The sequence below is a fragment of the Ovis canadensis genome, chromosome 3 (genome assembly GCF_042477335.2).
Source record: "Ovis canadensis isolate MfBH-ARS-UI-01 breed Bighorn chromosome 3, ARS-UI_OviCan_v2, whole genome shotgun sequence".
Classification (NCBI taxonomy): domain Eukaryota; kingdom Metazoa; phylum Chordata; class Mammalia; order Artiodactyla; family Bovidae; genus Ovis; species Ovis canadensis.
The window spans coordinates 55,631,849-55,920,206 of record NC_091247.1 but is presented as its reverse complement, the minus strand read 5'-3'; the positions used below and the strand labels follow the sequence as shown (position 1 = coordinate 55,920,206).

Here is a 288,358-nt window from a genome sequence, read left to right as displayed (position 1 = left end):
GACATAATGAATCAGAGTCTGCATTTTAACAAGACTCCCAGTGGATTCTGTGAACATTTAATTTGAGAATCACTGCACTAGGCAGTTTGTTAATTAGCATGAGAGCTGTAAGAAATAATTTCTGCTTTGGTGAAATGAGTAATGAGCAAATACATGGTTTATGAGAAACATTATACAGGCACCTTTGCCCTTTCAGGGATTAGATATCAGAATCTCAGTATCCCAGTAGCTTTTGAAGTGATACCTAAAATAAATGTAGAATTCATTGGGTCGTATGTCCCTCTGTTTAACAGAAGATTCTGGTATCTGATCGAAGTATAAGAATAACTGAACCTGCTCTCAAAATATTGTTATATTTACTTTGGCATGAAATTTTCATGAAAGATGCTTGCTATTGTTTGCTCAGACAGAAAATGAGGAGGTCTCAGGCTTGCTTTTGTGTTTGCTGTTGTTCAGTTGCTGAGTCGTGTCTGACTCTTTGTGACTCCATGCACTGCAGCACATCAGGCCTCCCTGTCCTTCACTAACTCCACGAGTTTGCTCAAACTCATATCCATGGAGGCAGTGATGCCATCCAACGATCTCATCCTCTGTTGTCCCCTTCTTCTACTGCCCTGAGTCTTTCCCAGCATGATAGTAAATGTTTGCATGCAGTTGTAAGTTTGCGTGTCTGGAATGTCTTGCATGATTACATTATAATATGTCACTTGGTAACATGCTTGGTAATCACTGGTAGCTTGAATATTTACCAGAAAGGATTTTACAGTGAAGAAAGACTAAACTGGCTTGGAGCAGTTCATGATGGAGATTTAGAAGATATGCAATCCTACATTTTCTTTTCATTTTTTTCTAGTGGTAATCTTGGCTTACAGATGAGGGCAGGAGAAGAAGGGCGTGACCGAGGATGAGATGGATGGATGGCATCACTGACTCAATGGACACGAATTTGAGCAAACTCTGGGAGATAGTGAAGAACAGGACAGTCTGGCATGTTGCAGTCCATGGGATTGCAAAGAGTCGGACATGACTTAGTGGCTAAATAACAACACACAGTTTGAGCTTAGTTTTCCAACCATGGATTGAACTCAAGCCATGGCAGTGAAAGCACTGAGTCCTAACCACTGGACCACCAGGGAATTCTAACACATTTTTTGAAGGATGCTTCAGAATCTTTGTCAGATAACGTCATCTTGGTATTAGTACTGATTGATTACCTCTTCTTATTTTGTTTGAAGTCATCCTCATTCTCAGTAGGGTAAGCCTTTTTTATTGAAAGCTGGAACTTTTTGTATTATGACTGAATTTTATTTAAACCTTCTATTTTAGCTGAGTTCCTCTCACACTACTTCAACAGCAGAGAGAGAAGGGCACCACCTCCTTGTGTCAGGTGGCTAGAGAAACCCAGATTCTTTAAATTTTGTTGACAGGTGGATAGGACTCATCTTCTTATTGCTTGATAGGGATAGGAGTTCATGTGGTCTCTATTGGCAATAGAGTGGAGGTTGCCTTATTACTGTTGTTTAGTTGCTAAGTTTTTTCAGACTCTTTATGACCCTTCTGGACTATAGCCCTCGAGGCTCCTCTGTCCATGAGATTTCCCAGGCAAGAATATTGGAGTGGGTTGCCATTTCCTCCTCCAGCCTCACTACTATTCAGGGATTTAAAATCTTGTCTCTCCACTGGACTCTTCTGACTCCATCCCAGCAGGGAGGGGGAGGGAGCACATTACTAGTGTGTCTGTCAGGGAGGCAGAAGTGTAGATTTCCCATTTAGTCTTCACAGAGTACATCATGAGAAATGCTGGGCTGGAGGAAGCACAAGCTGGAATCAAGATTGCTGGGAGAAATATCAATAACCTCAGATATTGAGAAGACACCACTCTTATGGTAGAAAGTGAAGAAGAACTAAACAGACTCTTGATGAAAATGAAAGAGGAAAGTGAAAAAAGTTGGCTTAAAGCTCAAAATTCAGAAAACGAAGATCATGGCATCCAGTCCCATCACTTCATGGCAAATAGATGGGGAAACACTGGAAACAGTGGCTGACTTTATCTTTCTGGGCTCCAAAATCACCACAGATCATGGCTGAAGCCATGAAAATAAAAGACACTCCTTGGAAGGAAAGTTATGACCAACCTACAGAGCATATTGAAAAGCAGAGACATTACTTTGTCAACAAAGGTCCATCTAGTCAAGGCTATGGTTTTTCCAGTGGTCATGTATGGATGTGAGAGTTGGACTATAAAGAAAGCTCAGCACTGAAGAATTGATGCTTTTGAACTGTGGTGTTGGAGAAGACTCCTGAGAGTCCCTTGGACTGCAAGGATATCCAACCAGTTCATCCTAAAGAAGTTCAGTCCTGGGTGTTCATGGAATGGCTGATGTTGAAGCTGAAACTCCAATACTTTGGCCACCTGATGTGAAGACCTGACTCATTTGAAAAAGCCCTGATACTGGGAAAGATTGAAGGCATGAGGAGAAGGGGATGACAGAGAATGAGATGGCTGGATGGCATCACCAACTCAATGGATATGCATTTGGGTGAACTCCGGGAGTTGGTGATGGACAGGGAGGCGTGGCATACTGGGGTTCATGGGGTCACAGGGAGTCAGACACGACTGAGCGACTGAACTGAACTGAACTGAACTGACGGACAAACACCCACGATTGTTGAGTCCAGGCTCCTAAAAGTTCACTGCAGTAAAACTGCCTCTAAATAAAAAAGTTGAATTTTCCAAATGAGAGGGGAAATATGAAATATTTGAGAAATCATATTTAGAGGAAAATGAAAGAGGAAATAAATCATATGATTTGTTCCAGAAAGCTTACCTTTCCTGCAAATCTGACTTAACATGTTTGTTTATTTTGCATTCCCCAATTTCCTGTGTTATATGCTTTATGTGCACCTGTGTGCTTCTGCATTTAAGACTAAGCAATTGCATTCTTAGGAAGATGTAGCAACTTCGCAGAAACGTTTTGATCCCCCTGAAAGAAATTGCTTTGTAACATTTTTATCTGCATGCTGGTCTCTCCCTGCATTCCACTTCTTTAGGAGACAACTTTATATGGATGAGTACATCTCTGGGAAAATTCTCTTCTACCAATTTCCCCAGGCTAGAAATCTCTGCTACAGAAAAGTCATGATTTATTGTTCTCAAGGAAAAGCAAATGTTATAAGGAAGTTCTTGACTACATATTGCCAACCTGTTTAACTAAATTAAAAAATATATCAATTTATTTTCCCTCTACTTGATGCTTTAATTAAGTGTATGGAACTGATATCATTTATAAAAATTATTTGGGTCACATGTCTAGACAGTTTCTGGTCCAAACTTTCCCTCATCTCACATACAGTTCCCGCAGGGGGCAGAATCAAGTTCAAGAGGCGGCAAAGGAGATTAGACTCTAAGATGCATCAGTGTTTCAGAGGATATGTCAGAATCTATTGATGTTCAGATTCAGGGAGAAAGAAATCTCAATGTAGAAAATAGATCCATGTATGAAGGATTCGAAAAAAGTACAAAAACAAGTATATGAAGAAAATAGTTTATTTTTGATGAGAAAATATGACAAAGTGTATGACTATCCACTTGAGAGCTTCATTGTGGTCATTTTTTGTAATTCACTTTTTTAAAGGTAGTAATTGTCTGGATATTACAGATAATATCCAGTTCTACCATATCTTCTAGAGGGATTTATCTAGGATTTAGCTTGCCGAAAGCAATGACAGGGAAATGAACAGCTATAGTGTTACAGCTTATAAAGACCTCTCAAGAAAAAGTAAAGAAAAATATAGAAAAAGAGCTTTATGTTCTCCTGTTAGAATCCAACTTTGTCTGTTTGCAAGTATTTTCTGATTATTATTCTCCTTTATTTCTCCAGACATTTCCCCCCGTTTTGTTTCAGAGAGATAGTTTGCTTGTGTACAAGAGAGGGGGAAAAAGGCCCACTTACTGAGGTTTTGTCAGCCTCCCCTTCTTTTGATTTATACCATGCTTTTCTGGAAGCAGTGTTCCTTATCAACCCATATCGTTTGCTCTAATATTAATATATTGCATTAATGATCTTCACTACCAAAGAATTGTGCATATACACTCCCATCTGAATCACTTCCAGATCAAATGATTCCTCCTAGGATTGTATATAAACAGCCTATACTTAAGACCAGAATGTCAATGAAAAACTTTAATATTCAGGGTCTATATGTGTAAGGAGGAGAAAATATTCCCTTTTTTCTTTATGCTTGAAATCGAACTATTTTAGCAAAAGTAGATCTAGGAATTAATATCTTTTCATGAATTTTACCTGATACCTAAGAAATTCTTGACTGTAGTTTTAGCTCAGTCTTCAGCTCTAGAGTTTCTATTTCCATTTTAACTTTGATTACCTCTATCCCATTTATCCAGCTTTTCCTTATTGTACGGCCAGTTATACACAGGCTTAATATCCATTTTCTCTTTGTCATGTTTATTATCTCACTGTTTTTACTATATTTTACTGTATTCTTGGAGAGCTCCATACTTTTTTTATTCACTTATGGTGAGTGGTCTTGGGTATGAAGAGCACAATCTGATGCATGGCCATGGCCAAGTTCCTTGTATCGTGGAAATATGTGGTCAAATTCAGCTGAAGTAAAGTGAGAGTCTCTGACAAGAATATGATGAATTTCTATGCATTAGAAAGGAGGACGTTTCAGAGGGAAGGGATGTATGTAAACATATAGCTGATTGACTTTGTTGTACAGCAGAAACTAACATAATGTTGTAAAACAATTATATTCCAATAAAAATAATAAAGAAAGCAAAAGGAAGCAGGTGTTAATAGTAATTCTTATTTATTCAAAGGAATTGCATGAAAAACTGGAAGTACCAAACCACTCTGTTCTATCTTTTCCTGTCTCTTTCTCTTCCTTCTTGACACTCAAGGGTGCAAGGATCACTCTCCTTTTGGGATGTACAGTGGAAGCGGTTGGAAGAGGGTAGTATTAAGTCATAGCTGCTTCAAAACACAATATTGTAAGGTAATTAGCCTCCAATTAAAAGAAATAAATTTAAACTAAAAAAAAAACATCATTATCTCATTTATGTTTGAGACAAGAACCGCTTTTTGAGGAATGAATATGTTGAAATGGTCTATCTTGTTTTCTGTGTGATTCAGCTGTTGTTTCAGAGGCCAAAGCTGATATTTTCCAATATGACCCTGTCTGATAATACAGTTAATAGAAGTACCTAGATGTCTAGTTTTCTTTGTAACATTTATTTCCATCTGTAATATTATGTTACCTTATTGTCACCCTGCTTATTTAACTTTTATGCAGAGTACATCATAAGAAACGCTGGACTGGAAGAAACACAAGCTGGAATCAAGATTGCCAGGAGAAATATCAGTAACAGATATCCAGATGACAGCATTCTTATGGCAGAAAGTGAAGAGGAACTAAAAAGCCTCTTGATGAAAGTGGAAGTGGAGAGTGAAAAAGTTGGCTTAAAGCTCAATATTCAGAAAACAAAGATCATGGCATAGGGTGCCATCACTTCATGGGAAATAGATGGGGAAACAGTCGAAACAGTGTCAGACTTTATTTTTTGGGGCTCCAAAATCACTGCAGATGGTGACTGCAGCCATGAAATTAAAAGACGCTTACTCCTTGGAAGGAAGGTTTTGACCAACCTAGATAGCATATTCAAAAGCAGAGACATTACTTTGCCGACTAAGGTCCGTCTAGTCAAGGCTATGATTTTTCCAGTGGTCATGTATGGATGTGAGAGTTGGACTGTGAAGAAGGCTGAGCACTGAAGAATTGATGCTTTTGAACTGTGGTGTTGGAGAAGACTCTTGAGAATCCCTGAACTGCAAGGAGATCCAGCCAGTCCATTTTGAAGGAGATCAGCCCTGGGATTTCTTTGGAGCGAATGATGCTGAAGCTGAAACTCCAGTACTTTGGCCACCTCTTGTGAAGAGTTGACTCACTGGAAAAGACTTTGATGCTGGGAGGGATTGAGGGCAGGAGAAGAAGGGGACAACAGAGGATGAGATGGCTGGATGGCACCATTGACTCAATGGATGTGAGTCTGAGTGAACTCCGGGAGTTGGTGATAGACAGGGAGGCCTGGCATGCTGTGATTCATGGGGTTGCAAAGAGTCGGACACGACTGAGCAACTGAACTGAACTGAACTGAATGTTACTGTTTGCCTACTGTCTCTCTTTTCCTACTGCAATATTCTCCTTGTGAGCAAGGAAATTGATTGTTCTGTTCACTGTTGGATTCTTAGAGTCTGACAAACAGTAGATGCTCAGTAGACGCTTAGGCGGATACAACTGGAAGTTGTTGAGTACTGGAAATAGTAGGAAGGGCATAACCATAAACTGGAGAAGCAAAAGGGGTTACCAGGCTCTTCACTTCTTGACTCTATGCTCCCAGTATCCAAGTAAATAAAACTGAGGTTTACTGGATTACTAAAGGGAGGTGTTGCTCTTTAGTTGCTAAGTGGTGTCTGACTCTTTGCCACCTCATAGACCATACCTTGCCAGACTTCTCTGTCTATGGGATTTCCCAGGAAAGAATATTGGAATGGGTTGCCATTTCCTTCTCCAGGGGATCTTCCCAACCCAGAGATCAAGCCTACGTCTCTTGCATTGGCAGGAGAAGGATTCTTTACTGCTGAGCCACAAAGGAAGCCCAGGAAAGGAAGGTGGATGGTTTATTTAGGAAACTATTGGGCTTTTGGTGCCCCCAAAACATCCTCATAGAAATGCTGACTGGAAATATAAGTTGAAAGTCAAAAGCCACAAGGACAGTTTTATGTTAAAGGAGAAATTAAAGATTTCAACAGCATCTACATAATATCTGGCACATGAGAAGCACTAGGGAGATATTGTAGGGTGAAATGACCAGTGGACTGAAGACTGAACCATTGGGCACACTAATGAGGAACTGAGAGAAAATATTATTACATAAGTACGGCCTTCCGAGCAAAGAAAAATGAGTAAAAGAGTAAACATTAGATGTTAAAGAATGATTGAATAGAGACCTCAAAAGATAGAAATTTATCTCTAAGAACTATGCTTTTACATTTCAGGGTAGGGGGGTGATATCCCCAAATATTTGTTTATAATTCCAAAGACTGTAAAACAATAGGGAGCAAAGTTTTATCTCACTCTTTCTGGAGCAGAAAGAGGTAGCTCTATGGCAATTCTTGTATAAACTCTCAGATTTGTGATGTCAGCATTCTTCTCTTGTGTTAGTTGCTCAGTTGTGTCTGACTCTTTGTGACCCCATGGACTGTAGTTTGCCAGGCCCCTCTGCCCATGGGATTCTCTAGTCAAGAATACTGGAGTGGGTAGCCATGCCCTCCTCCAGGGGATCTTCTCAACCTAGGAATCCAACTCAGATCTCCCATATTGCAGGTAGATACTTTACTGTCTGAGCGACCGGGGTGAAATTGAAATACCAGGACTTATCTTCACAGTGTGCTTGTGAGGATTAACTGTGCATGTGTGCTGATGCACTAAGTAGTGTCCATTTTTTTCTGACCCCTTGGACTGCAGCCCACCAGACTCTTCTGTCCATGAGATTTTCCCAGCAAGAATACTGGAGTGGGGTGGCCATTTCCTCCTCTAGGGAATCTTTCTGGACAGGGATTAAACCTATATCTCCAGCATCTTTTGCATTGGCAGGTGAATTCTTTATCCTTGAGCCACCTGGTTAAGTGCATAAGTGACGTACACTACCTTAGACAGAGTAGATGATAAAAGTCTAGCTTCCTTTCTTTCTTTGTACAACCACATTTCATGGAGCAGAGGGGAAAGTTAATTGGCTGTGTCATTCTGTCAAGAAGATACATGTTGAGGTTCTTGTAGGGTTGAAGGGTGAGGCCCTCTGGCCTTTCCAAGTCAAGTGCAGTTATTTGTCTGTCATACTCGAAGGGCAATTAGCACATTCTCTGGACAAAATTCATTTTCTTCCAAAAGACTTATCTGTCTTAGTCTACCATTCTGATTACTATTCTAAACCCTATGATTGTTGTGCAGAATTTTTTGTTTTTGCTGCATCTGGTGATGGCACCTTCTCTGGTCAAAGACTGGAACATCATCCAGGCAATTCCTTTGGTGTCCCAGATACTTCTTACTAGAGGAAACTAATACTCAGGAGTCCAGTAGTTTAATAAATTTATAGATGAAGCAGAAATGACTTCCCCTTAGGTACCACTGGACAGTTCACATGAAATTCATAATTGGGTCTTTATTCAGTGTGTAGTGTGAGGTGGTAAACAGAGCATGGGCTTTGCAGTTTTACTTGCATGTACCTACTAGCTCTAAGTTTTAGTTTCAGAGTTCTATTTGATTAAAAAAAATGAAAAAAGAAAGAAAGGAGAGGAAGAATGAAGAGAGAATAAAAAGGAGACAAGGAGGAGGAGGGGGAAGGAGAGAAAAGGAGGGAAGAAATAAATGAAGATTAGAATCTTTTTCACCAAAATGTCCTGATAATAAGCCAAAATGAGGTAATTCGGAAAATAGAGCAGGCCTTCAGTAAATATTTCACTTTGTCTTTTTTCTCTTCTCCCTTTTGGACTTAATCTTGTAGTTTATACACACTTTCTTGCTGTTGTTTATTGCTAAGTCATGTCTGACATTTTTGCAACCACTTGGACTGTAGCCTGCCAGGTTCCTCTGTCCATGGGATTTCCCAGGCAAGAATACTGGAGTGGGTTGCCATTTCCTTATACACACTGCTGCTGCTGCTGCTAAGTCACTTCAGTCGTGTCTGACTCTGTGAGAACCCATAGACGGAAGCCCACCAGGCTCTCCCATCCCTGGGATCCTCCAGGCAAGGACACTGGAGTGGGTTGCCATTTTCGTCTCCAATGTATGAAAGTGAAAAGCAAAAGGGAAGTCGCTCAGTCGTGTCCAACTCCCAGCGACCTCATGGACTGCAACCTACTCGGCTCCTTCGTCCATGGGATTTTCCAGGCAAGAGTACTGGAGTGGGGTGCCATTGCCTTCTCCCTTATACACACTACTATATTTAAAATAGGAACTAATAAGAAACTACTGTATAGCACAGGAAACTCTACTCAATATTCTGTAATGACCTATATGTGAGAAGAATATAAAAAAGTAGAGACATATGTACATGTACAATTGACTCACTTTGCTATTTACCTGAAATTATTGCAACATTGTAAATCAACTATATACCAATAAAATTAATTTTAAATAACTTTGAAAAGAAAAATGCATTTGATAAATAAGTAATATATATAGATATGTTGGGCAAAGATTATAAAAGCCATCAGGGTATAGTTCTTATTATTAAGGATACCTACAACTTAGATAAGACAAAATGCATTGAACATAAATCGGATTGTGAAGCAATGGTCAGGAACTGTACATAAAAGTTAATACAAATCTTTATAAATATAACGTGGAGCTTCCACTGAAGGAGTCTCTGTTTTCTATAGCATCTTGTTACAGTGACATTTCAGTCAGTACATTTTTGACCTGATGAATGAATAGTTTCGTCCTCAGGTAGTGAACACTGTTTCAGCAGTGAACTTGTCATGCTTAGAGAAACACCAAGATGGGGGCTATACTAATGATGAAGGAACTGAAGTAAAATAACATGCCAAAGTCCCAGAGCTAGGAAGAGAGTCCTCAGAGTCTGTTCTACTCAGCCCCGGAGACTATTCTTTGTCACTGTGCCCTATGGCTTCTTGAGGTCTTGATGAAAGAGACAGGCAGGTGGTTTGGAGAAAGCCTGTGTGCAGGGCATTCTGTTGGCTCCCAGAACCAACAAAATAAAAGCCTTAGGCAGTTCTGAAGGGACAGATGTTAGACAACTTGTCACATTTAGAGCAGAGGCATGGACTTTTACAGTGGCTACTGGAGCGCTTTGGGAATGCCACTGACTCTGAGTTTAAAAGAGCAAAGTGTGCATTAGCCTGCATACTTGATCCTAAAATAATGGAGTTTCCTTTCTTCATAGGTTAGGCAGAATAAAAAATGACTTTGCCAGTTTTCTTTCTCCTTTTCTCATTTAAAGCTTTGAAATTGGGGAGTCTGGGTAGACATTTCTGCCCATGTGCACATGGTGGCCAACTTTTACCATTTGTTTATGGAAAAAGCCAACATGACACCAACTAAAGGTTGGCACTTGCCATTTGCTTCTACAAGGATTAAATCACAAGCTGCTGTGACTGCTAACTTTCAACCCAACTTGCAAAGGGTTTAGGGTAGAGATCAGGAATGAGGCACCCTGCCTTCTGGCAAAAACTGACAGAACAGGCCTTCAGAGAGGTACTTTCAGGAGATTTTATAAGCTCAATTCTTGCCTCTCTTCATTTCTAGAAAAGCACCAAAACCTTTCATGGTGATGTCTGCTCCTCATGACTAGCAGTAAACTTCACAAGACTATAGCAGAAACTTCTCCAAAAATGTGTTTCATGTACCGTCCCCTGCCCTCCTTATGAAAATCACATGTTTACTGACCTCCTCCCTCCCCCTGCCCTTTTGGAGCAGTTTCTCAGAGGTATCTGAAATGCTGCCTCTCTGACTAGAGTCCTCATTTTCCCCCAAATACAATTTAACTCACAAATCTCACATTGTACTTTTTCTTTCTTTTTTATTTTTCAGTTGATAATTATGTGAAGTAAAGAAAATCCTAGTAGGCTTTATCTTTTAAATGTCAAAGGAAATGATATCAGCTTCTGTGAAACCACCCATTCCTTCCCTAGTGGGATTTTCAGCCTAATGCAGAGAGTTTTGTTTTGTTTTGTTTTTTACTGCTTTTTAAATGCTTGAAAAGTGGATATTGTTTACAAAATACTGTGGTAAACTGTGCCTAGGGAAGGGTGGTATGTGGGGAAAGAGAGGAGAGTGTTGGGAGTGTGAAGGGGCCTTTCTTTAATTGGAATTTGGCCTAGGCAAAGTGATACATTCAGCATAGTTTGTCTTTGGGGCACCTCTTTTCCTCTCCTTTGTGTGAGCCTCTCTTCCCTACCTCTTGGAAACCTATTCATTCATGAAACTACTCCAGTAGCTTACTTCCTGGGGATTAATGCATACGTCAAATACTGTTCTCCGACTCCAGTTCCCAGAGCCAGAGGTTCAGTTTTGTAGGCACAAGCAAAGATAAACAAACAGATTTAAAAAATCTATTTCTCTAACCTCAAGTAGAACAAGTCAATCTCAGACTTTGCTGCTTAAAGCAGGCACCCATGGCATAAGTACAACCTGAGAATTTGTTAAAAATGCAGAAGTTTTGACTCCAGCTTAGACCGACTGAATCAGAATCTATATTTTAAGAAGATTCTCAGGTGATCAAAGATGGGAAAGTTCTGTTCTGTAGACCTGTTCCTTCCATGGAAGTGAAGGTGTAGGTCAAATGTCCTGTCTATGATGTCTCAGCACAGTAGCCTAATTCCATATGATCCCAACATGTGCTATTGTCTGAGGGCTATTTGCTAAGGTTCTTTTGAAAATCTGTGGATTAAACAGCTGAGAATGGTGAAAATACTAACACTGCTACTACTGTAACTGGCACTAAGGCCAAGCTATACTTGAGAAATTTTCTCATTTTCACCATGATTCTTTGAGGGAAGTAGAGCAAGTGTCTAAATTTCATGGATGTAGCACCTAAGCTTCAACAAATTAAAGCCACACAGCTAGTGAAGTAGAAAATGATGTTGAAACCTAGACGATCTGGCTCTGGAATCTTAAACCAATTTTTGTTTAAATTTATTTTTTGGCTGTGCCACACAACATGTGGGATCTTAGTTCCTCAACCAGGGATGAACCTGTACCCCCTGTTTTGGAAGCATGAAGTTTTAGCTACTAGACTGCCAGGGAAGTCCCCTTAAACCACTTTGCAGAAGGTCTAGGAATCTTTAGAATTCTGATCTAGTTTATGATTCTACAAGCCAGAAAGATAATACTTAAGGTTTCTCAAATGAATTTGACCCAGAGCCCCTTTTGGAAGAATGGGACAGTTTTCTAAAATAGACACGGCAGCACAGCTGAGAGCTGTCTCCTTTCATCACAGCTTCACAGGTGGTGATGGACATTGGTAACATTGGAGGCGGGGAGCAGATCATTGCACATATTATGTACAACTTTGGGGCACCAAAGGTCTAAAATTCTCTGGCAGCCCTGTGAGGAGCATGAGGCTCTCACTATTAAAAGCTTTCATTTTGTTTAAACACTGAAAAACATTTTCTCTTAAGTCTTGATTTTCAGTCCCTTTGTTGGGTCTGCCAAAACACAGAAGACCCTAGATTCTCTTTCTGAGCATAGTAATAAGTCAGAGTTCATTTTTCCAAGCTCAAATTTTGTTTCAAGTCTCATTCTTGAAGCTTTAAATTGTTATCACTTTTGCTTTCTTTCCTGGGCTGGATATTCTGTTTGCTCCCCTAGATTAAGATACCCCACCCTCAATCCTCCTTGCTCTGGACCAGTGTAGTCAACCTCTATAGATGGCATTAATAGATAGTCCTTGCCCTCTGGCTTATGGGTGGGTTTGGCCAATGGGCATTGACACATCAGAGTGCAGATAGATGGGGAGGCTAGGTTACTTATTCACTTGACTCTTTGCTTGCAAGGCTACAGCTTCAGTGCACCCTTCTACCAAATGTCACAACTCCAACTGGGTGGTTCTTGCTTACAGTGACAGGCTATTCCAGGCTCCCTCAGGTCTAGGGGTAGGAATAGACTCCTGCTTTTAGGGTGATTCATGTCCCTTGTTGGCTTCCCTTCTTTCTTCCCACATATCTGAAAATAGTCCTTTATTGAACTTTGCTCAGCTCTACCATTTGATCATGCTGTTTGTTTGCTGCCTGTGTTGATCAACATATAAATCAGAATACAGTCAAGTAAATTTAAGTTGAAATGCTATTTAAATTATTGTTATATTGCTTCACTTCTTTCTCATATTTTCTCTTATTTACTGAATCTTAAGACAAAATCAGTGTTTCTAGAAATGGACCTTGTTCCTCCACTGACTTCTTTTAGTAATTCCAAGTGGAACCATACAATTCAGACTGGGACTTGAACTCACAGGCTGGTACTCGAACCTGGCCAGAAACCAGATTGGGACTTCAACACACTATCTTTCAGTTGAGATCACACATCTGGTTTCAGGGCTTCATGCAGTTCAGGTTCTTTTTGTCTCATCATAGAAAGAGTTCAGTGAGAGACAAAAAAGTGATAGAAAGTGGATTTATTTAGAATGATATACATTCCATAGACAGAATGCAATCTATTTTAAAACGCAAGAAAAGGCTGAGGGAGAAACTCACTCCACACAATATGGACCATCTCAGAAGGTGACAGGCCTCAAAATACGGGGTGCTTAGTTTTTATGGGCTTGGTAATTTCATAAGCTACAAGTGAGAGGATTATTCCAATTATTTTGGAGAAATGTGCGGATTTCCAGGATTTGGGTCACTGCCCTCTTTTTGGCCTTTTATGGTTAGCCTCATAACTGTCATGGTGAGGGTGTCATTTGGCATGCTAAGTGTGGGATGAGGCTCAGGGTCTATTAGAAGTTGAATCTTCAATAATGGACCTGGTTGGTTCTAACCAGTTTTTGTTGTGCCCTTAACAGCTATGTCCTTCTTTTAAAGGTTGCACCCTGCCCCAACTTCTGTTCACAAGGGCATTATGAGTACTTCAGATGGAAGATGCTGTGAAATTAATATGAATGTTCACACCTGAGCGAAGTGAACAGAGCCAAAACCAAAGCCCCGAGGTGCTAATTTCTTTTAATCAAAGAAACAAAAGATTATGATGTGTACCACAGTGGCTCAGCTGGTAAAGAATCCACCTGCAATGCTGGAGACCTGGGTTGGAAAGATCCCCTGTAGAAGGGGAAGGCTGCCCACTCCAGTATTCTGGCCTGGATAATTGCATGACCTGTAGAGTCAATGGGGTCACAAAGATTCAGACATGACTGAGAGACTTTCACTTCACTTCACAGTCTCAGAGGAAACCCCTTGTGAGCAGTTGCAGTAGGGATCCTAAGGAGTTAGAGACAGTGTGGAGTTAATGGGTACTGGGGAAAGAGGGCTGCTATCAAGAAGACTTCTGTAGAGAAACAAAATAAAACAAAATTCCTCCCTTGGAAAGTTCCTGTGGCCTCAAGAAGGAGTGAGAAGGTGGGAATGAAAAGTGTAAGATGCATTTATATTTGTGGGAAATAATGTTAGGACATCTCTGAATCCATATAACAGCTCTCATAACATAAATATCCCTTCTGAAGACAAGAGGCATTTGGGCCAGATCAGATGTGGTGGTTGAGCCAGGATATGAGAAGAGTAGGAGAACTGACAACAGAAGAGGCCCTTAGAATAAATGGAGGGTGAGCCTCAGGGGCTTCCCTGAAGAAAGGCCAGAAGAACGGCCTTCTCCCAAGTACACAAGCATAACAAGAGGGGAGCTGAGGGCATGCGGATGAGATGGCTCCCGAGTGCAATGCACTCAATAGGTCCCCTGGAAAAAAAGTGGACTTGTTATAAAAGTTTGTGTGCCCAGTGCACAGTGAGGCCAATTAAACTGAAACATAGGAGTGTGGGGCAGAGAAAGGCTTATTGCAGGGCCAGGCAAGGAAAATGAGTGACTCATGCTCAAAAATCCAGAACTCCCCAATGGTTTGGGGTGAAAACCTTTTGGCCTGAAGGCTGCAGGGTGTGTGACTTCTTCTGATTGGTTGGTGGTGAGGTCACAGGGCAGGACTGTAAGTTACACTCAACTTGAAGTTGCCATCCTCTTCGTTGGTTTTGCGCATATGTGCTAAGTTACTTCAGTCATGTCTGACTTTTTGCAACCCTATGAACTACAGCCCACCAGGCTTCTCTGTCCGTGGGCTTCTCTCAGCAAGAATAGTGGACTGGGTTGCCCTCCTCCAGGGTATCTTCCCAACCCAGGGATAGAACCCACATCTCTTATCTCTCCTGCATTTGCAGACAGGTTCTTTACCACTAGCACCACCTCGGTTCTGTAGAAGAACTCAAAAATACTATGTATATTCCTTGAAGAGAAACCAGGACTCTGCCCCCGGACTACACTGTTGTTTTTTGTCTGTTCCTCCCTTGTTTCTGCATCCCTTCCCTTCCCTGATTAGCAACTGTTTAAACCTACCTTTTGGAACTCTGGGAAGGTCAAGGAGTCTGAATGATGCCTATTTCATACAGACAAGGGATGACAGAGAAAGGATTTGTACCCAGAAATCCCAAGAGTCCTCCTTGCAGACTCTTTTCCTTTTTATTATGGATGATTGCCATGACAGTAATTTTGATCTGGACCCAGAAAATATGAGAAAAGTGGGAGGCAGAGTTTCATAAGCAGATACTGTGGCAGGCATATAAACATAGTAGTGAAACAGAAGGGAAGAGGGCAGGCCACAACCTTTAAAAGAATGACATAGCTCAAGGATACAGTATAAACTCGTTCGGATCAGCTATGTCCAAAATAGTAGAATATTTGACTTCCAGTGAATCTTGAGCCTCATCAGATGCCCACTGTAATACTTTAGCGTGCTAAGTGGCATACCCACCATTGACATGACAGTTCTGAGGCTAATCATAAAAGGCTAAAAAAAGTGGGTGGTGGCACAATTCCTAGAAATCTACACCCTCCCCCCTCCCCAACCAAATGATTGTGATAATCCTCCCACTCATTAGCCTGTGAAATTACACAGATCAAAAAACTAACCACCCTATATTTTGGGATCTCTCAGCTCAGATGGTAAAAGCGCCTGTCTACAATGTGGGAGACCCGAGCTCAATCCCTGGGTTGGGAAGATCCCCTGGAGAAGGAAATGGCAACCCACTCTAGTACTCTTGTCTGGAAAATCCCATGGTTGGAGAAGCCTGGTAGGCTACAATCCATGGGGTCACAAAGAGTTGGACACAACTGAGCGACTTCACTTCATTCACTTTACAGCTTCTGAAAGAACATGAGTGTGAGCCCACACTCTGTGGAATTCACTTCTCTCTAAGTGAATCTATTTCTTACTTATAATTTTCTCTCTTGCTGAATTATTTTCTGTGATGAGACATCAAGAACTTGAGTTTCGAGGGGAGGGAAAGATGGCGGAGGAATAGGACGGGAAGACCACTTTCTCCCTCACAAATTCCTCAAAAGAACATTTCAACGCTGAGCAAACTTCACAAAACAAATTCTGTAGGCTGGCAGAGGACATCAGGCAACCAGAAAAGCAGACCTTTGTCTTCAAAAACAGATTTTTAATCTTTGCTCTTAGGTGTTTATTGCCAATTTTGTACATTTAAAAACCCAAACTTCACTACCCCAATTTACCTGAGAGCGAGATTACTGGCTTGACCACTCTCTCCTCCTCTGGACTCTCCTTTTTCTCCACCAGGTGGCCTCTGTCTCTTTTCCCCCCCATCTCTCCTCTATCCAACTCTGTGAATCTCTGTGTGTTCCAGACGGTGGGGAACACCTAAGGAACAGGTTACTGTCAGGATTTGTCTCTCTCCTACTCATTCCTCTCTCTGATCCTCCTGGTCACCTCTGTCCACTTCCTCCCTCTCCTCTTTCCCGTATAACTCTGTAAATACCCCTGAGGGGTCCAGACTATAGAGCGCACATAAGGAAGTGACTACTGGCTAGTTTGCTCTCTTCTCTTTTGATCTCACCGCATCTCATTCCAGTTACCTCTAACTACCTCCTCCATCTTCTCTTCTCCTTATAACCCAGTGAACCTCTCTGAGTGTCCCTCAATGTGGAGAAACTTTTCATCTTTAACCTAGATGTTTTATCATCGGTGCTGTATAGATGGAGAAGTCTAGAGGCTACTGTAAAAATAAAACTGAAAACCAGAAGCAGGAGGCTTAAATCCAAAGCCTGAAAACATTAGAGAACTCTTGAATTCAGGGAACATTAAGCAATAGGAGCCCATCTAATGCCTTCATACCTACACCAAAACCAAGCTCCACCCAAGGGCCAACAAGTTCCAAAACAAGACATACCACGCAAATTCTCCAGCAACACAGAAACAATCCCCTGAGCTTCAATATACAGGCAGCTCAAAATTATCCCAAAACCTTTGATGTCTTGTAACCCATTACGGGTTACTCCACTGCACTCCAGAGAGAAGAAACCCAGCTCCACCCAGCAAAACTCCAACACAAGCCTCCCTAACCAGGAAACCTTGACAAGCCACTGATAGAACCCCACCCAAAGTGAGGAAGCTCCATAATAAAGAGAACTCCACAAATTACCAGAATATAAAAAGGCCACCCCAAACGCAGCAATATAACCAAGATGAAGAGACAGAGGAATACACAGCAGGTAAAGGAACAGGAGAGTTGCCCACCAAACCAAACAAAAGAGGAAGAAGTAGGGAATCTACTGGAGAAGGAATTCCGAATATTGATAGTGAAAATGATCCAAAATCTTGAAATCAAAATGGAATCACAGATAAATAGGCTAGAGACAAAGATTGAGAAGATGCAAGAAAGGTTTAACAAGGACCTAGAAGAAATAAAAAAGAGTCAAAATATAATGAATAATGCAATAAATGAGATCAGAAACACTCTGGAGGCAACAAATAGTAGAATAACAGAGGCAGAAGATAGGATTAGTGAAATAGAAGATAGAATGGTAGAAATAAATGAATCAGAGAGGAAACAAGAAAAACGAATTAAAAGAAATGAGGACAATCTCAGAGACCTCCAGGACAATATGAAACGCTCCAACATTCGAATTATAGGAGTCCCAGAAGAAGAAGACAGAAAGAAAGATCATGAGAAAATCCTTGAGGAGATAATAGTTGAAAACTTCCCTAAAATGGGGAAGGAAATAATCACCCAAGTCCAAGAAACACAGAGAGTTCCAAATAGGATTAACCCAAGGCGAAACACCCCAAGACACATATTAATCAAATTAACAAAGATCAAACACAAAGAACAAATATTAAAAGCAGCAAGGGAAAAACAACAAATAACACACAAGGGATTCCCATAAGGATAACAGCTGATCTTTCAATAGAAACTCTTCAGGCCAGGAGAGAATGGCAAGACATACTTAAAGTGATGAAAGACAATAACCTACAGCCCAGATTACTGTACCCAGCAAGGATCTCATTCAAATACGAAGGAGAAATCAAAAGCTTTACAGACAAGCAAAATCTGAGAGAATTCAGCACCACCAAACCAGCTCTCCAACAAATTCTAAAGGATATTCTCTAGAAAGGAAACACGAAAAGGGTGTATAAACCCGAACCCAAAACAACAAAGTAAATGGTAACGGGATCATACTTATCAATAATCACCTTAAACGTAAATGGGTTGAACGTCCCAACCAAAAGACAAAGACTGACCGAATGGATACAAAAACAAGACCCCTCTATATGCTGCTTACAAGAGACCCACCTCAAAACAAGGGACACATACAGACTGAAAGTGAAGGGCTGGAAAAAGATATACCACGCGAATAGAGACCAAAAGAAAGCAGGAGTGGCAATACTCATATCCGATAAAATAGACTTTAAAACAAAGGCTGTGAAAAGAGACAAAGAAGGCCACTACATAATGATCAAAGGAACAATCCAAGAAGAAGATATAACAATTATAAATATATATGCACCCAATATAGGAGCACCGCAATATGTAAGACAAATGCTAAAAAGTATGAAAGGGGAAATCAACAATAACACAATAATAGTGGGAGACTTTAATACCCCACTCACACCTATGGACAGATCAACTAAACAGAAAATTAACAAAGAAACGCAAACTTTAAACGATACATTAGATCAGTTAGACCTAATTGATATCTACAGGACATTTCACCCCAAAACAATGAATTTCACCTTTTTTTCAAGTGCTCATGGAACCTTCTCCAGGATAGATCACATCCTGGGCCATAAATCTAAACTTGATAAATTCAAAAAAATCGAAATCATTCCAAGCATCTTTTCTGACCATAATGCATTAAGATTAGATCTCAATTACAGGAGAAAAACTATTAAAAATTCCAACATATGGAGGTTGAACAATACACTTCTGAATAACCAACAAATCACAGAAGAAATCAAAAAAGAAATCAAAATATGCATAGAAACTAATGAAAATGAAAACACAACAACCCAAAACCTGTGGGACACTATAAAAGCAGTCCTAAGAGGAAAGTTCATAGCAATACAGGCATACCTCAAGAAACAAGAAAAAAGTCAAATAAACAACCTAACTCTACAACTAAAGCAACTAGAAAAGGAAGAGTTGGAGAACCCCAGAGTGAGTAGAAGGAAAGAAATCTTAAAAATTAGGGCAGAAATAAATGCAAAAGAAACAAAAGAGACCATAGCAAAAATCAACAAAGCCAAAAGCTGGTTCTTTGAAAGGATAAATAAAATTGACAAACCATTAGCCAGACTCATCAAGAAGCAAAGAGAGAAAAATCAAATCAATAAAATTAGAAATGAAAATGGAGAGATCACAACAGACAACACAGAAATACAAAGGATCATAAGAGACTACTATCAGCAGTTGTATGCCAATAAAATGGACAACGTGGAAGAAATGGACAAATTCTTAGAAAAGTACAATTTTCCAAAACTGAACCAGGAAGAAATAGAAAATCTTAACAGACCCATCACAAGCACGGAAATTGAAACGGTAATCAGAAATCTTCCAGCAAACAAAAGCCCAGGTCCAGACGGCTTCACAGCTGAATTCTACCAAAAATTTCGAGAAGAGCTAACACCTATCCTCCTCAAACTCTTCCAGAAAATTGCAGAGGAAGGTAAACTTCCAAACTCATTCTATGAGGCCACCATCACCCTAATACCAAAACCTGACAAAGATGTCACAAAAAAAGAAAACTACAGGCCAATATCACTGATGAACATAGATGCAAAAATCCTCAACAAAATTCTAGCAATCAGAATCCAACAACACATTAAAAAGATCATACATCATGACCAAGTGGGCTTTATCCCAGGGATGCAAGGATTCTTCAATATCCGCAAATCAATCAATGTAATTCACCACATTAACAAATTGAAAAATAAAAACCATATGATTATCTCCATAGATGCAGAGAAGGCCTTTGACAAAATTCAACATCCATTTATGAAAAAAAACTCTCCAGAAAGCAGGAATAGAAGGAACATACCTCAACATAATAAAAGCTATATATGACAAACCCACAGCAAACATCATCCTCAATGGTGAAAAATTGAAAGCATTTCCCCTAAAGTCAGGAACAAGACAAGGGTGTCCACTTTCACCGCTACTATTCAACATAGTTCTGGAAGTTTTGGCCACAGCAATCAGAGCAGAAAAAGAAACAAAAGGAATCCAAATTGGAAAAGAAGAAGTAAAACTATCACTGTTTGCAGATGACATGATCCTCTACATGTAAAACCCTAAAGACTCCACCAGAAAATTACTAGAGCTAATCAATGAATATAGTAAAGTTGCAGGATATAAAATCAACACACAGAAATCCCTTGCATTCCTATACACGAATAATGAGAAAGTAGAAAAAGAAATTAAGGAAACAATTCCATTTACCATTGCAACGAAAAGAATAAAATACTTAGGAATATATCTACCTAAAGAAACTAAAGACCTATATATAGAAAACTATAAAACACTGATGAAAGAAATCAAAGAGGACACTAATAGATGGAGAAATATACCATGTTCATGGATCGGAAGAATCAATATAGTGAAAATGAGTATACTACCCAAAGCAATTTACAAATTCAATGCAATCCCTGTCAAGCTACCAGCCACATTTTTCACAGAACTAGAACAAATAATTTCAAGATTTGTATGGAAATACAAAAAACCTCGAATAGCCAAAGCAATCTTGAGAAAGAAGAATGGAACGGGAGGAATCAACTTGCCTGACTTCAGGCTCTACTACAAAGCCACAGTCATCAAGACAGTATGGTACTGGCACAAAGACAGACATATAGATCAATGGAACAAAATAGAAAGCCCAGAAATAAATCCACACACATATGGACACCTTATCTTTGACAAAGGAGGCAAGAATATACAATGGAGTAAAGACAATCTCTTTAACAAGTGGTGCTGGGAAAACTGGTCAACCACTTGTAAAAGAATGAAACTAGATCACTTTCTAACACCGCACACAAAAATAAACTCAAAATGGATTAAAGATCTAAATGTAAGATCAGAAACTATAAAACTCCTAGAGGAGAACATAGGCAAAACACTCTCAGACATAAATCACAGCAGGATCCTCTATGATCCACCTCCCAGAATTCTGGAAATAAAAGCAAAAATAAACAAATGGGATCTAATTAAAATTAAAAGCTTCTGCACAACAAAGGAAACTATAAGCAAGGTGAAAAGACAGCCTTCTGAATGGGAGAAAATAATAGCAAATGAAGCAACTGACAAACAACTAATCTCAAAAATATACAAGCAACTTATGCAGCTCAATTCCAGAAAAATAAACGACCCAATCAAAAAATGGGCCAAAGAACTAAATAGACATTTCTCCAAAGAAGACATACGGATGGCTAACAAACACATGAAAAGATGCTCAACATCACTCATTATTAGGGAAATGCAAATCAAAACCACAATGAGGTACCACTTCACACAAGTCAGAATGGCTGCAATCCAAAAATCTGCAAGCAATAAATGCTGGAGAGGGTGTGGAGAAAAGAGAACCCTCCTACACTGTTGGTGGGAATGCAAACTAGTACAGCCACTATGGAGAACAGTGTGGAGATTCCTTAAAAAATTGCAAATAGAACTACCTTATGACCCAGCAATCCCACTGCTGGGCATACACACCGAGGAAACCAGAATTGAAAGAGACACATGTACCCCAATGTTCATCGCAGCACTGTTTATAATAGCCAGGACATGGAAACAACCTAGATGTCCATCAGCAGCTGAATGGATAAGAAAGCTGTGGTACATATACACAATGGAGTATTACTCAGCCGTTAAAAAGAATTCATTTGAATCAGTTCTGATGAGATGGATGAAACTGGAGCCGATTATACAGAGTGAAGTAAGCCAGAAAGAAAAACACCAATACAGTATACTAACACATATATATGGAATTTAGGAAGATGGCAATGATGACCTTGTATGCAAGACAGGAAAAAAGACACAGATGTGTATAACGGACTTTTGGACTCAGAGGGAGAGGGAGAGGGTGGGATGATTTGGGAGAATGGGAATTCTAACATGTATACTATCATGTAAGAATTGAATCGCCAGTCCATGTCTGACGTAGGGTGCAGCATGCTTGGGGCTGGTGCATGGGGATGACCCAGAGAGATGTTGTGGGGAGGGAGGTGGGAGGGGGGGTCATGTTTGGGAACGCATGTAAGAATTAAAGATTTTAAAATTAAAAAAATAAAAAAAATAAAAAAAAAAGAACTTGAGTTTCATTAAGTACTGAGACCAGGTGTGTGATCCCACTCAATAATAAATATATAAATAAAATAAAGAAAGAAATATAATTAACAGTGGGTTTAAGTCCCAATTTGCATTGCACTATTTCAGTTGTTGTTGTTTAGTTTATAAGTCATGCCTAATTCCTTTTCAACCCCATGGACTATAGCTCACGAGGTTCCTCTATCCATAGAATTCTCTAGGCAAAAATATTGGAGTTGGTTGCCATTCCCATTTTCCAGGGGGTCTTCCTGACCCAGGGCTTGAACACATCTCTTGTATTGGCAGGCCGATATTTTTAACCTCTGAGGCATGAGGGAAGATGCCCTGCATGGTTTCAGTAGTCTCATTTTTATTCTCCAAATAAATTATTATTTTTTTCCTTCTATTTCAAACATGAGAAAACAGGTTCAGAACTTACTAGCATAGGGTCACTAGTAAGTATCAAGTCCTCTGACTCAAACTCAGTCTGCTCTGAATCTGGAGACAAGTATGCCAAGTATCCTCCTCCTAAGACCCATGTCAACTGGAACACACACACACACACACACACACACACACACACACACACACACACAAAGTTGAGAATTATGTTTTGCTTGGAGAAATTTCTGAGGACTTCAAGCCCTAGAGGCCACGTCTCAGATAGCTCTAAGGGACTTCTCTTATGAGGGTAGTAGACAAGATATTAGGAATTTTGCAACAAAAACCAGGTAGTCAAAAGATTAGTTAATAAAAATCAGACATCAAAGTAATGAATTTAGCACTTTACTGTGTATGGGAAGATGCAAAAATCTGGGCTCATTGAAATAATTTCTTTGACAGGCACCTTAACTATCTAGGGCCAGTATCTTGCTCTTTTCCGTCCTGAGTCCCCTCAGGTTATGCTATTAGGGCAATTGCAGTGGCTGATGACTTGATGGCTGCAACATTTTTCATTTAGTGGTACAGCAGAGGGCATTCTTAGTCCATAGCCAGGAAGAGTCACTTTTCTGTTTCATCATGAATGAAGGGATAAGCAGAAAGCGGTCCAAAGAGGCTTAGAGTAGCAATACTTCAAACAATTAAGAAAAAACTGATTCATACCTCCAAAGCCTGAAGGAAGAGTCCATGAACTGGAAAGAGGAAAAATCGTGGAACTCCCTGGAAGAGACAGTTTTAAGCTTGCCATCTGCGGCCAATGAAGTTAATAAGGTGAAACCTCATATTTTAAACCTACATTAACCATATGTGAAGTTACATACTTATATGCATAGCTCCTTCATGCTCCAGCAAATCCCAGTTGAGCATCCAAATACATTTAAAGAACAGGAGCACACAATAACTAAATTGAGAAAGCTGATCTAAGATTCATGGTGCAAAAAAATCATCCAGGAGTGACCATTAAAACACAGATTCCTAAGTGCCATTTCTGAAGATTCTGATTAAATAGGCCTGGAGTGGAACCCAGTCTCCTGAACTATAATAACCATCCAGATGACTCTGATGGAGATGGATCATCAGCTTTAAGCAACTTTGACCTGAAATCTGACTTAGGAAAAGTGATCTCAGTGTCCTGTTAGCAGCTGCTGAAGTCTGCAAATGTGCGTGCTCAGTCACTTCAGTCGTGTCTGACTCTTGGCTACCCCATGGACGTAGCCCATCAGGCTCCTCTGTCCACAGTATTCTCTGGGCAAGAATACTGGAGTGGGTTGCCAGGCTCCCCCAGGGGATCTTCCCTGTGACTTTTGCAGTCTGCACTCATTCAAGACCTGTGCCCCTTTCCCACTAGCTGGCTTGCCTCCCCTCCACTCTTGCTGGAGCTATAGTCTCTGGGTCTCTCTCATGTAATTCACTCTGGTCCTGGCTCACGATGGGTCCCCTGCAATGGCTCTCTCATAGAGAGAGCTTGATAACTTGCCATTCCCAACTCAGCCATCTTCTAAGTACCGACCTGGTGCAAACAGGAACTTCCTGATCCCTAATCCAGATGTTGGAGAACCTCTGACTGAAACTGCCCACCCTGACTGACACCATAGTAAACATTTGCATGAGTTATTTTATGACAGGAGATCCTGGTGACAAGCCACCACCACCAACTGGAAGAATTCAGGAAAAGTCAAAAGGAGACAGGAGACACCAGTCCATATGTCCTACCAACCTCTCAGAACCCTTCTCACTAGAATCCATCTCGGCTGAGTGATGCTCCTGCCACTCAAGTAGGACCCTGCATCAGCATGACTGGTCAGAGACAATCCAGGACTGATCCTATCACCAAAAACTGGAGACCGTGAGCCACATGCAGAGCAGGAACTCTCATCCCCTAGAGGAGAGCAGTCTTTCTGCTCTCCACCCAGGCACCCCTTCCCAATAAAATCTCGTTGCCAGCACATTTGTCTCCTCGCACAATTCATTTCTGAGTGTTAGACAAGAGCCCACTTTTAGGCCCTGGAAGGGGTCTCCCTTCCTGCAACACAGGGAGCTGAGGGCAACTCTAGAGACAATATCTGTGACCATCTCTCTTCATGGTCTCTTCCTATGATTATTTTCTTTCCACCAAGTGGATGGAGTCATGCTAGTCACAGTGAGTGTCTAAGAGAACCAGAAAGCACCCTAGTCTTCACCAGACAAATTGAGAAAGAGTGCCAGTGCTCTGGGGACTGCTCACCTACTGCCTTCTTTCTAGAACCACTGTCAGCTTTCCTCTCCCTGGAGTTTCAACTTAGAGTAGTTGGTGGGATCCAACTATTCCCTTCTCTGTCCTTCCCTTTTCTTTCTCCCATGACTTTTATTTTCCTTGCCAAGGGGCTGTTATTTCCATTTGCTTTTGGGAGGTCACTTTGCTTACATTCTGAGTTTTCCCTACAAAGGACTACAGAAACAATGTATGAAAAGTAAAGCAACTACATAATTTATTCTCTCCACAGAGACAATCAAAAGAATACGAGCAGCAAATAAAACTTGTAATGACATTGAGCTCTGACCAGAACTCACCAGTAAAATGATGGCGCCTCCAGCCCCTCCTAGTTTATTCCATGAATTATTCTCAGGCTGGCATACACTCTCATTTTAGGTGGATCAAGCTACCTCCCTAAAGGGTGCTTGTCCCACTGTGGTGTTTATTCTGCCACGCAGATTCTACCCTTTTCTCTTTCATAATTTCAGTTATCAGATTTTTAGGTTTTTAAGATTTAGATTTTAAAGATTTCCCTTTTCTAAGATTATGGTTGCAAGGATGTCAGCTTTAAGAGTCAAATCTGTCTACTGACCTCTTGTAAGTAACTTTTCCTTCTTGGGTAAAAGGAACTTCATGATTCAATGTTGAAAGAGTAAATGGAGGAGCCAGGGTGAACATAGTCTCCAGCACTTTAATATTTCTGAGTACTATGTGAGTTCACAGTGTTTATTGAACAAGACTGGGAGTTGACTGTGGCTCAGACCATGAACTTTTTATTTCCAAATTAGGATGTAAATTGAAGAAAGTAGGGAAAACCATTAGACCATTCAGATATGACCTAAATCAAATCCCTTATGATTATGCAGTGAAAATGAGAAATAGATTCAAGGGACTAGATCTGATAAACAGAGTGCCTGATGAACTATGGACACAGGTTCATGATATTGTACAGGAGACAGGGATCAAGACCATCCCTAAGGAAGAAAAAATGCAAAAAAGCAAAATGGCTGTCTGAGGAGGCCTTACAAACAGCTGTGAAAAGAAGAAAACTGAAAAGCAAAGGAGAAAAGGAAAGATATACCCATTTGAACGCAGAGGTCCAAAAAATATTAAGGAGAAATAAGAAAGCCTTCCTCAGTGATCAGTGTAAATAAATAGAGGAAAACAACAGAATGGGAAAGACTAGAGATCTCTTCAAGAAAATTAGAGATACCAAGGGAATATTTTATGCAAAGATGGGCTCGATAAAGGACAGAAATGGTATGGAGCTAACAGAAGCAGAAGATATTAAGAGGTGGCAAGAATACACAGAAGAACTGTACAAAAAAGGTCTTCACGACCCAGATAATCATGATGGTGTGATCACTCACCTAGAGCCAGACATCCTGGAATGTGAAGTCAAGTGGGCCTTAGAAAGCTTCACTACAAACAAAACTAGTGGAGGTGATGGAATTCCAGTGGAGCTATTTCAAATCCTGAAAGATGATGCTGTGAAAGTGCTGCACTCAATATGCCAGCAAATTTGGAAAACTCAGCAGTGGCCACAGGACTGGAAAAGGTCAGTTTTCATTCCAATACCAAAGAAAGGCAATGCCAAAGAATGCTCAAACTACTGCACAATTGCACTCATCTCACATGCTAGTAAAGTAATGCTCAAAATTCTCCAAGCCAGGCTTCAGCAACATGTGAACCATGAACTTCCTGATGTTCAAGCTGGTTTTAGAAAAGGCAGAGGAACCAGAGATCAAATTGCCAACATTCACTGGATCATGGAAAAAGCAAGAGAGTTCCAGAAAAACATCTATTTCTGCTTTATTGACTATGCCAAAGCCTTTGACTTTGTGGATCACAATAAACTGTGGAAAATTCTGAAAGAGATGGGAATACCAGACAACTTTACTTGCCTCTTGAGAAATCTGCATGCAGGTCAGGAAGCAACAGTTAGAACTGGGCATGGAACAACGGACTTGTTCCAAATAGGAAAAGGAGTACGTCAAAGCTGTATATTGTCACCCTGCTTATTTAACTTATATGCAGAGTACACCATGAGAAACGCTGGGCTGGAAGAAGCACAGCTGGAATCAAGATTGCCGGGAGAAATATCAATAACCTCAGATATGCAGATGACACTACTCTTATGGCAGAAAGTGAAGAAGAACTAAAGAGCCTCTTGATGACAGTGAAAGAGGAGAGTGAAAACATTAGCTTAAAGCTCAACATTCAGAAAACTAAGATCACGGCATCTGTTCCCATTAGTTTATGGCAAATCGGTGGGGAAACAGTGAAAACAGTGGCTTACTTTATTTTTGGGAGGCTCCAAAATCACCACAGATGGTGACTACAACCATGAAATTAAAAGACACTTACTCTTTGGAAGGAAAGTTATGACCAACCTAGACAGCATATTAAAATGCAGAGACATTACTTTGTCCACAAAGGTTCCTCTAGTCAAGGTTATGGTTTTTCCAGTAGTCATGTATGGATGTGAGAGTTGGACTATAAAGAAAGCTGAGAGCCAAAGAATTGATGATTTTGAACTGTGGTGTTGCAGAAGATGCTTGAGAGTCCCTTGGACTACAAGGAGATCTAACCAGTCCATCCTAAAGGAGATCAGTCCTGAGTGTTCTTTGGAGGGACTAATGTTGGAGCTAAAACTTCAATAATTTGGCCACCTGATGTGAAGTTCTGACTCCTTAGACAAGACCCTGATGCTGGAAAAGATTGAAGGCAAAAGGAGAAGGGAATGACAGAGGATGAGATGGTTGGATGGCATCACTGACTCGATGGATATGAATTTGGGTAAACTCCAGGAGGTGGTGATGGACAGGGAGGCCTGGCGTGCTGTGGTTCATGGGGTTGCAAAGAGTTGGACACTTGGACATGACTGAGTGACAACTGAACTGATTTGTCTTAGCTACACATCACATTAATTAGCCTGTATATAAAGTTATTTATCAATCTGGCTCACTGACGTAATGGCATCCTCTTGCAAGTAGTGACAATGTCTTGCAATTCTTTGTATCTCACTATGCTTGGCATGGGCTCCCCAGGTGACACTAGCAGTAAAGAATACACCTGCCAGTGCAGGAGACATAAAAGACATGGATTTGGTCTCTTGTGTGGGAAGATCCCCTGGTGGAGGGCATGGCAACCCACTCTAGTATTCTTGCTTTGAGAATTCCATGGCCAGACGATCCTGGCAGGCTACAGTCCATAGGGTCACAAAGAATCAGACATGACTAAAGTGACTTGGCATGCATGCACATCTATGTGGCATAATACAACTTTTCCTAAATGTATTTAAATCAACCAATTCATAATTGTGCTGCATTTAATAACCAGATCCCAATAAGAGGGTCTCCTAGATGTTTGTTATTGTTGTTGTTTAATTGCTAAGTCATGTCCTACTCTTTGCCCACCCCATGGACTGTAACCTGTCAGTCTCTTCTGTCCATGGAAATTTCCTAGGCAGGATTCTAGAGGTGAGTTGCCATTTCCTTCTCCAAGGGATCTTCCTGACCCAGGGGTCAAACCACTTCCCCCATATTGGCAGGTGGATTCTTTGCCACTGAGCTACCTGGGAAGCCCTGTCTACTAGATATCCACAGTCTTTACATACATGATATACTATGTGTCACAGGAATCACAGTTATCTCTAGACAAGAGATCCATCTCTGTAGAGGCAAGAAACCTGGCTATCTTGCCCTCCAATCCAGTGTCTGTACCCAGACTCTTAAGTTCTGAGACTCACAGGGCTTCAAACAGAACCTCTGATGAGTGCACCATCACCCTGGTTGCAATTCTCTCAGAGAGAATACATTAAGCAACTGAGAATGACTCATCCCTTTAGGGTCTTAAATATTTAGGGGGATAATCTTCTCACTGGGTATCTCTAAATTATTTAAACTAAATTGGCCTGCCCTGTGGTCTGTTCTCTCCCTAGAATTTGAAAGCCTATTTCTTTCTCACAAGTGAGTAGGTTTATAGCTTAATCAAAATGATGATTACATAAGGCATTATGCCTATTATAAACCACATCCATTATAGGGTCACCAAGGCAGAGAAGAGGGAGGGTATGATTTCAGGCTGCTGGTGTAAGTGGAGAGCAGTGAATGCTTTTTCTCTGTCTTCTACACTACCCCACCCCCCCAAAAGATTAGGAGTGAGTCCATCTTTGAGGAAATCCACTCTTCCCAGGGGCAAACTCAGGTCCATTTTTGTTGACTCTCTTGTCAACCAGGTTTCTCAGATGGCACTAGCGGTAAAGAACCGACCTGTAAGTGCGGGAGATATAAGAGGTATGGGTTTAATTATGTGGTTGGGAATATCCCCTGGAGGAGGGCATAGTGACTCAGTCCAGTATTCTTGCCTGGAGAATCCCATGGACAGAGGAGTGTGGTGGGCTACAGTCCATAGTGTCGCAAAGAGTCAGGCACAATGGAAGCAACTTAGCACACATCCATGCACATTGATTGGCACACATCCACAGACTGGCACTTGCCATGACTGCTTGCCATCTGCCTCTACAGGGATTAAATCATGTGCTGCTGCAGCTTCTCACTTTCAACACTCCCTGAAGGAGTTCAGGGTGGGGAACAGAAATGAGGTACTCTGTGTTCAGGGAAAAACTGGCAGGGTGGATTTTCAGATAGTTAGGTATTATCAGGAGCTGAATTTATGAGCCAAATTCTTATATCTACTCATGCCTAGAAAAGTTCTAAAATCCTTCATTGTAATGACTGTTTCTCATGACTAGCAGAAGCTTCATGAGACTAGCAAAAACTTTCTACAAAATGTTTGTGCTTGATTGCATGTACTCCCTCTTTACCAAAATCACATATATTCTCTCCCTTCCCCTTAAGTCTTTGTGACAGTTTCTCAGAGTTACCTGAGGTGCTGTCGCTCAGGTTGCAGTCATCATATTGCCCCAAATATAATTTAACTCAACAACTCTCATACTGTGCTTTTTTTTTTTTTCAGTTGCCAATATAAATATGCTGGTCACTGTATAAGCACAAATATATAAACTGATACTTCACATCTCTGATTGATATACCTGATAGCCAGGAATTCAGACTGCCTTTGTTATCTGTGACTCCAGATCATTTTATATTGATGAGGGATTAAATAGAGGGAACTGAGACATATGGACCTGACTTTAAAACATTTTAGGGGTTGATGCTTGATCTAAGGATTATATTTTTCCATATGCAAGCTCCACAAGTGGAATTGAAACCAATGGAATTGAAACCAAAGAAATTGTAACAAGGTTGTTTCTATTTCTGTCTAACCGATCTTCTAGGTCACCTGCATGGATATATATAATCAAAAGGAGATGAGCAGTGTCAACTGAAAAATAATGCACAGCCTAAAAGTTGAGAATTATATTTTATTTGATGGACCAAACTATGAACTTAAACCTGGCACACAGACTCTCAGATAGCTTTATTTATTTATTTGCGTGTGCTGAGCAGCATGTGGGATCCTAGTTCCATGACCAGGCATCAAACCCACACCACCTGCAGTGGAAGCAGAATCCTAACCACTAAACCACTAGGGCTTCCTATAGAGGAGCTTTTGCAACAAAGACTAGGTAGTCAGAACATTGAAAGATTACTGTTAACTAAAGAAAACCAGGTATCTTATGTTAAAAAAATTTAGTGCTTTACTACCCATGGGAAGATGCAAGAGACAGGGTTCCCTGAAATCATTCCTTTGATATGTACTGCACCCATCTGGGGTCAGTATCTTGTGTTTACTCACCCTGAGTCTCCTCAGGGAGCATTATTAGGGGTGGCTGCAGAGGCTGCCTACTTGATGGCAGGCATCCTATTTCCATCCTGAGTTCCCTCAGGCCTCATTTTTGGTTGGCAGCTGTAATGTGAGAGCTTAATGGATGCAACATTCTTTGTTTACTGATATCATGGAGCGCAACATTTTTCCACTGACAGCAGTAAATCAACTTAATTACAATAAGCTCTGACATAGAAGCTCCAGTACCTCAAAATTTGTTAAGATTCTCAAACTGGCTTATATACTCACCTTGGGAGGACCAAACTACTCTAGTAAGTATACCTATCCCAGTGCTCAGCACAGGGCTCAGTTGCTCAGTTGTGACTCTTTGAGATCCCATGGACTGTAGCCTGCCAGGCTCTTCTGTCCATGGGATTTTTCAAGCAAGAATACTGGAACAGGTTGTCATTTCCTCTTCCAGGAGATCTTCCTGACCCAAGAATCAAACTTGTGTCTCCTGCATCTCCTGCATTAGAAGGCATATTCTTTATCACTGAGCTACCTGAGAAGCCCATACTTATCCCATTCTGTGTTATTTCTCTTTGTGCATGATTCAGCAAAAATAAACTCCTGCTACATTTTTTTCTATTTCATGATGTTACTAGTCTCCTGATCTTGAGTCACAGTAGTTACTGAAACCAATTTTTTCACTTTGGTGATTAGTGGTTTAGTTTTCAGTTGTGTCCAACTCTTTGCAAACCTGTATGCAGGTCAGGAAGCAACAGTTAAAACTGGACATGGAACAAGAGACTGGTTCCAAATAGGAAAAGGAGTACGTTCAGTTCAGTTCAGTCAGTCAGTACTGTCCAACTCTCTGCGACCCCATGAAACACAGCACGCCAAGCCTCCCTGTCCACCAACTCCCAGAGTTTACTCAAACCCATGTCCATCGAGTCGGTGATGCCATCCAGCCATCTCACCCTCTGTCATTCCCTTCTCCTTCTGCCCCCAATCTCTCCCAGCATCAGTCTTTTCCAATGAGCCAACTCTTCACATGAGGTGCCCAAAGTATTGAAGTTTCAGCTTCAGCATCATTCCTTCCAAGGAATGAGACTGATCTCCTTCAGAATGGACTGGTTGGACCTCTTTGCAGTCCAAGGGACTCTCAAGAGTCTTCTCCAACATCACACTTCAAAAGCATCAATTCTTTTGCACTCAGCTTTCTTCACAGTCCAACTCTTACATCCATACATGACCACTGGAAAAACCATAGCCTTGATGGCTGTATATTGTCACCCTGCTTATTTAACTTATATGCAGGGTATATTATGAGAAATGCTGGGCTGGAAGAAGCACAAGCTAGAATCAAGATTGCCAGGAGACATACCAATAACCTCAGATATGCAGGCGACAGCACCCTTACGGCAGAAAGTGAAGGGGAACTAAAAAGCCTCTTGATGAAATTGAAGGAGGAGAGTGAAAAATTTGGCTTAAAGCTCAACATTCAGAAATCTAAGATCATGGTATCTAGTCCCATCACTTCATGGGAAATAGATGGGGAAACAGTGGAAACAGTGGCAGACTTTTTTTTTGGGGGGCTCCAAAATCACTGCAGATGGTGATTGCAGCCATGAGATTAAAAGATGCTTACTCCTTGGAAGGAAAGTTATAACTAACCTAGACAGCATATTGAAAAGCAGAGACATTACTTTGCCAACAAAGGTCTATCTAGTGAAGGCTTTGGTTTTCCAGCAGTCAGGTATGGATGTGAGAGTTGGATGGTGAAGAAAGCTGAGCACTGAAGAATTGATGCTTTTGAACTGTGGTGTGGGAGGAGACTCTTGAGAGTCCCTTGGACTGCAAGGAGATGCAACCAATCCATCCTAAAGAAGATCAGAACTGGGTGTTCATTGGAAAGACTGATATTGAAGCTGAAACTCCAATACTTTGGCCATCTTATGCGAAGAGTTGACTCATTGGAAAGTGCCGGGAGCCAGCATGAGGAATCCTGCCTGTGACAAGGTCATGAGGAAGGAAGCCTAACAAAATGCAAGGACGTGATCAAGCTTCAGGGGTTTTCCCTGGAATTTCCTGAGCATCCACCCCCCCGCCCCAAAATAAGAATCTGCCTGCTTTTTCACTCTTTTGATATTTTCTGGAAAAAGTCAAATCAGGGCTTTAGTTTTCTGCATTTGAAAGGGATGTTTCAGTTAAACCCCTCTGATAGCTCTCTAGCTTGCCTAACAGGTTCCCCGGACCTCTTACAGCTTGTGAATTGCTTGCAGCCCCCAAAGCCAGAGGCACAAAGCTTAAAAGCATCTTAAAGATACAGAGCTATAAGCAGATGAATGGATAAGAAAGCTGTGGTACATATACACAATGGAGTATTACTCAGCCATTAAAAAGAATTCATTTGAATCAGTTCTGATGAGATGGATGAAACTGGAGCCGATTATACAGAGTGAAGTAAGCCAGAAAGAAAAACACCAATACAGTATACTAACACATATATACGGAATATAGAAAGATGGCAATGACGACCCTGTATACAAGACCGGAAAAAAGACAGATGTGTATAACGGACTTTTGGACTCAGAGGGAGAGGGAGAGGGTGGGATGATTTGGGAGAATGGCATTCTAACATGTATACTATCATGTAAGAATTGAATCGCCAGTCTATGTCTGACGCAGGATACAGCATGCTTGGGGCTGGTGCATGGGGATGACCCAGAGAGATGTTATGGGGAGGGAGGTGGGAGGGGGGGTCATGTTTGGGAATGCATGTAAGAATTAAGGATTTAAAATTTTAAAAAATAAATAAATAAAAAAGATACAGAGCCTTTTCTAAAGAGCTAAAAATCATATTGGTGACAGGATTTCACTGTTGACTCAATGATTACTGCCAGGCCTCCATATTCTTTATCTTTTAGGCACCAGGGAGGATGTTAATCAATTTAGATGCGATATGAAAAAAGATATATAATAGTTTTGATGTTAGCAACACTAGACTTTTGAGTTAATTACTTTTCTTTTTTTATAAATCACTGTACTCCTTTTACTTGTTATAAATTGCTGTATCTTTGCTATGTAAAAATGTAACTTTATTCAGTGCTTTCTGAGAATGGCACCGGACTTTGGGAAGATCAACACAAATAAGTCTTTTAGTTAACAAACCCTTCTCAGAAAAAAGGCTCTAAAATGTTAATTGGCCCTTTTTGGCCAGAAGATGATGTAAATCACCTAAGACTTGTGTATACAATTAGGTATGCAGAGAGAAAAGCCTGGTTTTGATGAGTCCGGACTGCTAACGCTGCATAACTTTGTGTTATCCATTGATCTCCATGTATTATCAAAAGTATAAAAAGCCTTCTGAACAATAAAGGATGGACCAGTTTCTTGGACTAGTCTCTTGGCCTAATTTCTTGGGAATCTGGCTCCCCCCGTGTCTCTCTCTCTCTCTTTTTCTCTCTCTCTCTCTTTTTTACTCTAATTTTAGGCTGAATTCCCATCTGGAGCGGGGCGGCTCACCATGTCTACTTACTTGTCCTGGCTTTTAAGACCCGTGCAAAAGGGAGCCTAAGGCGGGGCACCCTTTGATATTCAAGTGGGCACCGGTGGCCCAAAGTAGATGGTGCAAGCTCCTTGTCTGGAACTTTATTGGCCTTCCCCGAAAGCCAAGTTTTTCAGCCTTCTTTCTCCACTTAATTTTCCTACTACACTATATCTACCTAATCTAATCTTATATTAATAAATAAATAAGTTTTTTCCTCGCCAACTCCGTCCACCCTTCGAATTCCCTGGATCTACCGGGACTGGACCCCTGCAGGAAAGACCCTAATGCTGGGAGGGATTGGGGGCAGGAGAAGGGGACAACAGAGGATGGATGAAGCGGCTGGATGGCATCACCAACTTGATGGACACGGATTTGGGTAGACTCCAGGATTTGGTGATGGACAGGGAGGCCTGGTGTGCTGTGATTCATGGGGTCACAAAGAGTCAGACACGACTGAGTGACTGACCTGAGCTGAACTCTTTGCAACTTCATGGACTGTAGCCTGCCAGGCTTCTCTGTCCAAAATTCCCCTTGAATGGGATTTCTGAGGCAAGGATACTGGAGTGGGCTGCCATTTCCTTCTCCAGAGCATCTTCCCTACCCAAGGATCAAACCCATGTCTCCTGCATTGTAGGCAGATTCTTCACCACTGAGCCACCAGGGAAGCTCACATGGATACATGAATACTTCAACAACTAGGTTAATTCTCTCATACTCCAAGAATGCATACTGCTCTGCCCCTGTGGTGATTTGGACATAGCATTTGTACAGAAACTTTTGCTGAACAAATTAGGTGAAGTGAAGTGAGGCAAAAACTGGCAGAAAGGAAGATTTTCTTCAACCTTAAAGCAGGGAGCAATTTATCCCCTCAATGAGATCTTCATTCTCTGGGAGGCCCCTATGACTAAGCTCATTAAAAAAATAAAGCCATAAGCACATCATAAACTGGATAAACGTTTTCACTGTGATCCTTGGAGGGGTGCCAAAGTAGAGAATCATAAAGGGAGATTGGGGACCTAGATGAGAAATATAGATCCATCTTACTCTGTGGATATATTTCTCCAAATTACAGTGAAGAGCTGCAGAGATAGAAACTTTGTTTTCTTCCAGGAGATAACCCTATTTATTAGTCTTGAAAATAAGAATTTCTATAAATACCTGTAGAAATGGAGTGGGATAAGATGAAATTAAGGTTGTGATTGTACTTCGTTAAGAATAAGATGCGGTGAATTCTTATGCTGTCTTGTGAGAAATGGAACAAGAATGTGTGTGTGTATGTGTGTGTGTCTGTGTGTGTGTGTCTGTGCATGCCCTCAGTCATGTATGACTCTCTGCGACCCCATGGACTATAGCCCACCAGGCTCCTCTGTCCATGGGATTCTCTAGGCAAGATTACTGAAGCGGGTTGCCATTCCTTACTCCAGGAGATCCTCATGATCCACAGATTGAAACTGCATCTCTTGCATCTAAAGAACATGAGCACAGAAAAAGTACAGTTGCAGAATGTAACTTAGAGGATATCATTGGAGACATATGGATACATAAAGTGGAGTGAGCTTTTAGAATATACAAAAAAAGCAAAAGTCAAATACAGTCACATTTTACCTATATGATGAAGGGGTACTGCTATCATACTAAGGAAGAGAGTTCAGGTACTGGTATGGACTGTGTGCTGTGCTAAGTCGCTTCAGTTGTGTCCGACTCTTTGTGATCCTACAGACTATAGCCTGCCAGGCTCCTCTGTCTATAGGATTCTCCAAGCAAGAAAACTGGAGTGGATTGCCATGCCCTCTTCCAGGTGTTCTTCCTGACTCAGGACTAAGATTCTTAAATAAGACCTTTCCATGGCTTCTTTAATATAACTTCAGTCAGTCAGTCAGTTCAGTTGCTCAGTCATGTCCAACTGTTTGCTACCCCATGTATCACAGCAAGCTAGGCCTCCCTGTCCATCACCAACTCCCGGAGTTCACTCAGACTCACGTCCATCGAGTCGGAGATGCCATCCAGCCATCTCATTCTCTGTCGTCCCCTTCTCCTCCTGCCCCCAATCCCTCCCAGCATCAAAGTCTTTTTCAATGAATCAACTCTTCACATGAGGTGGCCAAAGTACTGGAGTTTCAGCTTTAGCATCATCCCTTCAAAGAAATCCCAGGGTTGATCTCCTTCAGAATGGGCTGGATCTCCTTGCAGTCCAAGGGACTCTCAAGAGTCTTCTCCAACACCACAGTTCAAATGTATCAATTTTTCAGCGCTCAGCCTTCTTCACAGTCCAACTCTCACATCCATACATGACTACTGGAAAAACCATAGCCTCGACTAGATGGACCTTTGTTGGCAAAGTAATGTCTCTGCTTTTGAATACGCTATCTAGGTTGCTCATAACTTTTCTTTCAAGGAGTAAGCGTCTTTTAATTTCATGGCTGCAATCACCATCGACAGTGATTTTGGAGCCCCCCAAAATAAAGTCTGCCACTGTTTCCACTGTTTCTCCATCTATTTGCCATGAAGTGATGGGACCAGATGCCATGATCTTCGTTTTATGAATGTTGAGCTTGAAGCCAATTTTTTCACTCTCCTCTTTTACTTTCATCAAGAGGCTCTTTAGTTCCTCTTCACATTCTGCCATAAGGGTGGTGTCATCTGCATATCTGAGGTTATTGATATTTCTCCTGGCAATCTTGATTCCAGCTTGTGTTTCTTCCAGTCCAGCGTTTCTCATGATGTACTCTGCATAAAAGTTAAATAAGCAGGGTTACAATATACAGCCTGGACGTACTCCTTTTCCTATTTGGAACCAGTCTGTTGTTCCATGTCCAGTTCTAACTGTTGCTTCCTGACCTGCATACAGATTTAGAGTGATGTAAATTACTGTGTTTGCTTGTTCTAAACTGTCTAGAGGCTATGTGAATGATTTTGCACAAAGGATTCATTTCTATTCTGCCTAACTTGGAACTCAGGGCAAAAAAATACTGGATGTTTCCCTAAAGCATTAAAGGCAAAATGGAACACCTTCAGCCACCTGGGACAATAGATTATAGTTGAGATGTATGAGACATATAATAGATAGTCTAAAGCCTGGGAGTCATATATGGGAAGAAAGTTTCTTTTGGAAAGTATGTCATTTAAATGCTCCCATGAATATTTGAAATCTTATAAAGCTACTCACATGCCCAGGACTGGATATTTGCTCAGAAAAGTTCTGAGAAAACCCTAAGCTATCATCTTTGGCTGCTCTCTAGACTCAATGCAAGCAGGAAACTAAGGCTAAGGCAGAGTTGTGAATGGACTGCCTGAACAACATTGAAGCAGTGCCTCAGGACAGAAAATCTGCAAAGACAGGGAGAGGTTTCTTTAAAAAACAAAAACAAAAAAACTGCTAGTTTTAAAGGAAATCTCTTCTAAGAGATTCTAGCTGAATACAGTTTAAAGGAATGGAACTGTTAGTAATTACACATGAGAAGGAATGCAGTCTTTATAAAAGGCTGAAGGAAAAAAAGTAGATAGGAAAAATCACTAATTAAAAGGATGACTGGACATCTGTGAAAAATCCATAGCTAACGTAATTAATGGTGAAACACTGAAAGTTTTCCACCTAAGATCAGGAACTAGACAAGGGTTTCCACTTTAACCACTGCTATTTAACACTGCATGGTAAATTCTAACCAAAGAAATTTACTTTTGAAGTATAGGGGTAGGTTTGCTATTGAGAAGAGTTTCTTACATGCTACATATATTACATTTCTTGACCTGGGTGGTGGATATGCAGATGGGTTTATTGTGAGTTATTCATCAAGCTGTGTCCTTGTGATTTGTGCATTTTTATATCTAAATTATATTTTAATTACTGGGCTTCCCTGGTGGCTCAGAGGTTAAAGCGTCTGCCTCCAATGTGGGAGACCTGGGTTCCATCCTTGGGTCGGGAAGACCCCCTGGAGAAGGAAATGGCAACCCACTCCAGTATTCTTGCTTGGAGAATCCCATGGACGGAGGAGCCTGGTAGGCTACAGTCCACGTGGTCGCAAAGAGTCAGACACGACTGAGCTACTTCACTCACTCAAATTATATTTTAATTAAAATTTAAAACACATACCATTGAATAAAAAATTAAATTGAGCATTTTACGTATATTTTGGTTAATACAACTGCTTTTCTCTCTTTGAATTAAATATTATACCTACTTTAATGGAATATTATAAACATACATAAAAGCATATATTAAGCTTCAAGTAAATGAACAACCAGCAAATGCTTTTTACAGCAACTACTTTCCAAGAAGAACACTGCAATAAAGCATTTTTGATTTCAGCAATAAAAATCTCACTGGCAGTGCTGGTATACACTAAAGGAAAGCCTTGATCTGGTGCTTTAACGTTATTAGCCTGGCTGTTTCTTCAGTGTTTCATTCCTTTACACTTTTGTGAACATTAGTCCTGGTTGATTCTAGTGGAAAAGAACCTGCCTGCCAGTGCAAGAAACATAAGAGACATGGGTTCAATCCCTGGGTTGGGATGATCCCCTGGAGAAAGACATGGCAACCCACTCCAGTATTCTTGCCTGCAAAATCTCATGGACAGAGGGAGCCTGGTGGGCCACTGTCCATAGGGTAGCAAAGTTTCAGATACAACTGAAGCGACTTAGCATGCACACATAGTGGCGAAGTGACTCTTTCCCCAAAGATTGGCTTTTACATTATTTGTTTATTGATGTATGTTGATTTTTCCTCATTCATGTCTGATAGACTGAATGGGTGTAGAAGAAATCTTTCTATTTGTACTATGATTAATGCTAAATTCATTGAACTGTGTCTTTTGGCATTGCTTCTGCCATTTTGAAAAGCATTTCTGTTTTCTGGAAATGATGTGATAAATACAGAACTGTTCTGATATTTTCTTAGCCCAGTCATGGAATCAGGTGCTTTCCAAGGTTCCATTGATTTTCTCAGTTCCAGACATTTTATTGCTCAACTCTATATTTTTAAAATGAAGCTAAAGCCACTAAGACTTTATTCTACCTTGATAATTCATATAAAGGAGATCAAAACAAGCCAGCATGGAGGGATATAGAGTACCCCTTCAGTTTTCCTATGGAGGACAGGTACTCTATTGTAGGCCACATCTCAAGACCAGAGTATGAATAGTGCTTCCCAGACTCACTGCAGTGCTCATTCTACATAGACAGCCACTTCAATGGAGGAACAGTGAGAATACAGTGATGGTGAGAATAGTAGTTGGTATATTCAATATATAAGAGCTTGAACATAATTTGGTCAAGGTCTGTTCACCCAAACCAAACATTTCACAGCAATATCACACAAATCACTTATACTGTTATCCAACTGTAATTATGGGCCATGGGTGGTAATATAAACATATGGTAATGTGAATACATTGCATAGGAACCTGGGAAGTTAGGTCCGTGAATCATGGGAAAATGGAAGTGGTCAAACAGGAGATGGCAAGAGTCAATGTCGACATTTTAGAAATCAGTGAACTAAAATGGACTGAAATGAGTGAATTTAACTCAGATGACCATTATATCTACTACTGTGGACAAGAGTCTCTTAGAAGAAATGGAGTAGCCATCATAGTCAATAGAAGAGTCCAAAATGTAGTACTTGGATGCAATCTCAAAAATGATAGAATGATCTCTGTTCCTTTCCAAGGCAAACCATTCAATATCATGGTAATCCAAGTGCATGCCCCAACCAGTAATGCTGAGGAAGCTGAATTTGAACGGTTCTGTGAAGACCTACAAGACCTTCTAGAACTAACACTCCAAACAGCTGTCCTTTTCATTATAGGGGAATGGAATGCAAAGAAGGAAGTCAAGAAACACCTGGAGTAACAGTCAAATTTGGCCTTGGAGTACAGAATGAAACAGGGCAAAGGCTCATAGAGTTTTGGCAAGAGAATGCACTGGTCATAGCAAAACCTCTCTTCCAACAACACAAGAGAAGACTCTACACATAGACATCACCAGATGCCCACACCCAAAGTCAGATTAATTATATTCTTTGCAGACAAAGAGGGAGAAGCTCTATATAGTCAGCAAAAATAAGACTGGGAGCTGACTGTGGCTCAGATCATGAACTCCTTATTGCCAAATTTGTAAGTAAATTTAAGAAAGTAAGGAAAACTACTAGATCATTCAGGTATGACATAAATCAAATTCCTAACGATTATGCAGTGGAAGTGAGAAATAGATTTAAGAGACTAGATCTGATAGACAGAGTGCCTGATGAACTATGGACAGAGGTTCATGACACTGCACATGAGACAGGGATCAAAACCATCCCCAAGAAAAAGAAGTACAAAAAAGCAAAAAATGGCTGTTTGAGGAGGCCTTACAAATACCTGTGGAAAGAAGAGAAGTGAAAAGCAAAGGAGAAAAGGAAAGATCCACTGATTTGAATGCAGAGTTCCAAAGAATAACAAGGAGAGCTAAGAAAGCCTTCCTCAGTGATCAGTGCAAAGAAATAGAGAAAAACAATAGAATGGAAAAGACTAGAGATCTCTTTAAGACAATTAGAGATACCAAGGGAACATTTCATGCAAAGATGGGCTCAATAAAGGAAAGAAATGGTATGGAGCTAACAGAAGCAGAAGATATTAAGAAGAGGTGACAAGAATACACAGATGTTGAGGCTGAAACTCCAATATTTTGGCCACCTGATGGGAAGAGCTGACTCATTTGAAAAGACCCTGATGCTGGGAAAGATTGAGGGCAGGAGGAAAGGGGGATGAGAGAGGATGAGATCGTTAGATGGCATCACTGGCTCAATGGGCATGAGTCTGAGTAGTCTCTGGGAGTTGGTTGTGGACAGGGATGCCTTGTCTCCTACAGTCCATAGGGTCACAAAGAGTTGGACATGACTGAGCGACTGAACTGAATTGAACTGAGTGTGAATACAATATAAATATACATTGTATTAGTTTTCTAGGGTTACTATGACAAAATACTACAGACTGGGTTGATTAAACACCGTAAGTTAATTTTCTTATAGTTCTGGAGAGTAGAAGTCTGAGATCAAGTTGTCAGCAGTGTTGGATTTTTGTGGTTCCTTACTCTTTGGCTTGCAGATGATGATCTTTTCTGTGTTTTCACATGGTCTTCTCTCTGGATATATTTGCATCCCAATTTCTTCTTATTATATGGACACCAGTTATATTGGATTAAGGGATACCCTAATGTCTTCATTTTAACATTTTAAAGACCCTATCTCCAAATATTGATTGATCATATTCTTTTAAGAGGCTTAACATATGAAGTTTTGGAGGCATGCAATTCAGCCCAACACACCATAATAACTTCCTAAACTTGGTCAGGTACATTGACTTGGTACGTGCAAACAACATATTCTCAATTCCATGCTTCAGATGGAAGCAGTTTAGCAGGTCTTTCTGAGGTGATATGAGTGTGAAATGTGACAAAGAGATGGAAGCATGTGATAATACTTTTAACTTCTTTGTAGCAAGCATCCTAGCAGGATTTTAATAAGTTTAGATATTTGTAAAAAAACACTGTGAAAACTGGTTTTAAAATACCAACACTTGCTAAAGCACTGCTTTGCCCCTTTCTCTTTTGTTCAATAACAGTGACACACATAGTAATTTGAACGATATTAGACATTTATGATCCACATGGTCAAAATGAATAGATCTGAACTTATTCTACTTGCCATCAAATGTATTCTTTCCTCAATATAACCTACATCTTTTAATGACAATTTCAGTTAACTGTAACCCAGTATCACACACTGTGGCATCTTTGATTTTCTTCTTTCTTCCTCCTTATTATAGTGTACCAGATGGAGTCAAACATATCTGGGTTCTCTCTGTGTAATCAGCTCCAGTTTCACCCACCTAATTAGAACTGATTCAAATGAATTCTTTTTAATGGCTGAGTAATAATCCATTGTGTCTATGTACCACAGCTTTCTTATAAAAATCTGTTTGCCACTTTCTATCTGTGACCCTGAAATGTTATTTATCCTGTTGCTTTATAATGTTCTTGTTATCATTCAGTTGCTAAGTCATGTCCAACTCTTTGAAACCCCATGAACTGAAGTATGCCAGGCTTCTCTGTCCATCACTATCTCCCTGAATTTACTCAACTCATGTCCACTGAGTCAGTGATACCATCCAATCATCTCATCCTCTGTCACCTCTCCTCCTCTTGCCCTTAGTTTTTCCTATCAGGGTCTTTTCCAATGAGTCAGCTCTTCACATCAGATGGCCAAAGTATCAGAGCTTCAGTTTCAGCATCAGTCCTTCAGTGAATATTCAGGACTGATTTCCTTTAGGGTTGAATCAGTTCTTTGGTGCTCAGTCTTCTTTACGGTCCAACTCTCACATTCATACATGACTACTGGAAAAACCATAGCTTTAACTATACAGACCTTTCTTTGTTGGCAAAGGGATGTCTCTGTTTTTTTTTTTTTTTAAATGCTGACTAGGTTTGACATAGCTATTCTTTCAAGAAGTAAGCTTCTTTTAATTTTGTGGCTGTATTCACCATCCACATTGATTTTGGAGCCCAAGAAAATAAAGTCTGACACTGTTTCCACATTTTCCCCATCTATTTGCCATGAAGTGATAGGACTGGATGCCATGATCTTAGTTTTTTGAATGTTGAGTGTTAAGCCAGGTTTTTCACTCTCCTCTTTTGCTTTCATCAAGAGGCTCTTTAGTTCCTTTTCACTTTCTGCCATTAAAGTGGTATAATCTGCATATCTGAGGTTGTTGACAATCAGTCCTGGCAATCTTGATTCCAGCTTGTGGTTCATCTAGGCTGCCATTTCACATGACGTGCTTTGTATAGAAGTTTAATAAGCAGGGTGACAATATACAGCCTGGACATACTGCTTACCCAGTTTGGAACCAGTTCATTGCTCTATATCTGGTTCTAAATGTTCTGTTTCTAACTTCTTGTCCTGCATATGGGTTCCTCAGTCAATGAAGAAGCAGTTTTTTTTTTTTTTTTAAATTCCCTTGCTTTTTCTATGATCCAGCGTATGTCAAGAGTTTATCTCTGGTTCCTCTGCCTTTTCTAATCCAGCTTAAACATCTGAAAGTTCTCAGTTCACGTACTGCTGAAGCTTAGCTTGAAGGATTTTGAGCAAAATCTTGATGGCATGTGAAATGAGTGCAATTGTACAGTAATTTGAACATTCTTTGGCATTGCTTTTCTTTGGGATTGGAATGAAAACTGACCTTTTCCAGTCCTGTGGCCTCTACTGAGTTTTTCAAGTTTGTTGGCATAAAGAGTGCAGCAGTTTAACAGCATCATCTTTTAAGATTTGAAATAGTTCAGCTGGAATTCCATCACCTCCACTAGTTTTGTTTGTAGTAATGATTCTTAACGTTCACTTGACCTCACACTCCAGGATGTCTGACCCTAAGTGAGTGACTACATCATTGTGGTTAACTGGATCATTAACAGTATTTTTTTGTATAGTTCTTCTGTGTATTCTTGCCACTGTTTCTTAATCTCCTCTGCTCCTGTTAGGTCCTTTCTGTTTTTGTCCTTTATTGTGCCTATCTTTGTATGAAATGTTCCCTTGGTAACTCCAGTTTTCTTAAAGAGATCTCTAGTCTTTCCCATTCTATTGCTTTCCTCTATTTCTTTGCATTGGTCACTTAAGAAGATTTTTTTAAAAAAATTTTATTTATTTATTTATTTATTTTTACTTTATTTTACTTTACAATACTGTATTGGTTTTGCTTACATCAACATGAACCTGCCACGGATGTACACATGTCCCCAATCCTGAACCTCCCTCCCACCTCCCTCCCCATACCATCTCTCTGGGTCATCCCAGTGCACCAGCCCCAAGCATCCTGTATCCCGCATTGAACCTAGACTGGCGATTCTTTTCTTATATGATATTATACATGTTTCAATGCCATTCTCCCAAATCACCCCACCCTCTGCCTCTCCCACAGAGTCCAAAATACTGTTCTATACATCTGTGTCTCTTTTGCTGTCTCGCATACAGGGTTATTGTTACCATCTTTCTAAATTCCATATATATGTGTTAGTATACTGTATTGGTGTTTTTCTTTCTGGATTACTTCACTCTGTAAAATCAGCTCCGGTTTCATCCACCTCATTAGAACTGATTCAAATGCATTCTTTGTAATGGCTGAGTAATATTCCATTGTGTATATATCCCACAGCTTTCTTATCCATTCATCTGCTGATGGACATCTAGGTTGCTTCCATGTCCTGGCTATTATAAACAGTGCAGTGATGAACATTGGGGTACACGTGTCTCTTTCAATTCTGGTTTCCTTGGTGTGTGTGCCCAGCAGTGGGATTGCTGGGTCATAAGGCAGTTTTATTTCCAATTTTTTAAAGAATCTCCACACTGTTCTCCATAGTGGCTGTACTAGTTTGCATTCCCACCAGCAGTGTAAGAGGGTTCCCTTTTCTCCACACCCTCTCCAGCATTTGTTGCTTGTAGACTTTTGGATAGCAGCCATTTTGACTGGTTTGAAATGGTACCTCATTGTGGCTTTGATTTGCATTTCTCTAATAATGAGTGATGTTGAGCATCTTTTCATGTGTTTGTTAGCCATCCGTATGTCTTCTTTGGAGAAATGTCTATTTAGTTCTTTGGCCCATTTTTTGATTGGGTCGTTTATTGTTCTGGAATTGAGCTGCAGGAGTTGCTTGTATATTTTTGAGATTAGTTGTTTGTCAGTTGCTTCATTTGCTATTATTTTCTCCCGTTCCGAAGGCTGTCTTTTCACCTTGCTTATAGTTTCCTTTGTTGTGCAGAAGTTTTAAATTTTAATTAGATCCCATTTGTTTACTTTTGCTTTTATTTCCAGTATTCTGGGAGGTGGGTCATAGAGGACCCTGCTGTGATGTATGTCGGAGAGTGTTTTGCCTATGTTTTCCTCTAGGAGTTTTGAAGACTTTCTTATCTCTCCTTGCTATTCTCTGGAACTCTGCAATCAGTTGGGTATATTTTTTCCCTTTTGCTTCTCTTCTTTTCTCAACTATTTGTAAGGCCTCCTCAGACAACCACTTTGCCTTTTTGCATTTTTTTTCTTGGGTATTGTTTTTGTTATCACATCCTGTACAGTGTTACTAACCTCATCCGTAGTTCTTCAGTCATGCTGTCTACCAGATCTGGTGCATTGAATCTATTTGTCACCTCTACTGTATAATCATAAGGAACTTGATTTAGGTCATAATTGAGTGGCCTGAGTACTACATTACATTAATTAACTTATATGCACACTATGGAATAATGTATGCATGTTAAGTCATTTCAGTCTTGTCTGACTCTGCAAGTTTATGGGCTGTAGTCTTCCAGGCTCCCCTGGTCATGGGATTCTCCAGGCAAGAATACTGTAAAGGGTTGCCATTCCCTCCTCCAGGCCATCTTCCTGACCCAGGGATGGAGCCTGTATCTCTTATGCCTCTTGCATTAGCAGGTATGTTCTTCACCACTAATGCCACCTGGGAAGCACATGGGATAATAACCATCTCCATTTCATTGAATTGTTGATAGAATCAAATGAGAAAATTAATACATCTTACATTCAGTAAACACATGTGTTACTGATTATTGTTGTGCTGTGCTTAGTCGCTCAGTCATGTCTGACTCTTTGTGACCCCATGGACTATAGCCCACCAGGCTCCTCTGTCCGTGGGATTCTCCAAGCAAGAATACTGGAGTAAGTTGCCATGCCTCCTTCAGGGGATCTTCCCAACACAGGGATTGAACTCAGGTCTTCTGCACTGCAGGCAGATTCTTTACAACCTGAGCCACCAGGGAAACCCAGATGGTACTGTAGGTAAATATTACTGATTCTACCACAAAACTTTGCCTCACAGCTACACATTTTTCTCGGTTCATACTGCTGTTGCTGATGTTGCTGCTGAGTTGCTTCAGTTGTGTCTGACTCTGTGCGACCCCATAGATGGCAGCCCACCAGGCTCTTCTATCCCTGGGATTCTCCAGGCAAGAATACTGGAGTGAGTTGCCATTTCCTTCTCCAATGCATGCATGTATGCTAAGTCACTTCAGTCTTGTCTGACTCTTTGCGACCCCATGGACAGCAGCTCACCAGGCTCCTCTGTCCATGGGATTCTCCAGACAAGAATACTGGAGTGCGTTGCCATTTCCTTTTCCAATTTAATCGCTAAGTCACGTCTAACTCTTTGGAACCCTTTGGACCATAGCCCACCAGGCCCTTCTGTGCATGGGATTTCCCAGGCAAGAATACTGGATTGGGTTGCCATTCCCTTTTCCCTGTTCATACTGCTTCTGTCTTATTAATAATTTAGAAGTGTTCTTCATGTCCTCTTGGATTTGGAGAGCTAACTCAATCTACTGTTTTCATCTACTTTCCCCCTTTCTCTTTAAAAACACTCAGTGACTTCAAATTATCTAGAAAATAAAGCTGAATTCCTTTAAGCTGGTTTTTTTTTTTTTTTTTTTTAGTTTCTTAAGAGCTTTAGAATCCCTTTCCATTCCTCCTTGGTCTCTGTCTTCTCTTAACCTCTTGTGTGGTCTTGGATTAATCCCTAGACTTGGCTGTGAGAATGCTGACTCTCAAAGGTTTTTATTTGTTTGTTTGTTTGTATGAGGATCATTTAATTTAACTTCTAGAAGGCCTGGCTTCTAAAGTTCCATTAACTAACAAAGTGGCCTTAGGAAAATCAATGAGCTTCCCTGTACTTTATTATTTATTTATTTATTTATTTATTTATTTTTCCCTGTACTTTATTTTACTGCTTGCAAATTGGCATGGTTCTCAAACTTTAGTAGGCATAAGAACCACTTGGAGAAACATGTAGACTTATCCCCAGTTTAGATATTATTTAAAGTGTGTTTCCTGCCCCTCACCCTTGTAAAAACACTAGTGGAACTTCCTCTCCTTTGTTGTTCCACCTCACAAAACTTTTATGCTTTTTCTTTAATTTTTTTGTAATTTCTAGAAAATATTTATTTGATTATTGGAGATTGAAAAATTTCCATGCACTTATTTATTTTAATTGAAGGATAATTGCTTTACAAATTGGTGTTGGTTCCTGCCATATGACAACATGAATTAGCCATAATCATATATACACGTGTGTGTGTGTGTGTGTATGTGTGTGTGTGTGTGTATATATATATATATATATATATATATTATTTTTTTTTCCTCCTTCTTGAGCTCTCCTCCTACCCAACCCCCACTTCACCCCTCTAGGTCATCACAGGGTGCCAGGTTGGGTTCCCTGTGTTACATAGCAGCTTCCCATTAGCTATGTTTTACACATGATAGTGTAAATATGTCAGTGCTACTCTCTCAGTTCGTGCCATTCTCTCCTTCCCCTGCTGTGTCCACAAGCTCTTTCTCTACATCTTCGTTTCTATTCCTGCCCTGAAAATAGGTCTTTCAGTACCATTTCTATAAATTCCATATATATATGTTAATAATGATACTTGTTTTTCTCTTTCTGAGTTACTTCACTCTGTATAACAGGCTCTAGATTCATCCATCTCACTTCAGCTGGCTCACATTGGTTCCTCTACATGGCTGAGTACTATTCCATTGTACATATGCACCACAACTTTTTTTGTCCATACATCTGTCAGTGGACATCCAGGTTGCCTCCATGCCCTGGCTATTATAAATAATGCACATTGGGGTACATGTGTCTTTTTAAACTATAGTTTCTCAGGATGTATGCCCAATAGTGGGACTGCTGAGTCATAAGGTAGTTTTATCCCTAGTTTTTAAGAAATCTCTATACTGTTCTTCATAGTAGCTATATTAATTTATATTCCCATAAACAGTGCAAGAGAGTTCCCTTTTCTCCACACTCCAGCATTTATTGTTTGTAGAGTTTTTGATGATGGCCATTCTGATGGGTATGACGTGATGCTTCATTGAATTTTTGATTTGCATTTCTCTAATAACGAGCAATGTTGAGCATATTTTCATATTTTTCTTGACTATCTGAATGTCTTCTTTGGGGAAATGTCTGTTTAGGTCTTTATTCATTTTTTGATTGGGTTGTTTTTCAGATACCAAGTTGCATGAGCTGCTTGTATATTTTGGAGATTAATCCTTTGTCATTTGCTTCAGTTCCAAGTGTTTTATCCCATTGTGAGGATTGTCTTTCATCATGTGTATAGTTTCCTTTTCTGTGCAAAAGCTTTTAAGTTTAATTAGGTCTCATTTGTTTCAGTTCAGTTTAGCTTAGTCCCTCAGTCGTGTCTGACTCTTTGCGACCCCATGAATGGCAGCACGCCAGGCCTCCCTTTCCATCACCAATTCCTGGAGTTCACTCGAACTTATGTACATCGAGTCAGTGATGCCATTCAGCCATCCCATCCTCTGTTGTCCCCTTCTCCTCCTGCCCCCATTCCCTCCCAGCATCAGGGTCTGTTCCAATGAATCAACTTTTTGCATCAATGGCCAAAGAATTGAAGTTTCAGCTTTAGTATCAGTCCTTCCAATGAACACCCAGGACTGGTCTCCTTTAGGATGGACTGGTTGGATCTCCTTGCAGTTCAAGGGACTCTCAAGAGTCTTCTCCAACACCACAGTTCAAAAGCATCAATTCTTCAGCACTCAGCTTTCTTCACAGTCCAACTCTTACATCCATACATGACGACTGGAAATCCATAACCTTGATTGGACAGACCTTTATTGGCAAAGTAATGTCTCTGCTTTTCAATATACTATCTAAGTTGGTCATAACTTTCCTTCCAAGGAGTAAGCGTCTTTTAATTTCATGGCTGAAATCACCATCTGCAGTGATTTTGGAGCCCCCGAAGTAAAGTCTGACACTGTTTCCACTGTTTCCCCATCTATTTCCTATGAAGTGATGGGACCAGATGCCAAGATCTTCGTTTTCTGAATGTTGAGCTTTAAGTCAACTTTTTCACTCTCCTCTCTCACTTTCATCAAGAGGCATTTTAGCTCCTGTTCACTTTCTGCCATAAGGATGGTGTCATCCACATATCTGAGGTGATTGATATTTTTCCCAGCAATCTTGATTCCAGCTTGTGCTTCATCCAGCCCAACATTTCTTACGATGTACTCTGAATATAAGTTAAATAAGCAGGGTTACAATATACAGCTTTGACGTACTCCTTTTCCTATTTGGAACCAGTCTGTTGTTCCATGTCCAGTTCTAACTGTTGCTTCTTGACCTGTGTATAGGCTTCTCAAGAGGCAGGTCAGGTAGTCTGGTATTCCCATTTCTTTCAGAATTTTCTAGTTTATTGTGATCCACAAAGTCAAAGGCTTTGGCATAGTCAATAAAGCAGAAATGGATGTTTTTCTGGAACTCTCTTGCTTTTTCCATGATCCAGTGGATGTTGGCAATTTGATCTCTGATTCTTCTGCCTTTTCTAAAATCAGATTGAACATCTGGAAGTTCACAGTTCACATATTGCTGAAGCCTGGCTTGGAGAATTTTGAGCATTACTTTACTAGCATGTGAGATGAGTGCAATTGTGGGGTAGTTTCAGCATTCTTTGGCATTGCCTTTATTTGGGATTGGAATGAAAACTGACCTTTTCAGGTCCTGTGGCCACTGCCGAGTTTTCCAAATTTGCTGACATATTGAGTGCAGCACTTTCACAGCATCATCTTTCAGGATTTGAAATAGCTCCACTGGAATTCCATCACCTCCACTAGCTTTGTTCTTAGTGATGCTTCCTAAGGCCCACTTGACTTCACATTCCAGGATGTCTGGCTCTAGGTCAGTGATCATACCATCATGATTATCTGGGTCGTGGAGATCTTTTTTGTACAGTTCTTCTGTGTATCCTTGCCACCTCTTCTTAATATCTTCTGCTTCTGTTAGGTCCATACCATTTCTGTCCTTTATCGAGCCCATCTTTGCATGAAATGTTCCCTTGGTATCTCTAATTTTCTTGAAGAGATCTCTAGTCTTTCCCATTTTGCTGTTTTCCTCTATTTCTTTGCACTGATCACTGAGGAAGGCTTTCTTATCTCTCCATGCTATTCTTTGGAACTCTGCATTCAGATGCTTATATCTTTCCTTTTCTCCTTTGCTTTTCACTTCTCTTCCCTTCACAGCGATTTGTGAGGCCTCCTCATATAGCCATTTTGCCTTTTTGCATTTCTTTTCCATGGGGATGGTCTTGATCCCTGTCTCCTGTACAATGTCACGAACCTCCGTTCATAGTTCATCAGGCACTCTATCTATCAGATCTAGGCCCTTAAAGCTATTTCTCACTTCCACTGTATAATCATAAGGGGTTTGATTTAGGTCATACCTGAATGGTCTAGTGGTTTTCCCCATTTTCTTCAGTTTAAGTCTGAATTTGGCAATAAGGAGTTCATGATCTGAGCCACAGTCATTTGTTTACTTTTGTTTTTATTTTCATTACTCTAGGAGCTAGATCAAAGAAGATCTTGTTGTGATATATGTCCAAGTGTTCTGCTTACATTTTCTTCTAAGGGTTTAATAGTTTCTAGCCTTACATTCGGAGAAGGCAATGGCACCCCACTCCAGAACTCTTGCCTGGAAAATCCCATGGACAGAGGAGCCTGGTAGGCTGCAGTCCATGGGGTTGCTAAGAGTCGGACATGACTGAGTGACTTCACTTTCACTTTTCATTTTCATGCATTGGAGAAGGAAATGGCAACCGACTCCAGTGTTCTTGCCTGGAGAATCCCAGGGCAGTGGGAGCCTGGTAGGCTGCCGTCTATGGGGTTGAACAGAATCGGAGGTGACTGAAGCGACTTAGCAGCATAAGTAGCAGTAGCAGCCTTACATTTAGGTCTGTAATCCATTTTGTTTCTATTTCTCTACATGGTCTTAGGAAGTGTTATAATTTCATTCTTTTACATGTTCCTTTTCTTTCTTACTCTTTGGCTGTATAATGGTTCCCTTCCCAAGTTTGACCAGAAGCACAAAATACCAAAGTTATAGGTCATTACCTATAGAATAGGTTTATTCTACACCATTCCAGGCAAATGGGCTTTGCCTCTGCATAAAACCTTGCAGTGCTTAAGACCTGGTTGTATCACTTTATTGGACACTACTCTTTGCTAGGAAGTGTATTCCTATGTTCAACTTTATAAAACAGTCTTTGATACATTTGGTCATAAGTTATACTCTTTAGAATATCTGATCTCTTTTCCTTATAACAATCTTTCAAATGTCTAAAGCAATTGGCACAAGCACTCAAAGATTTTCCTGAGTGTTGTAATGAAGACTCCCAGCCCTTCATTGGATACTGCCATGCCTTTTGAAAACCCGACCCTGAAGGTTACTATGTAATTAAGAGTCATACAATAGCCTACCAGGGGAGGAATTGTGCCTTATGTTATAACACAACTGTTAGAGCAGTAATGTATAGGTTCTATCCCATTGGAATATGCAGAACAGCATATATCTCTTCCCTCTCCTCAGCACTAGTTTTGTGGACTTGCAACCCCCGCATTTCCACTTGGATCATGACTCAGTGGTCCCCATGCTTGATTTGATGCTCTGCTGTTGCTATCTTGAAATTCTTAACATGCTTTGAACGAAGGGCCCCCTACATTTCCTTTTGCATTGAGTCCCACAAAATAAACAGCCTATTCCGACTTCCTGGTTGTGCTACATTTGCTAATATTCTATGTATCTTTATTTTTCTTCATTAATACTACTTCCTATAATGGTCATTAGGAATGTATTATCACATCCTTTTTTACTTATTTCAGAGTGCTTTTTCTTGGAGCAATGAAGATAAGATCAGTATTATAATCATACTCACGCTATTGATGCACAAACTATGAAGGCTCAAAGAAATTAAGTGAATTGCCAAGTTTTTGAAGCTTGTTGGTAACAAAGTTGGGCTTTCCAGGTGGCGCTAATGGTAAGGAATTCACCTGCCAATGCAGGAGATGCAAAGACACAGATTTGATCACTGGGTCAGGAAGATCCCCTGGAGCAGGAAATGGCAATCTACTCCAGTGTTCATGCCTAGAAAATTTCATGAACAAAGGAGCCTGGTAGGTTACAGTTCATGGGGTCACAGAGAGCCAGACATGACTAAGCACACAAACACACAGTAATAAATTTAGGCTGGAACCAGGTCTCCTGACTTCAACATCCTTTGGATAAGGCCCTCCTGCCCTTCTCCTGGAAGAGTACTATATACCAGTTTCCCAGGGGTTCTGGTTGGGCACTCTAATTTTTTTTTTTAACTTTTCAGTTTATACTGGAGTATATATCTGATTAACAATGTTATGACAGTTTCAGGGGGATAGCAAAAGGATTCAGCCATACAACACATGTGGATACTGTAATCTTATTAGCTTTCCATTTTCCTATAGTTTTCCTTTTAGTTCACTCTCAAAACATCCTGCTTCAACTTGACACCATATTTTGCTGACTCATCTTGTCTAGAGTTCCTCCTATTTCCTCAGGTCATTTACCCATAATTGCCTAGTTTTTTCTTATCTAATATTTGAAGCTTATTCCCAACCCCAAGTGATTTGCCCTGAGCTTGCATTTTTAAAAAAAGTCATCTCAGGTTAATTTTGACAGCATTCCAATGCAGTCTCACTTTTTCCTCCCTCGATTATGATTCTGATCTATACCTAATCTCCAGATCATTAAGGATGTTCCAGTAATTGGAAAGACATCTTCATGTTTTTTTCCATTAAGTGCTCATCTAACTTGTGAACGATAGTTTAACTTAAGCTGCTGAGACTTGCCTTATGTGACCAAAAAGAAATTCAAAGCAATTCTATGAAAATGTAGCTTCATTTGCAATTATATTAGTCAGGGGAAAGGAAATGGAGAGTATAATGTAACAAGGTTATAATGATCATCTTAATATGGCAAGGTTGAGAGGGGCATAAAACCTCAACATTAGTGTTACCTCTGCATAGTCCCTAGACTGATCTCTTAGCCTTGTGGGCTGTCTGGGCCAAGGAAAACTGTGAACTTGGTGTCCTTGTCTTCCAGTGACAACTCTGACTCAGGCTCTGCTTCCTAGAGAGACCAAATTAAGATACATATTTTCAAATGTTGTGCTCACTTCCTGAGGTAGTCTACCAATACTTTCCCTAATTCCTGGAGTATAGAATAAAAGGACTTGCTAAGTGCATGTGTCCTTACTCATTCATGTCCAACTCTTTGTGACCCCATGGACTGTAGCCCACCAGGCTCCTCTGTCCATGGGGATTCTCCAGGAAAGCCCACCAGGCTCCTCTGTTCATGTGGATTCTCCAGGAAAGAATACTGAGGTGGGTTGCCATTTCCTTCTCCAGAGGATCTTCCTAACCCAGAGACTGAACCTGCATCTTCCTTATTGGCAGGCAAATTCTTTACCCCTGAGCCACCTGGGAAGCCCAAAAAGAGTTGATTGAGATGATTTAATTGTCCTTAAATCTGTAACCTTGTTGGTTGAGGAATACTATCACTTTGAGAAGGTATCACTGACCTAAAAATAAATTGAACTGGTAATTTCTATCCTAGTTAGTCATATCACCATTTTCCCTGCTGATAATTTTAAAAACCCGAGCACTCTCCTTGTTCCCTCCCTTACCTTTATCTCCACATATAATCAAACAACTAAATCCTGCGGTTTCTATCTCCAAAGGTATCCCAAATGACTCTTGCCTTCCATTTTCACAGCTATGCCTGCACAATACACACTATACCAACATGTGGCACACTATATCTACTCCTAAAACTCAGGTTAACACTTATTTTCACATGGTCTTTCCAATAAATTCTTAATTGATCTCCTTTGGCACCTTTATAAGCCACTGTCTTCATAGTAATGAGAATGGACTTTCAATAATGCAAATCAGATTATGTCATTCCTCTCATTATAGCTGAACCCTAATTCTGCATGCGTTTATTCTGTTACTTTGTAAAATAAGACTTACACCACCTAGGTATTCCTGCCCCTTGTTTATATTGTTCCTTCTTTCTCCCCCAACCCCAGACTAGAATAAAAGAATGGGCTTCTTATATTGGTCATCATTGATTTCCCCATGCTTCCATGCTTCCAAGAGTGTGCATGCTTAGTAGGTACTCAAAAATTATTCCCTGAATGTAATAAATGACCCTGAAGAACCAGGGATGAAACATAGCCCGTCACTCTTTTGGACCATCATTTCCAATCCCCTAGTACTAACTACAAGCATTGGCCAACCACTGGCTCTCCTGGGCCTGGCTGTCAGAACTGCAAACAAGTAGATATGCTCTGCTTATCTTTTTGGCTTGGACAGAGCCAGAGATCTCAAACTGATTAGGGTCTGACTTCCTCTCTTTTTTTCCTCTAAGCTTCTTCTTTAATATACCTTCAGTTCTATAACTCTAGGAACAATTGTTTTTCCTATCTGATTTTAGCCCATGATTAGCCATGCCTCCCCGTATTTTCTTTCCCTATATCCTAGGTTGACTAGGCTGCCACTCCTAGCTTCCACTGCTCTAACTCCTTCAAAAACCAACCAATACTTTCAAATCAGCATATACTCTTTAGACCCTTCAGGGTTAAATGGATCCCAGGTAGAAAGTGCTTGGAGTGACTAAGCCAGATGAGTACCTCCTTCTGATCACATAACATACTCAGGATAAATATTTCCTCCAAGCTGAGGTTTGCAAGGCTTCATTGCTTAAAGATAAGCACTTGTTTCATAAAAAGTAGTTTGTATATTTGTGCTCTCTGAGTCCACCTATGAATTTGTGATAAGAATAACATTGCTCAGACCCTGGAGAAAAATTGAGCTGCATTTGAATTATTCCCAACTGTTTTCTGATATTAAAACTTAGCTCTTTGCTTAGAAGTCAAGAAAGATGGCAATAAGCAGCTGGTAAAACAATCTTAATGGCAGAGATGGGATGTTGAGCACAACTTTGGCTGGCATTTTTGGATTTTTAAATGCTTGGTTGCAACTGTCAGTTCCATAAGGATTTCATGAAGATTAATAATGTAAGGAAAGGCCATCTGAACACAGTAACTCTTTGGACTTTTTCTGGCAAAATAGAAAAAAGGAGAGAAATTTGTATCTTTGTATGTCCATCCCTATTTTTATATTGTTTCTCTTCTTTAAAACTCTGCATAATATTAACTGTCAATTATATCCCAAGAAGCTGAAAAGTCTGCATTTATATTAACATTGCATTGACAATAATACATAATATAGTCTTATTGATATATGCATGCTTGTGTGTTCACTCACTTCAGTTGTGTCTGACTCTTTGCAAGCCCATGGACTGTAGCTTGCCAGGCTCCTCTGTTCATGGAATCCTCCAGGCAAGAACACTGAAGTGGGTAGCCATGCCCTTCTCCAGAGGATCTTCCTAACCTAGGGATCAAGTTTTGTCTTCTGCATTGCAGGCAGATATATAAAATATGCTTATATATTTTATATATACATATGAGCCCTCATTTATATATATGTAAGGCCTTTATATGAAGCCCATGTATAAACCACTTTAGTATTTTTGCCTTGGGAATTCCATGGACAGAAGAGCCTGGTGGGCTACAGTCCACGGGTAGCAAAGAGTCATACACAACTGAGCATACACACACACACACACACACACACACACACATTTATATGCAAATATACATGTACAAATATGTTTATTTGTGCATGTGTGTAATATTAGGTAGAGTTATCTTGATGATAACAAACAATGTGAATAATTGAACTAAACTAGTAAGTGTACCATAGTAGACACTCAATAAATATTAAAAATTATTACTGTTTTATTATTCATATAAATAGTTATTATATTAAAATCGAAAAATATGACAAAGTGGGGACCTCCACTGTCCTGTTTTCTAGTGAAACCAATAAAAACTATAAAATTGCAACTATTTAAAAGCATCTGTAAAATGGCCTTAAGTGCAAAAAGAAAATAAAGAATACATCTACTCAAAAGCATTCATGAGAAAGCCATAAGAAAGGTATGAGTTGGTTGTATTTGAATCAAAACCACTGCCTTCAGGCTCAACAGGGCAAATATCCCACTCCAGACCACTACAACCAAGAACACATGGCTCCCACTGACCACAGCACACAGACAAAGCAGGGACGACCAAGACGTCAGCCTTGCTAAGGCTAAGTCCTAGGTGACCGTGATTGAGAGGCATGGGCTTCTTTCTGAATGTGTTTCTTAAGCTGATTCAGATCAATTAAGATGTATATGGTAAACCTTAGCGCAATCACTATAAGAATAATTCAAAATAGGTGAAAAAGTAATTCAAGAAATGAAAATGCTGCATTAGAAAATATTCACTTAATGTAAACACAAACAATAAAGGAGAAAAAGGGTAAAAAGACGACATAAAGAACACAAAAGGTAAAACTGCAGAAATAAATAAAACTATAGATGATTCTCATTATTTGTGGTGGTTATGCTCTGTAACTTACCACAGACACTCAATTAGTGACAACTGAATCATCTCTTCTAGGAGAAATTCAGAATTAAGTTTCTGTGACATTTTGGTCACAACATTTCATCAATCAATACAGAACCACATTTTCTGTGTGTTTCTGTTTAAGATGCCTTACTGAATATGCATTTTTGATTCTTTTACAGTCAACTCATGGTCAATAGCACTATAACTCATGCCTGAACAAAGCTTATCTAATACATAAATTTTTTCCATAAGGCATATCACAGCACTTAGGAGTGGTAGATAGCATTTCAGGACTATGTTTGGGGCCATTATAAATAAATAAATTACCAGTGAAAAGCAGAAAAATGCGAACAGTATGACATTAAACAGACTATGAAGAGAACATTTGTTTCTAGTAGTAACACACACAAGGCAGTGTGTTACCTTGTTTGACCTCAGCTAGAAATGTGCAACTCAGTCCAGTCTTCTTGCCTGGAGAATTCCATGGACAGAGAAGTCTGGTGGGCTATGGTCTATGGGGTTGCAAAAAGTCAGACATGACTAAGCAACTAACAGAAATGTGTACGCCAGGTGACTTAAAGTCTTCACTGCTCTACGTGTGTCTGCAAGTGACCTCCACAACACTGCAAATATTGATCCAAGGTTACAGATAAATTTTAATGGGTACATGAATTTACATACATGATGTTTTTGAATGGTAAGGATTGTCTGTATGTCAATAAAAACATTAAATGTGGATGATTAAAGTAATTCAATCTAAAGATAGAGAATATCAGACTGGATTAAAAAAAAAAAAACCAACATAAACTATAATGATGTCATGTTCCAGTTCTATACGGCAAACATAGGAGATTCCTGAGCTCCCTTTCTCAGTGGACATGCCTAATGTACAACTGAACAAGGAGGAATTTCCCCTAAAAGAAATCCAGTAACTGTCTGAGTGAATCCTACACATCAAAGTGTCAGCCCATCAGTAGTGTCTAACTCTTTGCGACCCCACAAACTGTAGCCCACCAGGCTCCTCTGTCCATGAAATTCTCCACGCAAGAATACTGGAGTGGGTAGCCATTCCTTTCTCCAGGAGGTCTTCCCGACCCTGGGATTGAACTGAGGTCTCCTGCATTGCAGGCAGGTTCTTTACCATCTCAACCACCAGGGAAGCCTTACACATGAAGCCTATGTCAAAACAGGTAGGAAAGGCTGAGATACACTGTAGGCATAACCCTCACCCCTGGCACAGCACTATACAATCAGAAGGGAATTTCCAACTACCAGATTCTCTTTACATGTGAAAAGTTTGGACTCCATATCAAGTGTGCCAACTTTTAAGACACCCTCATTAGGGACCTTATCAGGGATAAAACTGTTTTTTTTTTTTAATAAACAAAATGGACAAACTTTTACCTAGACTAACCAGGAAAAAGAAAAAAGTCAAATAACTAAAATTATAGGGGAAAAGAAGACAGTACAACTGACATTACACAAATGCACCGTCTTATAGGAGACTATTATAAACAATATATGCCCCCAAATTGGACAACCTAGAAGAAATGGATAAATCCTAGAAACAACCTATCAATACTGAATCATGAAGAAAAAAAAAAAAGCAATTTGAATAGCAAGAAGATTGACTCAGTAACCAAATAAACTTCCAACAAAGAAAGGTGCAGCAGGATCAGATGTCTTTATGGTTAATTTAACCAAATATTTAGAAAAGAGTTAATATCAATTCTTATAAAGCCCTGAAAAATTAAAAGAGGAGGAACTCCTCTAAACTTAATTATAAGGCCAGCATTACCCCAATATCAAAAGTAAACAATGATACAAGAAACAAAAATAACAGGGCAAATTCTTGAGGAAAATAGATGTAAAATTCCTCAACAAAATCTTAGTAACCAAATTCAACAGGACATTAAAAAGAATCATATAACCATGATTAAGTGGAATTTATTTCAAGACTGTAAGGATGATACAGCATCAACAAATCAATCGATGTGATACACTATATTGACAAACAGAAGGATAAAAATCAATAGATGCAGAAAAGGCATTTGACAAACTTTTTCATCCATTTAAAAATTTGAAAGACTGAAAGCAGGAGGAGAAGGAAACAGAGGATGAGATGTTTGGATGGCATCACTGGCTCAAAGGACATATGTTTGAGCAAGCTCTGGGAGATGGTGAAAGACAGGGAAGCCGGGCAAGTTGTAGTACGTGGAGTTGCAGAGTCAGACACCACCGAGCAACTGAACATCAACTTGAGATTAAAAACTCTCAAAAAAGTAGGTATAGACAGAGCATAAGTCAACATAATATAGGCCACATGTAGCAAGCCCAGAGCTAGCATGATACTCAATGGTGAAAAGATGAAAATATTTCTCTAAGATCTGGCACAAGAATGCCAACTATTACCATTTTAATTCATTACAGTACTGGAAATCCTATCCAGATCAGATAGTCAGGGAAAAGAAATAAATGGCATCCAAATCAGAAGGAAGAAGTAAAACTGTATCTATTTGCAGATGACATGATATAATACATAGAGAACTCTAGAGATTACCAAAAATTGTTAGTACTAATAAACAAAGTAAAGTTGCAGGACACAAAATCAATATGCACAATTTGTTAACATTTGTTACAATAATAAACTATCAAAGAAAGAAACTAAAATAGTTTCATTTCTTATAACATCAAAAGGAATAAGATACTTAGGAATATGGTTAGCAAAAAAAGTACAAAATTCATACTCTGAAAATTATTAAGAATTATTGAAAGGAATTAAAAAAAAAACCTTGACAGTGGGAAAACATCCCATGTTTATATTCTGCAAGATTTAACATGTTAATATGACAATACACCTCAAGGTGTTTTGTGATTTCAGTGTAATCCTTAGGAGAATCTTAACTGACTTCTTTGTAGAAAATGAAAATCTGATTCTAAAATTCACATGGAGTTACAAAGAACACAGAATAATCAAAAGATATTTAAACGAAGAACACAGTTGGAGACCTGACATTTCTCAATTCAAAATCTGCTGCAAGGCAACAGTGATTAAGGTAGTGTGGTACTGGCATATAGAAACATATATAGATACATAGTACTCTGGCCTGGCAAATCCCATGGATGGAGGAGCCTGGTGGGCTGCAGTCCACGGGTTCGCTAGGAGTCTGACACAACTGAGTGACTTCACTTTCACTTTTCACTTTCATGCATTGGAGAAGGAAATAGCAATCCAATCCAGTGTTTTTGCCTGGAGAATCCCAGGGACGGGGAGCCTGATGGTCTGCCATCTCTGGGGTCACACAGAGTTGGACACAACTGAAGCGACTTAGCAGCAGCAGCAGCAGAGTAGAACTGAGAATACAGAAATAAACCCACTCTTTCATGGTGAACTGATTTTTGGTAAGGATACCAAGACCATCTATGAGGAAAGAACAGTCTTTCCAACAATGATTATGGGACAACTTGATAGCCACACCCAAAAAGAGTGAAGTTGGATTCTTTCTTGTTTGCTTGTTTTATTTAAATTGATTTTTATTGGAGTGAAACTGTGTTACAATGTTGTATTAGCTTCTACTGTACAGCAAAGTGGATCAGCTTTACTTATACATATATCCCCTCTTTTTTTGTATTTCCTTCCCATTTAGGTCATCACAGAACACTGAGTAGGGTTCCCTGAGCTATACAGTAGGTTCTCATTAGTTATCTATTGTATAGTATCAGTAGTGTATATTTGTCAATTCTAATCTCCCAATTCATCATATCTTCATTTCCTTGCTTGGTATCCATATATTTATTCTCTGTGTCTCTGTCTGTATTTCTGTTTTGCAAAACAGATCATCTATACTACTTTTCTAGATTCCACATATATGCATCAGCGTATGATATTTGTTTTCCTCTTTCTGACTTATTTCACCCTGTATGACTGTCTCTAGGTCCAGCCATGTCTCTACAAATGACCCGGTTTCATTCCCTTTTATGACTGAGTAATATTCCATTTTACATACATACCATGTCTCCTTTATCCATTCCTCTGTTGATGGATATTTAGGTTGTTTACATGTTCTGGCTATTGTAAACAGTGCTACAATGAACATTGGGGTGCATGTGTCTTTTAGAATTATGGTTTTCTTTGGGTATATGCCTAGTGGTGGGATTGCTGGGTCCTATGGTAATTTTATTTTTAGTTTTTTGTAAGAAACCTCCATACTGTCATCCATAGTGGCTGCATCAACTTATATATCCACCAACAGTACAAGAGGATTCCCTTTTCTCCATACCCTCTCCAGCATTTATTACTTGTAGATTTTTTAAAGATGGCCATTCTGATGGGTGTGAGGTGATACCTCATTGTAGTTTTGATTTGCGTTCTTCTAACAGAAGCAGAAGATATTAAGAAGAGGTGGCAAGAATACACAGAAGAACTGTACAAAAAAGATCTCCACGACCCAGATAATCACGATGGTATGATCACTGACCTAGAGCCAGACATCCTGGAATGTGAAGTTAAGTGGGCCTAAGAAAACATCACTAAGAACAAAGCTAGTGGAGGTGATGGAATTCCAGTTGAGCTATTTCAAATCCTGAAAGATGATGCTGTGAAAGTGCTGCACTCAATATGCCAGCAAATTTGGAAAACTTCAGCAGTGGCCATGGGACTGGAAAAGTTCAGTTTTCATTCCAATCCCAAAGAAAGGCAATGCCAAAGAATGCTCAAACTACCAAACAATTGCACTCATCCCAATGCTAGTAAAGTAATGCTCAGAATTCTCCAAGCCAGGCTTCAGCAATACGTAAACCATGAACTGTCAGATGGTGAAGCTGGATTTAGAAAAGGCAGAGGAACCAGAGATCAAATTGCCAACATCCACTGGATCATGGAAAACGCAAGAGAGTTCTCGAAAAACATCTATTTCTGCTTTATTGAAAAGCCTTTGATTGTGTGGATCACAATAAACTGTGGAAAGTTCTGAAAGAGATGGGAATACCAGACCACCTGACCTGCCTCTTGAGAAATCTGCATGCAGGTCAGGAAGCATCAGTTAGAACTGGACATGGAACATCAGACAGGCTGTATATTGTCACTCTGCTTTTTTAACTTATATTTAGAGTACATCATGAGAAATGCTGGGCTGGAGCAGGCACAAGGTGGAATCAAGACTGCTGGGAAAAATATCAATAACCTCAGCTATGCAGATGACACCACCCTTATGGCAGAAAGTGAAGAGGAACTTTAAAAAGCCTCTTGATGAAAGTGAAAGAGGAGAGTGAAAACGTTGGCTTAAAGCTGAACATTCAGAAAACGAAGATCATGGCATCCAGTTCCATCACTTCATGGCAAATAGATGGGTAAACAGTGGAAACAGTAGCTGAGTTTATTTTCTAGGCTCCAAAATCACTGCTATGGTGATTGCAGCCATGAAATTAAAAGACACTTACTCCTTGGAAGGAAAGTTATGACTAACCTAGATAGCATATTGAAAAGCAGATATTACTTTGCCAACAAAGGTCCATCTAGTCAAGGCTATGGTTTTTCCAGTAGTCATGTATGGATGTGAGAGTTGGACTGTGAAGAAAGCTGAGTGCCGAAGAATTGATGCTTTTGAACTGTGGTGTTGGAGAAGACTCTTGAGCGTCCCTTGGACTGCAAGGAGATCCAGCCAGGCCATCCTAAAGGAGTCCATTCTTGGTTGTTCACAGGAAGGACTGATGTTGAAGCTGAAACTGCAATACTTCAACCACCTGATGCAAAGAGCTGACTCATTTGAAAATACCCTGATGCTGGGAAAGATTGAAGGCAGGAGGAGAAAGGGACGACAGAGGATGAGATGGTTGGATGGCATCACTGACTCAATGGATATGGGTTTGGGTGAATTCAGGGAGTTGGTGATGGACAGGGAGGCCTGGTGTGCTGCGGTTCATGGGGTCGCAAAGAGTCGGACATGCCTGAGTGACTGAACTGAACTGAACTGAATAATTAGTGATATTAAGCATATTTCCATGTGTTTGTTGGCTGTCTGTATGTCTTCTTTGGAGAAATGTCTATTTAGGTCTTCTGCCAATTTTTGATTGGGTTGTTCATTTTTTTTATATATAGAGCTGCATGATCTGTTTGTATATTTTGGAAATGAATTTTTTGTCAGTTACTTTATTTGCAAGTGTTTTCTCCTACCTCTTAGAGTAATAAAAACAAAAAATAATAAATGGGACATAATTAAAAGTTTTTCTACAGCAAAGGAAATCATGAACACAATGAAAAGACAATCTTCAGAATGAAGCTGTCTTCAGACTGTTAACTTAAGCCATATACAAAAATTAGCTCAAAACTAACCAAAAACCTCAGACTTTTGAGAGTCCTTTGGACTGTAAGGAGATCAAACCAGTCAATCTTAAAGGAAATCAACCCTGAATATTCTTTGGAGGGACTGATGCTGAAACTGAAGCTCCAGTACTTCAATACAACCTGATGCAAAGAGCTGACTCATTGGAAAATACTCTGATGCTGGCAAACATTGAAGGCAAAAGAAGAGGGGGGTGACATAGGATGAGATGGTTAGATAGTATCACTGACTTAATGGACATGAATTTGAGCAAACTCCAGGAGATAGTGAAGGACAGGGAAGTTTGGCATGCTGCAGTCCATGGGGTTGTAAAGTCTGACATGATTTAGTGACTGAAAAACAAACAGAAAGCTAAAAGCCTAAATATAAGAACTGAAACTATAAAACTCTTAGAGAAAAATAAATGTTGGAACTGCCTGAACTTTGATTTGAAAAAATCTTCTAGGATATGATGTAAGTAATTTTTAAAAATTAATCGACAAGCTGGACTTATCAATCAATGCCAAAAATATTGGTGCTCTAAAAAGAACCTCAAGAAAGTGCACAGAGGGAGGTGTGGCCACGATAGTGGAGTGGAAAGGTCAGAGCATACCTCTTCCCGAAGGCACACCAAAATTACAGGGGTTTACAGAGAATCTATTGATGAGGAATATCTGAAGACCAGCAGAAAAGGCTTCCCACAACTAAAGATGTTAAGGAGGAACCACAAGATGTGTAAGAGACAGTGCAGGGTATAGTCAAGACCCATTCCCCCAGGCAGGTGACCCAAAAGGAGAGGATAATTAAACTGTGAAGGTTCACCCCAATGAGCCAGTGGCCCAAGCTCCATTTTGGGCTCCCCAGACTGGGAATCCTGCTGGAAGGTTTACTAGAAAGGTAAACCTCCAGAAGGTCTGGCTTTGAAGGCCAGTGTGACTTACTTCCAGGAGAGTGAGAGGGCTGTAGGAAAGACACTTCACTCTTACAGGGTGCACATAAAACCTCACACACTCTAAGGCCCAGGTAAAAGCTGTAATTTGAAAGGGACCAGCGTGAGGCATACCTGCTGATCTTGAAGAGCCTTCCAGAAAGACAGAGGGCAACTGGAAAAGTGCTGGTAGCAGCACTTTTGGGGTGCTCATTCCACCATGAAAACATTGGGGCTGGCAAATGCCATTTTGCAAACCTCTTTCTAGCTTATTAACCTGAGACGGTGTCCCACCCACTAGTCTGTCAGCACCGGTACTTAGATGCCTCAAGCCAAGCAACGAGCTTTGTAGAGACATATCCTACCCACCAGCCAGCTGGCTGCCTTAGGACCCCTGAGTCCCCAGGAATCCCAGGAGCCAGTCCCATCCACAAGAGGGCCCAGATCATAGCCCTGCCCGTCAGTGCACTGCAAAGGCCAGGACCATCCATTAGCTCTGATTCCTATATGATGTTGAATAGAGTGGGGAGAATGAACATTCTTGTCTTGTTCCTGATCTTAGTGTGAAGGTATATTTTCTCACCATTAAGTTTGATGTTACTTGTAGAGATTTTGTAGATGTTATCAATTTGAGGAATTAACTCTCTATTCCTAGTTTGCTGAGTTTTTTTTTTTTTTTTAATGCATGGGTGTTGGATTTTTTTCAACTGTTTTTTTTCTGCATCTATTGGTAGGATCATATGTTTCTTCTTTAGTGTGTAGATAGGATGGCTGATATTAATTCATTTTTGAAGCCTGAACCATTCTTGTATACATGGAATAAATTCCATATGGTCATTTTGGTGTATAATGATTTTTTACATTGTTAAAGTCAATTTGCTAATAATTGGTTGAGGGTTTTTGCATATATTGGGTTGGCCAAAATGTTTCTTCAGTTTTTTAAGTAAAACTAAAAAGACTCATCTTTCATTTTTATCAAGAATTTTATTTTCATCATTTCATTGTTTTCATCAAGATCAGCATATTCACTGTTTTGTTCCACTACGTTCTGCTATTTTTCAGGTAACTTTATAATTTCATCTTCCCAAAACTTTTTATCTTTTAACAAAGATCTGTTCAAGGTGCTTTTTAAAGTTTTCAGGAAATTAAATTCTTTTTTTTTTTTTTTCTGTTAAGAGAATTTTGTAAAGACTGGATATCCAAAGGTACAATGTCTGGTGAATATGTGGATGACTCAAAATTTCCCAGCCAAACTATAACAATTTTTGCCTGGTCGTCAAAGAAACATATGGCCTTGCGTTATCCTGATGGAAGATTATGCTTTTTCTGTTGACTAATTCGACACTTTTTGTTGAGTGCTGTTTTCAGTCAGTCTAATTGGGAGCAGTACTTGTTGGGATTGTTTGGTTTTCCAGTAAGGGCTCATAATAAACGACTCCCTTCCAGTCCGAAGATATACACATCACCTTTGGAAGAAGACCAGCCTTTGGCGTACTTGGTGGTGGTTCATTTCACTTGTCCCAGATCTTTTCCATTCTATGTTATTGTACAGTATCCACGTTTCATTACTCATCACAATTTGTTTTAAAAACAGAATGCTTTTGCTACATTTAAGTAGAGAATTTCATGTGGAAAAACGGCCAAGAAGGTTGTTTTTTTTTGTTTTTTTGTTTTTTTTTGCCTAACTTACTTGGGACTGAAACATCAAACCTGTTAACATAACCAAGCTGGTGTAAATGATTTTCATTTGAATATGTCAGCCATCTCTGGTGTGGTATAATGTTGATTATTCTCAATTAATGTCTTGATTCGATTGCCATCAACTTCAACTGGTCTACCAACCATGGAGCATCATTCAGTGAGGATTCCCAGCATGAGACTTCACAAAACACTTTTGATATGTTCAATCAGTCACAGTACCTTCTGTGTACACTGCACAGATCTTTTTTGCACTTCAGTTGCAGTTTTACCTTTTTTAAAATGTGATAGTTGCTCAGTTCAGTTCAGTTCAGTTCAGTCGCTCAGTCGTGTCCAACTCTTTGCGATGCCGTGAATCGCAGCATCCCAGGCCTCCCTGTCCATCACCAACTCCCGGAGTTTACTCAGACTCATGTTCTTCCAGTCGGTGATGCGATCCAGCCATCTCATCCTCTGCCGTCCCCTTTTCCTCCTGCCCCCAATCCCTCCCAGCATCAGAGTCTTTTCCAATGAGTCAACTTTTCCGCATGAGGTGGCCAAAGTACTGGAGTTTCAGCTTTAGCATCATTCCTTCCAAAGAAATCCCAGGACTGATCTCCTTCAGAATGGACTGATTGGATCTCCTTGCAGTCCAAGGGACTCTCAAAAGTCTTCTCCAACACCACAATTCAAATGCATCAATTCTTCGGTGCTCAGGTGTCTTCATCATCCAACTCTCACATCCATACATGACTACTGGAAAAACCATAGCCTTGACTTGACAGACATTTGTTGGCAAAGTAATGTCTTTGCTTTTTAAGATGCTATCTAAGTTGGTCATAACTTTCCTTCCAAGGAGTAAGTGTCTTTTAATTTCATGGCTGCAATCACCATCCACAGTGATTTTGGAGCCCAAGAAAATAAAGTCTGACGCTGTTTCCACTATTTCCCCATCTGTTTCCCATGAAGTGATGGGACCATATGTCATGATCTTCGTTTTCTGAATGTTCAGCTTTAAGCCAACTTTTTCACTCTCCTCTTTCATTTTCATCAAGAGGCTTTTTAGTTCCTCTTCACTTTCTGCCATAAGGGTGGTTGCTCAGTCATGTCCAAATCTTTGTGACTGTATGGACTGTATCCCACCAGGCTCCTCTGTCCATGGGATCTTCTAGGCAAGAATACTGGAGTGGGTTGCCACTTCCTACTCCAGGAGTTTCTTAAAATGATAAAGCATAATAGGCAAAAATGTTGCTTTTTTCCATCTTCAATATTAAAACGGTTACATAAAAATTAATCAATTTTGTTTTTTTAAAATGCATGCTGATATGACACCTATCACAAAACAGTTTAGTAAAATTGCTTTGAATAAAGTTAAAGACTACAAAGTACTTCTAGAGCTCTCTTTAAAAAAAAAGAAAAAAGAAAAAAAACCAACAAGTTTTCAGCACACCCAGGTTTTTTATGAGAGGTATTTACTTTCTTGTAATATTGGTTTGAATATTAGGGTAATCCTGGATGAATTAAATGAACTAAGTAGCATTTCTATTCTGGAAGAGGTGTTGAGAATTGACATCCTTTCTTCCTTAAATGTCTGTTAAGAATTCACCAGTGAGTCCACCTGAAACTAACGCTTTCTGTTTTGGAAGGTTATTAATTTTTTTGTTAAATCTCTTTCATAGAAACAATCCTATTTGGATTATATTTCCCCTTGTGTGAATTTTTCTAGATTATATATTAAGGGATTGGTTCATTTCATCTTAGTTATCAAATTTTTGGGCAGAGTGTTCTTCATAATATTACTTTATTATCCTTTTGCTATCCATGAAAGTGTTCTTCATAATATTACTTTATTATCCTTTTGCTATCCATGAATTCAGTAGTGATTCTCCTTCCTTCATTTCTGTATTGATAATTCGTGTGTTCTCTATTTTTCTTAGTTAGTCTGGCTAGAGGTTTATCAATGTTATAGATCTTTTTAAAGAAATAGCCTGTGGTTTTGTTGATTGTCTTTATTTATTTTTGTTTCCAATTTCATTGATTTCTGCTCTGATTTTTAAATTTTTTTTTCTTCTGCTTATCTTATTTTGGGTTTATTTTGCTTCTTTTAAATCCAAAGATGGAAGCTTAAATTATTGGCTTTATATATTCCTTCTATTCTATTATTGTCAGTCAATCTTATAAACTTCCCTCAAACCCTATTTCCACTGCATCTCACAAATTTTGTTAATTTTTATTTTCATTCTTTAGTTTGAAATATTTTAAAATTTCTCTTGAGACTTCTTCTTTAACCCATGTGTTATTTAGAGAAATGTTACTTGACATGAAAATATGCTCAACATCACTAATTATTAGAGAAATGCAAATCAAAACCACAATGAGGTTTCATCTCACACTGGTCAGAATGGCCATCATAAAAAGTCTACAAATGCTGGAAAAGGTGTGGAGAAAAGTGAACTCTCTTACACTGTTGGTGGGAATGCAAACTGATTCAGTCACTATGGAGAACAGTGTGGAGATTCCTTTAAAAAATTGGGAATGGAACTATTATATGACCCAAGAATCCCACTGCTGAGCAAACAAACTGAAAAAAACCAGAACTGAAAGAGATACATGTACATCACTGTTCATTGCAGCACTGTTTACAATAACTAGAACATGGAAGCAACCTAAAAGTCCATCAGCAGATGGATGGATAAAGAAACTGTGGTACATGAACACAATGGAATATTCAGTTCAGTTTAGTTCAGTTCAGACGCTCAGTCATGTCTGACTCTTTACAACCCCATGAATCGCAGCACCCCAGGCTCCCTGTCCATCACCAACTCCCGGAGTTCACTCAGATTCACCTTCATCGAGTCAGTGATGCCATCCAGCCATCCCATCCTCTGTCGTCCCCTTCTTCTCGTGCCTCCAATCCCTCCCAGCATCAGAGTCTTTACCAATGAGTCAACTCTTCCCATGAGGTGGCCAAAGTACTGGAGTTTCAGCTTTAGCATCATTCTTTCCAAAGAAATCCCAAGACTGAACTCCTTCATAATGGACTGGTTGGATCTCCTTGCAGTCCAAGGGACTCTCAAGAGTCTTCTCCAACACCACAGTTCAAAAGCATCAATTCTTTGGCACTCAGCTTTCTTCACTGTCCAACTCTCACATCCATACGTGACCACAGGAAAAACCATAGCCTTGACTAGATGGACCTTAGTCGACAAAGTAATGTCTCTGCTTTTGAATATGCTATCTAGGTTAGTCATAACTTTTCTTCCAAGGAGTAAGCATCTCTTAATTTCATGGCTGCAGTCACAATCTGGAGTCATTTTGGAGCCCCTAAAAATAAAGTTGGACACTGTTTCCACTGTTTCCCCATCTATTTCCCATGAAGTGATGGGATCAGATGCCATGATCTTTGTTTTCTGAATGTTGAGCTTTAAGCCAACTTTTTCACTCTTCTCTTTCACTTTCATCAAGAGGCTTTTTAGTTCTTCACTTTTTGCAATAAGGGTGGTGTCATCTGCATAGCTGAGGTTACTGAGATTTCTCCTGGCAATCTTGATTCCAGCTTGTGCTTCCTCCAGACCAGTGTTTCTCATGATGTACTCTGAATATAAGTTAAATAAGCAGGGTGACAATATACAGCCTTGACGTACTCCTTTTCCTATTTGGAATCAGTCTGTTGTTCCATGTCCAGTTCTAACTGTTACTTCCTGACCTGCATATAGGTTTCTCAAGAGGCAGGTCAGGTGGTCTGGTATTCCCATCTTTTTCAGAATTTTCCACAGTTTATTGTGATCCACACAGTCAAAGGCTTTGGTGTAGTTAATAAAGCAGAAATAGATGTTTTTCTGGAACTTTCTTGCTTTTTCTATGATCCAGCAGATGTTGGCAATTTGATCTCTGATTCCTCTGCCTTTTCTAAATCCAGCTTGAATATCTGAAAGTTCATGGTTCACATATTGCTGAAGCCTGGCCTGGAGAATTTTGAGCATTACTTTACTAGCCTGTGAGATGAGTTGCAATTGTGCAGTAGTCTGAACATTCCTTGGCGTTGCCTTTCTTTGGGATTGGTTTTGATCCCTTTTCCAGTCCTGTGGCCACTGCTGAGTTTTCCAAATTTGCTGGCATATTGAGTGCAGCACTTACACAGCATCAGCTTTCAGGATTTGAAATAGCTCAACTGAAATTCCATCACCTCCACTAGCTTTGTTCCTAGTGATACTTTCCTAGGCCCACTTGACTTCGCATTCCAGGATGTCTGGCTCTAGGTCAGTGATCACACCATCGTGATTATCTGCGTCATGGAGATCTTTTTTGTACAGTTCTTCTGTGTATTCTTGCCACCTCTTCTTAATATCTTCTGCTTCTGTTAGGTTCATAGCATTTCTGTACTTTATCAAGCCTATCTTTGCATGAAATGTTCCCTTGGTATCTCTAATTTTCTTGAAGTAATCTCTAGTCTTTCCCATTCTGTTGTTTTCCTCTATTTGTTTGCATTGATCACTGAGGAAGGCTTTCTTATCTCTTCTTGCTATTCTTTGGAACTCTGCATTCAGATGCTTATATCTTTCCTTTTCTCCTTTGCTTTTCACCTCTCTTCTTTTCACAGCTATATGTAAGGCCTCCCCAGACAGCCATTTTGCTTTTTTGCATTTCTTTTCCACGGGGATGGTTTTGATCCCTGTCTCCTGTAAACAGTGTCAGGAACCCCAGTCCATAGTTTATCAGGCACTGTATCTATCAGATCTAGGCCCTTAAATCTATTTCTCACTTCCATTGTATAGTCATAAAGGATTTGATTTAGGTCATACCTGAGTGGTCTAGTGGTTTTCCTTACTTTCTTCAATTTAAGTCTGAATTTGGCAATAAGGAGTTCATGATCTGAGCCACATTCAGCTCCCAGTCTTATTTTTGTTGACTGCATAGAGCTTCTCCATCTTTGGCTGCAAAGAATATAATCAATCCGATTTCGGTGTTGACCATCTGGTGATGTCCATGTGTAAAGTCTTCTCTTGTGTTGTTGGAAGAGGGTGTTTGCTATGACGAGTGCATTTTCTTGGCAAAACTCTATTAGTCTTTGCCCTGCTTCATTCTGTATTCCAAGGCCAAATTTACCTGTTACTCCAGGTGTTTCTTGACTTCCTACTTTTGCATTCCAGTCCCCTATAATGAAAAGGCAACCCACTCCAATATTTTTGCCTGGAGAATCCCATGGTTGGAGGGGCCTGGTAGGCTACAGTCCACGGGGTTGCAAAGAGTCAGACACGACTGAGCGACTTCACCTTCACCTTCATAATTAAAAGGACATCTTTTTTGGGTGTTAGTTCTAAAAGGTCTTGTAAGTCTTCATAGAACCATTCAACTTCAGCTTCTTCAGCATTAGTGGTTGGGGCATAGACTTGGATTACTGTGATATTGAATGGTATGCCTTGGAAACGAACAGAGATCATTCTGTCATTTTTGAGATTGCATCCAAATACTGCATTTTGGACTCTTTTGTTGACCTTGATGGCTACTCCATTTCTTCTGAGGGATTTCTGCCCGCAGTAGTAGATATAATGATCATCTGAGTTAAATTCACCCATTCCAGTCCATTTTAGTTCGCTGATTCCTAGAATGTTGACGTTCACTCTTGCCATCTCTTGATGGCACTTCCAATTTGCCTTGATTCATGGACTTGACATTTCAGGTTCCTATGCAATATGGCTCTTTACAGCACCGGACCTTACTTCTATCACCAGTCACATCCACAGCTGGGTATTGTTTTTGCTTTGGCTCCATCCCTTCATTCTTTCTGGAGTTATTTCTCCACTGATCTCCAGTAGCATAGTGGGCACCTACTGACTGGGGAGTTCCTCTTTCAGTATCATATCATTTTGCCTTTTCATACTGTTCATGGAGTTCTCAAGGCAAGAATACTGAAGTGGTTTGCCATTCCCTTCTCTAGTGGACCACATTCTGTCAGACCTCTCCACCATGACCCACCCATCTTGGGTGGCCTCACGGGCATGGCTTAGTTTCATTGAGTTAGACAAGGCTGTGGTCCTAGTGTGATTAGATTGACTAGTTTTCTGTGAGTATGGTTTCAGTGTGTCTGTCCTCTGATGCCCTCTTGCAACACCTACCGTTTTACTTGGGTTTCTCTTACCTTGGGCATGGGGTATCTCTTCATGGCTGCTCCAGCAAAGTGCAGCCGCTGCTCCTTACCTTGGATGACGGGTATCTCCACACCGCCGCCCCTCCTGACCTTGAACGTTGAATACTCCTCTAGGCCCACCTGCGCTCATGCAGCCACCATTCCTTGGGCATTGGGTAGCTCCTCTCAGCTGCCACCCCTGACCCCAGACTGGGGTAGTCCTCTTGGCTGTTCCTGTGCTGTCACAGACTTGCACTCTCAGCCACTGCCACTGACCTTGGTCATGGGGTAACTCCTCTTGGCTGCTGCCCCTCGGACATGGGGTCCTCCCGGCTTCTGCCCCTGACCCCGGACATAGGGTAGCCCCTCTCAGCCGCACTATGTGCGCCAGTCACAGCTGCCCCCGCTAAGTGCGCTGGTCGCAGCCGCCCACGTGCTTTCCTTCCTAAGACACTGTAATCCATGGAATGGATTACTCAGCTGTAAAAAGGAATGCATTTGAGTCAGTCCTAATGAGGTGGATTAAACTTCAATCTATTGTACAGAGTGAAGTAAGTCAGAAAGCAAAAGAAATACTGTATATTAAAGCATATATATGAAGTTTAGAAAAATGGTAACAAGCAACAAAGGAGACACAGATGTAAAAAAGAGAGTTTTGGACTCAGGGGGAAAAGGCAAGAGTGGGATGATTTGAGAGAATAGCATTGAAACATGTATATCACCATATGTAAAATAGATGACCAGTGCAAGTTCAATGCATGAGGTGGGGAACCCAAAGCCAGTAATCTGGGATGGCCCAGAAGGATAGAGTGGGGAAGAAGTTGAGGGTGGGGGGTTCAGGACATGAAGACACATGTATACCTGTGGCTGATTCATGTTGATGTATGGCAAAAACCATCACAACATTGTAAAGTGATTATCCTCCAATTAAAATACATTAATTTTTAAAAAGTGTTGTTTAGTGTCCAAGTATTTTGGCGTTTTCCAGCTGTCTTCCTTTCTGTTATTGTATTAATCCCTCAGTCATGTACAACTCTTTGTGACCCATGAGCTGTAGTCTGTCAGGCTCCTCTGTCCATGGAATTCTCCAGGCAAGAATACTGGAGTGGGTTGCCATTCCCTTTTCCAGGGGAACTTCCTCACCCTGGGGTCAAACCTGGGTCTCCTGAATTGCAGGCAGATTCTCTACCATCTGAGTCACCAGGAAAGCCCGAAAGAAAAGTGACTCTGGGTAGGTTATCAACTTCTTGTTTGATTCCAGTGAGATCTGAGAGCAAACTTTGTGAAATTTCTATTCTTTTTAGTTTGTTAAGATGTGTTTTGTGGTGCAGAATGTGATTTGTGTTAGTGAATATTTCATATGAGCTTGCAAGTATTTATATTTTGCTTTTGTTGGATGAAGCATTCGTAGATGCCAATTAGATACAGTTGATTGAAAGTGCTGTTGAGTTCAATGATACTCTTACTGATTTTCTGCCTACTGGATCTGTCAATTACTGATAGAAGAATGTCATATGGTAATTCTGTGTTTAACCTTTTGAGAAATTTCCAAAGTGTTGTCCACAGTGGCTTCACCATTTTACATTCCCACCAGTAACTCACAAGTGTTCAATTTCTTCACAACCTTGCCAAAACCTGCTATTTCCCATATATCATTTTCAAAACAATAACTGTCACAATGGGTGCAAATTGGTATCTCATTTTATTTTGATTTGATTTCCCTAATGGCCTGTGATGTTAAGCATCTGTGGTTTCCTTCTGAGATGATAAAAATGTTCTAAAACTGTCTGTGGTGGTAGTTTCATACATCTGTAAATATACTAAACACAACTAAATTTTCTGCTTTAAATGGTATTGTGAATTGTGTCTCAATAAAGCTGTTTAACAATAGAGAAAACCAAAGGATAGAAAAGGAAAAAATAAAAGCTAATTTGAGCATGATGACACTACACACAATGATATAAATGTTCACTCTATTGATAGCTCTAAAAAGCAAACCTGCTGCCATGAACAATTGAAGTCTCCGAGAGAAAGAATGTGCAGAGAGTAAACCTGAATTGTTTAAATCCTTGCTACTCAAGGTATGGATAGTAAAGCAGCACAGCACCTGGGAATGTGTTAGAAATGCAGAATCCTAGTTTCCCACTCCAGAGCAACCGTCAGGATCTGCCTTTAAACAAAATCCCCAGGCTATTCTGCACATTAGAAAAGCACTGGAGGACAGAGAGCTAATTTAGTTTATGCTACAGGAAGTCTTGAGAGTTATAAGGCAGGGCAATTCTGAGATCCCTCAGGAAGGCTAAATGTTACATGGCTCTGGCAAAGCTTTCAACTCTTAGATGAGTATTTTCTTGAGGATTCACATGGCCAGAAATCAGTGATTTGGTAGAAGGATTTGGCCAAGATCATATTCTAACAACATATACTTGTTTCATTTTATTCAAACATATTTAGTTAAGTCAGTGTTCAGTGTTATTTACTTTTAGTTTATATAGTTCCAAGAATCAGGGAAAAGCCATAACTAACACAATGATTTGCAATTTAACAAGATCGTCAGTGATCCCCATGTTGATTCAAGTTCAAGAAGCACTGGGGGAATGCAACTAAGAAAGCCAGTGATTGATAACCTAGGGAAATTCCTGGAGAAAAACAATGACAAAACTTCTATAATTATCTATGTTTTGATGGAATGATTTTGTGGTCAAACAACAGCAGTTAAACATATGGCATTTCTGTTAAATAAGAGTACAAAAGTGAGAATACTGATATAATTGAATAATGTAGCAACACAACTAATAAAAAAAAGATACTGTGTAACCCTACATTGATATTTGTTGTTGTGATCAATCGTGTCTGACTCTTTGTGACCCCATGGACTATAGCCCACCAGGTTCCTCTGTCCATGGAGTTTTCCAGGCAAGAATATTGGAGTAGTTTGCCATGTCCTACTCCAGGGGATTTCCCTGACCTGGGAGTCCAACCTGCCTCTCCCGAGTCTCCTGCATTGGCAAGCACATTCCTTACCAATGTACCACCTGGGAAGCCCATGTTGATATTTAGCATCACAAAAAAGCAGTATTTTTGCCCCAAGTCTCTCCTTTTATAACAGAAAGAAAGAGAAGCATGGATTTTGTACCCTAAAGACTAAATTCTGTGTTTCAGCTCTGTTTTTTGCCTACCCTGGTTTTCATTTCCTATAAAGGGAATATTAATGTTTCCTCTTTCTAACATGTATGGCCTGGTGAGTATAAATGTAATAAAGCTGGTGAAGATGCTTTGAATACTGTAAATGTTGCAATTATTTCTAAAACCACAGACCATTTCCTTTTCCTCTGTCCTGAAGAAGTTTGGAGATCAATTGAGATTCATAATCTTCCCTTCCTAAAGAGCTCTCTCCATGTATATTTTGAATGTGAATGAGGAAAGTGAGATACTGAAATTCAGAGTGTTATCCTGAGGTTATAGTAGCAGCATGCTATTGTTTATTCTCACTTCTTATATTTTCCCATTGAGCTTTTACATTCCACCCACATGGTTGATAATGTTTCCCAAACACTACTGTTTGAAGTTATTGCACAATCCACTGCATTTCACTCTTGCTTTCAGACCACCACATCTCTGCTCCAATCTGGAACACACTCTGGGGACTATTTCATTTGTGATGCTTTCCTGTTCAAGCCTTTGGATGGTTTCTTTTTCACCACACATGAAGCTAATTTTGTCATTAACATTTCAGGAAATACACAGTGGCATTTTAAGTGAAACACAAATTAGAAAACTCTTCTGTTCTTAGTTACTTTTTTCTCCCAGATTTGAAAATAAATCACTAGTAAATCACCCAATTCACATTTATCCTTTTTAAAGTCCATTAGTTGTTGTCATTATTCTGCCAAACTCTCTATTTCTAGCCCTTTAAATAGAAATTATACCCCTTTTGGAGCAAGAGTGGAGAGAAAACTGAAGCACAATATATTTAGAGAAAAAAAAATTCTATGGGGTACAAAGAGAGCTATTTCCCTCATCACTTGGAGCAGACATCTACTTTGTCAGTTCTTGTGGTTGTGAATATGTGAATCTGTGTTGCACTGCCACACTGTCTGGCTCATAGTAATCAATCAATATAAATTGGTTGGTCAACTGACTGATGAAGAAAGCTTTCATTTAACTGAAATTATGGAGGAAGATTATGCTTTTTATCTTCAAAGCTAACATTTCATTGATTTTGTACCATGTGCCAAGCACTGTGGTAAGCACCTGCAATGCATTATCTCATTCAATTTCCTCCCGACTCTGCAATCCTATGTTCATTACTATAGTTGACTTATCAGAAATAGGACGCAATGGACTGCGTCAGGGAGTAGTTAGATTTCCCTGTAGCTAACATCATAGTCAATGGTAAAAAGTTGAAAATATTTCATCTAAGATCAGGGACAAGACAAGAATGTTCATGTTTGACACTTTTATTCAACATAGTTTGGAAGTCATAGCTAAAGCAATCAGAGAAGAAAAAGAAGTAAAAGGAATCTAAATTGGAAAAGAAGAAGTTAAACTGTCACTGTTTGCATATGAAATGATACTTTGCATAAAAGATTGTAAAGATCCTACCAGAAAACTACTAGAACTCATCAGTGAATTTGGAGAAGTTGTAGGTAACAAAATTAATACACAGAAATCTGTTGCATTTCTCTATACTAACAACAAAATATTAGAAAGAGAAATTTAAGAAACAATTCCATTTACCATCTTATCAAAAATAACAAAATATATAGGAATCACTCTATCTGAGGAGACAAAAGATCTGTACTGCTATAAGAGGCTGATGAAAGAAATTGAAGAAAACAAAACAAATGGAAAGATATATCATTTTTATGGATTAGAAGAATCAATATTGTCAAAATGATTATACTACCCAAGGCAATCTACAGATTCAGTGCAATCCCTATCAAATTTCCAATGTCATGTTTCACAGAACTAGAACAAAAAATCTTGAAAATTTTATGAAGACACAAAAGACACCAAATAGCTCACACAATCTTGAGAAAGAAAAATGAAGCTGGAGGAATCAGGTTCCATGACTTCACTTGTTGTTTAGTTGCTAAGTCATGTCCAACTCTTTGTGATCCCCCTGGAACATAGCCCACCAGGCTCCTCTGTCCATGGGATTTCTTACAAACCCAGATACTACAAAGCTGCCATCATCAAAACAGTATGGAAAAATAGAAATATAGATCAATGGAACAGGATAAAAAAATCCAGAAATAAAACCATGCACCCATAGTCAATTCATCTATGACAAAAGAGGCAAGATTACACAATGCTGGAAAAACTGTCTCTTTAACAAATATTGCTGGGAAAACTGGACAGCCACATGTAAAAAAAAAGTGAAATTAGATCATTCTTTAACACCATACACAAAAATAAGCTCAAAGTGGATTAAAGATCTAAATGTGAGATTGTATACTGTAAAACTCCTAGAGTAAAATATAGAACACTCTCTGACATAAATAATAGAAATACTTCTTTTGATCCATCTCCTAAAACAAACAACTTAATCAACAAACGGGCAGAAGACCTAAATAGACATTTCTCCAAAGAAGACATCAGTTCAGTTCAGTTCTGTTCAGTCGCTCAGTCGTGTCCGACTCTTCGCGACCCCATGAATCGCAGCACGCCAGGCTTCCCTGTCCATCACCAACTCCTGGAGTTTACTCAAACTCACGTCCATCAAGTCGGTGATGCCATCCAGCCATCTCATCCTTTGTCATCCCCTTCTCCTCCTGCCCCCAATCCCTCGCAGCATCAAGGTCTTTTTCAATGAGTCAACTCTTCGAATGAGGTGGCCGAAGTATTGGAGTTTCAGCTTCAATATCAGTCCTTCCAATGAACACTCAGGACTGATCTCCTTTAGAATGGACTGGCTGGATCACCTTGCAGTCTAAGGGACTCTCAAGAGTCTTCTCCAACACCACAGTTCAAAAGCATCAGTTCTTCAGTGGTCAGCCTTCTTCACAGTCCAACTCTCACATCCATACATGACCACTGGAAAAACATACAGGTGGCCAATAAACAGTGAAAAGATGTTCAACATTGCTAATTATTAGAGAAACACAAATTAAAACTACAATGAGATATCACCTCACACCAGTCAGCATGGCTATCATCAGAAATCCACAAACAATAAATGCTGAAGCAAGTGTGGAGGAAAGGGAACCCTTCTACACTGTTGGTGGGGGTGTAAACTGGTACAGGCATCATGGATAATACCATGGAAATTCCTTAAAAAGCTAAAAATGGAGCTACCACATGACCCTGCAATCCCACTCTGGAGAAAAACATAATGCAAAAGGATACATGCATCCCAATGTTCACAGCAGCATTGTTTACAGTAGCCAAGACAGGGAAGCAATCTAAGTGTCCGTTGACAGAGGAATGGATAAAGAAGATGTGGTACATATATACAAAGAAATATCACCCAGCCTTTAAGAAGAAAGAAAGAATGCCATTTGCAACAACATAGATGGACCTATAGAGTGTCATACTGAGTGAAAGAAGTCATACAGAGAAGGAGAAATATCATACGGCATCCCTTAAAGGTAGACTTTAAAAAGAAATGCTTACGAAACAGAAAGAGACTGAGACTTAGAGAACGAACGTGTGGTTGCCAGGGGAGGGATAGTTAGAGAGTTTGGGATGGACACGTACACGCTGCTATATTTAAAATGGAAAACCAACAAGGACCTACTGTACAGCCCAGGGAACTCTGTCCAATGTTATGTGGCAGCCGGGATGGGAGGAGAGATTGGGAGAGAATGGATACATGTATATCTATGGTGAGTCCCTCTGTGGTATCACAGCATTGTTAATTGGCTACACCCCAATAGAAAACAGAAAGTTTAAAAAGAGTAGTAGATTTCTACATGAGTATTAACACCTTTAAGTGTTCATTAATTTAGTCTTAATTAATTAATAGAACACATTGGAGCATATGTTTTGTTTCATCAGGTGAACCTTCCTTGCATAAAATTAACCAGCAGTTACTAAGCGCTTACAGTGTGCTAGACACTATACTTATCTAGTGTGTGTGTGGTGAGTTGCTTCAGTTGTGTCTGATTCTTTGCAACCCACTGGACTGAAGCCTGACAGGCTCCTCTGTCCATGGTATTCTCAGGCAAGAATACTGGAGTGGGTTGCCATACCTTCCTCCAGGGGATTTTCTTGACCCACTTTTTTTATGTCTCTTGCATTGGCAGGAAGTTTCTTTACCACTAGCACTATCTGGGAAGCCCCATACTTGCCTTATGTGGGAGATACAGTATTAATATCTCCCATTCATAGATGAGACAGCTGAAGCTAAAAATATTTGAGGGGAAAACTGAAGATTAGAGTTAAAAAAAAATGGTGGACTGGGCTTTGCAATCAATATTGAATGCTTAGCCCACATGGTACAAAGCTTGTTTACCAGTGAATCAACAACTCTGACAAATATTCACCCTCTCCTGACCAGCCTCCTTTGGGACACCTCCTTTAAATTTAACTTTTCTGGATGAGGAAAGAGGCATGGATTTGTCACCAGATCTGTGACCTTTGTGGGCAATGGAATAAACTTTTTCTAGGGAACTTTATTCTAAGTTTAGCTTTGTATCCTATTTCATTTTTCATTTAACATTATGATATAAATGTTTCTGATATTATTAAAAACTCTATAAACATAATTTTCAGTGGCTTCTTAGTTTTTTAGTCAAGTGAATGTATAATTCAATTACTCATGTATTTAGTTTTGATTATTCTTTCCTTTTTCTGTTATTTTACATAATGCTATAGTACTAAGTACCTATTTGTATAAACTGTCCCCACACCCTGGTTTATATATAATGCATAATAAAGGTACCTAGATATAAGTCTGTGGGCTTGAATATTTTAGGTCTCTTGATCCACATTGCCAAATTGCCTTTTAAAACCTCTCTACAAATTTATACCATCCCTGCCAGGCTCACCACACCCTCATGTCAGGTATTGAATTAAAATAAGAGAAACCTTTGCTAATTTTATGGTTGAAAAACTCCATCACATCATTATAATTGGTAATTATTTAATTATGAAGTTAAATATTTTTTCAATGTTTACCAATCACTGAATCTCCTTATTTGACAATATTTCAGTTCCTGGTTTTTGCCCCAGAGAGATTTTAATCCTTCGTTTGTATTTCTGTTTTATTGGGAAAATCAAACATTTGCCATATTTATTATAAATATTTTTTTCAGTTGTTGCCTCTGCCTGGAGCAGAAACAGAAGGAAATGTGTTGTTGAAACCGTGGGAAGGGAAGAGCCCCTCAACAAAGACGGTGTGATGGCAGTTTGTAATGCTACAAAGAGATCCAGTGAGGTAAGGCCTGCATAGCATCCATTTATCACTAAGTTATTTATCACTGCTTCCCAGGTGACTCAGTGGTAAAGAGTCCATCTGCCCACGTAGGAGAAATAGGAGACATGGTTTGGATCCCTGGGTCAGGAAAATCCCCTGAAGAAGGAAATGGCAATCTGCTCCAGTATTCTGGCATGGGATATCCCATGGACAGAGGAGCCTGGTAGGCTACAGTCCATAGGATTGCGAAGAGTTGGGCTTGACTGAACGAATGAGTATATGCATGTACTCATTCATCACTGAAAAAAAAAACAACCCTAATCTTTCTGGGAATGATTAACAAACGAATAAGTGTCACATATTCAATCTTCACATTGGCAGAGAACTTCAGTCCATGTGTACCCTCTTCATCTTACAGAAGAAGAAACCGGTTTCAGAGAGACATACAGTGACTCTGGTCTGTATAATATAGACCAATGGTCCCCAACAATTTTGGCATCAGGGACTGGTTTCATGGGAGAATTTTTTCACAGACCAAGGGGGTAAAAGTGTTGTTTTCTGGATGATTCAAGCAGATTACATTTATTATGCACTTTATTTTTTATGGTTATTCATCTTAATATATAATGAAATATTTATATAATTGTCATTTGCCACTCACTGATAATTTGATGAGTCTGAAAATAATTGATTTATTATGGTCTCTGTGCAGTCAAACTTCACTGCTAATGATAATCTGTATTTGCAGCCACTCTCCAGTGCATCACTGCCTCAGCTCCACATCAGGCTTTCGATTCTCATAGGGATCCTACAACCTAGATCCTTCGCACATGCAATTCACAGTAGTATCCATCTCCTCTGAAAATCTAATGCTACCATTGATCCAACAGGAAGGGAGCTCAGGCAGTAATGCAAACCATGGAGAGTGGCTGTAAATACAAACTTTCACTCCGTTGCCTGCCACTCACCTCCTGCTGTGAGACCTGGTATTGATATGTGGTATTTAGTTACCTGATATGACTATCAACCAGGTTTTCAGATTCTAAGTCTGTGCCAACATACCTGGCCATTGTCTTGCACAAAGAAGTTCAAATGGAAATATTTTCTGATTAAAATAACAATAATAAAAACAACAATAATTAGTTCAATGTGGGTATTAGGTTTCTTCAAATAAACAAATAATAGAATGTGTGCATGTATGTGTGTGTCTGTATATTATACATAATTATATATGTATAATAATAAATGCATAGTAATATATACATATACTACATAATAAAACAATATTATATTGCTATATAAAGATATTAATATATATTATATATACATTATATGATATATATGTATATGTATATATGGCAATATATATTATTATATGTGAATTATATGTTATATATATATATATATACATATACATTCATGTATGACCTAAATCAAATCCCTTATGACTATACAGTGGAAGTGAGAGATAGATTTAAGGGACTAGATCTGATAGAGTGCTGGATGAACTATGGATGGAGGTTCGTGACATTGTACAGGAGACAGGGATCAAGACCATCGCCAAGAAAAAGAAATGCAAAAAGCATAATGGCTCTCTGAGGAGGCCTTACAAACAGCTGTGAAAAGAAGAGAAGCGAAAAGCAAAGGAGAAAAGGAAACGTATACCGATTTGAATGCAGAGTTCCAAAGAATAGCAGGGGGAGATAAGAAAGCCTTCCACAGTGATCAATGCAAAGAAATAGAGGAAAAAAACAGAATGGGAAAAACTAGAGATCTCTTCAAGAAAATTAGAGATACTAAGGGAACATTTTATGCAAAAATGGGCTCAATAAAGGACAGAAATGGTAGGGACTTAACAGAAGCAGAAGATATTAAGAAGAGGTGGCAAGAATATACAGAACCGTACAAAAAAAGATCTCCATGACCCAGATAATCATGATGGTGTGATCACTCACCTAGGGCCAGACATCCTGGAATGTGAAGTTAAGTGGGCTTAGGAAGCATCACTACAAAAAAAGCTAGTGGAGGTGATGGAATTCCAGTTGAGTTAATTCAAATCCTGAAAGCTGATGCTGTGAAAGTGCTGCACTCAATATGCCAGCAAATTTGGAAAACTCAGCAGTGGTCACAGGACTGGAAAGGGCCAGTTTTCATTCCAATCCCAAAGAAAGACAATGCCAAAGAATGCTCAATCTACCACACAATTGCACTCATCTCACACACTAGTAAAGTAATGCTCAAAATTCTCCAAGCCAGGCTTCAGCAATATGTGAATCATGAACTTCCAGATGTTCAAGCTGGATTTAGAAAAGGCAGAGGAACCAGGGATCAAATTGCCAACATCCACTGGATCATCAAAAAAGCAAGAGAGTTCCGGAAAAACATCTATTTCTTCTTTATTGACTATGCCAAAGCCTTTGACTGTGTGGATCACAATAAACTGATAAATTCTGAAAGAGATGGGAATACCGGGCCACATGACCTGCCTCTTGAGAAACCTGTATGCAGGTCAGGAAGCAATAGTTAGAAGTGGACATGGAACAACAGACTGGTTCCAAATAGGAAAAGGAGTATGTCAAGGCTGTATATTGTCACCCTACTTATTTAACTTATATTCAGAGTACATCATGAGAAACACTGGGCTGGAGGAACACAAGCTGGAATCATGATTGCTGGAAGAAATATCAATAACCTCAGATACGCAGATGACACCACCCTTACGGCAAAAAGTGAAGAAAAACTAAAGAGCCTCTTGATGAAAGTGAAAGAGGAGAATGAAAAAGTTGGCTTAAAGCTTAACATTCAGAAAACAAAGATCATGGCATTCGGTCCCATCACTGCATGGCAAATAGATGAGGAAACAGTGGCAGACTTTTTCTGGGCTACAAAATCACTGCAGATGGTGACTGCAGCCATGAAATTAAAAGATGCTTGCTCCTTGGAAGGAAAAGTTATGACCAACCTAGATAGCATATTGAAAAGCAGAGACATTAATTTGCCAACAGTCTGTCTAGTCCAGGCTATGGTTTTTCCAGTGATCATGTATGGATGTAAGAGATGGACTATAAAGAAAGCTGAGTGCCAAAGAATTATGCTTTTGAACTGTGGTGTTGGAGAAGACTCTTGAGAGTCCCTTGGACTGCAAGAGATCCAACCAATCCATTCTAAAGGAAATCAGTCCTGGGTGTTCATTGGAAGGACTGATGTTGAAGCTGAAATTCCAGTACTTTGTCTACCTCATGCGAAGAGCTGACTCATTGGAAAAGACTCTGATGCTGGGAAAGATTGAGGGCAGGAGGAGAAGGGGACGACAGAGAATGAGATGGTTGGATGGCATCACCAACTCAATGGACATGGGCTTGGGTGGACTCTGGGAGTTGGTGATAGACAGGGAGGCCTGGCATGCTGCGATTCATGGGGTCACAAAGGGTTGGACATAACTGGGAGACTGAACTAAACTAATACATATTATATTATACATATAATATAATAATACATATTATACATATAATAATATGTATGCATAATATATAATATACATATATTTGACATATATTAATATAATTATATATATATATAATATACATAAGATGACCCTATATATAGGGTCCTCTTGGGTAGGCAGAGTCAGCCCTCTCCAGAAACTAATTTGGGCATTCAGGGCAACACTGTGTCAACCACGGTACCAAAGAAAACAGAATGAATCAGATGTCTACAAACTGAGCGTTGTATGTAATGTAGCTATCATGGTCTGGCTGTTATCACAGTGCCTTCATGAAGTTTGGATATGAACAAAATTTTATTTATGTTTCCACAGTTAAATTTTAATGTTCTTTTCAGCTAGAATGAATAATTTAATTGTTTTCAATTCTATGAATAAATACAGATAGGAATTTCTGAAATCCCACACTTGAGGAGTTATTTAAGATTACTTTACAATAGATGAAACTTTTATTTTTTCAGTCAAAATGCACTTATTCATTATATTTACCTCAATACATCAGACACTGGTGTATTTCTTAAAATTATGGTTCCTTTCCTGTGCATTGGTGACTGGCCTATACTTGGTAATTATTGCAGATTTTCTTTCTCTATTTAATTAGGTGATTTGATTTGTACTTTATATAATTACAGTATTTGTCTTCTCCTTTGTTTGAGGCAAAATTGTAATCATTAATTCTGTTACCTGAGGCTGCTAAAGGAATATTTACTAAAATTAAAAAATAAGACACTAAGAAGGGTATAATTGTATCTGGACCAGAAAATTTTCATTTCACATGCATCATCTTAACTTCATTATGGGTACTGAACTCAAAATGAAAAGGTACAAGAGCCTCAAGGGAGTAGAGAACAGTAACGTCATTATATTTTTACAGAAAATAAGCACATAAGAATTTAGTGCAAACAGCAGCACCCCCCACCTTCTACAAAGTCTACACCTCCCTGTTTGGCCAGGGTCAAGATCAGAAAATAGCGAAGAATATTTGAAACTTTAATGAAGGGAAAAAAAGGGTAGTGGGAACCAGGAGAGAGACTGTGGTAATAAGTCTAAATGATATATACATTGCCAAAGAAAGCAAAATCTTAACCAACAAAAATTCTTAGAGGTAATACATTCTGATTAGCTTGCTTACCAGGGTGGATGGGGAACTTTCTGCATAAATTGACTGGACCACAGTGCCCAGTTTTTTCATTCTGGGTGTTTCTGGGAAGATTTGTTGCTTTTTAATTTTTTTTTTCTAATGAGATTAATGTTGAAATTAGTGTATGTTCAGTGAAGCAGATTACCCTCAAAAATCTGAGAGACAATCAGCTGAAGTTCTTAATAGAACAAAGAATGACCTCCTCTGAGCAAGGAGCAATTTGGCCAACCAAAAGTCTTTGGTGTCAGACTATAACTCCTCCTTGGGTGTCCTGCCTGCCAACTTACCCTGCAAATTTGGACCTACCAAGTCTCCACAATTATGTAAGTAATTATATACACATATATATTATATTATATTTATATGTATATTTAAATGTGTATATGATGAAAGTGAAAGAGGAGAGTGAAAAAGTTGGCTTAAAGCTCAACATTCAGAAAACAAAGATCATGGCATCTGGTCCCATTGCTTCATGGGAAATAGATGGGGAAACAGTGGCAGACTTTATTTTTGGGGGCTCCAAAATCACTACAGATGGTGACTGCAGCCATGAAATTAAAAGGCGCTTACTCCTTGGAAGAAAAGTTATGACCAACCTAGATAGTATATTCAAAAGCAGAGACATTACTTTGCCGACTAAGGTCCGTCTAGTCAAGGCTATGGTTTTTCCAGTGGTCATGTATGGATGGGACAGTTGGACTGTGAAGAAGGCTGAGTGCCGAAGAATTGATGCTTTTGAACTGTGGTGTTGGAGAAGACTCTTGAGAGTCCCTTGGACTGCAAGGAGATCCAACCAGTCCATTCTGAAGGAGATCAGTCCTAGGATTTCTTTGGAAAGAATGATGCTAAAGCTGAAATTCCAGTACTTTGGCCACTTCATGCGAAGAGTTGACTCATTGAAAAAGACTCTGATGCTGGGAGGGATTGGTGGCAGGAGGAGAAGGGGACGACAGAGGATGAGATGGCTGGATGGCATCACTGACTCGATGGGAGTGAGTCTGAGTGAACTCCGGTTGTTGGTGATGGACAAGGAGGCCTGGCGTGCTGCGATTCATGGGGTCGCAGAGAGTCAGACATGACTGAACGACTGAACTGAACTGAACTGAGGAAAGAAGAGTATGGAAATGTAAGTATGGACAAGTGACTCCAACGATTGCTAATCTAAATGAGTTGATAGAGACCATTTCCAAAGACCAAGATTATTTTCTGCAACAAAAGCCATGCAGGATCCTAGTTCTCTTGACAAGGGATTGAACTTGTGCCCTGGAAAAGCAGAGGGAATTTCCATCAAAGACCAAGTTTGATAAGGGAACAAATGTCATGAAATGGGGTAAAAGGAATACTGGGCATACCTTCTTTCAGGATAGTATTCAATATGGTGAAATGGACTGATAACTTTTCAAGAGAGCTTCGAAGAACTCTAGTACCATAGTCCATTTATGTCTCAATGTAGAGGAAAATTCAGCAAGAGAAAAATGGTAAATAAAAAATGATTGATGCTTATGAGTCTTACGAGTGGGTGGGTGAGAAATGCCATGCCCCAAGAACTTATTACAGTTTTATAATCAAAGGAAAAGTGGGAGAGGGAGAATACCTTTCTTTGTCTTTCACGTTTTCATCGTTAGCTCCTCCTCCTGGTTGAGCAGGGCAGTTTTCTTTTCCCTGTGTGGTCAAGCTAGGTTCACAAATTATTATTTTTTTATGTGTGCAGAGATTATGTTCTCGGGATCATTAACTCCCTGAGCTCACTGGGCAGGATGTGGGTCTCATGTCACCATTGTTTTATTGTTTGGGGGCATGCGCTGTGTTTCTGTTGAATGGTTTTGTTGTTAAGCAAGCCTGATTGATTTTGTGGGTAAGCAAACCTACTTTCTTGAATAATATTCAACTTACAGGGGTCTCATGGACTTTAGCAAACTCCAGAAGATAGTGAAGGTCAGCAAGCCTGCAGTCAACGGAGTCACAGAAAGTTGGACATGATTCAGCTACGGAACAACAGCAACAGCCTATATTTTTTACTTATAATCACCTGTGCTCTGCTGTGCTTAGCTGCTCAGTTGTGTCTGACTCCTTGTGACCCCATGGACTGTAGCCCACCAGGCTCTTCTGTCCATGGGGATTCTCCAGGCAAGAATATTAGAGTGGGATTTCGTGCCCTCCTCCAGAGAATCTTCCCAACCCAGGGACTGAACCCAGGTCTCCCGTGTTGCAGGCGGATTCTTTACCATCTGAGCCACCAGGGAATATTGGAGTGGGTAGCCTATTCCTTCTCCAGGGCATCTTCCCAATCCAGGAATCAAACCCTGGTCTCCTGCATTGCAGGTATATTCTTTACCAGTTGAGCTATCAGGGGAGTCCCTAGAATCCCCTGGGGGGATTAACTATTTAATCACCTATTTTGTCCCTTCATTTTGTTTCTAACAATAGTATCCCTCATTCTTCACAACAAGTGATTATTGTTCAGGGGTGATAGGTATTGTTGGCATCTGGGCCACTAAAGCAATTTCCTATTGAAGTCCTAGCATTCATCTCTAAGATCATCTTTGGTTCTAAATGTAGAAGTTCAGTACTTATCTTCTGTAGTTGATGTGAGGATTATGTAAGATAATGTTTTTCAGAGCATTTAGCCCAGTTCTTGGCATGCAGAGAACAATTAATACATTTCTTTGTTTTTGGCACTTTCTCAGTAGCATTAGCTGAGGAAATGCCAGTGCTCATTTTCCCCCCATAGAGTGGCCATATATTACTCAAATATGTTAACAGTCTGATTTGTGCTGACTCCACTTGCAAAATCAAGAAGTAGAAAAGTGATTCAATAAGCAGAAAGAGGCACTGGAGGAGGCATTTAAAATGATCTAGCCGTGAGGACTGTTTTTTTTTTTTTTTCCTATGTTTCAAAGAGCAAAAAAGGAAAAAAAAAAAAAAGGCTCTGCCTTGTTTCATTAGAGCTCATGCCCTAGGAAAGTTAAGTCAGAGGTGGTTCTCTGAAATCAGGGCATTTGAACTTTGGAACCCTGTCCACAAAGTTTCTATTTGGAAAGTAACAAAGATCACACTTCTGGACTCTGGAGAACACTTTCTGCAGCTAAATATCTTTGTTTCATATCACGTTATGCTGGTTGGGAAGATAATCCTTATGAATACTCCTGTATTTATTTCCCCTGTGAACTGCTGGCAGTTCACCCCAGTTCTGGGCAGTGAATCATTATTTTATCACATCACAAATATCAGCAGCACCCAGCAGTTCCACTTAAAACAAATGAATGAAAAAACAACAATTAATAGCTAAACACCAACGACAAGGCTCAAATCTCAAATGAAGCACTAAAAGTCCCTGAAATTTCTGCAGCAGGCTTGGTGCTCTTCTTTTGGAGAGAAATGGAGCCAAGGTCTGCAATGCAGGATTGGCTGCTCTCCTGATTCGCTTAGGTTAATTTTAAAGGAATTTCTGCACTTGCTGTGCATTTAAGAGTGAATGGCAAAGAACAGGAGAGCAGCTGTGTCCATTAGCACCTTCTTCAGGCATTGACTCTCCAGGAAATTGGACATTAAGCTTAAAAACCAGTGTCCTAGTCACAAAAGACAGAGTCCACTACTTCCCCCTCTGCTAAATTCTATGGTTATAATTCTAGTGTGGGGTATGCCACATTTTTAAAGTCCCTTACAGTTTGTTATAGAGCTTCCCAGGTGGCACAGTGATAAAGAATCTGCCTGCCAATTCAGGAGACACAGGAGGTGTAGATTCCATCCCTGGTTAGAAGGATCCCCTGGAGAAGGAAATGGCAACCAACTCCAGTATTCTTGCCTGGGAAATTCCATGGGCAGGAGGCTGGCAGGTTACAATCCATGGGTCACAAAGTGTTAGATGGGACTGAGTGATTGAGCACAAGCTTGCACATAGACAGTTTGTTGTACTGTAGATTATGTTTTTACATGGGCTTTCCTGGTGGCTCAGTGGTAAAGAACTGGCCTGCAATGCAAGAGCCACAGGAGACATGGGTTTGGTTCCTGGGTTGAGAAGATGCCCTGGAGGAGGGCATGGCATCCCACCCCAGTATTCTTGCCTGGAGAATCCCCATGGTCACAGGAACCTGGCAGGCTACTAGGGTCCATAGGGTCATAAAGAATTGTACACTATTGAAGTGACTTAGCAGCAGCATATTTTCACATATAATGTGCTGCCTGTTCCTCAGACCCATCCTGTAAGACATATAGGGCAGGATATGCTCTTTATTTCCAGATGAAAATGAACAGTGAATCAGAAAAGTGAAGTGTCTCATCCACAGTAACAAAGCTAAGGGAATAAAAAGGAAACAAACAAACAAACAAAAAAAAAAAAAAAACAGAGCTGAAATGCAAAACTAAGGATCCTATTTCTGAATCTGGAGTTTTACTCACTAAAGCTTTCTTTACAAGAGCTTCTGCAAACAGGCTCCTGCCAAATGCTGACATGATACTAAGACCATAGTAGGAACTATTCTGTCTCTCTTCAACATCTGGGATCCTGATGCCACTGCACAGACTCTCCATGCTGACTCTCACCATCTGACTCTTCTCTTGTGAACTACAAATTGGCACTTGCCTTGGGAACTTACCATCTACCTATCTACCTCTACAAAAATTAAGTCAAGTACTACAGCTGCTGCTGACCTTCAGTACCATCCAGAAGGAATTAATGAGCATTAATGAGGCACTCCGTGTGTGCATGCTAAGTCGTTTCAGTTGTGTCCAACTCTTTGCAACCCTTTGGACCATGGCCCGCCTGGCTCCTCTGTCCATAGGATTCACCAGGCACAAATACTGGAGTGAGTTGCCATGCCCTCTTCCAGGGAATCTTCCCCACCTAGGGATTGAACCCGCATTTCCTGCAGCTCCTGCATTGCAGGTGGATTCTTATGGCTGAGCTGCTTGGGAAGTCCTAGGCACTCTGTGCTGGTGGGGCAGGGAACTGGCAGGACAGGTCTTCAGAGAGTTAGATATTTACAGGAGCCAATTTTATGAGCCCAATTCTTGTCTCTCCCCATATCTCAGTTCAGTTAAGTTCGGTCACTCAGTCATGTCCGACTCTTTGAGACACCATGAACTGTAGCATGCCAGGCCTCCCTGTCCATCATCAACTCCTGGAGTTTACTCAGACTCATGTCCATGAAGCTGGTGTTGCTATTCAACCTATGCAATCCTCTGTTGTCCCCTTCTCCTCCCGCCTTCAATCTTTCCCAGCATCAGGGTCTTTCCCAATGAGTCAGTTCTTCACATCAGGTGGCCATATCTAGAAAAACAGTAAAATACTTCATGGTGATGATTGTTCCACATGAATAGTGAAGGCTTCAGGAGACTAGCAGAAATCTTCTGGAAAGCTATGTGCTTGATTGCATGTATTCCCCCAAATTGTATATGAACTAAATTCCTCCCCCCATCCACTTCTTTGGAGCAATTTCTCAGAACTATCTGAGGTGTTCTCTGCCCATTTTATTTGGGGCAAAATGAGGCTGCAGGCAAAAGGGCCTCCTTTTGCCTGCAGTCTATGAAGTGTAACATACAGTCTATGAAGTGTTAGGGTGATCTGATAATTTTGGGGATCCTTCCTTGGCTCATATAGTGAATTAACTCTCCTGGTTAACTAGCAGCTGATGCCTACCCTCAACTTCTGCCTTTCTGTTGACCCCCACCTTCCCACAACAACATGGCAAGAACTGAAGTTTGGTCTATGAAAATGGGTCAAGGGGTGTTAGTTTTGATTCAGTCTTTTGTTTAGCCTTGTGATGCGGGGATGGTTATTTTCTCCCTGGGCATTAGTTTCATCACTGGTAAAATAAGATGAAACTAAATTATTTTCTAAGTATTTTTCTCTTTTGACTGTAGACTCCTGTTTTCAAATGTAATGTATTCAAGGTTGTCAATACGTAAGACAGATAAGTATGATGTTGTCTTTTAAAAGAGTGACAGGCTTAGGAGGGAATGGAGGCGAGGGGTGGCTATAAAGAGAAAGCAGCTGATATGAGAATGAGAGATTTTCATCTAATTTCTCTGTCCATCCATTTGTCAAGCATTTGTTATTGCCCCTTTTAGATCATGTAGCTGAGGATACAAAGATATGGCAGGACCCTGTTCATGTTCTCTGTATCTGTAGGAGACAAGATACATGGATCAATAACAAAGACACAAGGTAGAAAGGACAAGGGTGCACATGTGCTGCAGGAAAGTGCTGAGACAGTCCTGGAGTGAGGGAGGAGAGAGTGAGAGGGAGAGGAAAGCAACATCTATGGTGTCAGACAGAGGCAGGCTGTGGGGCAACGTGGGGTGGGGTGGGGGGGCTGGGGAGGAGGGAAGGTAGCAGAATCATTGGAAGGCATTCCCTGTTTACGGTTGTTTATTTTCTTTCTTATAGAAAAAATTTTTATTGTGGTGAAAGTCACATAAAGCATACTGTTTTAACCATATTTAACTGTAGAGTTCAGCGGCACTAAGTACATTCACATTATTGTGTGACTGTCACCATCATCCATCTCCCAAATTTTTCCTTTCCTTAAGTGAAACTCTGTCCGCATTAAACACGAGCTCACCATCCCCCATCCCTAGCCTGGTCCCCTGGCAGCTACGAATGTATTTATACTTTCTGACTTTATGCATCTGACTTTTCTAGGTACCTCTATAGGTGGAATCAAGCAATATTTGTATGTTCTTACTATATACTGGGGCTTCTCAGTGGTGCTAGTGACAACTTGTCTGCCAACGCAGGAGACATAAGAGATGCGCGTTTGATCCCGGGATTGGGAAAATCCCCTGGAGAAGGGTGTGGTAACCCATTCCAGTGTTCTTGCCTGAGCAATCCCATGGACAGAGGAGCCTGGTGGTCTACAGCCCATAGGATCACAAAGAGTTGGATATAACTGAAGGGAGTTAGCATGCACACGTTGTATATTGGGATGCATTTTTAAGGTTAACTTACTCTATGTCCTACAAACAGACTGTACCTTCTTTTCCATCCCCTGTGCAATACTGTAGGTTCTCATTAGCGATCTATTCTATACATAGTAGTGTATATATGTCAATCCCAATCCCCCAATTTATCCCACTCCCCCTTTCACCCCTCATTTATAGTTATTTCTGAGTAATGAATTATATCTTAAAAGAGGTGAGTGAAGGAGGAAATGTGTGTTTAGTGCCAGTGAAACTGCCTGTGTGTCCAAAGATCATCCAAGCCTGTCTGCCATATCCTCCTCCTTATTCAGATTCTCAAGTGGATTTTCTCTTTATATTATCCTCATTGGCCATCTTTACTGATTAAATTTATCAAGTAGCAGCTAATCTCTCACCCAGGGACCTCCTTCATTTCATTATGCCCTGAGAAAATTTTCCCTCCGTGGACCCAGACCTATAAGTGGAATTTTACAGCACAAAAGTCTGATAGTATTTTAATTAGCTCAGCTAAGCCTCCTATTACACCCAGGAGCAGGAGTTTGCAGGTTAATTTAGTTTCCTTAATTACGGTGATAAAGCTAGATATAAATTCTGATACAGTATGAGGTGAGTAGCCCACAAGTTTAATTACCTCGGATTGTTGCTGTGTTTGGGACTCTGCTTACCAAACCCCACATTAATTCATGGCACCTCCAGCTGCAGTGTTTATTCCCTACACAAAGTTGCTTGCTGTTTCCAGACATGGGTGACATTTAACTCCTGAGACGAACTGGTTTCAGTTGCAGAGAGACGCTATACCCATGCTTTTGCTCACAAGGCATTCTTATCATCAGGGACTTTTGGTAATAATTGATTAAAGCGTAATTAAATAGTTATTATTTGCTTATTAAATTGCCTATCTTGAGACCGATCTGGTATTTGGGATAGTGTAGTAATAGTGTTATTGGTTCAGTCGTGTCCAACTCTTTGTGACCCCATGGACTGTAGCCCGCCAGGCTCCTTTGTCCATGAGATTCTCCAGGCAAGAATACTGGAGCAGCTACCCGTTCCCTTCTTCAGGGGATATTCCTGACCCGGGGATATTCCTGACCCAGGGATCGAACTGAGGTCTTCTACACTGCAGGCAGATTCTTTGCTGTCTGAGCCACCAGGGAAACCCATACTTGGGGTAGTGTAGGACTTTTCTCAACCTCAATGTTTTTGAAACTTTAGACCAGATAATACTTTGCTTTGGGAGACTGTCCTGAACACTGTAGGATCTTTAGCAGCATCCCTGTCCTCTCCCCAATAGCTACCAGTACACCTTTCTCCCAGTTGTGGCAACCAAAAATGTCCCCAGACATTGTCACATGTCACCCAAGACACAAAATTGCCCTCGGCCAAGAACCACTGGTTATAAGGATTACATATATGACTCAGGTTATACTGTTTTAAACCCAGGCTCCTCCATCTGAGGGTTGTGACACTGACTGAAATCCTCAGTTTCCATCTATGTAGAAAGTGACCACTGAATAGCATTATTGTGATATTCAAATAAATTAACATGAAAATGCTTAGAATTATGCCTGGAGCATAGTAAACACTCAATAATTACAAACTATAATTCATATTATTAATATCTACCAGATGGTCTACATTTTACAGATTTATTTATACAAAGATAAGACTAACCATTAAAAGGAAACAACAGAGCAAGACAGTTGCCAGCCCAGTTTCTTACTTCTTAATGGCCTAGTCTGGTAGAGGGAATGTTCCAGCAGAAGTCATAGATAACAGGTGCAAATCCTATTTCTGTTGCTTTGATTTGGCCATGGACAAAATTTCCTTTGTCTCTTAGCATTCATTCTTAAAGAAACATATCACCAATTCCATAGGGCTGAATTATAAGGAAACCCATCTAGTACATGGCAGTGAAAAAAAATTAAAAAAATAAAAAATCTGCTGCCTGCCTCTGCCTGCTTTCCCACATGGACATCTGTTTTTCCTTTCTTCCTTTTTAATTGTTTTTCCCTACCCCCTCCATGTCTGCATGTCAAAAGCTTTATTTTCATTGGTTCGTATTCTAAAAGAATTGTGATTCTCAAACACCTGGAAACTTGTTAAGACACAGGCAACTAACTTGGACTACTTCCAGAGTTTGTGATTCAATAAGTCTGGGGATGGAATCCAAGAATTTGCAACTGACTCAGTGGACATGAGTTTGAACAAACGCCGGGAGATGGTGGAGGACAGGGAAGCCTGGCATGCTATAGTCCATGGGGTCTCAAAGAGTCAGATGTGACTGACAACTGAACAACAGCAACAACAACTGAATTCCCAGGTGGTGGTGATGCTCCAGCTGCTGATTAAGGACCACTCTTTGAGAATTAATGTTGTAGTATTTATTGCTATGCCCTAGAATGTGCATGCATGCTCAGTTGCTCAGTTGTGTTCTACTTTTTGCAACCCCATGCACTGCAGCCCACCAGTCTCCTCTGTCTCTGGGATTTTCCAGGCAAGAATACTGTAGTGGGTTGCCATTCCCTTCTCCAGGGGATCTTCCTGACCCAGGGATCAAACCCATGTCTCCTGCATTGACAGGCAGATTCTTTACCACTGAGTCACCTGGGAAGCCCAATGCTCTAAAACTGGGGTCACCAAACTCTGAGCTAATGCCTGATATAATAATAATAGAAATAATTTGCAAAATAAATGTAATGCACTTGAGTCATCCCCAAACCATCCCCCAACCCTCATCTGTGGAAAACTTGTCTTCCACAAAACTAGTTCCTGATGCCAAAAAGGTTGGGGACTGCTGTTCCAGAACAGTGCTTCTTCATCTTATGTACATCAAAATCTCCTATAGAGCTTTTTTGATTTTTTTTTTTAATTGGAGGACAATTGCTTCACAATATTGTGTTAGTTTCTGCCATACATCAAGATGAATTAGCCACAAATATACATATATCCTTTCCCTTTTGAACTTCTTTCCCATCTTCCTCCCATCTCACCCCTCTAGGTTTTCACAGAGCACTGGGTTGAGCCCCTGCGTCACACAGAAAATTCCTACCTGCTCTCTGTTTTACATATGGTAAAGTATATGCTTCCATGCCATTCTCTCAATTTGTCCCACCCCCTCATCTCCCCACTGTGTCCATAAGTCTGTTCTCTGTGTCTGCTAGGCCTCACCTCCCAAGTTTAAGATTTAGTAGGCCAGTGCATTAAGAACCACTGCTCCAGAATATTTTCAGCTTGAACTGCACGTTAAATTTACTTGGGGAATTTTGAAAATTAGTCCTAAGGCCAAAATTCCAACCCAGACCAATTAAATCAAAATCTTGCTGTACTTTGTTAGGCTTCTCAAGTGATTCCAATATACAGCCAAAGTTGAGATGTCATTCAAAAGCAAGTACAGAGATTTAAGAAATCTGGGAAGGCAAGAAGGGAATTTAAGGATTTTTTACTCAATATATTTAATTTTAAACAGAAAAGGCAGTTCAGAGCTTTGGGCATTTGATGTGATGAGCATATATTTGAGTCTGTCTACCTAAGAATAGTGATATATTAAAAAGGCTAACAGGGCTTAGGGGCTAGGCAGAACTTTGAAAAGTAGTGTTACGATAAGAAACTTGGAAAATTCATGACCATCTATCTGAGGCTAATATTAGAAATAGCCTTTAAAGAGATCTGACGTGCTGTGATTCATGGGGCCTCAAAGAGGCGGACATGACTGAGCGACTGAACTCAACTGAACTTAAAGAGATCAGGTAAATACATGGTCATTCAGGACATTTTAAAAGAAAATAAAAATGTTTGCCAAGGCATTCTTAGGTTTTTTAAAGTTAATTTTTACTGGAGTATAGCTTTCCAGTTCAGTATGTTGTAGTAGAAGGATGTGTGTTCATCTCCTGTGAGAGCAACAAGATCACAACTAGCTGTGGAACAAACATTGACAGGAGAACACTGAAACCTATCAAAAAAAGATACTCCATGTCCAAAGACAAAGAGGAAGCTGCAGGAAATGGAAGGAGGGGCACAATCATGGTAAAATCAAATCTCATACTGCCAGGTAGGTGACCCACAAACTGGAGAACAATAAAACCAAAGAAGTTCTCCCACTGTTGTGAAGGCTCTGAATCCCACGCCAGGCTTCCCAGCCTGGGGATCTGACACAGGGACTGGGATCCCCCAGAGAATCTGACCTTGAAAGCCAGCAGGTTTTGATTATAGGACTTTCATAAGACCAAGGGAAACAGAAACTCCCGTTTGAGAGGGCACAAATAAAATCTTGTGTGTACCAAGACCCAGAGGAAAGGAGCAGTGATCCCACAGGAGACTGAACCAAAACTGCCTGCTAGTTTTGGAGGATTTTGTGTGGAGATGTTTGTTGGCAGAGACTCACCACAGGGACTGGGACACTGTCTTGGAGGTCACCATTAATCTGACCATAGAGCCTGGTAGACCCCAGGATTGGGTCATCTCAGTCAAGCAACTAATAGAGAGGGATTAAAGCTTTACTTAGCAAGGCTCTGCCCACCAGAGCAAGACCTAGTTTTTCCTACTGCCAGTCCCTTCCATCAGGAAGCTTACACAAGCCTCTTAGCCTCCTCCATCAGAGAGCAGGCAGAAGAAACAAAAAGATCCATAATCCCACAGGTAGAACAAAGAACACATTACAGAAAGTTTAACAGTCTGAAAAAGCAGAAAGTTATATCCCTGATGGAGGGACAAGATAAAACCCCAGGAAAGCAGCTAAATGAAGTGGAGACAGGCAACTTACCAGAAAAAAGAATTCAGAATAATGATAGTGAAGATGATCCAGGATCTCAGGAAAACAATGAAGAAGACGCAAGAAATGTTTACCAAAGACCTGCAGGAACTAAATAACAAACAGATATGGATAATACACTAGAAGGAATCCAGAGCAGAATAACTGAGGCAGAAGAATGGATAAACGACCTAGAGGACAGAATGATGTAAATCACTGCCACAGAACAGAATATAGAAAAAAGAATGAAAAGCAATAAAGACAGCCTACGAGACCTCTGTGACAGCATCAAATGCACCAACATTTGCATTATAAGGGTCCTAGAAGGAGAACAGAGAGAGAAAGGACCTGAGAAAATATTTGAAGAGATAATAGCTGAAAACTTCCCTAACATGGGAAAGGAAATAGTCAACCAACTTCAGGAAGCACAGAGAATCCCAGGCAGGATAAACCCAAGGTGGAACACATTGAGACACAACATAATCAAACTGACAAAATTAAAGGCAAAGATAAAATATTAAAAGCAACAAGGGAAAAAATAACAGAACATACAAGGGAATTTCATCAGGTTATCAGCTGATTTCTCAACAGAAACTCTACAAGCCAGAAGGAGATAGCATGATATATTTAGAATGATAAAAGGTAGAACCTACAACCAAGAATACTCTACCCAGCAAGACTCATTCAGATTTGATGGAGAAATCAAAAGCTTTCCAGACAAGCAAAAGTTAGAGAATTTAGCACCATGAAACCAGCTTTACAACAAATGCTAAAGGAAGTTCTCTAGGCACAAAACATAAGAGAAGGAAAAGACCTACAGAAAATAAACCCAAAGCGATGCAGAAAATGGTAATAGAATTGTGTGTGTGTGTGTGTGTGTGTGTGTGTGTGTGTGTGTGAAATTCACTCAGTTGTGTCCAACTCTTTGTGATTTCTTAGGCTATACTGTCCATGGAATTCTCTAGGCCAGAATACTGGAGTGGGTAGCCTTTCCCTTCTCCAGGGGATCTTCCCAACCCAGGGATCAAACCCAGGTCTCCCGCATTGCAGGCGGATTCTTTACAAGCTGAACCACAAGGGAAGCCTAAGAATACTGGAGTGGGTAGCCTATCCCCTCCAGCAGATTTTCCCAACCCAGGAACCAAACTGGGATCTCCTGCATTGCAGGTGGATTCTTTACTAACTGAGCTATCAGAGAAGCCCAATCGGATCATACATATTGATAATTACCCTAAATGTAAATGTACCAACCAAAAGATATAGACTGACTGGGCAGTTAAAAACATGTGCAGGTATGCACTTCCACTTACCATATCACTTTGCTTGATCGCCCAGATTGTATGCAGTTATTTTATATTGTTAGGTTAATCACATTTCCATTATGGTTTGCAATTGTAATTATCTTTTACTTTTTGTCTGGCTATTGATTGTAGAAACTGATAAACACCTTTACTACTGTGATTATGTAACTATTACTCACCCAATAACCTTGTATCATGATTGGTCAACAGAAAAATAATAGAATTATATGTCACCAAAACTTCCATTTCATAGGAAAACCTGTCACCTTTTAAAATCAAGATGCACATCAGAATTATTTTGAATTTTTTTGAAAAATAAAAATTACCGGATACTGCTTTTTTCCTCCAAAGCTTAAGACATGTTTCTAATGAGCAACCATGTTTAAAAATAAATGGACTATATAATGATGTTTTACTTTTATCTAGTTTGTTTCACTTTCTATTTCATATTCAGTGCTCCCAGCTTTTGCATATATATATGTGTGTGTGTATATATATATAGAGAGAGTATGTATAATATACATATCCTAGAAAACATATGAATTTTTGCAAATTAAAATTTTATGACATTTTGACTCCACTTGTTTGACTTAGTATGCATAGAATGCTAGATTTCCAGTTTAAAAAAAATAGATATGCAACAAACAACAAAGATTTACTATACGGCACAGGGAAATAAAGTCAATATTTTGTAATAACCTACAATGGAAAATAATCTGAAAAATAATACATGTGTATATGTATAACTGAATCACCTTGTTGTGCATCTGAAACACTGTAAGCCAATATGCTTCAACAAAATGTATACATTATGAAAAAAACTTTTATTGGAGTGTAGTTTTTGCAGGAGACCATGGTTCAATTTCTGGGTTGAGAAGATCCACTGGAGAAGGGATAGGCTACCATCTGCAGTATTTTTGCCTCGAGAACTCCCATGGACAGAGGAGCCTGGCAGGCTACAGTCTCTGGGGTCACAGAGTCAGACATAACTGAGTGACGAAGCACAGCACAGGATATTTGCTTTGTAGTGTTGTGTTAGTTTCTGCTGCTACTGCTGCTAAGTCGCTCAGATGTGTCCGACTCTGTGCGATCCCACAGACGCAGCCCACCAGGCTCCCTCGTCCCTGGGATTCTCCAGGCAAGAACACTGGAGTGGGTTGCCATTTCCTTCTCCAATGCATGAAAGCGAAAAGTAAAAGTGAAGTCGTTCAGTTGTGTCCGACTCTTAGCGACCCCACGGACTGGAGCCTACCAGGCTCCTGCGTCAATGGGATTCTCCAGGCAAGAGTACTGGAGTGAGGTGCCATTGCCTTCTCCAGTGTTAGTTTCTATTACACAGAAAAGTGAATCAGCTACACATACACATACACATTATGCCCTCTATTTTGGATTTCCTCCACATTTAGATGAGATCCCTGAGCTACACAGAAATAGAGACAAAGACTTAGAAAGCAGACATCTGAACACCAAATGGAGGAAGTAGTGGTTGGGATGGATTTGTAGGTTGGGATTGACATATATGCACTATTAATACTATGTATAAAATAGATAACTAACTTCATCCTTAGATTTCGACAGTTAGATAATCTTGGTTTTCTCCATCCTGTCCTCTGATTCCTGTTGAGACATCATTACTGACCCAAATTCAAGTTGGCTCACCTGCCTGCAGCAAACCCAACCTACTGACACTTGGCTGCAGTGATGGAAAGTGCAGCATTTATTGCAAAACCAAACAAGAAGTCATGTAATGCTTGAGAGGCCAGAACTCTGATGGACTCCAGGGAAGGGTATTAAAAGAGATGGGGAGAGAATCATAGAGTACATGAAGAGCTTGTGCATAATTCTCTGACTGGTTGATGGTGAGGTAAAAGGGTTGTGTCAAAGGGGTTAAGATCATCAGTCTTCAGGCCCTAGCTGGTCTGGGGACTGCATGTTCGTGGTAACCATGCAGTTAGCATCTCCTATCTGGTGGAGGTTTTAATATCTGTAAAATAACTCAGGAATATGTACCAGCTATGAATTTAACTCAGATGACCATTATATCTACTACTGTGGGCATGAATCCCTTAGAAGAAATGGAGTAGCCTTCATGGTCAACAAAAGAGTCTGAAATGCAGTACCTGGATGCAATCTCAAAAATGACAGAATGATCTCTGTTTATTTCCAAGGCAAATTATTCAATATCATGGTGATCCAGGCATATGCCCCAACCAGTAACCCTGAAGAAGCTGAAGTTGTATGGTTCTATGAAGGCCTATAAGACCTTTTAGAATTAACACACAAAAAAGATGTTCTTGTCATTATAGGGGACTGGAATGCAAAAGTAGGAAGTCAAGAAACACCTGGAGTAACAGGCAAATTTGGCCTTGGAGTACGGAATGGAGCAAGGCAAAGGCTAATAGAGTTTTCCCAAGAGAACACACTGGTCATAGCGAACACCCTCTTCCAACAACATAAGAGAAGACTTTACACAGGGACATCATCAGATGGTCAATGCCAAAATCAGATTGATTATATTCTTTGTAGCCAAAGATGGAGAAACTCTATATAGTCATCAAAAACAAGACCATGTCAACAAGTTTACTGTTGCTCAGATCATGAACTCCTTACTGACAAATTCAGACTCAAATTGAAGAAAGTAGGGAAAATCGCTAGACCATTCAGGTATGACCTAAATCAAATCCCTTATGATTATACAGTGGAAGTGAGAAATAGATTTAAGGGCCTAGATCTGATAGATAGAGTGCCTGATGAACTATGGAATGAGGTTCGTGACATTGTACAGGAGACAGGGATCAAGACCATCCCCATGGAAAAGAAATGCAAAAAAGCAAAATGGCTGTCTGGGGAGGCCTTAAAAATAGCTGTGAAAAGAAGAGAAGTGAAAAGCAAAGGAGAAAAGGAAGGATAAAAGCATCTGAATGCAGAGTTCCAAAAAATAGCAAGGAGATATAAGAAAACCTTCCTCAGCGATCAATGCAAAGAGATAGAGGAAAACAACAGAATGGGAAAGGCTAGAGATCTCAAGAAGAAAATTAAAGATACCAAGGGAACATTTCATGCAAAGATGGGCTCGATAAAGGACAGAAATGGTATGGACCTAACAGAAGCAGAAGATATTAAGAAGAGGTGGCAAGAATACACAGAAGAACTATACAAAAAAGATCTCCACAACCCAGATAATCACAATGGTGTGATCACTCACATAGATCCAGACATCTTGGAATGTGAAGTCAAGTGGGCCTTAGAAAGCATCACTACAAACAAAACTAGTGGAGGTGATGAAATTCCAATGGAGCTATTTCAAATCCTGAAAGATGATACTGTGAAAGTGCTGCACTCAATGTGCCAGCCAATTTGGAAAACTCAGCATTGGCCACAGGACTGGAAAAGGTCAGTTTTCATTCCAATCCCCAAAAAAGGCAATGCCAAAGAATGCTCAAACTACCACACAATTGCACTCATCTCACATGCTAGTACAGTAATGCTCAAAATTCTCCAAGCCAGGCTTTAGCAATACATGAACCGTGAACTTCCAGATGTTCAAGCTGGTTTTAGAAAAGGCAGAGGAACCAGAGGTAAAATTGCCAACATCCACTGGATCATGGGAAAAGCAAGAGAGTTCCAGAAAAACATCTATTTCTGCTTTATTGACTATGTCAAAGCCTTTGACTGTGTGGATCACAATAAACTGTGGAAAATTCATACAGAGAAGGGAATACCAGACCACCTGACATGCCTCTTGAGAAACCTGTATGCAGGTCAGGAACCAACAGTTAGAACTGGACATGGAACAACAGGATGGTTCCAAATAGGAAAAGGAGTACGTCAAGGCTGTATATTGTCACCCTGTTTATTTAACTTATATGCAGAGTACATCATGAGAAATGCTGGGCTGGATAAAGCGCAAGCTGGAATCAAGATTGCTGGGAGAAATACCACTCACCTCAGATATGCAGATGACACCACCCTTATGAGAGAAAGTGAAGAGGAACTAAAAAGCTACTTGATAAAAGTGAAAGAAGAGAGTGAAAAAGTTGACTTAAAACTCAACATTCAGAAAACTAAGATCATGGCATCTGGTCCCATCACTTCATGGGAAATAGATGAAGAAACCGTGGAAACAGTGTCAGACTTTATTTTTGGGGGGCTCTGAAATCACTGCAGATGGTGATTGCAGCCATGAAATTAAAAGATGCTTACTCCTTGGAAGGCAAGTTATGACCAACCTAGATAGCATATTAAAAAGCAGAGATATTACTTTGCCAAAAAAGGTCTGTCTAGTGAAGGCTTTGGTTTTTCCAGTGGTCATGTATGGATGTGAGAGCTGGACTGTGAAAAAAGCTGAGTGCTGAAGAATTGATGCTTTTGAACTGTGGTGTTGGAGAAGACTCTTGAGAGTCCCTTGGACTGCACGGAGATCCAACCTGTCCATCCTAAAGGAGACCACTCCTGGGTGTTCTTTGGAAGGAGTGATGCTAAGGCTGAAAATCCAATACTTTGGCCACCTCATGCAAAGAGTTGACTCACTGGAAAAGTCCCTGATGCTGGGATGGATTGGGGGCAGGAGGAGAAGGGGACGACAGAGGATGAGATGGTTGGATGGCATCACCGACTCTGTGCACATGAGTTTAGGTGAACTCCTGGAGCTGGTGATGGACAGGGAGGCCTGGCATTCTGCAATTCATGGGGTAGCAAAGAGTTTGACATGGCTGAGCTACTGAACTGAAGTGATGTATGTATCAGTTATGTATATATTATATGTATTTATCAGAATATGTATCTGATATGTATATACACACGTATGTTTGTATGCATGTTTATGTACGATCAGAATACGCATCACTTATGTGTATGTGTGTCAGAATATGTATCTGTTATCTATGTTCTTCATGGAGGAACTAAAGATTCTATGACTGCCCTATGGCTGATGTATAATTTATATCATTTCTAGTTCTCCTGGCCTGGCTGCCTTTTTTGGTTTTACATGTTCACGTTCTTTTAGTAGTGAATTCTTGAGCCAGCCTTTTGTGACTCAGGAGATCCCCGAGAGACTAAATCTTTTCTATAAATGAGGGATGGGCAGAAGATATTGGGGGTGGGGATTTTGTCCTGGGTAGTCCCCATAGGATTCTATTCAGTTATGATCTCTTCTTTGCTTTGATGCTTGTCAATCTTGAGTGGGAACAGGTGCTGGACACGAAGGGAAACAAAGTTTTGGATAGAAAGGTTAATCATAATTGGTTTTAGGGCACTCAGTTTCAACATCTAGAACGTTTGACTCCAAATTACAATCCTGACTCTTTAATAATTGAACCCATTGTCCTCAAATAGAAAAGTTCTATCTTTCAATTTCCTAAAGATTTTAGGAAATCTTCTAGATTTCAGGAAATCTTTTCTTACTCTTCTCTCTTCCAGCAATACTTGAACTAGTTGGCCAGATATAGACCCCAGTGATATGTTGAGTGCCCCTAAATTATACGGCAATGAATTTTAGGAGCCTGAGTGAGAGAAGGACCAAGAAAGCAATGTAATACCGGGATGAACGATGCCTAGATCTAGATAATGTTATCTGAACATGCCACTTAAGCTTTGATGTGGGAGATGAGCTTAAGCTTTAGGGAAGCTAGGGGCTACTTGGTGCAGAGAGAGAAAGTGGTGATTTGGACTTGTGTCTCACCCTCATGGACCAGTTAGAGAGTGGCATGGTCAACTGAAATTGTATTGATGCTATCCACTCCCAAGAATTGACCTGCATCCAAGACAACATCACTTCAGTGATAACAAGAGAAGGTTTTCCCCTCACCTGTAATGATAGTACTTTAATTAGTCTAAAAACCTTTCAAAAACTGATAGGCTATCCTTTCAGTTTTCATATAGGGCCATCTCTTAAAGAATGTGGGAAAACTCCTCTGAAACCATGAGGCTATCTATGCTGCACATTCAGTGTCATATTTGGAATCCTTTCCTCTATCCCTTCCATGTCCCAGAATGGACCTCCAGATGCTTCATGTCGCCCTTAAGCCATTTTGGTTCCTGAAATATTGGGTAATTCTCCACATCTGGTTTTCCCCTCCTTCCTTGGGTATTTCTGTTACACATCTGTTTAATCATCAATGACCTCACCTGACTTGCAACATTTTCTGAACAGTTCTTCTGCAATTTGGCTGTCTGTTGGCAGAGCTTGTATTCCATTCCCTTCTTCCCTGTTCCTGGCACTACTCTGATAAGTCTACGTGCCTGGTAGTTAAGGGGAGAAGGCTTGATTTTGTGTGTCTAATTAAGGTCATTTTTTACTAATGCTGTATAAGACCTTTAAATTATTGCAGCTGAAATGTGCTGAGGAATCAAAGAATAAACATAACAATGAGAATTTTTCTAACGCTCTTTTCTCCTGGATTGCATCCAAGTAAAGTTGGTAGTGCTCAGCAGTGATAGATTTTGAAAGCAGGATGATTTTCCTATTTGAAAGTAGGAATGCAAGAGTCAACGTAGCTTCTAATCCCCACTTCCCATGGGGACAAAAACAAAGAGAAAATAATGCACAAAGCAAACATTTTTAGATCATCTTCTTAACAAGTATAAAGTAACTTCAAGTCCTGCCTTAATTTAAAGATTTTTACAAATGTCTTCCCAAAGGACCAATTTTGAATTCCATGATTACTGAAGTAAAAATGAGGTGGATATTATGAAAAAGTAAAATAGTAATTGCAATATGTGGTAATAAAGCAGTTGGTCATGCAATGGTTTTTAAACAGAGGTGCCTCAGGGTGGGGCTTCCCTTGTGGCTCAGCTGGTAAAGAATCAGCCTGCAATGTGGGAGACCTGGCTTTGATCCCTGGGTTGGGATGATCCCCTGGAAAAGGGAAAGTCTATTCACTCAAGTATGAGCTTTCCTTGCGGCTTAGATGGTAGAGTCTGCCTATAACTCAGGAAACCTCGATTCAATCCCTGGGTCAGGAAGATCCCCTGGAGAAGGAAATGGCAACTCATTCCAGTACTCTTGCCTGGAAAATCCCGTGGGTGGAGGAGCCTGGCAGTCTATAGTCCATGGGGTCACAGAAGAGTCAGACATGTCTGACTGGCTTTTCTTTCTGGCTGAAAAACTGGTTAAGGTAGATGTGGCCTGACTAACGTCAACTCCAAGAAAGATAAATGTGTACAATTTATCTGTGTACACCATTAGGTGTACAATGAGTACTGTCATCACCAGTTAAAGATGTGAGTCGCCTAACTCTCCTTGACCAGGTAAAGATTTCTTCATGTCCTGTAGAATGATCAGCTGTTGGAATTAAAAATGATATGTTAATTTCCTGATATTCCATTCTAGAATTAACCCAAGAGCTCATATTTCAAAAAGTTTAAAGTAGTTTACAATTAAATGTATTAATTCAATCTTTCTGTTTCTATAGGTACAAAAAGTATACTCCAAGGAGGAGAAATGACTTGCCCAGGATCACAAAAATAGAGGTGAATTTCTCTAACTTCTTATTCAAGATTCTTTCCTTCACAGCATAACCAATTCATTTAACTTATTACCAGATATTGCAATGACTATTTTACCTTTTCATACTATCTACTTCATTTTTACTTCAATAATCACAGAATTCAAAATTGGTCCTTTGGGAAGACATTTGTAAAAAATCTTCACTTTAAGTTAAGGGAGGATTTAAAGCTACTTTATGCTTGTTAAGAAGATGACCTAAGATGATTTTTAGAAGCTGAAAAGTTCTTCTTTCTAATGTACTTTTACAGAGAGGCCCTACATATGAAACATAAAATAGAAGAGCTGCTTTAGATGAAGCCAAATTGGGGAAGTGATTGTAATCTTATCTGGTTCATTCCTCCCTTTTCTCTTTACAGCCTCCAGTGGCAATCCTGGGGTTCCAGTGGATCACATTGTGAATGACTGTCCTTGGACATGATATTGATAGTTGGGGTCCAAAGGGCCTCTGAATCTTCCTTTCTATCTCATTTCTTATGTAAGTAACATTGTCAAGACTAAATATACTAGAGTTTCCACCCTGAGACCCTTCAAGGCAAAATACTAAAAATACTTTTTGTTTTAAATTGGTATTAAGTGCTGTTAAAAAAGAATAACATTTACTAGCAGCTTAATGGTCTATTAGGTGAACATTTTATTGCTTAAATTATTTTGAATAATTATGTACTATGTACTTTAAGTCTATGATCTTCTTTTATAACATTGCCACACTTGTTCAAACATTCATCTATAGAAAAAACATAAAATTCTAATTAAATATTATCTGAACTAAAAACATGGTTAAATCTCTGCTGTGTAATTACAGTATAATGGTCATGTGTAATATTACTTAGAGTTTTTTGGAAATATTTAATTTTTTAAATTAACCCTAATAGAGTAATTATATCACAAGTACTCTGTCAAGTTAACCTAAAAGATGTCCACTCTTCAATATTTTCCTTCTTATTCCCAGTACACTACCAGAATACCCTTTGGTTGTGTAGGACACTCAAGTTTTTATTACACTTTGAAAATATATCATTTAATGTAATACCAACTACAGGCAAAATATGCATTATTATTTATTCCTTTTTAACAAATCAGAAAAAAAAGGATGTTACAGAGACATTAAAAAAGACTTTTTGTGGGTATCCATGATAAGTCACTTTAGTTATGTACAATGCTTTGTGACCCTGTGGACTATAGCCCACCAGGCTCTGTGGTCCACAGGATTCTCCAGGCAAGAATACTGGAGTGGGTTGCCATGCCCTCCACCAGGGCATCTTCCCAACTCAAGGACTGAACCTGCATCTCCTGTAGCTCCTGCACTGAAGACTGATCCTTTACCGCAGAGCCACCAGGGAAGCTCCCAAAACTTGCTAAGGTCACATAAATAATAAATGAAAAAAGTAAAAGTGAAAACTTTAAATATTTAACATTAAAAAAGTTTGGTCTCCGTTTCTAGTCCTTGTGTTCCTCCTATTGTATCAGAGATACCAGTCAGGTTGGGTACTGAAGAACTGATCTCTGTAGAAGCAAGGGAGTAACTGTGTTAGGGACCACATTCCAAAGGAACTTTTCTCCACTTTCTCCCTTCCTGCACCACTCAGAGGGAGCTGTCTCTCTGAACAATAAGCCAGGGCCAGACCATCAAGCTGCCTTTGGAAACAGCTTCTGGTCAAGAACATGCTCTTTGAAAGCGTGAAGGTGAGCACCAGGCCATTCCTCAGCTGCCTGGAACTCTAAAGGAGATTTATTGCAAATTATACATAGTCTAAGCAGGAGGTGGGGGTGAGGGAAAAAGACAAGTCTCTAAGTCTACGTTTCAAGACATGCTTGTGTGTGTGCCTAGTCACTCAGCAATGTCCAACTCTGTGACCCCATGGACTGTAGCCCACCAGGCTCCCCTGTCCATGGGATTTCCCAGGCAAGAATACTGGAGTGGGTTGCCATTGCCTCTTCCAGGGGATCTTCCCAACCCAGGGATTGAACCTGCATCTCCTGCATTGCAGGCAGATTGTTTACCACTGAGCCAAAAGATACAGGTGTTCAAAAACACCACTTGAGCCTCCAAACCTGCCTCTCCTGGCATAATTCTGAACCTTGAAAAATGATAGAACATTTCTACAGGTACTAAGAGCTATTTGTCCACCTGTATGTTGATTCATCATTGCAGTGAAAGCTCACATAAACAGGTGTTTATTGGGTGACTGCAGTCTGCTCAGAAGAGTGTTAAAAAAGGGAACAGAAAAAAATGTAACGGTAACGAGTTTTATGACTAGAGAATCCATGTAGACTATCAACACTCTATCTTAAGCAGCTTTTTTCCAAGAGAGCACAAATAAAAGAATGACTGGTTCCACCGACCCCAGATTAGTCAAGTTGTAGGTCCTGCCCTCCCCCATTAACACACAAATGTAAGCAGAATGGAGGTTTGAGGTGTGGAAATGGGACAAGGGGAGAATAATTTAATCATTGACCAGAATATGAGTTTCAGAACACCATTTCCCAAAAATGATTTTAGTACAAAATATGACTCCTTCTCTCAAAGTGATCAAAATTCTTTTGGGGATATTGATCATGCACACACACACAATCCTTGCAATAGAGAGTACAACCAGAAAAACTAGTGCTTCAGACTGTTTACTACAGAAATTTAGTGATGTGGGAGACAGTGAGAGTAAGCAAAGATTTAGGGGATTTAGGGGGAAACTCTGAGCTCAGCTGGTAAAGAATCCTCCTGCAATGCGAGAGACCTGGATTCCATCCCTGGGTTGGGAAGATCCTGTGGAGAAGGCATGGCAAACGGCTCCAGTATTCTTGCCTGGGGAATCCGCATGGACCGAGGAGCCTGGTGGGCTACCGTTCATGGGATCGCAAAGAGTTGAATACAACTGAGCAACTAAGCACAGCACAGCGCAGCTGCTAAATGCTGAATACATTCTTTTTAAAAATTTGTTTATTTAATTACTTTTGGCTGTGCTGGCTCTTCCTTGTTGTGCACGGGGCTTCTCTCTAGTTCCCGTACGCAGGCTTCTCATTGTGGTGGTTCGTCCTGTTGCAGAGCATGAGCTCTAGGGCATGTTGGCTCAGTAGTTGCGACTCCCAGGCTCTAGAGTACAGGCTCAATGGTTGTGGCACATGGGCTCAGCTGCTCCACAGTATGTGGGATCCTCCCCAGTCAGGACTGAACCCGTAGCCCCTGCAAGTGGACTCTCCACTGCTGAGACATCAGAGAAGCCCTGAATATGTTCTTAATCTCAGCTCCAATGTTTTTTTTTTAAATCAGTCTTCTGATATGAGACCAGTTCTTATTGAGATATTATTGTTTTTGAAAATTTGCCAACATTGGGATCTAAGGTAAACAAGACTTACTGTTTTTTCTCATCTCACCGTTGTCATCATTTATAGCAGAATCATTTCGTTGCTTGTTAAGTGATTGTCCACTAAGGTAACTACACCACATACTGATATTGGATAAAAGGATTGCATCATACATCAAACTTACACTGGTTATCCATTTTACATATAGTAATATGTATGTTTCAGTGATGCAGGGCACACAAAGCCAGTGCTCTGTGATAACCTGGAGGGATGGGGGAGGGAGGGAGGTGGGGGGTTCAGGATGCCGGGGACACATGTACACCTATGGTCGATTCATATTGATGTATGGCAAAAACAACCACAATATCGTAAAGTAATTCTTCAATTAAAATATATAAATTGATTAAAGAATCAAGGATTGCAATAACCCAGGAGAGAATAAGGATTGCTAAGAAATTATAGGGAGAAGGCAGATTTGCTTACTTTGCACTTGAGGACATTTTCAAAAAAGTTAGACAATTCGTTGGTTCACTTATTCCATTGAAGAAAAAGTACACTCATCTATTCCTCTTCTTCCTCCCACCCTTAATCTCTTACACATACTTGTTGTTGTTTAGTCACCAAGTCCTGTCTGACTCTTTGTGACCCCATGGATCACAAAGGATCCGCCAGGCTCCTCTGTCCACGGGATTTCTCAGGTAAGAATACTGGAATGGGTTGCCATTTCCTCCTCCAGGGATCTTGCCCACCCAGGGATCCAACCCATGTCTCCTTCATTGGCAGATGGGTTCTGTACCACTGAGCCACCAGGGAAGCCCCCTCTATACATATATCCAGACCTTAATGAGAAGAAAATAATCAAATGATCGTTGACAGGTTTATCAACTTAAGGCAGCTTAGGTTCTACAGAGTTAAAAAACAAAAAGTGATTTTTTTTTTTGTACAGAAAATATTCACTCTATCAGGCTTTGGGAAAATGGGTAATGCCAGAGTCTCATTAGAATCATCACAGCTGGTTTTGTTGTTTAATTTGGCTTTGTTTCTTCAAAGTAGACTGTCCTGATCTAATTCCCCTTGATGATCAAAATGTTTTCTCCCAGTCTTCTCCTTGTCTGTTTACATCATTTGTACAGCTTCCGTCTTGGGAAAACAAGAGTTGTTAAGTTAAGATAATTCAAGAAAAACTGCTGTTTACATCAAGGAAAGAATATTTTCTTCCATCTACATTTTTACCTATCTGGAAATTTGCTAAGTCTTCTTGGCACTATTGCAACTTGTTTATAAAACATATTGGAAATTCTCAAGATGCAGAATACATGGTTGTAGCTGTGAGGTGGACACAACAGAAAGTCAGAGGCTCCCTGAATGTTTTGATGCATCAGCTGAACAAGGACAGTGGACCCAAAATTTCATGGGTCAAGTCCAGGCCTGTGAATGTACATTCACCCTTGCTATGGGCCATGCCCAGGGACTGGTGCTGGGTCATGATGAGTCTGCTAAGACTTAAGTTGTGATCCACCAGGCCTGCTGTTGTTGTATTGTGTTGAAGTATTCAACACCCTCATTCTATGGCTCAGCGCTGGGAGTAGAGAAACAGAATGGAAATTTAAGAGACAGAGCAAATCACAGGAATTGAAATAACCAATTTGGGAGCAAGAGTGGACAAGTAGATGGCAAGAGATAAACTGAGGAAGGTGGTAAAGATTCGACTACTTTTAAACAAATAATTAGTAAGTACCTACCTACTGCGCAAAGAGTCGGACACGACTGAACAACTTTACTCACTGCTATCAAGGCATAGCTTATAGATCCTATAGACCTGATGGAGTCTAAAAGCTGAACAAATATAAGCGAGAGTAAGAACATTAATAAGACATCTGCAAGTAGCACACAGTCTGATCTGGGGATGTTGAATTTTCTTTTTTCTTTTAAAATTTTTATTGGAGTGTAATTGGTTTACAATGTTGTATTAGTTTTAGGTATACAGCAAAGTGATTCAGTTATACATACACAGTTTTCATTCTTTTTTGGATTCTCTTCTCATACAGATTGTCACAATGTTTTAGGTAGAGTTCGCTGTGCTACACAGTAAGTCCTTGTTGGGTATCTATCTTATACATGGTAGTGTGTGCACCTTCTTCCCAAGCTCCTGATTTACTGCCTCCCCACCCTCTGCCTTCCCCCGCCCCCACACCATATTTCTCCTTTGGTCACCATGAATTTGTTTTTGATATCTGTAAGTCCACTTCTGTTTCATAAATAATATACCTGTATCATTTCAAAAAGTTATATTCCACATATGAGTGATATCATATGATATCTGTCTTTGTCTGCTTTACTTCACTTGGTGCAATAATCTCTAGATCCACCCATGTGGCTGCAAATGGCATTATTTCATTCTTTTTTATGGCTGAGCGATAGTCCATTGTATATATGTTCAAAAAAGAATAGAAAGATGAACCAAAAATAAGAGAGAGAGAGAAAGAGTAATCAATCCAATAAATAAACCCATACGTGAAATTATACACTAGCTAAACTAGCAGAAATACAATTCCAAAAGCATGAGGGAGAATTAAATATAACAAAAAATCCTGTATAAATAGGAAAAATAAAATAAATAAATTTAATTGAAAATAATGGCACTAATAAAGAAAACAGTAAAAATTTAAAGGAATAGTAAAAAAAAGAGCAATAGAACAAAACTAAAATGAAAAAGACTATCTGTCTATCTGTCTATATAGAGAAAGAGATTAGAGGTTAGAAGAATATTTTCCTGTGATCTCAGTTGTCCCTGTCCTTGCCAGACAGTGAGCTTCAGCCAGTCTGCTTAGATAAGAAGTCCTCCAATATTTATAGGAAAGTCTCTCTACCTGCTGTGGGCTCTGTGGTGTCACCTCAGACTCAGATCTGGCCTTACTCCAGCCTGTACTTGCTTCTGAAGTCCACAGCTGACCCCGAAGTACACAGCCTCAGGACAATTGCAGGGATTTAATACACTGCTCTTGTGACTGCACAAGCGAATTCCCTTCCTCTTCTTTGGTGACCCTGCCCCTGATGCTCAGCTTTGGGTTTTGCCCTATCTTTGCTTGTAGTCCATTCTCCAGCATTTGTTCCCTGCCAGACAGGAGAGGGCCAAAGCAGTGGCCAATTAGGATTCACTAGGTAGCTCAGGCCAGGGAGAGGATGGGATATGACAGACACCATTGGGATGTGTAGAGAGTGCCTGCAGTGGCAGAAGCTGAGGGAAGTCGCTATAGCCTGAGTCAGCCTGTGCACTCTCCCAGGGGGATTGACCTTGAGTCATGCATATGGGCAGTAACCTACCCCTGCTCAGAGGTTGGTGGCTGTGGCAGTGGCTGTCACACTCACCTCTGGGGTCAGAGGCTGAAGCATTTTCTTGCCCCCTCATCTCTAGCACTCACATAGGCAGCAGCCCGCGTGCCTGCCCCTGGGGTCAGAGACCTCAGCCACAGCCAGCACCCCCAGCCTCTGGTGCTCACACAGGCTTTCGCAGCAGCCACTCAATGTGCCCAACTCTGGGGTCACAGAGTGTACCTGCAGCTCATCCCTCCTATGGCTCGCACAAAGGTGGCATCCTGGCATCTGTGAATGTGCAGTGTTAGAGGGTCTCCATAGCAGCGATCTCTTGCCTTTCTGGCAGTCCCAGACTTTTCCCTGGAATCCCTTAGCTGTGTTACACTAGCCCCCTCAGAGTATCTTCATAGCAGTCAACCCCAGGCCCTTCTTTGGGGTGTGACTTCCGAAGCCTGAGCCTCAACACCCAGCCTCCACTCGCCACAGCAAGTGTGCCCACAAGTGTCTCAGGCTGGGAAGTGCTGGTTGTCACTGATCTCTGTGCTGAATTCTTTCCACTTTGCCTTCCACGTGTCTGTTGCTGTGCCCCCCTCTGAAGTTCCCCATGCTCCCTCTTGTGAGGGGGTTTCTGAGTGTATGGGAACTTTTCCTCCTTCACAGCTCCCTTCCTAGAGGCGCAGGTAGGACATCGAATTTTGAGGGCCAGATGGAGATTCTGCTGGTAAATAGATGAAATACCAAAGTGGTAGAGGTTTTCAAATATGTGATTTCTTGTTGTATCTGTCAAAATAGCCCCCTTATACATGTTTACTTAATCTTCTGAAAAATGTATTTCTTATCCTGTGATACTTACCTCCTTTCAAAGGCACAAGCAAACAACATTCTCATGAGGGTCCCATGGGTTTCACTTGATCATTCTGAGTATCCTTCATTTCTTTTACCTCCAGGCTATACTAAGATGGAAGCACTGATTTCACACAAAATGTCAAAAACTGACTGTGAAAGATCCACAGCAGCGTTTTGCTGTACGGAATCCTCTGTTACTCTGAAACTCAGTGCACACATGAGTTGTTAATATGACAAGGTAGACTGTTAATAATGACCATATTCCTGGACTGTGTTTGGAAGCTTCAGTAGCTCACCCAACTGAGCAGGGGCAGGACCTTATTTATTATTCTGCTAGAGTCATACAGTGCCTCTGCTCATGGGGAACCTAAGAAAGCATCCATTACTCCCCCAATGCTTCAACAGAGGCCATTTTATTTCTGTGATAATTTCTCGCCTTGAGACAACCAGGTTTGATATGTATCCTCATTATGATTTTATGAAGCAGTAAATGCCACCACCCTCGTCTACCATGAGGCAGCATCCACTGAAGGAGGAGGCTTAGAACCAAATTGATTTTTGAAACAGCATAAGAAATAGATCATTGGTACATTCAGCTCACGATGCAGATTCTGTCCTATCTGAAATCTCAAAGCCTGAAGGCTTCTCTTCTTCACAGACCTATGGGAGAAGGAGTGGAGTCATGCCAAAGGGCATTGTTTTAATTTTTAAGCATGTTTCTTTGAAAAGCTATTCCTCTGCAGGTGGCTTTCCTCAGGAACAGCTAAGACTCTCTGAGGCTATGAATGAAAGCCCTGTCAAAAGAGAGGGAGTAGACATGAGGGTGGGGAGAGCTTCAGTGCTGGACTTGTTCAAGCTTTAGGATGACTCACAGGATCAAGGGGCTGAAATAGGAGGAGGAGAACAGCACAAAAAACTAAACTTTTGGCAAAGTCACAAGCTTCTTCCTTTGGTGATTTTATAAGGTTTTGGCTGACCGAGGTTGTGTATAATCACTGTCATTAGGACATTTGTTAATTAGTGCCATCTCCAGCCTACTGATAAGTGTAATTAATGTAGTCTTTGCCTACCTGGGAATGAAGCCCAGCATTTTCTTTAAACATTGAAATATTGGAGGCTTTGGTAAGAAAAGGGAATTATGTTTTATTCTGTTGAATAGAAATGCTATCAACTGAAATTAAATCATTATGAAGTTACTGGCTGGATAATTGAGATTCATTGTTGCACACCAATAATTCTCTTTAGTGCTTCATCACTTGGAGTTTAGATTCAGAATACCTCAGTTCAAATTCTGGCATTTTTACTTCCCAGCTGTGTGATTCTGGGCAAGTTAGTTAACCTCTCTGTTGTGTCCCCCCATGTATAATCTGAAAGTAATAATACAACTTAAGTTATAATGTTGTTTTTAAAAGCCAAATTATATAAGGTAAGTAATTTAACACAGTATCTTAACACAGACTCACACAGATGCAGAATAAATAATTTATAAATGTTATTAGATTATTATTAATTAATTGATGTTCAGTTCAGTTCAGTCACTCAGTCGTGTCCGACTCTTTGCGACCCCGTGAACTGCAGCACGCCAGGATTTCCGGTCCATCACCAACTCCCAGAGTTCACCCAATTAATGTTCAGTTCAGTTCAGTTCAGTCGCTCAGTCGTGTCCGATTCTTTGCAACCTCATGAATCTCAGCTTGCCAGGCCTCCCTGTCCATGCTGCTGCTGCTGCTAAGTCGCTTCAGTCGTGTCCGACTCTGTGCGACCCCATAGACAGCAGCCCACCAGGCTCCCCGGTCCCTGGGATTTTCCAGGCAAGAACACTGGAGTGGGTTGCCACTTCCTCCTCCAATGCATGAAAGTGAAAAGTGATAGTGAAGTCGCCCAGTCGTCTCCGACTTGTAGCTACTCCATGGACTGCAGCCTACCAGGCTCCTCTGTCCATGGGATTTTCTAGGCAGGAGTACTCCATAGGCACATGTTATTTACCAGTCAGTTAAAAGAGAACTTTAGAAAGCATGTTATTTACATGGATACTGGATTGGAAATTTAGTAGCATTTACTAGTAGGAAATGGCCAAAGTTTTTTGTTACAGCACAGCTTAGGCAGTTGTGAATTGCTTCAGAACTATGTAACTCTCAAGAAGCAAGATTGTTAGTTCTTGTTTCTACTTGCATAACTCCTTTTGCAAAACAATGCTCTTTTTCATTTGCTAACAGGGCTACCATCTTACAGCTCCAATGCTGAGTTCATTGCATGTTTAAAGTATGTTTGGAAAGCGCTGACATGATTTTATACTACAGGCTTTGGTCATTATTTTCTGGTGGCTCAAATGGTAAAGAATCTGCATGCAATGTGGTAGACCCGTTTTCAATTCCTGGGACAGGAAGATCCCCTGGAGAAGTGAATGGCAACCCACCGCAATCTTCTTGCCTGGAGAGTTCCATGGACAGAGGAGATTGGCAGGTTCCATGGGATTGCAAAGAGTTGGACACAGCTGAGTGAGTAACATATTTGGTCATTATATCTAGTCAATGATTGCATGAGCAATGCTTTAAAATTAGTAGGGTTTATATGTCTGTAAAAGTGAAGACATTTACTTTAAGAAAGCGTCTCATAAATTTATTATTTGGAGATGGTTGGCACTAACACTGGGATGAACCTGCAGGTTGTATCTGTCATCAGTTTGTTGGTCTTTGGAGTCCTAGACATCTTTCCCTTTTGGCTTCTCACTATACTTTTTAGAGATTATCATTTCCAGATGACAGCTTGGAATTAGAAACACGTTAATTATTCTTTTTAAGTTTTAAAGGGCTGGATGCAGCACCGTGAGTATCATGATGACTCCAAATGGCTTTTGAACAAATATGTGATCAAACAGAGAGGACTGCAGGAGTTTTCTAGTTCATCATGTAGGCATTTAAAAATTATGAAACCTCATCAACCCAGGCCACACCAGGCACTTTACTTGTCAGCTCTTTCCTAATTTCTCCTTGGATATTCTTGTCTAACTAGGCATACTTCATTCACTGATGCATATAAAATGTATAGAAAGATTTCTTCCATTTTCTGAATTAAAAATAGGACAGGATATATGCTATTTACTTGTCTTCTAACCTTTCATGGAAAAAAATGTAATCAATTAGTCTTCTAATTATAGGTCTGTTGTTTGGAGGGCCAGAGATGTAGGCTGGGCTGGATATTAAAGACTGGGAATCACATCTGATATGATACAACTCTGATATGATGTTGCATTGCATGCTTCTTGTCCTTTTTGTTGGATTCTTTGTGTAGCTCATGGTTTGCCCAAGAGATTAGGAATTCTATCCTTAATTCCATTTGAATAGAAAAATGGCTGGAACCTGAGCACTGCTTCCAGGGGCTTAGTCTCTCCCTAACTTTTTTTTCTTCATCTCCTGAGTCCATACTGTGAATAGGCCACTTCACAAGGTGACACTCTTCTCTACTTGTCTCTACCTATGAATTCCCATGGGCCAGAAGGTTTTGCTCTTGCCCTTCTGTAGTTGCCAATTTCATAGGTCAAATAACAACAGTCATCTAAATCAATGTCTCCTAAACATTAGTCCACAAAATACAAGTTCTGAAAGATGCTAAAATTTTCCCTTTTATTGTTATGTTTGGAACATATTTTTTCTCCCTCTTGGAGAAACATATTATGTGTTATTACATTAAAAGATCTCAGATTTCTTTTTTAGAGGAAAAATACACCTGTTTCATTTTAACTCACAACTCTCATATTTATTTAAAACTAGAACATTTATAAAATTGCAACTGTTACATTGAGTCCTATGAAATATTGTTCCTTGGGGTACTAGTTTTGAAAATGCTGACTTGGTCCTAGGTCATCAGAGAATCAGCTCCCCCTAAGGGACAACTCTTGGTTAACCATCCATGGGTTCCTTTCCTCTCTATGACTTCCCATTAATAGTTCTCTGAAATTCTTGCTACCATCACCTGCTATATGCATGACATGGGGCATAATCCAATGATTTTGGTTTATTAGGACTTCATATTTTCTGTTGCTAACTGATCTTCTGCTCCAGGGTTTCCTTTGAAGGGAGAAGGCATTTTTGCTTTCAGAGTATTATTTCAGCTATTTTTTTTCCTAGGGGCACTTTATATCTGGTACAAGACACTTGTTTATCTTCTGAGTTTGGAAAATGTTTTCAACCTGACAACTAAAAGCATATCCTGAAAATTGGAACTCTCATCTCTTCACATCAGGTCAAAAGTACAAAGCAAGCCCTTGAGCTATACCTCTATTATATTACATGTCAGCAAGACAATTCCCATAGTTGTTCATCGTTTCATTTTGTAACTCTGAACAAATCCATTTCAGACGTTCATTTGTCTCTCAACAACAACTTTCATCTTGGTGCCTCCTAATACCAGTTGCATTTACTGTTATCCATTGTAGGCAATTATTTTGCCAAACTGTTGATTTTAAGAGGTGTATCACTGCCCTTCTACAGCAAGTGATATTTTATTTATTTATTTTTTATAATATAAATTTATTTATTTTAATTGGAGGTTAATTACTTTACAATATTGTATTGGTTTTGCCATACATCAACATTAATCTGCCCTAGGTATACACGTGTTCTCTATCCTGAACCCCCCTCCCTCCCTCCTCCCCGTACCATCCCTCTGGGTCATCCCAGTGCACCAGGCCCAAGCATCCAGTATCATGCATTGAACTTGGACTGGCGATTCATCTCATATATGATATTATACATGTTTCAATGCCATTCTCCCAAATCATCCCATCCTCTCCCTCTCCCACAGAGTCCAAAAGACTGTTCTATACATCTGTGTCTTGCTGTCTCGCATACAGGGTTATTGTCACCATCTTTCTAAATTCCATATATATGCATTAGTATACTGTATTGGTGTTTTTCTTTCTGGCTTACTTCATTCTGTATAATAGGCTCCAGTTTCATCCACCTCATTAGAACTGATTCAAATGTATTCTTTTTAATGGCTGAGTAATACTCCATTGTGTATATGTCCCACAGCTTTCTTGTCCATTCATCTGCTGATGGACATCTAGGTTGCTTCCATGTCCTGGCTATTATACACAGTGCTGTGATGAACATTGGGGTACATAATATTTTAGAGTAGCAAAGTCATCCACAGCTAGCTAATTCTTCTGTGTTTTGGACAGTGTCTTAACTTACAGTGTCCTTTCTCGTTACTGACATTATTTATGCTGTCTTTCCAAGTATATCTCTTATTTCATCAATTTTTCTTCTGACAGTTAGCAGTGGTCAAGATGTGAAAATTGACTGAATGAATTTTTCTTCTATCTTACTAATAAGAGTCACTGTGACATGAGCTCCCATATTCCAGGATAGTGAATTGGAATTCATATTGATGACTTGGCCTTCCTTTTCAGACTTCCATTCTAGGCAGTGTGCCTGACATCTAGTCCATGGTCAACATGTGATAATTGAATGAATGAATATATGATTCCTGAACCTAGCTGACACACACATGGTCCTAAATTTTAGAACTCTTGCCTGTCTGTGCAACATCTCTTATTTCCCTTTCTCTTGTTTTCATCAGACAAATACCACATCCCCTTCTGCGTGAGGTGAGAGGGCCGTGGCTTACAGCAAATGCTAAGTATAGAGAGCTGATCACCTCAAATGAAGGAAAGGGAGAGCGATTTCCAGTGACATTTCAGGGTAGCCCTGTAAATTCCAAAGCTGATGAGCATCTGGTATAGCCTAGAGAAATGAAAGAAAGCATTACAGTGAAATTCCATGGACAGAAAACCATACCTTTCTGGAATCCCGACTCTGAACTGAACTTTCCTCTTTCCTAGCTGGGCTAGGGAGAGTCATCACCATCAGTTATACCTGAGAGGAAGGCCTTAGGGGGGAAAAATGAGGAAGAGAGGCAGGGAGACAATGAGGAATTAGGAAAAACTCGGAGGGGGAAAGTGAAAGCAAGTTGACCGTTAAGTTCTCTTCTCTAAAAAAATGAAAGAGGAAAAAGAAAACAAAAACAGATGAAAGGACCTAGGGAATACCAAGGAGTGAGAATATAGTATTAAAAACAGGGAAAGAACATCAGGTTTTGACTACTCAGAGGCAGGAACTGATGCTGGTGGTATCCCATAGCATTGTGTAACCTTTGGTAACTTACTAGACTTGTTGAATCTGCTTCCTCATCAATAAAAGAGAATAACAACACTTAGTGTTGGAATTTGAGGAATAATTGTCCATAACATAGTAATAGAAACAGCTAAAGTCCTTGAGTCCTTGTTTGTATAGTGGTAGTATTATCTAACATTTATTGGGTACTTATTCTGTGCAAGACCAAGGACTTTAAAACATAGACACCTTCATTTAATTCTTGCAGCTACTCTAAGGAGGTAAGAATAAATCCCTGTAATTATCCTCTTTAACAGATGAATAAGTAAAGTTTGGGGAAGTTAAATAAGCTACTCAGATCCCAAAGGTGTTAAGTAGCACATCTGAAACTTAAATACAGGCAACCTGACTCCAAAGCACATGTATTTAACCATTAAACCATATTATATAGTAAAAATTCTGCCTGCAATGTGAGGGACCCAGGTTCAATTGAACCCAAGTTCAATCTCTGGGTTGGGAAGATTCCCTGGAGAAGGGAATGGCTACCCACTCTAGTATTCTTGTCTGGAGAACTCCATGGACAGAGGAGCCTGGCATGCTACAGTCCATGAGGTTGCAAAGAGTCAGACAAGACTGAGTGACTAACACTTTCATTTTTTTCTTATAGCACTGCTTACTCCTGAAGAGTCTACAAGGTTAAGTTAACAGCAAAGGAGTCCAGACATGTTAAAACACAGAGAAGTAAGATCTAATCAGAGAAGAATGTTTGCAATATCCAGAGACCATGCAGAGTGAGCCAACACTTTCATTGCAGTAAATGGTGCTGCAATGTAAATTAGAGAATGGTGCTGTTCTTTATTCGCTAAGTCATGTCCAACACTTTGTGACCCCATGGACTGCAGCACACCGGGCTCCTCTAGGGAAAGAAAGCTTCATCCTGACAGAGGTGGGGAAACATAGACCGAGAGATCATCAGCAAGAACAGCAATACTTTAGAATTCAAATTGAGCTTTTAAAAAAAGTGCAGATTAGGCATTTTCCTCTGTCACATGTCCTGGTTAGTACAATTATATGAATAGAGTATCCCTGATGTGAAGATGAACTTAAAGGAGAGAACCAGGGTTGCATGGAGTCTTAGACAATGTGAAGAATCATTCATTACAAAATGACTTCTGTGGCTACAGGTCTACAGAACTGCATTGCCAGAACGTTGGCTGACAGAAATCCCTTTTGGGGATGTGTATCTGAGTAAAGAGGCTTGCAAAGAAACTAAAATAATTCCATCCTGTATCTTTTAGGAGTGATTATTTTCTTGGAAACCGAGGCAGTGTTGCCGACACTTCATAGAGCTCTTGAGGGGATGGAATGAGATAATGTATGTAAAGTGATTATTCTGGCATTTTCTTCTCAGCAGTTCTTCAGTAATCATCAACTGCCTGCCTCAGCATCTTCCCCTTAAAGGGCAGGGAGATTCACTTGGAAGGAAATGAGATCAACTTTAGAAATTGCAATGTTGAGTTCAGGACAAATGAATTCATTTGGGATGAGAGCAAGAAATGTTTGCTGTAAGTCAGATTTCTGAGATCAAGACCTCATGATCAATCCAGAAATTGGATTTATTTGGGAGATACATATCAGGCACAAAGAAGCCAATTTTAAGGAGAAATTTAAGAGGAAAACTTTGTGGTGATTTGCTAAATAAGTCAAGACCTATCCTTCCAGGCTTAAATATTTTGGTTAATTATCAGAAGCAAAGTGAACTCAAATAACTTACATATTCAGTTAATAATGGTTCTAATGTAAAATTAAGCTTTTCTGAGCAGTTTAAATCAGCTCCAATCATTTGGGTTGGTCACAGCTGGGGGAAACTTGCATAAATGCCCATGAGCTTTATAAAAATGGCTTGATATGTTTATATAGGTTCTGAGCGAATTAAACCAGTTCTGGCTTTCCCACACTTGTTCTCATTAGTTTAATTCAGGCTTATCCATAGCTATTTAAATTTGTCAAAATTACTTGAAACAAGTAAGCAATATAAAGTTTTCTTCGGTTCAAATATTTCTGAAACTGTAGGATAAACTTAGAACTTTTTGATCAGTGATAATTTCTTTTTAGATCAAACTGTTTCTGACTGGGTAAAACCAGTGATAGCTAGGTCTCATCCTGCTGAAACTGGATGAAATTCATTTAAAGGAATCTGCCTGCTTTATGTCAGAATTAGAGGCTGAAGACAGCCTAATGATCTGTTGAAATAAGGGCTATAATTAGATCCTCAGGTACAATAAAATAAAAAAGTGAGAATACAGTCAACTGGGCTTTCAGAAATAGATGGGGAAGATAAAGAAGATGGATTCAAGGAGCAATAAGAATGAACAGAAAATAAAACAGAGGCGAATGGTCCAAACAAAAATAGTTGAGACTTTTGGACTCTGTGGGAGAGGGCGAGGGTGGGATGACTTGGGAGAATGACATTGAAACATGTATAATATCATATATGAAACGAATAGCCAGTCCAGGTTCAATGCATGATACTGGATGCTTGGGGCTGGTGCACTGAGATGACCCAGGGGGATGGTACGGGGAGGGAGTAGGGAGGGGGATTCAGGATGGGGAACACGTGTATACCTGGGGTGGATTCATGTTGATGTATGGCAAAACCAATACAATATTGTAAAGTAATTAACCTCCAATTAAAATAAATAAATTCATTTAATAAAAAATTTAAAAAAAATAGTTGAGAGAATCTAACTTCTACTAAGTAAACAGGCATGCTACATAGGAAACAAATGGGTCAGAGATGAAACAAGGAAATAAGGAAAGAAAAGACATCAGTAACATAGATGAAGGATATGAAAGTGAAAGCCTCTCGGTCGTGTCCAGCTCTTTGCAACCCCACGGACTATACCGTCCGTGGAATTCTCCAGGCCAGAATACTGGAGTAGGTAGCCGTTCCCTTCTTCAGGGGATCTTCCCAAACCAGAGAGTGAACTTCCACATTACAGGTGGCTTCTTTACCAGCTTAGCCACCAGGGATGCCCAAGAATACTGGAGTGGGTAGCCTATCCCTTCTCCAGTGGATCTTCCTGACCCAGGAATCGAACTGGGGTCTCCTGCATTGCAGGCGGGTTCTTTACCAGCTGAGCTACCAGTGAAGTTGATGAAGAGTATAGAGGGAGTCAATAAGAACACGACCATCATATTATATTAAAAGTCTCTGCAGACTATTTATAAGACACAGAAATATGGTCAGAGTAGCTAAAAACCAGAGCAAGGAAAGCAGAAGAAAAGAGAAGCTGAGAGAGGGAATTCATCACAAATATCCAGGACCTAAATTAATTCAGAAACATGGTTAAATAATAACTGGATATCAGGATTTATAACACAAGTGTACTTTGAAAATCAAAGGCCACTTATGTAGCCTACAGGGTTTTCAGACATAAAGGATCGCATGCAATTATAGCATATGAAATAAAACCTAGAGAAAAATACATTTTATGTGTGTAAACTAGTGTTTCTCACTGTTGTTCAGAAGAATTACAGGCAGATAGTCTTCACAGGGTCCTGTTGTCCTGCTTTGAGCTGAACCTACTGAAATGCTATCCGTGGACTGATAGACACATCACTGAAGGAGGGGGGAAGGTGGGAATCCATGCCCTGTCAGCCAAACATGTATGGTGTGCACAATCAGGTCAAGTTTGCAAAGCTGCCAACCTCTCTCTCCTCAAGGTGAGATGTGTAATTTGGGTCTAATCCTTTGGTTGCTGCTGTCTTTGTTCCCTCCATTGGCCTGGAAGATGATATAGCACACAGGAGTCCTTATTGAATTCACCCAACAAGCCTTAAATGGTAGCCTTTACTGAACTGTCTTTACTGAACACTGAGATGTCTGTAATGAGGAGAGCTGTCTTTCAAAGTAGGATGGCCTTGGAGATTATTACAGCCTTGCAAGGAGGCACCTGTGTTCTTATCTAAGCAGAATGTTTCATCCATACCTGATGAATCTGCTAACATGTCATCTTTATGAAGTTGCATGACAACAAGTATATGTCCTGAGGAGTGACCTGACTCTCAACCTAGGGGATTTAAAAAAAAAATCAGTGATTCAGATCATGGGTCTCTTGATGAAAAGATTATTATTTATTTTGAGAATCATTATTCTAGTCTGTGTTTTCTCTTATATATGCCTATCTATATTGTTGCTGTAGCATCTGTCTCCTGTGTAGCCAGAGAGCCGCCCAAGAAGCCACCTCCATGCTAATGAAACCCCTTGCTAACTTCTCATGGTACATTGTGGTAAGAGGTGGGGGAAGCATGTAAAATTGTATGAGCTGCTCACAAGGTGTCGGGTGTTAGATGAGGTCATCAAGAGGAAGTGACTGCCTAGCAAGCTAGACCTGGGGAATGGGAAACCCCTTATCCCCTCCCCTCTCATTGGAATGCACATTTCATCCACAATTTCTATCATGGGATCCACTTCCAGGATACAACCTTGAGAGAGTAAGGTGTGCTTGACAACATCTGGATGGTATAGGTGCCTGAACCCCATTAAGACTTTTATGCAGACTTTTAAGATTCTCATGGGTAGGACTGATGCTGAAGCTAAAGCTCCAACACTTGGGCCACCTGATGCAAACAGCTGACTCCTTAGAAGAGACCTTGTTGCTGGGAAAGATTGAAGGCAAAAGAAGGGGGCAGCAGAGGATGAGATGGTTGGATGGTATCATTGATTCAATGGACATGAATTTGAGCAAATTCTAGGAGATAGTGGAGGACAGGGAAGCCTGGCATGCTGTAGTCCATGGGGTTGCAAAGAGTCTGATATGACTTAGCAATTGAGCAAAGACAATATCTAAGGCAAGTTTCTTGTGTAAGAAGAAACTTATGAAACCACCACCTGCCAATCTGGAGTGGTCTGCTCTTTTCTTTGGTCTGCTCTCTCCTTTCTTTCCCTATATGGGGCCAGGGTCGAATTTCACCCAGGAATCTCCTGAAATTGCAAGTCAACATAAGTACTCAAAAAATTGTATCTTTCACTGATGTGTTGGGAAAGGCTATATTAGAATTGTGTCAGACATATACTAGGTGCTTCATGCATGCTTACTTAATTCTCCAATATGTGAGTAAAATTATTCTGGCATATAGTTTGGCCTATACTAGGTGCTTCATGCAGGCTTCTTTTCTATCCCTATGTGTGGGTGTGTGGTACTTGAGCAGTGTCAGTTATATATTAGGTGCTAATGCATGCATGCTTTCTCTTCCCTATGAGTAAGTAATGTTAGATTAGTGTCTGGCATGTATCTGGAGGCCAGTGCTTGGCTTGGCTTAACCTGTATGTAAAATGTTTGAAAAAATTCTTTATTCTATATAACATAAAAGTTGAATGGAAAACTGACACACACAAGCAGTTAACACATGAATGCTCCCTTTCTTTTCATTTTGGGTTATATTGTATTAAAATAATGATTGACAATACCAGCTGCTCATTGCATGCCTGTTTTCTTCCCCTATGAGTGAGTAAATTGTACCAGAATAGTGCCTGACAAATATTAGGTACTTAATAACACCTGTATTATTGCATTGATTTGTAAGTGATGTTGCACTAGAAAAATACATGGCATGTACTTGGCACTTAACATATATTCATTTCCTTTCCTGGTGAGAAAGTAAACATTTACTAGAATAGTACTTGCAATATATCAGATATTCATTGTAGGCATGTTTCTTCTTCCTATTAGTGAATAAACTTATGCTAGAATAAACCACTGAACATTCTGATGGTTCAATGCATGACTGTTTCCTTCCCACTTGTGGGGGTAACACTGCAAGATTAATGCTTGGCATAAGCATTGCACGCACGCTTGCTTGTTTCCCCCTTTACATGAGACATGTACTAGAAGAATACCTGGCTGCATTATGCTCATTTCCTTCTCATGTGTATAAGTTTGCCTGTCATGTGCTAAGTGCTCAATGTGTGTTTGTTTTCTGCTCACTCTGTGTAAGTAAAGTTGTGCGAGACCAGAATGTGCCATAGAGCAAGAGTTCAATCCACACTTATTCCTCTTGCCTATATGTGTGTATGTCATTGTACCAGAAGAGTACATGACACTCCGCAGGTGGGCATTTATGCTTCCTTCTCCTACCTGTGAGTACATTGGTACTGGAAGGGCAGCTGACATAGGTGCTCAGCGATGATGGCTCCTTTCCCCCTAAGAATTGTTCTTGGCATATACTCAGTCTTCAATTCAATCTTATTTTCTTTTCCTATGAGTGAGTAATGTTTTCTAGACCAGAACCCTACATACACTAGACACTCAATGCAAGCTTGTATCTTGTCCCTTTGAATATGATTGTCCAGGAATAGTGCTTGGGATCAACCCTGAATATTCATTGCAAAGACTGATGCTGAAGCTGAATCTCCAGTACTTTGGTTACCAGATGCAAAGAGTCAATTCATTAGAAAAAGCCCTGATGTTGGGAAAGGTTGAGGGTAAGAGGAGAAGGGGATGACAGAGGAGGAGATGGTTGGATGGCATCACTGACTCAATGGACATGAGTTTAAGCAAACTCCAAGAGATAGTGAAGGACAGGGAAGCCTGGTGTGCTGCATTCCATGGGATTGCAAAAAGTCAGACATGACTTAGCGACTGAGCAGCAACAAGTGCTTGGGATGTGCTAAGTACTCTTCCTGTTGCTATTGTTCCGTGGCTAACTCATATCCAACTCTTTGAGAACCCATGGACTACAGCATGCCAGGCTTCCCTGTTCCTCACTATCTCCCACTATCTTCACTGTCCTCCACTATCTCCAAAAGTTTGCTCAAGTTCATGTCCATTGAGTCAGTGATGCTATCTAACCACCTCAGTTAAAAACTCTGTCTGCTCAGTTCCTACCCCTTAATTTGAGTAATCTTGAGTTAGAATAGTCCCAGGCATATATAAAAGATTCAGTGCATGCATATTTCCTTTAGCTTACATGAGAGCAAGCTTGTACTACAACAATACCTGTTGTGTACCAGGCATTAAAGAAAAAGATCTTTATGTCCTTCACTGATACATGAGTAACACTGTGCAGAATACTGCTTGGCATATACTGAAGAGCTCAGTGCATGCTTACTAAGCTCTCATTGTGGGAATAATGGTGTTTATTCTAGCTTAAATTTTGGCATACGCTAGTTACTCCAGACAGGCTTATTTCCTTCCCCTAAGAGTGAGCACATTGTACCAAATAATAAAGGTATGTAATAGGCACTTGCATCAGTCATGGTTTTTCATAGAAAAAGAACCAGTACATATAGATATACATCTATATGTATACCTTATACACACATATGATATGCATCTATGCATATATACATGCTTGTTTCTATATATGTAATACACTGCATGCTAACTATATGCTGCCTTCCTTCGATACATCTGGGAGTAATGAGGCACTTGAATATTGATTGTCTGGCATAGACCTGGACATTCATTTTCTTCCTATTTGTTGTTGTTTTTCAGTCATTGAGTCATATACAAAGTTGTGCTAGAATTGAACCATTTATACACTAAGTTTTCTCTTTATCTGCTTGGGCTTCCCACATGGCACTTGTGGTAAAGAACCCATCTGCCAATGCAGGAAATACAAGAGATGGAGGTTTAATCCCTGGGTCAGGAAGATCCCCTGGAGAAGGAAATGGTAGCCCTCTCCTGTATTCTTGCCTGGAGAATCCCATGGACAAAGGATCCGGATGGCTACTGTCCATGGGGTCACAAAGTGTTGGACAATGACTGAAACGACTTAGCACACAGGCATGCAGACTAGGACATATCCTAAGGGCTCAGTCCATGCTGATTTCCTTTCCTCACTTAACAGTACTTAAGCCCTTAGACAGTACTTGAAATTACTAACAATGTCATGCCTGATTTTTTTGTATCCTGAGTGTGAATAATGTCTTATTAGAGTAGTGTATTGTATGTGCCACATACTTAATGGATGTAAAAGGTGAAAGTGAAAGTTAGTCACTCAGTCATGTCTGACTCTTTGCAATCCCATGGACTGTAGTCTGCCCGGCTTCTCTGTCCATGGAATTCTCCAGGCAACAATACTGGAGTAGGTTGCCATTTCTTTAGTGAATACTTGATGTCTACTCACATGAGCGATGTTTTTACTGGAAGATTGCCTGTTACATGAGGCTTCCCTGGTGGCTCAGTGGTAAAGAATCCATCTGTCGATACAGGAGACATATATTTGATCTCTGGGTTGGGAAGATGCCCTGGAGAAGGAAATGGCAACCGGCTCCAGTATTCTTGCCTGGGAAATCCCATGGACAGAGGAGGCTGGTGGGCCACAGTCCATGAGGTCGCAGAGTTGGACACAACTGAGAGACTGAGCTTGCGTGCACTTGTCTGGTATATACAAGGTATAGAATGTGGGTTTATTTCATTCCATTTATGCTAGAATAACATTTGACTAGAATAATTCCTAGCATAATATAGTCAATTGATGTATACGTCTTTCCTTATATTCAAGGTGCATGTAGTGTTGTGCAGAAGTAATCCTGGCATATAATTTTCACTTAATGTATGCTCATAGTATTTCACAATAAGAGTAATGATGTGTTTGCATACTGTCTAGCATATAATAGACACCAAGTGCATGAATGTTTGCCCATATATATGAGTGATGTTGTAATACAAAAGTATTTTGCCTAGGCTGGGGGCTCAATGCATTTTTTTTTCTTTCACAGGATGCGTAATAATTTATTGTAATCATGCTTGACATATCATAGGTCCTTAATATCTGTTTATTTGTTTCTCTCTTTATATGGGGAATGTAGTACTAGAATTGTGTCTGGCATGAACAAGTTGTTCACTTACACTTGTTCTCTGCGGTCTCTATATGAATAATGTTGAGCTAGAATTGTGCTTTCATGTAGCACTATTTTCTCCATACATCCTTGTTTTCTTTAGTTATGTGTGTAATGTTGCATATAATAGGGTCTGGCACTTCCTAGGTGCCTATTATATCCTCATTTCATTCTTCAATGAATGAGTAAGTTTGTAATTAATAGCACCTTACATATACTCGCACTCAATGCATGCTCGCTTAATTCCACTATGTGTGAACAGTGCTATTCTTGAATAATTGCTGGCCTGTACTTACTAAACTATACAAGCTCATTTTCGTTTCTTGTCGATAAGTAATAATGTCATAGAATGTTTCCTGGATGATTTTATGTGATCAATTCATATTTCTGTTTTTTTTTTTTTAACTCATATGTGAATAATGTTCTAACGGAATAAAACTTGGCATATATTAGGAGACACTGAATGCGTTTTTCTTTCTCCCTAGATGTGATTTATGCTGTACTAGAGTAATACCTGTCTTGTGCAAGTGTTTCAATGTGCAATTGCTTTGCCCCTACTGTGTGTGAATAATATGGTACCAGGATATTCTCCAGGTACTATTCCGGTACAATCTTACTGTCAAATTGAGAAAGAAAATAAGCCTGTGTGTGAGTAAAATACTGGAATAGTGTCTGGCATATATTCAATACCAAGTGTGATCTTGTTTCCTTCCACTAAGTGTGAGTAAGGTTGTGCTAGAAATAGGACCTGGCATACAGTAAGCACTCAATACATTTTGCTTCTTGTTCCCTATGTTTGAATTTGGTAAGTGCTTGACATAAACTAGATGCCCACTGCAGTCATCCCCATCTGTGTGTGGATAAAACTGTAATAGAATAGTTTTATACAACTATGGGGCTTCCCAGGTGGTGCTAGAAGTAAAGGACCCACTTGCTAATGCAAGGAGAGTAAGAGACTCAGGTTTGATCCCTGGGTTGGGAGATCCCCTGGAGGAGAAAACAGCAACCCACTCCAGTATTCTTGCCTGGAAAATCCCATGGACAGAGAAGCCTGGAGGGCTACAGTCTACAGAGTTGCAAAAAGTTGGACACAACTGAAGCGACTTAGCATGCATGCATATAATACTATAGCTCAGTGCATCCTATTTTCTCTCGTATGTTTGAGTGATATTGTACTAGAATATTGCCTGGCAATACTAAATGCTTGTTTCCTTTTTCTGTATGTGAGGAAGATTGTGCTAGGATAGGATCTGACAAATACTAGGCATTCACTATGCAGTTGTATTCTTCCATTTATTTGTGAGTGATGCTGTATTAATATATACAATAGAATATTACTCAGCCATAAAAAGGAATGCATTTGAGTCAGTTCTAATGAAGTGGATGAACCTAGAGCCTATTGTACTTAGTGAAATAGTCAGCAAGAGAAAAGCAAATATTGTATACTAACATATATATATATATGTAATCTAGAAAGATGGTAATCTAGAATTATCTAGATTAAAGAATCTAGAAAGATCTAGAAAGATGAATGTATTTGTAGGGCAGCACTGGAGATCCAGACAGAGCCCAGACTTGTGGACACAGTTGGGGAGAGAGAGGGTGGGAGGAATTGAGAGAATAGCATGGAAACATATACATTGTGCTGTGCTGTGCTTAGTTGCTCAGTGATGTCCAACTCTTTGTGACCCCATGGACTGTAGCCTTCTAGGCTTCTCTGTCCATGGAGATTCTCCAGGAAAGAATACTGGAGTGGGTTGCCATGCTCTTCTCCAGGGGATCTTCCTAACCCAGGGATCTAACTCAGGACTCTCTCATTGCCTCCGGATTCTTTACTGTTTGAGCCACCAGAGAAGCCCAGGAATATTGGAGTGGGTATCCTATCCCTTTTCCAGGGATCTTCCCAACCTGGGAATTGAACTGGGGACTCCTGCATTTCAGCCGGATTCTTTACCAGGTGAGCTACCAGGGAAGCCCAACACGTACATTACCATATGTAAAGTAGATAGGCAATGGGAATTTGCTGTATGACTCAGGGAGCTCAAACCTGCTGCTCTGTGACATGAGGGGTGGGTGGGTTGGGAGGTGGGAGGGAGGTTCTGCAGACAATGGCGGGGGGAAGTGTATACTTGTGGCTGATTCTTGTTGATGTATGGCAGAGATCAACACAATATTGTGCAATAATTATTCTCAAATTAAAAATAAATAAATTAAAAATACATTGATATTTTCTGGCATACATTTGTCACTTAATGTATGCCTAATTCATATCTTAAGGAAATTATGCTAGTATAGAACCTGGCATACTCTAGGCACCCAATAGATGCATGCTGACCTTTTCTATGTGCGAATAATTCTTTACTAAAATATTGCCTGGTTTATACTGGATATTCCATGTATGCTAGGGTTTCCTTTTTCTCTGTGTTAGTACTCAAATAATACTCAATACTAGATTAGTGTTTGCCACCTATTAGGAAATCAATGGATATTTACTTTGTTATGTCAGTGTGTGAGTTGTATTACACCATAGTAGTGTCAGGCATATGCAACATTCTCCATTCATGACTGTTTCCTTCTCCACAATGTGAGCAAATTTGTACCAAAATATTACCAGCCCTATAGAAAGGTCAGTTCAGTCACTCAGTCATGTCAGACTCTTTGTGACCTCATGGACTGCAGCACACCAGGCTTCCCTGTCCATCCCCAACTCCTAGAGCTTACTCAAACTCATGTCCATCGAGTCAGTGATGCCATCCAACCATCTCATCCTCTGTTGTCCCCTTCTTTTCCTGCCTTCAATCTTTCCCAGCATCAGGGTCTTTTCCAATGAGTCAGTTCTTCCCATCAAGTGGCCAAAGTATTGGAGCTTCAGCTTCGGCATCCGTCCTTCCAAAGAATTTTCAAGACTGATTTCCTTTAGGATGGACTGGTTGGAACTCCTTGCAGTCCAAGGGACTCTCAAGAGTTTTCTCCAACATCGCAGTTCAAAAGCATCAATTCTTTGGTACTTAGCTTTCTTTACAGTCCAACTCTCACATCCATACATGACTACTGGGAAAAAGATAGCTTTGACTAGATGGACATTTGTTGGCAAAATAATGTGTCTGCTTTTTTAATATGCTGTCTATGTTGGTCATAGGCTTTCTTCCAAGGAGCAAATGTCTCCTTCAGTCACCATCTGCAGTGATTTTGGAGCCCTTCAAAATAAAGTCTGTCACTGTTTCCATTGTTTCTACATCTATTTGCCATGAAGTGATGGGAGCAGATGCCATAATCTTAGTTTTCTGAATGTTGAGTTTTAAGCCAAAATTTTCACTCTCTTCTTTCACTTTCATCAAGAGGCTCTTTAGTTCTTTGCTTTCTGCCAAGAGGGTGGTGTCATCTGCATATCTGAAGTTATTGATACTTCTCCCAGCAATCTTGATTCCAGCTTGTGTTTCATCCAGCCCAGCATTTCACATGATGTACTCTGCATATCAGTTAAATAAACAGGGTGACAATATACAGTCATGATGTACTCCTTTCCCGATTTGGAATCAGTCTGTTGTTCCATGTCCAGTTCTAGCTGTTGCTTCTTGATCAGCATATGGATTTCTCAGGAGGCAGATAAAGTGATCTGGTGTTCCCATCTCTTTAAGAATTTTCCACAGTTTGTTGTGATCCACACAGTCAATCAAAGACTTTAGTGTAGTCCATAAAGCAGAAGTAGATGTTTTTCTGAAACTCTTTTGCTCTTTCAATAATCCAACAGATGATGGCAATTTGATCTCTGGTTCCTCTGCCTTTTCTAAATCCAGCTTGAACCTCTGAAAGTTCACAGTTCACGTACTGTTGAAGCCTGGCTTGGAGGATTTTGAGCATTACTTTGCTAGCGTGTGAGATGAGTGCAATTGTGTGGTAGTTTGAACATTCTTTGGCATTGTCTTTCTTTGGGATTGGAATAAAAACTGACCTTTTCCAGTCCTGTGACCACTGATGAATTTTCCAAATTTTCTGGTATATTGAGTGCAACACTTTCACAGCATCATCTTTTAGGATTTGAAATAGCTCAACTGAATTTCCATCACCTCCACTAGTTTTGTTCATAGTGATTCTTCCTAAGGTCCACTTAACTTCGTGTTCCTGGATATCTGGCTTTAGGTGAGTGATCTGGGTCATGAAGATCTTTTTTGTATAGTTTTTCTGTGTATTCTTTTTTCTGCTTCTGTTAGGTCCATTTCTGTCCCTTATTGTACCTATCTTTGCATGAAATGTTCCCTTGGTATCTCTAATTTCCTTGAAGAGATCTCTAGTCTTCCCATTCTATTGTTTTCCTCTATTTCTTTGCATTGATCATTACGTCTTTCACTGTATTGTGAGTCATGTTGAACTTTGTATATTTGAGGCACTCTATGAAATATTGTTTCCTTCTTTGTGTATGTAGATAATGTACTAGAACAATGCCTGATTTATTTTTTATACTCAGTACATGTTTGTGATCTTTGTCTTATATAAAAGTAGTATTGTATTAGAGTACTGACTGGCAGAAATGGGGCACATAAAGCATATTTATGACTTTTCTTCTAATAGCTGATAGTTATTTTAATAGTCTAGCGGTAGCACTAGAAGTGCCAGGAATGCTCATCTTTCTCCTTTTAGTAAGATTGTGTGAGAGCACATCTTGCTTAAATCAATGTCTTGTTTCCTTCCCCTATCTGTGAGTAATGATGTGCTCGAACATGTGTTCCTTACATTTACTCGACGATCAAAGTATGATTTTATCTTCCATCTATGTGTAATACTTTGTTGGATTAGTTAGTGCCTGTCGCATAGTGAAAGCGAACGTGTTAGTCACTCAGTCGTGTCTGACTCTTTGCGATCCCATGTTCTATATAGCTTGCCAGTCTCCATCCATTGGATTCCCCGGGCAAGAATACTGGAGTGGGTTGCCATTCCCTTCTCCAGGGGCCTGTGACATAGTAGATGCTCAGCAATGTTTGCTTCATTTTTTTTTCCAATTCAAGCCATTTTCAAATATATAGTATGGTATTATTAACGGTGGTCTCCATATTGTACAAGATGATGTTTTAAAATTCTAAAACCGCTCATGCAATCTGCTTATTTTTTCAGTGGTTCAATTCTTTTATAAGTGAGTGATGTTTGCTAGAATAATTCTTGGCATACAGTAGGCATTTAATGCATGCAAGTTTCTTCTCTGCAAGTTTTGTTTAACTGAAACACTGCCTGGTATACATTAGGTGCTTCCTGCTTTTTTATTTTCTCCCCTTCTTATTAAATTCATATTAGAAGAAGATCTCGTAAACACTAAGCACTTAATGCATTGTTTTTCCTTCCCCCCTTTACATGAGTAATGGTGGGTAATCATAATGCCTGGCATTAACAAGTTACTAAATGTAGTCTCCTTTCTTTCCTTTATGTGAGGATAATATTTCTTGGAAGAGTGCCTGTCATATATTTGGCATTAATACCTAGTTGACCCTTTCTACAATATAAGACTTAATGCTAAGATGGTGTCAGGTTATATACTGTGGGTTCTTTGTGTGTCCATTTTCTGTGTATGAGTAATGGCATACTAGATAGAACAGTGCCTGTTATACTAGGTAATTCAGGCATGCATGTTTTCTTCCCCTATATGGTAATAAGATTATACTGAAAAGTGCTTGCCATACATTATATTGGATGATTGATTCATGCTTGTTTCCTTTCCTCTATATGTGAGTAACATTGTGGTGGACTATGTGCCAATATGCTAGGTACTCAATGTAATCTTCCTTCCTTCCTCTTAATTAAGAGTAACATTAAACTAGAATAGTGTGTTACTCTACTAAGCTCTGAATGCAAGCTCATTCCCTTCCCTTATGTGTGAGCAACATTATAAAACAGTGCAGGGGCATGCCCTGGGCTGTGAATGCACATTTCTTTCCTTCTCTACATATGAAAAGTGTATGTTTGTGTATGTAGCACACTGTGTTAACAATGTGTATGTGAGACTCTGTAACCCCATAGACTGTAGCCTACCAGGCTCCTCCATCCATGGGATTTTCCAGGCAAGAATACTGGAGTGGGTTGCTATGTCCTTCTCCAGGGGATCTTCCTGACCCAGGGATTGAACCCCTTCTGCTGCATTGCAGGCAGACTCTTTACCCTCTGAGCCACCAGAGAAGCCCCTCCCTATGTATAAGTGTGTAATAGAATAGAACCTAACACATTGGGTTTCCCAGGTAGTGCTAGCAGTAAAGATCCTACCTACCAATGCAGGAGATTTAAGAGACTTGGGTTTAATCCCTGGGTTGGGAAAATCCCCTGGAAGAAGGCATGGCGACTCACTCCAGTTTTCTTGCCTGGAGCATCCCATGGACAGAGAAGTCGTATATATACTTCTGGACAGGTATAGTCCATAGGGTCGCAACGAGTTGGACATGACTGAAGAGGCTCAGCACGCATGCATGCACCTGACATATAGGAGGCAATTAATGTGACTTCCATCTTTCTTCCTTTGTGTGAATAATGCTATACTATAATGATGTCTAGCATGTACTAGATGCTTGATACAGTCTTATTCCCCTCCCCTCCTTTTCCTTGTATGTATATGATTTTCACTAGATTGGTGTTTGCTGTGTGTAAAACTCATGCTCCTTCCCTTACCTATGTGCTAGTGAATATGTACTAGAATAGGTCCTGGCACACACCAGGTGCCAGTCACTGTCACTTCCTCTCTCTGAGTGAGTAACTGTTATTAGAACTGAGCCTTGGGAATCATAGCTGTTGGATCTTGCCTCTTCCCACTCTATGTGAGTACTGCAGTAATAGAATATTTGGAGCATATAAGATTTAATGTATGCATGTTTGTTTCTCCCATGGGTGAGTAATGTTTAAACAGAAATTGTACCTGGCACATACCAGAAAATCAATGCCTGCCTGTCTCCTCCATTCCATGTGTCAGGAATTTTGTACTAGCATAACGCCAGGCATGTATTAGCTGCTCTACTCTACTATAGGGAATTTTAGAAGAGCAGCTGGAATTTATTAGGCATTTAAAGCATGCTCACTCATTTCCATGTATGTGTGAACAATTATTATACTAGAAATTGTCCTGGCATGTACCGAAACTTTCTTTCCCTTGAGAGAATAATGTTATATTGGAAGAGTACCTGGCATGTACCAGGTATTCAAGCATGAGAGCTTCTTTCATTGTGTTAATAAGAAGGTGTGGTACTGTGATTCCCTGTTTATGCTGAAACATTCTGTTTGGTGTATGTGATACGCAGTTAGGGATGTGTATGTGAGGCCCTGTGTTTGGTGGTATGGATTGTGTCATACTGTGATTAGTGATGTATGTGAAGTGTGTGTTAGTGGTGTGTGGTGTATGCAATGGTGGTTTAGTGATGTGTGTGAGATACTGCGTGTAGTTTATCTTGTGCGATATTGTGCTTAATATTGTGTATGTAGCACACTGTGTTAACAATGTGTGTATGAGACGCTGTGCAGTGGAGTGTGATGTATGGGAGTGTGTCTCATGTTAAGTTTGGGTCACTTTTTAAAGGTGTTGTCAGTCGTGTTAATGACAGTGGTGTGTGAAGCTGTATTTAGTGATGCATGTAGTTTGGTCATGTGTGTGTGTGTAGTTAATGGTATTTGGTTTATATGATGATGTTTAATGATAAGTTTGAGTCACTGAGTTTAGTGAAGTGTGTAACAGACACTGCATTTGCTTTTCTGCAGTATGTATGTGACACTGGGTTTAGTGATGTATATGTGAAGAAATGTGTTATCAAATGTGTGTGAGATATATTTTTTATTGATATGTGGCTGGAGTAATACTATTATGAGTAATTATGAGACTACATGGTATTGGTGTGATCACATACAACATGCAAGGCATCACTTTAGTAAAGTGTGAAATGCTAATAAAATATTTTAATTGGTAATTTTTAAGTGATGTGTGTGTTTGTGTATGTGTGAATCTCTGAGTTTAATGATGTGTGATGTGTGTAGATTCTGTCAAGACCCTGTGTACAGACACTGGGTTTAGTGTTGTGCTGTGTTAGTGGTACTATTTCTAATGATGTGTGTTTGAGATATTGTGTTTATTAGGGTTGGTGTGAGACACTTTGTTTAATCATGTATGTGCATCACACTGCTTGTAGTTTGATGTGCGTGTGTGTGTCATATGTATTTAATAATTTGTGTGTGAGACACCATGCTCAGGGTGTGTTGTTTGTGGTTTGTGATCAGGTGTTTAGTGATGCTTGTGTAAGGCCCAGTGTTAGACCCTGGGTTAGTGGTATGTTGTGTGTGTGTCTTAACAATTTTAGTGAAACAAGTGTGAGACATTGTGCCTGCCTGTGTGTATGTCTGAGGCACAGTGTTAGTGGCAGTTTTTGTTGGTGATAATGTGTTTAATGATATGTGTGAGAGGCACAGTGTTTGTTTAGATGTGTTAAAAACATGCACTTAACACTATTAAACTCAGGATATCAACATATGTTACTAAACAAACTTAAACATGTACCATTCAGTGCTAAACACAGTATTTCACACATATGTGACAATATGTGGTAATACACGTGTCACATATATAACGGAGCTCTGATAGGGAAGGGCAAATCTGGCTCCATGTTAGATCTATTTCTTTTACTTTAAACTTTGTATTCTATTGCTTTTGCTTTGAGTTAAGAGTGTTGACTTTAGCTTGAAACATATGAATAGTGCATTCTCAAGGCTCTGAACTGTAAGGGTATAATGCTTTTCCATTTATAGAGAGAGAAAAAAAAGTTGTAGAACAGAGGATAACATTTGTCTTGCTGGAGATTTACAGGAACATTCTAACCTGACCTACATGGACAGTTGTAAGAATAATGGATTCTGTCACCAAGAAATTTGCAGCAACCAAATTGTGCCCCTCCATCACCTCACTTTTAAAAACGCTTTGCTGAATCCCTTTGGGGAGTTTGGGGTCTTAGGAGGGTATGAGACAAGAGATCTCCTTGAATGGCCCTGCAATAAAACTTTCTCTGCTCCAAAATCCAATGTTTTGGTATTGTTTGGCCTCACTGTGTGTCAGGCAAACGAACTTGTCTTCAGTTACAAAATGAGGTGATCTGTGTACCAAGATTTGTTAAACATCCTGGTTCATACTTATATCATTATGTATAGTAACAAACACACACAAACACACTCAAGCCACTGTGAAGCACAGGTTTTCAACACAGTTCACATATATCACCAACCAAAATACTACAGTGTAACATACTGCCAAGGCCATACTTCACTAAAGAAGTAAAAATAGCACTTCTGCTAAGTAGATACATACTCATATATGTATCACCTTGTGCAGTAACACACACATGAACTATTAAACAGAATTTAAATACGTATCACTAAAAGAGGTGTAAGTACCATGCACTGCTAAATTAAATGGTGCACACACGCACCTCTGTACCAGTAACTCACATGCTGTACTATGCTTAGTCGCTCAGTCATGTCCGACTCTTTGCAACCCCATGGACTGTAGTCCACCAGACTCCTCTGTCCATAGGATTCTCCAGGCAAGAATACTGGAGTGAATTTCCATACCTCCTCCAGAGGATATTCCCAACCCAGGGATCGAACCCAGATCTTCTGCATTGTAGGCAGATTCTTTACTAGCTGAGCCACCAGGGAAACCAAAGAATACTGGAGTGGTAGCCTAACCCTTCTCCAGGGGCTCTTCCTGACCCAGGAATCAAGCCAGGGTCTCCTGCACTGCAGGCAGATTCTTTACCAGCTAAGCTACCAGGGAAGCCCACCAGTAATTCATACACTAACACTATTAAACTGAGTTTCAACATACATCACTGACAAAGTACTTCACACAGACCACTAAACCCCATGCCTCCCTCAAGTATCACTATGCATGGTGACCTAGCCCTAGTAACACAATATGTCACAATACAAGACTAAATGGTTAGTGTACATACCACGCACGGCTGAGCCCAGTGTTTTTCATGTATATCACGAAACACAGTGCCACACACAACTGAACACAGTGTCACAAGTCATTAAACACTGTACCATACACACCTTGTGCACCACTGAACAAACTTTATATCACTAAGCAAACAACCCTAAACACAGTGGCACACCCACCAAGCACAGCTAAACGTAGTTCCTCAAACATGTATCACCAGAGTAGCCCATGCACCAGACTTCAGTAAGTATGATGTCTCACAAGGGTGTCACCAACATAGTAACACTCACAATAGGCAACACTAAGCACTGTGTTTCACACATGTCAGTAAGCATAGTAGCGCACACTCAGCCCTGGACCCAGTGTCACATGTATGTGCCTTACACTTATATTAATGCTAAGAGTTCCAAAAATATCACAAAGCTTTAAATATAATTCATACACTATAACTTTTTATTTCTTCAAATACATACCACTAAGTGGAAGGAGTGAAGTGAAGTGAAGTCGCTCAGTTGTGCCCGACTCTTTGCAACCCCATGGACTATAGCCTACCAGGCTCCTCTTGTCCGTGGGATTTTCCAGGCAACAGTCCTGGAGTGGATTGCCATTTCCTTCTCCAGGGGATCTTCCCAACCCAGGGATTGAACCTGGGTCTCCTGCATTGTAGACAGACGCTTTACCGTCTGAGCCACCAGGGAAGTCCAAGTGCAAGAAGAAAAGTATTATTCACTCAGTTGCGTCCGGCTCTGCAACTGCAGGGACTTTAACCTGCCAGGCTCCTCTGTCCATGGGATTCTCCAGGCAAGAATACTGGAGTGGGTTTACATGCCCTTCTCCAGGGGAACTTCCTGACCAAGGGATCGAACCTGAGTTTCCCATTTTGCAGGCAGATTTACACTGTCTCATACACCGCATACCTTTAAGCTCTATGTTTCCCATCCACATATTAGTAATAAAAACTCTTGCTACACACACCACTAAATGCATTATCACACATCCCATATAACACAAACCAACTATTTCACACAGAAATAATTGAACATAATCTAATACACATCACATTAAACACAATGTAACACACATATGTCTCTAAGTACAACAAAAACACCCACAGACTGCTGACAATATCTCACTCATAGATCAGTAAACACAAAAGCATCACATCAGGCGCCACCAAAAAAATATCTTCTGCAGATATTACTAAACAAAATGGTACACATACCTTTCATCTGGAAATAGCGTCTTACACATACATCACCAAACAGAGTAGTGCGCACCCTGGTGGTGGTTTAATCCCTAAGTCGTGTCCGACTGGAGAACGCATGGACGCATCAGGTTCCTCCGACCGTGGGATTTCCCAGGCAAGAATACTGGAGTGGGTTGCTATTTGCTCTTTCAGGGGATCTTCCTGACCAGGGATCAAAGCCTGTCTCTTGCATTGCAGGCAGTCTCCTGAACTGGTGAGCCACTAGGGAAGCCCGTCCACATCTAGCTACCACTAAGTGTGATCGCTAACACATGTAACGCTAAACAGAGTAGCAAATACACAAGCAGCATGAAACACAGTGTCTTACACATGTATCACTGAATGTAATAGCACACACACAACACTGAATTCAAATCCCTGCCCATGATTTACTGTGTGAAGTGGCACAGCATGAAGCATCACTAAACACAGTATCTCAGACAATATTAGGAAGCACAGTAGGAAACACACCTGGAATCCCTAAATGTGAATGTCTCTCACATATATCGCTAAACAAAGTACAAACACCCAGGCACTGTTAAACGTAGTGCTTCACACAATTCCCTCAGCACAGTAACCAGGCTATTTCCATGGTGTTTTGCTCCTATATAACCAAGCTAATAACTCACACACCAGGCACCACTAAACATGGTCTCACATGTGTATCATTAAAACACTAGCGCAGACATTAAGTGCTATTAACACAGTAGCTCACAAATATATCACTAACTACGTATTATGCAAACAGGCACTCTAAATAATATTTTGCACACATATATCACTAAACACAGGAACATACATTTCTCTGAAGAGACTCCCACTCACACCAGGCAGGACTGAATAGACTGCCTCACACATACTACATGTTGCTGTCACAGCAGCATCTATACCACTGAGCCGTGGTTTCAGACATACATAATTAAACAGATTAACATACCTCTATTTATATGGGGAAACGAGGTTAACAGTGACAGACTTTATTTTCTTGGGCTCCAAAATCAGGAACTGCAGACAGTGAGAGAGTGTTACTTTGAAACAGTGTAAGATAACGGGTGGGAAAAAAATAAATTGCCATTCAAATTAGTGACATTAGAAAGTGGAGTGTTGGTACCAAGAAATTCACACACAGTAGCTCAGTTTGATGATGAAAAAGGCAGATGGTTTATGGAGACTAACAGTAGACTGTCCAGGATTGAATAAAATAAGTCCACCTGTAGCATCAGAAGACTCTGAGATTGAACAGTAGGGGAAAAGAAAAAAAAAAAAAAACAACACTAAAGGAGACTGATACTCAGTAGTTGGTCTTGCCAATGCTTTTACCCACTACCAATTTCAGTTTGTCTTCCTATAGGAAGGATCGTAAGCAACATTTATTGTATTATTACAGGGTTATTTGAATTTATCTGCTATCAGTATTTGATTGGAGGAAAATTGAATTTGATGCAGGTCCCAACTGTAATAATACACTACATTAACAATATTTTGATAATATTAGGAACTGAAAAGTGAGTTAGGAGTGATTTAAATACAATGATGACACATATGACTCATGGAGGCTGGTTAATAAATTCAGCAAAGATCTGAGGGTACCCCCAAACACTGAACTTTTTCATAATAAACAGAGCAAGAGCCACCTGTGAAATTTCCCAAGCAACTCAAAATCAATTTCTTGCATTGCTTACCTGTGGAACTAATCAAGAAGCATAGCACCCAGCCAGGTTATTTGATTTTTGAAGGACATATATTTCACATCTGGGAATAGTGCTAGCCCCTATCAACAAACTCCCCCCAAAGAAGGGCACATTTGAAAGTGGGCTTTACCAATGGCAAACTATGTGTGAATTAAAGAAAGTGGTAACTCAGTCAAAGCCTTTGAGCCCTTATAATTCACACTCAGATATGATTTTTGGAGTAGCTACAGCTCATATTTATGCAAATTGGAGAAGGCTGAAATGCATGCTGTTTTCTTTGCAGCAATGGGAAAATTGGGCAACAGTAAAGGCACCGAAAAATGCTTTTTTTCATTTTAGTAATGTGTTATTAGAGTAATATTTGGCACACAGTAGATGTTTCATGCATTGTAGGCTCTCCTAGGTGTACAAATTTTGGGGTGAGAATACTGCTTAGATTATACATGGTACAAATTTATACTTGTTTCTTTCCACCTATGTGTGATAACGTTGTTCTAAAATAGTGCATGATAATGATAGGTGATCAATGCCTTCTTGTTCCCTGAGTTATGTGTGAGTAATATAGTTTTAGAATAGTACCTGCCTTATGGGGCCTCCCAGGTGGTGCTTAGGGGTAAAGAACCCACCTGCAATGCAGGAAACATAATAAGGCGTGGGTTTGATCCTTGAGTTGGGAAAATCCCCTGGAAGAGCACAGGGAAACCCTCTCCAGCATTCTTGCCTAGAGAATCCCATGGACACAGGAGCCTGGCTGGCTATGGTCCATAGGGTTGCAAGAAATAAGACATGACTGAAGTGACTTAGCACGCACACACACATCTGCCTATAGTCAATTCACTATGTATACTTTTTTTCCCCACCCCTGCTACTTGTGAGAAAGGCTATTGTAGGGTATATGCTAGGCACTCAATGCATGCCTTTTTTTCCCCATTAATGTGTGTTTAATGTACTAGACTAATGCCTGGCATATACTAGGTGCTTAGTGCAAAGTCTTACTTTTCACTTCTGCATGACTAAGTCTGTAGTAGAATAGCATCTGTGATATATTGTGCACTTAATGACTGCTTATTTTATTTCCCTCTGGGAGTAAGGTTGTACAGGAGTAGTGCATGATATATAGTGTGTGCTCAAGGCATGCCCCCTTCCCCTATGTTATGAATAATGTTATCTAGGGTACCACCTTTGCACGATAGGCAGTCAATGCATGCTCATTTCTTTAGGAGTAATGCAATAAAGATTGTGCCTCAATCTATGCTCATTCCTGCCAATCTCATCCTCCGCCTGTGAATAATGTCTTATTAGAATGGCATTTGACATATACTAGGTGCTCAATTCATGTTTTCCTTTCCTTCTATATGTGGGCAATGTTGTACTAGAATTGTTTCTGGCATAACAAGGTGTTCAGTGCATGTTTACTTAATATATTGCTTGTATGGCTGATATTGCATTGATTTGTTATGTTCTTTAGAAGTATTGAAATGACATAATTTATTACCAATATATGTGTACAGATTTAAGGCATCTATAGATACCTTGCTTGTTGCATGCTTAGTTTTGTATGACTTTTTGTGACTTCATGGATGGTAGCCCACCTATCCGTGGGATTTTCTGAGCAAGAATACTGGAGCAGGTTGCCATTTTTTCCTTCAGGGGATCTTCCCAACCCAGGAATCAAACCCACACCTTCTGCTTCTCCTGCATTGCAGGTGGATTCTTTACCATGAAAACACCAGGGAAGCCCCACAGATACTTATCATCAAACAAATATCCGATGAAATGTGATAGAGGATGAGCTTTGTCAGAACTTTGAAGCCTGGATAGGATTTACATTAGTGGAGACAAATGAAATGTCCTCTCAGTAGGGGAACTGTGATTCAATAAAGCAGTTGAATTGGAATATGACCAGAGCTGCTGAAGTTGAGTGTGGAAACCTAGTCTTGAGCCCTGCTCTGCTCTTGTGGAGAAGGACATGGCACCCCACTCCAGTACTCTTGCCTGGAAAATCCCATGGAGGGTGGGGTCTGGTAAGCTACAGTCCATGGGGTCATGAAGAGTCAGACACAACTGAGCGACTTCACTTTCACTTTTCACTTTCATCCATTGGAGAAGGAAATGGCAACCCACTGCAGTGTTCTTGCCTGGAGAATCCCAGGGACAGAGCAGCCTGATGGGCTGCTGTCTGTGGGGTCGCACAGAGTCGGACACGACTGAAGCGACTTAGCAGCAGCAGCAGCAGCAGCAGCAGCTGCTGCTCTTGTATAAAAATGAAGATGTCATATCAGCTCCTTGGTTCCCAGCACTTTAATTTCTGTAATGCTTCAGGGTGTCTCCAGCTTATGGATATAAATTAAATCATATTAATGAACATAATTACTTTGGTTGTTGTTCTTCTGTGTTTTATGTAAAATAATCCACTCAATCATTTCTGGAAATTCATAGAAACCCCCCTTTTTTCTAGGGACCAGTCTGTGTCTGCCAAGTGGTCCCTCATACCAGGTCATCTCTCTCTCCAGGCCCTGCTTTATCTGTCATCATCTGGTTCTTATAGGGAAACACTACTCAACCTAAGGATACCCTAAATGCAACCTTTCAAGACTCACATGAGAGTCAAACAGTATTTGTCATAGAAATGGTGACCTTGAATGTGAAGCTTTTTTCTTCCCTTGGGCACTGCCTCACACCCTGTTTTCTAACATGGACTGGATATGGAAGGCAATGAGACATGCTGAGTGAAACTAAAAAATGATTAGACTGCAGACATTTTGATTGGCAAAGAAAAAAGATAACTGTGATGATAAGCTCCCTGATTGGAATGAACCTGATAATCATTCATTCAAAATGTAATAAATATATACCAGGCTTCAGGACTTCATAACAAATAAGCCAGAGACCAAGAGTTTAGTAACAAATGGCTGTCCCTGACCTCAGGGAAGCTTAAAACTGATCAGTGGAGGTGGCAGATATTTAAATAAATAATCACAACTCAATATACAGCCTTTTTGATAATAATAGTATAGAGATGGGCTTTATTGAACATATTTCATTTCAAGTATTAGGAAAGAGCTAAAGAATAATAAAGTAGAATGTATCAATATGTTAGCACGCTCTTTCCTCTTAAATCACTGTCATATCCCCAGCCTAGAACATGCACGTATTCAGTATACATCTGTAGAATGAATGAATGAATGCTGCCAAGGTGATAAATAGGAAAAAAAAAAGTTTAAAAATATGAAGGTATTAGAAGTAAATTTTTGTCACGTTATATACAATCTACTCATCAGTAAAAGGTGAATGATAATATCTCCCCTTAGGGAGTGCTGTGGTGATAAAATCATATACTCAAAGCATTTAGTTCTTAAAGGGGGAATTCTGAATCACAGGAAGTAAAATAAGTTGAGCAGGAAGGGGTTCTTTGTCATGCTGGGGGTATCACTGGGTTTAAATCATACCTTCCTATCTCTCCCTAAAGAAAACCACATGGAAAGCTGGTGGAAACCAACAGCACAACTGAATACCTTTGAGTATTTTGAAGTATTTGAAGTAATGAGGTATTCTGAAGTATTTCAGGTTCTCCTCTAGGAAGTAGTAGCTGATGTGATGCTCCTTCTGAAATTGCCTTAAGAAGTGAATTAAGAATAATTGGGGCTTCCCTAGAGGCTCAGATGGTGAAGAATCTGCCTGCAATGCTGGAGACCTGGTTCAGTTCCCGGGTCAAGAAGATTCCCTGGAAAAGCGAATGGCAACCCATTCCAGTATTCTTGCCTGGAGAATTCCATGGACAGAGGAGCCTGGCTGGCTACAGTCAATAGGGTTGTAAAGAGTTGGACATGACTGAATGACTAACACTTTCACTTTCACTTCAGAATAGTTGAGTTGGGGATGATCTCCTGAGTTTGAAAAGGCTTACCAAATATCTCTGTATAAAATTCTAAGAGGATCATTTTTGCCCTCATAAAAGTCTTATAGATTCTTGGCTAAGGTACTGAGCCATGGAATTAATAGATCAGTGGGCTGTGTCCTGGCTATGATTCTGGGTTAAAAAAAAAAAAGAGAGAGAGAGAGAAATGCCAACAGTAGTTTTATTCTAGGCATCAACTCACAAAAATATTTGTTGTATGAAGATAAAATGAACAAAAAGGAAGACGAAAAAAAGAAAATGGACCCTTGTAGTTCAGAAAATTCATTCCCACTCCAGTGTTAAGAAACCATTAGACTGATACAACGTGGATGTTTCCCTCCTAAGAAAACCCTGATCTTATAGAAAAGAGGATGATGCTTTTGCTTTTGGGGTTGAAGACAAGGTAGAATTTGCTGCTTATGCTGATACAAAAAAGCGTTTGGATCTGAAAAGTTGAATAAAATATCAGTCAAAACCTGAGCTTATTTTTGCTGTGTAAATTTCCATTTTAGTCTGTGTATGCAGTAAGTGGGAGTGAAATAAAACACAAGAATGATCTGGGATTACTAAAGCATATGTGGCTATATACCTTATATATATATGTGGAAATATATGTGGATATATACTGCAAATTAATTTGATCATGTACCTTTAAATAATTTGCATTTAGTTTTGGTTGTTTTGGAGTTGTTTTTCAATGAAAATTAAATTATAATGTATATGTTGTTTTTCATTTTGCAATTTTTTCACTCAACAATATGTCCCGAACAATTTTCCCGTCTATATATACATAGAGATCAACCCTGTCCTGATAGCTCTGTGATATTGTACGGCGTGACCTGACCACAATTTACCACTCCTTCTGTTGTTCAAGATTAGACTCTCCAAATTTTCCATATTATAAACAATGTTAGCATGAGTATATTTATGCCAATACCCTGATACTCCTACGCGAGCATCTCCATAGATTTCTAGAAGTAGGATTGCTCAAAGGATAGGTGCATTCAGTTTGATTTTGATTTAATTTGTTTTTGTTTTGGAGCAGTCCCACACTGACAGAGTAACTACTAGTACAATACAATACAAAGAACTGAATGTGTTAGTATGTGTGTTTCCTACAAATAAGTATATTTTCCTACATTGCTATGGTGCAGTGATAAAAATCAGAGAAGTTAACATCCATCCATTACTTCTCTCTATTCCTTCAATCTCAATCAAGTTTATGCAACTGTCCCAATAATGTAACTTTTAGTAAAAGGATCTATTTCAGAAGCAGATATTGTATTTAGTTGTCATGATTCTTTATTCTTTTTCATCTGGAAAAGCTCCTGTTTCCTTGAATTTCAAGATCTTGTCACTTTTAAGAGTATGGACCAATTAATTTGTAGAATGCCTCTCAAATTGGATTTGTTTGATGTTTCCTCACAATTTGATTCAATTTGTACATCTTTGGCAGAAATATCACAAATATGACATTGCATTACATCTGACTAGGAAGTGCAGCATTTTAATTTGTACAGCATTTTAATTTATACTTGCCTTTTCAGTCTTGCAATCTGCCATTTCTTCAAAGATTCCTGATCCCTTTTAAGTGGAGACTGGAATTCAGAAACAAAATCTGGGTGCTCGATCTTCTCATTGCTATCAAGATGTCACCTTTCTTTAGAATAATTTCAACCCAACATTGCAGGATTCATACTAATTTTCTCCCTTTCCATATGTGTGACTCCTCCCTCCAACAGTGAGAAACTTGGCTCTGTTTTCCTTAGTTTATGTACTAATGCCCAGGTGGTGTTAGTGGTGAAAAATCCATCTGCCAATACTGGAGAAAAGAGATGCAGGTTTGATCACTGGGTCAGGAAGATCCCCTGGAGTAGGAAATGGCAACCTGCTCCAGTTGTTGGAGATTCCACAGACAGAGGAGCCTGGCAGGCAACAGTCCACGGGGTCACAAAGAGCACACTGCTGGGCATCAAAAAAACAGTGCTGATTTGACCAACCCCGAATATATACGTAATCTCATTGCTGTTGCCACTCACTCTCTTACGTGGGACACCATTCTTCTCCCAATGGGGCTCTGAACTCCCATACCTAGCCATGCCCTCTTATGGGTATTCTCATTCTGGCTGAGTTAGAAAACCCTGCACAAGGCCAACCCCACGCATACCCTCCTCATCTAGCTTGGACTCTGACATCCCATGTGAGACTCACTTGGAAGTCCCTTTCTGTGTTTTTGAGGACTAACACTAGGCCACTTCCATGCCTGAATTTTCTCCTTAGTCTGCTTGGGCTCCACTGTATCATAGAAAAAAGCAAGAGAATTCCAGAAAAAAAAATTTTACTTCTGCTTCACTGACTACACTAAAGCCTTTGACTGTGTGGATTGCAACAAACTGTGGAAAATTCATTAAGAGACAGGAATACCAGACAACTTTACCTGCTTCCTTGGAAGATGCTTGCTCCTTGGAAGAAAAGCTATGACAAACCTAGACAGCATATTAAAAGCTGAGAGATTACTCTGTAGCAAAGGTCCATGTAATGAAAACTATGGTTTTTCCAGTAGTCATGTACGGATGTGAGAGTTGGACCATAAAGACAGCTGAGCACTGAAGAATTGATGCTTTTAAACTGTGGTATTGGAGAAGACTCTTGAGAGTCCCTTGGACTGCAAGAAGATCAAACCAGTTAACCCTAAAGGAAATTAACCCTGAATATTCATTGGAAGGACTGATGCTGAAGCTGAAGCTCCAATACTTAGGCCACCTGATGCGAAGAACCAACTCACTGGAAAAAATTCTGATGCCAGGGGAGATAGAAGGCAGGAGCAGAAAGGGACGACAGAGGGTGAGATGGTTGGATGACATCCACGACTCGATGGACATGAGCTGAGCAAGCTTTGGGAGTTGGTGATGGACAAGAAAGCCTGGTGTGCTGCAGTCCTTGGGGTTGCAAAGAGCTGGGCATGGCTGAGCAACTAAAAAACAACTTCTTGGGCTCAGTTATGCACACTGGGTCATCCCAACATAAGGACACCCTTCTCACTAGACTCTGCTGTGGCCTACTGTTTCCTTCAGATATTCTTTATTTCCTGGTGACAAAAATGAGATACCGTCAAGAAAAACTAAAACAAAATCATAGGAGATATAAATTAATTTCTATATTTTCTGGTATGTAATTGAATCTACTTCCCACCAATAATCTATTCAGATTTAGGTTGAAAAATGAATGACATTGGACTCACTGCAGAGTTGATGGTGGGTGTTTAGCTTTCTACAACCATACACAGAAGACATTTGACCTTAATGGGAAGGACACGAAGAAGATGTCTGTGAAGCAAAAATAAAACAACAACAAACTCCACACTTATTAAAAGATGCTATTTTTGTTATGGCAGTATTCACCATGACCAAACATGGAAATGATCTTCATATCTGTTGATGACTGAATGGATAAAGAAATTGTGATACACAGTTGGATAGGTAGATAAGTAAATCTCTATCTCTCTTTTTCCCTCTCAATATAATACAGCCTTAAAAGAAAAGGAAATTTTACCATTTGTGGATAAATTTAGACAATATTATTCATCCACATTGTGATATTTAGAAGATATTATTTTAAACTGTCAGACACAGAAAGACAAATATTATGTGGTAGCACTTACATGAAGAATCTAAAACAGTCAGACCTACAGCAGAACAGTGGTTGCCAGGACCTGGAAAATGGTAAGGATGGGAAGATGTGGGTCAAAGTTACACACGTTCAGTTATAAGATGAATAAGCTCTAGAAATCTAATGTACAGCATGGTAAATATAATTAATAATACTATATTGTATACCTGAAATTTGCTAAGAGTTATTTTAAGTGTGTATGCACATACACATAGATAAATGGTAACTATGTGAAGGGAGGTAATTAACTATGTTAATTAGCCTGATTGTGATATAATCAGCACACCAAGGTTACTTATATCAAAATGACACATTGTACATATTAAATATTTGCAATTTTTATATCTTAATCAGGCTGGGGAAAAACCTGAACCCTAAATTTTAAAATAATAACAGAAAAACCCTAAGCCAATGTCTTCTATTTAAGAAAACTAAAATGAATTTTTTTTTCAAAAACAACAATGAAGTGAACAGTGAAGGACTCATTAGAATTGCAGATGATTGTCATTTTAATAAGTAGAAGAAAACAAATTTGAGTAGAAAAGTCTCCATTAAAAACAAATACAATATTGTAATTAGCCTAAAATTAAAATAAATAAATTTAAATTTAAAAAATAAAAAATAAAAGAAAAAATATTTCATCAAAAAGAAAAAAACACTTTAATTTGTTTCTAGCATACCAGCTTCATGGAGCTCAAGCTAGTCAGCAATAACATAATAACTTCATTTCATGAAACTTCAAAGTCATAAAAGATTCCACACTGAGAAGATAAAATAAGTAATAAATAAATAAATAAATAAATAAATTTAAAGAAAAAAAACTCTAAATAGAAAGTAATCCATAAACATATGGAATCACTATGTTATATATCTGAAACTAATAAAATATTGTAAATCAATTATCAGTTCAGTTCAGTTCAGTTCAGTCGCTCAGTCGTGTCCGACTCTTTGCGACCCCATGAACTGCAGCACTCCAGACCTCCCTGTCCATCACCAAATCCCGGAGTTCACTCAGATTCATGTCCATCGAGTCAGTGATGCCATCCAGCCATCTCATCCTCTGTCGTCCCCTTCTCCTCCTGCCCCCAATCCTTCCCAACATCAGTCTTTTACAATGGGTCAACTCATCGCATGAGGTGGCCAAAGTACTGGAGTTTCAGCTTTAACATCATTCCTTCCAAAGAAATCCCAGAGCTGATCTCCTTCAGAATGGACTGGTTGGATCTCCTTGCAGTCCAAGGAACTCTCAAGAGTCTTCTCCAACACCACAGTTCAAAAGCATCAATTCTTCGGCGCTCAGCCTTCTTCATAGTCCAACTGTCCCATCCATACATGACTACTGGAAAAACCATAGCCTTGACTAGATGGACCTTAGTCGGCAAAAGTAATGTTTTTGAATATGCTATCTAGGTTGGTCATAACTTTTCTTCCAAGGAGTAAGCATCTTTTAATTTCATGGCTGCAGTCACCATCTGCAGTGATTTTGGAGCCCCAAAAAATCATGTCTGAAAAAATTTTAAAGTAAAATAAAAGAAATTTAAAAAAAAATCTAGTGTTAAGTGTGTACTGAATTGAGAAGCTTTCATTCTCTCTGAATGCAACTGTGAAATTGGCTTGTGCTTTTGACTGTCATTGGAGTCTAAGCAATTCTTATTTAACTTTCTTTTTTTTGACCTTTTCCATTTTATTTTTAAAATTTATTTATTTTAATTGGAGGTAAATTACTTTACAATATTGCATTGGTTTTGCCATACATCAACATGAATCCACCACAGGTATACACGTGGTCCCCATCCTGAACCCCTCTCCCTCCTCCCTCCCCATACCATCCCTCTGGGTTGTCCCAGTGCGCCAGCCCCAAGCATCCAGTATCATGCATCGGACCTGGACTGGCGATAAGTTTCATATATGATATTATACATGTTTCAATGCCATTCTTCCAAATCATCCCATCCTCTCCCTCTCCCACAGAGTCCAAAGGCCTGTTCTAAACTAATTTTCTTACTTGACCCAACACCTAGATAACAGCTGTAAAATCTCAGGTTTTGTCCATAGACTTAAATTTTACAAGATGACCTAACATTCTGGTAAGGGCATTGATTTTTCAAATATCTTATTACTTTAATTATAGGTTTCTTGTATTCACTATGCATCTGGAGTCCAAAAGGAGACTTACAAATTTCTCTCTTGTCTCTTCTTTGGAAAAAAATAGATATTTTAAAAGGCAAAAGTCATTATTCCAGTCTTCAAAACTGCCAAGGGCACTAAAAATTACATCTTATATTTATATGTGGATTGTCCTTCAATTTAGCCAGACATCATGCAATCATTCATTGGACTTAATATTTATTGAACACCTATTATGTTCCAGGCAATGTTCCAAGTGTCATGGGAAGAATTATTCTGATATATATCACTCACGTATATATTGGAAGTTATGGGATTGAATAAATTGAATCAGATATGGACTCTGCATTCCAGGAGATTATAAGAAATCACAGAGGACAAAACAGATTCATACAATATTTTAACAGAAGATAAAGGACTAGGATAAAGGTTGTGAGAGACATACGATAAAAAAGACTAAGAAAAGACAGGGGCGGTGAGACATAATTTCTGCATGGAGACCTAGGGCAGGGTGGAGTGGATAGAGGGTGGAGGAGGGTGATTTGAATGATACTGTAACTATACTGTGAACTTATGCAGATTCATTTCAAATATCCTTAGTCTTTTTAAGTATTGAAAGAGATAAGCAAATGTAGCATGGGCAGTTTTATATTTGGAAGAACAGAACAAATATGAAAGATAAACATAGCATTGAGAATCCATACCTTTATTTACCACCCTTGTACTCTTCTAGACCTCATCTAGTTTGCTTTGCATCACCACCACCACCTTGAAGAGTGGATTGTATGGACCTTTGTAGACATGCAGTACATATTTGAAGATTGAAAAACAAATCCCGTGACATAAGAATCTTATGATTTACACATCTTTCCTCAGAAGGGTGATTGAAGATTTCAAACAGAAGTGGGTCACAGAGAAAAGTGATATGTGCAGGGCGTAGCATTTTTATTTCAATTTTTTTTAACTTTTTATTTTACATTAGAGTATAGTTGATTAACAATGTTGTGATAGTTTCAAGTATACACCAAGGTGATTCAGTATATATGTATCTTTTTTCAAAATTTCCCCCATTTAGGTTGTTGCATAATATTGGGCAGAGTCTTGACTAGTTCTTTACTTATCATTGATTTATAAACTGAGACAGTCTTTCTGTTTTTTCCTAAAATAATTGTGAATAAAGTCCATTTACATCAAATATCATTTATATCAAATGACCCACAGGTCTCTTCTCCCAAAACAAGCTGTGGGGAGGTGGAATCTAGTTAAATGTCCTGCTCTCACAGATCCCATGTTGCCAGCCTGATTTTGTGAAACTTATAAGTGATCTTATACTGGAATTCCTACAAAGCAGTGTTAATCATTTCAGTGTAATTGTGTTTTAATGTCTTAAATAAACAATAATTAAAAGTATTAAAAATGCCAAATATGGTAGAGAATGATCATTGCTTATAGTAAGTTTGGAATTAATGCAATACAGTGAATTAAACATTAAAGATTATTTTTTTTTCAAGATTCTTTCAGTAGAATTGTGTTAATCCTATGAGCATCAAAACATTTTATTGAGAGTTGTATTTAATGTTGTTTTAAGTATGCATGATCTCATTTGATAATCTAATAAAACCAGGTGGGACAAACAGTTTATAGATGAGGGGAGTGAGGCTTAGGAAGAACAAAACTGAAGTTCACAGACCTGGTTAGTAACCAGCTGGGACATTTCCATTCCATCCTTCTGGCACTGCCTTTTTACATTAGAATTTTACTTTTCATAGAGGAAGGAAGGTCACTAGGCTGATGACGCAAAATAAATGAATCTTGTCAAACTGCTGTGTTCATACTCTGGACTTTGGAGAGTGAAGGAAAAAACTAGGCAGAGAAGGTAATCCTGAGCAGAATGAGTTCATGACCAAAGTCCCTGTCATTCCTGACCAGAGTTTGAGATTTACTGCTTTCTCCTGAGGGAAAGCCAGATTGTCATTTCATACTTGTGGAAAAGAACTGCTACCATGAAGAGATGCCATTCATTCTGTCCTAGTCCTCCAGCTTCAACCACAATCACAGAAGAGAGAAGACCCCAGATGAGAAAGAGATTACTTTTCACATAAAATTGGATTAAGGAGTCCTGCTTCCCTCTTTGAAGTATTCTTTGAAAAAAAATGCACACTTTTTTATTGAAGATCTTACAAATTATTACTTTTAATGGATCTTGCAACATAAAATGCACCATGCTTGAACTCCAAACTGGTGTCATGCTTTGGTGAGTGTTTTATGAATTGTAAAATTGGAAAATAAGTTAAGATACCAAAGTGGCTGCTGGCTCCCCCATCCGATAAATCATACTTGGGATTAGTATGTAATATCCCTTTTAAGACCTCTTTCATTTCTATCTTTTTATGGACTTGAACTGAATGCCAATAAAAGCGAAGAAATTCTGTCCATGTATCTTCGTTTTTCCTTGTTAACTATATTACTTAGCTGTGCAGATTTTCTTTATTCTGAATGATCACAGGCTTTATGAAAGTGTCAGCATCTCATTTAACTGTGTTTTCTAGTGTTCAGACTTTGCACCATGACTGAGGTATACTTAGAGATATACACTTTAAAATAGATGTTAATCTGGGGAGGATTAACCTCTTTGGCAGGGAGAGGACGTTGATGAACTCACTTTGCTTTTTTTTTTTAAATAATTTATTTTATTTATTTTAATTGAAGGTTAATTACTTTACAATATTGTATTGGTTTTGCCATAACAATAAAATATAAGCAAAACAACTACAGCCAATCATTTCAGAAGTCTGTTAATTGGCCAAAGCCACAGAATGAACTAAAAATTGTCTATACAGGAGAGGTTGCTGAACTTTGGTAAGACGGTGGGATCTGTAATATTTGAGTTTAGGGCTAATCTCCTCTCCTTCCATTCCCTCCTCACCTTAGAAGTGTAGGAGGTAAAAGCCAGCAGCCATTGCAGAGAACAAAAAGACTGAACTGCTTGTGGAGCTCTGTTAAAGCATCATCCCCAGGACAGAGTCAATATTTTGTCTGAACTTTCAGACCTATTTCAGACCTATTTCCCTGGGAAATAGGTGGTTATTTGAATGATTCAGAGCTTAGCTCAGTGGGAAGTGGATGGATCTAATACCAGAGTTATTACAAACAAGTCTATTTGTTTGTAACAACAACAACGGCAACAAAATACAAGGCATTAGAAGCACAGGAAAGTCCACATACACTTTGTATTAGCTGAAAGAAACAGCTAATAGAAAAAGGCCCTCAGGGGCACCAGATTTTGGACTTAGCAGAAAAAGATTTTAAATAAGCTATTGTAAATAAATTCAAAGAAGTACAGGAAATCATGTATAAAGAATGAAAGGAAGTGTGAAAATACTATTGGTGATGGTAACTGTGTAGCCATTATGAAAGGCAATATACATGCATTATTTTGTAATTCTTTTCCTCTCCAATCTGTTTTCAAAGACAACTGAATATCAATAAATATAAAGCTGCATTAATGGGCCTATCATTTATATAGATGTACATTTTTGCAAAGGAGGAAGAGGAAATAGGGGTATTTTAGACAGACGTTTTTGCACAGTATTGAAATTAAATTGGCATGAATCAACTAGATTATTTCACATTAAGGAGCTAATTGTAATTTTCAGAGCAAACACTACAAAAATATCTGAAATAAATATGGTGAAACAACCAACAATGAAATTAAAAAGATACGCTACAGAACATGTGGGCTTTCTTATAGTTCAGATAGTAAAGAACCTGTCTACAATGGAGCAGACCCAGGTTCGGCCGCTGAGTTGGGAAGAATCCCCTGGAGAAGGGAATGGCAACCCACTCCAGTATTTCTGCCTAGAAAATTTCATGGACAGAGTAGCTTGGTTGGCTATAGTCCATGGGGTTGCAAAGAGTCAGACACAACTGAGTGACTAACACAACAAGAGAATATATATTTAACAAAAATAAAAGATAGAAATCAAGGAACAAGGAAAAAGTAAAAAGCACAAGACATAAGGAAGCAAACAGCAAAAGGACAAATATAAACCCTGCCTTATCAGTAATTATATCAAATCCAAGTGGATTAAACACCTCAATCAAAAGACAGATGTTGGTAGAATAAATATACTAGCTACAGGATGCATACTTTTATTCAAAGACATAAATAGATTAATAAGAAAAGGATGGAAACATTTACATGAAAATGATAGTCAAAGAGAGATGAACTAGTTGTACTAAAATCAGGCAAAATATACTCGGAGGTGAAAATAATTACAGGAGAAATAGAAACACTAGTGTAGGAAATGACAACCTATTCCAGTATTCGTGCCTGAAAAGTTCCAGGGCAGAGGAGCCTGGCGGGCGGCAGTCCATGGGGTCACAAAACGTTGAACATGACTGAGCATGCATACATACACAGAAACATTTTATCCTTATTGAGGGTTAATTTATAATTAGAAAAATGTGAGAATTATAAACATATATACACCTATCAACGGAGCCCCAAAACACATGAAGTAAAAACTGACACAGTTAAAGGGAGAAATAGATAATTCAATAATAAAAATCTGAAGCTTCAATACTTAATTTTTGATAATGGATAAAACAACAATACAGCAGTTCAACAGAGAAATAGAATATGTGAGCAATATTATAAACCAAATTGTTCAGTCACTAAGTCATGTCTGACTCTGCGACTCCATGGACTGCAGCATGCCAAACTTTCCTGTCCTTCACTATCTCTTAGAGTTTGCTCAAACTCATGTCCATTGAGTCAGTGATGCCATCCAACCATCTCATCCTCTGTCACCCGCTTCTCCACACGCCCTCAATCTTTCCCAACATCACAGTCCTTTACAATGAGTCAGCTCTTCCCATCAGGAAGCCAAAGTATTGGCGCTTAAGCTTTAGCATTGGTCCTTCTATTAAGTGTTGATTTACTTTAGGATTGACTGGTTTGATCTTGCAGTCCAAGAAACTCTCAAGAGTCTTCTCCAGCACCACAATTCAATGGCATCAGTTCTTCAGTGCCCAGCCTTCTTTATAGACAAATATTTAGAGAACACTCCCTCCAACATCAGAATATGAATTCTTCTCAATAGTCATTCTGCTAACATGGAAAATTCTCTAGGATAAACCTTGCATTCAATTCATCTCAGCTACACAGAGGTATCTGACTCTTTGTGACCCCATGGATTAGAGCATGCCAGCCTTCTCTGTCCTTCACCAACTACTGGAGCTTGCTCAAAGTCATATTGATCAAGTTGGTGATGCCATCCCACCATCTTATCCTCTATTGTCCCCTTCTCCTGCCTTCAATTTTCCTAGCATCAGGGTCTTTTCTAATCAGTCAGTTCTTTGCATCAGGTGGCCAAAGTATTGGATCTTCAGCTTCAACATCAATCCTTCCAATGAATATTCAGGGTTGTTTTCCTTTAGGATTGACTGGTTTGATCTCCTTGCAGTCCAAGGGACTCTCAAGAGTCTTCCTCAACACTACAGTTCAAAAGCATCAATTCTTTAGCACTCAGCTTTCTTTATGGTCCAGCTCTCACATCCATACATGACTACTGGAAAAACCATAGCTTTGCTAGAGGGACCATTGTTGGCAAAATAATGTATCTGCTTTTCAATATGCTGTCTAGGTTGGTCATAGCTTTTCTTCCAAGGAACAAGTGTCTTTTAATTTCATGGCTGCAGTCACCATCTGCAGTGATTTTGGAGTCCAGAAAAATAAAGTTTGACACTGTTTCCATTGTTTCCCCGTCTATTTGCCATGAAGTGATGGGACTGGATGCCATGATATTTGTTTTTTTAATGTTGAATTTTAAGCTAGCCTTTTCACTCTCCTCTTTCACTTTGATCTAGAGACTCTTTAGTTCCTCTTCACTTTCTGCCATAAGGGTGGTGTCATCTGCATATCTGAGGTTATTGATATTTCTCCCAGCAATCTTGATTCCAGCTTGTACTTCACCCAGCCTGGTGTTTCTCATGATGTATTCTACATATAGGTTAAATAAGTAGGGTGACAATATACAGTCTTGATATACTCCTTTCCGAATTTGGAATCAGTCCATTGTTCCATATCTGGTTCTAACTGTTGCTTCTTAACCTGCATACTTCTCAGAAGTAGGTAAAGAGGTCTGGTATTCCTGTCTCTTGAAGAATTTTCCATAGTTTGTTTTGATCCTTACAAATCAATAATATTGATAATATCTACCAAAATTTCCAACTGGAAGTACTATCTGGAGAGGAGAATATGATGACCAAGGTGTGAAAAAGCAATTACACCTGTGAATTTGATTTTTCAAAAGTCTGTTGGAATCCTCATCTCTCCGCAGAACACAGCCATATCACAGAACTTCTCCAATCTGGGGAATGTTCTATTTGATGTTTTTCCTGGGGTGGGTTGGGCCCTTTGCCATTCCAGCAGCAAAGAAAAACTGCGCTGTGTTTGCTAATAATCTCAATCCTGAATCTCATAAATGGCTACTGCACAATTTTTGTAATTAATTACAAAAATTGTGGACCAAAAGGTAAAAGCCTTTAACTTGGATGGGAAAGACTTAGTGCAAGGACCAGTCAGAGAAGAGTTAATGCAGCAGCTGGGACCACTGTCAAAACAAAGAAAATACTCTGTGCACATTGTCATGGATTTGATGAATTTGCCAGCAAAGCCTATTGAGTTTTTCACCTCTTTCAAAGCACTCTTAGATGGACAGCCATGTGGCAGTGAACTCCTTCCCATTGTGTGCTGTTACAGCTTTTCCAAAGGTGCTAATCTAGCTAGGCATGTTCGGCAATAAACTGAAACTGTGTAGGCATCTTCTTGGAGGCATGTAGTTCAGTTCACCTAGTAAGAAATGCAGTCCCTAACAAGGAAATGCTATACATCACTTTTCGGATTCCTGGTGCTATATTTTGCAAGAACCAGACTGTAAATCAAGACAATCATGAGGATCCATCTCTTAAATACCCAGAGGACAGATAAAGATTTTTAGGAAGAAAAAAAAAAACCAAATTGCTTCAGTCACTTAATTGGAAATATTTTCTCCATCTCCCCACTAGACTTTTGTGATAGTGAACTATCATTTGTATGATTTCTAATATTTTAGCGTTCAGTTACTTTAGAATTGAACCCTTTTATTTTACTCTAGCTGGCTTCCCTCGTGGTCAGATGGTAAAGAATCTGTCTGCAATGTGGGAGATCTAGGTTCAATCCCTGCATTGGAAAGATCTCCTGGAGTAGGCAATGGCAACCCACTCCAGTATTCTTGACTTGAGAATCCCATTGGCAGAGGTGCCTGGTGGGCTATAGTCCATAGGGTTGCAAAGAGTCAGACATGACTGACAGACTAACACATTCACAGTCAAAGGCTTTAGCATAGTCAATGCAGCAGAAGTAGATGTTTTTCTGGAACTCTCTTGCTTTTTCGATAATCCAGCAGATGAGGGCAATTTGATCTCTAGTTCCTCTGCCTTTTCTAAATCCAGCTTGAACATCTGGAATTTCTAGGTTCACATTCTGTTAAAGCCTTGCTTAAAGAATTTTGAGCATTACTTTGCTATCTTGTGAAATAAGTGCAATTGTGAAGTAGTTTGAACATTCTTTGGCATTGCTTTTCCTTGGGATTGGAAGGAAAATTGGACTTTTCCAGTCCCATGGCCCCTGCTGAGTTTTCCAAATTTGCTGGCATATTGGGTGCAGCACGTTAACAGTCTCATCTTTTAGCATTTGAAAAAGCTTAGCTGGAATTCCATCATCTCCAGTAGCTTTGTAGTAATGCTTCCTAAGGCCCACTTGACTTCTTACTCCACAATATCTGGCTCTTGGTGGGTGGTCACACCATAGTAGTAATCTGGGTCATTAAGATTTTTTTAATACAGTTTTTTTCTGTGCATTCTTGCCACTTATTCTTAATATTTCTGCTTTTGTTAGGTCCATACCATTTCTAAAAAGCCTCTTGATGAAAATGAAAGAGGAGAGTGAAAAGGTTGGCTTAAAGCTCAACATTCAGACAACTAAGATCATGGTATCTGGTCCCATCACTTCATGGGAAATAGATGGGGAAACAGTGTCAGACTTTATTTTCTGGGGCTCCAAAATCACTGCAGATGGTGATTGCAGCCATGAAATTAAAAGACGCTTGCTCCTTAGAAGGAAAGTTATGACCAACTAGACAGCATATTAAAAAGCAGAGGTATTACTTTGCCAACAAAGGTCTGTCTAGTCAAGGCTATGGTTTTTCCAGTGGTCATGTATGAATGTGAGAGTTGGACTATGAAGAAAGCTGAGTGCTGAAGAATTGATGCTTTTGAACTGTGGTGTTGCAAAAGACTCTTGAGAGTTGCTTGGACTGCAAGGAGATCCAACCAGTCCATCCTAAAGGAGATCATTCCTGGGTGTTCATTGGAAGGACTGATGCTGGAAACTGTAGTACTTTGGCCACCTCATGAGAAGAGTTGACTCATTGGAAAAGACCCTGATGCTGGGAGGGATTGGGGGCAGGAGGAGAAGTGGATGACAGAGGATGAGATGGCTGGATGCCATCACCAACTCAATGGACATGAGTCTGAGAGAACTTCAGGAGTTGGTGATGGACAGGGTGGCCTGGTATACTGTGATTCCCGGGGTCACAGAGTCGGACACGGCTGAGCGACTGAACTGAACTGAACTGATACAATTTCTGTCCTTTATTGTGCCCATCTTTGCATGAACTTGGTATCTCCAGTTTCCTTGAAGAGATCTCTAGTCTTTCCAATCCTATTTTTCCCTCTATTTCTTTGCATTGTTCACTTAAGACTTTCTTATCTCTCCTTGCTATTCTCTGGAACTTTGCAGTCAGTCAGGTATATCTTACCCTTATTCCTTTGCCTTTCACTTTTCTTCTTTTCTTAACTACTTGTAAATCTTCCTCAAAGAACCACTTCATCTTCTTGCATTTCTTTGGTTTGGCTTTGGTTACTGCGTCCTATATGATCTTATGAGTCTCCATTGACAGTTCTTTAGGACTCTATCAGATCTAATCCTTTGAATCTATTCATCACCACCACTGTGTAATCATAAGAGATTTGGTTTAGATCATACCCAAATGGTCTGGTGGTTTTCCCTGCTTTCTTCACTTTAAGCTGGAATTTTGCAATAAGGAGCTGATTATCTGAGTCATAGTCAGCTCCAGGTCTCCTTTTTGCTGACTATAGAGAGCATCTTTATCTTTGGCTGCAAATATAATCAATCTGATTTTGGTATTGACCATCTGGTGATGTCCATGTGTAGAGTCATCTCTTATGTTATTAGAAAAGGGTTTTTGCTCTGAGTAGCATGTTCTCTTGACAAAACTCTGCTAGCCTTTGCCCTACTTCATTTTGTACTCCAAGGCGAAACTTGCTGTTACTCCAGGTGTCTCTTGACTTTCTACTTTTGCTTTCCAGTCTCCTATGATGAAAAAGACAACTTTTTTTTTTTTTTTGGTATTAGTCGTAGAAGATCTTGTACATCTTCATAATACTGGTCAACTTAAGCTTCTTCAGCATTAGTGATTGGGGCATAGACTCGGATTACTGTGATGTTGAATAGTTTGGCTTGTTAACAAACCAAGATCATACTGTCATTTTTTGGACTGCATCCAAGTACTGCAGTTTTGACTGTTTTCTTGATTATGAAGACTACTCTATTTCTTCCAAGTGATTGTTACACATAGTAGTAGATATAATGGTCATCTGAATTAAATTCACCCATTCCAGTCCATTTTCCCTCATTGATTCTAAGATGTCAATGTTTACTCTTGCCATCTCCTGCCTGACAACATCCAATCTACTCATGGACCTTACATTCCATGTTCCTATGCAATTTTGTTCTTTACAGCATCAGACTTTACTTTCACCACCAGACATATCCACAACTGGGCATCATTTCATCTTTGGACCATCTTTGGACCAGCAGCTTCATTCTTTCTGGAGCTGTTAGTAATTGCCATCTGTTCTTTCCCAGCAGTATATCGGACACCTTCTGACCTGTTGGGCTCAGTTTCCAGTGTCATATCCTTCTGCCCTTTCATACTATTCTTGGGGTTCTTGCGGCAAGAATACTGGAGTGGTTTGCCATTCCCTCCTCCTTATTCAAAACGTGTGTTTTGTCAATGTAGCACATCATATATATTGGTTTCCTATTGCTACTGTAACAAATTACCGCAGATCCTGGAGGTAGTTCTGGAGGTCAGGAGTCCATAATCAGTATTACATGGGGCTAATGTCAAGGTGTTTCCTTATGGAGGTTCTAGGGAATATATATATATATATATATATATATATATATATATATATATTCCCCCTGGAAAAGGCAAGTTTCTAGAGGCTGCATTCATTCCTTGGCTCATGCACCCAGATCACACTGCTTTTTCTTCTTTGTGTCCATTGTCACATCTTTGCTGTCTTGGATATTCTTGCTTCTTTATCATAAGGACCCCTGTGATTACATTGGACTTGCCTAGAAAATCTAGGATAACTTTCTCACCTTAATATCTTTCACTTAATCACATCTGCAAAGTTGTAAGACAACACATTCACAGGTCTGAACATATTTGCTGTTGCTGTTGTTTAGTTGCTAACTCGTGTCTGAGTCTTTGTGACCCCATGAAATGTAGCCCAGCAGGCTCCTCTGTCCATGGGATTTCCCAGGCAAGAATACTGGAGGGGGTTGCCATTTATTTCTCCAAGGGAACTCCCCAACCTAAGGATATAACCCACATCTCCTGCATTGGCAGGAAGATTCTTTATCACTGAGCTACTAGGGAAGCCCCCTGGATATATTTTAATCACCCTTATTCTCTTAATTATAGTATACCTTGCTGAGTGTCAAAGATTTACATTTATCTGGTACTGAAACTACATTCACCTCATTCCCAAAGGTCTCAAATCATTACAACACTCACTCAAAGTTCAAAATTCTATTATTCAAATATCATGAACTCCAAAGTCCAAAATCTTTCTTTCTAAATAATCAGATAAGGGTCACATTCGCTACATGATCCAGTCCAGGGCAAGATTCCTCTTCATCTGTGAACCTGTTAAATATGACAAGAAGTTATCGGCTGCCAGAATATAGTAGTAGGACAGACATAGATAATAGTTATGACATTTCTATTCCAAGGTTAAAGATAGAAGTAAGAAACTTGTCACTGATTCTGATGCAATTTGGAAATCAAGTATGGTAAATTCCATGAATTTCCAGGTGGTGCAGTAGTAAAAAGAAAATAAAAAAAAGGCAGACAGCCAATGCATGAGGCACAGGAGATGTGGTGCCTGGACAGGGAGGACCCGCTGGAGTAGGGAATGGCAGCCCGCTCCAGCATTCTAGCCTGGAAAATCCCACTGACGTAGTAGCCTGGCAGGGTACAGTCCATGGAGTCACAAAGAGCTGGACACAACTGAACACACACACACACACACACACAATAAATTCCATTAGGCTACAATGCATGGAAACAATCTGTGACTCATACTCTGAGTCATTCTTCTTTTTCAAGAGGGACAATGTTTGCTGGCCCCTGAGTAGTCTTATCAATCTGTTTCATACGTGTAGAATTTGAGGCATCTGACAGTCCTTTTTTTGTGTGTGTGTGATTTTATTTATTTATTTTTTTCTCAGAAGAAAAAACTTTAATGAAACAGAGATAAGTAATCTACCAGATAAAGAGTTCAAAGTAATGGTCATAAAGATATTTACCAAACCCAGGAGAAAATGGATGAATACACTGCAAACTTGTAAAAAGAGATTTCTTTTTTCTTTTTTTCTATTTAAATCTTTTTCTCTTTATTAAATTTTTATTTTTACTTTTTTTACTTTACAATACTGTATTGGTTTTGCCATACATTGACATGAATCCACCACGGGTGTACATGCGTTCCCAAACATGAACCCCCCCCTCCCCTCACTTCCCTCCCCATAACATCTCTCTGGGTCATCCCCGTGCACCAGCCCCAAACATGCTGTATCCTGCATCGGACATAGACTGGCGATTCGTTTCTTACATGATAGTATACATGTTTCAATGCCATTCTCCCAAATCATCCCACTCTCCACCTCTCCCTCAGAGTCCAAAAGTCCGCTCTACACATCTGTGTCTCTTTTGCTGTCTCACATACAGGGTCATCATTGCCATCTTTCTAAATTCCATATGTATGTGTTAGTATACTGTATTGGTGTTTTTCTTTCTGGCTTACTTCACTCTGTATAATCGGCTCCAGTTTCATCCATCTCATTAGAACTGATTCAAATGTATTCTTTTTAATGGCTGAGTAATACTCCATTGTGTATGTGTACCACAGCTTTCTTATCCATTCATCTGCTGATGGACATCTAGGTTGTTTCCATGTCCTGGCTATTATAAACAGTGCTGCGATGAACATTGGGGTACATGACAGTCCTTTTTTATTTCTTCCTCCTTCTGTCCCTTTTATTCTAAGCTTACAGTATTTCTGCTGGTAGAATATTCTCAAATGGTCCTGCTGTGGATCTTCCATGCCCCCCACAAGGATTCACTCAGTTAAAACAAAGCTTCTTTCACAAATCTCCCCGGAATCATCTTATCTCTATTCTTGGCCTCTGTTGAGGTGAATATTCTGAACTTTTGGTTCTTCTAAGGAACTAAGAAAAGGTTGCCCAAGCACTTCTTTTTTCTTGAGAACATGCATTCTTGATGATAAACATTTCCACACCCTAATTGTAGCATCTTTTGCTATCCAGACAGGTTGAGAATTTCTCAATTCATAAAGTCTTGTTTCCTTTTACTTAACAGTTATTCCCTCAATTTACCTCTTAGTGGTTACATTTTACTCTAAGATGTAAGAGGAAACCAGGCCACACCTTCACCAGTTTGCTGGAGAACTTCCTTAACTATAACCCAAATTTATTTATTATGTTATACAACACAATTCAGCTAGATTTTCTTCCTCTATGTAATAAAGATCTTCTTTCCTCTAGTTTCCAATAATATGTTCCTCATTTCCTCTGAGTCCTTACCAGCAACTTGTTTAACATCCATATTTTTACCAACAGTTTATGATAATTTAAATATACTCTTGGAATTCCCTGGTGGTGCAGATGGTAAAGAATCTGCCTGCAGTGTGGGGGAACTGGGTTTGATCCCTAGGTTGGGAAGATCCCCTGGAAAATGGATCCAGGATTCTTGCCTGAATAATTCCCTAGAAAAAGGAGCCTAGTGGGCTACAGTCCATGACCTCACAAAGAATCAGCACGACTGAGTGACTAACACATTAAATATACTTTAAGACAGTGGTGGTCCCCAACCTTTTCACAGAAGAGACTGGTTTCATGGAAGACAATTTTTCTGCAGACCAGAGGGGGGAATGGTTTCAGGATGATTCAAGCATAGCAGGGTTCATGCTCCTATGAGAACCTAATGCAACCACTGATCTTATAAGATGTGGAGCTCAGGTCATTATGCGAGTAATAGGGAGTGGCTGTAAATACAGATGAAGTTTTGTTCGCTCACCCACCACTTACCTCCTCCTGTGTAGCCCAACTGGCAACTTCTGCTGTAAGATGATACACGTTGTATCTGCTGAGCCCTCTACTTCTTTCTGAGCTCTCATGGGCAGAGTCTTCCATATCCATATTTCTATTGTCAATGTAGCTTTTTTCTATCATATTTCTCAAAATTCTTCTAGCCTTCTCCCATTACCCAATTCCGAAGCCAATTCCATGTTTGTAAATATTTATTGTAATAACACTAGGGAAGTGATATACTATATTAAAAGAATAAAGGAAAAAACATGATCATTTCAATAAGTATAGCAAAAAAAAAAATTTGAAAAGCATCCAACATTATCAAGATAAGCACATTCAACATACCAGGACTAGAAAGATATTCCTTCAAGCTTATAAATGGTGTTCACAAAAATGGACATCACATGGCATCAGGATTAATTAAGTACTTTTCCTTAAAATTAGGAAAAAGAAAAGGATGTAGGAATCAATTAAAAGGTTGTGGGCTTGCTCATAGTTTTCCTATCTGGGTAAATTGAACATTAGCTAACTTTTATCTTCATTGGTTTGAATGCTTTTCTGACTATGTTTTAATATTGAAGCTATATTTGTACCAAATCTTAGTCTATTCCTTTTCTGGATAACTAACTGTTGTGTTGGAATGTCTCTGTAATCATAGCTTGTATCATGTCATTTTTCTGAGATCCAGTAGACCCGTGGTAGCAGCTTTTATAAAGGTTTTTATTCCTCTGCTGAAAATTTAGCAGCCAATTTTCAATCCAGTTAAAAGTCATATTGTCCAAGCATTAAATTTAATTTTCTTAATAAAAGTCCATATGGAGATACCAAATCACATCTTAGCACTTAATTATGAGATGTACTTTAATGTAATAATATGAGATGCGATCTTGTGTCTTAAATAGTGGCTTTATCTGAGAATACAATATTTTTAAAAATACAGTCTGACAAAGCGATAAGAGAAAAGAAGAGAGAAAATAATTCAGTGGAATGATTCTGAGACAAGTATGTTTGTGTGTGTTCCACTCATTGTGACCCTATGGACTGTAGGGCTCCTGCCAGGCTCCTCTGTCCATGGAATTCTTCAGGCAAGAATACTAGAGTGGGTTGCCATTCCCTTCTCCAGGAGATCTTCCCGACCCAAGGGTTGAACCCAGTCTCCCACACTGCAGGCAGATTCTTTACCATGTGAGACAAGTATAGAAGGTAATCTTGTATCCACAATAGTTCTATACACATTTTAGACCAGCAAAATATCGCTTACTGAGAGAAGTCTATGGAGAAGGCAGTGGCACCCCACTCCAGTAATCTTGCCTGGAAACTCCCATGGACGGAGGAGCCTGGTAGGCTGCAGTCCATGGGGTCACTAAGTGTCGACATGACTAAGTGACTTCACTTTCATTTTTCACTTTTATGCATTGAAGAAGGAAATGGCAACCCACTCCAGTGTTCTTGCCTGGAGAATCCCAGGGACGGGGGAGCCTGCTGGGCTGCCGTCTATGGGGTCACACAGAGTTTGGACAAGACTGAAGCGACTTAGCAGCAGCAGCAGAGAGAAGTCTATGTCCAACACAGAGTGTTCCAGGCTGTGGGAATACACAAAGGATAACAATAGATCACCCCTGATGTCTATCCTTGGCTGTATTTATGTGTGCGTATAAAAATACATGGGCCTGGAAAAGGCAATGGCACCCCACTCGACTACTCTTGCCTGGAAAATCCCATGGCCGGAGGAGCCTGGTAGGCTGCAGTCCATGGGGTCGCTAAGAGTCGGACAGGACTGAGCTACTTCACTTTCACTTTTCACTTTCATGCATTGGAGAAGGAAACGGCAACCCACTCCAGTGTTCTTGCATGGAGAATCCCAGGGATGGGGAGCCTGGTGGGCTGCCGTCTATGGGGTCTCACAGAGTTGGACACGACTGAAGCGACTTAGCAGCAGCCCTGGTGGCTCAGACTGTAAAGGATCTGCGTGCAATGCAGGAGACCCAGGTTTGATCCCTGGGTTGGGAAGATCCCCTGCAGAAGGGAATGGAGACCCACTCTAGTATTCTTGCCTGGAGAATTCCATGGACAGAGGATTCTGGTGGGCTGCTGTCCATGGGGTCACAAAAAGTCGGACACGACTGAGCGACTAACACTTTCACTTTCATATAAAATATGTAAATATTACAGATATTACCTCTCAAGAATGCTTTTATACATTTTTTACCTGGCCTAAAATTTTTTTTTTTTTTTTTTGCCTCAAGCCCCCTGTTATTGACAAATGTTAACTGCTTGATGTAACTCAGACTCACTGTGCACAAAGTTGAAAGAATTGTTTGTCCTTTCCTCTCTTCCTCTCCTTGAATCCCATTGAAAAATTAAAAAAGAAATCAATCAGAGCTTAACCCTGCTTCCTCTTCTGACTTCAATGTTTCATTTATTGCAGTCTTCATTTTTCAAATGACTCAGACTCTGAATCTCTAAATCATCTTCAGCAATTCCATTTACATAGTTGATTCATTTCTGTTATTCTCTTTAGAATATTGCTATTTAATAGCTGAGGGACCACCATAAACTTTCCTTCATTCATTTAATCCCCACTGCCAACACATCTATTCTGGAAAGTTCACAGACATTATCTCTTAAGAAGTTATCTATCTGCCTGTCTATTTATCTTTCTAACTATGCTAAGTCGCTTCAGTCGTGTCCAACTCTTTGCGACCTTGTGGACTGCAGCCCACCAGGCTCCTCTGTCCATGGGATTCTCCAGGCAAGAATACTGGAGAGGGTTGCCATTGCCTTCTCCAGGCGATCTTCCCTACCAAGGCTTTTAACCTGCGCCTGTTGTCTCCTGTATTGGCAAGCAGGGTCACTACTACTAGCGCCACCTGGTGGCTCAGACAGTAAAGAATCTGCCTGCATTGCCGCAGATTTGGGATTGATTCCTGGATGGGGAACATCTGGAGAAGGGAAAGGTTACCCGCTCCGGTATTCTTGTCTGGAGAATCTCAAGGACAGAGGAGCCTGGTGGGCTACAGTCCATGGGGTCCCAAAGAGTCAGATAGTACTTAGCATACATGTATACACATCTATCTATCTAAAATAGATAGATCTAATCTGAAGGTTGGCAGGTTTATGACTCAAGAGGAGCTCGTTTCACCTTGAGTCTAAGAACAACAGAATACTGATGTCCCAGCTCAGATAATGAAGTGGAGGAATTCCTTTTAATTCAGAATTTGTTCTATAGTATTTGTATCTTCAGGGGATCTTTCCAACCCAAGGACTGAACCCAGGTCTCCCACACTGCCAGCAGATTCTTTACCATGTAAGACGTAGAAGATTAAAAAGATATGCTTATTGTATCCACAATAGTTCTATACACATTTTAGATCAGTTGATTGAATGAGGCCCAGCCACATTAGGGAGGATAATGTGCTTTACTCAGTCTACTCATTCAAATGCTAATGTCTTTCAGAAACACTCATCCCCACCACAAAACACAGCTGGAATAATGTTTGACCAAATATCTGAATACACCTGTAGTCCAGTCAAGTTTACACATAAAATGAAACACCACAAGGACCGTGTGGATTTTATTGCTAGTTAAAATGTTGGCCATCTTCATTGACATGATCCCCAAAGCTAATAATAGCCCATTATCTAAAGCTTTTACTATGAAACAAAACAAACAAACAAACAAAAAAACAAGAAGAGAAAAAGTCTGAAAATTGAAAAGACTGTTTAGTGTGTGGATCTAGAATACTGGCTTTTTCCAATGGAGCACCCAAAATCTTTTCTTTGGCTTCTTCCAAACCTGTGTTATAGGTTGTAACCTTGTAACCTATGTTATATCATCAATGTACTTTGAGAGAGAATATTTTGGACAGTGGGCTATCATCTGAATCCTTGAGTCTTAGATAATCTTGGAGATAAAATCTTCTTTCTGTATTCATTTCTGAATTGAACACACGGTAATCTCCAGACTCCCCTGACTCATGATGTCTTGCCAGGAAGACTTTTTTCAATTAGTTTAATGATTAATGTTTTAATAATCACCACTATCAGCCCTTTAGAAGAAATTCCAGAAAAGCTCTTCTGTCAATGTAGATTATAAATATTACTTATATAATTTTACTACTTATAATTTATTAAATGTTCATATTCTTATACTAACAACATTAGTAATAAATAGCAACTCAATATATTGTCCCTTCCAGAATATGTTTGTTTTTTATATGTTTCCTCAAAATTTAGTTCATTATTTTCCTGAAGCATGCTACAAAGGATACAAAATTATTCTTTGAATATCTAGATTTTCTAGTCAAAACTTTTGGGCAACACTACAGAGCATATGTCCTCTTGGGGATTCAAAATTCATGTGTATGTATTAAATGCTCTGAAAAGTCCTGCAATAATGAATTTATCAGTAATTCTCAGACTTTATTGACTACTGAGGATGTTTTAACTATGCTTTTTAATGTTGATTCCATGAAGTAACATTTATATTAATATTAATTAAGTTTTTACTATATGTTGAACATTATATGAAGTGTTTTATATATTTTGTAATTTCACTTGCATAATTATCTGAGATATGCCCTCAGATAGGCATATTGTTGTTCAGTCACTAAGTTGTCTAAGTTGCCTAAGTCTGACTTTTTTCAACCCCACAGATTGCAGCACACTAGGCTTCTCTGTCTTTCACTGTCTCTTGGAGTTTGTGCAAACTCATGTCCATTGAGTCAGTGATGCCATCCAATCATCTCATCCTCCATCATTCCCTTCTCCTCCTGCTTTCAATCTTTCCCAGAATCAGGATCTTTTCCAATGAGTTGGCTCTTGACATCAGTTCAGTTCAGTTCCATTGCTGAGTCATGTCTAACTCTTTGTGACCCCATGGACTGCAGCACGCCAGGCTTCTGTGTCCATTACCAGCTCCTGGAGCTTGCTCAAACTCATGTCCATCAAGTCAGTGATGCCATCCAACCATCTCATCCTCTGTCATCCCCTGCTCCTCCTGCCTTCAATCTTTCCTAGCATCAGAGTCTTTTCAAATGAGTCAGTTCTTCGCATCAAGTGGCCAAAGTATTGGAGTTTAAGCTTCAGCATCAGTCCTTGCAATGAATATTCATGACTGATTTCCTTTAGGATTGACTGGTTTTATCTCCTTGCAGTCCAAGGGACTGGCTCTCAAGAGTCTTCTCCAACACCACAGTCAAAAACATCAATTCTATAGCACTCAGCTTTCTTCACTGTCCAAATCTCATCATCCATACATGACTACTGGAAAAACCAGTAGCTTTGACTAGATGGACCTTTGTGGGCAAAATAATGTCTCTGCTTTTTAATATGCTGTCTAGGTTGGTCATAGCTTTTCTCCCAAGGAGCAAGCATCTTTTAATTTCATGGCTGCAGTCACTATCTGCAGTGATTTTTGGAGCCCCTCAAAATAAAGTCTGTCACTGTTTCCATTGTTTCCCCATCTATTTGCCATGAAGTAGTGGGACAAGATACCATGATCTTAGTTTTTTGAACGTCGAGTTTTAAGCCAACTTTTTCACTGTCCTTTCACTTTCATCAAGAGGCTTTTTAGTTCCTCTTCAGTTTCTGCCATAAGGGTGGTACCATCCTCTTCTCTTTTTGCTATCAGGTAGCTAAAGTATTGGAGCTTTACTTGGGCATCAGTCCTTCCAATGAATATTCAGAGTTTGTTTCCTTTAGGAGTGACTGGTTTTATCTCCTTGCTGCCCAGGTCACTCTCAAGAATCTTCTCCAACACTCCAGTTCAAAAGCATTGGTTCTTCAGTGCTCAGCCTTCTTTATGGTCCAACTCTCACATCCTTGCATGACTACTAGAAAAACTATAGCTTTGACTGTACAGACTTTTGCTGACTAAGTGATGTCTCTTCTTTTGAATATGCTATAGGTTTGTCACAGCTTTCTTTCCAAGGAGCAGGCATCTTTTAATTTCATTAATTCCAAGATCCTTGGTTTAGATCATGTCTTGGTGTCCTTTTTGCCATGCAGAGTAACATATTTATCACAGATTCCGGGATAATTTTCTGGATTTCTTTAAGAGACCGTTATTCTGTCCCGGACTCTCTAATAGTGAGTCCAGGGCCTCCCTGTGGCTTAGCGCTAAAGAATGTGCCTGCACTGCAGGAGATGTGGGTTGTCCTTGGGTTGTGAAGATGTCCTGGAGAAGCGACTGAGCACCCACGGACACAAAAATGAGACCACTTTTTTGACTTCAAAGCCATGTGTTTACCCACCATGGTCTTCTGTTGTTTTAAGAATATCTTATATAGCTTAAAACTTTGGGAACTATTTTCTTAGTTCTAAATAACAACATAAATTGTAAAAATGTACATACGAGTAAGACCTGGGACCAGATATTTGGATTTCCCAGAACACAAAAATGGCTATAAAATGCTTTAAAAGCAATTAACAAGGTATGTCACAGTATGCTTTAATCTCCAAACCTCCAGACTTATTTCTCAGACCTTTAGAAAAGCAGTGGCAGGATGAGAGAGAAAGAGAGAGAGAAAGTTGCCCTAAAAGATTTCTTTGCATTTTCTCTGGCCCTATCTCCCTGATAAACTGTCCTTTAACTTTAAGAAAGCGATTTGTTTGTAGATGATTTGTTTCTCAGACTCACAGTAGTAATATAGACCAGGGACAGGAGCACTGCTTTATTTATTTTCTGTGAGAGTAGAGCCTCATTTTAACACTTCAGACTTCAGTAAGCAAAACACTTGAGAGTTTTCACCAGGATGTTTTTCTTTCTCATACAACAACACTGTTTTCTGGATACTTTTTGAAATGCAAGTATTGTAGAGTGGAACATGTATGTGTCCTGGTTACAAAATATATTACTTTTCAGCTGTCCAGTATGTGATCTGTAACATACCAAAAAAAAAAAAAAAATCAGTTCCATAGGTGTGTGCTAAGTCAATTCAGTCATGTCCAACTCTTTGCAACCTTATGGGCTGTAGCCCAGCAGCCTTCTCTGTCCATGGGATTCTCCAGGCAAGTATACGGGAGTGGGTAGCCATACCCTCCATCAGAGGATCTTCTTGACCCGGGGACTGAAACCACATCTTTTACATCTCCTGCATTGGCTGCTAGTTCTTTACAAGCGCCACCTGGGAATTCCACTTAAGTATCTTAATGTGTCTTAAATATATTCACCTTAATTTAAGAAAAAAATTATGGTTCACAGTAGTTATCAATAAAGGTGGCTTTATTTCCTAGGATGCATAGTTTTATTTTATGAAATCAATCAGTCCATATTAAACACATACTAACAATTTCATAGCACTTTATTGGTCACTGTGGGAGAAGCAAAGATGTATTGAGCCCTTGGACTTAAAGGATTTATATCCACAGTTTGACATCTATCCCCAGTAATGCCATGCCTGGTTAAGCCTTGCTTATCATATATCTAATGGTTTCTTTGGCTGCATTCCTCAGTTATCTTCTAGTTCAATATTTGTTTTGCAAATATTTTTTCCCAGTCCATGGTTTGTGTTTTACTCTCTTAAGAGTTTCTTTTATTCAGATAACTTACTACTAGGTTAACATTTCCTGAGCATCTCCAATGAGCTCAAATTTATGCTTAGCTTTTACCTGCATCATTTCATTTTAGCTGAATAACATTTTTGTTGAATGGGCATCACTCCTCCTTTTGCAAGGTCTTTGCAGGTGGCTCAGTGGTAAAGAATCTGCCTGCTAGTGCAGGAGATACAAGAGGCAAGAGTTTGATCCCTGAGTTGGGAAGATCCCCTGAGAAAGGAAATGACAATCAACTCCAATATTCTTTCTTGGGAAACCCCATGGATAGAGGTGTTGGAGAATACTCTTGAGAGTCCCTTGGACTGCAAGGAGATCCAAGCAATCCATCCTAAAGGAGATCAGTCCTGGGTGTTCATTGGAAAGACTGATGCTGAAGCTGAAGCTCCAATACTTTGGCCACCTCATGCAAAGGGTTGACTCATTGGAAAAGACCCTGATGATGGGAGGGATTGGGGACAGGAGAAGAAGGGGACAACAGAGGATGAGATGACTGGATGGTATCACCGACTCAATGGACATGAGTTTGAGTGAACTCCGGAATTGGTGATAGACAGGGAGGCCTGGTGTGCTGCGATTCATGGGGTCACAAAGAGTGGGACACGACTGAGTGACTGAACTTAACTGAACTGGTAAGTTTATGGCAGGCTGGTATTTTAGGACTTCAGAAGCGACTAAGTAGTTAGAACCTTCTACTTCTGAAAAATAGTTCAGTCACTATTCATTTCAGTCACAAATGAGTGTGCCATATAAAATCAATTAGATTTCCCTTCCAGTTTCTTCAGTTTGGTTATAAAGATCCAGGATATGATGGTTTGAGTGGTATGTAATTACTTTTCTTGGTGCTTGTGCCTTTCATATAATTTTCTTTAAAATGATTTTCCCACTGTTGGATTTCAAAGTTACCGTAATGAACTTCTAGTCCCTTTGACTATTTGCATTTCTAAAATTTTGGGATGGGCATTCAAAGGTAGCATGATAGCACGTTTACTTATAGAAGTAGACTCTCCCATCATTTGGCCAAAGCAACTTAGACATTTTTATGTATAGTATTTATATTCTGACACGTGATTTATTTCCGAGAGAAATAGGTTGCATGATATTTATTGCAATGCTGCTTTATTACTCTGACTGACTTGTAGTTCTTCAATACTATACCAATATTGATAGTTTAAGACGAACCAAATCCATTAGGAACTGTGTTTAATGAAGTTCACCTTTCCAATACACATCCTGGATTGATTGAACTGGCTATATCAATAGCTGCCATCTAAGACTAACAGCCAAGCACTTCACTGTGACTGGCTTTCTTAGTTACTCAGTGAGAATTAAAAAGAAAAGAAAAACTGATGAGAGGCAAGGCTTAGCTCTATTATCCAAACTCTGATAAAAGCAAAGTTAAATAGCATTATTCTTTACTTCTCTCTCTACTAAGAGGACAACATAATTCTGTGAAACACCTTCTTAAAGTCTGATATTAGAGAAAAAATTGTGACATGTATGTATGTTTGAAACTGAGGATATAATGATGAATTCTAGAAAAAGGTCTTTTAACCTTTTAAGGTTTACTGAAGTTGGTTATATTTTCACAGGCCACATTTATTTACTAGTGAGGGTATATAATGACCTAAACCTGAACTGGCAGAGAGTAAGACTAAGAAAAATGTACACTTCTCATCTCCTGGTAAAAATGGAATTTAGATAAGATTTTGCTCATTTGAAAATGAACAAATAGGAATTCCATAGATGACTAAGATGGAGAGCAAGATAATATACTTATTTCCTCAACTAAAAGAAAATATCAGACAACCATTGACAGTCTCTAGAGGATAGAAAAAATGGGCTTTTTTTTTCATATTCTTTTTCTCTCTCTACATGCTCAGTCATGTCTTACTCTTTGTGACCCCATGGACTGTGGCCTGCCAGGTTCCTCTATACATGGAATTTTCCAGGCAAGAATACTGGAATGGGTTGCCATTTCCTAGGCCAGGGGATCTTCCTGACCCAAGGATTAAACTCACAACTCTTGAGTCTTCTGCATTGGCAGGCAGATTGTTTACCACTGCACCACTTGGAAAGCCCCATATACTACACAGTAGGACATAGCTCCAGAAAGAGAGTTACAATATACCATCTAACAGATTTGTTGGCAAAAAGTAACTGCTAAAATTTGTTGAATGATATAATGCACCAATAAACAGGAGGCTATAAGGAGAGTCCAAGTTGACTCAAGAAAAAACCAAAAGTTAATAAAAAAGTTATAATAGAATTTTGTCTCAGAAAGACCTATAAATCCAGGCTTTAAAGACAAACCCTTTCAAATTTTCTAGAAATGTTGCTATCTAGCCTATTCCAGAACAAAGAATATCATGGAAAATGAACCAGTTGATGGAATATTGTGGTTAATAGTTTGGATCATGATAGTGTGGATCATAACTAACTGTGGAAAATTCTTCAAGAGATGGGAATACCAGAGCACCTGACCTGCCTCTTGAGAAATCTGTGTGCAGGTCAGGAAGCAACAGTTAGAACTGGACATGGAACAACAGACTGGTTCCAAATAGGAAAAGGAGGACGTCAAGGCTGTATATTGTCACCCTGCTTATTTAACTTATATGCAGAGTACTACATCATGAGAAACGCTGGGCTGGATGAAGCACAAGCTGGAATCAAGATTGCCGGGAGAAATCTCAATAACCTCAGATATGCAGATGACACCACCCTTATGGCAGAAAGTGAAGAACAAAAGAGCCTCTTGATGAAAGTGAAAGAGGAAAGTGAAAAAGTTGGCTTAAAGCTCAACATTCAGAAAATTAAGATCATGGCATCTGGTCCCATCACTTCATGGCAAATAGAGGGGGAAACAATGGAAATAGTGGCAGACTTTATTTTCTTGGGCTCCAAAATTACTTCAGATGGTAACTGCAGCCATGATATTAAAAGATGCTTGCTCCTTTGAAGAAAAGTTACAACCAACCTATACAGCATATTAAAAAGCAGAGACATTACTTTGCCAACAAAGATATGTCTAGTCAAACTATGGTTTTTCCACTAGTCTTCTATGGATGTGAGGATTGGACTATAAAGAAAGCTAAGCACTGAAGAATTGATGCGTTTGAACTGTGGTGTTGGGGAAGACTGTTGAGAGTCTCTTGGACTGCAAGGAGATCCAACCAGTCCATCCTAAAGGAAATCAGTCCTGAATATTCATTGGAAGGACTAATGCTAAAGCTGAAACTCCAATACTTGGCTACCTGATGTGAATAACTGACTCATGGGAAAAGACCCTGATGCTGGGAAAGATTGAAGGCAGGAGGAGAAGAGGATGGCAGAGGATGAGATGGTTGGATGGCATCACTGACTTGATGGACATGAGTTTGGGTAAACTCCGGGAGTTGGTAATGGGCAGGGAGGCCTGGTGTGCTGCAGTCCATGGGGCTGCAAAGAGTCGGGCACGACTAAGTGACTGAAGTGAACTGAACTGAACCAAAAAAAAAAAACAAAAAAAAACAGAGCTGGTAGTTTGCATCTACAATTATGAGAGGTAAATAGACAAATACCCTCTCTATAATTAATTTAACTTCTTCATAAAATGACCACACAAAATTTATACTAAGTAAAATTGGTTTGAGGATTGATTAACAGATTTTACATAAATTGAACATTTCAGTAAAGTGCATGCTTACATGTCTGACTCATTGAGACAGCATGGACCAGTCTGCCAGTCTCCTTTGTCCATGTGATTCTCCAGGCAAGAATACTGGAATGGGTTACCATGCCTTCCTCCAGGGGATTTTCCAAACCGAGGAATCAAACCTGCATCTCCTGCACTGCAGGCAGATTCTTTACCACTGAGCCACCTGGGAATCCTCAGTACAGTGTCAGTCAATACTTATAATTTATGCCAGTATGAGGAAAGTAATAGAAATTTATCACATATCATTTTTATGTTAAGTGAATGGACTCTGACACTAAAATTCTACATAACTTGTCTCATCAATGCACAATATAGTTAAGAAATGACCAACCAGACTTATCAGATGGTAAATAAGACTGTGCATGGCTTTGTAGTCAATCTATTAGCTCATTATTAGACTTCATAGGAAAAATATATATATATAACATGGTTCAGTTCAGTTCAGTCACTCAGTCATGTCCGACTCTTTGCGACCCCATGAATTGCAGCACGCCAGGCCTCCCTGTCCAACACCAAATCCCGGAGTTCACTCAGATTAACGTCCATCGAGTCCATGATGCCATCCAGCCATCTCATCCTCTGTCGTCCCCTTCTCCTCCTGACCCCAATCCCTCCCAGCATCAAATTCTTTTCCAATGAGTCAACTCTTCGCATGAGGTGGCCAAAGTACTGGAGTTTCAGCTTTAGCATCATTCCTTCCAAAGAAATCCCAGGGCTGATCTCCTTCAGAATGGACTGGCTGGATCTCCTTGCAGTCCAAGGGACTCTCAAGAGTTTTCTCCAACACCACAGTTCAAAAGCATCAATTCTTCAGTGCTCAGCTTTCTTCACAGTCCAACTCTCACATCCATACATGACCACTGGAAAAACCATAGCCTTGACTAGATAGACCTTTGTTGGCAAAGAAATGTCTCTGCTTTTGAATATGCTGTCTAGGTTGGCCATAAGTTTCCTCCCAAAGAGTAAGCCTCTCTCTTATTTCATGACTGCAGTCACGATCTGCAGTTACTTTGGACCCCACCAAAATAAAGTCTGCCACTGTTTCCACTGTTTCCTCTTCTATTTGCCATGAAGTGATGGGACTGGATGCCACGATGTTAGTTATCTGAATGTTGAGTTTTAAGCCAACTTTTTTACTCTCCTCTTTCACTTTCATGAAGAGGCTCCTTAGTTCTTCATTTTCTGCCATAAGGGTGGTGTCATCTGTATATCTGAGGTTATTGCTGCTTCTCCCAGCAACCTTGATTTGAGATTGTGCTTCATCCAGTCCAACATTTCGCATGGTAGACTCCATATAAGTTAAATAAGCAGGATGAAAATATATAGCCTTGATGTACTCTTTTCCCAATTTGGAACCAGTCCATTGTTCTATGTCTAGTTCTATCTGTTGCTTCTTGACCTACAAGGTCTTTTGAAGCTAGGAAAGATAAGGAAATCAGTTTTTCACTGAAAGTGAAAGTGTTATTCTCTTCCTCGTGTCAGTCTCTTTGCAACCCTAGGGACTGTAGCCCACCAAGCTACTCTGTTCATGGGATTCTCCAACAGAGAATCCTGGAGTAGGTTGCCATGCCCTTCTCCAGGGGATTTTCTTGACCCAAGGATTGAAACTGGGCCTCGTGCATTACAGGCAGAATCTTTACTGTTTGAGCCACCAAGGAACACAGTTTTTACTGACATCTTAATTTTAGTCCCATGTGGCCAATATCAGACATCTGACCTAAAGACTTGTAGTATAACCTATTTGTGTCATTTTGTGCCACTATCTGTGTGTTAATGTGTTGCACCAGCAATAGAACATTAATATAGGTATGGCAGTGGATAAATAAAAGCATGAGTCCTGTCTTAGCAGAATTTAGAAGCTGGTAGGGTGGTAAATAATCATTTAATAACAGTAAATATCAAGGCAAAGCAGTGTGAAGCAGTATGAAAGAGTATAAGTTTAGAGACATTTATTATATTTTAAAAGAGCTGTACTATGTTATAAAAGTATAAAAAGTGCAAATCATCTCAGTCATGATTAATTCTGAATAGTTCTTAAATTGTTCGTGTAAGGTTTATTGTACATTTGACTATGGCCAGAACAGTAATTCTTAGACATACTTAAGCATGAACATCAGGAAGGCAGATTAACGGAACAAAAGCAGAATCTTTATGCAGAGTGTCTATTATCAAACATGTCCTCCCTTTCAAAGCCAGTCAAATGTCTAGCAGTGACTGGAGCAGAGAATATGAAGCATGTTGAAATATTTCTCCCTTCCTTTAGGATTTGCTCTATTTTTTCACACAAAACTTTTAAAACCTCTATTGAAAGAGTGAAGATTAGATGTAGTCACACTTAATTTAAAATAAAATATGTTCCTTATTAATTTTGATACTTTTAAGTTTATTCAGGGCTTCCCAGGTGGTGCAGTTGGTCAAGAATCTGCTTGTCAATATAAGAAACTCAAGAGATGAAATTTAGATCTCTGGGTTGGGAAGATCCCCTGGAGTAGGAAAAGGCAACCCAGTCCAGTATACTTGCCTGGAAAATTCCAAGGACAGAGGAGCCTGGTAGACTACAGTCCATAGAGTCACAGAGTTGAGACTGAGCAAGCACAAAGGAGGCTTATTCTAGATTCTTGATCAACATAATAATATATGACAAAAAATAAGAGCTATAATCTTTAGAAAAGAATATTGCTTTTTGTTTTTATCCTATTGCGGTAGGAGACTCACAAATATTATTCAGTTCAGTTCAGTTGCTCAGTCATGTCTGACTCTTTGCAACCCCATGAATTGCAGCATGCCAGGCCTCCTTGTCCAACACCAACTCCTGGAGTTCACTCAGACTCACGTCCATCGAGTCCGTGATGCCATCCAGCCATCTCATCCTCTGTCGTCCCCTTCTCCTCCTGCCCCCAATCTCTCCCAGCATCAGGGTCTCTTCCAATGAGTCAACTCTTCGCATGAGGTGGCCAAAGTACTGGAGTTTCAGCTTTAGCATTGTTCTTTCAAAGAAATCCCAGGGCTGATCTTCAGAATGGACTGGTTGAATCTCCTTTCAGTCCAAGGGACTCTCAAGAGTCTTCTCCAACACCACAGTTCAAAAGCGTCAATTCTTTGGTGCTCAGTCATCTTCACAGTTCAACTCTCACATCCACACATGACCACTGGAAAAACCATAGCCTTGACTAGACAGACCTTTGTTGGCAAAGTAATGTCTCTGCTTTTGAATATACTATCTAGGTTGGTCATAACTTTTCTTCCAAGGAGTAATCGTCTTTTAATTTCATGGCTGCAATCACCATCTGCAGTGGTTTTGGAGCCCCAAAAAATAAAGTCTGACACTCTTTCCACTGTTTCCCCATCTATTTCCCATGAAGTGACGGGACTGGATGCCATAATCTTCGTTTACTGAATGTTGAGCTTTAAGCCAACTTTTTCGCTCTCCTCTTTCACTTTCATCAAGAGACTTTTTAGCTCCTCTTCACTTTCTGCCAGAGGGTGGTGTCATCTGCATATCTGAGATTATTGATATTTCTCCCAGCAATCTTGATTCGAGCTTGTGTTTCTTCCAGTCCAGCATTTCTCATGATGTACCCTGCATATAAGTTAAATAAGGAGGGTGACAATATACAGCCTTGACATACTCTTTTTCCTATTTGGAACCAATCTGTTGTTCCATGTCCAGTTCTAACTGTTGCTTTCTGACCTGCATATAGATTTCTCAAGAGGCAGGTCAGGTGGTCTGGTATTCCCATCTCTTTCAGAATTTTCCGTAGTTTATTGTGATCCACACAGTTAAAGGCTTTAGCATAGTCAATAAGGCAGAAATAGATGTTTTTCTGGAACTCTCTTGCTTTCTCCAGGATCCAGCAGACGTTGGCAATTTGATCTCTGGTTCCTATGCCTTTTCTAAAACCAGCTTGAACATCAGGAAGTTCATGGTTCATGTATTGCTGAAGCCTGGCTTGGAGAATTTTGAACATTATTTTGCTAGCTTGTATGATGAGTGCAATTGTATGGTAGTTTGAGCATTCTTTGGCATTGCGTTTCTTTGGGATTGGAATGAAAACTGACCTTTTCCAGTCCTTGGGCCACTGCTGAGTTTTCCAAATTTTGCTGGCATATTGAGTGCAGCACTTTCACAGCATCATCTTTCAAGATTTGAAACAGCTCAACTGGAATTCCATCACCTCCACTAGCTTTGTTTGTACTGATGCTTTCTAAGGCCCACTTGACTTCACATTCCAAGATGTCTGGCTCTAGGTTAGTGATCACAACATCATGATTATCTGTGTCTTGAAGATCTTTTCTGTACAGTTCTTCCATGTATTCTTGTCGCCTCTTCTTAATATCTTCTGCTTCTGTTAGGTTCCTACCATTTCTGTCCTTTATTAAGGCCATCTTTGCATGAAATGTTCCCTTGGTATCTCTAATTTTCTTGAAGAGATCTCTAGTCTTTCCCATTCTTCTGTTTTCCTCTATTTCTTTGCATTGATTGCTGAAGAAGGCTTTCTTATCTCTTCTTGCTATTCTTTGGAACTCTGCATTCAGATGCTTATATCTTTCCTTTTTTCCTTTGCTTTTCACCTCTCTTCTTTCCATAGCTATTTGTAAGGCCTCCCCAGACAGCCATTTTACTTTTTTGCATTTCTTTTCCATGGGGATGGTCTTGATCCCTGTCTCCTGTACAATGTCACGAACCTCATTCCATAGTTCATCAGGCACTCTACCTATCAGATCTAGGCCCTTAAATCTATTTCTCACTTCCACTGTATAATCATAAGGGATTTGATTTAGGTCATACCTGAATGGTCTAGCGGTTTTCTCTACTTTCTTCATTTTGAATCTGAATTTGGTAATAAGGAGTTCATGATCTGAGCCACAGTCAGCTCCCAGTCTTGTTTTTGTTGACTGTATAGAGCTTCTCCATCTTTGGCTGCAAGGAATATAATCAATCTGATTTTGGTGTTGACCATCTGGTGATGTCCATGTGTAGAGTCTTCTCTTGTGTTGTTGGAAGAGGGTGTTTGCTATGACTAGTGGATTCTCTTGGCAAAACTCTATTAGCCTTTGCCCTGCTTCATTCCGCATTCCAAGGCCAAATTTGCCTGTTACTCCAGGTGTTTCTTGACCTCCTACTTTTGCATTCCAGTCCCCTCTAATGAAAAGGACCCTTTTTGGGGTGTTAGTTCTAAAAGGACTTGTAGGTCTTCATAAAACTGTTCAACTTCAGTTTCTTCAGCATTACTGGTTGGGGCATAGACTTGGATAACTGTGATATTGAATGGTTTGCCTTGGAGAGGAACAGAGTTTATTCTGTCATTTCTGAGATTGCATCCAAATACTGCATTTCGGACTCTTTTGTTGACCATTATGGCTACTCCATTTCTTCTGAGGGATTCCTGCCCACAGTAGTAGATATAATGGTCATCTGAGTTATATTCACCCATTCCAGTCCATTTTAGTTTGCTGATTCCTAGAATGTCGACATTCACCCTTGCCATCTCTTGTTTAACCACTTCCAATTTGCCTTTATTCATGGACCTGACATTCCAGGTTCCAATGCAATATTGCTCTTTACTTAGAAATCCCAAGAAAATCAATTGAAAACCACTAAACTTACCAAAGGATTATCAGTAAAGTTGTTATATATGTAATGAAAAAATACTTTCTCTTAGAAGTTTATGAAAGAAAGTAATTCATTAACAAGCAAAAAATGTTATAAAGTATCCAGGAAGAAAGACCTTAACCAGTAAATGTATAGAATCTGTTTGAGGGAAAAATACTGCTGAGGGGTTGGAGGGGAAATCATGGGAAAGGTCCTGTGGATTAAGTAAGAATATTTTAAGATAAAGAGATATGTTAGCATATGGGTGGTATACAGAGGGAAATTTGGAGATGAATAATGGGGAGACACAGTTTACATAAGAATCTAACAGGGTTTCAGAAACTTCACAAACTACAGAAATGAAAGAATAGTCAACAATTATTGCACATAATTGGAATAAAAGTCAGGTATATTAAAAAGTCAGGTATATTAAAGAGTGTCAAGATTTTTGAATTAATCTATTATTTGCTACGTATGATATAAAAGAAAATGGATGTTAATAAATATGAATAAAATATTGTACATTTACATTGCTGAAGCAAGAATGTATAATCTTTTTACTAATTGTCTTAGAAATGGTTGTATATTACGTATCCACATTGAATACTAATAATTTTATAGTAAAATGCTGTTGCTTCTGGGATCATTAATGTATATACATTTTTTCTGAAGAGCAATTAGCAGTATATAGCAAAGACATATATGTTTATGTGCATATATTATTTTAATAATTTTACTTATAGAATTTTATCTTTATGAAATAATCAAGATTCTGAGAGGAAAGACTTTTTTTGTTGTTGTTCTAATATTTTAACCGTAGTGCTTCCCCGATATCTCAGTGGTAAAGAATCTGCCTACCTTGCTGGAACCACAGGAGATATGGGTTCGATCTCTGGGTCAGGAAGATCTTCTGGAGTAGGGCAGGCAACCCACTCTAGTATTCTTGTCTGGGAAATCCCATGGACAGAGGAGCCTGGCAGGCCAAAGTCCATGGGGTCTCAAAGAGTTGGACACGACTACAGTGGCTCAGCATGCACTTTAACTATGGTATGTTTCATTTCAGTCAGCACCACATAACAATGTGATAACTATCCCAAACTTCAGATGCCAGTCAAGCCCAGGTTGTTACATGTGCTTCTGACTCACTGGCTGTAAATCAGAGGTTCCCATAACCTCCTCCTTGGATCTGATTAATCTGCTCTAGGAGGTACACAGAACTCAGAGAGATATTTTATTTATTAGATTACCAGTCTTCCCTGGTGGCTCAGAGGTTAAAACATCTGCCTGGAATGAGGGAGACCCGGGTTCGATCCCTGGGTTGGGAAGACCCCCTGGAGAAGGAAATGGCAATCCACTCCAGTACTCTTGCCTGGAGAATCCCATGGAGGGATTCTCTGGTAGGCTACTAGTCCATGGGATCGCAAAGAGTCAGACACGACTGAGCGACTTCACTTTCACTTTATTGTAAAATGGAAAGGGAAAGGGGTGTGGAGCATGTCCATGTCCTCTTGAAGTTCAACACTCTCTCAGTGTTACCTAATCCAAGTTCACTCTACCTGTGGCACAAGAGGCGGATGCATGGGTGACAAAGTGCCAAGGCAAGAACTTTATTTGGAGAGCCAGCTGACCGAGAAATGGCAGACTAATGTCTCAAAATAAACATCCTTTGGGGGTCTGGATGCCAGCTTCTGTGATAGATCAGAGATGGGGGGAGTGCAAAGAAACAAAGTAAGACCATTAATCTTGCAAGTTACTTCTAGAATGGGGATGTATTAATTACTTCTTGCCATCCATAGGTGGACAGGGTTCTGAACAAAGGCATTTTAGTTTAAAAGTCAGGCAGAGGGGCAAGATTTCCTGAGGGAGGCCATTATTTATGATTATAATAATAAAAGGGCTTCCTAGGTGGCTCAGTGTTAAAGAGTCTGCCTGCTGGAGACACAAGAGACACTAGTTTGATCCCTGAGTTGGAATGACACCCTGGAGTAGAAAATAGCAACCCACTCCAGTTTTCTTGCCTGGAAAATTCCATGGATAGAGGAGCCTGCAGTCTATGGAATCAGAAAGAGTCAGACATGACAGGCACAGATGCACCCCATAATAACAAAAACAATGGAAAGCAAGTCAAAGAAACAGTTCCAACATGGAGTCAGAATTGAATTTTCCCTGAAACACCAACATCTCCACATGTTCAGCCACCTGGAAGCTCCTAGAGCTCTGTATTGAACTCAATATCCAGATCTTCTTACTTCCCCAGGAGGTTAGAGGTGGAAGTTGGGGAAACTGGGAATAAAATTTTAATCAACTGATTGTTTCTCCCTGAAACCACATTAGGTGAGGTTCAATTGCCATCTCATTAACATAACAAACGATGCCTTATTACTCTCTTACTTAGGAAATTCCAAGGGTTTTAGGATTTCTGTACCAGAAATACGGGCAAAGACCAAACAGAAATTTCTTATTATACATCACGATAGCACATCATATAATCCATTTGAAAATAACTTTCACATCAAAATAGTTTATCTGTTAAACAATCTTGGGAAATAGCCTCTACCCCGGAGAAGGTTACTTAGAAACCATGATAAAATGAGTGAAAACAAGGCCACTTCCTAATTTTTGCATAAACTCAAAATACAAGGTTACTGTGACCCTCAAAACATTCAGTACCAAAATGTGACTTGTCTTTTCTTTACCAGCAACAGTTTTCTCTTTGTAGTAGACAGGGTTTTTAAAAATTATCCAATCATAGGATAACCCTGTATTCTGACAGCTTCTAAACTACCGAGATACCCTATTTCCTTAGACCCTTCACCAAATCATCCAACCAAACCCCAAATACTAGAATTTTCTGTTCAGTCCCTCAGTTGTGCCTGACTCTTTGTGACCCCATGGACTGAAGCATGCCAGGCTTCCCTGTTCTTCAGCTTCTCCTGGAGCTTGCTCAAAGTCATGTCAATTGAGTTGGTGATGCCATCCAACCATCTTGTCCTCTGTCATCCTCTTCTTTTCACGCCTTAACTCTTTCATTTCATACAGGTTTCTTAGGAGGCAGTTAAGGTGGTATAGTATCCCTATCTCTTAAACTTTTCCACGGCTTGTTGTGACCCACACAGTCAAAGGCTTCAGCATAGTCAATGCAGCAGAAGTAGATGTTTTTCGGGAATTCTCTTGCTTTTTCGATGATCCAAGGGATGTTGGCAATTTGATCTCTGGTTTTTCTGCCTTTTCTAAATCCAGTTTGAATATCCGGAAGTTCTCTCATGCACTATTCTAGAATAGGGTCTATCTAATACCTCTTCCTGAGACAATCTATGGTTTCTCATGGAGTGTGTCTTTTGCTCTCCCCCTGCCCACTACCGCAAGGAGTAATAAGTCCCCCATGTTTTCATCTTCAGTGGCCTCAGCCTGCAATGGCTTGGAGTGGGGCTTGGACTCCAGGACAGATTGATGCCCATTGCAGTGGTGAAAGCACCAGATCCTAGCCACTAGACCAGTGGTCAGTGACAAGGGCCTTGGCCCTTTGACTTTGTGGAAAATAATTCTCACAAATGGAAAGTAGTGAAACAGATGTTTATTAAGAGGAAAAAAAAAAGATTATTGTATGTATGGATAGACCCATGAGCAGACTCAAAGGAGAGAAATTACTGAGTTGCACCCTCATGGCAGTTTGAATTACATTTATGGAGCATTTCTTCTGGGTTTCCTTCTGGCCATTCATTTTGATTTGCCTGGTTCACAGTCCATGTTTGGTATTTCTCAGGTTCCTCCCATGTGTGCCCAGGCATGTCTTAGCCAAGACAGAATCTATTGAAGAGGCTGTGGGTAACCTGGCATTCAGTTCAGTTCAGTTCAGTCACTCAGTTGTGTCTGACTCTTTGCGACCTCATGAATCGCAAAGCGTAACAGGAGCATGCCAGGTCTCCCTGTCCATCACCAACTCCCAGAGTTCACTCAGACTCACGTCCATCGAGTCCGTGATGCCATCCAGCCATCTCATCCTCTGTCGTCCCCTTCTCCTCCTGCCCCCAATCTCTCCCAGCATCAGAGTCTATTCTAATGAGTCAACTCTTCACATGAGGTGGCCAAAGTACTGGATTTTCAGCTTTAGCATCGTTCCTTCCAAAGAAATGCCAGGGCTGGTCTTCAGAATGGACTGGCTGGATCTCTTAGCCGTCCAAGGGACTCTCAAGAGTCTTCTCCAACACCACACTTCAAAAGCATTAATTCTTCGGTTCTCAGCCTTCTTCACAGTCCAACTCTCACTTCCATACATGACCACAGGAAAAACCATAGCCTTGACTAGATGAAACTTTGTTGGCAAAGTAATGTCTCTGCTTTTTAATATGCTATCTAGGTTGGTCATAACTTTCCTCCTGTTTCCCCTGTTTCCCCATCTATTTCCCATGAAGTGATGGGACCAGATGCCATGATCTTCGTTTTCTGAATGTTGAGCTTTAAGCCAACTTTTCATTCTCTTCCTTCACTTTCATCAAGAGGCGTTTTAGTTCCTCTTCACTTTCTGCCATAAGGGTGGTGTCATCTACATATCTGAGATTATTGATATTTCTCCTGGCAATCTTGATTCCAGCTTGTGCTTCTTCCAGCCCAGCATTTCTCATGATGTACTCTGCATATAAATTAAATAAGCAGGGTGACAATATCCAGCCTTGACGTACTCCTTTTCCTATTTGGAACCAGTCTGTTGTTCCATGTTCAGTTCTAACTGTCGCTTCCTGACCTACATATAGGTTTCTCAAGAGGCAGGTCACGTGGGCTGGTATTCCCATCTCTTTCAGAATTTTCCACAGTTTATTGTGATCTACACAGTCAAAGGCTTTGGTATAGTCAATAAAGAAGAAATATATGTTTTTCTGGAATTCTCTTGCTTTTTCCAGGATCCAGCAGATGTTGGCAATTTGACCTCTGGTTCCTCTGCCTTTTCTAAACCAACTTGAACATCTGGAAGTTCATGGTTCACAAATTGCTGAAGCCTGGCTTGGAAAATTTTGAGCATTACTTTACTAGCATGTGAGATGAGTGCAGTAGTTTGAGCATTCTTTTGCATTTCCTTTCTTTGGAATTGGAATGAAAACTGACCTTTTCCAGTCATGTGGCCACTGCTGAGTTTTCCAAATTTCCTGGCATATTGAGTGCAGCACTTTCATAGCATCATCTGTCAGGATTTGAAATAGCTCAACTGGAATTCCATCACCTCCACTAGCATTGTTCATAGTGATGCTTTCTAAGGCCCACTTGACTTTGCATTCCAGGATGTCTGGCTCTAGGTGAGTGATCACAACATAGTGACTATCTGGGTCATGAAGATCTTTTTGTATAGTCCTTCTGTGTATTCTTGCCACCTCTTCTTAATATCTTCTGCTTCTGTTAGGTCCATACCATTTTTGTCCTTTATCGAGCCCATCTTTGCATGAAATGTTCCCTTGGTATCTCTAATTTTCTTGAAGAGATCTCTAGCTTTTCCGATTCTGTTGTTTTCCTCTGTTTCTTTGCATTGATCACTGAGGAAGGCTTTCCTATCTCTTCTTGCTATTTGGAATTTTGCATTCAGATGCTTATATCTTTCTTTTTCTCCTTTGCTTTTCACTTCTCTTCTTTTCACAGGTATTTGTAAGGCCTCATTCAGTTCAGTTCAGTTCATTGGCTCAGTCGTGTCCTACTCTTTGCGACCCCATGAATCGCAGCATGCCAGGCCTCCCTGTCCATCACCATCTTCCAGAGTTCACTCAGACTCACATCCACGAGGTCGGTGATGCCATCCAGCCATCTCATCTTCTGTCGTCCCCTTCTCCTCCTGCCCCCAATCCCTCCCAGCATCAGAACTTTTTCCAATGAGTCAACTCTTCGCATGAGGTGGCCAAAGTATTGGAGTTTCAGCTTTAGCATCATTCCTTCCAACGAAATCCCGGGGCTGAACTCCTTCGGAATGGACTGGTTGGATCTCCTTGCAGTTCAAGGGACTCTCAAGAGTCTTCTCCAACACCACAGTTCAAAAGCATCAATCCTTCAGCACTTATTCTTCTTCACAGTCCAACTCTCACATCCATACATGACCACTGGAAAAACCATAGCCTTGACTAGAAGGACCTTGGTTGGCAAAGTAGTTAACAACAATTGCCTTTGACCTCCATGAAGCCTTTCTGTGCATGTGTGGTGGAGGAAGTCTCCTGACTTCAAAAGTGAGAAATATGTGGTCTGAGCAAGGCCTAGCCTTTTTCCTTAATTGTCCTGCTATTCTCATCTTGGAGTTTCTTTCCATGAGGAATGAATTTCCAACTGCCTTACCCTGGGTGGTGCCCATCTACCTGCTTCCTCAGTTTAACTAGCAGGTGACTCTAGATGTAAAGAGCTGACCTGCCAGTGCAGGAGACATGAGTTTGATCTTTGGATTGGGAATATCCCCTAGAGAAGGAATGGAAACCCACTCCAGTATTCTTTCCTGGGAAATCCCATGGACAGAGAAGCCTGGTGGGCTACAGTCCATGGAGTCACAAAGGCTCAGACATGACTGAAACAACTTAGCATGCACATGCGTATTTCTGATGGTCTTTGTTTAAAGGTAGTGACACCACTGTGAGACATAGCATACTTATTTTGACAAGATCTTATTGAGAGATCTGATAAAGTGCAAAGTCAATGCAATAGAGTACCTTGAACTTTTATATAGGAGAAGACGGATTTACATGATCTTCCCTGGGTTAATTCTCTCCCTTCTTTTTCAAGGCTCTCTATGGGTTCAAGGGCATTTTCACTTTTCTTACCTTGTTGTCCCTTCATGGTTAACCTCCACACACATTCTGAAACCATTGTATACAATTCCATATTTGAGAATCTCAGTAAAATTAAGTCTATGATTTCAAAGAAAACTGGATGAGATTTATACCTTATACCACTTGTTGTCTTTCACGTTCTCTAAAATAAGACCTTGAGATGAGGAGTCATATGCCAATGATTTGTTATAGAATTGCTCCCAGGAGAAATTTCTAAGACAGTGAAGGAGAAGGAAGGGAGGAAGTCAAGCAAGGATGCAATTACACGCAAAATCCCAGCATCAGCCTTCACTACAAGGAGCCCTGAAGTGTAAATTCCACCTTAGACTTTGTATCAATTTGAGGCAAAGATCTGGGCATTCATACTCAATTTTAATTAGCAGTTTGACTGCTGGCAGCTCTAGAGGCACAAAAGTTTGCAGGCACTTCCAGTTCTAATAGCTGGGGGAAACTATATACAGAAGTCACAAATGGGGGTAATTTGAAACAGAAGAGGCATAAGAGTCACAAAATGGTCAAAGATATCCAAGGGAATTTGATGAAACATCTCCATTTTTAATCCTTGTCTTCCATATTTACTTCTTACCACTGGACTGACCTTCCTAACAATGATGGCAATGGATGTATCTATTTGCTTTGGAGGAAACTTTGTAGGGATATTGTGTGGAACACTTGCTCAAACAGCAGCAACAAAAAACAATCTTACACAGCAGGACTTTAGTCTGTTTTCTGAAATTCATTTTAATTTAATGTTCCTGAAATTCTTCATTTTAAATATCATCCCATGAGGAGCATTTCATGGTAAATTCAGATTTCCCCATAACAAATTGTTTTGTTTCCTTTTTCATTCTTCCTCAGGGAGTGTTCAAGAATGTGTGGGGCTAGCCTTACCATCTGTCACATTTATATAGATACACTAAGCATATACCACATAGCCTAGCACTGTGTAGATCTTAAGTATATAGTAGTTATTTTCATGATTGTTTCATTCTAAAATCCTCTACTAATAGGAAGTTAAATGATAGGGGAGGGAGTCACCTCTTTTTGGCTGTTATCAACCAGTTATCCACTATTGTTTATGTCCTCCCGAGACCTGAAAGATGTGTTGGCCACAGCCATGTGACAGGGCCATCTGTAACTTGTGTTTTTTGGGACCAGAATATTTTCTTCCCCTATATTTATCCAGTATGACTGCAAAGGCTCAGTAACAAGCGCATGTCTTTCTGTGACTTTGTGCAGGGGAGATTTCCAGAAATCTTTGTGACTGCTTGGAGGCAGCAAAGGGAGGGTGGATAATCTGCCAAGACTTCCTTTCCATCATAATGAGCACTAATTGAATGTCTTGTTTGAAAAATATGTGAAACTACAAAGACATCATCACTCAGATGATGTGGGCTGCAGCCTGGCCAGATGCAGTTCTGTGTCTTAGACATGATGTCATAAGCCAATAAAGATGTTTTACATATTTTAAAATATTGGATTTGCTTGAAGTGGTCAAGTATTACAGGACTTTTACTGGACCATCCTTTATGAAAATGATGAGATGCCTCTGTCCTCAACCCTCTTCAATTTGGGGCCTCTTTCCCCTCCAGGTCCTCATTTGAGTATTTGCTTTCCAAAAGTGCTTTCATTTTCTGTTTGCTCAACTTGACTGTTCATTGTATGCTAACTCACTAGGTCCAAGGGTCAAGAAAAAGGGAAAGGCAGGGACTACCCTATGGGACCTATCCTAAGAATATCCAGCTACTTGGAACATGGTCAGAAATAGATTTCACAATAAGTTGCATAATTTTACAAAATCCTTTGATGAGAACAACATGGAATTTTGGTGGTATTTTGATGGAATTACAGCCAGGGTCTTTATGATTACCCTATTAATTACCCCAGCCCCTCTTGTTCAGTTGAGAGAAATCAAAGTGCATAAAGGAAAAAACAAACAAACAACAAAAAAACAAAAAGAACAAACAGCATGAGAATATATATACTTGCAGTATACTGAAAAATATTTAGTGATCTCCAATGCAAGACTGTTTGGCAAAACATAAATTCAAAGAATGTAGCCTCAATTCTTTATAAAAGAAATGCCCTGGGATTGAATCAATCAAGTTATCTTCTCTGTTCAGGTAAGGTTTGAGAAGGGGCATTATCAGATACAGTTCTCGAATGAGAAGAGAGCTAAAGGTTTTTCTTATTTGACTTGCTGTTTTTGTTTTTATTTCACTCCATCAGAGAGCCTAGAACAAAATCAAGCAACAATATTTGTGTCCTGATCCACCTCTATAAGACCAACCCCCCTCCCCCTCCTTTCTGTGTTTTCTTTTGTTGTGTGTGCTCAGTGGTGTCTGACTCTTTGTGACCCCATGAAGCCCAACTTTGTCGCCCTATAAAGTTTCTGTGCTGATTAAAGGAGTTATTGCATGTGCCCCATTTAGAATAGTGTCTTACACAAAGTACAATGTAAGACTTATCTATCATTATTAGCACGTTTATTTAAACAAAAAGAATCAAAGAGAATGTGCCTTTAAGTAATAGTAACTTTGAACGTAGTGAGTTCCTGCTTGACGAAGAGAGAGGAAGGAAGTGATAGAGGTAGAATTAGACTGAAAACACACACACACACACACACACACACACACACACACACACACACACACATACACCAAACTACAGATAGGATCCAGCATTCTAAGTTCCCAAAGACTGAAAGGCCAACTGAAAGGCCAGGGAGCTGGAATTTGCCCCAGAACCAAGGCAGAGAACTGGGGAATAGCATGAGCAAATTCTACAACTCACTTAAAGGTACATTCCTCCAAAAGTTCATTATGCCAGTTAGAATTACTTTCAGACTCATCAGTGAAAATCTATTTAAAACCCCTAACATTAAGGAGTTTTTCTTTCATTGAAAGTAGACTTTGCTTTTTGTAAACACTACCACCATTTGGATATGAAAGAGGAATTTAAAATATGTTATTATTTCTCTTTTCAAAATGATGTTGTGAATGAACAATGATACAGAATTTTAATTTTCTTCCTTTGATTTCTAATACTTTAAAATTATATTTTTATGTGTCTGTTGGTTGTTTTTCACCTCCCTCCCTCACTTAGGAGAGGACTTGCTTGCTCATGACCTTTTATGATTTTTATACTGAGAGTTATTTCCTGTTATGGAATTGTATCTACATGTGTTGAACATTAGGAACGTTATACATTACTTTCCAACTTCCAGGGAAAAGTTGCATTCTGGGTAGTAGAGTTCATGTTACTGAAATTAATTGATTCATTGCTTTACCCCTGTCTTCATTCTTGGTCCCAGGTCCCTGTGTTGTGGCATTGTGGACACGGGCATTTCTGTTTCATTGTGAGCACTAATAGTTTTTGTTCACTTCAGGCTCTGTTATTTTCTCTCTTTCTTCCTCTACCCTTCTCCCACAATATTCCTTCCCCTTTTTCTCTCTCTCTTTGGTGAGGATTCAGTTCTCAGTGTCTTTCCTGCCACTTTTATTTGTAGAGTCTATTCTTTCTCATGTTTGTAGATGAGATTGTCTTTGCTAATGTCAAGAATCATCTCATTGAACTCCCCTGTTCAAAGCAAAACTCTCCATCCAAGGGTGCAGTAGAGTCCCTGAAGTAATTCATAAGACAAAGGAACTGGGAGGGGTGAAGGCTCCCTGCTGGGTAGAAGGCCTTTAGAAGGACACATACTTTGCAAAAGAGAAAGGGAGAGAGATGTGTTTTTAAAGTCATGTTCTTGAGTAGGATAGACCACTGACTAAAACTATTCTATTTACATTCCTGGCCCCAAACATAGATGTTAAAGATGTACAGACAAGCAGAGAAGCTAGAAATATGAGTGAGGACATATAGAATTGGTAAAGGTGAATAATTCCTAGAGCAATGCCAATATGCTTTTTAAATTATTTATAGATTTATTGACATCAGCTCATGTTCTCTTCTTCAAGAATATAAATATGAGAATCGGCTAAGCCTGAAGCAGAGGCAAATATTTCATATATACTGATAATTGAGTCAATAAGTTTTCCTTCAACACACATGATGCCAAAGCCCCTGGACAGCTGCTATGGAGCAAACAAAGAGGAAGGGAACTGAATTTCTGTTCTCATGCTTAAAGAATAAAAAAGAATGTTTGGGGCACTAAGAAATAGCATATATTTCAAAATCTATCCTTAATTATTAGTAGTCAATTGAACATTTAGAAGTTTTACCTTATATATTCTCTTCACTATTCTTTGGGGAAGTAAGATTTGGAAAGATCTTTTTATTGAGCATCACTTGGGGAGAAACACCGTCTTCAAAAAACACAAGAGAAGACTCTACACATGGACATCACCAGATGGGCAACACTGAAATCAGATTGATTATATTCTTTGCAGCCAAAGATGAATAAACTCTACAGAGTCAGCAAAAACAATACTGGGAGTTGACTGTGGCTCAGATCATGAACTCCTTATTGCCAAATTCAGACTTAAATTGAAGAAAGTGAGGAAAACCACTAGACCATTCAGGTATGACCTAAATCAAATCCCTAACGATTATACAGTAGAAGTGAGAAATAGATTTAAGGGACTATATCTGATAGACAGAGAGCTTGATGAACTATGGACGGAGGTTCATGATATTGTACAGGAGACAGGGAGAAAGACCATTCCCAAGAAATAGAAATGGAAAAAAGGCAAAATGGCTGTCTGAGGAGGCCTTACAAATAGCTGTGAAAAGAAGAGACATGAAAAGCAAAGGAGAAAAGGAAAGATATACCCATTTGAATGCAGAGTTCCAAAGAATAGCAAGGAGGGATAAGAAAGCCTTCCTCAGTGAGCAATGCAAACAAATAGAGGAAAACAATAGCATGGGAAAGGACTAGAGATCTCCTCAAGAAAATTAGAGATACCAAGGGAACATTTCATGCAAAGATGAGTTCAAAAAGGACAGAAATCATATGGACCTAGAAGCAGCAGAAGATATTAAGAAGAGGTGGCAAGAATACACAGAAGGACTGTACAAAAACGGTCTTCACAACCCAGCTAATAGCGATGGTGTGATCGCTCACCTAGAGCCAGACATTCTGGAATGTGAGGTAAAGTGGGCCTTAGAAAGCATCATTATGAACAATGCTAGTGGAAGTGATGGAATTTCAGTTGAGCTATTTCAAATCCTGACAGATGATGCTATGAAAGTGCTGCACTCAGTATGGCAGCAAATTTGGAAAACTCAGCAGTGGCCACAGAACTGGAAAAGGTCAGTTTTCATTTCAATCCCAAAGAAAGGCAGTGCCAAAGAATGCTCAAACTAGTGGACAATTGCACTTATCTCACATGCTAGTAAAGTAATGCTGAAAATTCTCCAAGCCAGGCTTCAGCAATACATGAACCATGAACTTCCAGATGTTCAAGCTGGTTTTATAAAAGGCAGAGAAACCAGAGATCAAATTGCCAACCTCTGCTAGATCATGGACAAAGCAAAAGAATTCTAGAAAAACATTTATTTCTGCTTTATTGACTATGCTAAAGCCTTTGACTGTGTGGTTCACAATAAACTGTGGAAAATAAACCTGTATGCAGGTCAGGAAGCAACAGTTAGAGCTGGACATGGAACAACAGACTGGTTCCAAATAGGAAAAGGAGTACGTCAAAGCTGTATATTGTCACCCTGTTTATTTAACTTCTATGCAGAGTACATCATGAGAAATGCTGGGCTGGAAGAAGCACAAGTTGGAATCAAGATTGCCAGGAGATATATCAATAACCTCAGATATGCAGATGACACAACCCTCATGGCAGAAAGTGAAGAAGGACTAAAGAGCCTCTTGATGAAAGTGAAGGAGGAGAGTGAAAAAGTTGGCTTAAAGCTCAACATTCAGAAAATGAAGATCATAGCATCTAGTCCATCATTTCATGGCAAATAGATGGTGAAACAGTGGAAACAATATCAGAATTTATTTTTTGGGGGTTCCAAAATCACTGCAGATGGTGATGGCAGCCATGAAGCTAAAAGATGCTTACTCCTTGGAAGGAAATTTATGACCAATCTAGACAGCATATTCAAAAGCAGAGGTCCATCTAGTCAAGACTATGGTTTTTCCAGTGGTCACGTGTGGATGTGAGAGTTGGACTGTGAAGAAAGCTGAGCACTGAAAAATTGATGCTTTTGAACTGTGGTGTTGGAGCAGCCTCTTGAGAGTCCCTTGGACTGCAAAGAGATCCAACCAGTTCATCTTAAAGAATATCAGTCCTGGGTGTTCATTAGAAGGACTGATGATGAAGCTGAAGCTCCAGAACTTTGGCCACCTGATGCAAAGAGCTGACTCATTTGAAAAGACCCTGATGCTGGGAAAGATTGAGGGCAAGAGGAAAAGGGGAGGACAGAGGATGATATGGTTAGATGGCATCACCATCTCTACTGATATGAGTTTGGGTAAACTCCAGGAGTTGGTGATATACAGTGAGGCCTGTCGTGCTGCGGTTCATGGGGTTGCAAGAGCTGGACACGACTCAGCGACTGAACTGAACTGAACTGAGGAGAAATATGATTCCTTCTTATTTCATTTTTATGACACTTAATTGTTCTACTGTCAAATATGACACATAGAATGAAGAAGAAATGAAAATAATTAGTGGTGGCAGGGTCAGTGACTAGCAAAACAGGAAAAACATAGGTGTGGAAATATTGAAATTTAAAGGTCAAAATAAGATTATTATTCATTTGTTATTTGTGGAGTACTTACTAGGTTCCATGCAAACACATTTTAAGGTTGGCCTTAGGAAAGTTCTATGTGAACCTTGATGAAAATATGCAGACATGTATTTTTCCAGAAATATTAGACACATAAGAGAATGTGGCTGGTATGGAGATGAAAAGTGAAAGTGTGAGTGTTAGTCAGTCATCTCCTACTCTTTGGGACCCCATGGACTGTTACCCAGCAGGTTCCTCTGTCCATGGAATTCTTCAGGAAAAAATACTGGAATGGGTTACCATGTCCTCCTCCAGGGGATCTTCCCGACCCAGGGACTGAACGTGGGTCTCCCGCATTGCAGGTAGATTCTTTACATCTAAGCTATGAGGGAGATGAAGGGGAGAGCAACTATTAAGTAGATTAAAATCTATAGAATTTAGATTTTTCTGCATTAAGGGGCTAATACTCATGGAGATATCTAGGATGAGGTTGATATTAAAGAAAAAGAAATGTGTTACAATGTAAAATGGGTCCAGAAATTTTGGTAAGAGCCTTGCTTGGTAAGTGATTTTGTTTGGGCTGGCTTATCCTGGGTTGCTTGTGGATAGAACAACTTCTATTGTGGTCTGGCTTAGAGGCAGCATGCAGCTTCTGACATTTTGCCCCATGCCAGGCCTTTATGAAATGATGGAGAGTGGTTCCTGGATGATAGATGTTGCTGCTGTACTAGGGGAAATTGTCAGGAGCTTAGAGATGCTTAGCAGATAACAGACGTTTGTTCCAGGGTACACTGACACTGCAGGGAAAGCAAGCAGCAATTTATTTGGTGGTTGATCAGGATCTGACAATGCTGACTTAAGGGATGGAGCAAGACAACAGTCCCAGGACCATGTAGATTATCAGAACACCTGGAGAAGTAGCAATTCTTTCCTTTGCTACCGGCCATATTAAGGGTTGAAGATTTTCCAATCCGTTAGAAATTACATGGTGAACTGACTGTGATGTGAGCAAAGAGATGATACTAACCCCCTACTACTCTTTCTGGTACAGATTAGAGTTTAATAAATATAGTTTAGATTTTTCTTATTTTGGTTTTATTTTATTCTAATAAAATACTATTTAATAAGTACTGTTGAGTGAATTTTTCTGACCTGCTACTTTGCTTGAAGATTTTCCAAGTCTCTATTAATCTTATTTGACAATTGTTTGTATTTCTTTTCTCACTTTGCATCACAAATGACACATCTGTGAATGGCCACATTGCCATGTAATAAGCTTCAGCTTAAGACAAGCTTTGTGACTAATGTTAACATCAAGCCAAGAGGTTCCAGGTGTTCATTTGAAATAATCTGGCTGCATACCTGTGTGTCATCAGTGTTGAGTGACCCTAATCCATTAATAAATCATGAGCCAATCTTAAGAAGGAGATGTGAATTCCTCAGTACAAAGGGTAAGACATTTAACTCATAAAGCCCATCTGGTGTCACAAATGAAATTTGGGGTTTCAGTTTATCAGCCAAGAGCATCTGCCAAAACCTTTTAAATAAAGCAAGAATTGTGATCATCTTTTGTAGTTCCAATCTGATTCACCAATGATGGATTTAGGATTTACATCAATTGCCATTTTAGAACATACTTTTCTTTAGAATACATAGATTTGAATTGTATCATTTGCAACTGGAACTAAGCATCTTGAAGAAACACAGGGATTTTCATATCATATAAAATCTAATCTTAATATATTCCCTGTCTACTTCCCCTTATTAGTTTTTATTTTCCTATTTTTATTGATAAAGACTAAGTGAAATTTGGGGCTACCCAGGTGGTACTGGCAGTAAAGAACGTGCCTGTCAATGCAGCATATATAAGAGACAGGGGTTCTACCCCTAGCACTGGGAGATGCCTTAGAGGAGGGAATGGCAACCCACTTCAGTATTCTTACCTGGATTATTCCCATGGACAGAGGAGTCTGGTGGCTACGGTACTTAGGGTCACAAAGAGTTGAAAATGACTGAAGTGACTTAGCACAGCACACAAGAGAAATTTAGTTCATGTTTGTAACTCAATGTTTGCTTTCTGGATTGCCTAGACATACTTCAAACACTACAAATAAGAGTAAAACAATGTACGTTATGAGTGAAAAATGCTCAAGTATTTCCCTACTGTCTGCTAATTTTCACCAGATATATACTGATATTTCTCTGAATTGTTTACCAGGAGAAAGATTCCAAACCCTCATAATTCTAGTCATTCTTCACAAAATGTGACTGGTGATAGAAGCAAGGTCAGATGCTGTAAAGAGCAATATTGCATAGGAACTTGGAATGTTAGGCCTATGAATCAAGGCAAATTGGAAGTGGTCAAATAGGAGATGACAAGTGAACATCGACATTCTAGGAATCAGCGAACTAAAATGGACTGGAATGGGTGAATTTAACTCAGATGATCATTATATCTACTACTGTGGGCAGGAATCCCTTAGAAGAAATGGAGTAATCATCATGTTCAACAAAAGAGTCCAAAATTCAGTACTTGGATGCAATCTCAAAAAAGACAGAATGATCTCTGTTCATTCCCAAGGTAAACCTTTCAATATCACGGTATTCCAAGCCTATGTCCCAATCAGTAACACTGAAGAAGCTGAAGTTGAACGGTTCTATGAAGACCTACAAGATCTTTTAGAACCAGCACCCCCCACAAATGTCTTTTTCATTATAGGGGACTGGAATGCAAAAGTAGGAAGTCAAGAAACACCTGGGGTAACAGGGAAATTTGGCCTTGGAATATGGAATGAAGCAAGGCAAAGAGTAATAGAGTTTTGCCAAGAGAACACACTGGTCATAGTAAACACGCTCTTCCAACAACACAAGAAAAAACTACACATGGACATCACCAGATGGTCAGCACCAAAATCAGATTGATTATATTCTTTGCAGCCAAAGATGGAGAAGCTCTAAACAATCAGCAAAAACAAGAGCTGACTGTGGCTCAGATCATGAGCTCCTTATTACAAAATTGAGACTTAAATTGAAGAAAGTGGGGAAAACCACTAGACCATTCAGATATGACCTAAATCAAATCCCTTATGATTATAGAGTGGAAATGAGAAATAGATTTAAGAGATTATATCTGATAGAGAGCTTGAAGAACTATGGATGGAGGTTTGTGACATTGTACAGGAGACAGGGATTAAGACCATCCCCATGGAAAAAAAATGCAAAACAGCAAAATGGCTGTCTGAGGAGGCCTTACAAATAGCTGTGAAAAGAAGCGAAGTGAAAAGCAGAGGAGAAAAGGAAAGATATTCCCATCTGAATGCAGAGTTCCAAAGATAAGCAAGGATAGATAAAAAAGCCTTTCTCAGCAATCCATGCAAAAAAAATAGAGGAAAACAATAGCATGGGAAAGACTAGAGATCTGTTCAAGAAAATTAGAGATACCAAGGGAACTCTTCATGCAAAGATGGGCTCAAAAAAAGGCAGAAATGGTTTGGACCTAACAGAAGCAGAAAATATTAAGAAGAGGTGGCAAGAATACACAAAAGAACTGTACCAAAAAGATCTTCATGACCCAGATAATCACAATGGTGTGATCACTCACCTAGAGCCAGAAATCCTGGAATGTGAAGTCAAGTGGGCCTCAGAAAGCATCACTCTGAACAAAGCTAGTAGAGGTGGTAAAATTCCAGTTGAGCTATTTCAAATCCTGAAAGATGATGCTGTGAAAGTGCTGCACTCAAAATGCCAGCAAATTTGGAAAACTCAGCAGTAGCCACAGGACTGGAAAAGGTCAATTTTCATTCCAATCACAAAGAAAGGCAGTGCCAAAGAATGCTCAAACTACCGTACAATTGCACTCATCTCACATGCTAGTAAAGTAATGCTCAAAATACTCCAAGTCAGGCCTCAGCAATATGTGAATGGTTAACTTCCAGATGTTCAAGCTGGTTTTAGAAAAGGCAGAGGACCAGAGATCAAATTGCCAACATCTGCTGGATCATCACAAAGCAAGAGAGTTCCAGAAAAACATCTATTTCTGCTTTATTGACTATGCCAAAGCCTTTGACTGTGTGGATCAAAACAAATTGTGGAAAATTCTTAATACCTGACCATCTGACATGTCTCTTGAGAAACCTGTATACAGGTCAGGAAGCAACAGTTAGAGCTAGACATGGAACAACAGACTGGTTCCAAATAGGAAAAGGAGTATGTCAAGGCTGTATATAGTCACCTTGCTTTTGTAACTTATATGCAGAGTACATCATGAGAAATGCTGGTCTGGAAGAAGCACAAGCTGGAATCAAGATTGCTGGGAGAAATATCAATAACCTCAGCTATGCAGATGACACCACCATTATGGTAGAAAGTGAAGAAGAACTAAAGAGCCTCTTAATAAAAGTGAAGGAGGAGAGTGAAAAAGTTGGATTAAAGCTCAACATTCAGAAAACTAAGATCATGGCATCCAGTCCATCACTTCATGGCAAATAGATGGCGAAACTGTGGAAACAGTGTCAGACTTTGTTTTTGGGGGCTACAAAATCACTGCAGATGGTGATTGAAGTCATGAAATTAAAAGATGTTTACTCCTTGGAAGGAAAGTTATGACCAATGTAGATAGCATATTCAAAAGCAGAGACATCACTTTGCCAACAAAGGTCAGTCTAGTCAAGGCTATGGTTTTTCCAGTGGTCATGTATGGATGTGAGATTCAGACTATAAAGAAAGTTGAGCACCAAATAACTGATGCTTTTGAACTGTGGTGTTGGAGAACACCCCTGAGAGTCCCTTGGACTGCAAGGAGATCCAACCAATCCGTCCTAAAGGAGATCAGTCCTGGGTGTTCATTGGAAGGACTGATGTTGAAGCTGAAACTCCAATACTTTTGCCATTTCATGGGAAGAGTTGACTCATTGGAAAAGACCCTCATGCTGGGAGGGATGGGGGCAGGTGAAGAACGGGACAACACAGGATGAGATGGCTAGATGGCATCCCCAACTTGATGGACATGAGTTTGAGTAAACTCCGGGAGATGGTGATGGACAGGGAGGCTTGGTGTGCTGTGATTCATGGGCTTGCAAAGAGTCAGGCACGACTGAGCCACTGAACTGAACTTCACAAAATGAATCCATGTTATTGGACCCAATACTCCCACTAATGCATCTTAAGGCCTATACTTTCATCTATGGTGGTCACGTCTTATGGAACTTAAAATAAACAAAAAATTAGGTTTCTATTATTATTCACTTTTTATATGATTTTCATATTTCCCTGAATCTATCAAAGGATGAAATACCTTGTTATCACTGCATCCCACTCCTTTTTATCTTCTCATGGAATGCTTTGATAATTTAATAAATATCCCCAAGGAGCCTCCATAAGTACTACAATAATCTGGCAAGTCACTATTTTATCACAAAGAATCAGTGATAATTTTCTATTCCTACGTACATTTAACCAGGTGCTTTCAAGGGGGTTGGTTTACACTTTGGCTCAAATGACTATGTGTTCTCCCAAGGAATATATCAATTCAATGAAATTAAATTAAAACACACATACACACACAAGGTAAGACTTCTGTGGAATGGATAGCATTCTAAAAGAGATATGATAATCAATACCAATGAAATGTTTACCCAAGAGGCCCAGTCAGACATAAATTGACAATTTCTCCTTCCAAAGTTGTTATATGGTAATTATCAAGTTCATAGCTGCCTGGTATATAGAAAACACACAATAGCTATTGCATAAATGGATAAAATGAAAGAACAAATATTGAAATCTTGCTGTCTCTAAATCTGCTTCCTGAAGATTTATAAAGAGCATGCATGTTTTCTCTGTTTACTGACTTAGTTGGTTACAATGCCTGCAATACCCAAATACATCTGGTAAGTATTTGCATTTATTCATGATAATATACGGGGGGATTCATTTGAAAAAGTACTAGCATTGGGACCAGTGCCTTATAAGAAGGCTGAGGATGTAGAGAAGCCAGAAGGGGAAATGATTTCCAGCTATCAAGGTATCTCTGTCACATGTTTCTACCCTACCCTCTTGGAAGTATGAGTTTGTGATTACTAAAAATGTTATGGCCATAGAGGAGGGAAACAAAGATCATTTTTAAGAGAGCACAGATCTTAGCAAAAACCCATAATGAAAACAAGAAATCTTGAAAACATTTCATAGAATACAAAATAAGTGGAACACTGAGACTGCAGTGATGCCTGCCTGAAATGAATTGCAAGGTACTCCCTTAGCATTGGGGACTTGGTTTACAAACTGAGCCAATGTGTCCTTTCATTAAAACTCAAATAAAATTTCAATTGAGGACTGAAGGATCAAATTACTTACTCTTCTCAAACTCCCTGCTCATCATTATTTAAACGTGGATGTTTAATTTTTCAGTGAGAGAAAATGAATTAGACACTTGACTCCAGCTCCTCTACGGATAAAATTGGGTAGATTTTAAAGGAATATGATGTTGAACAATCTAAACCATCATTATCTTCATCTTCAATATTATCATTAACATTGACTAGCATTTACTGTGTGACTGCAACCTCTAAAATCCTTACATGAGTCATCTCATTGAACCCTTCCAAAGCTGGAAGAGGGGAAGGCTATTATTCTCACTTAAAGATGAGAAATCTGAGGCTGAAGGAGATTAAATAATTTTTATAAAGCCTCAGTGCTCTGTACTTTGTGTTGGCATCTGTGCTGGTCAGGTCAGGATTTAAAACTGACAATCTAGGGAAGAAGGAGTGTATGTGAGGAGCTCAGCTAAGCTGAGGACAGCTAAAATGCCATATATGGAGTAACCATTTAAGCAAAAGCCAAATTGGAACTAACAGTCAAGACTTTAATCATTTACCATGATAGTAGAAGCAATAAGCTAAGCCACAGGAAGTACTAACTATCCTGTTTCATTTTCCCCCAAAGACTAGTGTAGTGGATCAACACAGATGTGGTTTGCCTCACTGTTGGTGAGACCTGGAACAATAGTTTTACTGTCTGGTCCCTGGGGCTGGGTGCAGAGCCAGGGGAAAGAGCCAGGAATGGAAAAGTACTGAGTACTGAGTCAGAGTGAGGAAAAGCATCTTCAAGTTCCCCTCTGCCTTCCCATTTCCTTAGGAAGCCTTTAGCAGAGGCACTTACGGAGCCTACTACCCAAGAGAAGGGAATGGCAACCCACTCTAGTATTCTTGCCTGGAGAATTCCAAGAACAGGGGATCTTGGAGGGCTATGGGTTTGCAAAGAGTCAGACAGGACTGAGCAACTAGCACTTTCACTTTTTTCAAAATAGATAAGCTTTGGAATGCAGGCTCCTGGGGTCTTATTCCTTGACTATAACTCCCCTTAGAGACTATCATGCATTAATCATGCACCAAGACTGGTGTAGGGAGCTCAGCTTTCCCCCATCAAGTAGAGCCTTTGCAATTGCCAATGGTGGGACCTGAAAAATCACCTATAATGTTTGAGTCTGGGCTGAACTCCTCATTATGCAAACCTGCTCTGGAGAGGTCAGCTATGCATGCTCTCTGTTATTCTGTAATGACTTACTCTTCATTCTATTTTGAAAAATCTCTCTGTAAGTGTGCCACTGTGATTGATAGAATTTTGTTCTCCAGTGTGTTGGGTTAGAAAAAAATTAAATTACTAAACTAGATTTCTGACTAAACGTAGGAAATGACAGTAGCATGAAAATTCATAAATTTACAAGATGAAATAGAATGGCAGGGAAGAATAGTAATGAACAGGATATAACACAACACTGGAGGATGGAAAAATGATGGAAGATTAGAAGAGAGGGAACCAACAGCACAAGTTGGCACTGAAAAGTATGATAGTTGCACATAAGGATCCAATAAAGACTTCAAAATGGGAAGTTTCAGTGCCATAGAAAGTGCTTCTGATTAAAATGGCTAAAACAGTAAGTTGTTTGACAGGTCTACCCAAGCACAGTCAAATGATTACCCCTCTTCTGAGAAGACAAGTGGCATCATTTGTGGACAAGTTAAATCTAAAGGTCTCTGGTCCACTAGACACAGGAGAAGTTGTGGGTAAGATGTGGGAATGAAGATGGAGGGGGGAGTCAGGTGAACACTGGGTGTAGGGAAACCCAGCCACATTTTCCATCCGTCTCTCATGAGACAGGTGACAATGCTCCAGGCAGAAGACTGGAGGCTTCCTCTAGAGAAACTGACATGGTGGTTTAATCATTACGCCGTGTCCGACTCTTGGGACCCCGTGGACGGTATAGCCTGCCAGGCTCCTCTGTCCATGGGATTCTCCAGGCCAGAACACTAGAGTGGGTTGCCATTTCTTTCTCCAGTGAATCTTCCCAACCCAGGAATGTAACCTGGGTCTCCTGCACTGCAGGCAGATTCTTTACTGACTGAGCTATGAGGAAAGTCCTCGGTAGCTCAGTGGGTAGAGAAACTGACAATTGTCGGTAAAACAAACAAAATTCAGTTTTCTGCCTGATATTCCAACAATGAAGCCCAAAAGATGGTAAAGATTTTCATGCCCACATGACTTTCAATCAACTTTTTATATATGACTGGAAAGTCAAGGGATGCTGACATTTAAAAAAATCCTCCAATATGAAAGATGTGTGCTAAGTCACTTCAGTCATGTCCAGCTCTTTGTGACCCCATGGACTGTAGCCCACCAGGAGATCTTCCCAACCCAGGGATTGAAAGCACATCTCTTACATCTCCTGTATTGGCAAGCAGGTTCTTTACCACTAGCGCCACCTATAAAAGATAGACAAAGAAATAAACAAGAATCAGGAAGGGAAACAAAATATCCTATGATCAATATCTTTATAGGCACAAAAGAAGATCAATCATCTGTTTAGAAAAAAGATACTGGAAAACATGACTAATTAGAAATAATACATAGGTTTTCAAAATGAACATGTTAGTTTAGATTATATAGACCCATATGTGAAAGAGCATTCCAAGAGGACGGAGAACAGAAGACAATGCTTTCAAACTTCCAAGAGATTTTTTTTTTTTTAACTTACACTACTATGCCAAGTCAAGAGAACTATAAATCAAGACCAAGAAAAGGGAAGAATAAGGGACTAGTGACTCCAACACAGAAGAATGTAGGGTGGTCCTTGGGCAACAGCTGTTCATTAGACCAGGAGAACACTCAAGTGATGAAGAGCAAAATAGACCTGTGTGGAATGGAGGGCTGAGAGATTATCCCTGGGGGATGAGAGAGGGTGAGAAAATATCTTTGATGTTTTTGAGCCTTTATAAAGATTCTTCACTTCAGTTCAGTTCAGTCACTCAGTTGTGTCCGACTCTTTGCGACCCCATGAACTGCAGCACATCAGGCCTCCCTTCATCACCAGCTCCCAGAGTTCACCCAAACTCACGTCCATTGAGTTGGTGATGCCATCCAAACATCTCATCCTCTGTTGTCCCCTTTTCCTCCTGCTCTCAGTCTTTCCCAGAATTAGGGTCTTTTCAAATGAGTCAGCTTTTTGCATCAGGTGACCAAAGTACTGAAGCTTCAGCTTCAACATCAGTCCTTCCAATGAACACCCAGAACTGATTTCCTTTAGGATGGACTGGTTGGATCTCCATGCAGTCCAAGGGACTCTCAAGAGCCTTCTCCAACACCACAGTTCAAAAGCATCAATTCTTCGGTGCTCAGCTTTCTTTATAGTCCAACTCTCACATCCATACATGACTACTGGAAAAACCATAGCCTTGACTAGACGGACCTTTGTTGGCAAAGTAACGTCTCTGCTTTTTAATATGCTGTCTAGGTTGGTCATAACTTTCCTTCCAAGGAGTAAGCGTCTTTTAATTTCATGGCTGCAGTCACCATCTGCAGTGATTTTGGAGCCCCCAAAATAAAGTCTGACACTGTTTCTACAGTTTTGCATCTATTTGCCATGAAGTGACGGGACTACATGCCATGATCTTCGTTTTCCGAATGTTGAGCTTTAAGCCAACTTTTTCGCTCTCCTCTTTCACTTTCATCAAGAGGCTGTTTAGTTCCTCTTCACTTTCTGCCATAAAGATGGTGTCATCTGCATATCTGAGGTTATTGCTATTTCTCCCAGCAATCTTGATTCCAACTTGTGCATTTCTTATGATGTACTCTGCATATAAGTTAAATAAGCAGGGTGACAATATACAGCCTTGATGTACTCTTTTTCCAATTCGGAACCAGTCGATTGTTCCATGTCCAGTTCTAACTGTTGCTTCCTGACCTGCATGCAGGTTTCTCAAGAGGCAGGTCAGGTGGTCTAGTATTCCCATCTCTTTCAGAATTTTCCACAGTTTGTTGTGATCCACACAGTCAAAGGCTTTGGCACAGTCAATAAAGCAGAAATAAATGTTTTTCTGGAACTCTTTTGCTTTTTCCATGATCCAGAGGATGTTGGCAATTTGGTCTCTGGTTCCTCTGCCTTTTCTAAATCCAGCTTGTACATCTGGAAATTCATGATTCATGTATTACTGAAGCCTGGCTTGGAGAATTTTGAGCATTACTTTACTGGTGTGTGAATGCCTGTATACATACTAGGACAGTTATGGAAATTGAGACACTCATTTAAAGCTAAATAAATAAAAATTAGCAAGACCAATACAATATAGTAAGTTATGTGCCTCCAATTAAAATAAATAAATTCAAATAAAAAATAAAAGTAAACAAAATGTTGCAAAGAAAAAAAACTAAATAAATAAAAATTGGAAATGAATAATGCCAGGAAAAATAGAAAGGGACACAGAAACGTAGTGCTTTTGATTCAGGAGTAAATAATATTTAGTAATAATAAGGTAAACTCTGATAACTGGTTTAGCCTTAAATGGTGACATAACTACATAGCCAGAGGCTTATGAAGCAGGTTTAGTAATTTAAATCATCATGAACATAACCAGAAATCAACAGAATTATCAAAATTAAGAAATTAAAATCAACAGCCTAATTATATTATTTGGAAAGAAATTTGGAAGTAAATAAGAGCAGAAACATAATGGAAGACAAAATTTCCTCTATTCCTCTGCAACAGAGCTTGGATATATGGAAGGCTGCAGTGAGAAAAAGCTGGTTTTGTCTGTAAGACCTTTAGTACATGAGATTTAAGCTATAAAATGGTATCTATGATCATAACCATAGTGTTTTCATCTCATGGATTCCTTTTACTTGTAAAATACCTAATGTGAATGTTACCTTAGTGTTTAAGTTGTGTTTGCCATGTAGTGTTTTAATAAATTATTAGTAGGTTGCTTTGTTTCCTGGTCCTCGATGTCTAAATGTTTTCACATTTCTGGGTGAATGGAACTATGAAGACTTGGTATCTTAAAATAATTTTATTACTTCCTATCACACATATCTATTGCATAGACCTTCCTGACTCCTTCAAATAGTCCTATAGCTTCTCTGCATTTATTCACAGGTCACATAAATTAATACTTTCTTAAAAAAATTAGGAGGTGTTTATAGTATCTCTCCAGGTAGTTGTTAAGTTCCTCAAGGAAAATTGCTATTGACTTAGGTTTTTTCATCCTACTAGAACTTACTACTCTGTACTTTTCATGTTGAAAAACCAACAAACTCAACAAAATGAAAAGGAAAAGGGGAGAAAAAACCCTACATTTTAACATTCAAGAAAAATTTGAATTTGTCCTAAATGTGACCTTTTATATCTTGGAAGCACAACTTCAGAGATCTTCAGTTGTCTCATTTCTAGAATAGTACACAAAGACATTATAAAAATTGAATGAGGTCATGTATATTTATATATTTTTTAAGCTAAGACATTGTACAAATAAAAAGCATCATTATGATAGGTGATTACAAATATGCATGTACGTAACTTTTTATTTTCTTTTTCATCCAGCTGGGTGGTATAGGCCAGAAAATAAAAATACCCAGGAGAATTTTCTAGGCTTTCTTGAAATCCTTTATCAGGAAGGAAGAAGAAAGTAATAAGAAAGAAAACTAAGAATATTAACATAAATTAAACCAAGTTTTAATATATTTTTAGGCAAAATCAATTTAATAACATGAAATCAGAATCTTACTGAATTTAAATTTTTTTTAGTTTTAATTTTTTTGTACAGCACTCTATTATAGAGCTAATATTGTGTTTCTTTCTTTTTGCTTTTAATCTCTTAAAATTATTGTTATTTTCATACAATTTGAAAGGTTACTTTTTATTTATAGTTATTACAGAATACTGGCTATATTTTCCATGTCATACAATATATCATTGAGCCTATCTTTAACACAATAGTTTGATTTGAAAAGACCCTGATGCTGGGAAAGGTTGAAGGCGGGAGGAGAAGGGGACGACAGAGGATGAGATGGTTGGATGGCATCACCGACTATGGACGTGAGTTTGAGTAAACTCTGGGAGTTGGTTATGGAGAGGGAGACCTGGTGTGCTGCAGTCCATCGGGTCGCAAAGAGTCGGACATGACTGAGTGACTGAACTGAACTGAATACCCTCATCCCTATATTGCTCCTCTGTCCCCACTGGTAACCACTAGTTTGTTCTCTATATCTGTGTCTGCTTCATTTTTGTTATATTCACTAATTTGTTGTACTTTTTTTAGATTCTACACATATATGTGATATCATTCAGTATGTTCAATGACTTTTATCTAGGATCTGTTGGGCTTCCTTGATGGCTCATCAAGTAAAGAATCTGCCTGCAAGAGATGTTATGGGGAGGGAGGTGGGAGGGGGGTTACTATTTGGGAACGCATGTAAGAATTAAAGATTTTAAAATTTAAAAAATAAAAAACTAAAAAAAATAAATAAAGTTTATAAAATATTTAAAAAAATAAATAAAAGAGATATTATAAACCAAAAAAAAAAAAAAAGAATCTGCCTGCAATTTGATCATTTGGTTGTGAAGATCCCCTGGAGGAGGATATGGAGACCCACTCCAGTATTCTTGCCTGGAAAATCCTATGGACAGAGGAGCCTGGCGAGTTACAGTCTAAAGGGTCACAAAGAGTCAGATATGACTGAGTGACTGTGCACAGCATGGTCTTAAGTTTTGATAGGAAATAAATAGAGTTATAAACCATATTTTTTTTATTCTGCCAATTATTTACCTGTATATTTCCAGTTAGCATACACAAAATATTTGAAATACTTACTACTTTAAAGAAATCAGTAATGAGATTAAAATTCAGAAACTTGAAAAAATTATTCTTCAAACTGTAGTATGCTAGTTACTAGTGTGAAAACATATATTAGAGCACAGGTCTCATGGACCTCTAAATCTATATTTTTATTCATTACCATAGTGTGGCAGAATAATCTACTGAAGTAATATTGTGTCTTATTCTCTTGTGATCAGAGCAATGTGAGACATTTTTGCTACTCACAACACTTGTACCCAGCTCTCTAAGAAGGTAAACAGAAAAGCTATGGCTTCTCTTCATCAGGATCTTTGTCAAAGCCCTTTGCCTGTGAATCCTTTAATCTGTTTAGAATGAACCGTTAGGTCCCAAGGGCGTGTGCATGCTCAGTCACTCAATCATGTCTGACACTGTGACCCCATGGACTGTAGCCCACCAAGCTCCTCTGTCCATGGGATTATCCAGGCAATAGTACTGGAGTGAATTGCCATTTTCTTCTTCAGGGGATCTTCCTGAACCAGGAATCAAACCCGTGTCTCCTGTATTGGCAGGCAGATTCTTTACCATTGTGCCACCTGGGAAGTCCTATGTTCCAAGGGTCCCAAATACTGAGACATAGTTAGTTCAGTCACTCAGTTGTGTCCGACTCTTTGCGACCCCATGAATTGCACCACGCCAGGCCTCCCTGTGCATCACCAACTCCCGGAGTTCACTCAGACTCACGTCCATCGAGTCAGTGATGCCACCCAGCCATCTCATCCTCTGTCGTCCCCTTCTTCTCCTGCCCCCAATCCCTCCCAGCATCAGAGTCTTTTCCAATGAGTCAACTGTTCGCATGAGGTGGCCAAAGTACTGGAGTTTCAGCTTTAGCATCATTCCTTCCAAAGAAATCCCAGGGCTGATCTCCTTCAGAATGGACTGGTTGGATCTCCTTGCAGTCCAAGGGACTCTCAAGAGTCTTCCCCAACACCACAGTTCAAAAGCATCAATTCTTTGGCTCTCAGCCTTCTTCACAGTCCAACTCTCACATCCATACATGACCACAGGAAAAACCATAGCCTTGACTAGACGGACCTTAGTCGGCAAAGTAATGTCTCTGCTTTTGAATATGCTATCTAGGTTGGTCATAACTTTTCTTCCAAGGAGTAAGCGTCTTTTAATTTTATACCTGCAGTCACCATCTTCAGTGATTTTGGAGCCCAAGAAAATAAAGTCTGACACTGTTTCCACTGTTTCCCCATCTATTTGCCATGAAGTGATGGGACCGGATGCCATGATCTTCGTTTTCTGAATGTTGAGCTTTAAGCCAACTTTTTCACTCTCCTATATTACTTTCATCAAGAGGCTTTTTAGTTCCTCTTCACTTTCTGCCATAAGGGTGGTGTCGTCTACATATCTGAGGTTATTGATATTTCTCCCGGCAATCCTGATTCCAGCTTGTGTTTCTTCCAGTCCAGTGTTTCTCATGATGTACTCTGCATATAAGGGGAGGAGCTAAATCCTAAAATGGAGAGAGGTATAGTTTCCTGAAGGCTGGAAAAAGCCTTAAAGATATCTCTGGGGTGATGGTGACATTGGCATGCTCATCCAGTTAAGAGAAGCACTGAGTGACACAAATCCTGAGGGCAGCTGGGGTAGACATTATCCATGTTCTCTGGCATCCTGTTCTTTCCCTCCAGTTATATGAGGGATTGTAATTGTGTAACCCGTGAAGTTACATATATCTAATTACTTTTTCTAGGCAATGAAAGGTGAGGAGAGAGGTGTCACATCCTCGCTGAAGCACTTAACGGCCCGTGTTTGGTTCTCTTGTCTCCGTCAGGTTGCCATGGAGATATGTTCATCAACAGAGAGAAGATAGAGAACCAAATATAAATAAGCCATCTTTCCTTTCTTCCATGTACTATTCCCAAAGTAAGTAGTTCTTCTTAGAGAGAATAGTGATGGGGAACCACACAGATAGTACGTCGAAGAGAGGAAGGAGGCTTCCTTTCTTTATCCTGTTGCTCACTTGTCAGAGGTCATTCCATTAGGAGTAAACTCTTCCATATGTGTGGTTTGTATTATCCTTATCTTACACCTGGGACTTCTTAGAAAGTCATATTCCATGTCTTTCTGTGTGATGTTTCACTTGTCTCGGATGAAAAAGCTGCCCAGCACAGGAGAGGTACTGACTAGAGAGAGGGAAAATAAGCAGTTGAAGATATCTGAGAAGGCACCCAAGATTTAGAGGAGCCCTAATAATATTTACTCAGTGGAATTGCAGAATTTCTGCAGTGATTAATATATGTTCACTCCTTTTTAATGAAGTGAACCTTTACTGTTTTTGTTCTATTCTACTTTCATCATTGTATGCTGTGTTATAGGAAACAGTTTATTTTTTAGTCCCTGATTATTGTTGTTTTTCAGTTGCTAAGTTGTGTCTGACTCTGCTGCACCTCAGGCTGTAGCATGCCAGTCTTCCTTGTCTTTCACTACCTCCTGGAGTTTGCTCAAACTCATGTCCATTGAGTTGGTGATGCCATCCCATCATCTCATCCTCTGTCTGCTCCTTCTCCTGCCCTCAAACTTTCTCAGCACCATGGTATTTTCCAGTGAGTCAGCTCTTTGCATCAGATGGCCAAAGTATTAGAGCTTGAGCTTCAGCTTCAGTATCAGTCTTTCCAATGAATATCTAAACAAAAAGAATTATCCTGGATTGGTTGTAAACACTGTAAACATAATCACCTATAACAAGTGTATTCTAGACTTCAGGATGCCTCCGTTGGAGAAGAGTTAAAAGTAAATCAATTATATAGTAACCAGTGATGACCCTGTATGCGAGACAGCAAAAAAGACACAGATGTGTATAGCGGACTTTTGGACTCGGAGAGGGAGAGGGTGGGATGATTTGGGAGAATGGCATTGAAACATGTTTACTATCATGTAAGAATCGAATCGCCAGTGTATGTCCGATGTAGGATACAGCATGCTTGGGGCTGGTGCACGGGGATGACCCAGAGAGATGTTATGGGGAGGGAGGTGGAAGGGGGGTTCATGTTTGGGAATGCATGTACACCCGTGGTGGATTCATGTCAATGTATGGCAAAACCAATACAGTATTGTAAAGTAAAATAAAGTAAAAATAAATTTTTTTTTAAAAAAGTAAATCAACTATATAGTAACCAAAAGATTGAATTGTGATAGGCATTAGAAATATTCAATAATATTTATTATTAATATTTGATCCTTACTTCCGGGTACATAAAGAATTGTCATATCACCCACTTGAAGTTACACATTGCCAGAAGATTAGCTAAGGAAGGGTGAGTTGAAGTGGTGATTGTGTTTTTCAAACTAGAATATTAAATGGGCCAGTGCCCTTCCTTCTCCTGGCATAGTGATTATAAAGAAAGAAACACATGTTAAAATAGTGATGTCATCATTTTTTTGAGTAGCTCTTAGACTAAAATGACTACAATAAATACAATTCTTTGGCTTACTTCATTGAACATGTAGGGTGAGACAGAAATGTACCTTTATGATTTTCAACTACTGAGAGCTTGGAGTTGTTAATTTAGGTATTTCTAGTAAACAACCTCCTCTAAAAAAGTCCACAAATGATTTCACCCCTCCACAATGACCTGGGTTAGACCTGCTGATTACTTAAATGAAGACTCCAAGATTTAACTCCACTTAGAAAAAATAAGGGTGATTTTTATTGCTCTAACTTATAATTGACCAAATGTTTGCTAAGGAATACATATCTTTTTTCTGATAAGAAAGATAAAAACAAAAACAAAATATGTGATGGGCACTGCTTTTTGCTGGGGCATATTTATTAATATAATTGCTAATTGTAGTAAGTACAATATTTTTAATCCAGTGTAATAGAACCAAAGTATAAAAGTGATTTCAAGGAGTGAAGTTGCTACATTGTCATTCATTGCAGTGACTTGTTTACAGAAATAAGTGTTCCATTCTCAGATATTTCAGACTGTTTGTTCCACACAAATAGCTTGGAAACATGACTTCTGGAAGTAATTTACTTAAACTTTAAGACCCCACTACAGATTTCCACTTGGCTACATGGCATCTGAGCTATCCATGGTGGGTTTCTGGAGGATACAGTTTACTACATGACAAAGGTAAACAGGATGTTCTTATTTCTCTGACCTGGATCATTGTGAACCTGTGATCTTTTCATGTGACTTCCAGCTCTGCTGTGTAGTCTGCACGTGAATCTCGGATGCTGCCTCAAAATATTAATCATATGAGATTTTTCAATAGTATATATAGGGCTTTGGTCTTCCACTCCAGATTAGACCACGCTTTTGATAATTTTAATACTCCCTTTAAGTTTGTGGATATATCCAATGTGACAAGAGTACTGATAATCATCAGAAACTTATGAAGATTTAACTTACTCACAAACATTTTACCATAAATCAAAGTGATATAAAGATAGTCTTCTTTGATGCTTTCCTTGCTACAGTTAAAGCAGCTTATGACTGCTTTTTATTCATAAATAAGCATATTGTTTTAATTTAAGTTTGACTTCACATGGAAATACAAACTAATCACAGCAGAAACTATTGTGTATCAGAACATATTAATATGCAACTTTGGGGCATGGATTGCCTTAGAAAGCAGCTATTCTCTCACTCCTGTGTATCTTATTTCCAACCTGAGTAGGATGCCCACCCCCCAAACTGTTTATGACTTCATCAGTAATTATCTATAATTATGAGTTTTATTTAGCTGATCCATTTTTCATCATACTGAACCATATGCTATAATTTAGATTTTATAAGTAGTGAAGTTATTTTCGTTTTCTATTTTGCTGTATATTCTTTTACCAACTTGTTCAAAACTTGAATGAGAAAGAAAAATAGTACTTATATGTGCGTTAGACACTGAGTTGTGTCCGACTCTTTGCGACCCCATGGACTATAGCCTGCCAGGCTTCTCTGTCCATGGAATTCTGTAGGCTAGAATACTGGAGTGGATTGCCATTCCCTCTCCAGAGGAACTTCTCAACCCAGGGATTGAACCGTGGTCTCCTGCATCGCAGGCAGATTCTTTATCGTTTGAGCTACAAGGAAGTCTCTAATAGTACTTACAGTTTGCTTGAAGACCCCAGACATTTACACTACAGATTATTTGGGAAATATTACCTTAAAGAAAGCCAGACTGAGGCTTAGGACTGATTTTCCTACAAATTTAAGATGTGATCTTGAGAAACACTTTATTTGTCTGGGAATCAATCTTTCCTTTGTAACATGAAGTAGTTTAGGATAGATTGTTTCTAAGGAGCAATTAGCTCATGAGTAATTTGTGGCTTTTCATAGACTGATCAATTTCAGGTAACTGTGGTATAGAGGTATATCAATAGCCTTAGGTAATATCAGGGGACCATTCTTCCTCTAAGTCAAGTTAAATTGCCATCTTGTGTCTTTTTCCATAGATTTATCTGAAATTGATGTCTTCCATTCCTTACCTACTGTGAAAATCCTTTAATCTTCACATGTTCTTCACATTTGAATTTCTTTACACTTTAGCCTTCCAATTATATGACTTTCTCATCTCAATGTTTCCTTTACCTTAATCTCATAGTCACATGCTTGACTATGTTATCACAGTTTCTGAAACCTGATCATTATCTTCTATTCTCACAGCATATTGCTGAAAATATCTTGCTTTAATAATGTCTTAATTTTTAAATTTTTATATAATTTTTAAATGTTGCACTTCATTTATAGAAAGCATTGTCTGTATTCTTTGTGTTATGCAGTCCATACTTATAGCTTAGCTTACACCCAGTAGTTTGTACCTCCAACGTCCCCAACCCTATGTTACCTCCCACAAAGTAACCGCTAGCTTATTCTCTATATATGTGAGTCAGTTCTTCAATTATACAAAAAGTTTTCCTGAAAAATTTCCCCATGCTGCTAGCTGTGCAGTAGTATTGACATATATACACTATCATGTGTCAGATAAACAGCTAGTGGGAAGTTGCTCTTTAACACAGGGAGTGCCCAGCCTGGTGCTCTCTGATGACCTAGAAGGGTGGGATGGGGTTTTGGGTGGGGGGAAGTCTCAAGAGGGAGGGGACATATGTTTACTTATGACTGATTCACATAGTTATACAACAGAAACCAATACAACATTGTAAAGCAATTATCCTCCAATTATTATGAAAAAAAAAAAAGCCAGAATCATCTGCTTTTGGGTAAAAGTATGATAGTATCAATGTTTCCACTTAGTTCCTTTTAAAGTCTTCAGATTGCACAAAAGATAAAATCTAGTCATTTTACACTAACTATTGAAAGTCATGTAATTATCACACTCATTATCTGTCTAGAATTTTGGCCTCATTTCATGCTGCTCACACCTTCATTCTCTGTGCTTTATTTGTCCTGAATTTCTATGGGTTCCTAACAGCTACTAAAGTTCTTTAGGATCCAGAGCTTTCACATAAGATTTGTTCTGCCTTGAAATGTTTTTCTCTTGGTTGATCTCATTCATGCTTCTTATTTTCCCTTCGATGTCACTTCTGTAAGAAGTTTTCCATGAAAACAGCCTTAGATCCCTTATATAGCACCTTGTATTTCCTTTTCCTTGGCATATACTTTTAACTTAATATTTATTTTTAGTTATATTATTAATTTCTAACATTCACTAGTAGATTATAAGCTTCATACAAGAAAGGATAACATTAGAAGTTTTTACTCCTGAGTACCTATCTCCATAGACTCAGTTTGTCCTTATTAATTATTATCAAATGAAAAAAATAAGTGAATAAATATGAAGAAAAGAAGAGGTAAAATCTTTATTTGTGAAATATCCTCCATGTGCCTGGCATAGTCTCTAAAACAAGAGATTAACATACAGCGCACACCTCATAAAATTAAGAGATGAGAGTACAAGACCACCTTACCTGTTGCCTGAGAAACCTGCATGCAGTTCAAGAAGCAACAGTTAGAACCTGACATGGAAAAATGAACTGGTTCAAAATTGGGAAAGGATTGGCTCAAGGCTGTATATTGTCACCCTGCTTATTTAAGTTATATGCAGAGTGTCATGTGAAATGGCAGGCTGGGAGAATCAAAGGCTGGAATCAAGATTGCTGGGAGAAATATCAACAACTTCAGATATGGAGATGATTATACTCTAACAGCAGAAAGCAAAGAGAAGTTATAGAGCCTCTTGTTGAGGTTGAAACAGGAGAGTTAAAAAAGCTAGCTTAAAATTCAGTTTTCAAAAAATGAAGATCATGGGATCTGGTCTTATCACTTCGTGACAAATAGATGGGTAAAAAGTGGAAACAGTGACAGGCTTTATTTTCTTGGACTCCAAAATCACTGTGGACAGTGACTACAGCCATGAAATTAAAAGATGCTTACTCCTTGGAAGAAAAGCTATGACAAACCTAGACAGCATATTAAGGAAAACAGGGACAAGACTTTGCCAACAAAAGTCTGTATAGTCAAAGCTATGGTTTTTCCAGTAATAATGTACGAATGTGAGTTCGATTATAAAAAAGACTGAGCACCAAAGATTTGGTGCTTTCAAACTGCGATGTTGGAGAAGACACTTGAGAGTCCCTTAGACTGCAAGGAGATCAAACCAGTCGATTCTAAAGGAAATCAACCCTGAGTATTCACTGGAAGGATTCATGCTGAGCCTGAAGCTTCAGTACTTTGTCTATCTGATGTGAAAAGCCATCTCATTGGAAAAGACCCTGATGCTGGGAAAGACTGAGGGCAGGAGGAGAAGGAGTAACAGAGGACGAAGTGGTTGGATGGTATTACTGACTCAATGGACGTAAGTTTGAGCAAACTCCGAGAGACAGGGAAGTACCGGGAAGCTTGGTGTGCTGCAGTCCATGAGGTCACAAAGAAGCGTAAATATAGATATAGATATATAGGTATATATATATTATAGTTATTGCAGAAGATAACTCTTGGAGACCCTTAATAGGAGACAGTCCAAACAAATAATTTCTAAGAGAATTTGATGATTCCAGTAGTCTAACCTCTGCAGCCAGAACTATCTGAGTTCAATTCTTTTTTTTTTTTTTTCTACTAGGTACTGGGTTGTTTTTCAGTTGCTAAGTTGTGCTATGATTCTTTGTGATATAGTATTTTGGCTGCTCTGTGCTACCTACCAGATCTTAATTCCCTAACCAGGGGTTGAATCCATGTCCCTTGCATTGAGAGCACAGAATTCTAACCACTGGACTACCAGGGAAGTCTCACTATTCTACATTCTGTTTCTTAGGTGGTTTCTTGTGGTACCTTCTAAACATATTTATGGAACAAATTAGTAATTTCCAGATCTTTCCCTATAGATCTGAGTTCAGCTCATTTTCTGCTAACTTTTCCACACATTTATATACTTAATAAATTACAGTTTATCCTTCACAAATAATCATTATAAGAATCTTGGTTTAGTAAGAATATCCTATTATCTTCTGACATCGAAGACTCTGGAATGAAAGGATAATCTAAGAGAGAAATACTTGATCTCTTTACGATCAGTTCATTCCATTGCTTGCCCCATTCAACCTTGCAGAGTGTGTAAGAGTTAAAGTCATAATAGACCAGTGTAGAAATGGCACAAACAATAAAAGAGTCAGTAGAAATAGCTAACTGTCTTGCTGCTTCTGCTGTAGGGCCTTTAGGAATATTACAAAGTATGACTATATATGCATTTATGTGCTCTTGTAAATATGTCACGTGTAAATATTTTTCTGGAAGGCTAGGAAGACTGAATCAATGTATGACCATTTTTCCTCCTGTCAGAAGCAATAGAATTTTTATTAGCATAATTTCCATTTCTCAGCACTGACTGTGGTATCTTTGATCAAACTAATTAGAAATAGTTACACTTTGTACCATGAGATATATCAAGTTTATTAGAAAAAATTATGCATGTGCACACATAGAAAATAAATAGGCATATTAAATATAAAAGTGTGACATTTATGTCACTGGTTGGAGTGAGGAGGCATTCTAATTAGATAGTGAATATTCTAAAGTATGAATTTTCTATGTGGATTGCAATATTCAGCTAAAACTACGATTGTTAATAGAACTTGAGTGCATAAAAGAGAGGGCAAAACATTTTTTGGAGGCCCTGAAGTCAATCAGTGTTTATTGATCCACTGTAATGAATCTTTGCTAGATGCTATGATGAGGAAAACTGGTTTTAAGTCATTGTGAATGACGAGTACCCAAATTAGCTAGCATATACAACTAAAATATGTTTATAAACAGTATTTGTCTTCTTTTTGGTCTCACCACAAGCCATGCAGGATCTTAGTTCCCCATCCAGGAATTAAACCCACACCTCCTCCATTGGAAGCACAGAGTCTTAAGACACTGGACCACCAGGGAAGTCTCTACAACTAGAATATCTTAATATCTTCAAATGTGTGTTGAAAGAAAGAACTCACAAAATTGTTCAGAGAAAAGAACATGTCTCCTTGTGTTTGGGATACATATCTATGGAAGAGGTAAAACTCATGCGGTTTTGAAACCTGAGTTGAGAAAAGAAGGCAGTCGTAGGAAATACATGTAGTGAGAGAGTGGAGTTAGAACTGGAGCTTTACTGTCTGCCTCAGAGAACTTATATAATCAAAGATGGAGAGACTCAGACTCCTATGATGAACAGGTGGTGCATCTCAGAATTATTTTTGATGCCTCTGTGGCCCATGCAAGGCTCAGGCTGGACGCTGCCGCTGCGGCTTCTCTGGCTGTTGTTATGATTTAACGCATCCTTATTTAGAAGCAACTCAAGGTTCAGAAGAAAGTGGACGTTCGGAGGCTTGGCAGTTTCTAAAAGTGTTTATGTGACTTATAAACTTTGCATCCCTGACCCCTACCAATCCATGATACAAATGGAGTTATACTATCATGGTCACCTGCATTTTCTACAGAGCTCAGGCTTTGCTGAGACACCTCCATCAGGGAGAGGCAAGGTGCACATCTGCCTACATGGCAGCCATGGGCATTGCCAAACAGTACATTTTGGAGTCTGAACTGCTTAGGTAATTTTTAATACTTTTCACTTTTTTATTTTGCGGCAAACATGTATTTTCTGTTATTCAAAACTTAAGGTTCTAGTATGTGCCTATTCTTTAAAACTAAGTTTCTAATCCTATCTCAAATAAAGGCAATGCCAAAAAATGTTCAAATTATTGTACAACGGTGCTCATTTCACATGCTAGAGAGGTAATGCTCAAAATCCTTCAAGCTAAACTTCAGCAGTAAGTGAACCAAGAAATTACGGCTGTACAAGCTGTATGCAGAAAAGGCAGAGGAACCAGAGAACAAATTGCCAATATCTGTTGAATCATAGAAAAAGCAAGGGGATTCCAGAAAAAAAAATCTACTTTTGCCTTATTGACTACACCAAAGCTTTTGACTGTGTGGATCACAACAAACTAGAAAATTCTTGAATAGATGAGAAAACAAATCACTTTACCTGCTTCCCAAGAAGTCTGTATGCAGGTCAAGAAGCAACAGTTAGAACTGCACGTGGAACAACGGACTGGTTTAAAATTGGGAAAAGAGTACGTCAAGGTTGTATATTGTCACCTTACATATTGAACTTATGTACAGAGTACATCTTTCAAAATGCCAGGCTGGATGAAGCACAAGCAGAAATCAGGATTGCCAGAAGAAATATCAATAACCTCAGAAATGCAGATGACACCACCCTTATGGCAGAAAGCAAAGAGGAACTAAAGAGACTCTTGATGAAAGTGAAAGAGGAGAGTGAAAAACCTAGCTTAAAGCTCAGCATTCAGAAAACTAAGATTATGGCATCTGGTCCCATCACTTCACAGCAAATAGATGGGGAAACAATGGAAACAGTGACAGACTTTCTTTTTTGGGCTCCAAAATCACTGCAAATGGTGACTGCAACCATGAAATTAAAAGATATGTGCTCCTTAGAAGAAAAGATATGAGCAACCTAGAAAGCATATTAAAAAGCAGAGACATTACTTTGCCACAAACAGTCCATCTAGTCAAAGTTATGGTTTTTCCAGTAGTCAAATATGTATGTGAAAGTTGGAATATAAAGAAAGCTGAGTGCCAAAGAATTGATGCTTTTGAACTGTGGTGTTGGAAAACTCTTGAGAGTCGCTTGGACTGCAAGATCCAACCAGTAAATCCTAAAGGAAATCAGTTCTGAATATTCATTGGAAGAACTGTTGCTGAAGCGGAAGCTCCAATACTTTGGCCACCTGATGCAAAGAACTGACTCATTGGAAAAAAACTGATGCTGGGAAAGATTGAGGACAGGAGGCGAAGGGGACGACAAGGGATGAGATGGTTGGATGGCATCACTGACTCAATGGACATAAATTCTAGAAAGCTCTGGGAGTTGGTGATGGACAGGGATGCCTGATGTGCTGCAGTCTATGGGGTAGCAAAGTCGGACATGACTGAGTGACCAAACTGAACTAATATACCACCAGAAATATACAATATTTTTCTTTTTGTTATTAAATTTTGAGGAAGACATTATGAAATCACATATGCAGGAGGGGGTAAAAGTGTCTGAAAACGAAGTCATGTGAGAAACTAAATTAAGAAACCCTCAGGTTAAAAAACAAAAACAAAAACAAAACCAAAATTTATTCATTTCAGTTCAATTCAGGCGCTGAGTCGTGTTTGATTCTTTGTGATCCCCATGGCCTGTAGCACACCAGGCCTTCCTATCCATCACCAGCTCCGGAGTTTACTCAAACTCATGTCCATTGAGTCGGTGTTGCCATCCAACCACCTCATCCTCTGTTGTCCACTTCTCCTCCCACCTCCACTCTTTCCCAGCATCAGCATCTTTTCAAATGAGTCAGCTCTTAACATCATGTGGCCAAAGTATTGGAGTTTCAGCTTCAACATCAATCCTTGCAATGAATATTCAGAACTGATTACCTTTAGAATTTACTGGTTGGATCTCCTTGCAGTCCAAGGGACTCTCAAGAATCTTTCCCAACACTACAGTTCAAAAGCATCAATTCTTCGGTGCTCAGGTTTCTTTACAGTTCAACTCTAACATCCATACATGACTACTGGAGAAATAATAGCCTTCACTAGACGGACCTTTGTTGGCAAAGTAATATCTCTGATTTTTAATATGCTGTCTTGGTTGGTCATAACTTTCCTTCCAAGCAATAAGCGTCTTTTAATTTCATGGCTGCAATCACCATCTGCAGTGATTTTGGAGCCCAGAAAAATAAAGTCTGACACTGTTTCAACAGTTTCTACATCTATTTGCCATGAAGTGACGAGACTGGATGCCATGATCTTAGTTTTCTGAATGTTCAGCTTTAAGCCAACTTTTTCACTCTCCTCTTTCACTTTCATCAAGAGGCTCTTTAGTTCTTCACTTTCTGCCATAAGGGTGGTGTCATCTGCATATCTGAGGTTATTGAGATTTCTCCCGGTAATCTTGATTCCAGCTTGTGTTTCTTCCAGTCTAGCATTTCTCATGATGTGCTCTGCATATAAGTTAAATAAGCAGGGTGACAATATACAGCTTTGATGTACTCCTTTTCCTATTTGGAACCAGTATGTTGTTCCATGTCCAGTTCTAACTGTTGCTTCCAGACCTGCATACAGATTTCTCAAGAAGCAGGTCAGGTGGTCTGGTATTCCCATGTCTTTCAGAATTTTCCACGGTTTATTGTGATCCACATAGTCAAAGGCTTTGGCATAGTTAATGAAGCAGAAAGATGTTTTTCTGGAAATCTCTTGCTTTTTCGATGATCCAGCAGATGTTGGCAATTTGATCTCTGGCTCCTCTGCCTTTTCTAAATCCAACTTGAACATCAGGAAGTTCATGGTTCACATATTTTTGAAGCCTGGCTTGGAGAATTTCGAGCATTACTTTGTTAGCATGTGAGATGAGTGCAATTGTGAGGTAGTTTGAGCATTCTTTGGCATTGCCTTTCTTTGGGATTGGAATGAAAACTGACCTTTTCCAGTCCTGTGACCACTGCTGGGTTTTCCAAATTTGCTGGCATATTGAGTACAGCACTTTCATAGCATAATCTTTGGAGATTTGAAATAGCTCACTTGGAATTCCATCACCTCTGCTAGCTTTGTTTGAAGTGATGTTTCCTAAGGCCTGCTTGACTTTGCATTCCAGGATGTCTGGCTCTAGGTGAGTGATCACACCTTCGTAATTATGTGGGTGATGAAGATCTCTTTTGTATAGTTCTTCTGTGTATTCTTGCCACCTCTTCTTAATATCTTCTGCTTCTCTTAGGTCCATACCATTTCTGCCCTTTATCAAGCCCATCTTTGCATGAAATGTTATCTTGGAAAATTTTTTTGCTTCTAAGGAAATCTAATTTTCTTGGAAACAAAATCTATTTTTCTTGAAGAGATCTCTAGTAATTCCCATTCTGTTGTTTTCCTCTATTTTTTTACATTGATCACTTTAGAAGGCTTTCTTATCTCTCCTTGCTATTCTTTGGAACTCTGCATTCAAATGGGTATATCTTTCCTTTCCTCCTTTGCTTTTCACTTCTCTTCTTTACACAGCTATTTGTAAGGCCTCCTTAGACATCCATTTTGCATTTTTTCATTTCTTTTTCTTGGGGATGATCTTGCCTTCTGTCTCCTGTACAATGTCAGAAACCTCCGTCCATAGTTCATCAGGCACTCTGCCTATTAGATCTAGTCCCTTAAATCTATTTCTCACTTCCACTGTATAATCATTAGGGATTTGATTTTGGTCATACCTGAATGATCTAGTGGTTTTCTCTACTTTTTTTTTTTTTAATTTAAGTATGAATTTGGCAATAAGGAGTTCATGATCTGAGCCACAGTCAGCTCCGGGTCTTGTTTTTGCTGAGTGTGTAGAGCTTCTCCATCTTTGGCTGCAAAGAATATCATCAATCTGATTTCGGTGTTCGCCATCTGATGATGTCATTGTATACAGTCTTCTCTTGTGTTGTTGGAAGAGGGTGTTTGCTATGACTGGTGTGTTCTCTTGGCAAAACTCTGTTAGCCTTTGCCTTGCTTCATTCTTTTTTCCACGGTGAAATTTGCCTGGTACTCCAGGTGTTTCTTTAGTACTTCCTATTTTTGCATCCCAGTCCCCTATAATGAAAAGGACATCTTTTGTGGGTGTTAGTTCTAGAAGGTCTTGTATGTCTTCATAGAGCCATTCAACTTCAGCTTCTTCAGCATTACTGGTGGGGGCATAGACTTGGATTACTGTGATATTGAATGGTTTGCCTTGGAAACAAATAGAAATCCTTCTGTTGTTTTTGAGACTGCATCCAAGTACTGCATTTTGGACTCTTTTGTTGACTATGATGGCCACTCCTTTGCTTCTAAGGGATTCTTGCCCACAGCTGTAGATAAAATGGTCATCTGAGTTATATTCACCCATTCCATTCCATTTTAGTTCGCTGATTCCTAAAATGTTCACGTTCAGTCTTGTCATCTCCTGTTTGACCACTTCCAATTTGCCTTGATTCATGGACCTAACATTCCAAGTTCCTATGCAATATTGCTCTCTATAGTGTCAGACCTTGCTTCCATCACCAGTCCCATCCACACCTGGATGCTGTTTTTGCTTTGGCTCTGGCTCTTTATTCTTTCTGGTGTTATTTCCCCACTGAGCTCCAGTAGCATATTGATCACCTACCTGGATCATTCATTTGCATAAAAGCACAAGTGGATTCTACCCATCCTACTTGATCTTTCCAGTGTAGTTGTATTTCACAAGAACATTATTTTAACATTACTTCATGCACTTTAAGCAGTGCATGAAATTATTACATATAGTTAAAATTCAAAACAAAAACAAGTGTTATCAGAGTTTTTGACTCAGGGATTTTTTTATGACAATTTCTTTCCTGAGTCTCTAGTCTTTACCTTCATTTCAAAGGGAGCTATATGAAATGATAATAAGAAATTATAATTTACACTAATACATAAAAATCATTGATCACTTTATTTTTTAAAGTTGAGTTTTGATAAATGTACCAGGAAAAGAATACTCTGAATAGAGGATGAGAGAGGTGAAAATGATATTCTATTTTGGACCATGACTTCTTTAAGAGAGACTAGATTGACATTGGGGTAGCTTTTTGGGGGACAGAAGGCATTATGCAGCCAGAAGCCAGCTATAAGGAAGGAATAATTGTCTCAAAAATGAAGTTGAGTCCCATAGAATGGGAGTATGAAAAGTGCCTAGTCCCTCATCTCTTTTTTTTTTTCTTTACTGTTTTTTTTTTTTCTTTCTCTCTCTCTCAAAATTAATTTATTACTCTCTGGTCAATAATGCTTTCAGGAGAGCAGGTCAGGTACAACTCTCCTAACTCCTCTCATCCAAGTCTGAAGACTGCAAGTTCAATAGTTTCCACATGCTGTTCACTAATTTTTACTTCATATACTCTTTCCACATCTCTCCTAGAGTGTGTATATACTATTTTGTATACACAAAAGTCTTACATTACTACCATTGTTTTTCTTGCCTTATCGGAAATGTTGCTTCTGTTTTACTCATGGATTCTAGTGGGCCATTCCATATAGCTGAACAATTACTTAATAACATTTGATTGGCTTTATACCAATCAAGATTGGCCAGCAGAGCTTTTCCCTTAGACTTCTTTCAGGCCTGACTGCTCTGTGCCTTCTTGAATACAAGCAAGGAGAGGAGCCAGAAAAGTGAAGACGAAACATTCATCTGAAACGTTCACCTGAGTTTCTAAGCAATAAGGTCACTTTTCTCCTCTTGCCATTTCTCAGTGGAAGATGGGGTTCCTACAATAAGGATTAAATCAATAGCATATAAATAAAGAAGTCATATTTCAATTGATTCTTTGAGTGAAGCAAAAGTAAAATTTGCAGTGTATAACATGTTGCAAATCTAATTACTCTGACTCATGGTGATACAAATATTCTAAACTCTCAAGACTGGCACTGCAGATGTCATCATTTCATTATATATATATATATATATATATATATATATATATATATATATATAGGCACAGACAAGTTAGATGTCTTTCCTTAGAAAAATTTTCAACTACCATAAATAGCCAGTGAAAATAAGTGGGGGGTGGGGAGGCGGTAAAGGTAACTGGCACAGAGTTAACTTTGGGAAATTCGCTTTTGATGGATGGTTTTGATTCCATGTAGGAAGTTATTTTGGAGTTTGAAGATTTTTTTATTTTCTGAATTCTTACTTTTTAAAGATAGTTTAAGACTGAAGACTTGGAAAATGTTTCCCAAGGTCATAATCTATCTCTCACTGGGCATCTTCCATGAAGCTATGAATTGAAGAAACAAAATAAAAATTCATTCATCTTAAGGAAAAAAAAAAAAAAACAGGTACTTTTGGTAAATGTGATTTGTGATAATTGATGTTGTGAACTTTCATTTCATAAATCAGAAAATAAAATCTTATGATATGGAGATTGGCATTAATGATGAAACACAAGTCTAAAACATACCACGTCTTAATTTTGGCTGTCCTGGATAAGGCTTAGGGAGAAATGCCATGTTTTCTAGATTTGTAATACTTGAGATCAAAATCACTGACTAACTGTTGAAAATTTGTCAGACAAAAACTGATATACTGAAATATATTTTCAGTATATCAGTATATATTTTCAGTATATCAGTATATAATTTTCAAATATACTGAAAATTTAGAAAGCAACTCTTCTGTAGCATTTCCATAATTAAGTCCTTCACTTATATTTATTGATGTATCCACTCATGTACTCATGCTTGTCACCCTCTCTCTGATCACTTTTAGCCTCAGAGTCCTTTCTTTTTCTTAAAGTCCTTATTGGTATTTCTGAACTGACCTCAATGACTCATGGAATTTCTGTTCCAAATCACAAGTAACCACATAATAAACTCTCATTTACATATGTCCTAAAAGGGAATGAATCATTTCTTATCCTGAGATAAGAAGTTAAAAAAAAAAAAATGAGGGGATGGATAGATGAAACTCTGTAAAGCAGAATTCACATCTTTACCCTGCTATAGATTTAGAATATTTTGCTTGATTGTTACCTCATTTTAATGTATGGCTTTTTCAATTCTCCAACATTGGGTAAAGTCACATACCAGATAAAATTCAGGGGAAAAATTTTACTTTGATGAGCAACCACAGTTTCTTTGTTTACATGATCCTCTCAGGTTCTTTCTGTATTCTTTTCATAGTAAAGCACAGGAGTGTGATTAAATTTCTCATACTCACTTGTATTCTATATACTTTTTTTCCCCAAAATTAAAAGTAGCATAAAGGCCATAGAGAATTTGTGAGGAAGATTAATTTCTTTTCATTTCAAAAATATTGCTCCCTCATTTCATAGCAGCAGTACACATTAGTATAGGGTAAGCTTTCTTTATTTTCTTGTTTTTGCTCATCCAGTTTTAAATACATTTAATTATTCATACTCCTTATCAAGCACATATTCCTTGTACTTAAATTTCTGCTTCTTTTGGCAGACAGAAATCAACAGAATTCTGTAAAGCAATTACCTTTCAATTAAAAAATAAATAAATTAAAAAAATTCTGCTTCTGTGCTTTGAAACACTAAAACATGAGAATAAAATAATATGTCAGCTAAGCCCAACACACACAAAACTAATCCAGAAAGATTCTACTTATTATTATGAAATGTCTTAAGTTATTAAGGTTAGAATTCTCAGCCTGATCCTCACTGAATTATAATCCTTCTTCAATACAAATGTAAGTCCCCAAAAGAAGTATAAATAAGTAATAAATACATTGTTTATTCATTGTTTAAAACTCAAATTTCTGAAAAATTCAGAAAATCATATAATGCAAGCATGTTCAGAGAGAAACTTTCATCTTCAAAAGTAGATGGGAGGTTTTAATATGAGTTATTAATAGCGCAATATAGAAGCTAGACCTTATTTGAAAGACAACAATCAACTTTGGAAAATTAAACTTGACTCTTTGTACTTCGGCAATATGCTGGGTATAACGAGAGGAGGAAGACTTCTGTGAATTTCCCTGGTGGTGCAGGTAAAGAATCTGCCTGGCAATGCAGGAGAGCCGGGAGATGTGAGTTTGATCAGTGGGTCAGGAAGATCCCATAGAGAAGGAAATGGCAACCTATTCCAGTATTTTGCTGGGAAATTCCATGGATGGAGGAGTCTGGCAGGCTATATACAATCTGAAAAGTGAAAGTGAAAGTTGCTCAGTCCTGTCTGACTTTGTGACCCCATGGACTGTACATTCCATGGAATTCTCCAGGCCAGAATACTGGAGTGGGTAGCCTTTTCCTTCTCCAGGGGATCTTCCCAACCCAGGGATTGAACCCCAGTCTCCCTCACTACAGGCGGATTCTTTACCAGCTGAGCCATAAGGGAAGCCAAAGAATATTGGAGTGGGTAGCTTATCCCTTCTCCAGTGACTCTTCTCCACCCAGGAATCGAACTGGAGTCTCCTGCATTGCAGGCAGATTCTTTACCAACTGAGCTATTGGGGAAGCTCCACATACAATTCATGGTGTCACAAAAGTCAGAGATGACTTAGAAACTAAATGTCAAGACATCTATCCCCTCATTCTGCATTTTCATAGCATCTCTGTTTTGTCCACTCTTGTTCAGCCCTAGTCTAGGGTTTCCAGCCTTTGGCCTCTCCAATCTGCTTTCTCCATCTTGATTCATCTAATGAAATATGAAAGACTTTGATGCTGGGAGGGATTGGGGGCAGAAGGAGAAGGGGATGACAGAGGATGAGATGGCTGGATGGCATCACTGACTCGATGGACGTGAATCTGAGTGAACTCCGGGAGCTGGTGATGGACAGGGAGGCCTGGCCTGCTGCTATTCATGGGATCACAAAGAGTCGGACACGACTGAGCGACTGAACTGAACTGATATGCCATTCTGTCAATATTGTATTATTGTTATGCTAAATAATTTATTCAAGCATCCAAACTTGCTGACATTTTATTGCTACTATTCTATCTGTTCTGGTCAGTGCATAGGAATCTATAGCCAAAAAGTAGTCAAGTTCAGTAAATCTTTACCTTGTAAGAATACAACTAACAAAACAAAACAAAATGCTGTCACAAAAGAACATCCCTGACAAAGATAAAATTTTCATCTTCAAAAGATGCAGGATACAGGATGCTTGGGGCTGGTGCACTGGGATGACCCAGAGGGATGGTATGGGGAGGGAGGTGGGAGGGGGGTTCAGGGTTGGGAACACGTGTACACCCGTGGTGGATTCATGTTGGTGTATGGCAAAACCAATACAATATTGTAAAGTTAAAAAAAAAATTTCATCTTCACAAAGTAGAAAATGTCATCAAATGAGATGATTTCTTAATGTCAAACAAAGGACTTTAATACCTGGAATTTTAGATAACCCTGATGATAGTCAAATGTAGAATATTTATCAGAAAGAGTAGCTTTCACTCTTAGACTTGTTACCTGTTTTTAGGTAACTGCTTATTTCAGCTTTAGCTAAGGCTCCAAGCTTCACTTAAGCAGCTTTATTGTCTTAATAACTTCCTAGAGAAGGGCTATCTTATTCAAACTGGGTGGGCTTCCCATGTGGTTCAGCGGTAAAGAATCTACTTACAAAGTAGAAGATGCAAGTTTGATCCCTGAGTTGGGAAGATCCCTTGGAGGAGGAAATGGCAAGCCACCCATTATTTTTGTCTGAGAAATTCCATGGATAGGAGCCTGGCAGGCTATATATACATGGACTTTCAGAGCCAGACATGACCTGGAGACTGAACATACATACATGTTCAATCTAGTACCTGGTACTACTGAAGCAAATCAAACATCCCACACTCACCCCATTTCTTACCTGGGTTCTTTTTAGCTGTTTCATTACAAATGAGACTAGAACAAAGAATCTTGGTTTTTCTGGTTAAGCCAATGCATCACACACTTAAGGATGCATAGCCCTGGGTCACAATGTCTTTCCTTCATTTCTATTAAGAAGATGGAGCAGAAGGTCTGGGGAAACAGGTCACCAGACTGCGGCTTGTGATCCATGCTCTCAGAAGCAAGATAAAAATAAAGTGATGGTACCAATTGCCAACCTTTCCATCTATCTTATACAAGCACAGGCAGTCCTGAGACATCCTTGGCCCCCATCCAGCATGGCAGCTGTGACTCTCAAAACTGCGGATTGATGCTGGCAATGAAATGCTCGACAAGATATTTTTCTGCCATATGTTCTGGGAGTGCCCAGGGCATCAAGCTTCCAATGACAATGTAATTTAATGACTTAAGAGCATCTTAACCATATTTCTTTCCAGAATCTTCAGACAGGAAGGTAAGCACTGTTCCTGGATAGTGGCCATTTATTTACTCAAGCTATTAATTATCTAGTTCTGTCTTATAGACAGTATCCCTCTGCTCTTACTGAGTTATTTCACTTAGACCCTATGATTTAGGGTATTAACTGCCTTTGTGGAAGAATCATGACAGCGGTGATGAAAGAGAATACTTTTTCTTTAAATTATTTTTATTATTAATTGAAGTATAGCTGATTTACAGTGTTGTGCTAATTACTGCTGTAGAGCATAGTGATTCAGTTATACATACATATATATATCATTTAAAAAATATTCTTTGCCAATATGTCATAAGATATTGGATATAGTTGTCTGTGTCATACAGTAGGACTTTGTTGCTTATCCATTCTATGTGTAACAGCTAAATACTCTTTTTAGAAGTTTAACCTGCCTCTTTTCAACCCGAGTAGTAGTAGTGGTAGTAGTAACAGTTGCTCAGTCGTGTCTGACTCATTGAGACTTTATGGACTCATTAGGCCCACTGTCCATGGAATTCTCTAGGCAAGAACACTGGGATGGGTTGCCATTCCCTTCTCCAGGAGATCTTCCTGACCCAGAGATTGAACCCTAGTCTCTCGCAATGCAGGCAGATTCTTTACTGTCTGAGCCATCAGGGAAATCTGTTCAATCCAAACATTGGCATTATTTTCCAAAGTCCATTTATCCCTGAGTAGAATAAAGCTGCAATACTATGTTATGAACACACCTCATGACACAGTGGCCTTTCTTGGTATTTGCCTGTTATTCTTTATGACATTCCTTCATATCAAGGCTGAAGCAAGGTGGAGGGGGTTGGAGGGAGTAGCAGAGAGAGAGTTTCTTTCCCCTCATGTCCCCACAAGGACTTTCTGGTAGCTCAGTCAGCAAAGAATCTGCCTGCAGCGCAGGAGACCCTGGTTTGATCCCTGGTTCAGGAAGACCCACTGGAGAAGGAAATGACAAACTGCTCCAGTATCCTTGTCTGGAAAATCCCATGGACAGAAGAGCCTGGTGGGCTGCAGTCCATGGCATCACAAAGAGTCAGGCACAGCTAAGTGACTAACACACGTCTCCACAAAAGTGAACTTTAAGTCTTCTCTGTGACCCTCAAACTTTCTCTGTCTCCTATGTTCTTAGGCTACAAGAATCTTTCATACAATCTTTAGAGCTAGGAATATTGACACCCTGTCCATCTGCCTCATCTGTGGCAGCAAATTGAATACCAAGTTTTAGTGACACTATCTGCCAAAAATTCAGCAAATCTGACCTCTTATCCATTTTTACCATCACTACTGTAGTTCAGTGTTTCAGCCTGTCTCCCCTGGGCACATCAGGTAGCTTTTATAGTAATACCTTTCTGTTGAGATACCTCCTGAGATATATATATATATATATATATATATATATATTCCCAATTGTTGACACAGTTATTTTTCCCAAGCCAACTACAACCGTATCACTCTCCTCCTTAAGTCTCCCTAGTAATGATCTCTAGTACTGGCAGAATTACACTTTAACCTCTTACAGGACAGACAAGACACTACTGTACTGTGGAGACAGATCTGACAGACTGTGCTCCAGTCATGCTAAACTTAATCACTAGGTTCTGAGTAAGCCAGGTGTTCCTGTATCTTTGTGCATAACAAGTTCTTCATTCATCAGGACGTCTATGCCCCCTATCTGCCTGTAGCTGACTTTCTTCTCACAAATTCAAGGCCCAACATCAGTATCACTTGTAACTTTCCCCCACTCACTCTGCCTTGCATATATATATATATATATATATATATATATATATATATATATACACACACACACACACACACACACTAGTTATTTATTCCTGTATTGTGGCCCATATTCAGCTTCATTGTTAGTCCCTGGGAGGATTTCTAGATTTTCTTGCTAGAAAAACTGCTTCTGAGTGAACTCTGTTATTGAAAAGCTCATGTACGAATTGGGGAGATAAGATTCATTTACATGAAATATTTTACCAGTAATACAAAGCAATGGCACATCAATAAAACAAATAACAGTAATATGCTACAGAAGTTAGAAAAACTTTTGCTGCATCCAATAGATTTTTGTATCTCAATAAGTAAATTGGTGGGAGAACTCTTATTGATAAGTAAATGAGTGAATAGAATTAGAGTGCATCATTCTTGACCCAGAGATTTTACATGTAAGTTGAGTTCAACAGAGGAAAAAGAAGTTGATTAAATAATTGATTCCTATCAAAATAGCTATAGAATATCACAAATGGAATATATCCCTATTTGTTCTAGACACATACCTAGCAATACTATAATGCAAAGTATAAGTTAGCTAAAATATATCTAAGCTCAAAATTAAAGTGCAAATCTTTCTGTACCAGAAATCACAAAGAAATGTGAATTGGCAGTATAAAGGGCAGAAACAGTAGGCTTTCTGGATTCTGAGTTCAGAAAAAGACTTGTGGGTCATATGTGAAAAAAACTTTATTTTACACACACAGGATGCATTTTAATGCTAGAAGTCACCATTTGGAATGCTTTGGACAATTGTATAGCAAATAATATAGTGGTCCTTCAGAAAGCAAAATCATACGTGGCTCAAATGGTAAAGAATCTGCTTGCAATGCTAGAGACCTGGGTTTGAACCATGGGTGGGGAAGATCCCCTGGAAAAGGAAATGGCTATCCACTCCAGTATTCTTGCCTGGAGAATTCCATGGACAGAGGAGCCTGCTGGGTTACAGTCCATGGGGTCATAAAGAGTCAGATAGGACTAAGTGACTCACACTTTCACTAGGCATTGTGAGAAGACATGGATAGAAACACATTATTGAAAATAAAACAATGTTCTACCTTGAGTAGAACACAGTTCACCTAGATAAGAAATTTTTAAAAAGGCTGAAAACCACAATCACAGAATACTAATCAGTCTGATCATGTGGAACACAGCCTTGTCTAACTCAAGGAAACTAAAAGCCATGACATGTAGGATCCAAAAGGGATGGGTCATGGTGGAGTTCTGACAAAACGTGGTCCTCTAGAGAAGGGAATGACAAACCACTTCAGTATTCTTGCCTTGAGAACCCCAGGAACAGTATGAAGAGGCAAAAAGATAGGACACTGAAGATGAACTCCCCAGGTCGGTTGGTGCCCAATATGTTACTGGAGATTAGTGGAGAAATAACTCCAGAAAGACTGAAGAGATGGAGCCAAAGCAAAAACAACACCCAGTTGTGGATATGACTGGTGATGAAAGTAAAGTCAGATGCTGTAAAGAGCGATATTGCATAGGAACCTGGAATGTTAGGTTCATGCTGCTGCCGCTGCTAAGTCTCTGCAGTCATATCCGACTCTGTGCGACCCTATAAATGGCAGTCCACCAGGCTCCCCCATCCCTTGGCTTCTCCAGGCAAGAATACTGGAGTGGGTTGCCATTTCCTTCTCCAATGCCTGAAAGTGAAAAGTGAAAGTGAAGTTGCTCAGTCAGGTTCGACTCTTAGTGACCCCATGGACTGCAGCCTATCAGGCTCCTCTGTCCATGGGATTTTCCAAGTAAGAGTACTGGAGTGGGTTGCCATTGCCTTCTCTGGTTAGGTCCATGAATCAAGGAAAATTGGAAGTGGACAGACAGGAGATGGCGAGTGAATGTTGACATTTTAGGAATCAGCGAACTAAAATGGAATGTATTGGATAAATTTAACTCAGATGACCATTATATCTACAACTGTGGGCAGGAATCACTTAGAAGCAATAGAGTAGTCATCATAGTCAACAAAAGAGTCCAAAATGCAGTATTTGGATGCAATCTCAAAAGTGACAGAATGATGCCTCTTCATTTCCAAGGCAAACCATTCAATATCACAGTAATCTCAGTTTATGCCCAGACCAGTAATGCTGAAAAAGCTGAAGTTGAAGACATACAAGACCTTCTAGAACTAATACCCCCAAAAGATGTCCTTTTCATTATAGGGGACTGGAATGCAAAAGTAGGAAGTACTCAAGAAACACCTGGAATAACAGGCAAATTTGGCCTTGGAGTACAGAATGAAGCAGGGCAAAGGCTAACAGAGTTTTGCCAAGAGAACATATTGGTTATAGAAAACACCCTCTTCCAACACCAGAGAAGATTCTACACATGGGCATCACCAGGTGGTCAACAACAAAATCAGACTGATTATATTCTTCACAGCCAAAGATGGAGAAGCTCTATACAGTCAGCAAAAACAAGACCTGGAGCTGACTGTCGCTCAGATCATGACCTTCTTCTTGCCAAATTCGGACTTAAATTGAAAAATGTAGGGGAAACCACTATACCATTCAGGTATGACCTAAATCAAATCCCTAATGATGATACAGTGGAAGTGAGAAATAGATTCACGGGATTAGATCTGATAGACAGAGTGCCTGAAAAACTGTGGATGGAGGTTCATGGCATGTACAGGAGGCAGTGATCAAGACCATCCCCAACAAAATGAAATGCAAAAAGTCAAGATAGTTGTCTGAGGGTGCCTTATAAATAGCTGTGAGAAGAAGAGAAGCAAAAAGCAAAGGAGAAAAGGCAAGATATATCCATTTGAATGCAGAGTTCCAAAGAATAGCAAGGAGAGATAAAAAAAGCCTTCCTCAGTGATCAATGCAAAGAAATAGAGGATAACAATAGAATGGGAAAGACTGAGATTTCTTCAAGAAAATTAGAGATACCAAGGGAATTTTTCATGCAAAGATGGGCACAGTAAAGGATAAAATTTGTATGGACTTAACAGAAGCAGAAGATATTAAGAAGAGGTGGCAAGAATACACAGAATAACTATACAGAAAAGATCTTCATGACCCAGATAATCACGATGGTGTGATCACTCACCTAGAGCCAGACATTCTGGAATGCAAAGTCAAGTGGGCCTTAGGAAGCATCACTAAGAACAAAGATGGTGGAGGGGATAGAATTCCAGGTGAGCTATTTCAAATCCTCAAAGATGATGCTGTGAAAGTGTTGCACTCAATAGGCCAGCAAATTTGGAAAACTCAGCAGTGGCCACAGGACTGGAAAAGGTCAGTTTTCATTCCAATCCCAAAGAAAGGCAATGCCAAAGAATGCTCAAACTACTGCACAATTTCACTCATCTCACACGCTAGCAAAGTAATGCTGAAAATTCTCCAAGACAGGCTTCAGTAGTATGTGAACCATGAACTTCCAGAGGTTCAAGCTGGATTTAGAAAAGGCAGAGGAACCAGAGATCAAATTGCCAACATCCGTTGAATCATTGAAAAAGCAAGATATTTCCAGAAAAACATCTATTTCTGCTTTATTGACTATGCCAAAGCCTTTGACTGTGTGGATCATAATAAACTGTGCAAAATTCTGAAAGAGATCGGAATACCAGACCATCTCACCTGGCTCTTGAGAAGTCATGATTCAGAAGCAAGAAGCAACAGTCAGAATTGTACATGGAACAATGAACTCTTTCCAGATTTGGAAAGGAGTACATCAAGGCTGTATATTGTCACCCTGCTTTTTTAACTTATATGCAGAGTACATCAAGAGAAACAGCAGGCTGGATGAAGCACAAGCTGGATTCAAGATTGCCAGGAGTAATATCAGTAACCTCAGATATGCAGATGACACCACCCTTATGGCAGAAAGTGAAGAAGAACTAAAGAGCCTCATGATGAAAGTGAAAGAGAAGAGAGAAAAAAGTTTGCTTAAAAGTCAACAGTCAGAAAACTAAGATCATGGTTTCTGGTCCCATCACTTCCTGGCAAATAGATGGGGAAACAGTGTTAACAGTGCAGACTTTATTTTCTTGGGCTCTAAAATCACTGCAGATGATGACTGCTGCCATGAAATTAAAAAATACTTGCTCCTTGGAAGAAAAGTTATTACAAACCTAGACAGCATATTAAAAAGCAGTGACATTGCTTTGCCAACAGAAGTCCTTCTAGTGAAAGCTACGGTTTTTCCACTAGTCTTATTTGGTTGTGAGAGTTGGACTGTAAAGTGAACTATTGGTTCTTTTGAACTTTGGTGTTGGAGAACACTCTTGAGAGTCTTTTGGACAGCAAGGAGATCCAACGAGTCCATCCTAAAGGAAATCAGTCCTGACTATTCATTGAAAGGACTAATGTTGAAGCTGCAACTCCAATACTTTGGCCACCAGATGTGAAGAACTGACTCACTGGAAAGAACTGACTCACAAGGAAAAAGTCTTTTCCTGATGCTGGGAAAGATTGAAGGAGGGATGAGAGGGAGGTGACAGAGAATGAGCTGTTTGGATGGCATCACTGACTCAATGGACATGAATCTGAGTAAACTCTGGGAGTTGGTGATGGACAGGGAGACCTGGCGTGCTGCAGTCCACGGGGTCCCAAAAAGTTGGTCGTGACTTAGTGATTGAACTGAACAGAAAAGACCTAAAAAGCAAAATGAAGATTGTACTATTCATTACCTACAACCTTATGGTTCTATATCAAACATTATACACCAATATAGGATACAAGCATACGTAGAACATTCACAAAAATTGATCACATATTAGATAAAAAAATCATTGATAGATTCAATAAAGTAAAAACATGAAAAACAATATTTTAATCAGAATGTAATAAAACTAGCATTAACATTTTTTAAAAAGTCCTTCTGGTGGAAGTTTAATCATTTAGTTGTGTCTGACTCTGCTATTCTGTGGATTGAAGCCCACCAGGATCCTCTGTCCATAGGATTATCCAGGCAAGAATATTAGAGTGGTTGCCATTTCCTTCTCCAGGGGATCTTCTCTACCCAGGGATTAAACTCAGGTTTCCTGCATTGGCAGGCAGATTCTTTTACCACTGAGCCATCAGAGGAGTCCCAAAAGCCATTCTACCTGGAAATTTATAAAAATCACTACCTATAACTTTTGGGTGCAAAGGGAAATGCATAGAGAGTTTATGCAATTTCTAAATGTAATGATTAATTATTTGAGATCTTTTCAGTTAATGTTATAGTCACTTTTTTAGATTTCCATAATTTTTAGTGTTACTTTTTAAGAGAAAGGACAGTCCGAAAAACTGTTTTTCTTTAACTTCGTAATAATGTGGCCTGCATTTTACATGATTGCATTTTTGTATCTCACATCATTATGTTGGAGCTTTACTGTGTTTCCTTAAGTGACTAAAAACAGTTTTTCTATTGCCTTACTGGTGGAGCACTAGGGCCTTACTGACAAAGCTGTTGTTAACATTCTTATCCAGGTCTCCTTGTGTATATGCAAAGCACTTTAATTGCTAATTTAGAGTACTCGCATCCTCAGGTTTACTCCCTATTGCCAAATTGCTTTCCCAGCTGCCTTTATACAACTCTCACTTTGACCATTAAAAAATAGAACTTCCCATTTTTTCACAATTTCGCCAACACTTGGTGACAAGCTCTTTAGTTTTTGCCCAAAGTGTATGGAATAATGATCTTATTAGAATAAGCAGTAGAGGCTGTGCTCAATGCCAACTTTGCCTTTAACTCACTGTGTTTTCTGGGTAGGTTACTTAGCCTCCTGTGACTCAGTTTCCTCATCTGCAAAATGAGGATAATAATTCTACCTAACTCATAAGGTGGAGGCTTGCCTGATGGCTCAGTGGTAAAGAATCCAATTGCAATGTGGAAAACACGGGAGATACAGGAGACGTGGTTTAAATCCCTGGGTTGGGATGACCCCCTGGAGGAAGAAACACAAGCCACTCCAGTATTCTTGCCTGGGAAATCCCATAAACAGAGGAGCCTGGCCGGCTACAGCCCAAGTTTTGCAAAGAGTCAGCTATGACTGAGTGACTTAGCATACAACTCATAAGGTGCCTGTGATGACTATATGAGAATATGTATATACATACTTATCTATTATACAATATTACACACACACACACACACACACACATATATGTGTATGTTACTTGACCCTACTTTGATTCCTAGGTCGGGAAAATCCCCTGGAGAAGGGTTGGGCTACCACTCCAGTATTCATGGGCTTTCCTGGTGGCTCATAGGCAGACTCAGATGGTAAAGAATCTGCCTGCAATGTGGGAGACCTGAGTTTAATCCCTGGGTTGGGAAGATCCCCTGGAGAAGGGCATGACAACCCATACCAGAATTCTTGCCTGGAGAATCCCATGGACAGAGGTTCCTGGCAGGCCACAGTCAATGGAGTCATAAACAGTCGGACATGACTGAGCAGCTAAGCATAGTACAGCATATATTACTTAGAAAAATGCCTGCCCTATAATAAGCACCAATCAAGGCTTATCAGTTACAAACTATCCTAACAATTTCCTTATAGCACATGGAACGCCCTCCTCATATGCTGTATTTGGTTGCACATCTCTTTTGTTTCCTTTAATCTGGGATATTTTATTAGATTTTCTTTGTTTCTTATGAAATTAGTATTTCTGGGGAATGTAGCTAGTTATCTTCCAGATTTTAATCAATTTGAAAAGTTGAATTGTCCTTACCATTTGATTCAGTTGTGTATTGTCCTAGCTTGTCAAAACGGAGAAGGCAATGGCACCGCACTCCAGTAGTCTTGCCTAGAAAATCCCATGGATGGAGGAGCCTGGTGGGCTGCAGTCCATGGGGTTGCCAAGAGTCGGACATGACTGAGTGACTTCACTTTCACTTTTCACTTTCATGCATTGGAAAAGGAAATGGCAACCCACTCCAGTGTTCTTGCCTGGAGAATCCCAGGGACGGGGGAGCCTGGTGGGCTTCTGTCTATGGGGTCGCACAGAGTCAGACACGACTGAAGTGACTTAGCAGCAGTCAAAACAGTCTTCCTGTGACTCTTCAAAGGGAGATCTGGTGTTAGGTTTGCCATTCAAAACTTCTTAAGTTGGTTTAAGGGGGTTTTATGCTCCTGTTAACCAACCTGCCATGGTAATGACATGACCTTGGGGAAGACAGCTTTCTTTAGCACAAGGTAATTTCCAGAGAAATATGACAGTGGAAGTGAGGGAGACCAGTTCTAGCACTCCTAGCAGTTGGGCATAAAGTCTTTCAGTCTTGAAAGGCGAGCTAGGAGGTATATCACAACTTCACTAAGTAATACAAGTTGAAGAATAATATAACCTATATTATGCCTTTTATATACATAGTCTTGGGCTTCCCTGATGGCTCAGATAGTAAAGAATCTGCTTGCAATGCAAAACACCCAGTTTTGATCCCTGGATCAGGAAGATGCTCTGGAGAAGGGAATGGCTACCCTCTCCAATATCCTTGCCTGTAGAATTTCATGGACAGTGAAGCCTGGTGGGCTACAGTCCACTGGGTCTTAAAGAATCAGATATGATTGAGCGACTAACACTTTCACTATGAATAGTTTTAAGATAAGTAAAGCATTACTAAAATGTACTTAAATAGTAAAACAATATGTCATTTCAGACATCTGTCTGTGTAAATCTCTCAAGTAATTGTATGAGATGATGAGCATTCAGTTGCAGTTTCATTTCAGTTGCCCAGTCATGTCTGACTCTTTGGTCTTTGTGACTGCATGGACTACAACACGCTAGGCCTCCCTGTCCATCACCAACTCCCGGAGTCTACCCAAACCCATGTCCATTGAGTCTGTCATGCCATCCAACCATCTCATCCTCTGTCATCCCCTTCTCCTCCTGCCCTCAATCTTCCCAGCGTCAGGGTCTTTTCAAATGAGTCAGCTCTTCCCATCAGGTAGCCAAAGTATTGGAGTTTCAGCTTCAACATCAGTCCTTCCAATGAACATCCAGGGCTTATCTCCTTTATGATGGACTGGTTGGGGGTGGCAGCTGAGAGGAGCTACCCCAAGTCCAAGGTAAGGAGCAGTGCTGTGCTTTGCTGGAGCAGCCATGAAGAGATACCCCATGTCCAAGGTAAGAGAAACGCAAATAAGATGGTATGCACTGAGTGAGGGCATCAGAGGGCAGATAGACTGAAACCACAGTCACAGACAACTAGCCAATCTGATCACATGGACAACAGCCTTGTCTAACTCAATGAAACTAGGCTATGCCGTGTGGGGCCACCCAAGATGGACAAGTGGTGGTGGAGAGATCTGACGGAATGTGGTCCACTGGTGAAGGGAATGGCAAACCACTTCAGTATTTTTGCCTTGAGAACCCCATGAACAGTATGGTGAGAATTAAATTCAGATTATTGGTTACATGTTGGGCAGAGTTTGTAAGATGAGGCAAGGGTAGTCAGAATTCTACCTGTATTTGTAACAATTCTTCTTTAAATGAAGGAAAAAAATAAGATTTCTTTAAGCTGGATGAGGACACGTGCTTCTCAAATTGTTCTGTTTATGTTTCAACATATCTGAAATATTTCACGATCAAACTGTTATAGGGATCATTAAGGCATTTTAGCATTTTCTGGCCACAATAAATCACCCACACTGAGTTTAAATAACTTTATTTTAATTAGAAAAGTAATCTGTGCTATGATAAAACATCAGTTGTGCAGAAGTGCATTAGATAAAAATAACAGTGTCCTTTACCTCAATCCCTGTATTCTCAATATCTCTCCTCAGGTGTAACCCTTCTTTAAAGTGTTTTGTGTTTCTTAACATAAATATTCTACTTCTCTTCATTGATAAGACAAACTGGATTATTTTACATAGTCTCTTTTATAGCCACTTTTGTTCTTTTTACTTGACAATAAATCTTGAACATATTTTTAATCAGCGCTTGTATACTTAATTCAGTTTTTCTTAATATAAATTTATTTATTTTAATTGGAAGTTAATTACTTTACAATATTGTATTGGTTTTACCATACATCAGCATGAATCCGCCACAGGTATACACGTGTTCCCCATCCTGAACCTCCCTCCCTCCTCCCTCCCCATACAGCGAGAAAACTCCACAATAAAGAGAACTCCACAAACTACCAGAATACTTAATTCATTTTTTCTAATGGCAGCATAATAGTTCAGTAAATAGCTGGACTATTATTTCTTTAACTATTTCCTAATTGATGAGATTTGTTTCTGTACTTCTAATTTTTTTTTTAAATTTACACATAATAACATTAAAAACTCAACTAAAGGGTAATCATTCTTTTTCTGTGAGAACGGATGGAAGGAGGACAAGAAGTCCATCATTCTCTGTACCTTCATCATCCTGGGATATTATCATTACTTCTTTAAAGATAGAAATCAATTACAGAAAGAAAAATGGGAAAGGAACAAATACACAGAGACTAAACAACAGCTAAGAAAAAAAAAGTGTGTTTGTTAATCAGGAAATCAAAGAAGAAATCAAGAAATACCTCAAAATATTGAAAATGAAAAAACAACACTCCAAAAATCTATTGGATTTAGCAAGAGCAATTCTAAGAGGGGAACATTATGGTGATACAAGCCTTCTTCCAGAAGTAAGAAAAATCTCAAATAAACAACCTAAACCACCCCCTAACAGAATTAGAAAAAAAAAAAGAAAAGGCAACACCCAAACTCAGCAGAAGGAAATAAAAAAATCAGAGAGAAAATAAGCAAAATAGAGAACAGAAAACAATAGAAAATATCAATGAAACCAAGAGCTTGTTTTTCAAATGATAAATTACATTGATATACTTAAAGGCAAGCTCACCAAGATGAAAAGAGAGAGGGCCCAAATATGCCAAATAAGAAATGAAGAAGAAAAATAACAGCTTACACCACAGAGATACAAGGAATCAAAGGAATCATAAGGGAATACCTCAAATGAAGTGGATAACCTAGAAGAAATAGACAAATTTCTAGAAACATACAGTCTGCCAAGATGAATCTAGAAGAAACAGACTATTTGAACAGGTTGATCACTGTATGGAAATTGTTTGTAATAAAAAATTTCTGATAAAAAGTCCTGGACCAGACAACTTCATAAGGGGAAGAGGACAGAACACTTGAAGAGAACAGACACTTCCAAATATATTTTATAAGGCCAATATAACCCTGACACCGAAATTAGACAAAGATACTACAAAGAAAGAATTACAAGCCAATATCTTTGATAACTATAGATGTAAAAATCCTCAACAAAATACTAGCAAATTGGATCATACACCGTGATCAAGTTGGATTTATTCCAGGGACATGATGGTTCAAGATTCACAAATCAATCACTTTGATACACCAAACTAACAGAAGAAATAATAAAAATCACATGATCATCTCAATAGATGCATAAAAAAGTTTTTACAAAATTCATCATCTATAATGTTAAAAACTCTCATGCAAGTGGGTATAGAGGGAGCACATATCCACTTGATAAAGTCAGTTCATGACAAACCCACAGGTAGCATCATATTCAACGGTGAAAAGCTGAAAGTGTTTCCTCTACAATTAGCAACAAAACAAGGATTTCCATTTTCAACACTTCTATTGAACAAAGTATTAGAAGTCCTAACCACTGAAATCAGATGAGAAAAAGAAATAAAAGGCATCCAAATTGGAAGGGAAGAAATAAATCTCTTACTATCTGCAGATGACATGATACTTTATATAGAAATCCTTGAAGTTTTCACACTAAAACTATGAGAACTAAAAAAAAATGAATTCAGAAAAGGTTTGGGATATGGGATTTATATACAGAAATCTATGCTTTTGTCTACACTAATAATACGTCAGAGAGAGAAATTTTAAAATCTCATTTTAAAATCACATGAAAATCATAAAATATCTAGACAAACTTAACTAAGGTAGTAAAAAACTTATACTTTGAAAACTAAAGCACTAATGAAGGAAACTAAGAAATGCAAAGACATTCTATGGATTCAGATCAGAAGAATTAATGTTACACAGACAACACTAACGAAAGCAATACACAAAAATATCTAGGGTTTCCTTGGTGGCTCGGTGGTAAGGAATCTGCCTACAGTGCAGGAGACCTGGGTTCAATCCCTAGGTTGGAAGATCCCTGGAGGAGGGCATGGCAACCCACTCCAGTACTCTTGCCTGGAGAATTCCATGGACAGAGAATTCCATGGACAGAGGGGTGTGTCAGGTTGCAGTCCATGGGTTGCAACTGAGTGGCTAAGCATCATCATCAAAATATCTATGGCATTTTTCACAGAACTAGAATAAATAATTCTAAAATTTATATGGAATTACAAAAGACCCAGAATTGCTAAAGCAATCTTCTGGCAAAAGAACTGGAGATCTCCAAAGCTAGAGATATCACTACTAGATTGCAGACTGTACCTCAAAGCTACAGTAATCAAAACAGCACAGTATTAGTATACTTTACTTTTGTATTGGCTTGAGTAATGATCAGAGGTCTATCGAGTAGGTTACCAAAAATAAAATTGAGAATCTGTTAGATAAAATTAATATGACCATCTTTATAGTTTATACAATTTAGTCCTAAAATGTAATAACTCAGGTTGATTTTTACTGGACTGATTTATGTAAGTATCACAGTGGGAAGAATATTATAAATGCTCTTGCTTCTCAATATTTACTGATTAATCAGATGGTGATTGCCCCTTTGAATGATTTTTATCTTGTCCAACAATTATATTTTATTGAACGAATTGTAAAAACTTCACAGCTGGTGAATGGCAGAACCAGAACTAAGCTCACCTGTCCCCCAGTCACTGTCACATTGTCTCTAGTTTATTCATGTGCTTTCGGCATCAACAATCCAACACAGTTATATGACAGCTATAGGGTAAGCTGATGTTGCCACTAAAATTAATGCAGAAACTTGTTAACTGCTTGCTTGTTATTTTGGTCATTTTAGACACAGGTTCAAACTGTCAAAATGTATGATTGATTGTCTGTAAAGCAAGATTATAAGCTTTCCTGGTGCCTCAGCAGTAAAGAATCCACCTATAATGCAAGAGATGTGGGTTTGACTCCTGGATCAGGATGGTCTCCTGGAGAAGAAAATAGCAACCCACTCCCGTATTTTTGTCTGGGAAATACCATGGACAGAGGAGCCTGACAGGCTACAGTCCATAGGGTTATGAAAGAATTGGACACAACTTAGTGGGCTGCCATCTATGGGGTCACACAGTCAGACATGACTGAAGTGACTTAGAAGCAGCAGCAGCAGCAGCAGCAGCAGCAGCAGCAGCAGCAGCAGCAGCAGCAGTGACTAAACAAGATCATAGCAAAGAATCTCTCCAAGAATAGTCGATCCAGTATCTAGCTTACACTGAGGAATTTTCAAACTGTTATAATGCATTTTAATAGTGGTATGAAAAGTCATATACTATTAATTCTAGTTTTAAGGAAAGGGTTGAAGTGTGCTCTATCAGTTGCAGCCTGATAGACATATTTGTGGTCAGTACTTTAGCGGGAAATCACTGAAGGAAAAGGCATGAAATAACTTCTCCCTGTTAATAGAAAAATCCTTAGTTGTATAAAACCGAAAATCCAATCATGGTGCCTTCTTGTGAATGAAACATGCAGATTAAAAGCTATGGATGGATCCAGCTATAGTGACTGATTTACACAGAATTATTGGTTTGTTCACAGAGCTGCTTCGGATTGCATTTACATAGTAACCAGTGATGAATTGCACGGAGGTCAAGAAAGGATCTACTCCCGCTTCAGATTGAAGAAGACAATGCCCCCCGGGCATCTCCCAATACCTGTTGGAAGTCGCTTAGAATCTACTCTCACAACTTTGTTCCAAGCCAGAATTTGGGCTTTGAACCTCTAATTCTAGAGATGAGGTTTGTTTTCCTGATACTATATTTTTCTTTTGGGATTAGTCACCTGAAAAATTTAATACTTATATCCTTACCTATCACTCTTTCAGGTGAAAAGTCTCTAACCTTTTGATGCTTGCCACTGAGAACATTGTGCAACACATATAGTGATGGTGGTTTAGTTGCTAAATTGTGTCTGACTCTTGAAATCCCATGGGGGTAACATGCCAGGTTCCTCTGTCCATGGGATTTCCCAGGCAGGACTACTGGAATGGGTTTCCTTCTCCAGGGGATCTTCCCAACCTAGGGATAAACTCATACTTCCTGCATTTTAGACAGTCTCCTGCATTTCAGGTATTCACCTGCATTGTAGGCAATCTCCTGCATTGCAGGCAGATTCTTTGCCCACTGAGACACCAATAAAGCCTGCAATTATTATAGCCAATGATGACTATTTCTTTCTAATGCTATTGCTCTTCATAATGCCTGGAACAGAACTTCCTTCCAATTTCTCCCTGTTCCAGCTATGGGAGTCTTAACTAGTGCACTGTCTTCAGGATAACTTGTGAAATCATTGACTTTAGGGTGAATGTTTCAGTGTGAGAGGTGTGTGGGTAGGGGTGTGCAGCTTATGTGTCTATTCTGAGATATTGTTGTGATCTCATAAACCTATGGCTACAGGCATGTCTCAGGAATTGAAGACAGAACAGGAAGGCTGAGACTGTTTCACTTGGGACAACTTCTGTAGGTTTTGTCAACCTTCCTAACTCTTTCCCTTCTAATACATTAGGAGATTTCAGAAATTCTCTTCAAGCTATCTGTCTTGAAATTCTTTTCAAGCTATCTGATGCTGTCTCTTGGGCTTGAAGTTCAAAATTCTCACCAAATGAAACATAAATCTCAATTTACATGTTGTGACTACTTTTTTTGTGTGTGTGTGTGTTGCCATTTCCATAAGGTTTTATTTTTTTTTTAATTTATTTTATTTTATTTTATTTTTTTCCATTCATTAGGTTTTCCTTTTTTTTTTAAATTTTAAAATCTTTAATTCTTACATGCATTCCCAAACATGAACCCCCCTCCCACCTCCCTCCCCATAACATCTCTCTGGGTCATCCCCAAGCACCAGCCCCAAGCATGCTGCATCCTGCGTCAGACATAGACTGGTGATTCAATTCACATGATAGTATACATGTTAGAATGTCATTCTCCCAAATCATCCCACCCTCTCCCTCTCCCTCTGAGTCCAAAAGTCCGTTATACACATCTGTGTCTCTTTCCCTGTCTTGCATATAGGGTCGTCATTGCCATCTTCCTAAATTCCATATATATGTGTTAGTATACTGTATTGGTGTTTTTCTTTCTGGCTTACTTCACTCTGTATAATCGGCTCCAGTTTCATCCATCTCAACAGAACTGATTCAAATGAATTCTTTTTAACGGCTGAGTAATACTCCATTGTGTATATGTACCACAGCTTTCTTATCCATTCATCTGATGATGGACATCTACGTTGTTTCCATGTCCTGGCTATTATAAACAGTGCTGCGATGAACATTGGGGTACATGTGTCTCTTTCAATTCTGGTTTCCTCGGTGTGTATGCCCAGAAGTGGGATTGCTGGGTCATAAGGTAGTTCTATTTGCAATTTTTTAAGGAATCTCCACACTGTTCTCCATAGTGGCTGTACTAGTTTGCATTCCCACCAACAGTGTAGGAGGGTTCCCTTTTCTCCACACCCTCTCCAGCATTTATTGCTTGCAGATTTTTGGATCGCAGCCATTCTGACTGGTGTGAAGTGGTACCTCATTGTGGTTTTGATTTGCATTTCTCTAATAATGAGTGATGTTGAGCATCTTTTCATGTGTTTGTTAGCCATCCGTATGTCTTCTTTACTTTTTAAGTTAACATAACCACTGATACAGTATTGATGTATGTGTGTGCTTATCTCACCACAATCCAGTCTTCTTGAGGCTTTAAAATTTCTCTTATTGTTGTCCCCATGTGGCTAAAGAAATTAAATGTGTAGTGTGTGTGATGCACGTTTGTCTTTTTCATTTTTAATTTTCTGTTTCACTCTCACAAGCAAGTGTCTACAACTGCAAAATACTTACTATGTATAAATCCTACTGGATACTTTTTAAACAAAGGAATGGGTGAGAAATGAGTGAACCCTTAACATCAAGAAGCTTATAATAAATGTTTGTGTGTGCATGTATGTGTGTGTATGTGTATGTGTTGCTGTGGGGTGAAGCATGAAGAAAGAAAGGAGATCATTAAATAAATAATAATATAAACCAATAATATAGATAATAAATGAACCACTGAATAAATAATATTTGTAGCCCAGTGGCAGGAACTTTTTATTGGAGAATTATGTATCTAGCTTATAGAAATACAGGAAATTTTGTGTCTCAATTTTCATACATATAAAATGAGAAAATAGGATTAGATAGCTGTTCTCATTGATTTCCCTGTCTCTTATTTCATCCCTGTCTAGTTTTTTTTTTTTTTTTGATTTTATGTTTTCAGCATATTACTTCTTAAACTCATATCTCATTTGATCTCTTCCTTGATAAATGTGTTTCAAAATAAAATCCTTAGCTCAAAATAATCTTGTCTCTACTTTAACTCTTGTTTTGAAATGTTCTGTAACATGATACCTGGACTTCCTAGGTGTCTCAATGGTTAAAAATTCTCCTGCAATGCAGGACATATGGGTTCAATCCCTAGGTCAGGAAGATCCCCTGGAGGAGGGAACAACAACCTACATGAGTATTCTTGCCTGAACAATTCCATGGACAGAGGAGCCTGATGGGCAACAGTCCATAGGTCACAAAGAGTTGGACACCACTGAATGACTAAACACAAATACAACATGATCCTTAACTCCCACTTAGCTTTTTCATAGCTTAGCATAGTCCCACTTAGCTTTTTCATAGCTTAGCATTTATATATACTGTTTCCCTCCTTGGAGTGCCATCTTATTTTTATTCCTAGCTCATACTACTAATATTTAAATCATATTTTAAGATGAAAAACACAATTTAAATTATATTTAAATTTAAGAACTTTGTTTATTCTCCTTCATTAAAAAAGTCGATAGTTGCTTCTCCCCCATATTCCTATGACTCAGCATATTTATATTTGAACTGATTATCAAGGACTCAGTAATTTGTTATAGCTAATACTATTTCATATTTTAAGCTAAGTATTATTATTATTTACTTTGTTACTGCTTTATTTTTGAAAACTGGTCACCAAGTCACCATTAACTGAGCTCTTGCTGTAAATAAGGGAAAAGAGTTTAGCATTCTATGTTATAACACACAGTTATAAGGGCTGGGAATTTGATGTTTGAATTTTGAAGAGCCTTTATTAAGCTATATTTTTTGGTTTGATTTACTTTCATTGGTGAGGGCAACTCATTTCATTTAAGAGCTAATGCTCTAGGGCTGGAAGGTGGTAGAGGGGTGACCTCGGAGTACAAAAGTACTAAATACAGTGTCATAGTGGGAAAGAAGAACATGGTTTCTCCACCACCCTTACCCAACCTGGCTGTAGGAAGATCCCAGCTGAGGCATGGGAGTAAGGTCTGTGAACCTAGTTGCCTGGGCTAGGAATGCAAAGATGCATAAAAATATGACCACAGAGAGAGGTTTGAGTGCTTTGCTGCAACTTCCTTTAGAGACTGTAATATGCTGGCTGTGTACCGACTCTGGTGTCAGGAGGTCAGCTGTCTTCTGAGACCTGCCAGGGAAAACATTTGGAATTGCCTATGGTTTGGCCTAGAAAATAATACACAGTTTTTTAATGAGGAGTTTTATTACCCAACTCTCTATTGGGTTCATTGCAGGCACTACTTTTGGGCAACAAGCTTAGATTGGCTTTAGAAGAGCCTAAACATTTATTGACTTAGTTGCTTCTGTCTTTCCTATAGTAATGCAGCTTTCTCTTCTTGTGCTGCCCCTAGAACAGCTAATCAGCCATAGTCCTTCATGTTTATTCTTTTTCAATGATGGAGTCTTCAGGATTTTATAGCTCAAGTTCTAGGGTGGTCCCATTGAAGTATTTTACCTTAACTTTGATGTAAGAGGGAAGTACACATTCTTATTCTTCATAAGAGTGGACATTATGCCACAGTACTGAAATTTTTCCAAAGAAATTCTTGTTTGAAGCTTCTTTAATTTCAATAATTCTGTAAGTGTGAAATTCATACATGTCTAAGCGCTTTCAAAAACTAGTTTTTGGTTGTCTTCTTTGCAAGTCCTTAATTGTACATAAAATCCAAACTTTAACATATTGCCACACTATTTTATGGTCATCACAACATATAAGGAAAAAGCAAAAGACTCCAAATAGCTAAAATAATCTTGAGAAAGAAGGGTAGAGTTGGAAACCATGCTGTCTGACTTCACACCCTATTCATCTTTTTGGGAAACTAGCTAAAACTGAGATAAAGTAAAAGATTCCCATTATACTTAAAGCACTGCTGAGAAGAAAATAATGTAATTATTCATCCTGATTTTATAGCTGGAAAAAAAATAAGGACAAAGAGGAAAAATGATGCTTTGATTGATATTATGCATATTATAAGGATGCTGGAGACAAGTATTAATATTTAATTGTAGCAGTCATCCCCAGACAAGTTTCACTAACCATAAAATTAGGTAGAGAGTATTACTCAGCCATTGAAAAGAATACATTTGAATCAGTTCTAATGAGGTGGATGAAACTGGAGCCGATTATACAGAGTGAAGTAAGCCAGAAAGAAAAACACCAATACAGTATACTAATGCGTATATATGGAATTTAGAAAGATGGTAACGTTAACCCTGTAAGCGAGACAGCAAAAGAGACACGGATGTATAGAACAGTCTTTTGGACTCTGTGGGAGAGGAAGAGGGTGGGTTGATTTGGTAGAATGGCATCGAAACATGTATAATATCATATGTGAAATGAATCGCCAGTCCAGGTTCAGTGCATGATACTGGATGCTTGTGGCTGGTGCACTGGGACAACCCAGAGGGATGGTACGGGGAGGGAGGAGGGTGAGGGGTTCCAGATGGGGAACACGTGTATACCTGTGGCATTCATGTTGATGTATGGTGAAGTCAATTCAATATTGTAAAGTAATTAACTTTCAATTAAAATAAATTTATATTAAAAATAAAGTAAATAAGGAGTATGAACCTCAGTTTCTTAATTTTTTAAGATTAAATGAAATAATGAAAGTAAATTTGCTAGATGGAACTGATCCACTGTGTATCAGAAAATATAAGCTTTGCCTTTTCCTTACTACCTTACTTCATAGTTCCCCACTCTGAATTCATATGTATTTCCCAAAATTCATAATATAAAATAAAACAAAAATCACAATTTTTGTTTCATTTGAACTTAGGATTACTTTTGAGACTTCTTATTTTAATGTAGGTTTTACAGAAGAAAGAAGATAACCTGGAGGGGGAATTGTTTCATCTGAATATAAAGAGAGGAGGGAATATAAAAAAAATTATGTGAGGATGAGGGACTAAAAGAGAAATGAATGTTGGGGATGGACAGACCAATAAAAGCAATAAAGGAAAAGATCTTTGTGTAGTACTGAAACTATAAACTTGTGAAGAGATCAATGGCCTCAGACAAGTAATGATTAATCTGCAAGCATGAGTTGCTTTGTAGATAAATGACCTGCAACAATATTAACTTGACCAGTTAGATCTCTGAACACACAGATGCTGTTAAAATATTAAAAACTATTAGACAAGACAGTTGAAGAATGCCTAGAAGGAGACAAGTGTATCATTTATTGAGTATATGACTTACACGTACTATAAGAAAATGCCATATCTCAATAAATGGAAGTAAATTTATACTATTGGAAGGTCCAGATTGTTTTTGGTTCTACAGTTCTCTCTGTTGGCCTGCGGTGAAAGGATTTTGTAAAACTTACTCCCTACTGGGAAGTTTCAGGTTTGTAAAATATCTGGTGATCATCTCAGAAGAAAAATGCAACTCCAATGTGAAATTTATTCTGAGCTTGTATCACTGCTGGTGCTAAGTTCCTCCCTAGATATAATTAGGCACATCAGGGGTAGAAAATTATATTTTCCTGTACTGCCAATTTCTCTGTCAAGTCTTGGTCAAATGCCTAGTATTAGTCACTGTAACAGCGAGTCATACCTGACTTCTCTTTTGACATCCTCCATAAAGTGGTATGCTAGTTCTGATGAATCTATATTTCCTGATATGCTTCATCCTTTTTCTGTTTCATTCAGAGATGCTAGTTTATCGAGTGTGCTGAGACCAGTGGATGCAAGTGGTGATTTAAGGATTAATTATTGATTTAACTTGGAGTCAGGCATGCTTATACATGTGGATGAAATATTGGAGAGAAATAAATTTGTACTTGATTTGCTCTATATTATCATTGGACAATGTTGCAGAGAATTTGTTGGTTACTAAATACTTTTAAGTCACAGTACCTTCATGATCAACTCAGAGGAGGATCTTTAGGACTGAGGGTTCTGCTCTGAGAGGCCAGGTCTCAAGCTCTGATATGGATATCTGAAATAAAAACATCATTCCATTGTCTTAATAGACAAATAGAAAGAAGCACAAATCGCAAGCTAGAATGATAGAAATTACTGAGTTTGAAAAATAGAGTGAAAATAAACTGCAAAAAAAAAAAAAGACTCAGGGACTTGTGGAACTGTAACAAAAGTATAATAATGTTTGTGTCTTCAAGGTTTAGAAAAAGGGATGAAAAGGGTTAGAAAAATGTAAAGAATATTGGTTGAAATTTTCCCAAATTTGGCAAGTCATAAGTGTACATATTCAAAAATTGAGTGAATTTCAAAGAGGAAGCACTCAAGGATATTTATATTAAGGAGCCTTGTATTCAAGGATATTTATATCAAGGCACCTTGTATTCAGGGCTTCCCTGGTGTCTCAGAGAGTAAAGCGTCAGCTTGTAATGCGGGAGACCTGGGTTCAATCCCTGGGTCAGGAAGGTCCTCAGGAGAAGGAAAGGCAACCTACTCCTGTACTCTTGCCTGGAAAATTCCATGGATGGAGAAGCCTGGTAAGCTACAGTCCATGGGGTCGCAAAGAGTCAAACATGACTGAGCAACTTCACTGGTTCACTGGTACCTTGTATTCAAACACTTATAAATTAAAAAAAAAAAGCAATTAAATATGAGAAAAATACCTTAATTATAGGAAAAATGATTTGAAAGGCAATAGATTTTCCACAAGAAACCATGAAGACCAGAAGGAAATGGCAAAGCATTTTTCACATGCTGAAAGAAGAAAAAAAAATCTGTCAACTCAGTATTCTGTGTCCAGCAAAAAGTAATTTCAGGAAAATCAAGATATTCTCAGAAGAATGAAAAAGAAGAGAATTAGTTGTCAGCAGAACTACCATGAATGAATGGCTAAAGGAAGTTATTTAGAGTGGAAGAAAAACAAAAGAAATCTTGGAACTTCATCAAGGAATAAGAAACATGGTCAACAAAAATATGGGTAAATACAATATATTTTTTATGCATTTGAGTTTTTCTAAATTATATTTGATGATGAAGGAAAGATGGCTGGATATGGTTCTAAAAAATATAAAGTGGAAATATTTAATACAGTTTAATTATAAACAGGGCATGGTAAATGGATGTAAAGGGGTGTAAGGTTTCTCCACCTAATCTGGACTGTTAAAACAATGATGTGAGTAGACTTGGATAAGCTATGCATATGTAATATAAACCTGAGTGACTGCTAAAACAGCTATACAAAACACCACACATAAATCAAAATGAAATTCTAAAATATGCCAAAGAACTTAGATGAAGGACCTAAAGAGAAAAAAACAAAACAAAACAGTGAATATTTAAGTGAACCAGAAAAGAAAAACAAAAAGTAAAATGACAGATTTAAACCATAACCTAGCAATAATTACACCATTGATGCAACTGGTATAACTACAGCAATTAAAACACAGAGATTAAAAGTGAGGATTGAAAAAAATGGCCCGCCCCTATGATGTTTTGATGTCTTTACAAGAAACTCACTTCAATATAATGATATAGAAAGGTTGAAAATAAAAATATGTGTGTTAATTTCCTAGGATTGCTGTACAAAAGTCTCCAAAACTAAGTGGATTAAGCAAAAGAAATTTATTCATTTATCATTTTGAAGGTAAAAAATCAAGTTGTTGGCAGGATTGTTCTTCCTCCAAATTCTCTAGAAGAAAATCTTTTTTGCTTCATCCAGCTTCTAGTGGCTCCAGGTGTTCTTGGTTTGAGAACATATTTCTGATCTCTGCCTCTGTTGTCACATGTCTTTTTCTTGTGTCCTTCTCCTCTCTCTTATAAGGAAACTTGTCAATTGATATAGTGTACACACAGGCAATCCAGGATGATCTCATTTCAATACCCTTAACTTCACTATATCTGCAAAGATTCTTTTTCCAAATAAAGTCACATTTAGTTTTCAGGGTATGGGCATAACGTTGCCTTTTTTTTTTTTTTTTTTTTTGCCAGGGACAAATATCAAATATTTATTTTTATTATACTACAGCCATTATAACTATATATTTTCTTTCTTTGTTTTTTTTTTTTTGATGAACACTATTTAACCCATTTAAGGATGGAGAAATATATACCATTAAAACATTAACAACAGAAAACAGGAATGACTATATTTATATCAGCCAAATTAGAATTTAGAGCCCAAATAATTACTGGACAATACAGAATTACATATAATGAGAGAAGAAATCAACCCCCCAAAAAGATATAATTGACCCTAAATGAGTTTATACCAAACAACAATAGTTGCAAAATGCATGAAATACAATTAATAAAACCTAAATGATACATAGAAAAATCCATGATTATATTTGGAGACTTCAACCACTCTTTATCAACTCTTGATAGAAAACTAAGGTGGAAAATAATCAAGAATGAAGAGTAACTGCACAATAACAGCAGGCAACAGTATCTAATCAATATTTATGAAACATTCCAACCAATAACAGCAGAATACAGATTCTTTTAAATTATCCACAGAACATAAACCAAAATGGATTACGTTCTGGGCCATAAAGCAAAACCAACAATTTTATAAGAATTGGAATCACAGAGCATGTTTCTGGTCACAATAGAATTATACTAGAAATCAATAGAAGATAATAAAATCTCCAAACAATTGGAAACTAAACAAACCCTTTATAAATAATCTAAACTTCAAGGGAAATAAAAAATGCATTCAAATGAATTAAAATGAAAATACAACTTATTAGTTTTTTTGGAATACAGCTAAAGCAGTATTCAGAAAAAAATTATAATACTATATGTGTATATTTGATAATAGAAAAGTCATTTTTCAATATTCTATTCTTCTATATAAAGAACATATAAAAGAAGACAAAATAAAGCAAGGCAATCAGAAAGATGGAAAGTATACAATAGGGATTACTAAAATTAAAAATAAAACAAAAAAGAATGTTAAAAAACACAATGGAGAAAGCAATGAAAAAATTATTTAAAATGTTCAAAAAATTCACACACCTCTAATAAGACTGATAAAGAGAAAAAGAGAGAAGACGCAACTTACCAGTGTCAGGAGTAAAATAGGTATCACTGCAGATATTGCAGATATGGAAATTATAAGAAATAATATGAACAACTTTACATATATAACATTGACAATTATAGATCTATGGACCAATTTATTGAAAAACATACTCTGCCAAAATTTACTCAATTTGAAATAGATTATTTAAGTAGTTCTAAACTATTCCCACTTGACTTCACATTCCAGGATGTCTGGCTCTAGGTGAGTGATCACACCATCCTGATTATATGGGTCATGAAGATCTTTTTTGTACAGTTCCTCTGTGTATTCTTGCCACCTCAATTTAATATCATCTGCTTCTGTTAGGTCCATACCATTTCTGTCCTTTATCGAGCCCATCTTTGCATGAAATGTTCCCTTGGTATCTCCAATTTTCATGAAGAGATCTCTAGTCTTTCCCATTCTGTTGTTTTCCTCTATTTCTTTGCATTGATCGCTGAGGAAGGCTTTCTTATCTCTTCTTGCTATTCTCTGGAACTCTGCATTCAGATGCTTATATCTTTCCTTTTCTCCTTTGCTTTTTACATTTCTTCTTTTCACAGCTATTTGTAAGACCTCCCCAGATAGCCATTTTGCTGTTTTGTATTTCATTTCCATGGGGATGGTCTTGATCCCTGTCTCCTGTACAATGTCACGAACCTCCACCCATAGTTCATCAGCACTCCATCTATCAGATCTAGGCCCTTAAATCTATTTCTCACTTCCACTGTATAATCATGAGGGATTTAATTTAGATCATAACTGAATGGTCTAGTGGTTTTCTCTACTTTCTTCAATTTAAGTCTGAATTTGGCAATAAGGAGTTCATGATCTGAGCTACAGTCAACTCCCAGTCTTGTTTTTGCTGACTGTATAGAGCTTCTACATCTTTGGCTGCAAGGAATAGAATCAATCTGATTTTGGTGTTGACCATCTGGTGATGTCCATATGTAGAGTCTTCTCTTGTGTTGTTGGAATAGGGTGTTTGCTATGACCAGAGCATTCTCTTTGCAAAACTCTATTAGCCTTTGCCCTGCTTCATTCTGTATTTCAAGGCCAAATTTGCCTGTTACCCCAGGTGTTTCTTGACTTCTACTTTTGCATTCCAGTCCCTAATAATGAAAAGGACACCTCTTTTGGGTGATAGTTCTAAAAGGTCTTGTAGGTCTTCATAGAACCATTCAGCTTCAGCTTCTTCAGCATTACTTGTTGGGGCATAGGCTTGGATTACTGTGATATTGAATGGTTTGCCTTGGAAAAGAACAGAGATCATTCTGTCATTTTTGAGATTGCGTCAAGTACTGCATTTCAGACTCTTTTGTTGACCATGATGGCTACTTCATTTCTTCTGAGGGATTCCTGCCCCCAGTAGTATATATAATGGTCATCTGAGTTAAATTCACACATTCCAGTCCATTTTAGTTCGCTGATTCTTAGAATGTCGACATTCACTCTTGTCGTCTCTTGTTTGACCACTTCCAATTTGCCTTGATTCATGGACCTGACATTCCAGGTTCCTATGCAATATTGCTCTTTACAGCATCGGACCTTGTTTCTATCACCAGTCACATCTACAACTGGGCATTGTTTTTGCTTTGGCTCCATCCTTTCATTCTTTCTGGAGTTATTTCTCCACTGATCTCCAGTAGCATATTGGGTACCTACTGACCTGGGGAGTTCCTCTTTCAGTATCCTATCAGTTTGCCTTTTCATACTGTACATGGGGTTCTCAAGGCAAGAATACTGAAGTGGTTTGCCATTCTCTTCTCCAGTGGACCACATTCTGTCAGACCTCTCCACCATGACCTGTCCATCCTGGGTGGCCCCGCACTGCATGGCTTAGTTTCATTGAGTTAAACAAGGCTGTGGTCTGTGTGATTAGATTGACTAGTTTTCTGTGATTATGGTTTCAGCGTGTCTGCCCTCTGATGCCCTCTTGCAACACCCACCGTCTTACTTGGGTTTCTCTTACCTTGAACGTGGGGTATCTCTTCACAGCCGCTCCAGCAAAGCTCAGCTGCTGCTCCTTACCTTGAACGAGAGGTATCTCCTTATGGCCACCTCTCCTGACCTTGAACGTGGAGTAGCTCCTCTTGGTCCTCCTGCACCCGCGCAGCCACCGCTCCATGGAGGTGATGTAATTCCAGTTGACGTATTTCAAATCCTGAAAGATGATGCTGTGAAATTGTTGCACTCAGTATGCCAGCAAATTTGGAAAACTCAGCAGTGGCCACAGGACTGGAAAAGGTCAGTTTTCACTGCAATCCCAAAGAAAGGCAATTTCAAAGAATGCTCAAACTACCACACAATTGCACTCATCTCACACTCTAGTAAAGTAATGCTCAAAATTCTCCAAGCCAGGCTCCAGAAATACGTGAAAGGTGAACTTCCAGATGTTTAAGCTGGTTTTAGAAAAGGCAGAGGAACCAGAAATCAAATTGCCAACATCCGCTGGATCATCAAAAAAGCAAGAGACTTCCAGAAAACCATCTATTTCTACTTTATTGACTATACCAAAGCATTGAGTGTGTTGTCACAATAAACTGTGGAAAATTCTGAAAGAGATGGGAATACCAGACCACCTGACCTGTCTTTTGAGAAACCTGCATGCAGGTCAGGAAGCAACAGTTAGAACTGGACCTGGAACAACAGACTGGTTCCAAATAGGAAAGTGAGTACATCAAGGCTTTATATTGTCACACTGCTTATTTAACTTATATACAGAGTACATCATGAGAAACACTGGGCTGGAAGAAGCACAAGCTGGAATCAAGATTGCCGAGAGAAATATCAATAATCTCAGATATGCAGAAGACACCACCCTTATGGAAGAAAGTGAAGAGGAACTAAAAAGCCTCTTGATGAAAGTGAAAGAGGAGAGTGAAAAAGTTGGCTTAAAGCTCAACATTCAGAAAACGAAGATCATGGCATCTGGTCCCATCACTTCATGGGAAATAGATGGGGAAACAGTGGAAACAGTGGCAGACTTTATTTTATTTTATTTTATTTTTTTTACTCCAAAATCACTGCAGATGGTGACTGCAGCCATGAAATTAAAAGACTCTTACTCCTTGGAAGAAAAGTTATGACCCACCTAGATAGCAGGTTGAAGAACAGAGACATTACTTTGCCAACAAAGGTTCATCTAGTCAAGGCTATGGTTTTTCCAGTGGTCATGTATGGATGTGAGAGTTGGACTGTGAAGAAAGCTGAGTGCTGAAGAATTGATGCTTTTGAACTGTGGTATTGGAGAAGACTCTTGAGAGTCCCTTGGACTGCAAGGAGATCCAACCAGTCCATTCTGAAGGAGATCAGCCCTGGGATTTCTTTTGAAGGAATGATACTAAAGCTGAAACTCCAGTACTTAGGCCACCTCATGCAAAGAGTTAACTCATTGGAAAAAACTCTGATGCTGGGAGGGATTGGAGGCAGGAAGAGAAGGGGATGATAGAGGATGAGATGGCTGGATGGCATCACCACCTTGATGGACATGAGTTTGAGTGAATTCCGGGATGATGGACAGGGAGGCCTGGCGTGCTGTGATTCATGGGTTCGCAAAGAGTCAGAGACGACTGAGCAACTGAAGTGATCTGAACTGAGACTCTTCCCAGGTGGCACTAGTAGTCAAGAGCCTACCTGCCAAACAGGATACATAAGAGACATAGGTTCAGTCTCTGAGTCAGGAAGATCCCCTGGAGGAGGGCACGGCAACCCACTCCAGTATTCTTGCCCGGTGAATTCCATGGACAGAGGAGCCTAGAGGGCTACCATCCATAGGGTCACAAAGAGTTGGACACACCTGAAGTGACTTATTACACACAAACTATTAACGGAATGATGCTGGGAAAGATGGAGGGCAAGAGGAGAAGGGGGTTATAGAGGATTAAATGGTTGGATGGCAGACATGAATTTGAGCAAAAGCGGGGAGATAGTGAAGGACAGGGCATGCTGTCACAGGAGGTCACAAAGAGTCAGGTATGACCTAGCAACTAAACAACTCAAGTTTAAATACTCTTCCTCAGAAATTTCTTTACTGAGATGATTTCACTTAAGAAGTCTTTCAATGTCAAAAAATCACATTACACATCTTCTAGAAAGTTGAAGCACAGTGATTGCTTTTCAATTAATTTAATGAAGCAAATACTATCCTGATAAAAAATGAAATTAAGACAATATTTAAAAATGGCTTCCCACCGATACACCTCACGACTGTAAGTGTACTTATTGTTAATATAATATGTTCAAATATAATTAACCAATATATACAAATATTTACACACCAAGAGGAGCTTATTGAAGGGGTGAAAAAATACTTCAATTTTGAAAAATCTATCAATGTAATCCACTATATTAATCATGATAAATGGAATGATACCATTTCAATAGGATAATAAAAGAAATTTATATAATCATGTTTATCAATAAAGAAAAAAATTGATAAAATTTAATACCCATTCACAATTTTTAAAAGTCTCAGAAGAACAGGAATAGAGTTACTTTTTCAAACTGATAAAGGACATTTTCAAAACAAACAAAAGCAAACAAACAATATAAACACAAAATACCAAACTTATATAGCTAATAGTACATTTAATGATGAAATACTGATGCTTTCTCCCTAAAATCAGGAAGCAGGCAAGGATGTCCACTCTCACTGCTCTTAACATGGTGCTAGATGTTCTATTTACCAAGGTTAGACCGAAAAAGGAAATGACAGCTATATTTATTGGAAAGGAAGAAATAAATTGTTCCTATTTGTGGGTATCTTGGGCCTATGTAGAATATCCCAATAAATCTACCAAGAATATTCCTCCTAGAACTAAGAAGATAACTAAGTAATGTCCAGGATTCAAGATTAACTTATGAAAATATGTCAATTTTATTTGTATATACTAGCAATAAAGACATGAAAACTAAAATTTTAAATGTAGCACTGTTTACAATGTCTCAAAAGTGATCTTTGTAGGTATATATCTAACAGTACATGGACAGGAAGTTTATGCTCAAAACTGCAAAATGCTGATGAAAGAAATCAAATAACAAGTAAACAAATGGAGAAACATACCTCCACATGTTGACGGAGTTATTGGTTTGGAAGATTCAGTGTAGTAATAATCTGAACTCTCTCAAATTACAAATAATGTACAGGTTTAAGATAATTCCTGTCAATAGTCTAGCAAGACTTTTTTTTTGTGGTTATAGACAAGATTATTCTAAAATTTAAACAAATAGGCAAATTAACTAGAATATGAAACCAGTATTTAAAAAATGATAAAGTAAGAGAAATAGACATACCCTACATTAAGACTTTGTGATATTGGGAGGACAGATTCATACATCAATGTAATAAAGTAGATAATATGGAAGTCAGACAGAAATATACCCAGTTGATTTCTAAGAAAAATGAAACAGTAATCAACAGGGGAAAGAACCTTTGCAAAAACTGTTGTTGGAGTAACTGGACAACCATGAGTGAAAACAAAACAAAAAAACAAAAACAACAAATAAAGCTACTTTGAGCTAAATCTTTAGCTTTATACAAAAAGTTAACTTCTAGACTTAAAATGTAAAACTTAAAAAAAAAAAAAAGCTTTTAGAAACAATATAAAAGAAAGTCTTTGAAATACAGGGCTGGGTAACAGCTTTCCATAGAGGAAAAATGGAACAATCAAACTTCAATATAACAAACATTCCCTTTGCAAAAGATATGGTTAAGATGATAAAAAGATAAACTACAGACTGGGAGCAAATATTTGCAAACCAAATTAGAATATGCACAGAACTTTCAAAACTCAATCATTAATAAAATTGTTTTAGGAAATAGGCAAACAATAGGAAGAGACATTCACTGAAGAGAAAATAAATATGGCAACTAAGTGCATGAAAAGTTGTTCAAGATCATAAAAGAAATGTAGATTAAACCACAATAAGATATCATTATACATGCATCTGAATGGTTAAAAAAGAAAAAAAAAAGAGAATATTAAAAAAAAGAAACTAACAAATAAGCAGACAAATGGATCATTCTTCAGTTAAATTCAGTTGCTCAGTCGTGTCTGACTCTTTGCCACCCCATGAACTGCAGCACACCAGGTTTCCCTCCCGGAGTCCACTCAAACCCATGTCCATTGAGTCGGTGATGCCATCCAACCATCTCATCCTGAGTCATCCCCACCTCATCCTGCCCTCAATCTTTCCCAACATCAGGGTCTTTTCAAATATGTCAGCTGTTTGCAGCTGGCCCAAGTTCTGGAGTTTCAGCTTTAACATCAGTCCTACCAGTGAACACCCAGGACTGATCTTTAGGATGGACTGGTTGGATCTCCTTGCAGTCCAAGGGACTCTCAAGAGTCTTCTCCAACACCACTGTTTAAAATCATCAACTCTTTGGCTCTCAGCTTTCTTTATAGTCCAATTCTCACATCCATACATGACCACTGGAAAAACCATAGCCTTGACTAGACGGACCTTTGTTGACAAAGTAATGTCTCTGGTTTATAAAATGCTGTCTAGGTTGGTCATACCTTCCCTTCCAAGGAGTAAGCATCTTTTAATTTTATGGCTGCAATCACCATCTGCAGTGATTTTGGAGCCCCCAAAAATAAAGTCTGCCACTGTTTCCACTGTTTCCCCATCTATTTCCCATGAAGGGATGGGACCAGTTGCCATGATCTTCGTTTTATGAATGTTGAGCTTCAAGTCAACTTTTTAAATTAAGATTATCTTCATATAGTTTCAGTCTTTCTTTAAAAAAGTTTTATTTAATGTTTTGGCCATGTCACACAACATGTGGGATCTTTATTCCCTGACCAGGGCTTGAACCTGTGTCCCCTGTGTTGGAAGTCCAGAGTCTTAACCACTGGACTGCCAGAAAACTCCCTCAATTTTCTTTTTATTATAAATTATTGAAAACTATATAATAGAATTAAAAGGTAAAATGCAGATTATATTTAGTCATGAGTCATGAGCCAAGAGAGCAGCTATTTTGGGTTCTGGGTCACTGTGCTAGTCCTGACTTCTCCTTCTGTTTTCTAATGATTTTATTTATTTTTATTAATAAATGTATAGTTTAATACTTTAATTTGTAATTTGTCAACTTTCGGGGACTGGAGTAAGAGCCTCTTGCCTGTGTATCAGGGTGATACCAAGCCCACTAGGAAAAGATACCGCAAAGCCACAAACATTTCTTTCTGATGAAAGGATGAATTCAGAAATTGTGGTGGTCCAGGAGGTGTCCCTACAAATAGGGAAAAACCAAAAAGCTCTGGGAAACGGAGCAACTCACCTTCTATGGGCCCTAGTGTTTACATTTGATAAAAGCAAATAATGATGATATGATGATGATAGATATTCAACAAGAATATGTTGCAGATAAAACAAAAAAATGTAAAATGAAGTGATGGTGGAGTTGTGTTTCTGTCAAACCCTGCCAAACTATTGTTCTTGACAAAAATATTAAGAGTTGGAATTTCTCTTTGATCATTTCAAGTTCTCTTTTCTATATATTTGCTTTCTTTTCCACAAAGTAATCTCAGCTTTGTTTGGACCCACTTCTCTGTGAATACTTCAAAAGTTTCTCTGTCATCTTTTACACCAAATCCTATTTTCAGGAAATAAACTGATTAGCAATTTCATCCTCAGGAGACATGGATACAAGAGATTATGATGTTCCCTCTTTCAAAGGATTTTGCATTTTCAAAGGCATATCCCTAAGCTAAGGAACAGACTTCTAATGTTTGAATTTTTGTCTTCAGGCAGTGGTAGAAAAAGCTTTATTTGGGTTAAGAGGAGGGAAGTTTGGGGACTTCCCTAGTAATCTAGTGGTTAAGACTGTTCCCAGTGAAGGGGGCACAGGTTCACTTTCTGGTTGGAGAATCAAGATCCCACATGCTACAAGAATGGCAAAAACAAACAAACAAACAAACAAACAAACAAACAAAAGTGTAGGGAAACTCTTACCCTGCTAAAGTGATTCCTTGATGCTTTTTTTTTCCCTGATTATTTCTGAGACTTGACTTAGTCATAGTTCATTTTTCAGAAGATTCAGCAGTCAATACATGATCCTAGCCCTTGATGGTGAAATTGTATAAAATTTCTGTGGGAAATTCATATTGTATTTGAAACTGTAAGAGTTTCTTCTCAAGCATCTCTCACAAAAAGAAGGAGAGAGAGATTTGTGGGAGGTTGAGGATGAAGAGGGTATAATCAGGTATTTTGATGACTGCTCAGCATGTAGAAATCTGAGTCCATCTGTGCAGAAGCTACATAATCCACTTACTGTGTCCTAGATCTCACTTGGTTCTTTCCATCAGGGAATTTTCAGCAGACCTTTGTTGTTGGTCTGGTTTATACTCCAAGGGCCAGACAAAGTACGGCATTAAGCAACTTGAGTGCCACCATTCCCTGTTCTGTGCCCTTCCTACAAGAGACAAACAGCAGAGGCAGAAGGTGAATAGGAAAAGTAAGAATTGGAAGAATTTTTTACTCTAGAGGATTTTTTATACTCTAAGACCTTTTTGAGTCTTTTTTTCCACTATATTATATGGTAGCATTGCCTCTTCTCAGGGAATATTCACTCTAGGCCACTACTGCTGCGGTCCAGCCCTGGTGGATCCAGGGAAATTCGAAGGGTGAATGGCATAGGTGAGGAAAGCTTATTTATTTAGAAATATAAGATTAGATTAGAAAGAAATAGTGTAGTAGGAAAATTTAGTGGAGAAAAGAGGCTGAATAACTTGGTTTATGGGGAAAGCCAATAAAATCTCAGGACAAGAGACTTGCACCATCTACGCTGGGCCACTGGCACCTATTTGAATATTGGAGAGTGCCCCGCCTTGGGCTCTCTCTCTCATGGAACTTAGAAGCCAGGGCAAGTAAGCAGACGTGGTGAGCCTCCTCGCTCCAGATGGGAATTCAGCCAGAAATTAGAGTAAAGAGGAGACACAAGGGAAACCAGTCCAGTGACTGGCCCATCCCCTATTGTCCAGAAAGGGCTTTTATACCTTTTTATGTACATAGACATCAATGGATAATATAAAATTATGCAGCATCAACAGCCCTGACTCTTATCAAAACCAGGCTTTCTTTCTGCATACCTAGTTGTATAGCAAGTCTTAGGTGATTTACATCATCTTCTGGCCAGAGGGCCAATTAACATTTTACAGCCCTTTTCTGATAACGATTTGTCAACCAGAAAACTTATTTGTCTTGTTCTTTCCAAAGTTTGGTGCCACTCTCAGAAAGCACTAAATAAAGTTAAATTCTTACATAGCAAAGGCACAACAATTTACAACAAGTAAAAGGAGTACAGTGATTTATAACAAAAGAAAAGTAATTAACTCAAAATTCTAGTGTTGCTAACATCAAAACTACTATATTCCTTTTTCTATATTCCAATTACATTGATTAATATCCTTCAGGTGTTAAAAGATAAAGAATATGGAGGCTTGGCAACAGTCATTGACTCAACAGTGAAAATCCATCACCAATATGATTTTTAGCTCTTTAGAAAAGGCTCTGTATCTTTAAGATGCTTTAAGCTTTGTGCCTTTCACAGTTGGGGGGCTGTAAACAATTCACAAGCTGCAAAAAGTCCAGGGGAACCGGTCAGGCAAGTTAGAGAGCCATCAAAGGGGCTTGAGCTGATGCAAGAGACTGAAGCCCTGAATTCACTTCTTTTAAGAGAATGTCAGAAGAGTGAAAAGCACAGTAATAAAGCAGGCAGACTCTGTTTTTTGGGGGTAGATGTTCAGGAAAACTCAGGGGGAACCCCCGAAGCCGGATCATGCCTTTGTGTTTTTGTCAGGCTTCCTTCCTCATGACCTTTGTCACAGGTGGGATTCCTCACATAGGCTCCTGGCACACTACCATCAGTAACACCTCCTGAAGTAGAGTGTGGAAGCCACTCAAACTGCATAGCAACCTAACTCTGCCCACTTATTAGACTTGGGCATTTTACATGTGATTCTGCTGTCTCTTTCATTTTCCCCCTTTAGTCCTTCAAAACATAATGAGAAGGAGAAATGTAGACCTTATTTTCTGAATGATCTAAAAACAGAATAAAACAAAACATCAAAATTGTGAATATCAGATTTGATTTGTAAACTTAGAAGTAGTTTTAGTAAGTAAATTGAAATGTTGTTTTAATAAGTGGCACCGATGTTATTTTAGGGAAGTCATATACATAGGAACAAAATTCTCCCCATAATATTTCTCTTTTCTACCAGTTGATACCTATATTCTTTGCCTTAAATCAAATTTGAGTAATTAGAAGCTGCACCCATCTTTATACCCACACCTCATAGGTAACTGATATCTTGACTTCTAGCACTGAGATTAGCTTGACTGTTTATGAACTTTATATAAATGGAATCATAGTGTATGTATTTTTAGTGTATGACTTCATTCAAAATTATGTTTGTTGATTATTCCTTATTGTTACTTATAGTTATAATGTGTTGTTTTACTTACTGTACATTAACCTACTGCATGGACCCCCCTAGTGACACAATGGTGAAGAATCTGTCTGCCAATACAGGAAATGCGGGTTCAATCTCTGGGTCTGGAATATCCCTGGAGAAGGAAATGCAACCCAATCCAGTATTCTTGCCTGGGAAATCCCATGGACAGAGAAGCCTGGTAGGCTATAGTCCATGGTGTTGGAAAATAGTCAGACATGACTTAGTGACTAAACAACAACTACAACAACCCATTCTATAAAACTAAAGACAGTTTTTGAAAGAGAAAGTGTGAGAAAGTTGAAAGTGAGGCTTCCAGCTAGTTTTGTGTATGGATGCTTGGTGTTTCTTAGTGGTCTTTACTCCATTCTGGTGTTTGAACATGGGGAGACCTCTCCATTATCTCAGTTTTGAAAGGTGCCTACAATTGGTGATCTTTTGAAGTGTGATGTCAGGGATGTATGCCACAGCTGGACAAAGCATCCTCCAATAGAGCTATATCACCTTTTTTTTTTTCTTAGTAATGTAGAATCTACCACTGAAGCATAGACAAAAATCAATAACTCTGAATTTGGGATTAGCTTATATTAATGATGTGTGTGTGTGTGTGTGTGTATGTGTGTGTGTGTGTGTGTTCAGTTGCTAAGTCATGTCTGACTCTTTATGACCCCTTGGACTGTAGTCCACCAAGCTCCTCTGTCCATGGCATTTTCTAGGCAAGAACACTGGAGTGGGTTGCGATTTCCTCTTCCAGGGATCTTTATAACCCAGGGATGGAACCCACATCTCCTGCACTGGCAGGTGTATGCTTTAGCACTTGAACCACCTAGGAACTCCATGGTACATTTTATCAAATGAGAAAGGAAAAAAATCCACGTGGAGTAATCAGACATTGTCTGTTAGTTTGTATAACTAAAATCCCACCTGTTAGTCCAGAACTATATATTTGAGCCTGGTGTGCTATGGTCCATAGGGTTTCAAGGAATCAGATATGACTGAAATGACTTAGCACAAGTACATGTATTTGACTAAGTATTTTCACATGAAATATTAGTACAAAGATGGAGAGAATGGAAAGAATGAGAATTTCAGGTCTGGATGGCCTGTAGTTTAAACTCACTGAATACTCACTTAGCCTCAGTTTTGTCAGGTCTAAAATGGAGATACATAGTTTTAAGGTCTGCTGCTGCTGCTGCTAAGTCGCTTCAGTCGTGTCTGACTCTGTGTGATCCCATAGACGCCAGCCCACCAGGCTCCCCTATCCCTTGGATTCTCCAAGCAAGAACACTGGAGTGGGTTGCCATTTCCTTCCCCAATGCATGAAAGTGAAAAGTGAAAAGTGAAGGTGAAGTCGCTCAGTCGTGTCTGACTCTTAGTGACCCCATGGACTGCAGCCCACCAGGCCCCTCCATCGATGGGATTTTCCAGGTGAGAGTACTGGAGTGGGATGCCATTGCCTTCTCCAGTTATGAAGGGCAATAGCCACCACAGTTGCCTATATCATTGCTTTGGTCCATGTTTACTTGTGTGACAATCTTTGGAGCCAGTTCAGTTCAGCTCAGTCGATCATTGTGTCCGACTCTTTGCAACCCCCAAAACTGCAGCCCGCCAGGCCTCCTTGTCCATCACCAAAACCCAGAGGTTACCCAAACTCATGTCCATTGAGACAGTGATGCCATACAATCATCTCATCCCCTTCTCCACCCACCCTCAATCTTTCCCAGCATCAGAGTCTTTTCAAAAGAGTCAGCTTTTTGCATCAGTTGGCCAAAGTATTGGAGTTTCAGATTCAATATCAGTCCTTCCAATGAACACCCGGGACTGATCTCCTTTAGAGTGGACTGGATGGATCTCCTTGCAGTCCAAGGGACTCTCAAGAGTCTTCTCCAATACCAGAGTTCAAAAGCATCAGTTCTTTGGTGCTCAGCTTTCTTTAGAGTCCAACTCTCCCATCCATACATGACTACTGGAAAAATCATAGCCTTGACTAGACAGACATTTGTTGACAAAGTAAAGTCTCTGCTTTTTAATATTCTGTCTAGGTTGGTCATAACTTTCCTTTCACAGAGTAAGCATCTTTTAATTTCATGGCTGCATCACCATCTTCGGTGATTTTGGAGCCCCCCAAAATAAAGTCTGACACTGTTTCCACTGTTTGCCCATCTATTTGCCATGAAGTGATGGGACCAGATGCCATAATTTTAGTTTTCTGAATGTTAAGCTTTAAGCCAACTTTTTCACTCTCTTCTTTCACGTCAAGAGTTTCCTTAGTTTTTCTTCACTTTCTGCCATAAGGATGGTGTCATAAGCATATCTGAGATTGTTGATATTTCTCTTGGCAATCTTGATTCCAGCTTGTGCTTCTTCCACCCAGTGTTTCTCATGATGTACTCTGTATATAAGTTAAATAAGCAGGGTGACAATATACAACCTTGACGTACTCTTTTTCCTATTTGGAGCCAGTTTATTGTTCCATGTCCAGTTCTCACTATTGCTTCCTGAAATGCATACAGGTTTCTCAAGGGGCAGGTCAGGTGGTCTAGTATTCCCATCTCTTTCAGAATTTTCCACAGTTTATTGTAATCCACACATCCAAAGGCTTTGGCATAGTCAATAAGGCAGAAATAGATGTTTTTCTGGAACTCTCTTGCTTTTCTGATGATCCAACAGATGCTGGCAATTTGATCTCTGGTTCCTCTGCCTTTTCTAAACCCAGCTTGAACATTTGGAAGTTCACGATTCACATATTGCTAAAGCCTGGCTTGGAAAATTTTGAGCATTACTTTACTAGCATGTGAGATGAGTGCTCCAAAATCACTGCAGATGGTGACTGCAGACATGAAATTAAAAGACGCTTACTCCTTGGAAGAAAAGTTATGACCAACCTAGATAGCATATTCAAAAGCAGAGACATTACTTTGCCGACTAAGGTCCGTCTAGTCAAGGCTATGGTTTTTCCAGTGGTCATGTATGGATGTGAGAGTTGGACTCTGAAGAAGGCTGAGCACCGAAGAATTGATGCTTTTGAACTGTGGTGTTGGAGAAGACTCTTGCGAGTCCCTTGGACTGCAAGGAGATCCAACCAGTCCATTCTGAAGGAGATCAGTCCTGCGATTTCTTTGGAAGGAATGATGCTAAAGCTGAAACTCCAGTACTTTGGCCACCTCATGTGAAGAGTTGACTCATTGGAAAAGACTCTGATGCTGGGAAGGATTGGGGGTAGGAGGAGAAGGGGACGACAGAGGATGAGATGGCTGGATGGCATCACTGACTCGATGGATGTGAGTCTGAATGAACTCTGGGAGTTGGTGATGGACAGGGAGGCCTGGCGTGCTGCGGTTCATCGGGTCGCAAAGAGTCGGACACATCTGAGCAACTGAACTGAACTGAACTGAACTGAGATGAGTGCAATTTTGTAATAGTTTGAACATTCTTTGGCATTGCCTTTCTTTGGGACTGGAATGAAAACTGACCTTTTCCAGTCCTGTGGCCACTGCTGAGTTTTCCAAATTTGCTTACATATTGAGTGCAGCACTTTTCCAGCATCATCTTTTAGGATATGAAATGGTTCAACTGGAATTTCATCACCTCCACTAGCTTTGTTCGTAGTGATACTTCCTAAGGCTCATTTGACTTCACAGTCCAGAATGTGTGGCTCTAGGTGAGTGATCACACCATCGTGATTATCTGGGTCATGAAGATCTTTTTTTGCACAGTCTTCTGTGTATTCTTGCCACCTCTTCTTAATATCTTCTACTTCTGTTAGGTCCATAGCATTTCTGTCCTTTATTGGCAAGCAGCCTGCTTTTTTTCTTGGCCTATAATATTTATTTTTTTATTCTTTTTTGTGTATGTTCTCAGTCATTCAGTCATATTTGACTCTTTGTGACCCCTTGGGCTATAGCTCATCAGGCTCCTCTGTCCATGGAATTTCCCAGGCAAGAATACTGGAGTGGGTTGTCCTTTTCTTAAGGGGATATAGATGACCCAGGCATCGAACCCATATTTATTGCGTCTCCTGCTTGGCAGATGGATTCTTTACCACTATGCCACCTAGAAAGCCTATTCCTTTTTTTTAAGTAGATGATACTTCCTTTGCAATGTTTTGTTAGTTTCTGCTGTACAATAAAGTGAATCATCTATAAGTGTACATATATTCTCTTCTTTTAAGCCTCCCTGCCATCCTACCCCATTCTACCCTTCCAGCCATCAGAGAGCATCAAGCTGAACTCCCTGTGTTATAGAGCAGCTTCCTAGCAGCTACTGTTTTACACACGGTAGTGTATTTTATCCATATTTTACTGATAACTACATTGAAACGAGAGAATATCACCCAAAGCTATTCAGCCTGTGTAACTGGAAGATCTGAGTCTTTTGATTTACAGCTTAATCTTATCCTTTCTGTCTCTTCAGCCTCCCCTTATAGAACCCACAGCATCTGCTGTTAGCATTTGAGACAAAGCCCCATGTTTAAGGCACAGTTTTTTTTTAAAGCCCTTGAAAATTTCTTATTACTCTTGTAAACAAGGCCATGCAACACAAGACGTCTTGAAGTCTGTGTTTCCCTTTTCCCTTCTCCCTTTCTGTCCTGGCCCTTGTTAAACCTAGAGCAACTCTTTGAAAACAATGTGCATGTGCCATAATGTAAACAGTGAGAGTAAGGCTGCAGCACTGAGGTTCTGGTAGTTTTCGAAGGACAGCACAGGTTCCAGGCACCAAACTCCCTCCAGGTGGCAGTGTGCTCCAGGAAAGTCTTGAGGGGGACACATCGCAAAAGAAGATAATATTGATAATGTTTTACTAAATAAGCTTTACTACTTTAAAAATGTCATTGAAGGTAGGCTCTGTCCCAGCTCTGCTGCCACTTTCGTTATTCTATTGTGGAGGCTCTTGATGAGGGAATGATGCCCAGCGTATAGTGAGAAGAACTTTCGTCTGGGAATCAGACCAAGTTTGGTTGATGGCTCTGCTGCTGTCTCTCTACGTGATTTGAGGTCTGAGTTGATATGATGTCTTACTCTAACCTGTGATGCTAATCTTGAGACCTAAAGAAATATCTTTAATTTGAAGAGTTATGTTGTCACCCTTAGTTTGTGTATCTGTTAAATAAGCATGTATATAATAGGTATACCCAAGATTGTTTCTAGACTTTATACTCTGAGGCATGATAATGCATTGATAAAATATTCCCATATTATATCATTTTATAGCTTCAATTAAATTGACATGTTCTAGGAGGAGAATTTGAGATAATCATTTATAAAATGTTATTATTATGTTTTCTTGATTTTAAATGTCTGTGATATTAAGAAACATCATTGTTTATAACAGCTTTCCAGGCAAAAAGTACACATTTGAAAATAAACAACATGTATCCTCCCTTCAGCAGTCAGCATCATCTATTTACATAACTAATATGACTTTAGCCTTCACTATCATATCCTAGAATCTAACATTTCTTAGCATCTAAGATTTCTTTACAATCACGTTCTAAAATGAACTCACTTTTGTTTCTTTGCCATTTTGCATGACACATGGAGAGTTATGGAATTTTTTAGTTGATTTGTGATGTTGACCCATTTGCTTAGGAATATACTCAACAGAATCACTCATGTAGTAAAAATAAAGGTGATTTGAAGTTTTCTTTCCATTTATTTTTTTCCCCATTTTTAATTTGAGTAGAATTATTGTTCTTTTTTCCCCCTCTAAATTGAATATACAGTGAATATACATCACTGAAAATTAAACTTCTTGAGAGGCCACTGGGAACTTTTGACTGATATTTTATGCCTTTCTAACAGTCACTCACTATGTGAGAACCACATATGCCAATCTCTGATTTTGCAAATTCTTGATCTACCCTGAAAGGTTTGACAGCTACAATAGCCTTTAATTGCAGCGCCTGACATGTGTTAAGAAACACATTTTTATAATTGTCTTTATAACAAAAGACTTAAAGTGTCTATTCTTCTGGAGTTTTATGAAGTATTTAGTTGTTATATCATAAGATATTTTGTAAATTTGCTTTTATTTGCTGATGCAACTTTGCTGTCTTTTTAAAATGAAAACCTTCTTGCTATTTTAATCCTATACATTTTTTTTTGTATTTATGGTATGTTTTATAATCCAGGGGTCCCCAACCTCCAGGATCTAATGCCTGATGATCTGGGGTGGAGCCAACGCAATAATAAGAATGAAGTGTACAAAAAAATAATGTGCTTGAATCACCCAGAAACCATCTGCCACCCCCTGCTCCACAGAAAAATTTTCTTCCACAAAGCTTGTCCCTGGTGCCAGAAAGGTTGGAGACTGCTGTTTTTTTATATTCTATGTCTAGTGTTGCTTCTGAATGTAGTTAAAAAAAAATCAGTGATGATAAAATGAATATCTAAATTACAATTCAGTTGTGTGTGATGATAGCTGAGCAAATAGGTGAACCGAAACAGTAGTCTCAGAAGCAGATACCTTTTACACATGACACAATTAATACAGTATCTGCACTGAGGCCTGTGTTTGCACTTAAATTTTCTCTCTAGGCAGGGGAAGATTATTTTGACAGAAACCTGATGATGCATATTAATTTGGTTATAGTTAAAAGATCAGGAAAAGAGTATTTTAAAGTCAAGAAACTACATGTCTATGTATGTGTGCATACGTGGGATATATTTATTATTATTATTATTTAGGCAGAGAATAACCATAACATGGATACTAATTTTGAATAAGGCACTGTAGCAAGTGTCTGAGATTTAATAGGACAGGGATCTCTCTACTTTTGCCATCTGGTGCAAAGAGACAATCCATTGGAAAAGACCCTCATGTGGGAAAGATTGAAGGCAAAAGGGGAAGGGGGCAGCAAAGGATGAGATGGCTAGATAGCATCCCTGACTCAATAGATATGAATCTGACCAAACTCTGGGTTAAAGGGAAAGACAGGGAAGCCTGGCATGCTACAGTCTATGCGGTGACAAAAAGTCAGACATGACTTAGCAACTGAGCAACAACTACAACTCTAGACCAAATAGAGATCCAATTTATCTTTGGTACCTGTGCTACTACTACAAATTCTTTGCCACCACCTACTTTCCCATGAATTATGCATATTCATTCTCTAGAAAACTTTTTTACAAATCTCAGGGTTTCATTTTTTAATTCATGCAATACATAACCACCCAGAAACTCTGCATAGAACCAGGCTTGGGATCAAATAGTTTTGGATTCAATAGTTGACACTGTTTTAATTAGTGTGCTTCCTTTATTTATTTATTTATTTTTTAACCATTTATCATTTATTAATTGCGATTCTTCATATTTGGCGAGCATCTACTTTTCAGATTTCTGATATGCCATTTCTACACTAAGCACTTGTTCTCAATCCTAGAAAAATTTGTATTAAACTGAGAAAAGCAAGTTGCATAATAAAGTTCGAATGAAAACCAAAACCACAAAGCAAGTCAAATGAAATTTACAATACCAAGTACCTAAAGAAAAGGAATCACCCCATCATACAGCTGGTAGTCCCTGCCTTCCCAGACTCAGGCAATATCTCAACTTTGACTCACAATTTCTTTGTTTTTAAATGAATTTATTATTTTTAATTGGAGGATAGTTGCTTTAAAATATTGTGTTGGCTTCTACCACTTAACAAAATGATTAGACATAGGTATACATATGTCCCCCCTCCCCTCCCACCTTCCACTCCATTTTCATTTAATGTAATTTCAGGATGCCTCAGTTTAGTTCAGTTCGGTTACTCAGTCATGTCTGACGCTTTGCGACCCCATGGACTGCAGCACGACAGATTTCCCTGTCCTTCACCAGCTCCCGGAGTTTGCTCAAACTCATGTCCATCCAGTCAGTGATGTCATCCAACCATCTCATTCTCTGTTGTCCCCTTTTCCTCCCACCCTCAATCTTTCCCAGCATCACTGTCCTTTCAAATGAGTCAGTTCTTTGCATCAGGTGGCCAAAATATTGGAGTTTCAGTTTCAGCATCAGTCCTCCCAATGAATATTCAGGGCTGATTTCCTTTAGGATGGACTGGTTGGATCTCCTTGCAGTCCAAGGGACTCTCAGGAGTCTTCACCAACACCACAGTTCAAAAGCATCAATTCTTCAGTTCTCAGCTGTCTTTATAGTCCAGCTCTCACTCCATACATGACTACTGGAAAAATGATAGTTTTAACTAGACTAAGATGCCTGGAAGTATTCATATAGTTCACACCTCGCCCCCTAGGAGGAGAAGAGAAATGAACGTTTCCAGAATGATAGATACTGTGCTGGGTATCCCATCACAAAAACAAAAGCTAAGGTGAAAGTATATAAATCAGGTCTGTTTGCCTTTTCCTTTTAAATTACGGTGGAAATAAATGAAGAGCACTCAAACGAGACCAAACAGAGGTTATTTATTCAGATTTTGCCATATAGCAAGGGAGTCAGAGATCACCACTTGAAATTGACAGAGATGCAAAGGCAGGCAAAGGAATGAGAAAATTTTCTAGTGAGAAAGGGGAAGACTTCAAGTCTACCCTGACTGGAAGTTGTTGGCTTGAGAAAGCTGGAGGCTTGTAACTGTTAGAGGGGCATCCAATGTGATTGGTTTAAAGCATGTTTGGATTTCTCTGGTTGGTCCTGAGTTTAAATTGTGGACAAAACTTTTCGGAAATGGGAATCACTGACCACGTCCTGAGCATCCTGATTATATTGCTTGCAAAGGTTGTAGTACTTTTACTTCCTGGGCTGGCTGCTACAGAGGTTATGAGTCAAAATTTTATTGTCATATACACTCTGGCCATTGCCCATTTGTATATTCAGTCTCTCATCCAAGTCCATATAATTTAAAAGTTGCCAAAAATTTCCCACCATAACTTTACACTGTAATTGACAAAGACAAAACAAACAACCCACACACTTTTCAATCAACTGTTTCAAATTTTCTTTCAGCTAAGTTTCATTTGTTGGGTAAAAAGGAGTAGAGATTGGAATTCAGTTTTACCTATAAGTAATGGTAACTGGATTAAATAAAATACTCAATTGCACAATAGTGCTCACGTGCTCAGCTAAAACACTGTGTTTGGAAATTTTCTGGAATAATATGCAGTGCATGTTTTCCCAGTAGTCAAAAGAAAATATTTTTAGATAACAGATCCAGTTTAACTGAACAGAGACATAGAAAGTGGTATGGATACTTAGGACTGGAGTAGATCTTAGTTACACTCTAAATTAGAAGAAGATTAGGTAAAATATTCCAGTTATTAGCAAAATTCATGCCACTCTTCAAATCAGTCTAGTCCCAAGATCAGCAAACATTTTCTGTAAAGGACTAGATAGTCTCTGTTGCTGGAAAAGGAAACGGAAACCCACTCCAGCATTCTTGTCTGGAGAATTCCATGGACAGAGGAGCCTGGAGGGTTACAGTCCATGGGGTCACAAAGGGTTGGACACGACTTAATGACTGAGCACGCAGTCTCTGTTTCATATTGTTATTACTTTCATACGTTCCTTCAAAAATGAAAAAAAAAAAAATCCTAACTAGTAAGTTGTGCAAAAAACAGATCATACTTTGTTGGTCCCTGATTTAGTATATTAAATAGTTAAAGATCATGTAAGGAAAGCAAAAACAAAGTTTTCAGTTGACTCTTATACTCCACCCCCAAAACTGAACACAAGAAAAACCCATTGAAAACAGAAAAACAAAGCTAAGTTTATTGAACCTTCTGCAGTAAGGGAGACACCCACTTTGAGTGTTTTTATGTTTCTCTAAAGAGAGAAATTTAGAAGAAGAAATGTTTCAGATTAAGACTTGGGTAGGGTCATTTTCACTTAAAATACCAGAATATGAGTCTTGGAAGGCGAGAAAATACCTGAGATCAGACAGAGCTATAACAAAACAACTTTGAAACCATAGGCACACCAGGTAAGAATTTAAAACTCATGTACACCTGTGGCAGATTCATGTCAATGTATGGCAAAACCAATACAGTATTGCAAAGTAAAATAAAGTAAAAATAAAAATTAAAAAAAATAAAAATAAATAAATGAAAAAAATATTATTGACAAGCAAACTACTATTCTTAATAAGTCAACTGCTTAATTTGTTTGGCTTTATTCTGTAGTAACAGATGTTTCTTAAAGCAAATAGCTAAGCTTTCCCTCCCCCTCATCCCCCCACTCCAATTTCAGTATTGTTTGGCAAAGTCAGGAAAAACATACTTTGTTCCAGGATTTGTAGCACAGGATAGGCACAAAAATTATGTTGTCTTCAGTTCTCGCTACCTAAACACAATTTAGTTATGGAAATTATCTTGAAAATGGGCAAGCCATGTATTTAAGTCTCCAGTACCTAACAGTAGTCTTGTACAGTGTAGAAGACTGATGAAAAAATACTGAATGTAATGATATGGTTTCATTTTTTTTAATCCAAAAGGATTTAATTAGCTAAAAATAGTGATCATATGTTCCATAACTTTGAGTTAAAGGCTTCATAAATAATAATAAAATGGGTGGAATTAAATGAACAGTAGTTAACTATTTCCTGGAGGCAGAGACAGCAATCCTCTCCAGGATTCCTGCCTGGAAATTTCCATGGACAGAGGAGAGAGAGTTGCTTACAGTCTATGGGGTCACAAAGAGTAAGGCATGAGTGAGTGAACGAGTTAACTTTTTACATAAAAAAGATTTCTATTTTTTTTCTGAAGTTTACTGGGAAAAAACTTCCTTCTAGTTTCCTGGGTCAGCTTTCTTCTTATTATCTCTTTTGCTTTGAGGATGAAACATTCTAGGTCCACTCATGATAACACCTGTAAATAAACCAATATTCTTCTGCAACGGACAAACCTCCCAGTGAAAGAGTTGCTTAGAGGTAAGGACAGGGAGGCACTATTGGCTTAACCTATTCATGTCGCAATCTGAAAGCAGTAATCTCCTAGACATCTTCATTTCCCCAGGTCCCCTTGCTAAGCCCTCAATTTAGAGGGAAAAAATCTATTTCTTACTTTTCTAAGTGGAAACTCTCAGCTGATTATAGATAAACTGTGCACCAGAGCTGTCAACAAAAGATGTGGTAAAACCCCAGGAAGTATTCTTTATTTCACATGTCATTTGGCTTTGCCTTGAATAAGCTGCACTCTAACAGCAGGTAATTGTCTCTTTTTTTTTTTATCTCTTCTTCTTCTTTGGCTGCCTCTAGAAATACATTCTTTCCCTACTTGTTGCATCAAGGCTCTCGGTTCCCCTTCCCCCCAACCCCCAAATGTGCATTCACACACACACATTTCTGCTGCAGAACATGAAGAATGTATTCCAGGGTATTGTTTTCACAAAACAAAAAAAAAAAGAGAGAGAGAGAAAAGAAAGGGCAAAACTGGAGGGAAAAGAATGCCTGAAGTTAAGTTCAGAAAAACCTAGACAAGCATATTAAAAAGCAGAGACATTACTTTGCTGACAAACGTCCATCTAGTGAAAGCTATGGTTTTTCCAGAAATCATGTATGGATTGTAAAGAAAGCTGAATGCCAAATAATTAAGGCTTTAAAATTAAAAAAATTTTTATAAATTGTATTGTAAAGTAATTAAACTCCAAGTAAAATAAATAAATTTATATTAAAAAAATAAAAGAAAGGAATTGATGCTTTTGAACTGTGGTATTGGAGAAGACTGTTGAGAGTCCTTGCCCAGCAAGGAGATCAAACCTGTCAATCCTAAAGGAAATCAGTCCTAAATATTCATTGGAAGGACTGATGCTGAAGCTACAATTCTCTGGCCACCTGATGTGAAGAACTGACTCCCTAGAAAAGATCCTGATGCTGGGGAAAATTGAAGGCACGAGGAGAAGGGGATGACAGAGAATGAGATGGTGGGATGGCATCACTGACTCAATGGACATGAGTTTGAGCAAGCTCTGGGAGTTGGTGATGGACAGGGAAGTCTGGCTTGTTGCAATCCATGGGGTCACCAAGAGTCAGACATGACTGAGTGATTGAACTGAATTGAACTGAACTGAACTGAACTGAAATTCAGTATAGTCAACTTAAAAACAAAAATTGGGAGTTTGAGACTGAGGATTCCAATTGGGAGTCTAAGACTGAGAATTTCAACTGGGAGTCTGAGACTGAGGAGTCCAATGCAAGTCAAGTTTAAGATGAATTATGAACCAGCTTGTGAGTTAGAGGTTCTTAAATACCATAAATTCTTAAGGCAGGGAACATCTTGCTCACATAATTATATAACTCATAATTATATGAATGAACAAGCAAATTAATGAGCAGGGAGGAAACCAGGCAGTTACTTGGAAAGTAAGTTCTGGAAGATATTAGAGAATTGAGGTTGAACATTTTAGGGTTGTTGCCGTAAAACAATAGTCACAACCTGAGAGCTGTTTTATTGGGTAGGAATGTATAGGACTTCAAGCCCGGGAGACAGCCTCTCAAGTAGCCCTGAGAAACTGCTCTGAGGAGGCTGGGGAAGGAGTCAGGATACATAGAAGTTTGCAACAAAGGGGGCAGATAATCTGAACATCAAAAATTACTGTTAGTTAAGGAAGACCAGCTATCTCAAACTAAGGAATTTAGTGCTCCTCTATGTGTGGGAAGATGCAAGCATCCGGGCTGACTGGGGCTGACTGAACTCATTCCTTTCATATGCATCTCAGCTATCTAGGGCCAAATCCTCCTCTTGATTATTCACATCCTTAATTTCTCTTCACCGTAGGAAGTGGTAGATACAGTAGCTGTTTCTCGAATCTCCCAATCTCCTTAAGCTTACCAGGAGAGTTCTTACCACTAGCTGACCTGGGAAGTGACTGATAGTTGCCTGATAACCCTTATTATTCCTGGGATCAGAAATTTACATTTGGAAGTCTAGACTCTCTAATGGCTGTGACATCCTTGTTTACTGATATGACAGGAAATATTCCATTTTACAGGACCTACACAATGCTCCAAACAATAGCTAGAATTTATCCCACAGATGCTAAATGTACACTATAAATTCACTGGAAAGAATATACAATGGAGTAAAGACAATCTCTTTAACAATTGGTGCTGGGAAAACTGGTTAACCACTTGTAAAAGAATGAAACTAGATCACTTTCTAACACCGCACACAAAAATAAACTCAAAATGGATTAAAGATCTAAATGTAAGACCAGAAACTATAAAACTCCTAGAGGAGAACATAGGCAAAACACTCTCAGACATAAATCACAGCAGGATCCTCTATGATCCACCTCCCAGAATTCTGGAAATAAAAGCAAAAATAAACAAATGGGATCTAATTAAAATTAAAAGCTTCTGCACAACAAAGGAAAATATAAGCAAGGTGAAAAGACACCCTTCTGAATGGGAGAAAATAATAGCAACTGACAAACAACTAATCTCAAAAATATACAAGCAACTTATGCAGCTCAACTCCAGAAAAATAAACGACCCAATCAAAAAATGGGCCAAAGAACTAAATAGACATTTCTCCAAAGAAGACATATGGATGGCTAACAAACACATGGAAAGATGCTCAACATCACTCATTATTAGAGAAATGCAAATCAAGACCACAATGAGGTACCATTTCACACCAGTCAGAATGGCTGCAATCCAAAAATCTGCAAGCAATAAATGCTGGAGAGGGTGTGGAGAAAAGGGAACCCTCCTACACTGTTGGTGGGAATGCAAACTAGTACAGCCACTATGGAGAACAGTGTGGAGATTCCTTAAAAAAATTGCAAATAGAACTACCTTATGACCCAGCAATCCCACTGCTGGGCATACACACCGAGGAAACCAGAATTGAAAGAGACACGTGTACGCCAATGTTCATCACAGCACTGTTTATAATAGCCAGGACATGGAAACAACCTAGATGTCCATCAGCAGATGAATGGATAAGAAAGCTGTGGTACATATACACAATGGAGTATTACTCAGCCGTTAAAAAGAATTCATTTGAATTAGTTCTGATGAGATGGATGAAACTGGAGCCGATTATACAGAGTGAAGTAAGCCAGAAAGAAAAACACCAATACAGTATACTAACACATATATATGGAATTTAGAAAGATGGTAATGATGACCCTGTATGCAAGACAGGAAAAAAGACACAGATGTGTATAACGGACTTTTGGACTCAGAGGGAGAGGGAGAGGGTGGGATGATTTGGGAGAATGGCATTCTAACATGTATACTATCATGTAAGAATCAAATCGCCAGTCTATGTCTGACGCAGGATACAGCATGCTTGGGGCTGGTGCATGGGGATGACCCAGAGAGATGTTATGGGGAGGGAGGTGGGAGGGGGGTTCATGTTTGGGAACGCATGTAAGAATTAAAGATTTTAAAATTAAAAAAAAAATAAAAAATAAAATAAATAAATTTATGTAAGGAAAAAAAAAATCACTGGAAACTACAGTGAATTGAACCAGCCTTTTAAAGGAGGCTTTGATTTTTCATTTCAAGGATACTGGCACAAAACCCCCACATGGAGTGTTGTTATATAATTGGATATATTTCCTTGTTCCCATCAAATTTTCAAACTTGTTTAGAGAAATAACAAAACAAGTTATTCCATGGAATAAGAAAAAAATCTTTTCCAAATTAATTAATTGATATATTTATTTTTTAAATTTTATGTTGGGGTATAGTTGATTAACAATGTTGAGTTAGTTTAGGTATATAGCAAAATGACTCAGTTATACATATACATGTATCCATTCTTTTTCAAATTATATTTCCATTTAGGTTGTTACATAATATTTAGCACAGTTCAAGTTCCCTGTGCTATACAGTAGGTCCTTGTTGGTCTAGTTCAGTTTCTCAGTTGTGTTAGATTTTTGAGACCCATAGACTGCAGCATGCCAGCCTTTGTTGCCCATCACCAACTCCCAGAGCTTTCTCAAACTTATGTCCATTGAGCCCATGATGCCATCCAGCCATCTTATCTTCTGTCATCCCCTTCTCCTCCTGCCTTCAATTTTTCCCAGCATCAGAGTCTTTTCTAAGGAGTCAGTTCTTCCCATCAGGTGGCCAAAGTATTGTAGATTCAGCTTCAGCTTCAGTATCGGTCTTTCCAATCAACATTCAGGACTGATCTCTAGGGTTGACTGGTTGGATCTCCTTGCAGTCCAAGGGACTCTAAAGAGTCTTCTCCAATACCAAAGTTCCAAAACATTAATTCTTCCGTGCTCCTTTTAAATATAGTAGTGTATACATGTGAATCCCCAACCCCCTAATTATCCCTCTCCACAACTCCCCTTCTTCTTCTGCTGCTGCTAAATCACTTCAGTTGTGTCTGACTCTGTGTGACCCCATAGACAGCAGCCCACCAGGCTCCCCCGTCCCTGGGATTCTCCAGGCAAGAACACTGGAGTGCATTGCCATTTCCATCTCCAATGGATGAAAGTGAAAAGTGAAAGTGAAGTCACTCAGTCATGTCTAACCCTCAGCGACCTCATGGACTGCAGCTTTCCAGGCTCCTCCACCCATGGGATTTTCCAGGCAAGAGTACTGGAGTGGGATGCCATTGGCTTCTCCAAACTCCCCTTCTACAAACCATAAATTCATTCTCTAAATCTTTGAGTCTGTTTCTGTTTTGTAAATAAGTTCATTTGTATTATTATAATAATTATTATTATTTTAGATTCTGCATGTAGGTGACATATGATACAGAAAGCTTCTATAAATTAGTAAAATAGTAAATAACTAAAGATTATACAGTGTTTACTATAGCCAACAGGCTAGATTCCAAAGATGTTAATACATTTTAATTTATTTAATCCGCTTTATGCTCATTTTAATCTCCATGTTTCACATGAGGAAACTAAAGCACAGTGGTAGATAGTTATAGCCATGTGATTATGTCACATTGTCAAATCCTTGGTAGATCCAGAATTTGATTGCAGACAATATAGCTCCAAAATCCAGGTTGTAATTTACCATGGCCAGCTATGATAACCTCATGAGGTGGTTATTGTTTGAATCTAAAAAGTGTATGTAAATAAGGTTAAAATGTTATAGTGATTTGAGGGCTTCCCTGGTGACCCAGCAGTAAAGAATCCACCTGCCAAATCAGGGGACACCACTTCAATCCTTGATCCAGGAAGATCCCACATGCGACAGAGCAACTGAGCCCATGTACTACAACTACTGAGCCTGAGCTCTAGAGCCCAGGATCCACAACTACTCAGCCTCCATTCTGCAACTACTGAAGCCCCCATGTCCTAGAGCCAGCCCATTCTCCACAACAAGAGAAGCCACCACAATGAGAAGCCCATGCATTGCAGTGAGAGAGTAACCCCTACTTGCCACAACTAGAGAAAAACCTGTGCAGCAACAAAGCTCCAGCACATCAAAAAAATAAATTAAAAAAATTATATTAAAAAAATGTTAAACAGTTTGAAAGAGAAATGCTATTTCAGGTAAAAAAAAAAAGGTATTTCAGAAAGTTAATCAATATAATTTATTGACATTAACCTGTACACAAGTGCTAGAAGAACTATACAAAAAATATCTTCATGTCCCAAATAACCATGAGGGTGTGATCTTTCAACTAGAACCAGACATTCTGGACCATGAAGTCAAGTGGGCCTTAGGAAGCATCACTATGAGCAAAGCTAATGGAGGTGATGGAATTCTAGTTGAGCTATTTCAAATCCTAAAAGATGATGCTATGAAAGTGTTGCATTCAATATGCCAGCAAATTTGGAAAATTCAGCAGGGGCTACAGGACTGGAAAAACTCAGTTTTCATTCCAATCTCAAAGAAAGACAACACCAAAGAATGTTCAAACTACCAAATAAGTGCACTCATCTCACATGCTAGCAAAGTGATGTTCAAAATTCTCCAAGCTAGGCTTCAACGGTATATGAACCATGAGCTTCCAGATGTTCAAGCTGGATTTAGAAAAGGCACAGGAACCAGAGATCAAATTGCCAATATTTGTTGGATCATCAAAAAAGCAAGATATTTCCAGAAAAACATCTACTTCTGCCTTATTGACTATGCCAAAGCCTTTGAATGCATGCATCACAACAAACTGTGTAAAATTCTTCAAGAGATGGGAAAACCAGTCTACCTTCCCTGCCTCCTGAGAAATCTGTATGCAAGTCAAGAAGCAACAGTTAGAACCAGTCATGGTACAAGAGACTGGTTCCAAATCAGGAAACAAGTATGTCAAGGTTGTATAATATCACCTTCCTTATTTAATTTATATGCAGAGTACATCATGCAAAATGCCAAGCTGGTTAAAGCACAAGCTGGAATCAAGATTGCTGGGAGAAATATCAATAATCTTAGATACACAGATGACACCACCCTTATGGCAGAAAGAAAAGAAGAACTGAAGAGCCTCCTGATGAAAGAGGAGAGTGAAAAAATTGGCTTAAAACCCAACATTCAGAAAACTAAGATCATGGTATCTAGTTCCATCACTTCATAGCAAATAGACAGGGAAACAATGGAAACAAGAGACTATTTTGGGGGCTCCAAAGTCAATGCAGATGGTGACTGAAACCACGAAATTAAAAGAGACTTGCTCTTTGGAAGAAAAACTATGACCAACCTAGATGGCGTATTAAAAAGCAGAGATATTCCTTTGCCAACAAATGTCCATCTAGTCAAAGCTATGGTTTTGCCAATAGTCATGTATGGATGTGAGAGTTGGACCATAAAGAAAGCTGAGCACCAAAGAATTGATGGTTTTGAACTGTGGTGTTGGAGAAGACTCTTGAGAGTCCCTTGGACTGCAAGGAGATCCAACTAGTCAATCCTAAAGGAAATCAGTCTTGACTATTCATTGAAAGGACTGTTGCTGAAGCTGAAACTCCTATACTTTAGCCACCTGCTGGGAAGAACTGACTCATTGGAGTGAGCAACAACTACAGAAACATTGTGATTCATCTGTTAGATTTCGTTACTTGAGGTCATTCTTTTTTGATGATTTCATTTACAATCATTTTAATTTGTTGTTATTCAGTTGCTAAATTGTGTCTGACTCTTTGGGAGCCCATAGACTGTAGTATGCCAGAGTCCTCTGTCTTCCACTATATCCAGGAGTTTGCTCAAATTCATGTCCACTGATGTGGTGATGCTATCTCCCTTCTCCTTTCGCCTTCACTCTTTCCCAGTATCAAAGTCTTTTCCAATGAGTCAGCTCTTCGCATCAGGTGGCCAATGTACTGGAGCTTCAGCATCAATATCAGTCCTTCCAATGAATATTCAAGGTTGATTTCCTTTAGGATTAACTGGTTTGATCTCCTTGTAGTCCAACAGACTCTCAAATGTCTTCTCCAGCACCACAGTTTAAAAGCATCAGTTCTTCAGCACTCAGCCATCTTTAATTTAAAAGATTCAAAAATTAAAACAATGGAGATTTAGAAGTTATAAAATGTTAATAGTATAGCTCTATACCTAAAGAATATAATCATTAGAATTAGGAGCTCATCAACTATGTGTTCTAATTCTCAATTTTTAAATTCTTAGTTCTAAATTCTCCTTTTGGTGGGAACGGCTCTATAATAATTGAGATGATTTTTACAAATGTTTCTTCATTGCAAGTCAGCAATGTTCAGCCTTTTGGGTAGAGGATTCTGGGTAGGTAGGAGAGAAGGGGATGCCCTTCCTTCCTGCTTTTTAAGACAATTCACCTGATAGATCCCAGAACAGTGAGATTTTTTTTTTCTCCATTTCTTGACTTGTGCACTTTCTCCAGGGCTAGGTGCCAGCCAGACACCAACCTTTTGTTCCAGTATTTAATAACAACAAGCTTTACCTCACTTTTACTTTGGGGAATGGAAATATGTCTAGGAGCCTGGGACCCTGTAGGCATGAACACATGCCTAAAATGCTGCCCCCATGCCCACTTCTTAGCTCCATGCATGTCCATGCCAGAATCCACATGGTGCTGGCATCCAGTGAGCTTACTGTTCGGATTTCATCCCTCTTGCCAACCTACTTCAAGCTGACATAAAAGTATGCTAGGTTCCTATTCCTACAAATGAGATTTCACCAGCTCCCAGCTCCAACAACGTAGATTGCTTTCATTCCCTCTGCATGCCCATCTGTGGGTGTTCGGCACGTGTCTTAGAGTGTTGGGTTGTTTCTATTTGTTCAGCTGTTGTGCAACAGCTTTGGCAAGGCAATCAAGTCAAGTCACCCTCTATCTGGTAAACTTTAGCCACACATGTATGCTAAAGTCACTTCAGTTGTGTCCGACTCTGTGCAACCATATGTACTCTAGCCTACCAGGCTTCTCTGTCCATAGGATTCTCCAAGCAAAAATGCTGGAATAGGTTGCCATGTCCTTCTCCAGGGGATTTTCCCTCACAGGGATTGAACTCAAGTCTATTACATCTTCTGCATTGGCAGGTGGATTCTTTATCACTAATGCCACCTGGGAAGCCCTGAGCTTTAGCCATGCCAATTTCAATAAGGTGTGAATCTCTTTTCCAAGTTTATCTTTCCTCAGGGAGTATCTCTGAGCTCTAGGGAATCCTTTAGAGATTTCTCTTCATCTTTATAGTTACTCTCCTATCACAGCTTAATAATTCTTTATATTTATTATCACCAATTTAAATAACTGAGTGGTTTCCATCTCCTGATTAGCCACAGACTGATTCAATACACTAATAACTGATTTGACATGGCTAGAAAAATAATTAGATAGCTAGAAAGCAGGTCAGAAAAAAAGTATTCTAAGTCAGAGGGAAAAAAAAATGAAATGAAACAAATTAAAAGCAACTCAGAAGACAACAGAGAGAAAATGGAATAGAATAAATATCGGAAAATATGGTGCCCACTAAATCACTTCAGGAATGTCAGACTCTTTGCAACCCTATGGACTGTAGCCTACCAGGCTCCTCTGTCCATGGGATTCTCCAGGCAAGAGTACTGGAGCAGGTAGCTATGACTTTCACTGGATTTTCCTGGCCCAGGGATTGAACCCTCATCTCTTGCATCTCCTGCATTGGCAGACAACTTCTTTACCACTAGCGCCACGTGGAAAACCTATATTGAAAAAATAATCACTAAGAATTTTGCCATACCAAAAACAGACATCAAGCGAAGACTCAAGAAACATTTTGGAACTCAAACAGAATATATTCAAAGAAAAACCAGCCCAAGACACACTATTATAATGTTGCAGAAAAATAAAAACAAAGGGAAAAAGAAGTCTGAAAAGAATATGATAGCACTATTGAAGAAGAAATAAAACTAGAAAGTTATTTCAACATTAAAAAAAAAAAGAAAGCCCAAAGGTAGTGGAGTTTTACTTTTGAAAAGTTTTAAAAACCTCTCAATCAAGAATTCAATACAAAATAATGATATAATAATTTTGAAATATATTTTTAGCAAAAAACACAAAGTATTTGCTAGCAAATGATATAAAATAAATGAAATTAAATTACCAAAAAATTTTGAGGCAAGGAATATGTAATTCTAGATAGAAGAGAGAAGCAGGAATAAAGTGAAGAAGAAGCAATTCAAACAATATGTACACAGACTACTTAAAATAACATAGATAACTAACAAGGACCTACTGGATAGCACAGAGAATGTTACTCAATATCCTCTAATAACCTATAGGGGAAAAGAATCTAAAAAAGAATAGATATATGTATATGCATTACTGATTCAATTTGCTGTACACTTTAAACTAACACAACATTGTAACTCAACTGCACTCCAATAACATTTTTGAAAAATAAAATAACAATAGGTGGAGAAACAGATATTAAACTGATAGATGGATAAATGAACTAGATGGATGGATAGATAGACGGTTAAGACCGAATTCAACTTAAAGACAATAGTAACATAAAAGGTTCGGGAAGGGTACAAGAAGTTAAATTGTTCTGAGAGTCTTAAAATATTTTGAGTGGTAAAATCATTTATTCATAATAGTGTCAATAAGTCAAGGGTGTATGATATAAATGTTTTGATGGTGATGTAAAGTATACAGAAGTAGTAATATAATGTTGTATATGTGAAAATATAACATTACAAATCAATGCTACCTAATGAAAGTAATCTTTAAAGTTTGACTTCGATAGGAAAAAAGCAAACATAAAAAAAATCTAGCCACAAAAGTATCCTTAACTAAAATAAATGGATAAAAGAGAGAACAATAATGTAACCAAATGTCTAAGTAGAAAGCAAACAATAAAAATGATAGGTGCTGGACAATAAAAAATGTAGAGTGCTAAAAAATTGATGCCTTTGAACTGTGATCCTGGGGAAGACTCTTGAGAGTCCCTTGGACAGAAAGGAGATCCAACCAATCAACCCTAAATGAAATCAACACTGAATATTCATTGGAAGGACTGATGCTGAAGCTGAAGCTCCAGTACTTTGGCCACCTTATGCGAAGAGCTGATTCATTGGAAAAGACCCTGATGCTGGGAAAGATTGCAGGCAGGTGGAGAAGAGCCAACAGAGGATAAGATGGTTGGATGGCATCACCAACTCAGTGGACATAAGTTTGAGAAAACTCTGAGAATTGGTGATGGACAGGGAAGCCTGGTGTGTTGCAGTCCATGGGGTCACAAAGAGTTGAACACAACTGATCAACTGATCAGCAGCAACAACAGCAAAAATAGTAGGTTACAAGTATACCTGTAACTATTTTAAATAGTCTCAATGACAGTTTCTTGAACTGTGAGGAAGAACAAAAAAAAAAAAAAAAAAGAAGCCCATCTCAATAGCAGTTTCAGTGAAGAAAGTTGAAACATCTCAGATACAGATTGTGATCCTTTCATCAAAGTAGTTGCCTTCAGTTACAAGAGATGAAGCAGACGCCTTCTGCATTCTTCATCTGCTTTTATACTGTGCTTGTCACATAGACCCACTAGGTTCTATGTGACAAGAGATTTTCACAGTCTTTCCAGTGTACCTGGAACTCATCAGTAAGACTTTTCAAAATAAATAAATCTGATTACCAAGCAAATTGACTTGATAGATAACATGGTTAAATTTCATCATTTATCTTAACTGACTTCATTCCAAGAGCAGTATTATGAAAAGGTTAAATCCCCAGGTATCTCTGGGTCTGGAGTAAAAGGTTAGTGCACTTTTTAGTACTTTACCTATACCATATAAACACTAATGAAAAGAAGTCAGTTTTATCTATACTAATGTCAGGAAAAATAAACTTTATGGCAAGAAATATATTTCATGAAGATAGAAGGGTCAATTTACCAGAACTATATAACACCTCTATATATTTATATCGAACGTATAAATACATCTAATAACATATATAAAGCAAAGTTCATCAGAAATAAGTGGAGAAAGTCAGATCCATGATGATATTGGAATATTTTAATGTCCTACCCCCATACTTGGGGCTTCCCATGTGTTGCAGTGGTAAAGAATCCCCCTGCCAATGCAGGAGACTCAAAAGATGCGGGTTCAATTTCATGGTTCTGGAAAATGCCCTGGAGAAGGAAATGGCAGCCCATTCCAATATTCTTGCCTCAAAACTCCCATGGACAGAGGAGCCTGGCTGGCTACAGTCTATGGGGTCTCAAAGAGTTGGACATGACTGAGCAACTGAGCACACACAGCACACACCCTTATACTTAATAGAATAAGCAGAGATAAACAATTACTAATAGCATAGAGTTTCCAAACAATTATTTAAAAAAATTGACCTAATTGACATATATAGGAAACATACCTATTAATTACAGGTTAGATGTCTGTAATTAATTGCTTATAGGTTAGTTACCCAAACTGATCATAACCTGATCTGCAAAGCAAGAAATTGGTTCATATAAATTTTGTTCTTTGATTACAATAGATTTAAAAGAATCCTACCACATAAGAAAATCCTCATGGAATGAAAGAGTTAACAGGTAGTCGGTAGAATTGTCTCAAGGCTGAAAGATACCTGAGAATTTGATTCTTAACCAATCTTTCTTGTAATACTAACTCAAAAATTGTGTACCAGATACAAGATAAAGTTAAGTCCCTTTGACATTATACACTGAAGCAAGTACCTCTACCTGCTGAATAAAATTATTTATTGAGTAACTGGTAATGAGAAGTAACTTGTAATTGATGTGATGCAGCTAAAGCAGAGAAGGAAAATTAGTCACCTAGTTTGAAGGTTTCTATAACTAAATATATAAATATAAATATAAATATAAATATAAATATAAAAGGATGGGCTCCCAAGTACCTAAAGACCATGATGACTACCTAGCTACCTGCTTTGCAATTTCTCTTCCCAAAACAATTTAAAATAGGAAATGAAAAGTGAATTTATATCAAAATGATACCTTCTGTATTACTTGATGCTAAGAATGCCCAAATGTCAAAGTGATTGTGAATGAAAAAAGGGAATGTTCACCAAATACCTGCATATAATTACTCATGTTTAAGCCCCATCATCACTCTGTTGCAGTGTTTGTGACAAGCAAAGGTAAACTAAGAATAAAGCTGAGGAAGACAGAAACAGAAAGCTAGCAACATGGTCTAAAGCCTAAGTTTACCTTAAGTCTGAAGATACTAGCAAATGTTTGGTAAAAATCACATTATGGACTACAGAGATAGGACTTCAAAGTATATGCGGCATTGAGTCAGGCACAATTTTGCAGGAGCAGCCTCCAAAACACTTTGCCTCTGAGAAGGAATAAAGGTGAAGGCAAATGAAACAGGACTGTGTTCTTTGACAATTTGTGGATGAAGGGTTAAGGAAGCAAAATGAGGAAACTCCTGGTAAAGTAGAAATTGTCACTTCATCAGCACCACATCAACCCAGCTGAATCAATAGCGTTATATGTAGAGTGAATAATGAAAGGATCACTCCCCAAAGAAAAGCGACAAGGAGAATGTGTCACCAGTGCTAGGAAATTTATCCAGAAGTCTCTCTTGGGACTCAACTGACGTTGAAAAACAGATAAATCCTTTAGTATCAATGCTTATGTCACAAATTCAGCTCCCTCTTTGCAGCTGCGTGCATCTTCACCCCTGCAACACCAGGAGTCATTGTTAAGAGAATGAAAAGATACATCTTTTCTGTTAAGGACTGAATGTCATCACACAGATTTTTCATCCCTCAATGAGACTTCTATTATTTTTTATATTGGGTGTTCAAGAAGCTGTCATTTAGATATAAGACAGACTGAGAAACTACATAAGCTGGAAAAATAATCCTTAGGTCATTGTTGCTGTTGTTTAGTTGCTAAGTCTGATTCTTTGGAGCCCATGGATTACAGCACTCCAATTTCCTCTGCTGTCCACTATCTGCCAGAGTTGCTCCAATTCATGTTCATTGAGTTGGTGATGCTATCTAACCATCTCATCTTCTGCCATCCAGTTCTACTTTTGCTTTCAATCTTCCCCAGCATCAAGGTCTTTTGCAAGAGGTCTTTTTCACCTCTTCACATCAGATGGCCAAAGTATTGGAGCTTCAGCTTCAGCGTCAGCCCTCTCAATGAGTATTCAGGGTTTATTTCCTTTAGGAATGAATGGTTTGATCTCCTTGCAGTCCAAAGGACTCTCAAGAGTCTTCTCCAGCACAACAGTTCAAAAACATCAATTCTTTGATGTTTAGCCTTCTTTATGGTCCAACTCTCACATCTGTGCACGACTACTGAAAAAAGATAGCTTTGACTATATGCACAGAAGAATTGATGTTTTTGAACTGTGGTGTTGGAGAGGACTCTTGAGAATCCCTTGGACTGCAAGGAGATCCAACCAGTCCATCCTAAAGGAGATCAGTCCTGGGTATTCACTGGATAGACTGATGTTGAAGCTGAAACTCCAATACTTTGGCTACCTGATGTGAAGAGCTGACTCATTTGAAAAGACCCTCTTGTTGGGAAAGATTGAGGGCAGGAGGAGAAGGGGATGACTGTTGGGAGCCAGAGTGAGGAACTCCGCCCATGGCAAAGGTCATGAGGAAGGAAGCTTGGCATACGCAAAGGCGTGATCAAGCCTCAGGAAACCCCCTGTTCCCGAGCATCTACCCCCAAAACCAGAGTACTTTACAGGGAGCTCTCCCCCATAACCATTTCTCTCAGAGAAGGAGTTAACTTGCAGCTCCAGTTAATAAAAATTCCTGGGCGTGATAAGAGTGTTTCAACTTACAAACTCTGGAGGTTCTCTGGCCTGCCTGATCAGGCTCGTCCGGCCGCATGTGATTGTTTACAGCCTCCCAACTGTGAAAGGCACGGGATGTTTTAAAACTTTCTTTTTTTTTGTCAGGAATTAGCCCTATTTTTTTTTAATTTTTTTCCCTTTATTTTTATTTTTTAATTTTTTTTAGTTTTTTATTTTTTAAATTTTAAAATATTTAATTCTTACATGCGTTCCCAAACATGAACCCCCCTCCCACCTCCCTCCCCGTAACATCTCTCTGGGTCATCCCCATGCACCAGCCCCAAGCGAGAAGTTAGAAGGTCATTAGTATAGTATTAGTAGGATGATTAGGAATTATATTGGTGAAGGGTTTTTTCATTTATCCTGCCAATAATTACTGCTAATTCCCTGCCCTGGGTGTGACAAGGATGTCTCAGGTCAAACCTCTCTGCTGACAGACTAGCTTGTGTGACAGCCTCTCAGCCATAAACAGCACAGAGAGTTTGGAGTATTAGCATAGGGCTTTTTTCATTGATGAGTCAATGATTGCCATCAGGCCTCCATATCCTTAGGCACCTGGGAATATATTAATCAATGTATTTGGAATATAGAAAAGGAAATATAGTAGTTTTTGATGTTAGCAATACTAGACTTTTTGAGTTAATGAATCTTCTCTTTTGTTATAGATCACTGTACTTGTTATAAATTGCTATAAATCACTGTGTCCTTGCTATGCAAAAATGTAACTTTATCACTATCTTAAAACAAAATAGATCTTAAGGGAACATTGGTGAAGGGTTTACATTTGTTGAGCCAATATTTGCTAAATCTCCATATTCCTGCCCTTATAATCAATATAACTAGCATATAGGAGAAATAAGTATTAACTTTTAAGATTAATCATGTTAAACCTTAGGTTAAGTAAATTCCTTCCTTGATTGTAACTCACTACACCCTCACCCTATAGTAATGCAACTTTATTTGGAGGGTGGCACATGATTTAAGAAAAAAATCACCCCTGGAAAAATAAGTTTTCTGGTTAACTGACCAGTATCAGAAAGGGCCATA

General features: G+C 39.2%; 1 non-coding gene and 1 pseudogene across 1 annotated transcript; one reads left to right on the top strand and one right to left on the bottom strand.

Moving 5' to 3' along the window:
• Positions 1-138,253: 138,253 nt before the first annotated feature.
• TRNAC-ACA (transfer RNA cysteine (anticodon ACA)) lies at positions 138,254-138,325 on the bottom strand. The gene has a single exon. It is a non-coding gene; the product is annotated as a tRNA-Cys (tRNA).
• An 18,126-nt stretch (positions 138,326-156,451) lies between these two features.
• LOC138436253 (tRNA (guanine(37)-N1)-methyltransferase pseudogene) lies at positions 156,452-157,262 on the top strand (annotated as a pseudogene).
• The last annotated feature ends 131,096 nt before the right edge of the window (positions 157,263-288,358 follow it).